Below are 288,358 nucleotides of genomic sequence, written 5' to 3'. Positions count from 1 at the left end.
ACCCTGTTGAGTGCTCTTAATTTTACAGAACAGTATTTGTATGACTACACCTGATCTCCATCAATATATTACCAGTGATCTGGAAATGCATCGATCCAGTGTTAATGACTGGGAGATTACAACCTAAAGCAGACATTTGTCAAGCACTTTTATACTTATGCTTCCTAATGGATGCAGGATGCCAGAAAGGAAACTAAAAAACACAAGCAGCAGGACAGACAGAAAAGGCACACTCTGAAACTCACAGAAGTGGAGGAATGCTCTGCTTCATGTTGCATGAAATGGTAGACAGGTGTCCTTAATCGCAGAATGAAAAGAGAAAATACAAGACCTTCGGACTTACAGAGGGTTGAAACACCTCAAATTATGGAGGCTGTTTCTGAATGGCAAATCACATTAGAAATCTGAAACACAAAATACTAATTAATATGGGATCCAGCTTCAAATCTTTAAAAATTTACTTGGATTTTTACCTCGAAGTAGTGAAGGCAATTTTGACCCAGAAGATGCAAAAGAAGATTAACTGTTGCAATAAGGAAGAAATAAAGCGCGTGGAGATGAAAATCAGCATACATGGAATAGTTCCATGCATTGCAATAAACAACACAATTCCTGGCCTTCAGAAGAGAATGCAGACACTGTAAGTAATTACACCACATTGTAAGAGGTTTACTGGTGCCAGGAGAGAATGAAGAAACAGGAATTTTTAGACGTCATTGAAACAGAAGATGAATTAACCACCGTCCAAAACAAATGAAACATTTATCTGTTTTAAGCTGGACACAGGTGCACAAGCCTGTGCAGTCAGAAACCACAATATTATCACTGAAAAAAAGGCCAGAGTTAGTAGAAGGTAACAGTTGGAGTCAGGGTTAAATAGGTGTGATCTTTCACCTGTTAAGAAAGGAAAAAAGTATGTGGGTAAAAATTATTTGGAAGCTTCACAATTTCTAAACCCCTTCCCCCCACCCCCCCCAAAAAAAAAAATTGTTCATTTTTTAAAATTATCTTCTTGAGAAGAATTATTGTTGAAAGAAACAAAATACTGAGGAAGAGTTTAAGGATGCTCTCCAGTAGATAACATATTTCTCAAAGGAGTGCCTGCCAGGTCTGGCAGAACTGACAGTTCCCACTTCCAGCAAAGTTCTGCTTACTGTTAGGGATCCACACAGGATCTCTTAGCTGGCAGAAATAAGCCTGTGAGCAAGACCAGAAGCTTTGTGTTGTGCCAGACATTACCAAAGATATAGATCTAAAACCTCACCATTTAATCTGAGCATAAGGAACAGAAGCAAGGGATGAACATGGTAAAGCACATGGGCAGCCAGCCCCTTGCAAGGGAATGTCAGTTTCCTGTAGGTCCCAGAAGCATGTCTAGACCAGAGGAGGAGTCCACGGGGATCAGAGGAGGAGCCTATTCCCACTCAGCCACGGCCAGAGCGTGCCCCTTTGCCCCATCATCCAAAAGCCCGAGCTTAAAAACATCGTGTTTGAGGTGGCTCTGCAAGAGCACATCTGAGAAATGAGTTAGAAATACATAATGACCCAGGCCTAAGGTGTCAGGATCCTGGGGCAAAACCTTTTGGATTGCCCATGGGTACTGAAGAGAAGATGATTCATACGTATGAGAGCAGAAACTTAAAACAGCTGTTGTCCTGGGACATTTCCAGGATATCTCAAACTATATCTGTTTATTGGCCAATCTAGTGAAAAGGGAGAGCTCAGGCCTGGGGAGAAGGTCTGCAGAGCTTGTAGCTGTGTGTCTGCTTAGAGTCCTTCAACAAAGATGGCCTCATCCCTCCTTTCCTATTTGGAATAGGAATATTTGGAATGTTCCATGGCACCATGGTCCTCAGGATCCTGATCCCCTTCCCAGCACTGCCCCACCCTGCCCATGGCCACGTGAGCTCTGAGCCTGCAGCGTGTGCCCCAGCAGCATCGCTGCCCAGCTGCTCACACACTCCTGCCAGCAGGACCATGGCTCAGCCCAGCCCCATCCCCAGGGAGGGCCCAGTGCCCTGGGACAGGCTGTCCTTGGCTGGGACAGTGGGATGGGGCTGGTGCCCTGCTGCACCCAGGAGTCTGCCCCCACTGCACCCCAGCACGCCAAACAGCATCCAAAACCAAGATAAATGACAGAGCCCAGCACCTCTCCAGGGCTGCTTAGCAGGAATTTTTCTTGAACCTGCATCCTCTAATTTCTGCCTATGAATAGAGACATGATCTCTAGTCTACTTGTGTTCTGCTGGTATCTTGCAGATAGGTGGGACAATATTTTGAAATTTTTTGCTGAGTTAACATGATTTTCAGTTATTGATTTTCAGTTTACTTTCAACTGGGTAAAAATAGTGGTAAGGAATTAAAACTTTAAGAAGCACTTTTATAACCAGAGCCATAATCTGTAGGCATGAGGACTTGGTTCATGGCTTGCTGCTCAGCTCGAAATGGTGCAGGAGCGAAAAGAGCTCTTGGCCAGGCTTCTTTAGCACAAAACCAGAAAAGGAGTTGCTGAATAAAGGATCTCATTGAGAAACTGAAATGCATTTTAGCTGGTATCTGAGTGGCTGGACTTGAAGTTCCTTTTCCCCAGAGGCAATCCTGTTGGTATCACATCTGAGTTTTAGGGACTGAAATTTTAGGCACCCAGGAGATCTGGGTACTACTAAGTAGTACCATTAAGGGATGGCAAAATCAAGCATCTATAGGCATAGTAAACCATCTGCATCTCACCAGTGTGAAAAACTCCACAGACAGGATTTACTTTCCTTAGTCTTTCTTATTATTTATACCTGTTCCCTTATTCGTTGTAGAATACCCAAAAAAATAGGTCTACAGTTTTTCTTACAGAAAATTAGCAAGGACTACTGCAGGCTTTTAAAATATGAGTAGCAGGTGTTATTGTGTTATAATCACAGGTGTTATTGTGTTATAATCACATAATAACTTAGGCTGGAAGGGACCTCTGAGGGTCAGCCCCAAAGCAGGGCTAACTCCAAAGTCAGCCAAAAGTTAAGATGAAGAAGATGTAGCAGTCTCCATTTGTCCTGTGAGTGGCCAGAACACAGCAGGTGGTGGGGATACAGTCTAGCCTTCCTCACGTCTCTTGGGCTGCTGAGATCACAACTGTAGCAAAAAGAGAAGGGAAAAGGGAGACAATTAAACACCTGTTTCTCCTGGCCATGTTCTGAAGGGATTTCTTGCTTCACCTGTGTGCTGTGTGGACTGCAGGAATTTCAGATGTGCTCTGAGAAGGTCTCCCAGACCAGTGCAACAGCCTTGGGCAGGGGCTCCCAATTCCATCCCTCCAGTCCTAAATTAGATGGAGCACCAGGCGCAGACAGCACGGCTTAGCCCTGCCAACAAGAAATACATGCGCACATGCCAAGAATAGGAGCTACAGATATCAATGGAAAGTCTGTGATGAAAACAAGAGTGCCTACAGAGTTTAAGCAAATCCAAGCTCTGTTAGCAGCTGCGCAGAGATTCACAGGATTATATTTTTGTACATTGGCACTTTCATGTGACCTAAATTTCACCTGGAACCGTGTCGTTTCTGGTGTCTGCATGCCACATTGTTTCTGGTTGTAAGAGCACAGCCCTGTGGTTATGCAGGTTTGTCTCTGTAGGTCATTAGCAACACTTGATCACTGCACTTTCCCTTCCAAATTCTATTTTCAAATTATAATTTATAGAATAAATTCCTTACCTAATATATGTGGAATCACTTTCGTGAATGACGACAAAAAAAGACTGCTTTTTCTTATAAGTGTTAAATTGTTTGAGATTATGTTCTTCATTTCTCTTAATTATTTTATCATTGAAAAAAATATGAAAAAAACGTCAGTTTTTATTGGAAAACCACTAGTTAAAGTCCTTCCAATTGCTTCTGCAAAGGAATTGTGTACGGCTTTCTATACCTCTAGCACCTGATTTGTGTGCCCAGAACACATGCTTCATTAGCCCCTTTCACAAGCTACGCATCTGCAGCTCCAAATGTAATGCAAATCACTTTTTAATGGTCACATTGACTAGATAGGAAATGCATTTGTTGGAGCTATGACTTGTAGTTAATTCAGCCAATTAGCATGTGATATAAGCACTTCTGAGAAGACAAAGCTCAAGAATAACTCTCGAAAAAAGGTGGAAGACTTTCATGCAGATAGAAATGCTGCAGAAGAGAAAGGGAATGAAGCAAGAGGAAGTTTAAAAATAAATTCTAAATGTATTCACTACTTTATCTAGTTTACAGCAGTCTCAGCTGATCTTCTATGAGAAACATATTTGTGGGGCTGAGAATCTACTTACTATGTCCGTGTAAGGAGATAAAAACAGACTTTTTACTCTGCAGAGATGATGGGCAATAACATTTCTGCTGAGATCTTGCTTATATCATGAAATTATCTGATTTACCAACTGCACTTTTGACTGCCTTCCAAAATAAGACTTTTCTGCTTAACACCAGAAGAGAGTCTCAGAGTCTGGCAGTGAGGGTAAGGACTGTCCTTTTCTCAGACTAACAACGAAAAAGTCTCCTGAGCCTTTAAAATGGAAATGTATCCCATTCCTTCTAGCACTGTTTCTCAAAGTAATGGGTAACAGTGAGATATTTTATAATTTAGCCACCCCAGAAATATGCAGTCTATACATGAAGTCTTAGGAATAAATTGCATTGGTCTCTCAGAAATTCTACTAAATTGGGTCCATATATGATTTGAAACACGCAATGACCAAGAGGTGTAAGTTATGATACATTCTTTTCAGTGTGCATGATACCTGGGTTTTATTTGCTGGGAATTTTCAATGCTTTTGAGAAACCTGGTTTTGCTCAATGTAAAATAACAAATCTTTTGCAGTCTTTCCTAAAACAGTTTGAATCTCGTTATTGTTTTGCCAGTTGCTTCTTCTTTTATATCCTGGAATGAAATATGATTCTCAAAGAAAGAAAAATCTGATTCTGTCAGATAAAGTAGAAGTTCATTAGGATGCTAAACTACTTAATTGCTATTAGTAGTTAATTTTTATGCCCTTCTAGTTAAATTAATAAGAGAAATAGTGTCAAATCAGTTGGCAGGCTTTTGAACAAAGGAAATGAGCTTCTATGCCTACATTGCGTTCTTATGCTTACATTGAAAATTTGCTAACTTCTGTTGCAAAATTTCAAACTAGAAAATTGATGGCTATCCAGTGTTCCCTCCCCCATGTAATTTTGTTGCATCCTTCCTCTTTTTCCCCTCTTTTTCTTCTTTCCACCCTGAATACTGTATAGCTTAATTAATTAATTAAAGCTTGCAATTGGCTTTATGAGACTGGACCTGACAGTCCCCAGCTGATGCAGAATTTCATACAAATACAAGTGATTAATTGTGTGAGAGATATCTTTTGCAAGAGGGAAGCTTGGACAATTCTAGTTGTTCAGTCTTCATCTAAAAATGAAATAGACTCTGCTCTAGCTCTGTCATACACATAAAAGTGCCTTGCAAAGGCACTCCCTTATCTACTATGTTCCACCGTTGCTCCACAGCTTCCTTTCTGTTTTTTCTTATGAAGATGCTAGAATGGCCATCATCATTTGATCCATAATTTTACAGTGCTCAGTAGCAATGGCTAAAAGAGTTTCTGTTCCTCACCTTTTGGGTTTAGGAATGGGGTGTTTTGGTTTCTCTAAAAGTAAATAAAAAGGGTGGGTTTTTTTAGGAACATGTCCTAATCAAAGAGGTTATGGTGAAGATCCAAGTCCTCTTAAAAACTCCTATATGGTTTTAATAGAACAGTTAATTTTCTTTCCTCACAGAATAATCCTTGATCTTATCATTCAGTTCTGCAAAAGACCAAAATACTCTTGACTGACATTGACTTGAATAAAATGGAGGGGACTCACTGCACTACAGAATTGTGACCAGTATGTGGTAAATCACTGTTGGTCTCTCAAACTTTGCCTATATTATTGTATTTAAATGTGTTAAATTCAGTAGCTGACAAGATTCTGTTCATCAGTGTAATTTATTGACATTCTAAGGTACTTTCTATTACCAGGTCATCTACTAGATAAAGTCTTTTCATTTTTAGAAAGTCTACAAAACACTAAACTGAACCTTCTTCACTGAAGGATCACACAGTGCAAATTAGTTTGGATATTTTACTCATCATGCAATACTGCTTGCAAATCAGGATGCTAAATAATACTGTACTTGTAGTTGTTATGTTACCTATTGACAATGCTACTGTACAATATAAGATGTTTGGGCATTCTAATGCACTACAAGAAATGACATCAGGAAAAATACTTAATTTTAATATCAATTTCAATTAGAAACAGACTTATACAATTAAGGAGAAAGACAGTCTGGAAGAAAATATTTCAACCTGCTGAGTAGGAAATTAAAATCAGCACAATGTAAAAATCACCAGCAAAATAGTCCATCATATTTAAAGCTAGTAACTTTTTATAACACTCTTGCATATCCACACTTGAATTTTTGTGCCAGCTGTTCCCATAATGCTGCAGCTGCACATCCAGCTGAGACATGCCCTAGGTTTTGTGTTGGGCAGCAGTAGGGAGTAGATGTGGACCATCCTTATGAAGTCACTGCTGCTGGTTTCCTTCCTGCACCTCTCTGACCCTGCATTACTGCAAGAGGCTGAGCAAGAAGGGGCTCATGGAGGTGACAAAGGTCATCAGCCAGCCAGAAGGGGTTCAGAGATTACGTGAGCCATGACATGTATTTACTCTTGGAACTGGGTGCTCTGACTGTTCAGCACACCCAGCACCTGCTGGTTTTGCAAAAAATTGGATGACTCTTTTGCACAGCAGACCTTACGTAAACAACTGTGTGCTGTTAAATTGTTGGCTCTCCTTCCATATTGACTGACTTTAGAGACTAAAGGTTGAATTAAACAAATGTTTTATTCCACTGTGGCTTACACCACTCTGATATCTTTACTTCCAGATGTCCGTGTTTTCTAAAGCTTCCTATTTGCCATTAATCTTTCTCTTACAGGCTTTCCAGAAGAGAAGGTTTGAGTCAATCTGAAATGTGGACATAATAGGATAACTGAAGCCATTTGACTGTTCATACCATGTAGTTTTAGCAAAGAATGTGTATTTTGTATGTAGCAACACTTAAAGACTGGGAAAGGATATATAATATTCCACTCAAGCCTACCTCTCTTATCTATACAGACGCTGAGATGGACTGTTTTCATGCTGATTGAGGAGTCTGAATGTGACAATTACTCAGATTAAGATTTAGGAATATGACAGAGGAAATTTTTAATGGTATTTTTCAGCACACTGGCAACAGCTCTCATCCCAGAAGAGAAATGCTTCAGATCCAATTAAAGATTAGTGCTTAATAAAGAATTCTCTTTCCAAAGGAAAGGGATAGACTATTAGATGTGCTGACTGCAGAATCACAGAGTGGACCACAATAACACACAGCAATTTGGTTTAAAAAAATCAAACAAAACAATCACAGGAAGACTGCTTTTCATTTGGACATGCATTTGCAGTAAAAGTTTAAAGTCCCTCACAGAAGCCTTTTGGTGTATCACAGACTATATTTCATTCTGAACTGTCAAGTGATAAAAATCGTTTCACTATTCTGCAATCCTGTGCTTTCTGTCAAGAGTATTTTATAACTTTGTTCATTTCAGTTTCCATGAATCCTGAATTTGTGAGTTCTCTCTCATGAATCAGGAAGGACTGCCAGCTGTGACTGATGTGTAATTACCAAGTCCATGTTAGTGATTGAACTGCTAAAAGTCAATAGACAAATTAGAGCTTCTTTCTAAGTGCACAGTGACCTACATGTAAAGAATTCTGTACAGGGTAGGAGCCTGAGACTCAGGAAGAGAAAAATTTGGAAGTGGTAAGTTGGAGGAAAATAATTATCAAAATTATTTATGCTCTTACATGCAAACAGTGCAGAGAAACAAAGTGACCAGAAGGTAAAGTGTGTTGAAGCCAATGAACAAGATGCTGTTCTGCTATTCAAGAACAGTAGCTGTAGATAATTCATCAGCAGATGAGATGTTCAGATATGTACATGCACACCCAAGTTTGGTAATACCTAGCTAATAAATCTTTGTAAAAGGTTTAGCTGCGACTAGATGCCCAGAAAGATAGTGTGATCAGGTCACAGATGGTTGTTTTCTTAGTCTTTATTAGTGTTCATCACTGAGCACACCTCACACCAGGAAGTGTGATATCACCCTTCCTAGCTATTGTTAACTAATTGGTTTAGATTAGATTTCTACATTGAGGAACTTTCCACTTAGGTAAATTCTTAATTTAACTGAAAATACCCATTAAAACCTGTGGGACCAGGCACCAAATGGTAGACATTAATTTTAAATGGTCATTTAAGTTCACGATTTTGAGTTAATTTTAAAAGAACAAAAATAGAGTGGGAATCTGAAATAACAGTCTTCATATGGTTGCAAGTGATTGTTAAAGGATGAGTGGTTGAGTAAATTAGTGTGACTTTCTCATGTGCTAAGCCCTGTTGCCTCATCTAACTTAAGTGGGACAGTAAAGAAAAGCTATGGAGTAGGGGAATTTTAACTCAGAAGATGGATTTTTTATGTACCAACAAACCCAGATGCAGTCTACTTGTGTTTTGGGGTTTTTTTCAGAAGATAGGCTGTAAAATGATTTCACAAATTAAACTATTTTTTTGTTTTCTGGCAAGGTAGAAAGGTTTGGCTGTGGGCTGAGAAACTCTCTGCTTCCATTTCTGCTCCTGCAGAGTCATATGACAGACATTAGAATATTGTTAAGGCCAGACTTTGGAGTGTGAAATCATCTCTGGAGAAGATCACAAGGGAAAGTTTCTCTTTTTGTATAAATATATAGATCCCAAACAAAGGAGTGTAAATGTCTTGCTAACATTCTACCACTGGTATACAGATGTTACAAATCATGTTTATATTCATGAATATTCATTGCCTAAACAGTAGCAGGCATGAGAAAATCTGAATGGGAAGCTTAATAGGAACAGTGTTGCGTATTATTATTTATTATTTATTATTTTATTATTTTTAAAGTGATTTAATTTTAAAAATTACTTAAAATTCTCTTTAAAAAATTTTTGAGAACTATGAACACTTGTATTATGGGGCATTTTATTATTGGATATTACTGGGATTTTTTCCTGATCTAAGTGCAGACTATCAATCTAAAGCAACTGCAGTGTCTTAGAGCTGTGTTTCTGCACTAACTTCTACAATGTGTCATGGAAAGCCCTGAAGGATCTTGACTCATATCCTGAAAGAAAGAGGCAATAACAATCTATCTTGGTTTAAGACAATTTAAAGAGGTGGGCGCTCTAAAACGAGTTTCCTCTCCTTAGTTCCAACCAATCCTCTTCCACCCACAAGGAACAGATACCAGCAGATAAAAGTGAAAAAAAAACCCCACAACCGAACAGTTTACTAACAAGCAAAACTGCAACAGGCAAAAAAGTGACAGTAAATAATAAGTAGATACAAAATTGCTAAATCTCAGGAACTCCCTGAGAACAAGGTGACACCCACATTGTTGGGGTACTGCCCCCTCCCGAGATGGCGGCTCCCGCTGCTGGCAGCATGCAGGGAGACAAAGGGAAAATGGCGGCCGGCCTACCCACAAAATGGCGGCCCCCATGGGTGCCTGCATGGCCTGAAAGGCAGAGGGAAAATGGTGCCATCTCTCTACCCCAGGATGGCGGCTGTCACAGGCAATGACCTCCTTTCCCTGTACCTCTCACATGCCCTGTGTGTGCCTAGCCTGTGGACAGAAAAGTGTGCTGCAGAAACGCTCCTTTTTCCACTGAAGCCTCCTTACAGGTTCTTTAAAGGAAAAGTTCCTGACCTCTTCCCTGCTGTGATTGTTTTCTTTTTTCAGAAAATAAAACCAAGCCAAACAAACTCACAGATCCACAAGGATACTTTGGGCTCAGCATGGAATAATCTTGGGGATGCAGTTCTGTCCTAGCTCTTTAGAGGCGTTGCATATTTGAAATCTCCTTTGGCATCCTACAATCGTCTTCAAGTGCCCTTGTTGTAATCGTGGAGGATTATTTTATACTGGATGAAACAGGGTGGAGTTAATGCACAGATGAAGGACTAACCTACAATTAAGCTGTGGAATCACTCATGAACCTTAATCTCTTAGCCATGAGAGAGTTTCAAGATTTAGAAACAAACTTGTTTTTTCTCTCTTCTTTCTTGTCCCATGATTTTTGGTTTTATCACTTAAAAAGGGCATAGGATCATGTAGAAGACTAAAGCTGCAAAATGGGAATGTAAAGGCAACATCAATTCTTTATAATATTTTGTCCTGAACAGAATGTTATTAAATTCCTTTTATTTCATGGGGCTCGACTAACACCAAATGACTTTGTTCAGGCCTTGCATGACACAAAATGTGCCTGGAAGAGATGCAGCATGTCAGATGTTTTAATCTTGAATCTATTGAGGTGTCCTAGGCAAATATCACAGTCCCAGCTACTGAATCTCACTCAGCAATGGGTGCTGTCATACCTTCTGGAAAAGGATGTAAATAACCTTACTAACTGGACAAGGAAAAAGAAAGGTAGCCTGGAAACGTCTTCTGCTCCAGAAAGAAACTGAAATGGTAGCACTGTTTATATTGACTAAGGTATTCCCATCTCCATCTTCTAAATCATCTGTACTTTCAGATTTTGAAAAGAGTCTGAAAGTTGCAACAAAACATATCTGAGTGCAAGTCATGCATCTTGTCCTTGGAGTCATAATTTTGCACTGATACAATTTTCTTTCTGTGATAATATTGGGAAATGAGAATGAGAGTTGTATGGAGGATCTATGGGTTGCTGATAAGCTGTTGATAGCATTTTGTAGAGAGAAAATAATTTCTGGCATGCTTCTATACCTTATTGCATGCTAAATCTTGGAATTTATAATTTAGAAATTAATAATGAAGTTTTTTTTCACAAAATGAAATTACAGATAGTATATTTTATTCAATATGTACAATTTTCATCTGGGTAAACAACAGATGTGGCCAAACACCTGGAGTAACACTGGACAGCATTTCAGCTGAAATGTTCCAACACTATTATAAATCCGTGAAAGAGGCACACCCTCTTTGATAGACACTGTTTTTTCTAGACTCAAGTGGTTTATCGTGCAGCTGGTCATCTGAAACCTTCCCAAAGTAGTCCAAGCTAACATTGCAGAAAAAGCATTCTATGTTTTCTCCATGAAATACTTACATTTGTTGCAGTGCTGTGCTTTTGTTAAACCTTGTTTGACTATAGCAGTGCACAGGAAGCAGAGGTCACCACACATCAAGCTCCACCTGCCTCCAAACTTCAGCTGGGAAGTGGGCTGAGCACCAATTCACATAACATTGGCTCAAATTTATCTGAAACTCTGAAGGAGTACTAGTCAGCAAACGGCCCCATATGGTGGGAGGGACACTGTAAATGCTGCAGCAATAATTGACTTCTGGGAAAAGAATACAAACATTAAAGTGTTTGTAATTAATAACCATTTCAAGATGCTTGCCATGAATTGGAAACCTTTTTGCAAACTGTCCTGCTTAACTAATCATCCTATACTAGTCCCTATAATTTGTCCAGTGCCTCTGAGAGAAATTGCAAAACGTCTGATCCGTGCCCTTTAAAAGACATTAATAATAAAGTGAAATCCAAATGTGTTCATTTTAGCTCTGAAGTAAAGCTCAAGCTCCATGCTGAGCACAATTACAAATAATGTATGAACTACCATGATGCTAACTGCAGATGTCCAGCTGGTGAAAAAGAGGGGAAGCTATGTTTGCAAGCACATACGCTTACAAAGTTTAAAATGTAGGACTTATCTCAATGTATTTTGCCTTTCTAACAGTGCACAATTTCTTACTGATACCACAGTGTATTCAGCTGCAATTGGGTATTTTTATGGATAGTCTGTAGAAGGAATGTCCTCAGACTAAGGACAACAATATCCATTGGACTTTAATATATCTACAAAATATAGGGTAAACTGATTTCATTTAAAAGGGGGAACTCAATCATTCAAATGCAGTAGCCATGAAAATGTTGCTAACACAAAGTTGTCTAAGTCACTGTTAAGTTTTCTGAAAATACTGGAGTGAAGCATTTTGTATGTAGTCTCTTGCAATTCTTTGATTGAAGAGGCTTCTCCATTTGTTTTTTAAATTAGCATAAGATGAAAGAAGAGTGAGTTTTAAACCAAAGTCAAGGTGTTGCTTCATCTGATAAAAATGATAAAATTGCAAATGCAGCTAAAATTTTACCTATAGGTTATGTTGTGTTCTGAGACTGGTGCAGAAGCACAGCAGTCAGGCTGAAGAAGAGGGAGAGACCAAGCAGTGAGGAGCCTTGAGGGAGCAGTTGCAGAGACACAGATTAAATTTGAGATGTGAAGCCACAGCTAATTTATGAAAGGTATTTTAAAAATTGTTTGTGAGTGAAGTGTTTATCAAAGACAGTGGCTGTTTTGTATCTATTTTATGTCTGAGAACAGAGGGGTGCAAAATCTAATGATTGATAACAGTTTTGTTCTACTCTCTCTGAAGTTCTGTTTTCAGTGGCCTTTTTTTGGCCATTTCAGTAACCCCAAATTGTACCTCACTGGAACATTCCTTTAAATGAAGGTAAAGCTGGATTAGCACAGTCTGTTAACCATCAGTTTAGACTTGTAGAAATAGCTGGTTGTATGTCTCCTAAAATAAGAAGTGGGACAGGTGTGTCTGTTTTTCCACTGAAATACCCTGACTGGATACCTACTGTATGCACATGGCATCTCCACTCAGTGTTCTTTAGGTGGTTGGTTGTACTACCCTCTCACTTGTGTAGCACATACTACACAGGATAGACAGGAGGAGACATAATTCCTAGATGGAATTAAAGAAAGACTGGACTGGCTAAAGGAGAAGTGAATGGGATGGGGCTCAGGGATATGGCAACCATCCATTCTAGCCACAAGTGCTTTAGGGTCCTGGTATTATTATTTCTTCTCTGCCTCTTTGGGGTTTTATTAGGGTCAGGTGGAGCCAGAGGAAACCCCATACAGCACAGGTACAATACAGCAACTTTGCCAATAAGCCAGAAGTCTTGCCTGAGGCCAAAGCAAGCAGGAATAGACATAGACATCTGCTTAACTATTTGAAAAAAATTAATAGTTCAGTGCATTTTCTGACTGAAGAAAACTGGGGCTCTTTTTTGACTGAAGAAAACTGGAGCCTGCATCTCTCTCCAAATAAGTCCTCACCAAGTTGTCTTCTAAAACTCTTTTGAGGATTGTAGCACTGAATGGGATGATGTGGTCCAGCTGTTGTAAACAATAATTAAAAAACATAATGATAATTAATCCAATGGGACAAATGCAGTAGAATGCCACAGAAATTAAATTACTCAATCTGATAAAATTAGTATTGTAAAATATTATAGAACTCATTTCCAAAGATATCTAAATCCAGTCTAAATAACTTAATGGAGAAATATGTCCATTCTGTTAAAGGTGTATACAAGTTCTACACTGACTGTAGCAAGATTTCTCTGTAAAGAGAGAAGAAGATTAATTCACATTTAAAATGATCTTTCATCCTTATGACAGTTCTTGTAACTGCTTAAAGTTTCCTGTAGTTTCACCCTTTCTCCCCAAACTAGACACTATTAATGTATTTTGCATTCATTTACAATACATTCCCTCTGGTCCATATATACATTATAATATTTGCAGGCAGAACATTTTATTTAACTAGTAATCTAAAGTTTCACAGCTTGCCAAGAAAACTAAAGGGGTCTGAATGGTGGAGATTAAAATGAAGAAGAAATTCCAGCACTGTAAATTGTAAAACTTTACACCTTACAGCTGCCAGCTGTAATCCACAAGGAGACAGTGTTCTTAAGCTCCCAGGAACTTAGACTGGGCCATTTTTTAGCAAATACTTTTGTTGTTCCTTCAGAAAGGGAAGAGGGAAGACAGAAGTTCCAAACCTCAGAAGATCCCTTACATGCAGAGTGCATAGCATTCATGAGGAGTTATTTTGTCCTTGAGTGTGGAAGGATTGTGGTTATTTGATAAAGATCTGTTAAGATTACACTTTTCTTTTTATTGTAGTTGAAATATAACAGATGAAATGTTACACAGGCTAAGTCATACTAAGCCTGAGAGGATTTTCACAATGTAACATTTACATAAGATAAGGACATGGTGGTTTCTAGTTCTTTTTAACTGAAATACCTTCATCTTACTATTACCACGTTATTTCTATCTTAAACCAGCTTTTACCGTAAGATTAAATGTATTTTTTTGAAATCCATAACAAGACATATTTTAATAATCCATTTTCTTAATAACTTTAATAAATTAGCATCAGACAAAATTCATGATGCAGTAAACATTCCTGAAGTTACAGCAAGCTTGCAGAAGTAAAGCAATACATTCAGCACTGAGGGGTGCTGGGCAGCACATTGCTGTTCTGAGACCTTCAAAAAGGAAAACCACATCTTCTGAGTAAATGAGAGGCCCAACAATTGCCTTTTTTTTTTTCCTCTAACAAAAGAAGGAGCAATGGAAAACTATTCTGGGCAGGTCCAGGGAAGCCTGAATTGAAGTGTGGCAAGGCAAGGGAAAGAAGGGGAAGACACAGGACAACTCTATGTATCTGTTTATCATATTTTGCCTGCCCGTGTCTTTGTGATGAGAGAGAGAAAAAGGGAAGAAAGAGGCATAAGAAATACCAAAGAATCAGTCAAAGGCCAGATCTCAAGATGAAATAGTCATAAAGGCAGAACTCAGAGGGAATACTGGAAGACAAGGGAGAAAAACACCTTCTGAGAAAAACTGAGTGATAGTGTGTTCCTTGCTAGTGGCTATAGCTTATAAAGAAATATCTGGATCCAGAATGAATTTGTTTTCCTGGTGCAAATATCCTAGAGAAGTCTCTATAAGGTCTAGATACCCAATGCAAGCAAAATAACCTACAGCAAACAAAATAACACAGTTCATTAGTTATTGGGGAAAAAAATGTAATCTTGACAACACTAAAGTGCATTAGACAAGAAAGGGGCTTAGTAATCTCTATGTTCACTAATTTTAAATAGTGGTTATTTTTTCAAGTACTTCTTCTTTGTATCTTTAAATTGCACCTTTGTTGTCAACCGATCTTGATTTTGTCTGAGGTTTCTTCCATGTCCATTTCTATGGAACATACTTTTTGATTGGTACTGTAAAGCACTTCTGCAAAATGGAATAGAAAAGAAATACTTTGTGTTATGGAAGAGCTCCATTAAGTCCCTGGACTTAATTTGCTTTAATTCAGATTCACATAGGTAGCTTTAGTGCTAGTCAAGTCTGTGAGCAGAATTAGAGATACTTCATTAAAGCATGCTTAAATGATTATCATCTCTTCCTCTGTCATTTTCAATGCAGCTGTCATTTTATCACTTTGCTTCCAGTTAGAAAAGGGAGGCAAGATTCATAGGGAAATCTACTGCTGTTCAGTGGTTCTTTTGGTCTGAAGTAAGCCACAGGGAAATGGAAGCAGTAAACACAAGAGAAGATGAAGTCCTGTGCTGTTGTTAAGCTGCATTTACTTGGTTTGACCCAGGAATAAGCACATGAAATCTAAGATCCAAAGGAAACTTGTCTATATAATTCTGAAGTTTTCTTTTTGGTCCTGAAATCCTATGAATCTAAGTCCCTTCATGGCACTTTGGAGACAGGTCATTAAAAAGAAAAATCCTTTTCACTGGGCGTGGAAGGAGCCTTTTCCCTCTTAGCAGTCCATATGGTGTGCCTATAAAAAAGGTGACTCCACCACCAGGAAGCCTGACTGTCCAAAGAGCCAGCATTTAGTAAAAACATTTTCCTTGTAGGCAGTGGATGAACCTGCAAGAAATGTTCTAATGCTGGAACATTGGAACTTTCCAGAAGTCAAATTTTTACACAAATTTCCCATCAGTATCGCTCTAAGAAAAGGCACACTGCATATAGTGTGAGCCCTAAAAAGCATGAACCAAAGTATAATTTGAATCTCATGTCAAAACCAGCTACTCAGTGAGGAATTATCTCTTGGCAGTAGTAAAGAGAAATGTAAGAGAGACACAGATTTCAAAAGACTTCAGGATAGTTATGCTTTTCACATCTTAATCTTTTCTGACACAACAGAGCTACCTTCCCTGCCATCACTTTTCATCATTGAGTTTCTGTGGCAGGAAAACTACATACAGAATAGCTCTCATCCTCTAGCTGAAATTGTAGATAAAGGGACTTAAGTTGGACTATCACAGACTATAAGTATTTTTCTACTTAAATATTGAGAAAAGCTTCAGATAATGCATCACTTTGAAATAATTTTGATAAGGAACTATAGGTGTTTTGTAGAAAGCACTTTTAACATTTTTAACAAATTTCTGAGGGTTTGGGAAAACATGCTTTTTCTTCAAGTTTGCCAGGCTTACTAGTTCAGCAAGACCTGTTGAAAGTGTTGCTTTAATAAGTGATCTCTTCTACTCAGCTCAGTAAAGTCATTATTTCTCCATTTATCTTTTCTCTGTCAAATGCAAAATTCTATCCAAGTTTAAAAGGTTTATTTATTTATAGTTATTATTAATATTACTCTTGCTTGTTTTGGCTATTATTTACAGTGGCTACATAGAGAACTTTTGCACTACTGAGATTTATAGTATGCAAAATTTATTTCAGTTGAGAGACCTACAGTACTTTGAGTGAAGAAGAGGTGTGGTCAAGGAAAAGAGACTGATACACTGCTTTATTCACCCAATACAATTTAAGGGATAATTTGCTCATGTAACAGGTTTTGTATATTTTTCAAATACATCCTTATTCAAAATATTTTCAATTTGTGAGTACCTATGCTTCTGTCTCCTTTGTTTGATCCCCACAAACAGATGTTATATAGCTGCATTTCAGAAACGACCCGGTTAATAATTTTTCATCTTTTCATAGAAGGATGTAAAAATTGGTATAAAAACATTCTGAAGAAGTTCAGAGTGATATGCTGGAAAGCCAGGTGACTGGAAAGAATAGTTTCACAATTGGGCCACTTTTATTATCTTTTCCAGTATGTGAATATCCCCTATTTTATTCAAATGAAGCATGTTGTCATGCTAATTGCTTTTAATTTTCATTGCTAATGTTTAATTCTCACTGTTAATGTTTCTTCAATAGGTTTTTCTGGGCTCATGCATTTTCTCTTTTTCTACAGCATGTGTCAGTCACCAGATAAACTTGCAGGTTACTACAATATCCTGGACATGAAAATAGCCTTAGTGCATTACTTTTTTCCAATGCTGCTAACCTGGCATGGGTAGTTTAAGAGAGTATATCTTTGAAAAAAAATTGTTCTTTCTTTGACTTCTTTTCCTTTTCTCAACACCACAGTGATCTGTCATGTTTATAACTGTACTGTGCATGGATACCTCTCCCTCCTTGCTGCTTCATCATGTATCATTTCCAAATGCTCTGGAAGTGCTCAGTAAAGCTGAACAATATCCCTTTTTTGAAGACCTATTGCATGCAAGTTCTAAAGCTGCACATATTTTCTATGGATGCTTGAGTGCTTTATCACGTCTCCCTCTCTTTTTCCTCTTTCAGTTCACCTGTGGCCCAAGATATCTTATTCAATAAATTTTTGTTGGGGCTCATTACACTGACATTGGTATTTTTGTGGAAGTTTTCCTTTGATGTTGACTGTGAGATGAGTAGATTTCCTAAGGAAATGTACATCAAAGAATTTGTTCACTCTTTCATGGATGTTCTTTGGAGAGAAATGAGGGAGAGACATCTTGAAAATTAAGTTTAAATTACTCCTGAAAATGCATAAGCTGCGAACTGCTCATCTCAGTAATAAGTTCTAGCCAATGGAGAAGGCCAGCTGGGAGAGAAAGCCAGGTTCAGCCCATGTGAGTGGGAAGATGGAAGGGGTTAGTCAGGCCCTTCCAGAGCCAAGAGCTTTAAGAGATTTTCGCACACACTGTCATCACTCTTCCCTCTCCCCACTCCCTCCAGCTATCCTTCAGCTTGTTTTCCTTGAGCTCTTTTCAACAACTGCCACTTTTTTTTCTGGAGCAGCAGGAGCCAGCAAGCCTTAGCTGCATTTGCCCCTTCTGGCCATGCTTGCTCTGCCTTGGCCCACCATTGTGCACCATCACCTCTCTGGAGCACTGACCCCTCCACTGCTCTCCTGTGCTTCCAGCTGCCTTTCTTCAGCCTCCCCTTCCTCCCATTCTGTTTGCCCTGTGCTGCATTTTCACCCAGCATCGTATTCTCATTGACACAAACTCTTCTTTACGTTTCCCCTGGCAAAATAAAGGATTCACTGAGCGAATGAAAATTATACCTGAATGCATGTCCATGAGAGACAGTGAGAGGATAAAAAGTAAAGAACAAGGAAAGCTACAACAAGGCCTGAGAGAAACAAAAGTAACCCACTAAATCCTTTTTAGACATCACTAAGCTAGTGTGCAAGGGAAAAGAAGACATGGAAATAATTCAAAGTGGGAAACAATAGGAGAAGAACCTTAATATGAGAGGAAAAATTCAGCATTTCATTGTCACAGACTGGGTTTTAATACTACATGGAGGACTGAATCAGGAATTTACGTTGAAGGAACATAATTTTAAAGGAGTATTATTAAGGGCCTATGAATATGGGAAAAGGGAACATGATAAGGTCATTATTCACCTGGAAGAATAATGTCTTTAATATTTTGCTATTGGACTCTGACCTAATATGTAGCACATTACAGAAAAAAATTATTCATCTTATAATAATTCTAGATAAAGAAATTCAATAGTATTTTTTGCAGGGATTGTAAATATTATAGGTGAAATACAACTTTAAAAGGAAAGTAAAGAAATGGGCAGATGATTTAGATCTAGTTTTTGCTTTATAGATAATTGTATTGATTGCTCAATTGCAAGTGACATGCCTGATTATTTTGTTACATTAACCAGTAAGAGCTTCATAAATCTAGAGAGTGAATCATGGTAATGACACACTTCCAAAATCATAGACTGGGAGACTTGCTAAATACTTGTAAAAGTTGCTTTTTTGTGTATCTGCATTGAGTACTAAAAAATGGTTGTATCACACCTTGCAGCAAAAAACTTCAGTGAGGAACTAGAAATACCTTTATAGTAGGAACCAGAAATACCTTTCTAGTATACCTTTCACACATGGAAATTAAAGCTCTTCCATTTTAAATCTGCTTAAATTAAAGTGGGGTGTTCCATATAAAAAGTTGGACAGTCAGACTGTTTGTGGAGAACATCTGTAATAGAGAGGTCCAAATCTTGTGCCATGTTGATAATTGTGTTCAGTTTGATTTGCAGAAAGTTGCCCTGGTAGTGATAACTACTCATCTTGGTTAAGTTATGCAACTGCTCCAGTCTGTTCAGCTCTCTTTTGGATCATACCTGAGTGGAGGCACCTAATCAGTCTCCTGACTTCCATGTGGACCTGGAGAGCCATTAGGAGATAAAGCTTTTTCTGAGGAAGGAGACCAAACTGACACAGGCTGAGCTGTGGTTTTAAAACAAAGAGATTTTGTTGCTTCGGGGTACTGACATATGATAAAAGCACTATTTGTAGTAACAATAGCATCAGAACAAAGAAAGAAATAATGGAAACCTCAGGTCATGTGCTCATCTATCCTAACATCTGTAAAGGAATAGCCTTCTCTGAAATGCAGGTGGTCCACAAAGAGAGGCACATAAAATGCCTAAATCAAAATACAAGCTCCAGATAATGGCTGAAATAGCTCCCCAGAGGATCTCCCTTCCTTGAACCAACTCTGTACATGACAGCCTGTAAAAAGGGAGGAAAGAAACACAGATAATTTTACAATACTAGTTGTGAGAGCTGAGCGTCGCCAGCGGATGAGACTGCTTCAGACCTACTGTTGTTTTAGGAGAATCCAACACTAAACGATGCTAGCAATGGCACAGATGAATCTTATAAAACACATTTAACTATTAAAGGTCTTGACACAAAGGTGAAGTAATTCCAGCTGTCCTGCTGGACCACATAAAAGTGATATATGATGTCTAACTAAGATATTCATACCAGGTGCAAGCGACAGATGCAACCAGCATGATGGCAGATCAAGAGTTCTTGTAAATCTCATCAGGAGAGGCCATTTATTAACAGCTTCAGCATCTCCAGCTGTTTTACGTCAGCAGATCTGACTGAATTTCTCTGTTAATAGACCTTACAAAGTTTCTGTGATTATCTTAGTCCTTTTTCTAAATTTTTGGTTGTGGATGATGAGCTACAGGAAAGACAGTTGAAACGTTCCTTGACACACAGACCTTATTTCCATGCCCATTTTGGTTTCTGTCTGGCTATGTTCAGACATTTCCTGAGGCAAGCCTTTTCCAGCTGAGGAGCACAGATATTTTGAACAACAACACAGCACAGATGTTTTGAACAACAGCAGGAACTGCTTTTTATGTCACTTTTCACATGCAGTAGTGATCCTGAGAGCAAGAAGCTGAACTTAAATAAACTGCATGAATCGTCCTTTTCTGAACATGTGGAGAGTAGACTGAGGCATTAATTCACATCTTCACCAGTGAATTGAGTTGCCCTGTGTGACTCTGCAGTGACTTTCTCATAGTCCCTAGAGAATGAGTTCCCTCTGAACTGGGCCTGACCTAGATATCCACTCCAGTGTCATTGCAGACATCTTAAAACATTACAAATTAATTATAATCCTGGCCAAATTAAGTAAAACAACTGAGCTAGTATAAATTGCGCAGCTGGGGTGAAAAATTAGTTTCTCAAATGATATTCATGTTATTGTTATACCCATTATCTGATTATTACAGATGACACTATTTATATATAATGAAACAAATGTCCTTTTTCTCAGTGTTCATGCTTGTTCTGTGTTTTCAGTTAAAATGCTTAGTTATGGGAGTAACCATGAAGTGACGAGGGCTGACCTGGGGTCAGCACAGGCTGGGGGATGAGCAGATAGAGAACAGCCCTGCCCAGAAGGACTTGGGAGTGCTGGTGGATGAGAGGTTGGACATGACCCAGCAATGTGCACTGGCAATGCAGAAATCAAACATATCCTGGGTTGCATCCAAAATGGTGTGGGCAGCAGGGCCAGGGAGACGATTCTGCCCCTCTGCTCTGCTCTGCTCTGCTCCTGTGAGACCCCACCTGCAGGGCTGCATCCAGCTTGGGGGTCCCAGCACAGGAAGGACGTGTTGGAGTGGATCCAAAGGAGTCTACCAAGATGGTTAGAGGGATGGAGCACCTCTCCTACAAGAGAAGGCTGACACAACTGGGATTGTTCAGGCTGGAGAAGAGAAGGCTTTGGGGTGGCCTACTTGCAGCCTCCTAGTACCAGAAGGGAGCCTACAGGAAATATGGAGAGAGAATTTTTACATGAGCCCGTAGTGACAGGACTAGGGGAAATGGCTTCAAACTGAAAGAGGGTAGCTTTAGATTAGATGCTAGGAAGAAATTCTTGAATGTGAGGGTGATGAGCCACTGGAACAGGTTGCCCAGAGAACCTGTGGATATCCCATCCCTGGAAGTGCTCAAAGCCATGTGGAATGGAGCCCATGGTAGAAGGACTGGAATGAGATGATCATTAAGATCCCTTCCAACCTGAGCTGTTCTATGATTCTATGATTCTATGGGTCTGTGATTCTGTGACTCTACCCTGGACAGTGCCGACTGTCTGATGTGAGTGGCACAACCTGATACTGCAGTGACTCTGGCATGCCAGCACCAGCCATGGCTGGATTATGCCAGTTGCAGACCACAAGATTTCACGAGGCACAGGCCTGACGTAGTAACTCTATAAGACTACAGAAAACAATTTCAAGAGTCCAGAGAAAATGACACAGCAAAGAACCAGAAAATGGGGCTTTGGAGGAAGAAAGGATAGACTCATTGGGCCCCCTGAAAATCAGTTCTTTAGCTACACTGAAGTAGCTCCACTGACTGCTCAAAAATAAAGGTTGTAAAACTAAGTCGCGTCTCAAAGGAATACAAATTGGTATTCTTATTTATTTGGAGTTTTTGAAAAAGAATGATCATGTTTTTTTATATACGTAAGGCCATAACATGAAAAAAAAATAAAGAAAATCAACGGAGGTGCAAAACTGGTCCACTACCTAGTTAGTGTTACTCTAACCTCCTCTGAGATTCATGAATCCTAACTAAGGATTTGTTTATAAGCTGGTGATACTTTGCTCTCAATGCTACTTCAGTATCGATTGATCTATTTAAATTAAAGTTAGCTTGCCTATCTCAACATTGTATTGCAGTCCTATACATGATGCCAGTGTAGATGTATAACCTCAGATCTCCAACATTCAGGTCAGTTATGGTTGGGAAAAAAAAATTAAAAAGAAAAAAAAAAGAAAAAAAAAAGAAAAATTTTTTTTTTTTTTTTTTTTTTTTTTTTTGAAAGAAGGGGGGGGGTTTTTTTTTTTTTGGACAGACTGGGGGAATTTAAAACACAACAGAATAATACTATTCTATTGAGAAATGAATTACAATGAGAGGTATTGGAGAGCTCTGTAACCTCAGAGAACACCAGAAAGCCAATGTTTCACAGAGGTGTTGCAAAACTCCCCTTCAGCCAGGTATTACAAAGTCACAGTAACACCTCTGTGAGGAAACCTACCAATTACTCACTGAATACCTATCCAGGATGTTCAGGAAGGACACAGGCTCAGAATTATATCTACTGAAAACTTGAGAATGGATTTAAGCATGTCAAGATCCATTTCCTGCATGTTTTCTAGCCATATTAGTAGCTGTCCTGCTTATGCACTAGCTTAAAGTCTCTTTGCTCTTGGGACACTTTACCCTCCTTCCTTTTTCAGTGACTGTAACATCTTTAGCTAGGGCAAAGGAGAGGATAGGTGTCTCACAGCACTGCTGTTAAGCAGTGGTTTTGTGAATCTACTGACTTGGCCCAATTAGGAACAGAATCATCAGGAAACCAAATGTGTGCTGAAAGCCTAACAGGAATTTGTAGACCTGTTAAGGAAACTACCCAGTCTGAGCATTCACTAGACTCTCTGGCAGTCTGGGACCAAAGCTCCTTCACAGCTCCAGTAAGCCCACAGGCGTCCCACGCACCCCACTCACAGTCAGACCAGGTCTCCTGAGCAGTTTAACCGGACTCAGGTTTCCCATAGCAAAGTTTGAGATGTCTCATTCCATAAAGCCATTTATTCAGAGCCCAGTAACACAAAAACTGCCTGGGCTGGTGCCTCCGAGGAGAAACCCCCAACAAAGGAACCCCTGGGCTTTTATACCTTCACAGTCTACCCAGGCAAAAGTCTTGCTCTTTTACCTGAGTTCTCAGCTCCTGCTGTGTCTCCCAGTGTCCATCCACCTGGCTGGCACCACCTTCTTCGTGCCATTTGGTAACCAAAGGGCTGGCACTTCACGGCCTCTTGTCTTGGGCTTCCTCCCAGAGCTCAGCCTGCATGTTAATCTGCAGTTTGCAAATGGAGCTGACTGCACCAGATGTGTTCCTCAACAGACCATGCCTTCAGGCTGACAACTAAGGTGCTGCCACCAAAATTAGCTCAAAATCAGCTTTTTAGCAAAACATCATTTTGTGATCATCTGAGACTGCTGCAGACCCTGTGCAGCTTTGTGAGGAGCTGTTTCAGCCAGTTCCATGCTAGGAAGGTAGATAACTTTGTATAGCTCTCTTCTACATGACTTGTAGCAATTCACTATTTCTGTACAGTGAAACAGTGCCAGTACATCTTACCCTTGATAGATCTCTCTTGGATACTTTTTAATTTCTTATAACTAGTCTCTAGGGCACACCATAAATTTGCAGAGAATTATTCTATCTCTTTTTCATTTGTCTTTTCTTCTTTGTCCCTGCCTCCCAAAGCCCTATGATTAGCATTTTGAATGTATTCTTTATACACCTTAGTTTGCACATTACTGGCTTTAGCCTGCATTTCTTACTTGCAACCTTCTGAAGTCACACCAATGACAACCAATTCATTATATAATGAAATATAAGGAATTAATAACAATTTTGTTTAATTGACAATTGTTTTGGTTAGCTTCATATAAAGGCTTAATCTGGAGATAAACTACTCTGATTAATTCATTGTCCCTACCCCTGATCCCCACCTTTAATTTTAGAGGGACTTCTACTGTAGAGTCTTCATGGAGAACTTCTTTGGAAAAGTGTACAAATTGAGGTGTCTTGCAGTGATGAGGCCTTATTCTCATTTTTGCTCAGTCATATACTTTCCTCCCCTCTCTCTGTGGGCACCTGAGGTGGATTTATGTTCTAAGCAATTATTTTTATGTACTGGATGAAAAATATCTGCCTAGTAATCACCTGCAGATGAAACTGGAAAGTCCCTGTCCCCTTAGATTATTGTCTGTCATCACCTACAGCCATTCCCTCTGTCAGAACTGCTAGATTCATTCCCTTTCCCAGCTCTCTGAGAATACCACTGGGAGAACCAGTGACACTCTTTTCTCAACAGTCAGATTTGTCAGTATAGGAATACTTCGTAAAGTTTTTGTTTTATTGCAATTTTTTTTTGAAGTATATTTTTAGAACTATCTCAGATTGAATCACCATAGTGTTCCTTGTCTTCAAAGCTCATGTTTGTCTCTCACTGTCTTTGCCAGTACCAAGTCAGAGTGGCTGCAGTGGATAACAGAAGGGATGTGTTGAAGCAGCAGCTCACAAGCTTTTCTTGGTCCATAATGCATCCCTTAGCAGTCCTGTGCTCTGTCCTCAACTGTAACACTACTTGGGCCTGCAGGTGTCCATCCTCAAGCCCCAGAACAGACACTCATACCTGACTGCCTGCTTTTTCCTTTCACAGACTTATCCTAACTGGCATCTTCTGTGTCTCAGTGCACAGGAAGGTTGCTCACATGGGAGAATGGTGCACAGACTCTAGCACCTCCCGTGAGAAGCTTGCAGCCCAGCTGAGGACAAAGTCCTGACAAGGGGCTCCCTGAAACAGACATGGAGAGCCCTTATTGAATGTGCAAATACCCTGAAATGTCAGTTCACATGGCTGCTCCATGCCAAAGACAGAAGGATCCTTTTTCTCCACCCTCTGTTACAGGGCCCAGGAGCCAAATACCCTCGTTGAACAGACTGTCTCTCACTCTCCAGATGTTCGCCCACTCCTGGGCAGTGACATAGGAAAATGTTTCATGTAGCAGGAAGTTTAGCAGTTCCTGCACATTCCTGAAAGCTTTTAATGAGGCTGAGGCTCATTAAAACACACCCAGCTCTCACACCATGGGAGCTGAAGTAAGGGTATAAAATACCAGATTAGTGTTACAGCAAGTGAGAGAATACACCAAGCCTGGCCTGGAAAACCAGGAAAATCATTCTGGCACTAGAACATTTAAGATGTCTCCTGAAGCCCCGCTTGGCTGCACAATCTGAAGTGAGAGAAGTGTGATGGAGGCCATAAGTAGGCAGTAATATGTCAATGAGACAGCCTGGCTGTCTGTCTCCTTCTTAAGCACAAAGCCTGATATTTCTTTATTCTCCCGCTTCCATCAAATCACTGCCACCACCTTCAGCAGGTGACCACTGGTGGTCTGCAAATCATTCACTGTGATCTGAGTCCATGCCCCTTCTTATCTGAACTGATCACTCTCCTTTTGTTGTTTAGTCAACACGTGCAGAGAGCAGCATGGAAATCAAAGGGCTCTTTCAGGTGTTGCTTCCTGGATGAAAATGTTCAGAATAGGGAAATCAGTTCACAGATCTTGTCCAGAGGATGGACTTCAAGTGAAGTGGTTAAGCAGACTAAATTCTATATTGACTAGGAGGTTCAAAGAGTCTACAAATGTAGATTTGTGTTGTTTATAATCTGATTCACATAGGATTGCCTCTTAGGCCTGCCCTGGACCTATCTCCATGACTCAGACAGAGGACCATGAATAAGGACAGAAAATATTGGGTTCTGCAATAAGGGAGAAATTTGAGAACTTTCACAGTGGCACATGATCTCTCTGTGATGAAAGGGCCAGGTTAATGTACTGTACATTTCACTGAGAATGATCAGGTGTTCCCAGCACAAGAGGTTAATGTTCAACTAAAACAGAAAATATTTGTACTTTACAACCACCTTTTCCTGTCCTTCCCACAGTGCCTGCAACACCTCCTTCATGTGCTGATGGAGTACACCTCAGCTGTCTGCTTGTCTCCCTAGACTCTCACCATCCTGCCCCTACAAAAGCAGCTGAATATAGCACATTGCTGTGGGCCTGTTCAAAGTAGGGGGCCACACCACACTGATGGGGCGTGAAAGCATCCATTGCTTGAAAATCTCAAGTTGAAGCCCTAGATTTTATTAGGATTTAAAAGTTAAATTTTAGAGGGTATGCATCCTTCATTCCTAAATTTTTCTTCCTGCCCTGAAACAGGACAAAAAGCCACTTACTAAGTCTTGTTTTCTTTCCAAACAAATCCTTGAGCTTTAAGCACACTTTTTATTTGTCATATTACTTCAAATAGTAAGATGAAAGGGGCTGTCTTTATGTTCCCTGTATATCTTTCTGCAATTTGCCTAGCCCAAGCAGGAATGCTAGTGTTTATATCCTCTATATTTCACATAGTACTCCCTCTATGGCCAAAGGGTCTATGCATTATTGTTATTTTTGGTTCAGCTTTCAGGGCTTGCATATTGCAAACAGCACTTTTTTTTTTTTTTAAGGAGACTAAAAAACTTTGCATTTGTCAATGTCTGTGTCTCTCAACTCAGCTCAGTGCACTTTTGGAAAGCCATCTCCTCTGGTATTCACACTATATCATCCTCCACCACAAGACAATTTAAAACAAGATATTCCCAGTCCTGCCAGCTTTCTCTAAACAAAGTCGAGAATGAGCTCAGTATATGTATGACATATATTGGCGTGGACACACCAATGGGAGGGGAGCAGTTAGGGTAATTTGGGATATCCTAGGAGACTTTGGGGAGAACTGTGGACTTCTCAGTGGTATTCCTTCAGGGACCTTCATTTTCATTCATTTCAATAATCCACTTTCACCCTCAGACCATCAGCCTTCACAGACCCCAAATAAAGCACTGAAACAGAACGCCTGGGCAGCAGGGTTTCCTATTTCTGCAGCTGCCACAGAGAAATGGGATGAGAAGGCAAGAGCAAAGATTTATTCTCCGTGAGGTGGTGGTTTGAGGTGCATCTTCCTCTGGAACAGCAAATGCATGTCCTCTAGCAACGGTACAGTAGGGGTTCTGATGAAGGAGAGAGCTGCTGTTGTTTTTATACACAAAGCTAGCCCTGAACCTGATAAGGAGAAATGTGGCATTCTTATCTCTTTAGCATGGCTAAAATCTCTATTTATTGTTCATATGAGTCAGTAAATGTACTGAAATGTACGTCAGAATACACACCTTGGAAAAAATAACTAATTAGACACAGTTTTAAAAAGTGCCTAGATGAATAACAGAGTAACATGAAATTCTTATTTGGAAGTGTCCATATAATTTAAATGCCATGTAAATATCACTAATGGTTTGAATCTTGCACAATGTTTCAGAAGCATTCACCTGCCTAATTCTCTTTAACATCAGAGCCTATAAAGCATACAAATATATTTGCAATAGTTTTCAAAGGTCTCAAATGCATATTAGCACTGAAAACAGAACACTGGTTTGTGGTTTTGTTGTTGTGAACTTTTATTTACAGGCTGCTTGTTTTACCAAAAGTTTGTCCACTGGTTGCTGGCTTTTTTATTAAATGTTCAAGAACTTTGAATAGTTTTGTTTGTCCTTAGTGTAACTAATCTCACAAATGGATTATTAGGCTTGTAGAATTTGTTTACATTTATAAATATTTTCCTTCATGGTTGAAACAGTTGGAGGGAGAAATTTCTACTGAAACATTCCCTTTCTTTATAGAAAATGTACTTGTGTTTTGTTTGAAGGAGGTCACGTGCCCTATCTAGGCTGCCATGAACTGGCTGCACATACAGTACACAGTGTACTTTTTTTGGTAATTTTCTTCATCTCTCCCAGTCTCTGCTTCATTTAGTCCCACAAACTTTAATAAACTGAAAGAGAAATCCTATGAAGGCTGGAGCTTTCAAACCAAAAATGCAGCTCTTGAAAGGAAATAGTATGATCTCATCCATCCCTAATTTTCAATGCCTTTTCTATGCCCAGCAGACAACTTTACTTTTATAAAACTTGAGTCCTTGTCAGCCTTGAAAATACTATTTATTGACTTTGTCACTTGTATTTACTATAAGCTATTGCCTCTTGTATATGGCCATACACAATGAGTTTCCAAACAAAATATTAAGTATTTTTTATGTTGATCAGGAGATCTAATTCCAAAGTCAAACTATTCTCCAACTGTGCATAAGTGAAGGAAAAGTTCTTCAATGTACTGTGGTACAGTTTTGTACACCTATAGATCTGACATAAGAATAATGTGCACTGGGCTTGATCCAACCAAGAGTGACTTTTGTGTCTGTTGATCCTGGACATTTCCAGAGCCCCCCAGGATCTTTAGTCAAAAAGCCTATTTTTGATTCTAATGGGAGAAAAGTGCTTCCTTCTATGGCTGCAGACTGCCAAATTAGCATCCCATGCTGGCTTTTCCTGACTGGCACTGCAATAATAGCTGCAGTAAAGATTTTAGTCTTTACCTCTAAAGCCAGTTTGGCATGAAAGATTGATAAGCTGATGACTCAAAACTAAATGTAGTATTTCATAAGAGAACATAGGCAGAAAGAGCTGCTGATTGTTTCCCCCTTTTGCACAGTAAATGAACTAACTAGCCAAATTCATTGTTAGGTATCTGTTAAAGGGCTTTTGTTTTCCCATAAATAACCCCTGCAAGTTTTGAAAATGAAATCAGCCATCACAAGCAGGCTTTTGAACATGCCATCAAGGCTGAATGCAGTCAGCATGCTCAAGAAATCATTTGTCATGATTCAATCAATGGGCCAGAGCAAAAATCCAAAGAAAGGCTGAAGTAGAATAAAACAGCATCAGGTTCCATGCATACAGTCACTTCAGAGAATGATTAATCCAGCAACAGTTACATACTTATAGTATCTTGCATATTAAAGAAAAAAATACTGAAATAGGAAGAGTATTTTATTTATCAAAATAAGCTGCTAATAATATCATAGCTGCAGACGGAGATGTAGGCAATAACAGGAAATTGCTGGGCTGCCTCTGTTGATACCTTCCAGTACTGTGGATCCAAAGCTGGAATAGATCCCTGGTTCACTGAAGTACTTAAGCATGTGTTTCATTCCCAGTGAGTTCAAAGAGACCTAATCTTGTCCTAAAGTAAGCATCTGCTTAAATATTTAAACTGAATGAGGACCTGTCTTGATCCCATTTTTATTGGAAACATCCACTGACTTCCATAACTGCAGAATTAGACTCCTAAATAGGACTTGCAGAACTGTGGAGATGGGCTTTAGTCATTCACCTATTTTGCTCTAGGCATGTGTCCTGTGTAGAGGCTATATGGTCCATCAGGGGTATGTATTTATCCAGTCTTGGGACAGCTAATGGATCTCTTCTCTGTAGTGATCATTGGCAGCCTGAAGGTGTGCTGGGGGGCTTTAGGTTGGATATTGGAAAAATGTTGGGCACTGGAACAGGCTTTCCAGGGCAGTTGCCTCAGCACAAAGTCTGACAGAATTCAAGAACTGTTTGGACAATACTCTCAGGCACATGGTGTGACTTTTGGGGATGTCCTATGCAGGGCCAGGAGCTGGACTCAATGATCCTTGTGGGTGCCTTCCAACTCAGCTTATTTTCTGAGTATCCTTACTAGAAATCTCAGCTGATTAGGATGGTAGAGACTGACTCAGCAAAATACTTGAACATGACTGCACAAACTGGATAATAAGATGACATTAGTTGGTGTTGGTCTAGGAATGCTCTGAACAAATACCACAGTTCCCACTTGCTCCCAGTATATTTCCCAGAGGCCAGATACAGCTATGAGGACACAGCTGGGTGGAACAAGGCCGTAAGGCTCACGGGGTTGCAGAGCAAAGGGGGCTCTGGTGTTCTGCAAAGGTTCAGAGCAGAGGCCCTGCTGCAGGGGCGGGCAAGGTGGAAGCAGCGGTGAAAGTGTCACGCTCAGCACACACGTTTTGATGGGCCTTCATGTAAGCCCATTAAAGTCAATGAGAACGAAACACACACTTTGCTCTGCAGAGATGGGATTACTCATGCACCTAAAATTAAACATGTGGTTAAGTGCTCTGCTGAACCAGGGCCAGAGAGATGGAAAATGAGCACTGCCAGTACTGATTCTCCCCCATCGTCTTTTCCACACAGCTGCCTCCTGATGCCTGCTGACTCTTTGGTAAATATGGACTGTAGCTGTAGTGCTGTATTAATTACTAAAAGAAACTGGGCCATATCCAAAGCCCTGGCCTTGCTGAGGTTTTGTACAAAACTTCCATTAATACCAAGTTAAGATCATAAAAACGCGATTCTGTAGCACAAGAATGGAGTTGTTCCTAACACAGTGGATGGAGATGAGATTTCCTATCACAGAACCAAATTAGTGGGAAAGTACAACTACCAGATAAGTCTAGAGGAAAGGTAAATTTTCTGTTGGGAAATGTACATTAGAGAGCTTCTTCTGCAGTTTTCTTTTGTGTGAACTTAATCAGCTGTCAAATCTTTTAGCATAAATAACCCTTACAGTACCAGAGAAAATTACACATGTCTGTGTACAGCAGATTTATTATTAAGACATTTGCTTATTTAGCAGGTGCATTAATTTGATCCAACATACAAAAGAATTGTGGTTGCATCAAATTGTTTCTTTAGTTTTAAAACAAAAAATGCAAGCTACAGTGGAATCTCTCTTTGAATCAGGGAAAATGTCATATGTGTGTGTTTGACATAAATTATTATTCATTTGACAAGCATCTGGAATTTATGTTACATAAATTTGGTAAGTCACCATATTCTTACATTTCCTCACCACTTTTAGAATGACATTCCAAGAGTTACATTCAATCTTCTTTTAGAATAGGCTATACTTCCCTATCCATGTATGCATCCCATGAGAAAACAGATCATATTGATATATCAAATTACCTCAATATCAAAATTGAGGTAAAACATATCATACAAGAATATAAGTGATACTACAGATATCTACTACCTTAATAAACTATGATTTATTTTTGTATAAATTATAAAGCTGTGGGTTTTCTTATAAACATTGATGATAAAGCTTTGATGTATATTTTATTATCTTTGGAAATGTGGGCATTTCTGATTGAAATAAGCATTGAAAAGTAGACAGGATGCAGAATTTTAGAAAATTTTTTCTTCCCCTCTCACAGTGCAAAAAACTTAAAAATATTTTTTAAACTGCTTAACATGCGGTTTGTTCTATTAAATTAAATCAATATCAGAGTAAAGACCCAGGAATTCCAAGAATTTTTGCACAGGTCATTTAACTTATCTGCTCCTCTGCTTGTTACTGTGTTATCAGTGTTTTACTGACAACTGCCTTTGAACCAATAAAGTAAAATAGAATTGGAATTGTAAAAAGCTTGATGATATTAGATAAAAACTGATAAGTAAGAATAAATTATTATGTCAAATATGTACTAAATATAACATGTAGTAGACACTACATCATAGTTAATAATAACAAATAATAATAAGGCAATGCACAACAATCCTTTAAAAACCTGGTATCTTCCATTACTGCCAATAGATCTGGGTGTACAAGAGAAGATACTCCAGCTACTTGCTTTTTAATGGAAAAAGTGTGTTGCCAGGCTGGACACTTCTCAGTGAGGCTTTGTTAGATACAGACTAACTCCAGGAAATGTAGAACTGGGCACATACTTCTGCTATGCTCCAGAAGACCATAAAGCATTTAAAACTGTACTTCAATATTTAACTTCTTCATTCTTGGTTCTTGCCTTGATAATCATCTTGGAAAATAAAAGCCAAGACAGTTGGTCTGTGTTGCTTTTTGTCAATCCTTAAATACTAAATGCATAGATGTTAGGTCTGTGGTGTTTTAGGTGTAAGGGGGCAAATACAAATGTCATATAAACAAAAAAATAATTAATGTCCTTTCCCAAAATGAAAAGAACTCAGCCTCCACAAAAGAACTCAGCCTCCGGATACAGTCCGTATCTTGCAAGAGCCACTTTTCTTTAGTCATTGTTCCATATTTACACTTATCCAGTTGAAATCTGAAGACTGAGAGAAGCAGATCCATGTTAAACTTCTTGCCTGTAACAGGCAGCTGAAGAACACAGTGGCTAAAACTCAAAAAGGCTGCTGTCTGTCAGACTTCCCTGTTGAACAGTAGACCTGGGAGCTTGTATTTGCTTTTTTTTTTTGGCTGCAAAAAAAAATCACCTTAAGCTGAGCCCAAGTAAAATGCATTTTTAAAAAAAACATGTTTCCCCCCCCAGCATTACTGCTTATAAGGGAATGAAGAGTGTTTAGGGAATGCAATCCAGGAAAGATGGCAAAGGCTTTTTTGTGGCTGCGGCAAGATTACTATTAGAGTGGCTAGAACTCTTACATGACCAGCTTGCTTTAAGAGGTAGTGATATTTGGATGAATAAGCTAAAAGGCCTGGAAAGAGATAAAAGCGAACAATGCTGCACTGTGGTGAGCAGCAATAGATGCCCAGGTACATCCTGGGGGAAGTACTGACCTGTGACAGTTTAGTCCTGGCACTGGGGTACGTTATTTTTCTCTGCTTTCATCACAGTCATGTTCTTCCCCACTGCCCCTAACCATTTTACCAGACATATTTTTATTATTTTTCCATATATTTTTAATCTGTGTATTTTTGGTGACATTCTGAGTGTTGCAGAGAAATCTACTGTACAGAACCCAAGATTAAGAAGCCTGCTGATTTACCCATCCCACAAGAAAACACTATATGCTGGAATACCTGTATCAGTTTTTAGAGTGGCTTCAAGAAGATAAGGACCCTCTGTATAATGCAGCTGAAGAAGCCATTCAGCCTGCAAGGCAGACAGGACATGTCAATTAAGAATGACCTAGTTTCACTGGACTGGTGGAGATTATGGGTATTTTCTGAAGTGTGCTGGAGAGCAACCACAAATCACATGGCCCTGCTTGGGAAAACTACCCATGAGAAGTGGGAATAATTTTGGCCTGAAAAATGAAGTTTTGTCAGTTTGGACAGCTATCTCACAGAGACAGGCTGGTCTGTGCCTGTGGTACCCTCATCTTACCAAGCAGCAGGTGCTGAGCTGAGGGGTCACAAAGCTAGACTCAAGTAATAGAATCAGAGTGGCTGGTCATTTTATCTTCCTGGTAGAGGGAGAGCAATACAAGAGCAGGAAGTATGAGGTAAGAACCACAAACAAAGCCTGGAGGGATGATTTGTTGTGGTTTAGGATCATATGAGAAGTCTTGAAAGAGCGTCAACAAAACCTGGGTGTGGTACAAGTGTGTCCTAGCAGAAGGTCTTAAAGCAGGCAACAAAACAATAGCAGGAGTTCATGTGGTCTAGACCAATGGCCAAATACAGGAAACCACAAAGTGTGCTTGCTGGCAGAGAGGAAGAAGTGCCTGAGAGCGGAATATCACTGCTACAGCCAAGCAATATCCAGGAGGGACCCAGACACTTCCTCACAGAGCACCAGGAATTATGTAGGCGACCCTGGCTCTGTGTTCTCAAGGATGGATCAGGACAGATGCCAGCAGTGAAAGCAGCATCCCTGTGGGAGTGTATACCAGGGGGGAAAAGCAGAGCAGCAGGGGGGAAAGTTGAAGCTAGACAGAAATACCCATTCCACAGATACCCATCACACAAAATGGTCTGTAAGATCAATTGGGGTCTGAAAGCAGTTTGTCCTGCAAATGACCTTATGAAGGAGAGCAGCTGGCTGAGGGTTTTCTGTCAGTTAAGGAAAACAGAAGTCTTTGGGATTATGTCAGAAAGTGATTGGTGTCTGTAGATGCTCACCCCTGGATCACCGTCACCCAGAAGAAAATCGAAGGGTCACACTGGCTGTGAGCTGCAGTGGTCCAGCTGCACCAGAGTGCAGGTGAGCCTGATGACCCAGCATCTGGGGAAAGAGTAACACTTACTGAGATGTCAACGGGACTGAACAGAAAGAATCACTAGGTGGACTAGCACAAGATAAACTTGCAGCATATGTGAGCGTTGCATGCTTTTTTGGTAAAAACTAACATACTGCAAAATAGAGTAAAATACAAAACATGTAACCTTGATTTACAAGACTTTGGTAACTGTGCTGTTCTCAGTACATGCAGTTAACCTAATGGTATAACTTCTAGTTAACTTCTCTGATAGGGCTGAGAGGCCAGAAAGCTACAGCGTGGGATCTGCCAGAACATCCCTACAGAAAAGCACTGCTTTTTTTGATTGCTGCTAGCAACTTAGCGTTTTCTGAAACCATGCACAGCAGAAGCATTTGGTATTTTGCCAAAGTAAAAAGGAACGGGTGTTTTACCCAAACTGCTTGAAGGATTCAACTCCCTTTGTGTTTCATGCATACCTCTACAGTGTACCCAGAGCACCATGGAGGCAAAGCAAAGTCTGTGTGTGAGTCAGAGACTGACACCGAGAAGCGATGGAATTTGGCTGGATTTGCCTGAAAAAACAGGGTGGAAGCAAGGACTAGTATCCAGTCCTTTTCCATCCAGCAGTGATAAGGAAGGAAATGCTGCCACTACGAGGCAGCATTTTCTTAATAGCTTTACTAAGCTCTTCTGCCCTACTATCCCTATGACACCATTTAGATATCTGAAATAAATAAATAAATAAATGAGTGGTTGGGAAAATGGCCTTGAGAGCCTGTAAATGACAGTCAACAGGAGAGTGCCTTTCTGGAGAAGATTTGTAAAATGCCCTGACTTATGTGGAAGGTACCATTGATCGATATTTTACACTTTAATGTCACGCAGTGCAAAAGTGTGATTAATGGAACAATTAAATTCCCTTGCTTCCAGCAGAGACCTGAACCTTTATTTTGGTGGGGTTTTTTTCAGTACCATAATGTTTAGCTAGATTAAAGGTGTTCTTTTATTTCTTTTTTAACTCATATCCAAATTTTACAGAGATACAGTGAAAGACGATGTCACATTGTCAGCAAAAACAATTAGATTATGATCCTTTAATCACTCATATTGAGCATGAAGTCCCTGATTCAGCAATGCATTTAAGTGTGCTTTGAATTTTAATTATGTGTGACAATCATTGTTATTCAGAAAGGTGTTTAGGCGTATGCTTGTATGTTTTGCTGAACAGAAGCTTGAGAGCAATAAGAAGGCATCTGGCACTTACCTAAGAGCAATCCAGAGTGAGTCATAGAAGTGAAACTGAAGCTGTGGCCACAGAGAGTTACTGCGTAGAGCAGTGTCCTAACCCTGTACTATAATAATCAAGAAAGAAAAAGATCTGCTTATCTCAGTCTTCAGATTCCTGAAGTGTCTTTTTTTCTGGTTGAAACTGCATTATTTTACTAGGGTCCTTTCATTTCTTGTCAATCAAGGATGATGAATATGGGAATGTTTGTTTTTTCATCACACTTTCCACTGGATAAATAATTCCCAGCACACAGGGGTGGCTGTTGAACAAACTCCTGCTGTAAAACCAGTTGAAAGGCTCCCATTGATTCTGAGGAAAGTGGTTTCAGGCCCTGGGTGAGTCACTGCATGGGCAGCTCTGGCCTCAGCCCTTCTTGTGTTGTCTCTGTAATACAGCAGCAGATCAAGGTCTCTCAGCCAGTCACAAACAAATGCTGAGACTGAAGAATCACTTCCCAATCCTGAAGTCTTCTGACAGCAGGCTGCTGCCTCTTTCTAGCTGCTTCTTTCTTTCTAGCTGTCTCAGCCATCAGTGAGAGCTACCCTAGGACAGCAGACTGTCTCTAACAGCACCTGGCAGGGCTCTGGCAAGCACTGTACTTGGATGCAAGGCACCACTGCTCCACTTGCCTCATCATGATACTAAGGGGAGAATTTAACACCCCTGCCAACTCAGAGTAATAAATGAGAGAACTCCTCAGCTGATTATCAGCTCTTTTACCTGCAATGTCCCGGACCATTTAAATCTTATTATGACTGATTAAAAAACATAATGGAAAATTGATTTTTTTCTGTGTTATAGGGGGAAAATCAATGCAGATTAAGAACAAGAGAAACAGAGAAAGGGAACAAATACAACTGCAAATTCCACTGGACTCAAACCCAAAACCAAGGGTATATATTCTAAACTGCAAGAACACACACTTTCTAAAGACTCCTAAGTCTCTGCACTGGTAAAATAAACGAACTTGAAAGCAGATTGAAAATAGATGGGGTGTCTCTAAGTGAAAAGAGACAGTTATCCTCTCCACCTGCTAACAAACACAGTTCTTTTTTTGTTATGAAATGTCTCTAACTTAAAATACTGCCTGAAAGTAAACTCCTTCATCAATTCATGATGAATTCTTCAAAGGCATTTTGGAAGACACTCTAAACCGCTGGCTTTATTATAGCTTTATTTAGGATTTGAGGAGAGAGAATACTGCAATCAGAAAGGAAGAAAGACAGACAGAGGAAATGATTACCTTTCAACCCCTGTGATTTAGAAAGAATAACATGCTTCTTTCTCGACCTGTTATATACTTACAGAGTAAAATTTGACAATGTGGCATTGAACTGTAAGTGCCTGCTAAAGTGATATCGTCCTCTAGTGTATACCAGGAACTTCTGGACCTGGAAATTCTGTTCCCTTTCTAGAATGTATCCTCCCACTGCTTTTGGATTAATCACTGTATGCTCCCCTCTGTACTTTCCAGCAGAAGTGATTAATGGAAAGGGTGGGTAGCCATGCCCTAACTGCTGTGTAATCACTTCTCTTCATTTAGAATAAAGGTCAATTTTGACAGCAATACTATTATTTTAAATTATTGTTTTCCTAAGTTCCTCAAACTCTTTTGACAAACCTAGGTAAGTTTTCCTCCTTTCTGAAGTTGTGCAGCCACACATATTTATTCCTCATGTAAAGGAGAAAAAAGTTTTTGCTGTAGTACTCTGGGCATTTAAGATCTGCTAAAGGTACAGCACCAAATAGATACTTTTAACCCTGGTGGTGATGAGTGCATATCTGTCATAGGATGTAGAGCTGAGCTTGCTGTTTAGTTTTGGAGGCCTTCCCAAACATTTCACCATTCCACCTGATAAGGAAAATAGGCTGGGAAAAATGCTACACATTAATTGTGGCAAAGATTGTCCTGTCTCCATTTTGACAACGGGATTAAGAAAACATGATTTCTAATGGCTACACTGAGAATTAGGGATGTTTGACATCTGTTTCTGTAATTCTGTTCTCCCTAAATGCTCTAAAAAGCATCCAAAGGCACCAGATTCTGTGATAGGAACACCAGAAGAAATACCTTGAGGAATACAACTGGGAAAATGGGCATTGCTTATAATGGGTACTGGCCTCCAGAATTGCCTGCAGCAGGACCCTGAGCTCAGCATTGCAACCCTGTTCTCTCTTTTTTCCATCACGTCCTCTGCTATGTGAGTGTTTTTGTCTATCCACTGCCCAACTTTAAACATCAGAAAACTTTTAAACTCAAACTAAACCATTTGGCTTAAAAAGCTGCAATAAAAGTGAACATTGGAGATTATGAATCAGATAAATGTGTCCCTGTGACAAGAGTTTGTTTTCTCTACTGAAAAATAATTTGTTATTCCATATGTTTTGCCACTGAAGGTTTGCTTTTAGAAAGCACATTATAGAGACTATCAGAAATTTTCTCTGAAGCTGAGCCCAAATATGTGCAAAAAGTGGGCATTTCTCTTTTTTGGTGTGTGTATAAATAACATTATAGCACTCTCCCCATAGACTGTATGGCAAAGATAGAAATACATTTACAGATAACCTATGTAAGCCACACCAGCTTTGGTGTCTTTGTACCAAAGCAATGATGATGTAAGTTAGCCAAGGATTTGCTCCTCCTTCACAAAATTGGCTTGTGGCTCAGTTCCTTTTTGCTGGTAAAGCTCTTGGTTTACCAGCATCAGTTTTGGAGTCGTGTTTGGTAGTCCTTTTGCCTGGCTGGTTCTGCTTGGTGGCCCTGGGCAACGCTTATCTGGCAGTATTCGTGACTAACTTGTCAGAACCCTTTCAAGGTTGAATTCTTATTGAAGGAGGGTAGGAATTGCAAATAAAGGATCTTTTTTCTTATTTGATTTCAGCCAGGGCCAGGGGAAAAAAGTAATTTGTGGGTTGTTTGTGGGTTATTTGTACACACAGAGGATTGTGTCACAGGATCCTTTCAGCCAACTACCATCTGCTGCTGCTAATGGAAACTGTCTAAACCGGCCCAAATTAGGCAAGTCTCTGAGATCAAACTATAAGAAGAATGAGGAATTTGCAGTCAGTTTAATTTTCAAAATGGCATTCTAAAATGTGTGGGTTTCTTCCAAGTCCCTCGCTAAAATGTGCTGCAATGTACAACAGTGCAGCGCTGAGGGTGAGTCCAGGGAAAGAGGGGTAACTCTGAGGTAATGGAAAAGACAGTTTCTTCAAAACAGTTGGAACATGCCCGGCGATTTGGATGGGTCTGTACGTAGTGGGTGCTGGGAATAGGCTGGAGAGGCAGGGATCACCCAGGAAAATGTATTTCAACAATGGACTTTAATAGCAACAAGACAACTGAGCAGACCTACCTTGCATGTTTGTGTGATTAATAGCTGTGATGAAGGGTTAGTGAGTAACAGCCTGATGCCAAATGGATATCAATGGGATCAAACCATGCATTTGGCAGATATAGGAAGGAGCATTCATTGTTGCACACAGAATAAAGGAGAGTGAGGCAGCAGCTCCCCAAACCCCCGGCAGAGCTCTGGCATGTGAACAAGAATCCGGCTGTAACCCTGCACAATAAGGACCACGCATGTACACATGTGCACGCAATTACATGGCATGAATGTAACAAGAGAAAATTGAATATAAAATATCACAGAAAGCCAATAATTCTGGTTTATATCCTTCTTTCTCCTTGATGCTTAAGAGAACCTGGCTATTTTAAAATCTGGGTTCTATTTACATAGCCAAATTTAATGCTCTTTCTTGTGCAAAATATGGTAGGAAGGAATTTAAAATGTCAACATTCTCTAGACCTGTTTATCTCTTTTCATGCCTCACTCTGTATTAAAGAATAGACATTAGATGATTGAAACTGCAACAGTTCTGCTGAAGATGTGACAAGTTATACCAGCTGCAAACATGATCCAAAATCTCTGACAATGTACCTGCCCTACAAAATAAGGATTTAATCACACGGTAGCCAGCATATGGGGAAATCCTTTTATTGATCATGGAGGCTGCATCTCTTACTCATTAACAGATTAAGGAAATTAAATTAAGGCCTTAACACAGGAAGTCATATTTTCCATGAGATGTATTCAGTAGGACATTTTTGTTTTCCAAAAATTCCTAATGGAATTAGAAAGGAATAACATTCTTTTTATCAACTTTATCTAAAAATGATAATAAAAACAATCTGATGGTAAATTGTCCTCAAGGTTGCTAGAGATTGATCAAAGTCCAAGTTTGCTATTACCAGTGTGGAAACACCTTGGTATAGACAGGCCTGTTTGGTGATGGTAAATTTCATGGGAGATAGAGCTAGGTATATTTTCCAAGGTATACTTTCCCAAGCAAACAAAGTAAGCAAACATTACTAGAATAAAAAATAAGAAGATATTAAATAAATTAGAAAGCTGCTACCCTGCAAAAGACAGGGAGTTCTCTCGGCCAATGTACATGGGAGGGAAAAGTACTGGAATAGAGTCTCCAAAGAATTTTATTTCTGGTGTGCACACTGGAGATTATAACCTTCACTTCATTGCATCCTATGGCACACATCATTGTAACTGGAATCCAGCATGTATATGCAATAGCCAGTAGCCAAGCCATCAACCCATTGTTCACAGAAAGTATACAATTCTGTATTTATCTGTTTGTGTGACACAGCAGGGAGAAATCTGGGTCACCTGCATTTCCTGAGCCACTGCATCACTTAAAAGCTGAAAATGCTCCACAGGATTGATTAAACTTCTGCTACAAATCTTGTGTATAAAAAACCCTCACATGTGTCATATTTTGCATTTTACCATACTTGAAAATAAAAGAAGAAATTGCCTTATCTCCAAATTAACATAAAAATGTCCTTAAACCACTAAAAATGCAGTGTGTTTATTTCATTAAAAATTAAATTTAATGTGACTTTATTGCTAGCATGTGCTAATTATATTTTGAAGTATGGAGACAGAGGCCATCCGAGATTTTAATTCAGGATTTCATATCTACAGAGAAGGTTTCCTCAAATTGAGCAAGCAGATGAGAAGAAACATTAATTCCTGCTAATTTAGTTGCTGTTTCTGCTATATTGTTAATTAAGAACCTAGAACTACTTGAATTATCCTCTCTGGGCTTGTCTACATTGCAGTAAAAAATGTCATTTAGTTCCAATATTATTATGAAAAATCAAACTGACTCTGTTTAGAGGGGTTCAAAGGTTTACTCCCTATAATAATTTCCCCTTGTTTATTTAACTCTTGAGAATTGTGCTTGTGCTGGTGTTAGATATGTTTTGGTAATGTTGACATATTCCCTCTGAAATAAGAGTAATCATGGTTTTCCTGGCTTTACTTCATGCTTATACAGCAGGAAGCCAGGATTGTACTGAGGTAAAGAAGTAAATTAGGTTATTCCAAAGAAAATCTGCAGGGATTGAGGTGGAAATTACACTTCCATCTTTGGCTGCTTTTGCTCTGCTGTGGGATGAAGATCTGATCTTGCTGCCATAGAGATGTATCATTTTTTGTCCAATTTTCACAGCCAATATCCCAGGTTGTACATTTGAAGGACAAATAAAGTAGAAGTAGACAGATCTAGAGTAAAAACTGTCTTTCAACATCTGCATCACAAGGGAAGTGTCAATAGCCTGAAAAGTAGAGGACTTACAGACAGCACAATGATTCGCTTCTTTCTATGGGAAGGAAGATGACAAGGAACAGATTTTCAGCTGCTGATGAAACTTTTCCATCTACTGAGCAATACAGCTGCCAAGAAATGATGAGGCAGGATATGATACACAACTCATACTCCCTATCCTCCACCTGCACAAAATCCAGGCTGCACACCACAGACCTCTTGGTTATGTTGCAGGCATCCATCTGTCAAGTAGAACTTTTCTCAGAATTAGTGTCCTAGGCCAAATTAGTCCCTGAGATAATTCCATTGTATTTTGTCTAAGGAAATACCAATTACTGTGAATGGAAGGATGATCTCACGATGAAAGCAAATGAATGACTTGGAATCATGGCTGGGACCTTGGATAGATTCCTCTTCTGCTGTAGAGTTCTCATATGATTTGGATAAACTGACGCAAATGCCAGTTGCCTTGACTTCCACCTGTACAAAATGAGTCTAATTCTAATTTAGTTCCAGAGCCATCTTTTAAGAATCTGTATTTCTTTGAGCTGTTTTGATAAAAAGAACTACAAAAAAGCCCAACCGAACAAAACCAAACGAAACCAAACCAAATCAAACCAAACCAAACAAATTCCAAAAACCAAAACTGGCATATTGCTATTTTTATAAACCATGAGAAAAACATTAAGAGCATAATGTTCTGGGAGATGACAAATAGACATGTCTGCATTTAGTAAGTCTATACTGTCAACTTACTCTGAACAAGAAGGATTAAAAACTCTTTTTGATCTCTCTCTGAGCTATCTCAAAGGACATGGGAGATAAATATGCAAAGCAGATTAGGATTAGTCTAGAATGCAGTAATATTAAGAAAATAATCCTTGAAAATTCAAAAAATACTAAAAATTACCTTTTTCTCTGCCACTGTGATATGCTCACCTATAAGTCATACAAATGCTCCTGCATGTTTTGTGCATACAGGAAACTTCCCTCGAAGTATCTTTTTTTCTCTGTAGAGAGAGTCTGCATAATTAGATTAGGTCAAGTTAAAAATGCATCGCTTTTCTCTCTCCCTTTCTCTCCCCCTCTCTCTCTCCAGCTCTGCAGCAATACTCTAGCTCCACTGACTGATCTAAAGTAGGAACTGGTGCCTCCCAGAAATGTACATCCTTAAGAAATGTGTTCAGTTAAAATCTCTTCCAAGTACTGATGAAAGTCCTGTGTGTGCTTGTTTTTCCTGCATCTGTTTAACTTTTATGGTCATATCTACAATATTTCATACAGATTTCCATTAAATTTTACAGTTTTGGAGTTGCAACTTATTTTTACTTTGGCTGTCATTGCTGATATTATTATTACCATAACACTATCAAAAAAAAAAAAAAACAAAAACAAAAAACCAAAACAACAACCAATAAGCAATTTCTTAGAGAAAGCAGAAACACTTGTATCTTTGAAGATTAACATGATCTTGTTAGCATGAAAGGAAAACAACAGCTTGGATCTTAGTCCACAGAATCCAACAACATTACCTCTATGGATTAGTGACTAATTGTGAAAGCAGCACTTGGCTAAAGCATTCTCCTCTACTCCTTTTTCTGCATTTTTGATCAAATAAAATAAGTTTTTCCTTCCTTAGATAACACCAGTTTATTCTTGACTGCATGGGTGTTTCAAAATGGACCAAAGTTTACATTTCTGAGGTTCATTTAGCTACATCTTTGGGTGTCATTTGGATTGTTCAAGATTAGCCACAGTATGTTATGACATTTCTTTGATGGTATCTGAGCATAAGAACTGGCAAAAAAATCCACTTAATTATTCCTATAGTAACATTTAATATCCAGTTACCTCATTCTAATCAAAAACCCCAGCAGCTTTCAAGGGGTTAGCCTTTTTCTTCTCAGATGCTTTAAGGAAGTTGGCACAAATATTTTTTACAAGCTCCAGCAAATGAACCCAGTGTATAGAAATTGAAGTGTCTAATCTAATCTGTTGAGGGATCTGTACCACATGCATTACCCTGACATTTAAGGTTTCATACTCAGTGACCGGTTAACCAAATCTGTCACTGTGACAGACATGTATTTCTACATGGTGTGCCACAACTTAATCTTTCAGGCACCGTTTAGGTGAAATATCTTGTAGCATGGTGACTCAGAGTCCATAATGCCTTTAATGAAGAAATTTCCCAACTGGTATTAAACCAGATAACTTTGATTGTCATATTTGCAATAAAGCAAAACAAAGTGAATTTGTCTGCTAGGCTCTACACAGTAGATCAGCTGTTAGACCAAGTAACTCTAGTTATCTTTACAATTACTGCTGTTATTATTATTATGTGTTATTACAACCCTGCACCTCTTCCCTCTTCCCTGGCACCACAGCCTGTGACTTTCTGGAGGTGAAGACTGTTTTCAAAATATTTGCTTAGTGACAGATCTGAACTTCTAAATTAGCTCTTCTGACACCTTGTGGTTCCTGTACATCACACTGTAAATCTGCTATGAGTTAGAATGTTGTCTGATATCTCTCAATGATATAGTAAAAGATAATGTTCTATATAACTACATGCATTTAATAGTTTAAGAAGAGAAAGAATTCTTTTATCATTATTTGATTTCTACCCTCTTGTTTTCTTTTGTGGTGTTTTTTAACAGCATCAATAATTTTTATGTTCAATTTGTCTCTAGGTTTCTGCGCTGGCTCTTTCTGGCTGCTGCCCCTGGCGTGGCCTGACTTGCGGAGTCCCAGAGCTGGAGGGGGGGGGGTGCTGCATGCACATGTTGCCATCTGTATCTTTCTAAAGCAGGTTATCTCCACTGGAGACAGCTCTTGCCATTGGGAGGAAACCTGCCCTTTCTTTCTGCAAGAAACAAGAAATGTGTCTGCAAGATACAGACTTTGTGGATTCTTGTAGTGTAGATAAATCTCCTTGGACAGGCTGGCTCCAGTCACCCTGGAGCACTTGGGCTGTCCTGGGGAACGAGCACTCTACATGGTCTACACATTTCATCCCACCCTTTCTTGACACTTGCTTTTACTAGACAGTGCCTGCCTTTGTTAAAGTTTTTTTCCCTGGAGGATCTATTTTGTTTCTAAAGCTTTTCTGCCAGACCCCATCTACCCCAGTCTGTAGTCCTATCTCTTTGAAGAACAAATACATATGCTTTTGATGGATAACATAGAGGCCTCTGCCACTATGACTCAGCAGCAATTATACTGCTTTTTATGCAGAATTTATTAGGATGTTCTACAGAAGGAGCTGTACAAACCTAGTGTGTGACTTCAGTAATTCCACTGCAGCAAGGAGGACGAAGTCATGATGACTGGGATCTTGGCAGTAGGTCCAGAAGCATATTGAGAATTTGTGTCTGAAAGGAAGGATCATGGGTCTTGTGACAAAGAGTACCAACTCTTTAAAATCTAGGCTACTATGTTCAGTGCTTCAGGCTGAAAAGTTTAATGCCAGATCAATCTGATCTGCTAATGGGTTCAATAAGGCCCCTCAAAGCTTTAATGTTCTGAAAAAAATGCACCCTCCCCCCATGTCTGCAATTACTGCCACTGATGGTGATAACACACTCCCTGAATCTAAGTGGAAGCAGCTGAGATGTTTGTGACACTTGGGGCAGACTTCCCAGGAGCACTTTGAGCTTTGCTTGAAAAGAGGTCTTAACGCATTTCGTGTATTTCGAGGTTGCAAAGAACAGCATTAAATAATCACATAGGGGAGAAAGAAAACTTGTTAAAAGTTCCCCAATTTATTAGACACAGCTTGATGAACAGACTCCCATTCTTCTGGGACAGCATGATGTGCCACTTGATGGAAATCATGAGGAAACAGTTACATAGAAGGGCTGGCTAGCAGCAGAAGGAGGCAATGTTTTAAAAACTTTCTATAAAAAAGAAATAATCAGCTTGATGGACCCAAATCCTTTCCATAACTTCATGCCTCTATATCCCCTGAATTCTGGAAGATGGTTGCACTGCATTATTTTCCATAGCTGGCTTTCCTTTCCAGTCTATTTATCTGTTCTACTCAAAGTGCTCATCTCTGGCTATACCCACCCCTCCTCTCTCGGTCACCAGGCATGGGGATGTCCTGAGGGAGCACCAGCTTGCAGCACTCCTTGCTTGGGGTGTGTTTGTTTCCGACCCTCTTTGCCAAGTTTCAGTGATTTTGCTTAACTATAAGCTAAGCTAAGTGCTCCCTATGGATGCTCACCCTGATAAACAGCAGGCTGTGGGCAAGCGTGGAGCCCCCTGCTCTGGCATCCATCCCCAATATAGGTATAGCCCCTCTCTTTCCTACTAATCTGACCTATTCAGCACGGCTGAGTAAAAAGAAAAAAAGGGGGGGAAAGGGAAACTCAAGGAAAATAAAGACGGGAAAAGGAAGAAGAGAAAAGGGGAACAGAGAAAAAGGGAAAAGAAAGGGAAAAAAGTCAAAGAGAAAAGAGACAGGAACAGGAAAATGGAACAAGGAGAAAAAGGGAAGGGAACTAAGCCCTGGTTGCGCCCAGCGGGCAGCGGGACACGGCCCAGCCCGAGCCCCGGGGCCGGAGCGGGCCCGGCTCCGCCGCCGGCGCGCGGGGCGGGGCGGGGCGCGGGGCGGGCACGGAGGGGCGGTGCGGGGCGGGCCCGCACGCAGGCGCGGTGGGAGCCCGGGGCGCCCCACGCGGGCGCTCCCAGAGCCTCGGCGGCGGCGCCCGGCTCAGCAGCGAGGGGGGCGCGGGCGGGGAACGGAGCTGCGGCAGCGCCGGGGCGCCGCGGGAGGAAGGCGGGAGCCGGAGCCGCGCCCCGCTCCGCTCAGTCCCGTTCCGCTTAGCCCCGCTCCCCTGAGCCCAGCTGCGCGGTCGCCGCCGTTCGCCCCGCTGCCATGGGGTAGGGGCGGCGGAGCGGGGACGCCGTCAGGCTGTGGCCGCCGGCGGAGCGCGGAGCGGCGCCCCGCGGTGCCGGGGGGCGCGAGGGGCAGGCGCGGCGGGGCTGGAGCGGGAGGCCGGGCAGGGCAGGAGGCTGCCCCGGTGCGAGAGGCGGCGGCGGAGGCAGGCGGAGAGATGATCGCGGAGTTGTTGAGCAGCGCCCTGGGGCTCGCCCTGTACCTCAACACCCTGAGCGCCGACTTCTGCTACGATGACAGGTAGGGCGGGGAGCGTCGGGGCTGGGCGGGCGGGGATTGCTCACCTGTCGGGAGCAGAGCTTCGGCCGCCCCCCTCCTGGTGCCCGGGGCGGCGCCGGAGGGTCCCGGAGCTTTGACGGCTCGGTCCTCTCCGGCCCCACGCAGCGGGAGGGGACCCGCCGATCCAAGTTGGCACGTCCTGGGCTGGTCCCTCATGCTCGGTGTCAGCGGGGTGCCCGGCCGCCTCCCGTCCCGTTCCCCCGCTCCGCCGGCCCCGAGCGCCCGCGGGAAGTTGCCGTGCGCTGCCGGGCTGCGCTGGGCGGCCGCGGGGAGCGGAGCCCCGCCGGCCCGGAGCCCCGCTGGGCTGGCTCGGGCTGCCCACCTGCTCCTCTCCTGGCCGTACCTGCCCGGCGGAGCTGCGGAAAGGCGCTGTTCTTAGTCGGGGGAAATTCCGATTTGCGCCTTTTCCGGTGACTTAATCTGATCGCATTTAAAACAGATGCATAATTATAATGTATTGTTAGGGAGAACAGCACGCCTGGCTAAACTTATTAACCGTCCTGGGGTGATTCATGCTCCATTGGAATTAAACCATCCAAAAAGTGAGCCGGCATTGACTTTGACAGCGTTTCATCAGCCTCTCTCCTCTGAGGCCGGAGACCGTCTTCCCCGGGGCCGGGTGGGTGGGGGGCTCGGCCCGGCCCGGCGCGGCTCTTCCGGCCTCGTCCCATCCCGGCGGCGCGGCTGGAATCCTGCGGGAGCCGGCGGCTGGATGGGGCTGCCTGTGCGGGAGGGAGCGAGGAGTGCCCCTGGGTGGATGTGTGAGCGGAGGGTCTTACGGCATGGCTCAGGTTCACGGTGCCAGCGAACTTCCTGAGCAGCTGTCGGGCAGGGTTGGTGCCTTGGAGCCTTGGTGTGAGAGGAGGAAACGGGAGGAAGCACGGCGAGGTGGGATGAGGGATGTGCCTGATGAGGATGATGAGTTGAACTTCCCGGTGCGCTGATGGGATGCGAAAGGGTCAGATGCGCCTTTGATGAGGCATTTGCCTTGGAAAATCACCTGCCTGTCCTGCAGTAATTAGTTACTAAACTTGGAATTTTCCTCCCTTAAGCGGTATTACAGTGCACCTGCCGCGTTTAAGATCTGTCACCGCTTCCAGAATACTCCCCCCTGTTTTCATGGCTTGCTACTATTAAACCTATTATGCTGGAAGCAAATGCCAAGTGTTAGTCCTGGTATAGGTCTCTGGCTGGGAACAGAGTTGGCTGCAGAATATGGCAATTCAGGCTTCAGCCCTCCAGGTCATTTACATGTACTTGGAGCCGTGTGAGCAATTAAGTGGTTTTAGGTTTCTGTGAGTCTTCCAATTTTCGAAGTGATTTTTCTTAAACATATTTGAAAGTTTTGACGCTTCATTCATAAACAATGAGAAAAGTCTGCTGTTTCCCTGAAATGTGAGGTCTGAGTTGGATCAATAGGAAGTACTGAATATTTTGATGCAGCGACACTATTTTAAACCTGCTTATTATAGTTTAGAACTGCAGGAGTTGTGGAATATTTACTTAACCCTACATAGCATATACTGCAGTGTTTGGGCAAAACCTGGGTTGTTTAAGCACAGATTTAAAAGCCTGTCCTGCAGGCCAGTTCAAATGGACTAGGCATGGAAAGCAGTATGAGGTACTTTCTGGTGCTGTTGATGTGGAGGTCAAGGTTACTCTTGATCTTGCCTGAGTGTGCTTTAAAACAGTTAAAAAAAAGTGGTATTTGAGTGTCATCTTTGAAAGTGTGGAAAAGATAATCACACACAGATTTTGCTAGTACTAATCTCACACTGTTTAAAAGGTATTCCGAAAGATTGCTTTGTCCGTGTGTTTACCTCCTAACTAAATAAAGTACTTCTCATCATTGTAGCTGAGATTTAGGCATTGAATAGAGTGCTGTAAAAGCCAGTTAATGGCATATCTGTATGTGGGGTCATCTAATTAGGATGTTTTTCACTTGCAGCAAAGGAAGGGACAAGGCAGAAAGGGCTGTTTCCTGCTAGTAATTGTTGAACTAGAAAGGGTTATCTATTCAAAGAGGCAGGCTCAGACCCAGAGTATTCTTTTAAGTGTAATCACAGAATCTTGCTGCCCCGCAGGAGCTGGTTTGAAATGTAACAGTAGAAAAGGAGGTCGATGCTGGAGCTGCAGGACACATGCAGGAGATGGATCATGCTACTAACTTGAACTGAACCAAGATTGTGCATTTAAGCTAGGAGCCAGCAATGTCTTGTTTCAGGAGGGCAGCATATTGCCATGGTTTTTATTCTACTTCCTTTGCTATTATATTGAAATTACATCAACTGTTCTCTTTTTAATATAGTGATCAAACTTACTACATAAAGGGTGTCTGTAATTGCTTTCTGTATTTTTTTTATGTAGGTTGGGCAAGATTAAGTGGCATCATAAAACTTCTTATAGCAAAATCAATTTTCCAATGGTAAGATGTAATATTTTAGCAGCAGCACGGCACCAAACGAAAGACTCTATGGACAGTGATATAACAAACTTGCTTGTAGTCTGGGCTTTGACTCTGTACCAAAGGATTCAATATTTTGTTTCTCACCCTTTATCCACTTAAACTGAAATAGCATGAATTTTAAGGCTGAGGAAGTTGAGTGAGCAAATGTACATCTTCTTACTTCTTGTCATTAATCTGCTTAACTCGTTTCTTTCGGGCTAAGAAGATATATTGCACATTATCAGTGCAATCCCAATATTTTTGAGCAGTTGACTTATTGATTACCTTGAATGAAAGTGTCGCTTGTCAGTTTCTAGTCAGTTTCTAAACACAAAGGCCAGTGTTGTTGGATTTTTTTTTTGTTTGTTTGTTTTTTGTTCTGCAGATGTAGTCCTAGAAAACACAAGCTTTTGCCACCCTTGTCCCCGCCACTGTAATTCTTACAGACAGCTGTGATATTTCCTAGTTACGTGTGTGGATTATTACTGAGAGTTTCACCTCCCCAGCTCAAAACCTCCTTGTTCAGCTAGGAGCAAATAGATACATTTTTCCCCTCTGTTTACTTATTTATTTGAAGCTCAATGTGGTATGTAGTAACCTAAAACAAGAGTTGAATGAAGAAAGAGGGAGGAGATACTTAATGCCACAGTAGCTCACATTGCTTGTTAATAAGGGTTTATTTATTGTTAAGCAAAATCATCTTGAAACTGGTAACAGGGTAGAGAGGAATGCAATTTCCATTCCTACAGATGTGTTGAAGATATTGCTTCTTGCACCATGTTAAATCCAGCTTCTTGCCAGATTAAAGACTGGGGGGGCTAATCTCTGCACACACAGTTTGTGTTTCATGCCAGTATCTACCAGTATTACAGGAGGGAGACCCATTGCTACAATTAGGCTTGCACATAGGCATGACCATTTTTGCCTGCCGTTTAAGCCCCACCAGGCCACCTGGCAATTTGACGTGCAGGTGCCTTACACTGAAGCTCTCATCCTTCATGTGGCCTGTGCTAAGACAGGTCACTGTCAGTGCATGGCTGGGGAGGGGAAGATTTAGTGCTCTGTGTATCCGAGGTCATGCATGGTTACAGTAAACACGGCAGAAGCAGCTCATCTGTTGAGGTGGTCCTTTATACTAAATCTCAGAAGAAAGGCATATTTTAGGGGGAGTATGGTAGGAAGCTTTAACCTTGAGTGATGTATTGTCTCAGTGACACATTGTCAAAATCAGTGTTCTGGAAAATGAGTACAGATTTGTCTCTGTCTGTGTAGGGCTCTTCCATGAAATTTTGTAGCACAGACCAACTTTCTCTAGCTTACATTGCATTTTATTTAGCAGGCCTGAATGGGGCAGCCTTGCTGATGGTAGAAAATATCCATCAGCCCTGTTTCAAAGTTGCTGGGCTATATTCCAGACTGTGTTGCAAAAATCCTGTTAAATGTTTTCACCCTGTAGTGTCAGACTTGCATCATTTTAAAACAGGCTGAGCCCATACACATTTGACAGTACCTCTGTTGGGTCTGCCACATGAGATTTAATCTAGCAAGTGACCCAAATACGTGCACTAGAAGAACAAGTGTAAGTGCACTGGGGAAAATTACTTGCCATCTGTCTCCTTGTTGTGTGTGTATAGTTGATTATTAATTTACATTTGTGATTTTTATGGCCCTTTTTTGATGTCTTCTCAATTTTTCAGCTCTGAGTGCACCTCTCCAGTAGCTTTTAGTAGCTCCAGTTTACAGGTAGCTGCAATCTTCTGAATTCCAGGAGTGAGGTGGGTGATGGGGAGACAGGGGCTTGTGTGCTTTCTCTGTAGTGTTTTCCCTTTGTGCCCTCTGTTCCATCTTCTGCATGCTAATTTCAAACCACCATAAAGATAATTTTTATATGAAACAGGAGTTTTAACATATTCATAGAGGAGTAAAGATAACTTGGAGAAGATGCTTGAGTAACTTAGGCTGTGTAGTAAAGGTTTGTAGTTGAGTTTGTGTTGTAGCTGAGTATTAAGCAAGTGAACTGGTAACTGATTGTCTAATGGGATGAACCCAGCACAATAATATTCTATTAATACCAGTTCTTTTTTAAATGTTGAGCATAACCTAAATAGGTATTTGGCTTTTGATTTAAAAACAGTTTATGCATAAAAAATTATGTTGAATTAAATACTTTGATCCAAATGTGAAATCTTAGTTTCATCAAAATATCAGTGGGTGGTTTGTTTTGGTTTTTGTTTTTATCCATTTGAGATACTGTAGTATAGAGATTATAGAAAGCAAAAAAGAAATTATGTCCCCACTGGCTTTATTTTAAGATTCTTGTTGCCTATGTAACACTAACATAAAGCATGTCAGTTCTGGTAGCTAGTTCAGAGGATAAATTCATGCCTGTTAGCAGACGGAGAGTCTCCCTGAGTTGGTGACGGGATGCACCTCATCTGCAGGAAGTTCTTCCAGCACACAATGGAGTTACAAATTCAAGTGTTCAACTTTCTCCAACATCTCCCATATGTATTCCAGCTGCACTTCTGAATCCTTTAAGTTTGCCAGAGCGAAAGTCGCTGAAAGGCTCAGAAGTATCTCATCTCAATTTGTTAACCATCTGATAGCTGCAAGAGTGATGAATTAGAGCTCCTCTGCTTCCCTCATCTGGAAGTTTGCCCTTCCCTTGTTGTTTGCTGCTAGGTTTGTTTCTTTCTTTTATTCTTTTTTTCTGTGAAGTTGACTGAATCAGACTTTGCTGTTTGTTTATGTAGTTTCTTTCTTCAGCTGAAATATTGGATGCTGAAACTGATGCAAGACTGCTGGCAACCTGTGGTAAGAGTTGCTCCAAAAAAAAAAAGCTGGAGAAACAGACCAAATCTTAAGGCGGAGATGCTTAGTGTTATTGTTGCTTATGTAGAAGTGAATCTGTTCTTTGGGCTATGTTTGATTTAAAAAAAAAGTATTTCTGGATATTTTATAGTTTTTACTCAGATTTTGGTATAACTGTCTGCTTTTTGGAAAAGAAGCCTTTTGCAAATGCCCATTTCCTTCTCTGTTCTTTTAACCCTAATTTTTGTCTGAAATGGTTGTTTGAAAGGTTGGAAGCATTTAGTTTGGAGACCTGAACCTTATGCTATAAGTTTTAAAATAAATTTTGAAATTTCTCTTGATTGTGGAAGCCTATTGTTTGCCTTAGGCCTTGTCAACCTTCAACTCCTTCTGCTTTTCTACTTGGGGTGACTGACGATGTAAACTCTCCTTATGATCCATTTGAGTGGGAGCTTGTTTTGTGGGCAGGTTGTTTAAGTCAGGATGGCAGTAGGATTTCATTTCACATCAGGTGCTTATCCTGTCTCGGGATGGTCATCCAGAGTTGTGTTATTTTTTTGTACAGGCAGTCCCTCCCTAGTAAGAAGGTGTCAATTTTGCAATTTCTTTCCCAGTTTCCACGTCTGCAGAGCTCCATACTAAACCATTTTTCCCCAAAGGCTAGCCTGTTGGTGAATGAAACTCAAAGAGTCAGAGGAGAGTGTTTCTTTGGAATGGCATCCTAAATATTACTTAACATGTCAACACTGCTGCTCAGTTTGTTACTTCAGGACAATTGAAATATTTTGTTGAACCTGTGAATGGCTTATGACAGACATCTCCAGAGGCAGCGACATGCACTTGGCTCTGTCTTCAGAGGATGCTTCAGGCTGGCACAGGGTTGCTGCTGTTTGTGTATGACAGCTGATTGTGAAACAAAGAAACAAGCTGGATCACTGGGGCAGCAGCCAAGGATCAAGTAATCTCTCAATCTCAGTTTTACTTCAAGGAAAAAGAAAATTGGTAAATCAAACTGTTAGAAGCTGATAAAATTTTGTGACCCAGCCTCTGTAAATGGGGAAGGTTCCTCGATGATGCTTCACCGACCATTCCTGGCCTCGTTAAGCTTGCCTCGTTAAGCTTCTAGAGGGAGAAAAAGTAAAAGTGGCTTCCTTGAATACTAATCTTTGTATTTCCTAGGACACTGTGAATTACTCTGTTAGCCTTCATTGTCCTAGTGGCTGAGGAAATTTTTCAAGAATAGTGGTGGGTTTCAGTTGGAGGTAAATAGTACTTGTTTACTGTCTTCATGATGTCCCTTATTTCCTTTACCTCTTCATCTTTTAAATTGCTTTTTGTTTTATTGGAAATACTGTGCTTTCAGCATAAGATTTTTTGTCTTTTATATCTTATTCTGATTTTTTTTTGTCCAAGTGGCCTATATCAATGCTTTGAAAACTGTTAAGAATCAATGTAATCTGTAAAAACACTTTGGGTATATATACTATCATTATATTAAATAGCAGAATTCTGTTGTATGCTAAAATTTGAAACCCTGCCTTTTATGGCATCTTTCTTCCAACAGAGCTAGACAGGTTTGCTATTAGTCTGCCACAAAGGCTCCTTAATATATTCACGGCGGCCACTGTTGACTGCCTCAGATCATTTCCTTCTGTCCAGGATTTAAGCACGTTGGCTTCAGCAGCATTCCCAGTCCCAGCTGGCCCAGCGAGCCAGAGACTGACAGATGATTGAATGGGGATTTTCTATATGATGGTACAAACCATTGCTTCTAGATGACTGGACTGATCTGTGGAATCTTTTATTATTCACCAACTTGTCAGTAAGTCCCCAGAAGCCCTGCCCTGACCTCTGACCTGGGTTTCAAGGGAGGACATGTTTTTCTGAATTTAGCATCCTGTGTCCAGGGTGGGTGTTTCTGAATTTAGTGTTACCCTAGGCTATTTTGCTAATGAGAGGATTGTATGATTTTTAGCTCCTGCATGCTTCAGTTGGCTAGGCCAATTCTCATTCAGGGGAACAGCGCAGTAATTGGTAGCAGAACTATTGCTGTGAAGTCCCTGCCAGTGCCTGTATGCTATTTTCATGCAGCTTGGTAATTTGCGTACTTAAATCCTAAAAAAGACTTGAACTCTTGAAACAGGGTCACTATTCAGTGACCAAAATTGTCATGGAAACAAACCCACTCAACAGCAGCCAATGCCCTTCCTAGATTTCTGTGCAGTCTTCTCACCTCTATGGCTTTTTACATATAGCAGTTACTAATTGGAAGCTGGGCCCGGGAACCAGACTCCAGTGTGCCACTACCACATCATTGCTGTAGAATGACCTGCACTCAGTGCTTAAGTGGGAAACCAGTCTCTGAACGCTCTCAAATACCTAACTAAAATATACACCACAAGTGTTTATCTGCAGCCCTAACTTAGAGATAGCGTTTCATTTCTGTACATAGTGTTTCCAATTGCTTGGCTGCCTGCTCTAAGTGTAACTTGAATTAACTGCTTGTCTAAGATTTTTCTCTCCCTCTGATACAAGGGAATGTAGCTCAGAGTTGTATGGCTCTCTGTGAATCAGGTTCTTTTATTTAGGAGGTGGTGCTTGGCTAAGTGTGTGGGCTTCCAGTGTCATGATGTATCAGGAGTGCCTTTGCAGCATCCAGTCTCCAATTTCTATGCAGGAATATTTCTCAGTTGATGCTTTTTAAAATAGCTTTTATGTTTTCTCAGCAGCTATTGAAGCTGGTGATGGCTATTTACTTTGGTGCTAAAAAAGCCAGCATGGAGTTCTAGTGTATGAGTAAAGCACTTAGAAATACTCTTCCACTGAAAATAGTTTCCTAAATTTGATGTTTGAAGCAGTTTTAAGGTGACATAATTATTTAGTGGGGGGAAGAGGAAAAACCTCTGAGTCACTGGATGTTGTCTATTATAAAGATCTTTAAGAATTAAAGAAAATAAAAACCTGTCTGTAAATAGGGGTCAGCCAAGCCCTTTATTGTGGAATATCACAGTTAAAACCAAGCCCTGAAATCCAGCCAACCAGCACAAAACTGTATGCATTTATTATGCTCAAAGAGCCCCTTGATATGTCTTCATCCAGATTCCAATAGGAGATGAAAGACTTCAGGAGGAAACCAGCTTGTGTGTAGAAAAGATTGCTGTGTGCTGAAGTTACCTCTAGAAGTTAGGCAGAGGAGGTCTGTCCCATTGTCATTTCAATTGTAAATATTCAGTGTGTAGCTGGTTTTGGAACCATGTATGGTGTGGTAATTCCTGTGCCTGCATTTTACCCCAGTGTTTTCCAGAGGTGTTTTGTAGCGTGCTTAAGGTTCAACCTGCTCTAAGTGAGGTTGTGAGTTGTCGAGTTGAAGTTCTTTACTATATTAATACCTATACATGTGACAGGGTTTTAGTAGGCGCTTTGCATTGAAACATGCTTTTAATTAAATTATAACCAATGTCTTGGAGGCAAACTGGGAAGAACTGGAATTCTTAATCTGGGATCCAGGGTAATTTGATTTTTTTTTTTAATTTTTTTTTTTGTAAACGATTGATTTGTTTCAGTCTCTCACATGAAATCTTGAAGTGGGAATTAATTTCAAAAGTCTGCCACTTCTATGACTTTAACTTTGGTTTCTCCAAGTCTTTTGTGTGCGTATATGGTTTGATACTGTTTTCAGAGTGTGTTTTCAGTGGTGGGCCTTTGAAAAGACATGGGAGGTTCTTGCTGCCCAGTGTGCAAAGGAGCACATTAAATAATACACTTAAAAGTCTTCCTTTTGTGGGAGACAATGCCTGCGCCTTTGTAGGCTGTTTAGTAGTTTCTCCTCCGCAGGCTGATCCTGTTGGTATTTTTAATCTTTGTGATATTGTAGCACTTTGGAAGCATTAGAATCTTCTTGGTTTCATTTCACAGCCTGTCAGCTTTCCTGGGTCAGAATCAGTTATGCTTGGCTGGCTCCTTTGTTTGAGGGGACTTGTACTGGGCTACTTTGAGAAGAGGATTAGATCCAGTTGGAAATTCAGATGAGATGCCTGCAGTCAATTCTCGCCATCAGAGTAACTTTCCTAAGTTTCCTGTCTCCGAATAACACTGTGGATTTCTCTTACTGAAGTAGAAGGAGCCCATATTGTGTTGGGTGTGACTCTGTGGGTGGAACTTGGAGCTGTTGTTCTGTAGGTTATGAACCTTCTGTGCTATACACTTTCTTTCATGCTTCATATGCTTTTCAAAAATAGATTTTTTTCTTGTCAAATAAAGAAAAATTGAAGGAACACTGTGACTTGTTTTGTCCTTTCATTTCCAACACTGTCACATTTGTGACACTGAAGGTGCTGTCATACCTTCTCTTGTATTTGATACTGTATTTATTTGATATTACTACTTAGTAGTAACAACAATGTTAATTGTTTTAATATTTTAAGAAGAAGATGAAGAAGTTAGACTCACATATGAGGCAGGATCTTAACAAGCCTTATTTTATGTGTTTTACATCAGCACTCTAGATACCACTAAAATGATAAGAATATTTATTATCCTGGATTAAGCCTCTCTGTATTGGCCCATCTGACCTTTTTGGTGCCAGTATTTAGTTGGTGAATCATCCTGGGCAACTCTCTGAAATAATTTCTGGTTTGGAAGTTTGGTTTGTGAGTCTCTAGCAAGGTTGCTCCCATTCTGCTATCCTTTCTTTGGCTTTCCAGGCCTCCTTCCGGCTCCCATGCCAAAAAGAAACATTGTACAGCTCCTGGGAAGATACTTCTCGGTATGGTATGCTTCTATCTATGTATTTCCTTAGCGCAAAATCTTGAATTATAACAAGAATTTCTTTGTAATAAATTCCATGAATTTTCAGTGTATGTGTTTCATTTTCTTCAAACAGTTTCAATTGTACTTGAGGAAACTTTTAAAGGTCATTTTGTCTGTGGAGGTTGTTTTGTTTTGTTTTTTTTATAAGAAAGAAAGGAGTGTTGCTCCGGCAAAATTAACATTAGTTGCAGAAGAAAGGTTTCCTTTTTTTAACCAATTATTTATAATTAAACTTCTGATGTCTTACATTTTTACTATTAAAGGAGAAGAAAACGTAGGCTTTTTAAATCACTTTGATCTGAATTAAGGTTCCAGTGCCAAAAAAATAATTTAAGTGCTGCATGGCTGTATAAATAAAGCCTGCTGAAAGAAAATGTACTAAGCATAATGAAAAAATTTAATCAAATGGCATTTTTGTGTCTAGCAGCTCTTATTTTGTAGCACAGTTCTTTGTAGCTTCTTTGTAACACCAGTGTACTGGAATAGATTTTCTATTTTTGTGAAAAGATGTAGTTATATGTCCTATTCCATTTCACAGTACATTACTCATCTCTTGCATGTAAATCACTTGGCTTGTTAAAAATGTTTGTATTTCTCTTTAATAAACATCACATTCTGGAGAATTCTCAAAATATACTTTTATCCAGAAGATGAAAAACTTAACAATAGGGAAAGGCCACAAAGAAAATGGTTAAATGGTTCCTCACGTTGTTGTGCTCATGGTAAAAAAGACAAGGCTAAGCTGGATCACCTGGAGTTCTGTCTGTGCTGCTGTTTGCTGCCAGGCACATTCCTGCTCTGCCTGGCTGTTGAAAAGCAGTTCCTGCTATGGAGATGGTTGTGGTGATGGGGCTTATGGAGTATGGCTGGCCGGTGAAGCCTCAGAGGAGTGCCTGCTGCACCCAAATGAGCCTGGGGCTGTGTCAGGATGGGCCCTGAGTGATGCTGCAAGTCACTATCTCTCACTGCTTGGCTCCTTCCCTCCCGGTTCCTGCTCATTATCATGGCAAACTTGTGGCAGCTGAAGCCACATCTTTGACCGTCTGTTGTGCTGGATGGTTCAAGCCTTCATAAGGGGGTCTAGCTATTTTGAAATTATGGCTTGGGCTTTAAGAAAAGAACTTGTTTCATACTATTTCCCTTTCACCAAAAACTGTGAGGCGTCTAGATGCTGCTTAGCCAGAGCAGTTTTGGTTTCTCTGGAGTGTGCTTTGCTGCAGCACTGTAGTTGCTTTAATTAAAAAAACAGAAGGAGTTGTGGGGAGTCTCCTTCTCTGGAGGTAATTAAAGCCCACCTGGACACAATCCTGTGCAACCTGCTGCAGGTGAACCTGCATTATTTGAATGGAGTGTGGTGGGTCTTGGACTAGATGACCTCCAGAGGTCCCTCCCAAAAGTTGCAATTCTGTGGAAGTCTCACTAAATCAAATTTTGTTTAATTCTGAATAGGTAGGTTTGTATGTGTTCTGAGTAGAACCTGATGGAGTTGAGTAACTGGAGTTTCATGCCTGACTAATACAGGATTAAAGCAAAAGGAAGGATTGGATGTCCAGTGAGCAAGGCAGCTAGTTGGTCTTCTGGAATTGAGAGGCTGCTTGTAGCACATGACAAAAGAAAATAGCATATTAATGAAAAAGGTGATGTTTATATATTGACATCAGTAAACCTGTAAGAATTTTCAGGAAACTCTTCTCCTCTAGGGGACAGTCACGTCTTCCATTTTTTTTTCCTAAATGATCTGTTTTCAATCAATATGAGCAATCCTGTCCTAGAACAATTGAAGGCCACCTCATTTAGCGTCAGGCAAATGTGTAGTGAGGTGAGGAAAGAGTCCCACAAGGAAGAAAGGCCTTAAGAAATATTGACTTCCACCTATTTGTGTGCCATATACCTAGTCTGCTAGCTTGCCATACTAATAATGAGTGATATTTGGTATTTCACTCTTGAAAAAATGATGAAAATACAAACTGTATAGGAATACCTGTAGTGTTTTGTCCATATATCACTAATATAAGTGTTAACCCTATTGTAATTCTGAGCTGTTGGCTTGATGTGTACAGAAATAAACTAGTTTTGCAGGAAAAAAGGTTTGCTCATCTTTGCAGCTCTGTATCTTGGTGCTGCTTGATGACAGTGTTGGAGAAGGCTTCTCGAAGCAGGAAATTTGGATAGTACAGATCTGCAGGTACCATGGTGATGAGTACCATACATGTCTTGAAAGGCTTGGATGCAGTAGCTTGGAGCAAGGTACCACCCTGTTAGGCACCGTTGGTGGTATTTCAGTCTATCAATTTGGTTCTGTGATTGGCTTGTTCTGAACATCTTGCAGACTGAAATTTGTAGATTTTGTTGTTCTCTGTGTTGTAGCTTACTATAGGCAGGGGATTTCAGTTTGTGTTGATGCTATGCTTGCTAATTGTTAATGATGTGAAAAAGCACAGGAGTTTATTTTACAGCAAAAAGATTTAAACCTCAGTTTCTTACTACTGAATCCTAATGTTAGGGTACTCTTTTCTGAATAAGTAAAATAACTCTAAAGCATAAAAATAAAGAATTAAGACACAAGTAAATGTAAGTATGGGGAAGATTACAAGATTCCAGTATAAAGAGTTGTTTTATTAATGCCTGTGCCTCAGTCTATCTGTAAGTATTTATGTAAGGAAAAAATCTAAGTGATGCAGGTGAGAATTTTCAGTCATGAGGGTGATTAAAATAATTTATCAAATTTTTTTCCTGCTTGTCTAGTGGAACTGAAACAATTCTGTTTCAAAATACAGATTGCGCTGGATCTTAGTGTGGTCAAGGATTTAAGGACAGCTGTTCTTTGTGTGGCACAGTGGGAGTGATGGCTGAAGGTTTTTGCTTGAACAGGGGCACTGAGCGCTTTATTTTGCATACTTCTTTCAAGATAATCATGGGGAAACATCTGTGTGTAGAGTATGGAAATGTACAGTGTTGTGCTTTATATACTTCTGTATGCTGTATTAGTGGAGAGTGTTTGTTTTCCCTCCGCATTTTTCTTGGACTGAAATCCTATGTAAAGTCTGTGCAGTAGCAGAGACTAATCCTGTTAAGAAAGAGCAGATACTGTGATAATTCTAAGAATGAATCTGAAGTTGTACCAGTTAGTGCTTTGCCAAGACTAAGTGAGCACACTTGTAGAATAAGTGCTCAAGGAAGACTTCTTGTTGTGGTGTATTTTGTGTTGTAAAATGCGAAAGAACCCTTTTCATAACAGGTTGGTTGCCTTTAATATGCATACTTAATTGTACATCTAGCTATATATATATATATATACACACACACAAAAAAAAAATAAAAGACATAATTTTTCATCCCATCTGTACTCGCATACTATCTTACATCAGCATCAGGTCACGGATAAAGTAAAGGGGTGGGCCCTGCAATCAGAGACTTTTCCAACAGAGTGATCAAATTATTATCCAGTTATGCCTTTGGGAGTTTTTGAGCTTATAAATATAGCAAGTAGTATGAAAAAGCTTTTTCTGATCACTTACCATACTTTTAAGTATAGTAAGTAATCAGAAAAAGCAAGACGGTTGTTTTGTTTAAAGAGTTCTTATTTCTTTAGTCATTGTTCTGAATTGCATCAGGAACTGCTAAATTTTTACTTTCTGCAGTGAAGAATCTCTTCTGAATTTGCAATATTTGGATTTCCCTTTTTTCTGTTCAGACAAACAAAAAAGCTTGGGTCAGCTAACACTATCAATGTTTTAAAATAAAATTAAATGAGGAAGCAAATGCAGAGACTGTAGTTCAGGTGTTGCTTCAGAAACTTAATAAACTTTGATGTAATTGAATTCAATTTAGATTGTTTGAATATTGCTGCTGTTCTAATTAAAGAAAGAAGACTACACCTTATTAGCTGTTATTCATGTAGCTGCCAAAATTTATTTTTTTTTTTGAAGTACAAATGAACAAATGAACTCTTCTTCTAAGCAAAGTCAGTGTTTGTGCATAGAAATAGTTAATTATGTATTGGGAATTAATTATTTAATTTAAATAAGTTAATTATGCATTTCTGCAGGAAATAGTTAATTATGCACTATCTATTTCCTGCAGATTGGAGAGGATAACTTGCTTGGTAATAGTCAAAAAGAAGGATAACTATAACTAAATAATCTGCTTTAGTGAAGATGTGTTTATTTTATCCTAACTTAGTTAAAATCAAAAATAAAGCAAATAATTTTGTATGTCTGACATGCTAGTAAGAGATAAAATGGCAGAGCATGCCTTGCCTTTGCTGTTGGGACTTCAGTTTTATGAACACTTGGACATGTGTTCAGCTTTTCAGATGTAAATAGTCCCATTAGATGAAATCTGGGTCTAAATGGAATCAATGGTAAAACCTGTGGCAATTTAAATAAGGCTAGAATTTCATGAATGAGTTCAGTGAGTCTACTTGCATGCATAAAGTTAAACACATGGCTGAGTGTTTGCAGGATAGAGGGCCTGCAAGGATATGAGAATAAGACCCTTGCGACACAGTTTGAAGTCTGACCTGTCTTGCTGCTGAACGATGAAGAGCCACAGTGAGGAAGTAGGGAACCATTTTGTGCATAAACAAATGCACTATATAAAACATCATAAATAACTACACTTCATAAAATACTTGGCTGGTCCTAAATAATGAAGCAGTGAAAATGTTTATGGGATGTGCTTGTAATATGTTTTTATTTTATATTTTTTGGCACAGATACTTATAAGTATCATTATTATGCTTCATTATTCAGAAAAACTTAGTAGCAGGAGACTTTCTTTTGGAAGAAGGAAGGTAAAATAGAAATTACAGGCAGCCCCCCCACCTTGTCCTTTCAGTGGTAGGAGTCATGCAACATTTGATAATTGTGTTAACTGTTTTAATCATCATGTATATTAACTACTTAATTTTACATCACACTTGGTAAAGAAACGCTGTGGGTATTACCATAATTGTGATCGTTCTCACCATCTGAGGCTCTCCCCTCCAGATGTTTCACCAGTTTGCAAATTTGATTTGGAGCTGCATGTGCAGCAAAACAACTGCTATATACACTGCCAGATCTGTCTCTTTGTGCAGAACATCTTCGTAGAGCCTAATTTTACATTTCTTGGTGAGAAATATTATTGAATGACTGCCCTCTTATAATCCTGTGAGATTTAGGTAAGTGCAATTTTCCAGATTTTTGAGGGAGTCCTAATTTACATTTCATAACACTCACAAAGCAATTAGCATGAAGTCTTATGGCAGCTTGACAGTCCTTTGTGCCTATGGAAACAGTTACACAATAGTGCATGTGCAGATAATATTATCAGGTGCCCTTTGTGCATGCTCACTTGTTTTACCTGGGGCGTACTAAAAAGCTGCAGCTTTATTCTCATGTAAGCTCAACCTGCTCTATTGTACAATGGGCTTGCACAAAGAGAGAAATGTTGAGGTCTTAAGAAAATAATAGTTACTATTCATTGTTCTGAGTGACCTCATTTTGGCATGCTCAGGCTGTTTTTCTCTATATGCGTGGCATTGAATGCCAGTGATGGGAGGAACATGAGGTGAGGTCAGACTGCAAAGTTTCTTTCTGTCTTTGCTCTCTCTCTCTCTTCACAGGTAGGTGTAGAACCTTGTCTCTTCCCCAAGTTGGAGACTAATAGTGTCTATGTGTTTGGAGAATGGGGAAGGACTATCCCAGCTGCACTGTCCTGCTGATTGTGCAATCCAGTTGTTGTTGGGGAATAGAGAGGGGAGACTTGGTGTAGTGGGCAAGAAGGCAAAGAAGTAAAGCAGCAAGGCAGTAGAACGTATGGCACTCATACCAAACTCTTCGGCTGTTGTGTGCAGAGAAGATGACTGGGGCAAATACTTCTGTACTTCTTGCTCAGTCTTTTTTTTTTTTTTAAGGTTTAAAGTGGTTTTGTTTCAGTCTGGTAAAATACTGATGCAATTTCATTCACTTCAGTTACTTTATCCAACTGTGTAGGGAGCAATACTTTAGGGTGCTTTCAGAAGCTCTTGAGAAGAGATTTTCTGCCCCAAGGAGTTTTGGACTGAAAAGTATGAGAAGACTAATGCTTGGGGAAAGGTCTCTAAGGTGTCTTAGAGACCAAGTAGTGTGCAAGAGTCATCTAAACATTATGGTGTCAAATAGGGCAGGTCTGGCGAAAGGAAAAGTCAAGACAGAAGACAAGAGAAAAGGTGAAATGAGATACAGACCTTGTTGGCTCTTAGGTGTGTGAGATGCAAAAGATCCAAAACCCAGTGCACAAGCTGTGAGAAGAATTGCTCTGAGAGTATGAGCGCTGCTGCCTTTGCTGAGAGACATTATTCCCAGGCTTTGGCAATCTCAGCTGTTCCTGTTGTTGGAAGCCAGGCTGGGTCAAACTGCTTAAGCCTGATTGCTTGATGGAAACAAGCTAAGATCGATCATGCCATCAGCATGGTCAGCAGGTCTGAAGGGATGACTGTTAGTAGGGTAAGTGAGGGTAAGCAATCAGTGCTGATAATCTGGTCAGAGGGTACCAGGGAAGCCAGAGAGGTCTCTGGGGATTTCACTCCTGCCTTTCATGTGTTTTCATCTTGCTCTTCAAACCTGTTCTGTCTGTCTCCCTGGGTGGTTTTCTCCTCTTGTTTCCTACAATAGAAAGTTATTAAGACATATACAGAAAACAGATGCTGGAACCAAAGTAGGAGAAATGAGCAATGACTTACTTAATATATTTAGGCCCATTCAAGAAGAAAGGCAGAATATGTCCTAAAAAAGGGATAAATTGTTTGGGAAAGGAAAATGGATAAAACAATGTGACTGAAGACAGAGACTTAGCTGATGCTGTGCAAAAGCTTGATTGCTACAGAAGCTACAGTTTTGTGACTGCCTTTTTTGGCTATTCCTCACACTAATTCCTAGTTTGGGACAGACGGTGATGATGCAGAGCACTCCTGCTTTGAGCTAGCCGTTGCCAAGGCTGCTGTGTGGCTAATGAAGCGTGAGGCTTTAACCTCGTCTTGGCAATAGTGGTTTGGATGGAAGTCCAAGCTGAGCTATCATCAGAGACAAGGCTATTTTTAGGGCTATGTGTATGAAGAAATAGATGATATAAAGCTGTGGAAAACTCTCGAAAAGTGGCCCTGTGCCTTGTGCTTTGTATACTTCATGCTGAAGAAGTTTTCAAATCCCTCCCAACATGAGAACTGACTGTGAGTGTCAAATGTGGCACTGCACAGCATGTGGCATTCATTTATTACCCCATTATAAGATTAAATCTTATGAATTAAACAAGTTTTCTGTTCCCTGTTTGCTTAGGTTATTGTTACAGTAGACACACATCTTTAATTCCACGTAGATAGGCTTTTCTCTCTCTTTTTGGACTTACTCTTCTTTCCTGCCATGTCTTAGCTTCAAGGACAAAAGAAAACTTAATTTTTACACTAAAGAAGAAATTATTTGTAAAGACACATTATACTCCCAGGCTTCCAAGACTTGTGGTCTGAAACTGGAAGTGTAGCCACAGCTAATGTATTCAGAGACCAGCTCAGTGTGGAGTTTTACTGAAATGTTTGGTGAATGGTCTCAAGAGCAATAAGTGAAGCTTTATGAGTTTTCTTGTAGTTCCCTGTATACTGCCTGATGTTTAATGTTGGCATGATTTTGCTAGAAATACATTATATAATTAGACCTATCAATTTACCATGTAAAATAGAACGGCATAGTATTCCCCATCCCCATTAGCTTGTTTGTATATCTCCCTCTCTCATCTTAAACCAGGAAGAAAATACTGAGATTTTTGTGTTGTTGCCATTTTTTTTAATATGCCATTTTCTTAGCTAAGAGGAATGCTTTAGAAGTGTTAATGGCTATGGCCTGTGTTCACCTTTAGCTGATCCAGCATTTCTTCTAATGCATCTGTGCTCTGTGTGTGCTGAGATTGGCCTTGTACTTAGTGGCAGAACTGGTTTGCACGTGATATGGGACACAGGTGAGCCAGTAGCAATTGCAGAGAAGGTTTTCTTGTACCCTGTGCTGCTCCCACCAAAGCTCAAGGCAATGCTATGAAAACAATTCAAGTGGTAGGTAGATAATGGCAAAATTCAGAAAGCAATAACAAGACCTATTATATGTAAAAGTAAAAAAAAAAATTATAGTGAGCATTCAGGAATGCTAGTACATTTTATAATGATTTTATGACTTGTTTTGGTTAACTGTCTTACATTCATGTGGCAATAATGTTCTATTTTAAAGGTGATTAAGTTGGAGTTTTGGAGACTCTATAAATATGAGGAACAACTGCAATCTCTGTCTGACCTAAGAAAGGAGTGAAAGCAGGAAATCATCCAGGGTGACATATGGACAGTGCATACCCTTGAATTCCTCCAAGATCTAAATATACTCAGAGTCTGAGCTAAAAGAGCATTGTTTTTGTGCTTCCATGTTAATCTGAGTTGTATTTCTGGCATGTGCTAGAGTTTTTGCTTTGTCTTCAGGGCAGATGTAGCCAGAAAACTGAGAGAGAGACCAGCACCAGACTTAGTCCAAAAATGACTTATCTGCAGTATGGGTGGTTCAAAAGCATAAACTCTATAATTTCTAATTTATTATCATAACCTGATTTTTGAAGCAGTCTGATCCTTCTAGAGTTGCATCCTTGAGACTATAGAAATTGAAGCTATCCCAGCCCTAAAACCTTGTTGTTCAGGCCCCTATTCTGGAACAAAAGCCCCCACCCAAAACCAACATACTTCGTATCTACCTGTACCCATTTTTAGCCTAAACATTCTTGACTGTCTTATTTTTTCAAGGACATAAAAAAATCTCAGATATTTTGCTCATGATTTATTTCTGATTACTTCATGCTATGGGTATTGATGAGATAATGAAAATCTGTATCTGGAGCATTGTTGTGGGGAAAGCAAATTGTGTGCAATGTTTCTCATCAACCATCATTAAAGGATTGACTATTACAATTAAAATTAATTGTGCTTAATAAAAGATTGCTGTTTTGTTTTGTTTTTTTTGGTAACGTGTTTAAATCACATGCTCATAACTTTCCCTTCATGTTTCTGAAAGCTTTTGGAAAATTAGGTTTTCCTCTTTCAGGGAGAAAAGGGATTCAGTATTTCCTGAAGGTAGTTATATTTCTTAAATCACTGAATCAAAATGCAGTGGTTCATGTTAATAAATATTTACTTTGGTTTTAAGCTTGGAATCATCAGCGGTGCCACCAGCTAATCTGTGAATTTGCCTGAGGTGGTGATGTGAGCCTTCAGAGTGTTGTATTTGAAGTTGCACTCATCCGTTGATTAGCTGAATAAAATTTGCATCTTTAACAAAGACTAGCCTATAGCTTTCTCTAGGTAAATAATTCCATGCATACTTTTCAGTAGTAGTTTGCAAATTTTTTTCTTTTAATTGTTTTAACATTATTTTCTTCTGTGTGTTGGTTTTATGTTTTTTTTTCCTTTTTTTATCTGTAGGGATAGCTTGTTTTCAATATCAAACAAAACCCAAACACCATCAGAAAAAAATGTTGGGAATAAAAGCAATTTCATATCATCATAGACCATGAACTGTGAAAGTGATACAAGCTCAACTAATCTTCTCACAAGTCAATATTAATTTTTGTTCTGTCTCCTGGTTTTTGTGATGTTGTGTTTGTTTTTTTTAATATATCTTTTTTTATTGTTGTCATTTGTTTTTTCTGTGTTCAGTTATTCTTTCCTTCCTCACTCTTACATCATACCTTCTATGGGCCAAGGACAAACCTGCTTGGAGCTTATACTTGTCTTGTCTTGCAGGAAAACATCTTCAGTGATGGGTTGGATTCTTTAAATGTCATTACTCTCATCTCAAAACCTGATGCTTTTATTGATTCTTATAATTTATGAAATCTTCTGCTCTCACTTTTGTAAGTATTTGGTCAGAATGAGTGTCAGGGTTGGTGTTGGTGAATACAGGTAATGATGTTTCTTCTATATTACATGAAATTATTAAACACTATGAGATCATAAAATAGAAAAATAATAGGAAACCATTGTGTTTATGTAAAATGGGTTCTACTCATCAGTTTTGCTCATGAGCTGTGGTGCACTCTTTAGGACACCTTTGCCAGCCAGGGAGATCTATGAGAGTCTTCCCCTTGTTGGGGTTAGGAGCCCTTTTAGATCTGGAGCATCTGCAGTCCTGAGGATGTGCTGCTTTCCAAGGGTGTTTGCTGCAGAACTGGTGTGTCAGCCTCGCTGAAAGCCTTTGGCTTGTCCTGCCCTGCCTGCTTTGCTGGGATAATCCTGCAGCAGCTGTCAGAGTTCCCCTTTGATTCCCGTGGCTTCAGCAAAGCTGCAGGGACACTGGAAACCTGGCTCTGACCCCTGCTGAGCTGGTGGAGATAAGAGCAACATCATCCTCATTGAACCGGTGTACCATTGCCCTATTTCAGCTAAGGGAAGGGTCAGAATCAAATCCCAGATTTGATTTACAAGGAATGAGTGGCAGGCAGTCCTCCTCCCATCACCAGTCACCTGGGATTGCCAGCTGCGTGTGCCCTGTCCCCAGTACCCCTGTGGGTGGGGTGTGGAGTAGTGGTGTGGTGTCAGCAGTTCCCTGTGATGGCATCCCTGCTTGTGACAACTAGAGGGAAAAAGTGGGTGTTTGTAGATGAGGTTGTACTCAAATTTGATTGAGACCTGCTGTCTGTTGTTGTGATCCAATGCAGAAAGTGTTGTCAGTGGATATCTGGTGAGGAGCTGGGTGCTAGGCAGCAAGAGATCAAAAGTACAGAGCTGCTGAGTTGGTCCTGTTGTATTTGGTATTGTTTGTGAGGCTCAGTGGAATGCACATCCCTTATTTTAGATAATGCCTAACTGTCCCTGGAAACATGTCTCTTAAAAGTTTTGCTCCTATTACTTTCAGCTTCAGCATGTATTTGTGAACTAACTGTACTCAGGAAGGGTGCTCTGCCGTGGATTCAGTTCTTGTCCTACAAAGCATCCCCACTGAAATGTTTTGGAAATGGTTTAGGGTATAATCTGCAGTGTGAGGAGGCTGGCAGTGAGAAGGGTAGGTGATTAAATCATTCCATAAATACTGAGAGACAGCTTGAACATATACTGCTCGGATTAACTGCCTCCACTTTGTGTACATCATTTTCTGTTAAATAATTTGTTTTCCTACAGGTAAAAAGTTAATCTTCTAATTTTAAATTAATCTAGGTTTAACTTCTATTAGTGCAATCTACTTTCTCTACTTTCTTTTCATTTTGACATAATGTTTCACTCTGCTAGGCAAATTCAATAGTTTCGTTGGAACCTGGTACATGGGACCTTTTTGAGTGTTGTAGGTATTGCAGACTACCTTTTCTACAGTTTCCATGTCACTTTGTTTAATAGCAACTTTTTCAATATCTAGAAATAATACAGGGGTTATGCAAAGATTATGGTTTATTATTTCAACCTATAAATGCTCTTCTTTGAGGAACTGGGACTAATAACCCTTGTACCTTCAGCCCCTCTGTGCAGTATGAATCCCTGTGTAACTGTTGAATGGTATATGTACAAGATTGAAATGTATTTTTGCAAAATCTTGTGATGTCATGAGATTAAACACATGTCTTCCTTCCTTCAGTTTTTTTTTTTCTAGGTTGTGGCTTTGATATTAGGTGGCCAGTGTAGGCTTGGCTTTGACCCTTCAGTGAGGTATCAGAAATTCCTGTCTGAAGATGTTTTCAGCTCCAAAGTCAGCTAGGCTTGAAGCATTTCTCTTTGTCCTGCTGCTGGCAGTATTGATCTGAAAAACTGCGGGTGGAAGCAGCAGCCTGAGGTGCCCACTCACAGTGTGTTTGGGGACCTCAGGAGCCACACTTGCTTCTGGCTGCCGAGAGCTAAAACCTGGGCATGAGCATAGGAACCTGCTTAGCAGTGCCTGAACTGCGGGTGCATCTTGGAAGAATTAGTACCTGAGTGCTTTTTGCTCAAAGTGTTATGAATACCATCCTGTCACCATTTAAAAACCCAGAGTGAAACAGAGCCCTTTGAGATTCTTTGTTCCTATGTGTGCCTCATGGCTTTCTAATTAAAAAAAACACTTAATGTGTCTGTTCTGTTCTTTCTTTCAAAGCAAGAAATAATCGTTTATGTATTGGAAAGGGGAGACTGTCTTTTATCCCTTTCTGTTTTCATCTGAAAAAAGTGGCAGGAAAGAAATACAAATGCAGTATTTGAATTAATTCTCCCCTGATTTTGAAGAGGGCTTTTCTCACATATTGACTGTAGTTTGTGCTTTGAAAAGTGATGTTTTAACTTCTAGTGTGCCACACAGTCCTTCTGCGAATGCTGGGTGGGGGCTTAAATCCTTCTTTAACCATTCTCTACTGAGCCTAGTGCAGCTTTACTTTGCTGTCCAGTGGCTATCTCTGGGTCTTGCAGATTTACAGTCTCTTTTCCAGGGCAATTTTCAGGAATTCCAGTTTGTGGCATTCTTGCTACCAGAAGAATTGCCTAAATATTGAAACTTCTAAATTCACATCTGTTCCTCCTATTTGAGGAGATAATGTACAAGGGGGAAGAGTATTTTTAGCCTCTGTAAAGTGCAGTTTCTCAACAGCTTTACATTCTGGTTCCAGTCTATTCCATAGACTTTGAGGGTTCTTTCTTTTTGTTTTGTTTTGTTTGAGTCTTTGTTAGTTTTTTGTTTTTGTTTTGTATTTTTGTTCTGATGTGTGTATTGAGTTTGTCTAAGTTTTTCAATTGTGCTGCATTTCAACCTTCCTCAGAATTATCTTCTTTGGAAGAATTAGCTGTTAATTCCCTGTTTTTTTTTATGGCAGTTTTGAAAATGAGCCTGGAAAAAATGATACGAAAGTGCTTTTGGTGAGGCAGCTTTACCTGTGTCTTTGCATTGATATAGCTGGGCGCTGCTGGCTGTAATGCAGGCAGACCTACTGGCAGGTGCTTTCAGGCCAATATATATAGATATCTTTTCCCTCTTTTCCAGGTATTTTATTGTTTTTATATTTACTCAGTTTTTCTTTGTACTGGTTTTAATTTTGGATTGCTGAGCAGTATTACTGACAGTGCAAGGCCAGTACTGCTTAGCTATTGTAGTACTTCTGTTAATAGTTGATGATATATTTGCAAGAGCAGCCTTTTGCAGAACACTTCCATTTATTTATTTATTGAAGACAACGGGCTAAGCACACTGTCAGCTTTAAACCAGCATCGGTCCAATGCACAGATGGAGAACACCAGTTTTTGTGCCTGTGCTTCAGGGTAGGATTTTCCCCAGCACAGATGTGTGTAAGCAGAAGTTGTAGATACATTTGCTTAGTTTTTGCTTAGAATTTGATTGCATCAAATTGCATCAAATTCTGCTTCTGTTTAAGGACTTTTTCTTGACCTCTTTGGAGTTTCTTTCCTGAACACGTATGAAGACGAACCAAGGAGGTGAACTCCTGTTTTCAGAGGAATGTACTTTTAATCAAGTGGAGTTGTAAGCTTTTAAATTGTGTATGACCTGTTTGGCCTTACAAATCCCTTCTAGAAGAGATAGTCAGCAGATGTATTGTAGCTAGTCTATTGGAAAAGTTTGCAGTCTGGAGAGGAATGTCACACTGTACTTTAAATCTCTTTCCATTAAAAGTTTCCTTTGTTGCCAAGGAAGTAAAGCAATGATCATGTTATGGGGCTGACAGTTTTGCTAATGTTTAATATTTTCAGAACAAGGCTGTTCAGTTATTGAGGATGATGTAAAATTCAAGGACTCTTACTAATCTTTTTGATGGGACTAAAATATATTTTGACACCTCCTTCCTCCCTAAAAAAACCCTCCAAAACTCTTTTCTCGAGGTGTCAGAGGAATGGACTCCCTTTTTAATGGATTTTGGTAATTATAGCAAGTAATTAGGTTCTCTCTGTCCCTCTGGTGGTGTAAAAAGCTCCACAGACTCTCTAAGCTGGGCTCCCTTTACTGAGGATTAAGTGTGTTGGAGTTCTCCCTGCTGTGTTTCCTGCTGCTGCTTTTTACAGCTCCTTTGGTGTTGTAAGTCATTGCTGGGGAGGAGCTGTTACCCATGTCCCATTCATAACTGCCTTGTTCCTACTTCATCTCTCCAAAGTAAGGTGTTATTTTCATCCCTTTCTTTTTTCCTTTGGTCCACACACTTAGGAAATAAGATCCAGAGACTGGTTTCTCTCTCTGTTGCTGTTACCTTTGTGTGTTTAAGGACATTGGACTTAAGAGTTTTACTACATGCACTGGCTATCTGTGCTCATAATAAAGTGATGTTAACTCAGGTACTGATGACTTTTCCTTCCTCTTCAAATTGAGGATGTCAGTGAAAGACTCAGGAGTGACCAGTCTGCAGTTGAGACCGTGATGCTGCACCCTCATCCTCTTCCCTTAGCTGTTTCTGACAGAGAGACAGGAAGCAATATTCTTCCTTACTATTTATGTTGGCAAACATGGTGATGCCTTTTTTATTGAATAAAGAGGAAACATAACTGGAAGTAGTTTGAATTCTACTTTTTTCTGCTATGCATGTTCTTGTGTGTGTGTGGGTAAGTGGTTTGCAGTGCTGATACTGATAGGATAGCTCCTGCTGTGTAACCCTGAATTTCTGATTTGAAAACTTGAGCCTGATGTCATAGTAGCAGTATAAGCAAGATTTATTTTGCCTAAATTCATCTTCTTAAAATATTTAGGTCTATTTTAAAGTTGTTATGGGGGTAAGAATATTGCTCAGAGGGAACAAAAGTGTGCAGCTTGTGCAGGCTCAATTTTCATTACCAGAGAGACTTCTTCCCTGTCTCCATTCATAATAGTTTAGTATTTCAATCAAATGTTTTCAAACATTTACTTCTCCTACATGCATGAGAGGATTCTCTTCTTTGAGTATGGTTGTTTACTAATAACCTTTAGAAATAATCGTCTTGGTTGATAAGGAGTGGATGCTGGTTTCTTGCTTTAGAGGACAAAGATATTGGAGATGACCAAATAGTGTGGCTAAAATATGCAGAATATATCACATTAAGCTTTGTTTTAAAAATCTTTATTTGCCAGTAATACTGGATGAGAACACTATCACATAAAAAGAGGATAAGGTAGAGAGAGACTAGCATTATTGTTGATCTTCTGTGCAAACAAATATCAATCTTTTTAAAGCAGGATAACTAGAAAAAATATCATCACAAAATCAGTGGCATCATCTTTTATCCTCATTTCCTTCCCCTGTTCTTCATGTCTAAAAAATAATTTAAAAATCAAAAAAATAACCTGCTGTTATATCTGAGCTGGTGTAAGTTAATACATAGATAGTAAACAGAATGAGGCTGATACACAACCAAAAAAGATACTCCTTATTTCAGCTTTCTGATGCAAGAAGAAGGCAGACTGATTTTTTAAAACAGCTACAATTACAACAAAGGAAAGAAATCAAAATGCTCTGTATAAACAAGGAGAGTTCATGGAGTTGTCTTTTCCTAGGCTTGCAGGAAGACAGAGACATGATGCAAGTGAAGTGGTTAAATTAGGTCGTGGCACAAGCTTTAGTAGGGATTGCTAGGAAATAATTTGCTGAGTGGAGGAGAGCTTCCTTCCTTAATTGTTTCCACCTGGTAGCAGGCTATTGTCAGACCAGGGACCTCTCTGCCCCTTGGAGCAGCACTCAGAATGAGAAATACACTGTCCTCTGCGAGTAAGTAGTGTTTGGATAATAGCTAATTCTGCCTGGCTTCGTTTTACAAAGCTGTTTGGAAATGTGATAGAACAGCATTCTCCTTCAGGGATACGTGCTTTCCCACTATGGTCTCACTTGGGAGACGGTTTTTCTGTGTTTTTATTTTTGTGTTGCTGCTACTGCAAGCACCATGGTATGTTTTCAAAGTCCCATATAAAAATGTGAAGTGTTATATTACCTGTTAAAGCACTGTGACTTCTTTGTTCTGAAAAAATGCACCCAGAAGTTGTTTAGGAATGCAGTGCCTTACTAGAAGACAAATTAAATGGAGTCCTTTATTATGCTCTAGATTTAGCTACTAGGAAGGAGAAAAAGCCTTGCCTAACACTAAAAAAAGGTAGAAGGAGCAGGCATGCATGTGAAGTGGTATCACCACCAATCTTGAAAAAAATCATAATGACTTTGAATGCAAGCCCTCACTCTGTGGAAGTCAACTTATCACATGTAATGCAGCTCAGAAATTCAGTCCAGTTTTAGTAGCTGAAGGCTAGAATGGGAAAGTCTCTCCTTTTGTAATCTATGCCTCTTTAAAAGTGTGCTTGATTTCTGCCTTCAAAGTCTAGGGGACATAAAAGCGAAATGGAATAATAAGCTTTCATCAGAAATCAACTGAAATGTGGATTTCCAAGATAGGTGTGTAGGATTTACTGCAGGCTGCCTGTGTACACCTGTTGCAATTTTAGTCTTATTTAATTATTCTCAAATGATGGTACTATATCCTAATTAATAGTTTGCTATGTTTGTTGATGGACTTGGGAATCAAAAATTCAAAATGAAATTGCAGCGATTAAAAACATCTCAGCAACGAGACTTAGGGCTCTCTGGATCCATTAGGAAGTGCAGTCCCATTGGCTGCTGCCAGCCCACTGCTGGTGTTGCACAGGTGGCTTTGCTGCGATGGAACACGCACATTCCACACGCGCCTGGCATCCCTGGCACAGAGCGGGAGGCCGGCAAACGCCTACGGACTGCTGGGGATGCTTCATCTGCCAGAGCTACCCTGGATTCCAGAAGCTGCTTGGTACTAGCTGTGGAATATTAAGCAGGGTTGAATCTGCCTCAGTATGTTGGAATGAGATTGCATATTTCATTAAAGTCTAATTTGTTTTTCATGGGGAAGTACCAGAGGCTTCAGCAATTATCATACTTCTAAGATTGGGAGAAAGATGCTGGATGAAATTTAGCAAACAAGGCTGTCAGTGCTCATTTAGTAACTCCTTTGTGAATCATTTTGAACTGAATTTGCATGATTGTAGCAGACCCAGAAAACCTTTTGCTGCAATTATTCAGTGATACCACTATATAATCAGCTGGAGGTAGTAGGTATGCTTCTTACAAAGCTTTTTTCACCATTTCTGGCCTTTTCAGTCCCTTTCTCAGCTTCCCTGAGGGCATTCTGAGAGAACCTGGCATCATTCCAGAGAAGATACATACATCAAGGGTAGTGGGTTGGATGGAGGAGGAATGTTGGCCTTTTGACAGAAGGATAAGATTCTGGTTTTTCATATTTGACCCTGCGTTTCTTGAAATCTGCAAGGTTTAGGGACAAAAACCTTGTGACTTACACCCCTCATACTGGAGCCTGGACTGAAAGTTCTTTATACATCTAGGGTTAACAGTCTAATCTAGGAATTGAATTGAACCCCATGTAACTTGCATGCTAAATTTTGAAATGCTTGCCAGATGAGGAAAAAAAAGAGGGGTAGGGAAATTAGAGAGTAAGTAGTGCCAAATAAACTTTAAAGTTGTCTTGCTTTACTCTTTATTTCAAGTAGTGGAGTAGGAAGCTGAGTCTTGAGTTACAATGAGAAAGGAGTTTGTGCCTCACTGTATCATTTTGAAAGTCAAGTATTTGTAAATGACAGAGTTCAAGACTGACAGGAAAAAAAAATTAAATCTGAAACAGCAGCACAGATATTTTTGAAGGTGGCGGGTCGGGCGGAAAGTGCTTGTGGAGCTCTGTGAGACAATGTAATTTTTGTTCCCAGCCTATGGAAGTGCTTAGCAGCTGCTTATTGCCTGTAACAGTTTGTTCTTAATTGACAAGGTTCCCATCTTGAGATTTTTCAGTTGTATGCTTATATCTCCTCTGTCTTGGTGTTCTTTAAACAGTTTAATAAGCCTGGCATATCTCTTCCACCACAGCAGCAGAAATCGAATTGCATTAGAACAATCAGACATTGTGAAGTGAGTTGTTAGAAGTCTCTTTGCCTGAGATACAGCTGTTTCTTGACCATATGTTATCACAACAGCTACAAGTCTCAGTAGTGCTGCATGGGGAAGAAAGAATTGTCACTGAATTACTATTCAAAAGAGAATTAAAATCCAAGTTAACACCCATCTGAAATACAGCATGGCTTGCACTTGCTGCCTTTTGGGTGTGCTTTTTTAAAATTTATTCTGCAGCATAGATAGGTGACCTGAGGAAAAAAACAATTAAAAAGGCGCAGACCATTTTGAAGGATGAAGTTACTGAACTGGCTGGTCTGTTCCGTGCAGATGCAATTCCAGTATGCTGTTGCATATGTGTTCGTGCGTATAGGAAATTGACTTCAGAAGTTTAATGCTGTTCTTAGTCTGCAGTTGTTTTTGTAATCACTTGGTTTGATACTTGGTATCAAAGCTGGGCTTAACTTTGTTGGTGTGCTTGTAGTGTTAACTAAAACGCTCCTAGTGGCATTTTTTTTAACAATTCAGAGAAAAAAAATTTAATAATTTTTAAAGATATCATTATTGCTATATAAAATATGTATTGGCTAAGCTAAAAGAAAAAGGGAGCATAAATGCTTTGAATACATACATCTGAGCACTGTTTCATTTTAAGCTGTCATAACACTACCTGCAGTATATTGGTTTCCTGAATTTCAGTAGCCTGGTCTGATTCCTCCATGAACTGAATCCTGCTGACAGCACAGGGATCTTCTCAGGTGTTGCCATGCCATGTGCATGCATTTCTGCATTGTGATACTGTTGCCTCCAGTAATGTTTTTAAAACCATGCCTCCATGTCTAATATTCTTGGTTAGTAATTTAACCAATCTCCTCTATAAATGTGATCTTTTTGTTTTCACTTCATTGCTGTGCAATTGCATGGCAATTTTATGGTTAACGGACAATCTCTCTTCAAAGGATTTGGGAATCCTTCTACCAGTTAGATATCATCTGTTTTACCATTGTGCTTATATAATAGTGTATGATAATGTAAAACTGAGGCTCCTAAAGCAATTTGATTATTTGTTCAGATAAAGTCTTACCATAAGTCATTGTTGACAGTGAAATGGAAACAGGGTGGTTTTAGTGGCTAAGGTGAATGTACAATTGCTCCAGCATTCCCTGAGTGTGCTATGAAATGGTTCCCTATGAGAATTCTTACAGGGTGCCCTATGGCTATATGTTCTTTGTGGTTTTTTTATGGAAACAGTTTCTTGGGAAGACAGTGGCCTTGTATCTCTTACTAGACAAAAGCATCGTTCTCTCCTGCAGAGCAAAGATATAATGAGGGAATGGGTTTTGTGGTGGGGCCTCTGCTTTTCCTCTGTGGAAAGACAGTGTGAGGATATGCAGTGCAGAAAAAATGGAGATGGGCAAAATCACTTAAGTGCTCATGTTCTGTAGTGAAGGAAGCATGTAGCATGAAGAGTGCACTTCAGCTTAATGGTGCTCATGTTGTTGCAGAGTAAGACAAAAAATGACCTTTTTAGCCTTGTAAGCATCTTTCTCTTGAACCTTTAAGTTTCACAGTTGGTGGGAAGGGAAGGAAGCTGCATGTGGCTGCTTCATTAAGTAGCAGAGAATGTAATTATGACTTGTATTCTTGATTTATTGTTGAGCACTGATAATGAGTGACAGCATGAAGAATGCTCTTAGAAATACAGTCTGTCTCAAACTTTGTGGCAGGGCTTCAGCTTGTCTTTAGCATCTGTGTTACGTGTGTTGGGTGGATGCCCAGGTTGTCAGAAATGTTGGTGACTCTGCTCTCTGCATCTTCATCAGAGCATCAGGAATCTGAACAAGTGATTAGGAGGCCAGCCGGGCTTTCTGGCTTCTCCTCCTGCCTTGCCTTTTTTTTTTTTTTTTTCCTTAATTTTTTTGTTGGGTTTTTTTGTCTGACTGATGGCATCCTTAATTACAGCTGCACTCTGCTGTCAGAAGTGAGCTTGGCTAGCAGGGAAGATATAGCCCAATTCCTGCTTGCTGCCTCCTGGAGGTGAGGCAGGACAGAAGAAAATCAATTAAGAGATGAAAAAGCACATTTTAAAATAAACTGATTCGATGAAACTCCCAAAAGGATGGTACTATTTGTGGGACATGATGAAGATTTTGACATTTGCATAATTACATTAACATTTGTAAATCAAATGTGTTTCTTGGGTCACAGTGAAAGAGGCTGGTTTTAAATATTCTATGAAATTTTGTTTAATATTTGATAGTGAAAGAATTTTTTTAGAGCGTGTAATTGAGTTGGATTCATGGATAAACAAGTTAGAAGTGATTTCCATCTGTGTTTCTTGTTCTACATAAATCCCCAATTTTCTATGCTCTCTTGGGTACTTTTAGCACTTTAGCAGTCAAACCTTTATTTTACGTGACATTAGAACCGATTTCTCAGTGAAAGCAATTTCTACTATTAAAGCGTCATTCCTTTGTCAGTAAGAATATTGCTTAATTGAATATCCTGTCTGTAAATACTAATTTGTGCTTCCAGGTCACCTCCAGGTATGCTTTTAATCTTCTTGTCAGTATAGAAGAGTGCTTAGAAGGCCAAACACAAAGGGAATATTTTTGGAGGGACTATGTTCCCAGCTTAGTTACCTGAAGATAATTTCTTCTGTATCACTTAGGACTTGGTGTCCTTCATACATGATAGCAGTGTTTTCTTCCAGTTTTGTTTTGCAAGATTGTTAAATGATGTATTCATGATTAGTGAAATAGGCATATATCTGTTGCATATTATGTTTTTATAGAGTTCTGTTATTTTGACAGTGTTGTCACCACCAGTAATGCAAGATTGATTTGAAATTTAATCTCCATTCTGCCAGTGAGTAGTGTATCCAATTTACACATGAACTAATCCATTTGTGTTCTGAACTCAGGGAAAATACAAACTTTTCCAAAAGAAGGCCTGATATCCTAAAATGTTAATTATCTTTAAAATTTCTTTCAGAGCTGTATGAACACCACTTAATAATTACGAGATTTATTTAGAAACAAATGTGTTAACCTCCTTGATACTGGAAGCCTTGCATAGTTCTTGAGCAGAGATTTATATCACAGTCTTCATCAAGCTCGGCTTCCGTGGATTGTTCTGAGCTACAGGCGCAAGAATCAGCTCTGTAAATGGACAGTTTCACATTTGCTTCAAGGGTAGCTTGTAAATGAAATGGTAAGTTTTAGTTAAGGAAGGTTCATCAAAGATTTATGTGCTTAATCTTGACATTGCTGAATTCTGATGTTTGGGGATAAGTCCTTGCAGCATTTTGCTTTGATAGCCAAGTCAAATCCTTGGCGGTGTATCACATTGCCATTGTTCAGTGTGGAAGGACTGGAAACTGCTTCGCTAGGAATTGTTTGGTACGGTATTAGTGTCTCTGCCCTCCGCTGGAAATTATGCTTACTAAGTACTATAATGTTCTTGGTATGGAGAAATAACATGCTATCAGGAAATAACTAAAGAAAACTGTATAGCATACCATATACTAATTGTAGGGGGAAGCAAATTCTTGGCAAGAAATTTAGGAATGTTTCCATTTAAGACTGTAAAGGTCCAAATATTTATTTTTCTTTTCTTCCAAGAAGGAAGAGAAACACTAGCTTTTCAAAAATTGTTAAATGTTTTGTCCCATTTTGTAAAGTAATGATGTTGCTGTTGACTCTCAACTGGTGAATGTAAGCTCTCACCTCTCATGGATATGGTACTTAAGATACTGTGTACTCTACATGTTAGTCATAGTTAGAAGTTCCTATCAAGGAAGCCAGCAAATGAGGAGATAGAGGAGATAAGGCTGTATTTAAAATGTACAAAAAAGATTGTAGACTCATTTATCTGACTGCTCTGGTACGCACTGCACTGAAGTACATAATGAATAACTACATCATGGTTCATGTAGGGTTTAACATTCTTAGGTTAGGCTTTTATCAGAGGCATTAAAAGAATGAATAGCTATCGTATGCATAAATCATATGGATAAGCAGAATGTAAAGCAGAAGTGTAGTATGCTGCACTCCTTGGTGGCTAATCTGCAAAGGATAACAGCATACTTTCCCTGTGTGGTTATATAGCTACCCCTTCGGTTTGCATAGGTCCCATCATGAATCTTCCAACTTGAAATCATATTGGATTATTTATAACATTTTATTTTTTGTCTGAATTTGAAGTTATTATAGGAGAATAATGTAAAGTTTTCTCTGTTAATGATGAGTGCCTACAAGTAGTTAGGAAGAATGTAGCACAGTACTGTGTCTTTTGTTTTCTGCTCTCTGCCCTTTAAAAAATTTTTTTTCGCCTTCTGATTTTGTACTGGATAAGAAAGGATCTTACCAACTTGTTTGGTGTGTACTTGGAAAAAAGGAAACTTCTCTGGTAGAGTTTGGGAATAAAAAAAAAAGCACATTATCAGTATTGGTGTATGGTTAACTGGTTTTCCATGACACACTGAGAACAGTGAAGTAGCTATGTTGAGTTATGTATTTTCATCTCCTTTGCTTCACACTAGGGAGATACCACCTTTAGTTTGAGTGGTGGCCTTTCACCTGCACATAATGTTTTGGTCATGAAGTTTAATCGATATCTAGATCTTGGTCTTGATTTCTCTATTATTGTACTACTGTTCTAAATCACTCCTTAAATTTCTTGAAGGAATGAAGTTGCTGCAAGAAGAGAGTGTGCAATTTGTTAATGGTATTCCTTGCCATTGCTAGGTGGCCTCTACCACTGTGTATGAGTGCAAAAATATAGCTTGTACTTGTCTGCAAAGTCTGCAAGAGATTCTCCAAATAGGCTCTCAGAAGCAGGTATCTTCTGCTGCCTGTTACATTGAATGAGTCTTCAGGAGAGGCACCAAAAACTCAGGCTGCTTGGAAGGGGACTGGGCTGTTTGGTTCTGAGGTTTTCTTCACTTTGGAATTTACTTAGTTTCTTTTTACCTCTGACTGGTGTGAAAAAGTCCAAGCTAGGATTAGCTCTGAGGTGTGCTGTGAAGTCATTCTGTTTTTCCAGACTTTAGGAAGAGAAGGTTATGTTGACTTTACTCTCCTTAAACTCTGTTCTCATCCATAGTCAGTGTATTCTCTGGGTTTCTGGCAAGGAGCACACCTCATGGAAGAGAATTTATTTAGCTGGTAACCTTTTTCAGGAAACCCTGAAAAAGAGAGCTTTTGGCTATGTATAAATATATATCCCTGTACATTATGCTACCTGGGGTAATGTCTGAAAATTACTAGGGGGACAAAATTTTTGTACTCACTGAATCTGGTTTTAAAGATAATAGAAGGAGAATTACATTGAAGCAGAAAGAATGTAGACCTTTAAACCTTCAATTGATATTAAAAATTAATCAAAAGGAGTGGTATTCTTCCTGTGCTTTCCTTCTGCCTCAGATTTTAAGATCTAAGCATTAGAGGCTGTGGGTTGTGTAAAGACACAACTGTTGACTTTTGTACCTTCATTTGATTCTGTTTCAGTTAAACAAACATAATGAGAACTGATCAAGTGTAGTACTCCTCTGAACTATTGCAAACTTAGTTAAGAGACATCTCTGACTGTGCTGATATTTTGATAATATGGAGGTGCTTACAATCTGATTAGCATATGCTGCATTTTTCTTCTCTCCTACTGGGAATAAAAGTCTGGGGCTAATAAAATGTTTTCTGACCTGGAATAGGAAGGTATAATATTTTATTTCTTGATCAACATATAACTATGAGGGGTGATACTTGCTGATTTTGTTTAAGAGGTATAGTAAACAATACAACTTGTGAGAAAATATGCATAGTAAATTTTACTCATCTCCTCTCTTGTTTTTTTTATGAGAATGTCTTACTCCGTGAAGGAATAAGTTAAAAAAAAAGTGGCTATGTATGTAGCTACCATGTAGCTAATAAAATAAAATGCTTGTTTTGGTTTATAGAGCTTTCTGTTCAAAATTTATACTTAAAACATTGAATTAAAAATAAGATAATTGTTATTGTTTCTTGTGTATACATCTGGGAATTCTACTTTGCATCTTCTTATCACAGTAAATAAAGAAGGAACTAGAACATACCTGACTAAAAGTTTGCTAAAAATATATCTAAAAAATTTATAAAGACTTTATCTTTTCCCCCCTTTATGATTTCCCAAATACTTTTTCATTCAGTGGTGCTTCCAGTTTTTTTGGGCTGAGTTAAGTGATTTCCTTGGAAGCTAGCAATGATAAAGGTCTGCCTACAACCATGGTTGAATTAGGAAGTGCTGAGAGTCAGGAGATTAAAGACGAGAAATGCACAGCTGAAAGCATTTGAATTAGTGGATTTTTAGCTTTTCATAACGATGAAACAGAAAAAAAAAGTCATGACATGTTCTTCCCTCCTGGTTATGCAGCTCAGATTCCTTAACAACAAAGGTTATCCTAGTGTAGCCAAGGTCTGCTCCTAAAGGAGCAGCTTTCTCAGCTGCAGGTGGGGATGGATGGATTGATAGACAGACGGAGATACAGATGCAACTCAAGCTAGGAAGATGTTTGCCAGTCACTCTGTTATCCCTCCCCTCACTGGTATCTGTCTCTTTGAAGTGCTGGCTCCAGATTTTGTCAGGAGTCCCGTTTGGCTTCCATTCAAATCTGATAAAAAAAAGATGAGGGAGACATTTACATCTTTGCTATACCAGACATTCTCTTATGGGTATTTGTTTTTGGTGGCTGGCACACTGTATTTATCAGGAAACTGTCTTTGAAATACTATTTGCACTCAGCACGTGACATCTTTAGTACAGTATAACCTGAGACTCCTGTAGCAGCCCTCAAACTTGTTCAGGGAAGGTGGGAGCAAATTCCATGTCTTCAGAAACAGGAGATCCTTCCCAGCCCTAGAGAAGGGATTAATGTCATAGTCCCTGTTTAAAACCAACACAATGAATAGCTAGCACAGCCTTATGACAGTCCTAGAAGAGGGAAGTTGGTGATCACTGAAAGGTGAGTCTGAAAGGTGAGTCTGGTTTTGTTCTGATATGTAAGAGATGGCAGCTTGTGGCCAGCTCTGGTGATGTTGACTTTCTGTGGCTTAAGGAAGGCAGGATGAGAAGAGCTCTGGAAGAGGAGACCTTTATTCCTGGAGTTGTCTGGCATTTAAGGTTATGGACAGCACATCTACACCGGAGATGACAGCTGAACAGGAACTGTGACGTTTTTGTTGTTATATTGTTTTTATAGCTGGAGGAGGAAGAGAGGAGGGATTCTTGTAAAAGGTGCTTTCCTCCTAGGGAGGATGTTTTTCCTGTTTGAACCTGCGACTACAGCAGAAAGGAAATAGAGGCCATAGAACTTGGAGGAGACGTGTTTCCCCAGTAGAAAGTTGCTAATATGCAACTGTCAGCTGGGCAATCTCCTGAAATGCAATGCTTCCACCCTAATTGCTCCTTGTTCCCAGTGATCCGTAGTTGGGCTGTCAGCTTCTGTTTTAAGTCATTGTAACTAGCTCTGTTTCTCCTCCTGGGGTCTGTGCAAGATGCAGACCTGGCAGTGTCCTGTGGTATTTATTTGAACAGTTGGGTTTTTGACAAGGGAAGGCAAGGTTTACTGAGAAGTTCAGAGGGATTATGCAAAATGTCATCTGCAGCCTGTGCCTGGAAGGTGGAGGGAGGGATTATAGGATTTGCTGTGGATGATGTGAACCTGTACATCTGCCTGGTTTTGCTATGGTGAAGATCAAAGGCTATTTCAGTACACATTTTGGGGGCTTTGAAGTGGTGGCCTTGCTTGAGTAAGTAAGCACTGCCCGTGTAAAGGTTATGAAGGTCCTTCATGTGACACAGGACTACATAAATGAAATATACATTTTTTTGTATGATCACATTGTGGCTGGTCTGCTGGTGCTCTACTCATCTAGATGCCTTTGGTATTGGCCTGGCGCCCTATTCAGCTAAGAAAAACAAACCTTTCCCTGCTTTTTCATGATCTCACACAGTTCACCATTTTCAGCTTGCTATTGTAACAACAACAACAACAAAAAGGTTAATTCATGTACTTAATAATGTGTCTTTGAAAACAAGTTTCTAAGTATTTTTGGTCAACATTTATGGCTCTGAACTTCTAATGTGGTGTTTATTAGAAAATATTTTAATAGTCTTCCAGTTGTTCATTACAGACGTGTTTGGTTTTTCCTTTTTGAGGGCAGCTTTTAGCAGATGAGTGTTTTTTGAAAATCATCCCCCTATTTTGTGGCTGAAATTACTTCATGTCCACCTTTTTGCTGTGTGTGAAATCAATGGCGTTGAGATGGAAGTCACTCTCTCGAAATGTACTATTTCTTGTAAAGTCCTCTGAAGTGATAAAGTGGTCTAAAACATTTGGTTGGGGATTGTTTTCCTCATCAGTACAGGAAGTAGAAGCTGCATTCTTTTTTTTTTTTTAGCGTTCACAGTAGAGTATCAAAGAATTTGATGCGTGCTTAAAAGCAAACATGCAGAAGAACAAAAAATATGAAACAAGGCTTTGATGTTTTTTTTTCCCCTGGACTCCAATACTAACAGGCAGAAATGGGGCTCTGAGCATTATCTTGGAGGGCTTTACACCTGATAGGAAACCAGAGTGCGTTTTAGAGGACAGAATTACTTTGTTGTCTTTGGAATGGTTACTAAGCCGGGGAACAGCGTGACTGTTTACAGGGAATAATGCCTCCAGGCTTTAGGCAAAGGAGTGTGAAGGATGTGAGAATAACTGGCCCTGGGAGACACCAGAGAAAGCCTGAGCCTGTCAGATAGGCTTCAGCATCCCCAGGCATCTGATCCACTGTGAAATTGAGCAAAAATAATGGTACTTTGTAACTCAGGTAGCAAGAACTTAGGATCCAGTGCTGCTGCTTATTTCTTTCCTGAAGTGGTCTGTTGACATTTATGTTGTTTCCTTTGTGTGCAAATGTGACTCTCTGGGTCTGTGGGGAAGGCTGGTAGTAAGATATGTATGTATGCTGTTCATCGTGTCTTTGGCTCTGACACCTTAAATGTTTCTTATTTAACCCTTTGAACTTTTTAAATGGAATTTTTTCACTGTAAATCATTTTCAGAAATCAAACTATATTGATTGCATTAGCCTTATTAATGTTTGCTGTAATGTGCCATGATTTTAGTAATGGGATCTGCAGCTCTGGAAAGATTTTAGTCCTTCAGTACTACTTGGAAATAAAAGTGCCTGAAATGCTTAGCAAAATGACTTACATGCTCAGTAAGCATCAGGCTGGAGTCAAGATTACTATTCTGTTAGTGAGCATCCCGCTTCTCCCAGTCTGCCCTTCCAGCTCTCTTCCCACCTGTTTTATCTCTCCTCTGACTGCATGTTTAGTATGTTTGGACAATGGTTCCAAAAGGAAAGAGTCTGTTCCCTGCTGACCCCTGGAAAGCCTTTGAAGCTGGAAGTTACAGCATTTTGCTGAAAGGTAAGAGATCATATTTCGAGGTTAAAAAAAAAAAAAGGGAGGGGGATGAGTTTGAGTCTGGCTAGGATCTGGGAAGAGAGTGCTGGTAGCTGTGCAGTGCAGTGTCCTTCCTCATGTTTCTCAGCATCCTTATGCCTCTCATCTCTCTAGTCTCTTAAAATCACTTATGCTAGGCAGTCACTGGAAGGATGCTGACTCTCTGAAAGGAGTACTTTTGCATGAACCAAAGGAGTGAGACACAGTATTTTATTTAGCCCCCAATTAACATTTATTAAAAGTGTGAAGGAGGAATAGTTTATACTGACCTAGGGGAAATAACCTATTCTTAATTTTCAGTATGGCTCTGTGGTTGAGGCTGATGTATGACCGGGCCTCTGTCCCATCCTTGAGCTTTTTTGAAGTCCCTTGCATAGAATGAAAAGAGGAAAGAGCTCAGGTAAATATTTTAATAAAATTACTAACAAAGACCTCTTACTGAGAAAGTGTTCTCTGTTTAGGGGCGTGTGTATGGTGATTCCATTACCACCCTGTATTTAATATAATCTTGTGTGTTTGCTTGTGTGGGGTCTCCTGTTTGTTCTGTGCCAGCTCTCAATAGGTGATGTCTCATCGATTTATGTATGCAGGGAATCCTGCACAGGTAACACAATAGCTCCAGTAGGCATGACACTTAAAATACATTGTTATAGACAGGTGACACTTCTATGAGAATAATCTTAATAATTAAATTCTTTCTTGAAACACTGATTTGAAATTGGCTTGAACCCACACTCAATTAAGACAACTATGCTGAGAAACAATGTTTAGTTACATGACTTTGAAGTAGCAGCTATACACACGCTCTACAAAAATATGTATGCTATTTTTTCCTTAAAAGTAAACCAAAAATCTCCTCCTAACCTACATAGAGAGTAAGAGGCAGATGCTTCTGTAGCAGTGCAAGTCAAATAAAGGAGAGTATGAGGCTGGTTATGCTTTCACCATGCTGTCAGTTCAGAGCCTCATGAAAATGAGAGTGTGGGAGTGGCCGAAAATCTGTGTTTTTGAGAAGGAAAAAGTAATCTTTCTGCATTTGAGTGTGTAGGGATGCTGGGTATATTTAAACAATGGGTTGCTAGTTAGTTGGTGATAGAGGGTCTGATTGTGACCTTGAGCTCTACTGGTGTATTTTGAGGTGCGGCAGGGTTGAATTAGCACTTTTGTTAGTGAGGGAAACTTCTGGCTCAGTATTTGCTTTTTAATGCCAAAATCTAGCCCACAGGGGGAAAAACTTCTCTAAATCGCCAGATGCTATTTTCTGGAAATAGGTAATACACAGATGAAAGACAGTTGTTCTTGGAGTATCTGCTGCAAAAGGTTGTATGTCAAAAAAATGTTATGTATACCTAGTTAAAAAAAAAAAAAGAGGAGGCAAGTATGCTGTTACCTGCATGCTCTGCTAGAAAATATCAAACTGAAGCACTGTCAAAGCCCAAAAGGACTTTGAGTAAAATCATTAAAAAAATATATTTTCACATAAATTCACAATGCGAGGCACAAAAGAAATGTTATGACATCCTGTGATCTCAATTATACTAGATTCTTTTATCTTTCAATCATTTTTTCCTTTTGTAAAAGTGTGGAATTACTGGACAAAAATGTAGTCTAGGGCTATACAACACTTCTGCTTAAGTGCTTTGCTATTTTTTCAGTATTTGTTTTTAATGAAGACCTGCAGTCTGTGCATCTGTGGCTCCTAGACAGCTGAAGACAGATATATTTGCTTCCGTGCCTAATGCATAATTTCTGCAGTTGTGATCATTCCCATTTACTTCACTTTTTGTCTTTCTTTGTGCAGTGTGAAAAAGAGCTGAGTTGGTTTCTTGAACTTGTCTTGTCTGTTAAAATCTATAGTCTCTGGGTTTTGGGCAAGTTCTGCATCTTCACTAAAGAACATTGGAGGTTGGAAGTCTTAAAAGAGCTTGAAGTGAGTCTAAGAGGTGGGTTGTGCTTATAAGAGCTCTTCCTGCCATTCTCTCATCCAGAGGAAGGTGATTTTTGGTCTAGAGAAAAGGACCATCTTGTGCCATCAGCAAAGTTGAAAAGACAAATTGTCTTTCCTCCACTTCTCTTGAAGTGCTCCTCAGTGTTCACTTCATCAGCTTTCTGAGGGGAGAGGGAGCAAGGGAGTCAGACTGCCTTATAAGTACAGCAAGGTTCTATTTAGTTGACATCTGAGTTGCTGCACCTGTAGCACAAGTAAATAAATAACAACAATAAATGAAGCCAAACAATGCAATCAGACGGCAAAATTTTACAATCTGACTCTCTACAGGAGAATTAGTACATCAGATATCAAATCAGTCACACACATCATCAGGTTATTAAAAAGCCTGATATTTGCGGTTTGTTTATGGCCAAAACATAAATCCATAAAATCTGTTTTCCACAGAAAAGTGTAAGGCTGTAAAAGCAACCCTTCTACGTAATGTGTGTAGTGTTGTTGCTTCTGCATATTTTGATTTTTTAAATTTATTTTTAGTTCAAACTGTTTCTAGATTTCTGTGATGATGCACAATGCAATAATCCTACTGAATCCCAAAAAGGAAAAATGTACTATTTTATTCACTTACTACTTTTTTTTTTTCTGTTAACATACAGCAGTAGAGTGGGAAGCTTAGTGGCCAATAACAGTGCTCCTCTGAGGGCTGTTTCCAGGTGTGCTCCAGCAAGTCACTTTCAGGATTGTCCTGCACGGGCCCTTGTCAGCTTTTGCTGCTGGAGGCAGAGCAGTGACTGTGTGATGGGGGCATCCTCTCCCACCCTGGACACTCTGGGAAGCTTCAGGATGTGCCCTGGCTGGGGCAGGGCATGTGGGTGAGGCTGGTCAGTATCCTCACTGGAGTGATTCTTGGGAATAAGAGGAGAGTTTGAAGATCTGGGAAAATGGAAGTGGTGTGTTGAACTACACCAACTATTGGAGCAAATCAAAGCCTTGTGTTATCAGTTGAACCATTTGCTATCTTATTTTCTTTTTTTTTTTTAACTGTTTTTTAAGATCACTATGCCTTTCTTTAAAAAATAAAGAGAATCTCTTAGTGATGAGATTCAGTATTGCTGCATAAGCAGGCTCTGCAGCACCCTCGATTGCACTGAGGGGCTTTTTGCTTGTGTTTTTGAGTAAACTACATTTCTCTGGTTGCTGACTAGCTTTCACTTTGTTAATTGTACATGAATAAAGGCACATCAAAAACTGGAATATGAAAAAAAAACTCGGGAGGGAAAAGCTAAAGAACTACTGTTGAAAACATGATATGTATGAAGTAGTGAACCTCCTGTAATGGTTTGCAGTATAATAAAATGTGTAAAGGTTTTTATTGCAATGTATGTTTTTAGTTCTTTACAATGTAGGTTGTCAAAGATGCTCAGCTGATATTGCCTCTCATCTCTCTAGTCTGAAACAAGTCAGTTAAAATAACTTACAATATTAGGTGAGAATCAGAATATCTGTTTTAGCAGGGCTTTCAGCCAGAAGCAGCCTCTGAGCAGAATCAGTGCTTGATACTTCATGTTTCATGAAAAAAATGTTGAATGATCTCGGGGTCGGCTGTTTGTTCTCTGCCCCCGAGGTGAGTTGGGTGGTGTAGGGAGCGACCCCAGGCTCTGAAGAATGAGACTGGACTCTGCTGTTCGGTCTTCAGGTTGTTTATTAAGTCTTATCTACAAAATTTTCTTCTTGGCAGACAGAGGTCTGACCAGCAAGGCAGCCACGACGCTCTCCGACCGCCCCCAAGGCTGCTCCGTCTCTTATACCACAAATTACGTATATCATATTTACTTTTACTTTCTAATACTTATTACCCATGTTGGACAGTGCACCCCTTCTTCAAACTAATCTCTGAGTGCTATCACTACAGCAGAAGATGGAGAACAAGAAGAAGAAGGAAGAAGGATGAGACACGCCTTGTTCCCTCCATCTTGTCCCCATTACTTTTATACAAAAAATTTTTAAAACTTATATTTTCACCCTGTGTACACCTTATAAAAACACCCTTTAAACTTGTGACACTTTCCAGCCCTCATACCAAACTGGCAATTCATTTGCAGGATCGAAATCCAGCCACCAAGTGTTCTGGGCATCATGCCAAGATCTCCGAGCCCCCTGACGGGGTTTCGGCTCTCGACGTGGTCTCGGGGGACTCCTCACATCTGGAGTGATGTGCAGAGTTCCCACAGAATGAGAGAATACAGATCTTTCAAAATGTGGAAATAGCATTTATGACTGTCATGTAGTCCAATGTCTTATCCTTCCAAATGTCCAAAATCATTTACATCTAAGGGATACAAATGTTGTTTTTGTACAGTGAACAGAACCAAAAATGGCTAGAAACATTTGTTTCAGAAAGACATGGTAAATCCTTTTTGTCTGATTTACTGAATAAATTTTGCTGCAGCAGAACACTTCAATATTGCAAAGCTAATATTCTAGGTATTATGAACAAAATCTAACTTCTAGTATGAATAATCATTTGTTGTGATGTGTTGAGATTCCAGAAAATCCCTGATGCAGTGCACTGTCTCTATGAAATCCCAAGTTAGTCCACTGGTATGTACACATGTGATTTCCAGATAAGTAAACTGACTGCTTTATTATCTTGCCAGATTGTTGTGTTCTGTAAAGCTGGCAGAATTCCTATCTGACACTTGCTAAAAAGCATTTTTAAAGGATATTTCCAGTTCTCCTTTTTATCTTATTTTTCTCCTGGGCTAGTACCCTAAAGAATGATTTTAGTTCCTCATTGATGGTGATAGATTGGTAATTTTCATACTGAATCCCATCATCCTGAGCTCAACCATTTGCAAAACACTGCTCTGCAACACCTCAGTGCTAGTCTTGTGGTATCATGCAATACTGTCCTGTTTCATTTAATTTCATCAGGATTGATTTTTGAGTAAGCAGATGGCTTAGTCTTCTCTAAGAGTCTATAAGGAAATGCCTTGCCAGAAATACTTTGTGTTTCATGATATTTAAGTTAGCTGTGATTTAAGGGTTTGTAAGAATGTATTCAGCTTTTTTTTGTGCAGTTCATCAGTAGGGTTTCATTGCTGATCCTCAGACTCATAAATGGAGACCACAATTCTGTTGCCAGATGCCTTTCAGAGCAAAGCCTGTTTGGCTGACAGGACGCTGGTTCCGTGCGTGCCGTTGCTTAGGCTGCTCAGGCAGGCTCTTGAAAAGCTTAATCCTCTGTCTGTTTGGAGGATCTGCATGTATCTAGTGCAGCTAATAGGAACTGAAGAAAAATAGCACAAAAAAGACATTTTCTTTCGGTTTGCCTACACAATAGCTAAATCCAAATAGAATGATTTTAACGTGCTATTTTAATTGTCCAAATAATAATTTTTTTAAAAAGCAAGAAATATTAAGTCTAAAAAGTATTTAATTCTTTTTGATCTCTAGCTATCATGACATATTAGATAGTTAAGTATATAATTATTTAGTATGAAAATTAACTTTTTATTACTTAGTTTTTTGCCCAATGCATATGTTCAGTGGTAATTTTTCTTTTCTTATAAAACAGTGAATGACACTTTGAATTACACTTTTTTCCTACGGTATTTTTTTTTTTAGCTTTTATCAGGCTACTTTAAATATTGTTGCAGTATTTTCGATATTATTGTGTTGCATTCTTGAGACAGTTAAGGCCAACTCCAGGTAGTTCCATATGAGGAAAAGTGCATCCAGAAGGTAAAGGTAAGCAGTGGCTGCCCTTTAGACAGTGCCTGGGAGCTTGCATCTGGGGAATTGCATCCAGTATGGGGCTCCCCAGTGCAAGAGAAAAGTTTAAGAAGAAGGGCAAGTCCAGCTGAGGAATGTTGTGGTGGTTTGGGGGTCAAGGTGTAAGTGTAGGAGGGGAGGCTGAGAAAATTGGATTGGCTCAAGTTGAAGATGAGAGGACTAAGTGGGATCTGACTGCTGACTTCAGCTCTCTAAAGGAGGGCTTTTAGAGGAGATAAATATAGGACACATTAGTGGAAATTGCAGACAGCAGTCACATGTTGTTGAAGGAAAACTCTGATTAGTTAAAAGGCAAATAAGTGTCCACAGTGTATGTAGCTAAGCACTGGAAGAAGTGTCTCAGGTGTCTTTGCTCTTGATCTTTCTTCCAAATTAGCCCTGTCTGGTGCAATGGCTTTGACGAGATGGCCTCCAAAGGTCTCTCCCAACCTAGAGTATATGCTGAGTCAGTGAATATTCCTATGAATGATGGATTTTTTTAAAGCTCTTGTTGCCTTATATACACTGAATAACTAGGAGAAATTATAGCAGCCCTCCCTTTAATGTCTGCTTACCAAGGGAGTTATTTGTAGTTAAGGGACTAGACCTAATTAATTTTGCTTACCATTGTCCCTCCAGATTTGTTTGTGGAACTAAGAGAGATCACACTTTCATTTTACTGATGGATTGGAAAATAAGCTCTCCTGTTTTTGCAACTCCCTGGAGGTTCATCAGTTTTGAATAAACTGGTAACTGAATGGAGCTATTTGTATGAGCCAAGATAAAAAGAAAAAATGTAGAGCCTTGGTGTATTCATAAAACATGCTATAGCTGTCAAAGCTGGTGTCTCTCTTTAAGGAACTACACGTGTTTAGACAAACACGTTATGTGGGGGTTTTTAATAGAAGCTCACCATAAAGTTTTCACTCTTGTGTTGTCATGCAGTCAGATTGTTCTTGAAAGTCTTAGTATATTTTTGCATGCATAAAAATTCATCTGTTTTGGTCATCTCTCTTTGCCAAGCAGACCAGGTGCATTATGTATGTGGAATAGAAGTGTAAGGAATATGTATGTGAAAAGGAGCTTTTAGGGGAAAAAGATCTTAAAAAGACAGGAATTCTGTTTTGAAAACTTCTAGCAGCTAGTATAGTGTAGCCTTTAAACTTGGGCTGTTTGACTGGATTTTATTATTACATTTTCCCTCTGTGCTGCTCGTTGCTTTTGAATTGACTATTTGCTGAGACAGAGGGAAAGTTTTAAATTGGTGCTATAAGCAAACTTGCCTGAGCAAAGTTGTGCCTCAGCAACACAGTAATTTTGTTTTTCAGTTGACTGTGAACTAAATATAGGGAAAGAAACTTCATTGGACAGCACTGTTCATCAGTACATTCCCTTCAAAAAACCAATAGGGCTGATCATAAACTCAAATTAACTGTCCGTGATTTGGATTGTTTTCATGTGTCCCAGATCTTACCTTTTCAAAGCAACTCCTTGGCAGGACTGTAGAATGTTAAGGTCTTTCTTGAGTGTATGTGAAGTGGAGCAAGGGATAGGATTGGGGAAAAAATGCTCATGAATTATTTTAGTATCTTTTCCATTCCCCATTTTTTCTCTATTTTGTGTCTTAGTTGGCAATCCTGTTGGTCTCTCTGACTGGCCTAAATCAGGGGTTATGTTCTTTTAACCTAAACCAGGGGTTGTGTTCCTTCATTTTCATCTTCCAAGTTCTTCCTCCTTCTCCTGGGCCTCAATCACTGTCATTGTGTGACTATATGTGTAGTTTAAACTATACATTATAGCTGAAACATCCTTTCCCCATTACATGCAATTTCTGTTGGTGGTGAAATTAGGAGATGTGTGGTGGACAAATAGTTCCACAGAAATGAGTATTCATTGGTTTCTGTTTCTTCCTTATTCAGTTTGCAGCATGTGTGTTTCAGGGATAGTCGGGGGTGTGGAGGTGCTGGTGAAAACAGCACTGCTTCCTCTGCTTATGGACTGTGAGAGGTCTTTGAAAGCACTGGTGTGTACCTAGAAATGTAATAATGATAGAATCCTGCTTTCTATCTTAACATGGGCTGAGAACACTGGGAAGTACCATAAAACCTCATCTCACCTTTTTATAGTCAGGCTATTGCCGTATATACACTCTTCAACTACCCTCCTTGATTCAGAGGGAAAAAAGCCCAAACAAAACCTCAAGCACGCTAACAAAGCAACCCCTCTAGAAACTGCAGACAGAAAGTCTGACACCAAACTTCTTCATAGTGGCATTGTGAGTGTCCTGAGGGCTCAGTCTGGGGAGAAGAGTGTATAGCAAGAGGGGTTTGGCTATATATTGATGTGAGGTCACACCTGCCAGCCATGCATGTCTGTTTCTGCAGCATGTTTTGCCCTCTGGTCACGTTCAATGCTCTTGGTTGTAGATGCTCTTTACTATTAAAAGGTAAAGCTTAACTCGGGATGAAACATGTTAAGGGGAAAACAGACCGGTGATCTCACCCAGCATTGCTTTAGCAAAATGGTACACAATGTTCTTTTGTCTCAGACAAACTGTCCTTTCTATTTCCTCTTAATGTAATTAGGAATGGAGTTCTGTTTTATCTGCTTCTGAAATATATTCATGGTATCAGTTTTTTTTTCTTGTGCAGAAAAATAAAACTGCATTTCCAGGGCCAGATCAGACCACAAATTTAGAAACAATGCAGTATGGTTATAAAGAATATAACTGATGTAGTGTGTTAGAAATAGTATCGTTCTATCTGATAGCTTCATGGCAAAATAGGAATAATCACAATCACAATTACATATTTCAGCTGCTCCAATTTATGTTTTTTGCAAGTGAAACCAAGCAGATGCTATCCTGTAGCAAAAAAGGCATTAGACTGAAACAAGGTGTGTGTTATTGTCCTTTGCAGGTGTCTCTAGGTTGTGAATAATGTTAGATTCATTGGTCTTCCTCCTGGCTTTAGGGCTGAGCAGTGGTGGCAGGCACAGCTTTGGTGCTGTGAAATTTGGCTCTATCTCTGCTGTAAACTTCCTGCAGTGGTGAGGGGGGTGGGGATGATGTTGTAGCTGAAGGTCAACTGAGAAAGATGCAATCTGCTGGAATTGTTAGTTTATTTGAAAAGCATTTTTATCCCATAATGACTAAAATGATGGCACCAGATGCAGAGTAGTGGTTTTGAGATGATTTGTATTGATCATCTTTGCTGGTGTCCTATTTTCCTACCTAATAAGTACTGCTGAGCTTTTTTGTCCTAAGCTGATGATAAGATACAAGGATTGTCAATACCTTTCATTACCATTACTTTGAATTTGCATATTAACACAGACATCATAATTACCCTGTTCTTTATGGCTGTTTGTACAAGCAGAGAGGAAATTAAAAAAAAAATCTTCATTTTTCATTTTGGTGTTTAAGTCTGGACAATAGGATGGATGCAGTAACATATAATCACTAGGAAGGGCTATAGATAGCACTCTTGGAAACGTAGCATTTTCTTCCTTTGTTTTAACATGTGACCTTTTCATCTCTTTGATCCCTTAAGCTGTGTACTGCGTAACCTTGGATTAGTAGAAACAAGAAATGCTGTGCATCATCTAATGACATATTTCTTCTGGCAACATCAAAAGAAGGTTAGATAATATCTGTTGTAGAAAATCTGCGTAGTCTATACAGGAGTGAAGGTTTCTAGCCAAGGATATTGTGACTTCCTTTTGCAAAGAAGGACAAAACTGAAACAGTCTGCCATGCTGGTTTATCTTAAAATGCTTAGGGAAGCCTTGAACATATGTGAAATCATGTTAATTGTGTAAGAGTAGAGCTCATGTGTTCTCCTTTCCTACATGCTGATGCTGGAAATACTAGTTAGAAGTTACTGAGGATTGGTACAACTTGTATCCCATTCTACATTTTTGAGAAACTGCTTTTAATTCACTTGCTTTTGATAGCGTGGTGTTCAAAATTCTTCTTGGGTGAAGGTGGTGAAGTATTTTTTCTTCCATCTGAAACTGAAATAATGGTAATATATTACTTTTCAATGTGTGTTGCTATTGTGTAGCCCTGAAGGTAAGTAGATTTCCTTGTATCTTGGAATAGAAATGGATGGCAAATCTGGCTTTGTGCCAGCACCACCTGTAAAATGGGAGTAATGTTTTTATGGTTTGGAGATAGTGCAAAACTGGCAAAAAAGTTAAAGGATGACATTAATTTTTAACCATGCATAGTGCTTCTCTCCTCCTTGTTAATAAAATTGATATTCGTTTCTATCAGGAAGAAAAATAACCAGTATTAGAAGGAATCTTTAAATAAAAGTACTTCTCTTTGAAAGGTTAAAAACAATGCTATAGTCTTGCTGAACAGAAATGTGTAGGCATTGTGCAGAAACCTTTGAGATGCAATTAATTATTTTAAATACTAGGTACAGGGGGGGACAAGCCAGTCTCATTTTATGTAGAAGTTCCAAGGTGCTTCAGGTTGGAGTTGTTTGAAGTACTGTGTGTAGAAATAGTAAAGGTAGAGGCTGGCTTTGATGCCAGGCTGCATCTTCTCTCCTCTGTTTGCAGCTCTTTCCTCCTATTCCTGGCACAGGGAGAAGTGACACCTGCATTGAGTGATAGCCCGAGAACTGGTGCAGTGTGCTGAAGTGCCCTGCAGGGAAATGATTCTCCTTTTGACAGTTTGCATCAGTCACACATTGGCCAATATTATTGAGTGCAACAAATCTATGGTGATCTTCACATTTAATTGATGGCTTTTAAGAAATCTGTGCAAAAGCATGTATTTCAGCTATACCATGTTGTGAGTGATACAGAGCTGCTCAGTTGTCTCATTCACAGGGTGGGCTTGATGAACTACAGAGGAAATACCAACTTATTATCAGCCAATGGAATTAAGGGTTTGTGAGTATTTCCCATTATTATAACTGAAACCAACAGCTACATTCTTTCTCATATAAGAGGATGTGTAATGATTATAGTGAGATGATGTTACAAATGTTGAATTTCTGTGCATAAAGTTATTTGACAACTCATCTAGGCTGAATCAGCATTTTCTTTCCTTTAATCTCAGAGTGTACCAAAGGGATTCTGCTCCCCTCTGCCTACCTACCATTACTAAATGTCTTATCAGTGTCTTTGCATCTATTTGGAAGAAAAATACTGTGAGAAGGAATTTTCCTATAGGTGGGCCCTTAGACTAGAAAGAGATGAGGACAGCTTTTATATGGAAGAAGTATCCTTCAGGATATAGAGAAGGGGAAAAACTGACACAGGGAAATTGAATTGTTCAACCTAGAATTTTTGTAACTAATGTTTTCAGAGGTAGACAGGATAACAGTTCATGAATCCAGTTTGAAAGTGCTTTTGCAAAGCTTCTCGTGGGAGAAGTGAGGACGGACTGCTATTTTTGCTCTGGCATTTTAGCAAGTACAAATCTTGAGCTTTGGCATTTCTTATCTTGAAAATCTATTCTTAGTTTAAACCTAAATAGCAAAACTCACATACATGCACTGAAGTATTGGCTGTATCTAACACTGAATGAAAGTACCTACAGTAACAATGGATTTTAAATAAATAAAATATTTAGGGTTTTTTTTTACTTGGCATCAGAGCTCCAGTTACCTCAGAGCAATACCTTTTCATCACTATTCATTGTGGAGGAAAATACTTCTGATACATTGCTGAAGTGGAAGCTCTCAGTAGCCAAACTGCAATCCAGATATCTAGGGTGTGAGATCAGAATTTTTAATGAATTTTTTTGTTTACTTCAGGCAACTGAACTGTAAAGATGTGAGAATTGTTTAAAATTTAGCCTTTCATAGAACTAATCTCAAACCATGTTATGAAGTTCCTTTCCATGGAGTCCAGTGTACTTGTTTGAAGTAGAAGCTAATCACATTGCTTGAGAATATAAATGGTGTTCTCGATCCCCAAGCTGGATCACTGGGAAGAAGACATGAAAATACAGTTAAGACTGTCTACATTTAAAGCATATTTCCACTGGTACTAATTGAAATGGTGCAAATGGTTGAAGTGGTTAATTGCTAGTTGTTTAGAGCCAGTTCTTCATCTCTTTTGGCTGGTCAAGGAGCCTACAGCTGCTCAATGTGTCTTAGTACAGGATGGAACGAAAATTATTTCATTAAAATGCATGTAGCAAGAAAGGAATTCAAGACAGCTAGTAGTAATTGATCTCTAACAAGATTTCTGTAAACAGAAGAGAAAAAGCACAGACTTAAAAATGGGTTTCTTGTGAGAAATGGGATTTGTGACATCATCCAATCTCATGAAAAATGTCTTTGGTACCTCCTAGTTCATGAGGTTTGTACCTCTGCAGCATTTTACATGATACAAACAGAACAAAACTTTTGGTATATAGTCATTTTACAGAAAAAAAAAATAGAGTGAATAAGTTTTTTAATGTACTCCCTTTTTTCAGTTCATTTTCTAGCACTGAAAGCCTTTCCTCTTTCAAATGAGCATGGAATCACAATTTGATCATATCCTTTCCAAGATTCTACTGTTTAAACAGATGGGGAAAAAAAGAAACAGCAAATACAGCTCATTGCAGCAGATGACTCCAGCCGGTGTGTTTAGAGGAAGTTTAGCTGCCAGAGAGCTTTTCTGTTCCTTGGTGGTTCATTTTAGAACAACCCTGCCTGAAGCAGTCATGGTGCTTGCTGGGTTTCCTTCCTGGGACTTACTGGTTTCAAGTTTCTTTTCTGTGTACCCTTGTAACCCTGACATGGATTCTGTGACTGCAGGGACCATAAAAGATGGGTATTGTGCTGCTGCTCTGGAGGGCATGGAGATGTCTGATGTGGATGAGACTGAATCAATCAAGCAGTTTTAGAGAGTGGTCAGAGTATTACAAATATCTACTTTCATAAAACTGAAGAAGTGGGATGTAAGCTGTAGATATTTGTAGTATTCAGAGGTTATATTTAAGTATGTGGTCACTTCAAGTCTAGGCAGAAATTCCTGGTTATCTTCTTGTGTGATATTTTATCTTACTAGAGCTGACCCTTCACTGATCTTCAGCTGGTGTGGTTGATTGTCATTGTGGAGAAGGCCTTATCAGAGCTAGCTTAGGAGCTTTGCTTTAAAGGGTGATGTAGATGTTTTTGCTTTTGGAGCTGTGGCCCTCTGGAGGGTAGCCCTTAGAGAATGACAGTGTAAAGCCTGGGGGTCATGATTCTTTGCTTTTAAACGTAGTGCTGTTATCAGGGTACAGAAATGTTCTTTAATGGCTGAAATGAAAACAGGCATAGGGAACATTTCATGCTCCTAACAGACTGCATCTTAGGAAAACTCTTAATTCTCTGTAGTTTACTTCAATTGGGAGATGTTCAAAGTAATACAAATACAATCAAAAGACTGTTCTAAGTCATAGCGATGGAATAGGTCAACTCTTACTGTGCATTTTTCTCACAGCTGGGTAAGATGTCATTAAATGTCAAGCACAATTTTCAATGTCAGCAGTGTTACTGAAGGCTTTTTGAGAAAATTTTGCTGTCCTAAAAAGTCTAGCACATAATTTCTCAGTCTTTGGACACCAGGAACACTGGAAGACTATAATGAAAATAGTGTGAGGTTTCTGAGTAGCACTCTAATAAATGAATTTCTAAAATAAATTCTCATTTTAAATTTGTAATTAAGAAAATGTGCTCAAATTCATCCTATGATTTAGTTTTTCCGTCCCCATGACAATAAGTAAATAGCTGCTGTCAGATTTTCTATTTACCGTGTAACTTGGTCAGATGGATCAATGTGCATCTTCTGGATACAGCAACTTGCATGCTTAAGTTATGGATTTTTTGTTTTTGACAGTGACTTTTGGCCCAAAGCTGGTTTATGCTGTGAGGGTCTAATGTGGCATGAATCTGATTCAATACAAACTGGAGAATGAGTTCTCCAAAAGATGAAAAAGCAGAGCTGGGTAAAACCTAAGGAGTCCAGAGCCAGCTGAGTCTTAAAAGCTGAGCTGTTCACTTAGCAGTTGAACTGAAATGACCTCCACAATTTGTGGCTGGGTTTTTTTGTTGGAAAAATTTGGCTAGAATCATGTCTACTATGAGAGCGTGTGGTACATGGCTGGTCTGGAGGGATTCATCTGCTTCGTATGCCAGTATGTAACCACAAACCATATGTTCTTAGCTATTGAGTACATCTCTTATGGCTTTTAGGAGTTGGGAAGGAGCCATTAGCCTCAAAAAAATTAGTCTGGGGTGTGGGAAATATCTCTGCAATGGTCTGTTTCATCAGGGGCTTTTGCTTAGTAAGCATATATACCATCTTAAGTAAGGATGTGGAGACATATGTACCTATAAATCTCAGTGGCACTCTGCCAATCTGACTTGAGAAAGAGTTTTATCATGACTCAGCTGTGGAGATTTGATAAGATGTTAAGAACTTGAGCGGAGAACATCAGTTTAATGTAAGTAGAAACAATAAAACATCCTCTTTATAGTTGTGATAAATTGCTCATGCTTTGGAAGAAGGTAAAATCACCCCCCTCCCCATTAGTCTAAATTAATTAATCTTCCTGGCTTGTTAATAAGAGGAATAGTGAAACATTGAATTTTGTCAGCTTCCTTTAATGTCTTGGGTAAAAATTCTGGTTTGCCCCTCATATTGCAGTGCATACCTGAAAATCCTCCTCTGTTCCCATTACTAAACCCACTAATAAGTTCAGGACAGATAAGTTGAACTTTCCTTTCCTGTATGACGTAGGAGAAGCATAAAGGGCTCTGTATAGAAGAGATGCCTTTGGAGGAAATGCCGCGAATTTCTCCTACTATGTTCCATAGTCTTCATGGTGATCAGTGAAGAAGCTTGGCCTGCATAGAAGAGGTAAAAATAAATGTGACTTTAGCCATTTAAATATTTTTGAATGTGATATCTAGCTCAGAGGTGCTGTAGGGTTGGATATACAATATTGTTCTGTTCTTAAATTGCTACCAATTTCTGTATTATGGTAATTTACTTCTGTACATGGTACGTGCTGCATTGTGCACAAGAATCAGAAAAATGGTGCTTGGATAACTGATAGAGTATCTGCATACTCTGAGATTTAAAAAAAGAATTTGCAGACAGAATTGTTCCTCAAGGTCAGCTGTCAGACAAAGCAAATGGTGAAATTGAAACATTGACAGGTGACAAGAGAAGTGAAAAGTTTGTCTTCATAGCACCATAGTCTGCCTTATAATAGATGAAATAGATATTCCTGAATTATATGAGTGTTGCACCTTACTATTCCTAGCCCAGACTTTTCCGGGCATATTATAATTTTGCAGATCTCAGCATGGACAGAAGGAAGAGTGATTAGAGGCCTTTTTTTGTTGTTTTTTAACATTAGAGTGTAGAGGCTTACTGGCATACGTAATTTGATAAAATGAAATGGACAAAACCAGTTGGAATAGTTAGAATTCTTGTAGACCATCAGGCTTTTCCTGTTACTGTATAAACCCAGAATATTTATCTTCTTTCTCTTTTTTTCCCCCTTTATTAAATACTCACAGTATACACTATTAGTTATCCATATCCAAGACTGAAAAATATTTGTGTTTGTGTGGGAATACCTATTCCTGCTTTCTGACTTCCAGCTTCTGTATAAAATGTAATGCCATTGTGATTATCAGGCTGTGTCAGTATGGTCGAGGTCTTGTTACATCAAGGTTTGTAAACAACTCTGAGTGGAATGGCTGCAGAAGGCAAATATTAGAGGTATTTATTGCTGCCATCCAATGTTTGAAGCAAGCTAAGACTACTGGTTCACGGTATTCTGTAGATGAGCAATAAAATAAGCATTTGACCAAAAGCTCACAGTGGAAAGCAGTAGCCTGTGAGAATGCTAGTCAGTGATATTCCCTTGCGCTAGAGGTTTTAAAAACAAACTAACATGTGAAAATAGTTTTTAAAAGGAAAAGAAAAGGTTTAGACAGTAACTTAAAGTTAATTAAAACAGTAAAATACTTGGACTCCCCAAATTTCATTTAATGGATGCTAAAATCATGGCTTAATTTAAACATTTCAAGAACTGAAAGCACGTGTGAGAGTATTGTAGCTAGTATGTGTAACTAGGTACCCATAGCTGTTGTCTCACAAGCACTAAATTTCTAGCTCTTCTGGAAGCAGTCACTGTTATTAAATTTGATTTCTAGCATTTGGGAAGCAATGAATGCAGTTTTACTAATCAACTGCACTTGTTGGTAAAATATCATTTGCTGTTTAGTTAGATAAGAGGTGTATTTTATTTAGACATTTTGCAGTTAAAACCTCTTGTAGTTTATAAGAGGATAAGTACAGAAAGCATCAGTCTGTCAAAGCAGCAAGGCTGTCATTGCTACTGTGACAATCTGTTCCTGTTTTATGGATGCTGCCCTCTATTTGGCTTTGTTGTCTGAAATTTGGGAATATACCTCTTTTTATTTATCTCAGAATACTAAAGGATATTGTTGTATCCTCTGGGGATACAACCCTCTGGGGACATACAATATTTAAAAGAATTGCCATTCTCATTCCCATAAAATGTCAGTTATGTTTTTCAGCAAGATGATGGTGATTTGGTTTCATATTGAGGTAATTTAGTACCCGAATAACTAATTTATGTAGTAAAAACTGCACAAGAATTGCTTCCTAGTTCAGTTCAGCTTTTCATTTTTATATACTCAAGTAAGCAGATTAACAGCTAATCTTAAAGTTTAAAAATGAAATGCTTGATCTCTGGTTTATAGAGGCCACAGAATTTGTTTAATCATCTTCTAAAATGCAGGTAAACATCATGTGTCTCATGATGGACTGAAAGCTACTTTTCTTCCACATAAGCTTGTAGGCTTTGCTGTGATATTTTAAAGCAAGTTCCTGCAGTGATATAGTTGCACTAGTTTTGGTTTTTTAATGCAAATAATAGAAGCAAATAATTTATTATTACAGTATTTAACATCTTAAAAGTTTCTGGTTTGCTATCATGCAATATATTTTAATGTTTACAAGTAAGCAGAAGTCTGAGCTTGCTACAGTTTTTCTCCATTTTGCATGATTTGCAGAAACATCTTTGCTAAGTAATTACTTGAAAATTTTGTGTGTAGTAATTCTTCCTGAAAATACTGGATGGAGTATTGAATAGTTTCACTTTGACACAAGAGTTGAATTACATGTGTTGACCTTTTTTAAGTATAAGCAAGTTTGCAAGTTTTCTTTGATTGCAACATCTTACTAACAGTTTGTATGATTTGATGTAGCTTTTGGAGACTGCAAGAGCATTTGCCTGTAGGGTTTCAAATGAAATGAGCTTTCTACAGCTGTTGGCTTCCAAATGCCAAGAGTCCACAAATTAAACTGTTCCTTGTTGTTTTAAAGAAAGATCTTTAAACATACTTGTAACCCCCTACAAAAGCCCTCTCCCTTGATATTAACCATATCTGAGAATGAAAGCAAGATATGGCAAATGAAAAATAAGAAAATACGGTCTTCTGTATATATTTCAATATATATTTAAGCTTGAAAATTGATGTTGAATGTACAAGTCTTTTTCCCATCAGCTGTCTGCATTAAATCATATAGCAGCTTTAGCTTTATATTTAGGATGTGGAAAAAATAGTTCTGTCAAAACAATATGAACATTTATTATGCAAATAGCCAAGAAGCATGTTTTGAACTTTTGAGTCTTAAACTTGTCAGCTTCTGGTGTGCATTGTGTGGACAGGCTCTCCAAGAGGATGTTAGGATCCTGGAGTAAGAGACTAGGAAATAATTCATTCTTCCTGCGGACTCCACTGGAGCAGGCATTCTCTGAGTTCTTACATGTGTGGTTCAAGTACAATCTTTCCAAACCTTAAAAAGCTTTTATGCACTTTTTTTCCCTTTCAAACTATGTGTGTGCAAATTAGGACAGAATCATTAAAATGCGTGGGCACATGCATGAGTGCTGATGCATTCACTGTTCCCTTGAGGGCTATTGACAATTAAAACTGGCGATGTATTTGGACCAATTTTAATTTTATTGTTATGTCCAGATATACATATATCCCTTACCTCCTCACTTACTAATGCTAAATGTATGTATTCAAAAGGAGACTTAAGCTGTCTCGTTTGCAGTTCCTGCTTCTTTCTCTCTCTCTCCGTGGATTATTTCAATGCTCTTCTTCTAGCAAATGAGGAAAGCAGTGTTATTTAATACAGCTCACCCACATTAATGAGGTTGGGAGCTAAAGAATTTACATCTTATAATGATGTGCTTGTGTACGGCAGGTTTTAAAAGAATATATAATGAACTGTAATGCAAAAAAAGGTATGATGGGACAGATAATATTTGTAGTGAGTGTGCAGTCTGTTAAGACTGCAGAAGATTTTCCCTCTGAGAATGGTACAGTTTCTTCAAGTATTTTAACTTTTGAGTTTTGTAATCTCAGAGAAGAAAGTTTTCATTTCTTTGTTGCTTGTTTTATCTGAAATACTAACCAATTTTGTACTTTATTTCAACAGAAAGTCTCATGTAAGTCCAAAACACAGGTTAAATGCCTATTTATTTAATGAGTAAGATTAAATATCAGACAAAATGGCTTAAACTTAAACTTGCTTCAGGGAAAACAATCTTGCTGGCTTCAGAGCTGATGTTCAAGTATTGTAAACAGTAGGAGCAAGTGAATCCCAGGGAAAGATTGCACCAGTGGAGGTCACTTACTCCAGGTTTAGGCTTGTTGCAGTAATGACCTGGAATGCTTCTCAGCCCCTATTCGTTATAAATCTGAACAATTATGTCAGTATAACAGGATGCAATGAAGAGCAGTATCATATTGTTTTGGAGGATATCATCAGAGCTTGGGTTCAAGCCCCAAAGATTTAGGTCTTCATCATGTGCAGTTTGCAGAGCGGGGTGAGCACTGAACAGGCTTTGTGAGAGGTGGCTGTTGCCAGGCCGGGCTGAGCCTTGCTGCCTGAAGGACTCTCATATACTCACCTTATTACCTCCTCATGGCTTAAGCAAAGTAGAGAGAGGGAGTTTCAGTGTCGTATTTCTAGACTGAGAGGTGTCCTTTTTTTCTGTTTTGTTGGTTAAAAAAAGGAAAACAGAAAGATGCCATTAGGAATTGCGACCTGGATGTATTCACCAGGTTACTTCACTGATCCGTAAATTCTTCAGATGAACCTTGTTAGAGATCACAAGGTTAAAAGAAATATCAGAACTTGAAAAGAATATAAGGGTAATAGTTATGGCAATGATTCTGATGGTAGAGGAAATCAAAGTTTTGAAGCCTTATGTTGTTGATGTAGAATTCCCTGCAAGTTGTCACAGCTTCTCTCATTTAGAGAAATAAGTCCAATTTATGCTGATATTTAAATTTCAAAGCATATTGCATGTTACAGTGATGTCGTTTGATCTATATACAGAGTATCTGAGACTTTGAATGCAAATGACACTCCTTTCTATAACTAAATTAATAAGGAGGAATCAGCATAAAAGTAATTAGGATCTTCATGTCCTCAGTCTAAATTCAGAGGAACTGGCTTGCAGAAACAATGAGAATCAAAACTTCTTGTGTGCCAAAGAGCTGCAAATCAAAAGATATAATGCAGAACATACTGTTATAAACAGGTTTTTTCCTCTTTGAGGATCATGTAATTAAATACAAGCAGCTGCAAATACATTAATGTTGTTGGGGAAATAGAATAAAATTTTTACTTGCCTACTTGCAAAAAAGTGAAAAAAAATCCTTACCCCTTCTCTCCCTGCAAAAATACCCCGAACAGACCTAAACCTCATTATACCTTACCTTACCTTACCTTCATGCAATCTGTTTTTCATGATGTCTTGGGAATCCTGGGTATAATCTGTAATCCAGCCATACAAACATTTCTCATCTCACAGCTTTATTATAGACCTAGTCTGCTTGCACGCATAAGAAACTTGCCAATTAATTTTTCTCTTTAGGGTTGCAGTCTTTCTTTCAGACGTCCTTGTGATCATATTCACCTAGTCTGAATTGAATTTAGGACAAAAAATTGGAACTATTTACTTCCTCCCTAGAGACCTCTCATTCAGTGAGGTTGATTTTGCTTAATCAAAATCAGGCCTTATGAATTTAAGGAAGTGCTGTGATTTCAAAACTGGATTCTTTGTTGGCCAGAAGAAAAATATGAATGAAACACTGGACTCTATTCAGTCTGTCTCTGGGCTGTAATATGCAAAATACAAGTTCAGTGAAAGGGGGGCAGGGTTTGAGCAGTCACAAGGTCAAATTTGTTAAGTAAGTTTATTAAAATTCTGTTTATGGACTTTTTTTTTAAACCACTTCAAGAAAGGAATGTGTTGAGAAAGCTGTACCAACCACAAACAAAATCACTTGTCATTTAAAGAAGTTGAGGGGAGGATTTGCTTGCAGGTAAGGTGGAGGTAGAGCAGAGTCATGTTGTCTCTGAGGGTAATCCCTCACCATTCAATGAGTTGTCCATCACAACTCTTAGTCCTGGACTCTGGAAAAACAAATTGTGTATCTTCTCCTCTTATGTAGCAGAGTGGAACTAATATGGTAATTGTACTGTGGAAAGACAAGACATTACTGAACCTCTGGAAATACCTCCTGCATTATGATGATCTGAGATCCCAGGCAGTAATCTTGTCAGATTGGCATGAATGTATAATCATGCCTAATGAAGGGCAATTTAGGGCTGAGATAGACATTGCATTGCCTAATAGTTGCTTTCTGTAGCTATCAGTATATAAATTATTTTGTTACTATATGCAAAATAATTCAAACATAGAAAGCAACTTTACAATATCATGTTAATTGACCAGTTAATAAAATTACCCTCTAAAAGTCTAGCTGTAGCTTAACTTGAGTTCTAGGAAGAGTGAAATGTTTAAACTTCTCAAACCATGTAAAATTGTATTTCTGGTAAAATATGCAAAAATACTTTTTTCATTTGAAGTGAGTTTGCTGGTTCTTTTCCCCATGTGGGATGGATCTGATGTGTATATTTATTGTACTGATATCTATAGAAACAAATAGTGAATTCAAGAATGCCTTGTTCCCTTTAGCTGTGAACGAACTGTGTAATATTTAAGAAACAATTGGAGGGGCTTAAGTGTGTTGCAAGATGTGTTTGCAGTGTGTTGTGCTCTGGAATCTTGCATGTAAGATTTGTGTGCACGTACCAGCAGCAGAGCTGTCTGATTTACTAGGGGTACTTGAAGAGTAAGGATAATTCATAATACAAAGAAGAAAACATTCAGGGTAATGTTATGATCATCATCATCATCCATGTCCCACATTTCTTGCATCATTGATACACTTTTTCTGTACCTTCTCTTTCCAAAATAGCAGATAACCTTGATATCCAACAGTCTGCCAGTGGCTTAACATTTGTTGTCCATGTGATCTGAACTGGTATGTTATGCTGCTGGCTTTGGCAGAAATGTTTGGTGCTTTTGTGGTGTGAAACGTTTGTTTTATAGTCTGAGCAGCGGTCAGCAGATTCACTTCAACTTTAACCAGAGCCTGATTCCAACCAATAAGCCCAGAGGATGAATCCTGGCAACTTTTTGCCAGTGCTGTTACTGTGACAGACATCAAGAACAGATCCAGGCAGCTCTGCAGCTTCAAAGTTAATAATGTTGCTTTGTTGTTCAGCACTGCTCTCACTGTAGACACATTCTTGTTCTTTGTGCTTGCTGAACTGAAGAAAGGTGAGAACTATCTACTTAGTTAAAATTAGAGGAAACATTTTCAAGAAAAGCAGTCAAAATGTGATTCACCTCCAGCTTGTTTGCCTCTCATAAGTTAGAGTGCTCTTCATTGACTGAAATTTGTGTGATATTTTTCCTGTGTAGACCTCTAGGGAAAATTTAAGTTAACTAAGAGAAAAATGTTAATACAAATTAAATACTTTTCTTTCTTACCTTGGTTGACATGCCTTCTTACTAACCGCCAGTTGCTGATAACAATAGAGGTACTGAGTGTTTCCAAAGTCTAATTGTTATTTTCTTTACCATAGGAGTGCTTTTCAAGCTGTTCTCAAGAGCTGAGCCTCTGTTCTCTCTCATTGCTTATACAGCGATGACTTTTAACTTTTAATCAAATGATAGTTTGTTCTTGCTTTCTCTTCCAGCTCTGGCACTTCATCACTTGCAATTTTGGCTGTTTTGGCTGGACTTCACATGCATATTAGTTCTGTGTGGTCAATAGTCTCTTAGCTGTGTTAAGTTACCTACCATATTGCCAGCTTTCACAGTATGACAGGACATGTTCCTTGCTGTCTTTTGCCTGCTTGCTTACTTTCTCTAGCTCAGGTAATAAACAATGTAATAATTTGCTCAGAAAATATGATCCAAACTCCAAAGTTTATCAAGAAACCCATATTCCAGGAATGAAGCAACTGTACTCTTATTACGTGTCTGCCCTGTGATGTACTCCTGAAGACATATATCATTCTGGTTTGATAGTTACCATATCGTAGTTGCTTGGTGATGTCATGAGCAACCAATGTTGTAGTCTTTTTTCTGTCATAAAAGGTATTTTGGGAAGTGGGAGCTAAGGATCATTGATGCTAGCATGCTACAAAACAGTGTAGGGACTATTTTAATGTTGGAATGCTTCCTGCTTTTTCTACCTCATTGGATCCATAGAAATGGTGGTTCTAAGCATAAAAAGCAGCAGAGAGCTACGTTTTGCACTGCCATTGGTATTGTGTGCCACTTGCTTATGAGAACAAGGAGGAGAACAATATTTGCTTAAGTTTACTGAAGCTATGCCGTCGTGTAGAGAAGGAAAAGTTGGAAATGACCAGTTCTGTCTGTGCACTAAGATACAGTTTGAGTGAAATAGGAGAGTGTTCTTCCTGGAACTACCTGTGTAATGGTTCAGGTAATGGGTTGTGCATGTAAGCCTACTAACAGAGGCTGGGAAGGAAAGAGCTTGTCAGGAGTAGAAGAGCCCATTGGAATGTCCCTGTAGTTTTGAGTATTACAGCTCTGGATCCCTGTTTCCAGTTTTGAGGCATGGATCTCCATGAAAGCTAAAAATCTCACTTCTCCTTGTAATATACTCACTAAAATGTCCCCTGCTGGTGTCAACATTTCCCACTGATCTGCCATTGCAATAGCCAGCACCAACCCTGTTCTACTTGTTTAAGGAAATGTTGATGTTTGAGGATGGATGAGTGTCATTCACTGTGTCTTTTACTTTTGGAAGCTGTTGTTAACCAGGCCAGAGTGGATGGCATTAGGATAACAACCTGGAAGAATCATGATGGTGAAGATTGTTTCTGTTTATTTTGTTAAACTGAGAGCCCAAACTGACACACCTGGAGAGACACAAGAAGTAGAGCAGGAAGGAAGGGAAATCTTTTATCTGGTCATGAGGATGATGAGCATCAGTCTCCCTGGTATACCATGGCATCTGAGGTTTAAAGTAAAATTCTTGTATTTTTGATGATTCCTCCTCAAAACGAAACAAGATTTCTTATTCTCTAGAGTCTCAACAAGAGTTTTACCTTATGTATTTATTTTCTCTTTAAACCAACAGATGTTGTTGAGCAACTGAAGTGCTTAAAGACAGTACTTATGTTGGAACTGCTCAGTAGCTTAAAGTAGGAAGCCTTGTGGGATCAGGAATGGAAAGGAAGGGAATAATGTTTATCTCCCCCAGCTTTCAGTCAAAATGGTGAGATGCAGAATTTTCTGTCAAATGCCAATCTCTTATTAGGGGAATAAATATGAAATGCTGACATGTGATGGAGTGCCTGCTTGTTCCCCTAATGATACTCTGAGAAACAGTTTTTTAATATCCATAATCATATATGACTCTAATCTTGTCTCTGAAGTACAGGGGCTTTATTGTTATTGTTCTATAATAATAGCTTGTCTTCTCTTTGAAATGTAGATTTATTTCTTTTTACTTTTGGTTATGTGTGGTTTAGGTTCTTGTAGGTTTGCCAGCTAGAGCTGTTTGTGTAGCTTAAAAAGTGTGAGAAAAAGGAAGTCCTTTCTGCTTTCTCCAGTTGGACTTCTCTGTGGTTCCTGGAGTGATGCAGAAGAGAAAGGAAAGAAAAAATCTTGTTATTATAGTTTTTAATATTGAACAGCTGCTCTTTAAATTATTATTATTTATTTATTCTTACGTGTATATTCTGGCATCGCTCACAAGCGAGGTAGAGTTTATGGGATTAATCCTCTTTGCTCTGGGGACGTTTGTCTGCATCAGAGAAGCAGCACACATTGCAAGAGCATTGGCAACCTGTCTTCTGCAGAGACTTAGGGCTGGAACTGATGGGTAGTTGTAGATAGGGACTGAGCCATACTGGCAAAGCTTTCCATGCTTGCACAGCACCTGCACACCTTTACTGTGTCTTGATGTGTCCCAGGCCCTTAGTCATAACAACAGTATAGGAACCAAATTAACTGTCTGCTTCACATGAGGGAGGAAAGAATTGGGCCATTCTTTCAGGGTGCTGCAAAACTCCCCTAGTGCCTTCCAGAGTTAAATTTCTAAGCAGCCAACATGCAATTTGAGTGCCCTAATGAAGACACTGTGAGGAGAACTTAAAAAGCACAGTCCAACAAATATTCTCACTAAGTTTCTGAATGGCATCCATTTCCCCCTTACCTTAATAAGCAAAAATGCTAATAAAATGGTTTTGTAGAGGACAAAAGAGATTCTTATTACAGTATGTGGCAGCCTCTCTGAAAGACAGAATACCCTTGAAGTCATTTCAATGGTATTTTGCAAGCAGAGCTATGTTTCAGAAGAAATTACACTGATAGTCAGCAAACTGGCAGGTGAGGAGTGAAGAAGTGCTACAATCAGTATTCTGGTATTCAGCCTGCTTGTGCAAAGCAGACTTCTATCCAGATTCATGAAGACTTTTAGAAGAAAAGTCTCAAGCTTGAGGAGGGTTTTTTATGTCATTGCAAAATACTAAGCCTGTTTTTCCTTTTTAGAGAATCTTGCTAAAGGCTGTCTTCACTCTGGTTTGCAGCTTCATTCATTCCCATTCTGTTTTTGCTCTTTTAAAGGTTTGGTTTCGCTGCAGTATAACTTTCAGCATCTGTAAGGATTCTCTGTGGATTGGTGAACAATAGGGGGGAAGTGAAACCTTTGCCAGCACCATATGAGCTGAAGCCTACACTTCAAAATGTTCTGGGCCTCAATGCATCCATCTAATGTCAAGGTCCTGATTGATCAGTGTTGGGAATAGCATCAAATTCCAGCTAGTTGTGATGTGCCAGGTAATATTGAACTGTCTCTTTTGGAAAGGGGGAAGGAAAAGGAGATGAATAAATACATATTCTGCAATTCTTTAAGTCAGGATTCCTGTAGCTCTACAGGTGTGGAATAATTTTGGCCACTTATTTCTTAGTACTCAGAGCTTTTCTGTACTGAAGTCAGTGAGGAATGGCCTTATGGGATCAAGCTGTTGTTAGAGAAGTTGGGGTATGTCGCTATCTGTGATTTTTCTGTATGAAACCCAAACTATTCAAGTCTGGCTTAGCAAAATTCTGAACTCTTGTCCAAGCTGTGCTTTTGCCAGCTGTGGAATAATATTGCTAATAAGATTTTGTACGTAACTTAAAAAGCAGAAAGATTGCATTTTTTGTGTGATTAGATGAGGAATCTTTTAGTTAAAGGCCTGTCCTAAATGAATCCCTCTCAACTAATTTAATTACATTAAGGTTTTGAGCATGTTGTTTCAAAAGTTTTTCTTCAATAAATGCTTTTTAAGAAAAAGAATATTGAATTTTGGGGTTATTACATATGTTAAATGGAAGTCCTATGTAGTAAAACTTCAGCTCAGCATAAAATAATGCATTTGCTTTAATTCCTCCAAAAGCATAAAACTAATATGTCTGGAGCTGTAGATCAGAATGTGAATGTAGTGTAATGTTTTTTAGTTGAAGTGTGAGTGAATTCACCAGCAAAATTAGAGCCAGTTTTTAGATTTCCAAATTACCCTTAACAATATATGGTCACTTCTTGTGTGAAGTAGTAGAAAATAGGAAAAGCAATTATAAAGAAAATTTGTTTTCCTTTTTGTTGATAGGCCTATTTCACAGAATCACAGAATAGCTAGGGTTGGAAGGGACCTCTGGAAATCATTTAGTTTAACCCCCCTGCCAAGGCAGGGTCACCTAGAGCAGGTTAAACAGAAGCTCATCCAGGTGGGTTGATTTGTATCCAGAGAGGGAGACTCCAAAACCTGCCTGGGCAGTCTGTTCAGTGCTTGCCACCCTCAGGGTAAAGAAAGTCTTCCTCAAGTTGAGATGGGACTTCCTGTGTTTTAGTTAATGGCCATTGCTCCTTGTCCTGTTGCTGCCCACCACTGGAAAGAGTCCATCACCACCCTCTTGGCAGCAGCCTTTGAAATAATTAAATGCACTGATGAGGTCAGTGTCACAGTATATAAACACCCAGCTCCCTCAGTCTCTCCTGACAGGAGAGATGCTACAGACCCCTCATCATTGTGGTGTCTGCTGGACCCTTTCTAGCAGCTCCTTGAACTGCTAGAGACCAGAATTTTGGAGACCAGAATTATTGATCACAATTTTCCAGATATTCCAATATTCCAGATTAGGGCTGAGCAGAGGGGAAAGATCACCTCCCTTGACCTGCTGGCCACACTCTTCTGATGCACCCCAGGGTACCATGGGCCCTCCTGGACAGATACCAAGATAGGTACCATGGTACCAGGACAGGTACCAAGGGCACTGTGGGCTCATGGTCAGCTTGTCATCCACCAGGATTCCCAGGTCCTTTTCTACAGAGCTGTTCTCTAGTAGGTCAGCCCCAATCTCCAAGTCCTACAGTTTAAAGCCCCTCTCATCACTCTGTCCTTCTTATGCAGGTGGATCCCATCCCTCCTTACCAGGCTACAATCATTAAAGTACAATTTCTGAAGTTAATTTTAAAATCTGTGGTTTTTGTTTTCAGCCATAACCCAAAGTGCTGTTTTTAAAGGTGCTGATGAATTGCTTAAACCAGAGAGGTTATTCTGCTGTTACATTTGTTCTTTAATTTCTTTGATTGAAATATTTAACACAACTTGCTACTTACTTATCTTAGATAATGCTATGGTTAATTACCACCTCCATTCTCTGTCTTTTCTTCCACCTCAACTTTGCTTAACTCGTTGGTTTAAAGATTCATGAAAATAAGTCTTCTGAAGCTTCAAAATAATTAGTCTTTTCACTTTAATAATAGTCCTTGAAAAGGGAGGTTAGATGGGCTTTCCCTGAGGTTTAAATTCTCCTCTATTCTTTAAAGCAGCATAGTGTGACACTGCACATAAGCAAGGAGAAAAAGAATATTTTTTGCCCCATTACATTCAAAACTGCTCTTTAAGGAAAAGCTATTAAAAACAATTTGCATTTAAAAAAACAACTTTGTTTTTCAAGACAAAAAGGTACTCCAAAATCTGAACTGTTAGTGACTTCTTTTTTAATTCCTATCTATGACTGAAATGAGACCTGAATGCATGTTTATCACATTATACATATGGCATGTATTAGGCATATATACAAACATGATTTGGGTTTTTTTCTCCATGGAAGAAAATTTCCTGAAAGTCAGGCACCATGTTAGTCTCACTCCTAAGAGGTGTTTCTTAAATTCTCAGCTCGAACCAATAGGAATATAGATCTGCATTTAAATGTTACCACCTCTAGAGCATTCACTGTAGTTAAAATGCATAATGTAGAAAATATGCTGGGTAGTAAACAGTTAATATACAGGTGTTATTTTAGAAGTGGACTCATTGCATTGTTCTATTTAGGAAGGTTATTCCCTTTCCAATTCATCTATCTGTTAACAACACTCAAATGTGAAAGCAGTGATTTATTTTAACATGCTGAGCTGCTGTTCCTGACCTATATTATTCTGGAACATCTGTTGCCCTAAATTTTTAGGTTTTGAAGTAGTCTGAGGCCTGCAATATTTAGTCAGGTCATGTATTGACTTTCTCTGAATTATGTCTTCAATGTTATTTTTATTTGAGTGATGGCGTCAGGTTTGACTGTTAAAAACAAGCCTTTCTTTCATCTTCCCAAGGCTTCATTTCCCACCTCCCTCTATGAATTTTGAGTTTTAGAACGATCTTAGTGTTTTGGTCAATTCCTCTTGGTCATTGAGCTCTGGCTCCGTTCATGTGTATCCTTCTACTGTCTTTGGAACAGTGACCACCTGTTCACTCTTACTCTCATTATACTTTTAGTGATCTCCTCATTTAGTCACTTAATTATTTTTAAAAACATAGTGATAATTACTGAAGTGTCCCAAAATGTGGAATATTTTTAAAAACACATTCTTTTATTGCCTTTTAACCTAAAATAATGTTTTCCTATTTGTTTATAGATACACGGCTTACAGGATTGTATACCTTCTTAAATAAAATAATTTCATGATGTCTTGCTATTTATTCATTACATTTCATCAGAGTTCCTTAACTGATTAGGAGAAGACTGGAGTCCTTGGTGGAAGTGCTTTGCTGTTTTTTTTTGATTTTGGGTTTTTTATACCCCCTCCAGTTAACACATGGATGATAATTTTTATTCTACACTTTATAATAATCACTACAAAACCAAATACAACAGGACTCATAACATCTTTGGTATGTCATTTCATTTCCCATTTAGGGTTTTTTTGATGCCCTGAATTCCTGAGCCTTTCACTGCTCTTGCTCTCCTACTGCCTTAGCTCCCTTCTCCTCGCCTGTTTGTAAACCTGGTTTTTGCCCTCCACATCTCCCCAGCATACACTCATTTCCCATTGCCATTTCCTGCCTTTGCTGTGCATTATATTGAGGTTGGGCCCTTTGGGCTTAGAGAAGTTTGACTTGATGCCAGGGAAGCAATGAGAAGTGATGGTCTTGCTGGCTGATGACAGCTTGTTCCTGAGCAAAACAGCTGCAGGTAAATTTAGTTCTCTGATGAGAGCAACACTTTTTCCCTCCCTCTTTAAATTTTTTTTCCACAGGAAATTTTGAAAAAGGACAAGCATTTAATCCAAGTTTAAGGAAGATGTGAAGTTTATGAAATGTCGTAATTGTGACAGTTTAGCAAAACCAGACAATGGTGTGTTTACCTCAATTTTCCAGGAAATTTGAAAAGGAAAAAGAAGTCCACCAGCAACAGAGCTTCAGTTTATATGTTAGCATCTTAGCTAGGATTTTGGACTCCCTTCAAAGCCATCAGGAAAAACAGGTAATCTGGGCATGACTTGTTTAAAGCTGTTGTTCAAAATAGTTGGGTGAGTGCTAATTTCTCTACGGTAGACATCTAAAGTTTGAAGTATGTTATCCCACTGGAGAATCTCTTCAGGAATGAGGAGAGTTTACTTAGGAGCAACAATCAGCAGTAATTTTGCTTTTGAGAAACAACCTTCTGAACTTAAATTGCTACCTTCAAAAAAAAATTCATTAAAGCATTAGTCCTTCTAATTAAATAAATCAGTGTCGTTGAATAGGTATGATTGATTCCCTACAGAAATGTTTCTTTGTGTTTTCTATCCTCTGTATGATGGGAAATGTGAAATTTTTTAGGGAATACTTTCTTAATGGGGCCCTTAAATATAACACAAACATTTTTGGCTGGAAGTGATGTGGACTTTTCCTCTGTTTATTTATATTTTTTTCAGGAAATTGTTACTGCAAATTAGTGATCATGTCACACTAATAACAGAGCCATTTAATTTTGTTTTCCTCTTTAGGAGGGGTAAGGCAGTGAGAGGAAGGAGGAGACTTTAGAGATTTTAGCATAGCTTATTGTCTACACAGACGAGAAGCTTTGCTGCCCTGTAGCTTCTGTATTGTCCCATAGAGTTTTGGTGGCTTGACCTGCTCTTCAGTCTGTTTGACCCTTGTCTTTCTGCTCAAGCTTGTGCCTGTCTGATGCTAATTAGAGAGCTGTTTTCAGCCGTGTTCTCCTGAAAGCAGGATGTTGTCTAAAGACCACATTGGTGGTCCCAAACAGAGTGATGCAATGCATTTTCCCAGTTGCCCTCCCTACCCGCACTGTGAGCAGTTGCCATACGAGGTGCATTATGCAGTTATTAAGAAATGAGGTTAAGGTATCAAGTGCTCAAACACTGTAGCACTGGCTTGCTCTCTGACTAGCTGGGTAACACATTGGGCAAGGGGCATGCTGGTGTCCTGCCTGTCTGTGCTCACATTCTGGTTTAATTTTTTTAAATGTAGCTGTTGATTCAGAACACGGAGAGTGCCATATAAAAGAGTATTATGTTGAAGATTCAAATAGTGCAAGATGTTTTGTGTGCTGGGCTGCCTTTGCATTCCTTGTAAAAGTAGCACAGAGGAACTAATAGGCATTTGGTGTCAGGGCTTCAGAAAATAACTTGACTATTGTGAAGCAGCTGCCTGAATAAAACCAAAACAATGTATAAATTACCCTCAAATGATCTGTTTCTATTATTCCTTTATTGTGCGGGACTTTGTTAAAACTATGAGTCTTGCCTATAGAATTTTTGTTTTTTGAGTAATTAGTATAATGTTGTTACATTGCACCAATCAACTAGAATATTCTGTAAATATATCATAAAATATTTTGATAGAATACAGAGTTGCCTAAGTCAATTTCAATAAGGATAGTATCAGCTTCACAGGTATATCCTTGGATAGATAGGATGGCTTGGAAAGCATATAAACTAAAATTTCTGTTTGTAATTTTCTGTCTTTGCATCATGATTTCACATTTTGAGAGAAGTTGATGATGGTGTTCAGAAACTGCTGATGCTTTGGATGTTTTTCTCTTTTGAGTAGTGTGATGTATGATATGATAAGTTTGCTTATGAGTCCATTATAAATTGAGAACCATTTTTAAAATCCAAGCTATTTTGAATTAACAAAGGCATAAAAATTAATTTCTGTTCGATTTCTTTATGTGTTTATCAAATGAATAATTGCTGAATATTCATACTCAAAACAAGCTGAAACAGTTTCATATGCATATTTACAGGTGGATAAAGCTTGCTTAGTCAAGGAAATAGTCTGCAAAGACTTGAAAAATGTGACAAGTTTTGGTTTCAGAAATTTTGTTAGTGAGACTTAATTGCTTTCTTGAGTAAAGTTTGTGAGCAAAAAAGACTGTGCACAGTCCCTTTTTAATTAGAAGCTGTGGGCCTTATTATTTAGAAGTGATTAGATAATGCTAAAAGACTCAGTCAGCTAAGATGGAAGACTTACTTTCCTGCTGAGTATTTTTAAAAATTGCAAATACGAACCTAGAGTGCAGTATGCTAAGGGTGATTATTATTCATAGTGTTGTAGAATAACTGGAGTTGCAAGGGACCCACAAGGATCATTGAAGTAAACTTCCGGCCCTACAGGAGAATCTCAAGAATCAGACTGTGTGCCCAACAACATTGCTGAAATGCTTGAAATCTGTCAGGCTTGGTTCTGTGACCACTCCCTGGGGAGCTTGTTCCAGTGCATGACTACATTCTGGGTGAACCACTTTTTGCTGATACCCAACCTAAGCATCTTCTAACACAACTTCAGGCCCTTACTTTGGGCCCTCACCAGTGAGAAGAGATCAGTGTCTGCCCCTGTGCTTCCCCTCTTGAGGAATCTGTAGACCATGATGAGGTCTCCTCCAGTTTCCTCTTCATCAGGCTGAACAGACCAAGTGAACTCAGCTGCTCCTCATAAGGCTTCCTCTCCAGACCCAGGCCCATCCCCGTCTTGATAGCCCTTCTCTGGATGCTAATAGCTTTGTATCCTTTTTTTGTTGTGACACCCAAAACTGGCCCAGCACTCAAGGTGAGGCCACCCCAGTGCAGAGCAGAGCAGGACCCCCTCCCTTCCCCAGCTGGTGATGCTGTCCCTGATACCCCCCAGGACAGGGTTGGCCCTCCTGGCTGTCAGGGCACTGCTGACACGTGATCAACTTGATATCAGCCATAACCCCCAGGTCCCTTTCCACAGCTGTTCTTTCCAGCATCTCATTTTCCAGTCTGTCCATACATCCATGGTTACACCATCCCAGGTGCAGAATCCTGCGCTTGCCCTTGTTGAACTCCATATGGTTGGTCATTAACCATCATAATTTGTCATGGTCTTCTTTGCAGGGCCTCCCTGCCTTTGTGGGAGTCAACAGTTCTTCCCAATTTAGCATCTTCTGCAAACCTGGTATCCCTTCTAGTCCTGTGTCCAAGTCCTTTAAGAAAGTGTTGAAGAGCACAGGGCCAAGGATGGAGCCCCGTGGAACCCCACTAGTGACAGGTCACCACTTTCTTGTCACCCTCTTCACTGTAACCCTTTGTGCCTGACCCAGGAGCCAGTTGCTCACTCATCATATGATGTGTTTATCCAGCTGTGGGCTGGACATTTTGTTCAGCAGGATTCTGTTAGGGGCAGTATCGAAAGCTTTACTAAAATCCAAAAAGATTACACTGACTTGCTTTCCTCCCGCAACTGAATAGGTCACCTTGTTGTTCAAGGAAATTTTGACAAGTGGGACTTGGCCCTCATGAAACTGTGCTGGCTGTGACAGATGACTATGTTGTCCTTCAGGTTTTTTTTAATACCTTCCAGGACAATCTTCTCCATAATTTTACCTGAACTATTACTTGTTTTGTGTGTGAACATCATTATTGTGTTCAATATTTGTTGGTGTGCTTGAATATTTAGAGAAGTTCTGTAATAGTGGATGGCCATGAGTCATCTTGGTTATTCATCAGACTGAAAAATTACTCTACAGAAGAAAAATTACAGGAGTAAAAGCTTCTTAACGCATGTATCTGTGGTTTGTAATGTAGGAATGTGGATTTCGTGTGTGTGTGTTTTACTTCCTGTATCTTTGCTGTGAGTGATTACTGCTGAGCTTTCTGTGATTCTATCACAGCCCCAAATTGCTCTTTAGCAGGAAACCTTGTCCAGTCATTTTTAAAAAAGAGTGCTTTGGCTGATGTATTTGGCATGCACCTTGTCTATTACTATAGTTATAAGATACCTTATTATTAAGTGAACAAGAGGAAGAATTGTAATAAAGAAAAATGTCATGACACTTAAGACCTCTTCAGGTGTTTCTAATCACAGAGCTGCTTTTCTCTTACTAAAGCAGCATCACGATTTTTACCCCTTCATCACTCTCTGGTTTGCAGATGCCTTCCTGAACATTACTTTGCTTCCAAACAGCTTCATTTTTACTTTATTAAAGAAAAAAGCGGTTACAGTCTTCTCTGCTTAGAATCTCTTTGAACTATTACCTGAACATTTTGATAAAACATAAAATACTTCTTAATGTTAATTTCAAAACTGGTATGCTGATACCATTTGATGTAAAGGCTACTTTAAAAGTTTGCTTAAAACTTATATGGGAAATGTACTGGAATATTTCTCCTCTAAAGGTTAGTAAAGTTATATAAAGAGTAGTGTGAAAATCTCTGATTTTTATAGCTAAATATAGACTGCCTAGAGGTTGTTTATAAAAAATCCTAGAACTTGAGTATTGATACCCTTTGTAATTCTACTTTATTTTGTTACAGTTGTTCGTATTTATCTCTGTTGCTACTTGTACCAAACTGTTGGAGTCAATATCTTCCAAGAATTAATTCCACCTACTTCACTTTCTTGCTTCTACAGTGAAGTCTGTTCTCTTTAATTTTCATCTAAATTAGAGAGCTCTCTTCCCCCACTAGTTTTGTGTAAGAGCATTGTTTCATTATTCCTGTTGCATCCTGAATGTTTTATTTATTTATATATTTTTCCAGTAGAGTGGAATTAAAAAAGGTCAGTAAATAATTGGGCATTTTCTAGCCCCTTTTTCTCACAGTAAATCAGATCTTAATGCTCAATTACTCCGCAGCTATTCAGACGATTGCAGAGTAGGTATAAGTCACTATACTCTAATTTGGCAGCATTTTAGACTTTCTCTGTTGGCTTTTCTACCAACACTTCTGCGATTGGTAAGCATGACTGTATGATGCGAGGCAAAGAAGAGTCAAATTTGAGGTATAACAGAACCTTTCTTTTAATACCAAATTTGTAAATCTGAATCTTTTGCTGAAGTGCTGGTGCCTTCAAGTTGTCATGTGTGATGCCTTTTGTATGACTATGTTTAACGTTATTAGTAAACCTTTTGAGTTAAGGAGAGTAAGTTCTGTGATGCTAATTAGCAGCAGCATTTGACTTTTACATTGTAGGACTTAAAAACCAGAAGGGCTATTGTGTGAGGCAGGTTATTGTTTCTTAGTGCTATCTCGTACAAATTTTAACCTCCAAGTTGTAATTTCTTTGATAATTTTCCCAGCATTCTTCGATCATAAGCTTTTTTTCTCTCTAATAAGGATGTATGAGTGGTCATACTAGATCAAATTGCATATCCATCTTGTTATTATGCTCACAGGAGTGAACAGCAGGTGAGTAAGGAATGAGAGCAGAGAAAAACACAGTGATACTTTCCTGGAACCTTAATACCAAGAATCTGCATTTTGGATCTGCACTGAATACCTGTATTATTAGTGAGTGTTAGAAAGAATAAAGCAAAAACCTCACTTTGTAGTTCACTTCCTGCATACCACCAAATGTTTACATGTAGCTGTTCCATGACATTTTTGTGGTATTTTTTTCCAGTTTCAAAGTTTTCAGTCTTTTGAGCTGCTCCTTACATGAAATATGTTTATCTTTTTATCTATCCGTATGATTTCTCGTTTCCTTTTTAAGAGAAGAAACAAAGGGAGCATGGGCACTCTAAAATAAATAAATAATTGGGTCCATGCAGAAGTATATAGCGTGACTTTTTATTTTTTTAAATATCCTTATATTCTACTTGAAGTTTGTAATTAATCAGCATTTAAACTCAAGCTTGTGAATATCTAATAACTCCTGAGATTTTTTTTTATTTTTTCATGGGCAATAGCTAGCTCCGAGTCCATTACTTTCTAAATAGGTATACTCCAGGTATGTTCTGCTTGACTAAATGTACATCTATGGAATATGCTAGGATTTACTAATTTAATAATTTTCATGTAATGAATTGCCTGCAAAATATTGTGAGGGCTTTCTGCAATGCGTCAGAGCTGGCAATAATCCTTACTATTGGATTTAACCCAGCAAACTTTTTATTTTCACTGTTACTTCTTTTTGCTCCTATACATGTTTTTCAATAATTTAATAAAATAAGAACAGCGGAGGTGCTTTTTGGATCTTTTAAAGACATTCCAAACAGTGTTAAAAATATTTTGAACTTGTCATAAAGTTTGTCTTTTTCTTAGCTGTCTTGTTTTAAAAACATTTTCTTTTATTCCATCCTTACATGTCAGCATTTTACTCATGAAGTTTTTTATCAAAAGCAGTGTGTGGAAATTCCCTGACTTTTTGGAAGAAATCACCAAAATTGAATTTGTTAGGATGATACCAAACCTTTAGTTTACTTATTAGCATTATAATACATGCATTTTTTTATTTTAATCTTTCTTCTATTGCATTTAGCTGTATTTGAGAGTATTATATCTGGTTCTCCTTTTGTTTTACAGTTTATCAGAATTTTAATCTACATAAATGGTTACTACCACTTTATGCAAATTAAAATTAGACTCACAATCTTACTTGCACTAGCCATGGTAGTGAACAGATTTTTGAGACATAAACTGTAAACCTAGAAACGTATGTGCAGTTTGTCTTTCATGAAGGTACACAGGCTTTATTTAAATATGTAGGAAGATTTACCTCCAGCTTGGTTTTGCTAGGCTGCTTTGGAGCTTTGTGCAGTGCTGTTTCATCTTGACTAACCTACATAATTTCCTGCCATCAGCATTTTTTCCATCTCCTCTAGGTCGTTAATAAATACATGGAACAGTGTAAGTCTCAGTACAGCTCCCCAGGGCATGCTGCTGTTAACTTCTTTCTGTGCTGAGAGTCTGCCATTTATTAATTCTCCTTTGCTTCCTACCTGTTGGCTGGCTTTCAGGCTGTGACAGGACTTTACTACTCACTCTGCAGTTACCAAGGTTGTGTTTTGTTTTGTTTGTTTTTTAAACGGCCTCTGATGTAGGACATGTAACTACATTCAGGGCTGCTTCCTTGCCCACTGTTTTCTTAACTCTCCTTAAGAGTTCTAACTGTGGAGGGAGGCCGTATTTCATTTATAAGGGCTGTACTTCTTTTCATCCCTGTAATGCTCATCAAAATGCTTTATCTCTCCACGTAGATTCAACCTCACAGTCCTCAACATCCAGATATTTTTCACTTTTAAGTGTGCTACAGCTTACCCTTCAATGAAAGAGGGTTTTAGCAGAAAACAGTAATTCAGGTGTGTGGTAATAGATGATGCAGATAGATATTTTCCAGTGGTGTCCTCTTATTCTGATGCCTACTAGCAAAGAAAGTGAAATTACGTCTACATAGGTTTAGGCTTTTTTTCAGTTATCTTATTTTGTAAAGCCTATGCATTTTGTTACTGACAATTGCACCCTGAAAGTAACTTACAGGATTTTAAACTTCCTGAATTAAGAAGCCTCCTTTTTCCTATACACCATATTTAATCTAGCACATTAGAAACTGTAAAATAGTTTATTATTTTTATTAATTTGGTGTTTTTGTGGTGTTTCTTTCATGTAGTATTTCTCTTCTATGGTATCATCCATTTGGCTTTGAATTTGTCTCAGTTTTTCACTCCTTTCAACTGTTAACATAGTTGCTATTTTTTATTTTGGGTTCATTGCCTCATTTCTCACTTCCTCCTGATTCTCTCAAATGTGAGAGCTAAGTAAGCTGTTTGCTTGTTTTAGCTGAGTTGCAGTTTATGGAAAGAAAAACTTTTCTATTTAGCAGCAAGGATAGACATAGTAAGTTTTATAGCTGGTGTGTAGGAAAGCAAAGCTGGGTTTATCGTTCTCTAAAGCATTTTGGGGCAGAACCATGGTTTTTCAGAACCATGAAAATTCTATCTTCAGTCTCTTCTAATGTGATGTAAACTTCCACATCGGTGGTTCATGAACAAGAGCTTTGCTATCACAGGATTTGTATGCATGTGTGGACTAAATGTTGCCATATGCAAACCCCTTACTAGTTTAATATTTAGAGAGTTTGATTATTTTGGGGTAGACCATCGGTATTTTAAAGCATGGTGGGTGTGTTGCATACTTGAATTTCTCATCTGATGTTACTGAGATGATAAAATTTTCGACTTAAGAGAAAACATCACGTGGATGAATGGAAAATGGTAACAAGATCAGGTGCTGCTGTACTTCAGTGTATCCTTGTGTTTCATTATTTAAATACATTGTGGCACTAATTACATGTGTATATGAAGGTGTGGATCAATTAAAGCTTGGCTGTTTTTTTTTTTCTTGGAAAGTGCTTTAAAAGCAGAAGAATAATGATTTTATACTAAATGTTATGATGGATTCCTCCCTGAAGAGTATGGGAAAAAATAGTTTTGAGGGGTGGAGGGGGTTTAGTTCTATTTATAACCGGGTAATAAATTTTAATGTCAGAAGGCTGCTGGGAAGACTTTGTCCTTTAGCTTCGTTTGCTTCATTCTTTGTAGAGTCTGTTCCTTTGGGAAATACTTAGGCAACACCATTTATTTAGAGTGTTTGGGGTAACAAAGTAATTCATAGCAGATTGCTTTGATTGATAATGCATGCTACTGCTTTTTGTCTTGATATACTGTTTGCAGTGAGATGGTCAGAGATACATAGCTGTTCTTTTACACAAGAATTAATGTCTTAAATATGTTAAAGCTTGAAGTTGTTCCTTGTCACCCTCCTTTGCCTCCTCCCAGCTGAGGTACCACATTCCAGCTGAAAGCACCCAGCCTTCTCAATAACTGTGAGGAAGATAAAGAGGTCTGTTGTCACTTGTACTTGCTCCGGAGTTGTGAGGGGTTCCAGTTAAGAACAGACTTTCTTGTATGACATCTAATGTGATCACACCCAAAAGAAAGACCATGTGTTGAAGAGATTCATTCAAATAGAGGTAGATTAGTGCAAACCAAATGCCTTACTTTTTTCTGGAGTGTTATACTCTTCAGCACTCAGAGGTGACAGACTGCCATCTTCATCCTGTGAGTGCAGTCAAGAATGGGGGTTGCCTCGGGGGCAAGCTGATGCTTGAGGGGTGGTTGTTCAGGTAGCTACGTGTGCATGGAAGATGAAGATGTTAAGTGTTGATGCTTTCAAATGGTCCTTCAGAAGACCCAAGGTGTAAAGCTAGAGAAGGGTTGTGCAAGTTGTTTCTTCCCCATTGTGGTTGGAGCCCAGAAGCAGGGTTGAGAAACTGTGTGGGCATGCAGACGCTGAGCATGAGAATGATCAGTCTGGGCTGCCAGGTCATTCTTGGACATGCACATCCTCACAGCTTGAGATGTGGAAGTGATTTTAATTCTTGTTTTTTTGTCAGCAGAATTACAAACAAACCAGATTCTCTCACCTTCTTCCTTTATTTAAGGCTTGATTGATGGTTGCTGTTTTTTTTCCTCCCTCACCTTTTATAGTTTCATGGTAGCAGGGGAAGGTGGCCATGCAGGTCTTTATGATTGTGTGGACAGTCCTTGTTGAAGGAAGATAATTAGGTATATGTGGCTCCAAGCAAGTGGTGACATAGGTGAATTGGAGAGGTGTGTGCTGGGGGTGGCACAGTGCTTCTTTCATTTGTTCAGCTGTAAAAAGCTTCCAGGATGGGAATGTTTTCTGTGTAGTGCTTGTTTGCTGTTCACTTGCTGTTGCTGTAAAATTTGCTTCTTTTTGTTTCTGCTGAAAGTTCTCAAATAATATATGCTCATTCACACCTAAATCATCCTGTCTTTCTGGCCAAAAAGTAATTCTGTATTCTCATAATAAAAAAAAAAGCATAATAATCATCTGGGTCATTTGTTAGAGGATGACATCTTAGAGGTCAGGGTGGGCAAAGAGCTGGCTGCTATATTGATTTGGAATGCCACAGAGTATTTCTTGAAGGCTGGAAGTCATTACTTTTACAGACCTGTTATGTCTTAGGTGCTCAGCATAAGCTTACTCTTTTGGCCCTTGCTGCATGCTCTCCTGCTGTGGTCCAAGTGTTTCAGACGCTGGCTGCACAGCCTTGCTTCTGCCTCGTATCACACACAGCTGATTCACAGATCTGTGACCTTTCACTCATCTACTGGTGTATAGTCCAGAAATGTGAGAGGGACAGAGGGGCTCTGTTACTCTTTGGAAAATGTGCTAAAAGAAACAGACTTTCAGTACCAGCTTCATCAAGTAGGCATTCCCTTTCAAAGGGTCTAATTTGCCTTTGGCAGAACAGCCTCACAACTCTGCACAGGCTGTGTTGGGAACCCATGCATAAGTGTGTGTTTTTTGTGTGAATAGATGCCTTTTTCCCCGGATGCTGCTTCCATGGAATGATGTGTTAGACTTTTACATGAGACTTCTAAGAACTGGGGACATTTGCTTTTGTACAAAATCATTTGGGTAAAAGTCCTTTTGAGCTAATCTGGGGAGACATTGAACAAAGATGTCTTTGCTGCTTATTCAGAAATTACTGAGCTGCCATTTCTTCCATAGTCTGAATAGAGGTAGGGAATAAACTTCATAGAAAGTTTAAGAAAACAAAGCAGGAATTTTCAGGAGTGTAACAGGCATAGTTCAAGCTGATTATTCCGAAAAATGATGCGAAATTAAGGGTGCTACTACTGATAGCTTTTGCTTGCAATTGTAGATTGTTAAATTATGCTGTTATCTGTGTAAGCAGAGAGCAATACTCTGTATTGCTTTCCATACTTTTAATTTTGTTAACTGGATAGCCTTTGCCTTCTCTCACCTGCTGCTTTTTCCAGACAGTCTTTGAATGTCATGACAATTGCATGCCTCTTGTTTTTGTGCTTGAAAAGATTTTCATGTACCATCTTACTGGGGATGCCATAAAAATGCTGCTGGTTTGGTAATTGCAGACTTCAAGTTATTTCAAGTGCATGGTGAAACGTGAACAGTTCACATCGTGGTTAGGGAAAGGGACAAACAAGTTTTTTTTTTCCTAAAATAAAAGTCGTGTTTTGGTATTATAAGTAATATACAATCCATTATTTACAAATAAAGTGTGAATATATGAAATATATGTGAATAAAGAATTCTGTACATACAGGGCAGACCCTGGGTATATATGGTCAGTAGCAACCACTTCCAAACTTCCATTAAGTGTACCAGATTTTAAAGAAATTCATGGCTAACATGACTGATATTTTGTTATTGTATTGGTCATAGTCATAAGCATAGAGCAACAACTCTTGCACTATATATGGTATTTTTAAAGCCTGTACATTTCTTTATTTGCTACTAGAACACAATAAGTCTTTGAAAGGAGTATTTGGTATGAAACGTGATTGTTTGCAAATCCAGCTGATTCATTCATGCTGAACTTCCATTTTTCATAATGCTAGGCTATTCAGAGAAATCCAGATCTTTCTGAAACTAATTCATTGACAAAATTCCACTGTCATCAGTGAAGTAAGATCCAGATATGCACTTCCATGTAATCTTAAGTCTTTTACGTGTCTTTTCAATTCGTCTGCCCTGAAATGTTCAGCGGAAATATTAGCGCTTGATATTTTTCTTCCAGGGCTATTATATTTGCTTACATAATCATTTTATTCCTCTCCATCTACAACAGAATAAAGAAAATTCACAAATGGAATCCTCTACAGGGATGAGTACCTTCAGTGCAGAGCTTGAGTGGAAGCCCAAACACTGAAAAGCTATTTTTCTTTTCAGCAGGAGAAAAACGTGTAATGTCTTAGAAGTATTACTTGTACTTTTCCCATTATTGATGTAATCCCTCTGCATTCCATCAAACTAATGTCTTCCAACAAAAATTCATGAAGGAAAAAGGAAGGACTATTTGTAATTATTTTCATTTGTCAAGCAAGTTAGTGCTTGTTCTGTCTTCACTTTACTTTGTGCATTTGAAACTGAGTTCTCCATCCTGCATCATTGTAGCATTTGAGCTCCTCACAGTCTTTTTAGTGCTCTTCATTGGAGCACAGTAAATATTTTTTTTTAATTGCTCTTCTACAGAGAAGTGATTATGGGTCAAGAAGTTTTTTGAAGTTACGTCTTAAAGAATTTCTCTGTGTATTTCAGTGACTTCATTGGGCATTAAAATTCTGGCAATACGAGTTATGTTCACTACCAAGCCTAGAGCTGCATCCCCTTTGCTTGATGTGAGCGTGGCAAATTGTAATGATGGGTACTCAGCCTCTAAGGAGTGTTTCATTAGACCACAGAGGTAATGTGTTTGGCAAAGCCAGCTACAAAAGCTCCTCCAGGCTGGGAGGTTTATGTTGGTCTTTGGGACATGGAGACATAATTTCCTCCTCTTATAGATGGCTCGCTGTGACCCGAAGCTGCAGCAATCAGCTAATGTTAAGGGACAACATTATTACCCATCTCCCTAACAAAATGTACAGCACATATCATTTAAGGAGTGAACTGGCAACAAACTAGTTTTACTGTTCGTGACAGAACCTTAATTAATAAAATCTGACTCCATGTGAGCAATTCTGCCCCTAGGCAGAATCCTAATTAGATGTTTAAAGAATCATAGTGGTTTTTTTCCCCGTATGTTGCTATTGTAATTATTATATTTTTGAACTTGGGTTTTCATTCTTGCATTTGAGAATCCTGAAGATCTGAAAACTTAGAGAAAGGAAGCATTACTATACTGTTGTGTGATAAAGTGTTGCTTACATTTTTTTCTGTTTGTAACTCAGGGGTTTTATTTATCCCCTGTGGTTACTTGCTGGTTTATTCTATTCCTGTTGTTGATATTTTTAAATGGAAACTGAGAGTGAAGTAAGAATTGAATGAGGGATAGATAAACTACTTCAATAAATGGGTCTGAAGATTTTTCACTTGGCTATTTGGGGCAGGTCTTGCAAAAAGCCTGGGACAAGTGCACTATACCATTGCTACTATCAGGATAGTAGCATTATTCAATCAACTTCAATTAGAAAAAAAAAGTGCATGAAAAGGCAGGGAGTCCATAGAGATTTTAAAATACATTTTTATTTTTAAGTCAACATTGTGAAGTGAATTTATTTTTAGCATAGTAACAGAAAAACTTTATGAGAGAACAACTAGCTTTTGGGGTTTTTATATATTCAGTTTTTCAAATATTTTATTTTCATGTGGAATGACAGTGAAAAGTAGTGTAATGTAGTATTGGGGGGAGTATTTTAGCTATAGTATTCCAGGAGTGGTCTAATTGCCATTAGACTATGATAATCACTCTTTATTCTCCAGTTGCTTAGATTAGCAATCTATTAATCTTTTTCTAAAGGGAAATCTTACTCTGAAAATGCAGCGGCTTATATTCAGTGCTGATATTTGCCGTTTTTGGCCCTCTATTCTGGCTGTAGTTAATAGTGTTCTTTCTGACAGACTATGATTTGTACATTAATGTGAGAAGACCCTGGAGACTCAGAGGTGCCAATAAAATGGGTGCAGTCAGATGTGGTGGACAAATTTAGGCTGTAGAAATCGGGTGCGTCAATAGCACAGCAGTAGTAGGAAGTGGTGTACGTGGCTTGTCTGAGTGGCGATGGCAGGAGCCAGCATGTGTTTAGGTGTCTTTTCAGGTATGGGCCCCTAAACAAACGTCTGACTGACTGCTATTGCCTTCCATGAATGTAAAACTCACTGGTGGTGAAAGTTGCTACTAAAGTCTTAAGAACAGAAATGATGTTCTGAAATGAAGTCATGACTCTTTAATGTTAGTGTTGAAGCCAAGCATCTGGAACTAGAGATTTAAGTGAAATGTGAATGCCAGGAACCCATTTCTTGTTCATGTTGCATCAAACTTCGGCACTGCTGTAGAAGTACCAAACATTTGAACTCTGAAATGTATTTACTTCTGCAGAATGTAGAAGGCCCTATTTGTGTTATCTGGAAGTAGTAGCAAAGAGAATTGAGCTGAATTCTTACTGACTTTGTGAGTGCATATTCAAAGTATGGTATTTTTATTTTTAATGTGAATTTGAAAATGTGAACTCTTTAGTGTAGCTTCAGATCAGCTTGTTAAGTGAAGCTCTTTATTATGCAGCTATGAGAAGTTTAAATTTAGGTATGTTTCTGCACAGACTTCCAGTACATTTACTGATCTCTTTGCTGGAGGCATGATGGAAAAGATCAGTAATACCTCTATATGCCTATGGAGAACAATTTTAATGTGTTCAGTCCTTTTTGTTTCCACAAGTGTTAATAGAAATCTTTCATTTCTTGTTTCAGTTGCAGGTGCTCACCTTGGGTTCTATGTGCTGTTTTGGTCACCACAATATAAGAAGGATATAAAGGTGTTAGAGGGCATCCAAAGGCAGGTCACAGGAACGGTGAAGGGTCTGGCAGGGAAGTTGTGTGAGGAGCAGCTGAGGTCACTCGGTTTATTCGGCCTGGGGAAGAGGAGACTGTGGAGGAGACCTTATTGTGGTCTACAGATTCCCTTCTCTGTGGTGACCATGACAGGACTGGAGGAATGACACGAAGCTTTGTCAAGAGAGCTTTAGTCCTGAAGTTGTGAAAAGTTTCTTTCCCCAAGGACACAGTCAAGCGCTGAAGGGCACTCTCCAGAGAGGTGGGCACAGCACCAAGCCTGGCAGAGTTCAAGAAACACTTGGACAATGCTCTCAGGAACATGGTGTAATATTTGGGGTTGTGTTGTGCAGGGCCAGGAGCTGGACTCAGTGATCCTACTGAGTCTCTTCCAACTCAGAATATTCTATGATTTGAAGTAGTTACATTTGTATGTCTATCCTTACTTAAGTTCACCTAGTTTTAGTAGACCATGCAAATTTTAATTGAATTGCCAGTTACCATTAAACCATATCAATCAAAGGCTGTTTAATATTGGAATAGAATAAATTCTGCTGTTAGAGGGTTAAAATGTTTTTTGTTAATAAGGCGTTATGGAGTGTTTAACCTCTCTGTTGGGAAGCATAGCCAGGTGGATGATGGCCAACAAGAAGATGGGACACAGTGTGTAAAAACGTTGGTCCTTTCTTGCAGAATCATTTCTTCTGTTGAGGAATTGGCAGTGCTGTCCAAAAGGGATGTTTTTCTCCAACTATACAGTTTAATACAAGGTTGATAAATATTCTTCTTCATTTGATTCCTTGGATAGATAAAGGAATCTATTTCTATGTGAAATGAACACACATGCTATAGCACCTACCTGTTGTATACAGCCTACATAACCATTTGGTAATGGTTATCTAGGCTATATACAACAGGTAGGTGCTATAGCATGTGTGTTCATTTCAGGTAGCCCTTGATCCTTTAAAACCTGGACCTTTTTACAGCACAGGTGCAAACTAATAAACATCATATTATTGCCAGAAACTGTTGGTGCAGAGGAAGGAGAAGGTACCATGGAGCTATTAAGGGAACTTACTTTTCTACTGCAATGAATTTTTCAGGTAATGAAGATACTTAGCTTCTTCTTGTTACTCAGCTAATAAATGTTGACCTCTACAACAGGATTCAAAGTTTACAGTAGCTAGAGCAGTCTCATTGTCCTTTATGACTTTTTGGGTTACAGCAGCCAAAAAGGCACGAATTCCTTGCCCTTTCATTTGGGAACTGTGATTTTGTGGGGGCTTCCTATTACCATGAAGTGACTGCTCTGAGTTGCCTTCATTCAAAATTGATTACAGAAACAAGTTGAGGCTGTCCGTGCTTTTAGTTTGCTTGTCAGTGCCTATTAATGTATTTGTCAGGCTTTTTATAGACAGTATGTGAACTTTAAAACAATAAAATGGTTATATCCAGTATGGTGAATGGGATTTAAGTGAACTGTTCTTATTAACTGGATGCCTCTAGTATTTATGTAGCATTTTACACTTTTGAAGTGCTATACTAGCATTAATTAGTTTTCAAAACACCCCTGTACTGTACTCTAGGTGAGAAACTTGGTGTCTAAATACCCATCAGCAGAATTGAGAATGTCCCCACAAGGCTATAAAAAAATGATTAAACAAAGATGTTATCAATTAGAAACCTGATTTATTTAGTTTAATGTAATTTGCTTACTCTAACTTTTGTTCATAAAGAACAGTAGATGACTGTGCTTGCTTTTAAGACTCTTGGCTCTCCTGGGTATAATGGGACAGTAGTATGCAAGAAACAATCTCATGTTTCTTTGCTTTTTCCCCTCTAAATTATGCTGACTGGTTTCTGCATAAGTATATTTATTGTGTTTGTGGTGCCTGGAGAGGGACATTATAAGGTGTGAAGTTTATACATACATTAAAAAACCATAAAAAAACAATGTGCTTGATAATAAATCTGCTGATGTAATTGGGGAAAATGAGAGGGTGTCTATTCACAACAGCTCACAGTCAGATGTAAATGTTTTCTGACCTGCTTTTAGGAGCAAGATTTTTAGAACTTGCTATGAAGACATTTTTAGCCAGACTATTAAGAAGTGGCATAATCCAAAAAGGCAGATTGTTTGAAATTTTGATCATTTGCTTAATAGAGTGTTTAAGTTCATAAGACTGATCGCTACATTTTAAATTAACATTTGGTCAGAGAGGGAAGAACCTCTAGCACTCAGTCCAACTATCAACAAAGAAAAAAATATTTCCTGTAAATTGATTAATTTTAAGATATTGTGGCGTTTAAAAGGAAGTGATTTAGGGAAAAAAAGAAGTCCCAAACATTTATTGGATGGAGTTTTTGTTTCTGACAAGGACCATCATATATTTGGACAATTGAATGACTCGGTATTGAAATTTTATTTCCTTAGCATGGGGGAGTAATTGTATTATTTATTGTGTAACATTTTTCCCCCCATGTGGTTTAGTAATTCTACATTCTTAAATGGAAATGGGAGAATATAGATGACAACGGGAAAAAAAAAACTGGAGGGGAGGGAAATGTCTTCTAATCTTATGTAGAACTGAAGAAGTGTTAAAAGATTTGGCCAGAGCAGAGTAAGTCAGAAGTCTTATGGCAAAAAAATACTTGATGCTCAGAAACCATAGTTCTTGAAATTATAGTGTGCAAAGCCAGTTTGCTATTATAGTATTGAATGTTTTTGTGCATGAAGGCATACTTAAAAGAAGAAAATTTACTGAATGTTTGATTCCTGCTGCTGCTGTAATTTTCTTCCTTTAGATTATCTTTGTTTGGCTAGATGAGTCTTACAAAAGGAAAGTTAGTCAATTAATGCATCAGTCATGTAGAAATAATTCTTTATAGGAATATTTGCCTTGGAACACCTGAGTTTTTATTTGTACCAACTGCTTTATCCCAGGAGCTACAGAGCTAACAGATACCTAATCATTTGGACATGTCTCCTGAGCACTATTTTCTAGTGGCCATTAAGTTATTGTGCCTTGTCGTAGAAGTCATGAAATTACAGAATCCTTTAGGTTGATAAAAATCTCTAACATCATGGAGTCTAAGACCACCACTAAATCATATCCCATGCAACTGCATGGCACTATCCCTAAGTGCTATCTGCATGGAAATTGGACCTAGAAAACTGGTGAATATTTTAATGGTTTGGAATAAAAAAGAAATAATCCCCAGCAAGTTACTTTTCTGTAAAACAAGATCTGATTTACTCTTAAAAAGAAGTTGGCAGCTTAGGCAGTGTTAATGGCAAAACAAGGAGATGTAATTTTGCATCATAATATCCCTTTGGCAGTGAATTTTGAAGTTCAAAAAGTGGTTTCTGTCATCTGACCATAACCACCCTTTCAAAAGGGCCAAGTGGCTGCTTAAAAATAAACCGCATCAGCTTTATTGAGGGTGTTGAAAAGTGGTGTTCTCTGTCTTTATGAATCTACCTATTATGTCAGTTTTACTACTACTGGCCCTGCAGAACAGGTATGGCCATGGGAGGCTGAGCTGGTTCATACATCACCTAGAAAATTGCTAATGAAGTTTCAGCTGCCAAATTCTGTCTGCAGATTAGAAGCATAGAGCAGTTTCACTTTGTTTATGTGGCTATTTAATATTCTGCTTTGCCTTTAAATTTCTAATGAATCTGTTTGTTCCTCCAAAGCTTTACTCTTGTTTTTGTGTTCAACTCAAACTGATTGTCCTGTACATTAATTTTCGGTGTTACTGTTTTGAGCACAGTAGATGTATTCCTATGCATGTCTTCTTGTGATCTGTGATGTTTAACACTGTATTATATAAATGTCACTGCAACTGTAGTTAGTCCACCAAACTTTGATTCCTAAATCAAAGGCCATATAGGCTTCAAAGGGGAACAGTTTGATTTGCTGGTTGATTTTGTAGAGCTAACAGCCAGAGATAGGTAACTTCTTTTTGTGAGCACATTGATCTGGATTGGAAGACTATAAATGTAGAACCAGTCAGTCATTTTCATAGTGGCTTTTTCAAGAGCAAGTACTCTTTCATTTCTGGTTAAATGACATAGAATTCAAGAATTGTGACAGATGAGGGAATGTGTCTGTGTGCAGTTCTTCTGTTTTATGAATGGGAGCTATGATTGCAGCCATCAGTGTGGATTAGAGCTTCCATTTTGTAGCAGAAAACATGCCATGCCTGAAGACTTGAAAAAGGGTCATGGAGGGAATTGTCATGGATGAGTAGCTGTAAGTTTGTAGGACATGGATTGCTTAAGGCAGTCATTTGTTTTTTGCCTAATTTCTGTCCCTACTGTTCTCCAGCATAGGAAAACCTGAAGAATGAAAATAACAGAGAACAGACTTAGACTGCTTTTAACACTGGTGTTTTAGGACTGCCAGTGACTTCAAGAGAGAAATAGAAGCAGACAGAAACTGGCTTCTCTGAATTCTAGTTCTAGTTAAAAGCCTTGCAGTTGCTTCCTATATTGTCTTTCCTTCTCTCAGATTAATCATGAGTTTGATAAAGAGAGTAGATGAAGTTTGAGTGATTATTTCTGTTGTCAGGGATGCTATTTCACTGCTCAAGAAAGAGGGTGGAATGAAGCAGTGGCAGGATTTTGCCCTACTCCAGCCTCATGAGAACACTCTCAAGACTCATTGCATGTGTGCTGTTCTCTAAGATGCTCCACTGGAAAGACTGCAACACAAATCTTCTCCCCCTTTCCCTCCCTTTCCTCAGCTGATATAATGAGAAGTAAAGCAGTGCTCTGTAGCTCTCCATTCAGAAGTACCTGGGTTTAGGAAATCAGTTGCAATGCAATAAGGATTTCACTTTTTTATGAGGAGCTTCTTAATTAATCATAATAAACTCTACAATTTTACAATATGAAGCTTTGCATCTTCCTCACTGGAAATCTGTACCTGTAAAAAAGGTTCAAATGTTATTACTGTTTAGTGTGTTGTTTCTGAGTTGTTGCACCTTCTCTACTGGAGTATTTCTGGGTACATTCAAAAAACAGTTATCCACTTAAGCAAGGGTGTTTTTTATATTAGTGCTAAGGCACTGAAATGGCCTTGAAATATGTACCCAAAAATACTTTTATAATATTATATTCAGAGAGAGATATTTGTGTATTTGTAAGGGTTTCAGAAGTGATGGGGAGACATGAAAATAGATGAATTTGAATACTTTATTTATTTGAATAATTCTATTTATTTTTCTTATAAAATCACTGTCCTGAAGCTAATGAGTAATTTGTGTATATCAACACCACAGACAAATTTGCTTTGTCTTCTTTCCAGTCACAGATACCTGGGGGTATATATTTAGACCTGATCTGAATGGCAGAGATGATAAGGGCTCTGCTCTTACAAGTTCATTTGTGTAGGAGTTTTTACATCACAACAATGAAGTTTTATTTCCTAGAATTGAAAAAGCCTCCAACAATCCATGCTGATAATTTTCTAGTAGCAAAAACCCCAGAAACCTACAACTAAAAACCCTAATTATAATTAATTAAAAAGGTTTTCTGTAAAAGCTAGTGGCAGTGATTTGCATAAATTCTTATTAAGGTGAATAATATATTTTCTTCAAGATCCATTAAACAAGTTAAATCAGTTGAGCTTAAAAACATCACCATGAAACTTCCATTTAAAAGCAATTACACAGCATCTATTTAAGTTCTGAAAAATTACAAAAACATATCTAAGAGACATCAGCCTCCTTCACAGTGTAAGAGGCCATGTAATAAATGCTGAGAGGAAAGGTGTATTGTTGTTCCTGGCTTTAAGTTAATTCCACAAAGGCAAAACATACCTGGTGGGAAGGAAGCCCAGTGGGGTGTCATATCAGAGTGAGGTATCTGCAAACTACTTTTTGTGCTATTTTGATGAAGAGAACATAATACACTGCAGGTGTGCTACAAGCATCAGTACTTAACAACTCTGCCTTATGTGGTGAATACCCAACTGCAGATTTGAATTTTTTTTCTTCCCTTTTGAACAGTTTAGCTGAGCTGGCTATTAAAACATTTACTTATCTATGCAACCTAAATGTTTATGTATGTTTCTATCCTGTTTTGGTTTTCAGTATTAAGTCAGATGCAGTCTTTCAGATCAAAAATGCTAACTGTTTAGGTGCATTGTCTTTAGCTTGTGTTTAATTAACAACTTTCCTTTCTGAGTTAATCCATTTGATGTTAGAACTGTGTGGAATTCAGTTTGGAACAACCATTATCTTTTTGTAGGAGTCTTTTGGATGCCAGGAAGGATGGAGTTTCAGGAACTCAGAGTGTCTGCTGTTCTTGGCAATACTTCCCTCTCTTTATTTAAGGCCATAAAGAAAGGAGCACTTTAAAAAAAGTTGCTCTAATAATTGTAATAATAATAATTTGGTTTTATTAATTGATATTTATTGTTACTGAAAGTTGCACTGAATCCCTTCCTTGCATTTAGTAAGAAGTCATGCAGAAGTCAAATTGAAACTTCAGATGCAGGCACTGAACTGTCTGACACTGTAATTGAGGAACTGCTGTTTATGTCACACTTGTATAATTTATTGCACACTGTTCAAAGTAGTAGTTGACCTGGCTGGAACTGGTACTGCTGGAATTGGTACCTGCCAATCTTTATTATGGTGCCTGTTCAAAGAAAAAAATCCTCACAATTTTGACCTATTTTAGTACATTTTTCCTGCTGCTTTCTTTTGTTAGATGGCTTTTCTTTACAGTCTGAAATATAGACATGGGGCATGTATTTTAGAATGGATAAGGATGACTGCTGTTAGGAAGTACTAAAAACTTCATTCTCTTTATTTGGGTCAATGTGACACTTGTTGTCTTTGAGAGGTACTCTTTATGGTAGATAGCAGTATCACCATCAAGAAAACAGAGCAGTAAGTATAGGTTTTGTTATATGTGATAACAAGCGTGAGGCATCTTTCTTCCTGCTCATCATTTGACGTAGCTTTTTTTCCTTGTGAGTTTCTCTTATTTGAGAGCCCTCAGCTGTAAAGGGTAAAATAAGATATTCTGATGTTGTCTTGTACTATGAAAACTCCCTTAATTAAAAATTACCAAAATGTTTGAATGAAAAAGTAATTCATGATTACCTTGGGGGCTCTGGAGCCCAGAATGAGAAAATGATTGCATGTTTCTACAGTTAGCAGGGTGCCCCTAAGACTACTGTTATTTGTGAATGTTCAAATATTAATTTGTTTTTGATTTCCCTACATCATTGTGGTGGTCCTGATAATATGAGTTAGCTCTTGTGGCTTCTTTTCGTGATTCAGGAGAAGAAAGGGGAAAAAAGAGTTTATTTTATTTATTAAAAAACCCCAAAACCCAAACAACAAAAAACCAAACCCAAAAGACCGCAAAAAAACCCAGTATGGTGACCTGAATTACTTCCTTTGTTTTGTGATAATTATCACCATTATTTCTTGTTTTATTGTATTTGTGTATTTCTTTTGGCTGTGTAAGGGCATTTAGGTTCTTTATTCTACTATTGTAATTAAACCATCCCCAAAACGTTGCCTGACTCATCTGTAGAGGAATATACACATTAAAATATCTCCAGATAAACTCTGTTGTGATGTTTTTCCCTGTTGCTTCAATTTTCAATTATTTTGCATCATGTTTAAAGAGCTAGTGTCCCAAGGATAACTGGTATATGCTAAGATCCAGTTGATTCAGCTCCTTTAAATGTTATGGGAGGTCTATAAGTGATGGGTGGCCCAAAACCCAAAGTCACAATTCTATTCAAATAAACATACAAAGGAAGTATGTGCAAGACCTTTAACTCTTACAGGAGCTTGGCTTTGTGCCATGCTTCTGACTTAATGGAATGACTGATTTCAGGGTTGCCTGGGGCCATAACCACAAATAAGCATATATATCTCTGAGGTCATTGAAACCCATTTTATTATTTTCAGACTTACACAAAATAAGTCACCTGGCTTGATTTATACATAAAATTGCAGAATATCAGCCTACAGAAGGGCTGTTTAATTAAAAACTTTCACCTGTTTTGTTGCCCTGTAATATTAAATTAACAGCTGCTTGTGTCTCTAGAAAGACTGTTTTATCTTTCTTAGAAGTTGATGTTAAGCATTCACTGTAAGGCTGGGATTTAAGTTGAATGTCTTAATTGAAATAAGTGAAATAAGGCTCATATTCAGTGCTGCTGCAGTTCCCAGTTAGATTGCTGCAGGGGTGGGACTTGCATCTCCCAGTGAGCTTGAAAACGTGATGGTGAGCTTTTGGGTTTCCTGTGGACTCCCAGCACCTCTTATGAGCCAGAAGCTACCTCTGTTCCACAACAATTTCTGCATGCTTTTGTCCTAAAAAACTAAGATGAAGAAAGAACTATGAGGGGCAATGAAGTTGATTTGAATAACGTGTTTATGGCTGATTATGTTCATCATCCAGGTAATTTTTTCTAAAAAGTTGGATAGCAATATCTTACTGTCTCAGTATTTCTACAGATTTCCTTGAAAGAACATGGCAGCCTACAGTGAGACCTTCATAGGCCTTTGCTGCCACTTTGTCTTAGTGGATGGTACAAATGGGTTGCATAGCTGTAATTATTTATTGGCTATGTCATAATGAATTTCTCAGTTTCTTTCTATGTACCACAGTATGTGAGGAACTTGGGAAGTTTACGATGCATACACAGCATTGTATTATTCCAAACAACTAATTTCCTGTGGTAAGAAATAAATCACAAATTCCTGATTATTTTGCAGCAAGATCAATGCAGAGCCCCAGAAAGAGAAGCATGTCTGGTAGAGCAGAAACTGCTTATTCCTTATACTATTCTAGGTTGATTTTATTATACGGAAATAATAGATGCTGGTGTTTTATATGGCCTAGCAAACTATAATTTTCTTCAGGAAACTTTCAGTGGCTTACAGTCCTAGGGAAGACAGTACATAGGGCTCCCGAACTCTGAAGAGGTAAACTTCCCCTAGCTTTGTAGGAAATAGTATTTGCTTAGTTTATGTAGAGATTCAAATGGACCATTACGCTTTCTAAAATGGTACATAAAGCATGTGTTTTATATATCATCATATATCATATAATATCATACAGCATTATATATCATATCATGTCTTCGTGCCCTAGCAGAAAATAATCTCACTTCAAGCTCAGACGTGAGTTTGAAGCTACTTCTCTCCAAGGTGAAATTCTGCATTTCTTGTCTTCTCACATATGGATAGAAGATACTTGAAGAGAATATATTTGCCTTGTCAACAAATGCAAGATGTTTTAGGTTTTTTTTCTTTTTGAAATCTGAAAAGTGCCAACTGACCTTTCCAAGGCAGCCTGTTCTTTGATTCATTTGGGTCAGCTTCATTGCACTGAGTTGCATGTTCTTCTCTTAATCTACCTGTGATTTTCCCCCCATGTTTGGAATTTCTTTTTATTGTGATCTCAAGCACTCTTCCTGCTTTGGCGAGAGAAGCAAAATTATTACTGTTCTTTAGCAGTGCTGGGATTTTGAAAGATAACGTACAATTTCTCTTGTGATAAAATGCTGCATGAATTTTAGTCTCATGGACCATTTTTTTTTTAATGAAGACTACTGAAAGAAACAAACCACTTACTTTTTTTAAGCTTTCATAAACCTTTGCGTGTGATCAGCTTTCCTCTGTGGGTCTCTCTAGGCAGAACTTAGAGCTGTCATTGTCTACAGGCCAGTGTTATGAAATACCATAATGTTTTGTGGCACTTGGGTTTCTCTCATCTGCCAGGAAAAAATGCAGTCCTCTCTTGTGCTGCTGTCAGGGGTGGTTGTACTTTAATGTTAGAGTGGGCAGTTAAGCCTAGCAGTTAAAGATTGTTTTGATCTTCCAGAAGATCTTCAGACCTTCATTTATAGAATGGCTCGTGACATAAAGCTGCTTGGAGGAAAAAAAAACCCCCAAAGCATAGAAATCACTAGCGGAGAGGAGTGCAAGTGCTTGGCTAGCATAGAACTAGAGAGACTTGAAAATCTGGGATGCTTCAGTTAAAAGCTTTCTGCTTTTGTAGTTCAGCTTGACTTAGCTCTAGTTTTATTGTCAAGAAAGGCTGATCAGTTTTGTGATTCGGGTAATGGCTTCAGTTTACCTGAATTGCTGTCTGAGATCCTTCTTGCTAACTGTCTGCCTCCTGATAGCTGTTCTAAAACATATAAAGGAATGGGGTTTGGTTGTTTTGTTTTTATGCTTGTAAGTTTAAAATGTGTAGAGAAAGGCTATAAAAGCTTATGCCAATTGCAGTTGATTGTAAAACCTACTGGTTTCAGTGACATGAAGTGCAGGTTATTCCAATACCAATGTGAACTAATATAGCAGAAATCCTGTGTGTTCTGATAACATATTTCAACTAATTTGTCATTTCCTGCTTTTTTACCTCAATCTTTGACTGCATCCAGTAAAATCCTCGAGAGTATATAATGGTAACTGTAAAGCACATTTTTATTCCAAAATAACTGTGATTAGTTATCTTGATGTCACTCCCAAACTGTTGCTTGCCAGCTGGGTGCGCTAACCAAGCAATTCAGAGAAAATATAATTGATTTTAAACATTGCTATGGTTTCAATTTCTAGTGTTTCACAGTTGCTATGGCATGCCACAAAACTTGTTTTACTCTTGTGAATCCCTGCATCTCTATAAACTATTGAGGCACAAAGGTGAAACAAATCAGTAAAAGTAATTTCAGCCTTTTTCAGTAGGATTCACACTTTCCAAATGAGTGGGTGCCATCTGCTCTGTTAAAGTACGTTTTGAAGGGCATCCCACAGTGCCCTCTGTAAAGATGCTGAAGAGTAGAAAAAATGTAGTTCATTCAGAGAATCATTAAGGTTTAAAAAGATCTCCAAGATCATCAAGTTCAACCTTTGGTGAAATATCACCATGCCTACTAAACCTTTCCACAGAGTGCCACCACATCTGCTTGTTTATTTAGTACTTCTAAGGATGGTGACTTCACCACTTTCCTGGGGAGCCTGTTTCAGGACTATCTGAAACAGTCTCTCTATTCAGTAGAAGACGTTATACATCTTCCCATGAACAAATATTGGTTTTAATTATCTGGGTTGTTTTACTTTTTTGTGAGAATTTGGTTTTCATAGAAATTGGTTTTGACATAAGTCTGTAGCAAGTGTAGCAAGTTCCTTTTTTTTTTTTTCCCCTGCTAAAAATATAAAATTATAAAAATGCTTACAGGAATTTGACTGACATGTCTGTGGCAAAGGCTGAAGGTAAAGTCTAACTCCATCACAAATGCTTTCTAACCAGATTTTAGGCCCTCTATATATTATGTAGGAATTTTGATTAATAGGCATCTGGGAAGGAAAAGTACTGCATTTTTTTAAAATTTGGAATCCTCTAAGAAGATACTTGAAATTTTTGGTTGATTCACTGGTGAGTAAACTGTCATCACAGAGAAATGTAAGCCTCAACTATATGTTAACATTTCTTGCTGCTTTTTCCATCAAGTTAAACTTGTTTTGCTTTTTGTGTTTCCTCAAGACTATTTCACCGAAATGGCAGTACATCTCATGGTTCATGGTAGTGTAGCTGGACTTTGTAGCTGACACAGAATAAATTTTGGTAATCCTCAGGGAGGATTCCCTTGCCCTCATTATTATTTAATATCCGCCTTTGAAATGGGACTATGACTACAATCACCATTGCCTGCATATCAAGCAAGCTGATAAACTAGATAGGAAGATAGTAGTGACTTGAAAGACAAGTGGTGTCTGTTTGGTTTCTTAAATCAGACTGAATTCAAGAAAAAAGATTCTAAGCAGAAGTTGCTGTCTAAAAACAGTACCTTTTATACTGTGCTAATATATTTGTGGGCAACCTTTTATGTACATAATTGGATAGCGTGTGAGGGCTGTTACACTAAAAATGGACAATACTGCAAGCAACAATATGCCAGAGTTCTACTTTCTTGTCATACAAAATAGCTTTTTAAAGCTTCAGCATTAATATTTGCCAGATACCAAAACAGACTTAGCCTAAATGGAAAATGCTTATTCTGTACAGTATTATTAAAAAAAACACCCCCTGTACAGTATTATTAAAAAAAACTCAAACAACCCACCCCACAAATTTGTTAACATTATACCCTTTGGGTAGGAAAAATGATACAGGGTGTACAATTGATGTGTGTCAGAACTTGAGTTTTATGCATTTATGTATCTTATAGTGGGGCTGGAGGGAGGGAAGAGGAGACTTCTTGGTGATGTGATAATTTTGAGTGAGCATGTATCTGATAGTTTATAGTGTGGCACAGTCTGGACTTGCAATTCTGTGGGTAATTTAAGTCAAGGTGGGTCTGACTGTTCTCCGAATCACTTGATTCTTACAGTGAATAACATGAACATGACGACGGATAGCTGGGTTTTTTTGTGATTAGGTTTTTTCCCCTCTCCACCAATATGAATATTTCTTCAATATGAGTTCTAAAGACAGCGTGAAGGTTAAATTGACCTCTGTGGATATGCATGCACCAAATTGTTTTCACTGATTAGATTTCGAATAATATTTTTCAGTTAAACCAGTAAAGCTAAGTTTAGATCAGCCCTTGTTAATGAAGGGTTGTTTTACTGCTAAAATAAAAGACTTGAAGAAGGAAACTTATGCACTAAAACCCTGTTGCGTTTCTTTATCCTTCATCCCCTTCAAAAAATAAGAAAAGGAGAGTGTCTCTATGTTGTGTTGTGGTTCAGTGGTTTTCCCTCAACTTATTATTTCTGTATTTGTATGGGAACGTGTTCCTGGTTATTCTCTTCAATGCTTACCTAAAAATAAAAATCAAAATTAGAACCTAAAATTTTTTTCAGGCTTTTAATTGAGAGTGTGTAAGAGTCATGGGCTTAGGCACAATTCTGTACAATCTCCTCAAACTTCCTGAAAATGCGCTTACAAAAATAGATTAAGTGTGGAAAAAAATGGTTTTTCTGAAGTTAAATTGCTTAACTTAATTTTCTCCACAGTGTGCCACATACTGAAAAAAACCAGAAAAGTGAATAGTCATTGGACTGTTCTATGACTGATAAACTCTTTTTTATACTGCTATAGTATGTGTGTCTCTATTTTCAGATAATGGCTTAAAATGTGTGTGTCTTGGAAGGGCTTTATGTATATTCAGAAGGTGACCTGTCAAAAAAGTACTTTGATATTCATACTCTTAATTTGGGTAAAGAAAATCAACATTTTTACTCTAATTGCTAAAATCTCAAGCCTTTGAATATCTATCCTTTTACTGTCATGAGTGACAAAAATTATTTATGTTTAATTTTTTCAGTGGGAAGTGGGGAAGAGAAATAATGTGGTGCCATATTGTACTGCAGAACAATAAATCCAATAAGGCCTGCTGGGCCCACTTTTATAATCTAAAATAGATTTGAAAAGGGCAGTAGGGGTTCCAGCTGTGTATTCTAACCATGCTTCAGAAGCTGACATTACATACATATATAAAATACACAATTTGTGAATTATTGCCAGGCAGTTGTTTGGCACAGAAGAATGTTTTAAAGAACAACTTCAGATGTATGTTTGAAAGAATATTTATGAGGTAAAAACAAAGTATCTTGAAGTTTCAGGAGAACGCAATTAGAAATTTTGTGTTGCAGGGTGTAGTTGGGAGTGAAGCTAGCCTATAAAATAGCTGTGAGAATAGCAGGAAGCATTTCCAATGCAGGAATGAAAATATCTTTTCACAGACCTATGGTACATGCTGTAGTGAGGAAACTCAGGGAGCAGAGGCAAAGACAGGAGCTGTTCTTCCCCATATGTTTTTATCAGCATCCTCTGGAGAGGACACTGATGGTGTCCCATTGTTCAGCATGTGAAGGTGTTAATTACTTCTTTCATTTCCCTCCATTGTGTTTTGTTTTTTTTAATCTGTGCATGAATAATCAAATAATACAATATCAGGCAGTTGGAATTAATTAGGGTTTCAAATTTCACATAGTCCATCTTTTAGTGTTTGTTATGTCAGGCGAAATCTTAAACTTAGGGGAGTGAGGTGCATTTAGGGTTAATATTGAGGCCATATTCTTTCCCCATAGGAGGATATACATAGAAATGGAAAGGCTTATACAATAGAGAAGGAGTTCAAAACCTTTATGGTTAGCTTCTAAAATATTTATATTCTGGGTGGAAAAAAAAATTAAGGCCATTTCAACTTTCTTGTAACCAAAATGTTTTGAATTTCTAGTTACATAAAGATTTCAAAGCTCTCTTAGTCAATAAGAAAATCAATAGATGCAGCATGCTTCAATGTAGTTAAAGCAATTCCTAATATTATTATTATTCCTAATTCCTCAGTATTATATGTAAGCATTGCCACCACCACTTCCTTCTTTTGAATAACATCCTGTGTCTTTAGTTGCAAAATTATGAAGTTTAGAAATGTGCAGCTGATGGGCTGCTGGATCATAGCCAGTCGCTGGCAGACAAACCACAGCAGATAAAGTCATTGGTGGAAATAAACAAGGGACAAGTTATTGCTTATTTTAAAAGATCAATTTCTTTAAAAGACATGGTGCAGTACAGAAAAATCTTTAAAAGTTGTGTGTCTTTATACTGTGGTATAAGACTATAACCTTTGTGTTCTTCCTGGTTTTCCTTGTGATTTTACTGTTTTGTTTTCTTTAGTATTTTTGTGTGTGTTTTTGGCAGTGATTGGAATCATCTAAGGGTGTAGTTACAGTTGTCTCACTCATCCATCTTTCCACTCTGCTTATATCTAATTCAGGAAAGCCTCATCCAATAAAGTTTTAGAAATAAGACACTATTTACAGACCTGTTACTTGTAACTCCTGTTTGTTCTGGTACTAAACTGAAGCTGGCTGTAGAATTACTTTCATAGTCCAAAATACAGAATTAATATAATCATATGTTAACATATTTTCCAGGGATCCTGTACTAACTCTGTATAGAGTTAATAGCTTTCACTAGTAATTACATAAGATAGGAAAATTATTTTAAAACTATATGTTGTTTTCAGTGTTTGAACTCTGAGTTCAGCTCTTTGTATACAACTAGAAAAGGACCATATTATTGGCAGGAATAAACTAGATGCAAAGCTCTAGTAAGCTAATTTCCCTTTTGTGTTGTTATGTTTTCCTTTAATTTGTTTAAAATATTACTTGATCCTAGGTGTTTCCGTCAATCTGTATGTACATACCCACTCTACAAGCCAACTAGCACCTCAGTATCCTATATGTCACTTAGCTAGTTGTTGCCAAGTATTTCCTTTCTGAAAACACCTGAATTACTAGATTTTCCTTAGAGATTCACCTAAGAACAATTTTTCTTAAGACAAACCAAAAGCTGCAACTTGAAACTCAGAGGATGCACAGGTTTTGGTCTCCTGCAGGTGTCCCTAGTTGATACACACTATAGAGTTTTGTGGTTTGGGGTTTTATTTTTGGGTGTTCTTTTTTTAGTGAGTGAAGTGCGTGATGTTCATTTGTTGTCATTTGTGGTGGGTCCTTTTTTTTTTTTTTTTTGTGAGGTGACATGGGGTAAAACTTTACTACCTGCTGGATTTGAAGGTAAATTCCACTTTAACAACTGAGAAAGATGAACTTTAATATACATGTCAGACATAATTGTCACCAGAATTCTACCAGAATGGCAAATAGTTCCCTAGAGTCTATAATTAAACATTTAGATGAATGTGTTTTCATGTACCTAAAGTTATTACTTTCTTAAGACATCTCTGCATATTAAGTGGTATTTTCTGACTTTTATTTTATCCTGTCAATACAGACAATATATGTGTGGGTTTAGATATATATATAGTAGTCTGCAGGCAAGTATGACAAGCTCTACTTCCCTTCTTTCTGACCACCACCTGCCTAACAACCTCTAAGTAGTCTGCAGGATTTACTTGGCTGCTGTATGTTTTGGGGATGTGAAGCTGTTTGTACTCAAGCAAGTAGGCTCTTGGCTGTGTTTTCAGTCTTGTTGTCTATATAAGTAACATATAGTCTTGAAAGCATCCTCAGGGTGTCTCATTAATACCCACTGTAAAAATACCCTAGGGTATTTTCCCATTGCTATTCAAGAAAAAAGCACTAAATTAATACTGTTTAAAAATGACTGAGGAAAAACAATGATGAACCTCCATGTTCAACGTTGCCAGTCCATCACTGACTATCTATTTCATGTGAGAGATGTCTGGTCAATGGCTTCCTGCATGCACAGTTGGGAATTTTCCTTTTCCTTTAAAATATGTTGTCTACTTCAAACGCTGATGGCAATTTTCAGCATATGGGGACCATTAGCAATATTGAAGCTGAATATAAGGCTTAACTTGTTAAATCACTTTAGAATGTCACATCTGTTTTTTTACCCTGGTGTTAACACCTGGATCAGTTTAACACCAGCGCAGAAGTTTAGGACATATATAATTTTGAAAACATCTGGAACTTTTTTGTGTGCGTATGCATGTATATGCGCACGTGTGAATGTATCTCTGGCATTTTCAGGTTTGATGAATAAAAGCTCAGTGAGTCGTGCTCAAGGTGTGTACTGACCTGTGGCAAATATGTGATTTATGGCAGGAGGCAGAAGCATTGTTTCAAGGATTAGAAATTATGATTTTGTCTTTACAATTTTTTTCTTTCTTCAGCTTTCTGTTTCTGAAGGACTGATAACTGAATCTAATTCTTACCTTCCCCTTGCCCCCAGCATGTCCATTTGTTGTATACTGAATAAGATAGCCCATTCTCCAGGGATGTGTGAAACGGGCAGGCATTGCAAATTGAAGAAAGCAAGTTTCCTGCCTGAGTGTGCAATCCTGTTCAGAGGCTGCTTGGAAGTAAAATGCCACTTGTGTTGGAATTTTGAGAAAAGACTTTCTGAGGTGACCTGCTGCCTTTTAGCGAGAGCAGAGTTTGCAGCTCTGGCGAAGAATGATGAGTTGCACGAGTTCTCTTATGCCCATTAGTGGAATTGGACTAATTTGTGGGACATAACCTCAAGGTAAACTGTAAGTGAAGCTGGAAGCAAGGCTAATACGGCATTTTGTAATTTCCTTTATCCCAGAATCTCTTCCAGAGCCAGCAATTAATTTAATTTTCTATCTGCAGAAAGTGAGGGTGGCTGCTAGCACAGGAGGCTTTACTGGAGACAAGCTGGCACTGCTACCAGAGTGAGGAGGTGTGACAGTGTTCACAGGGGTCTTAGGTTGAGGGAAGAAACAAGGACTTGACTCCGTGTTTCAGAAGGCTTGATTTATTATTTTATGATATATATTACATTAAAACTATACTAAAGAATAGAAGAAAGGATTTCATCAGAAGGCTAGCTAAGAATAGAATAGGCAAGAATGATAACAAAGGCTCTGTCTCGGACTCTCTGTCCAAGCCAGCTGGGCTGTGATTGGCCATTAATTAGAAACAACCAACATGGACCAATCAAAGATCCACCTGTTGCATTCCACAGCAGCAGATAACCATTGTTTACATTTTGTTCCTGAGGCCTCTCAGCTTCTCAGGAGGAAAAATCCTGAGGAAAGGATTTTTCATAAAAGATGTCTGCGCCAAGGAGGTGCTGGTTTCAGAATTTCTGTTGGAACTAGAGACCAAGCGGGGTAAATGGCTTGGTGATTCAGTAACTAGCGAAAAAAACAGAGCCTTGCCACAGCCAGGAGCCAGGGCAGCCCAGGCCCTGGGCCTTGGGCACTTCCCTGGGGACAAGGACAGGCTGGGATACAGGTTCAGCTCAGCAAGACCCATATCAGGGTAGGGCTTGGGGAGCTGAAGACTGGCCCTGCTGAGGTGTCCCTAGGGCAGGGGCTGATGGCCTTGGGAGACTCACGTGGGGTCCTGGGCAGCATTGGGGAAAGCTTTGGAGACCTGACATGAGGTCCTGGGAATGTGAGCAGGGTGTGGGAACCTCGGGAAGGGGGTAAGGCTGTCAAGGCTCATTAATGCCCTTGGAACCAAGTGGAAACCATGGAGAAATAAATTCTAATTTTATTTAAAATTTTGATCTATAGAAAATACAGCATTTGATGTGACTAAACACTGAGTAAGGTGGAACTGTCAGCTTCTGTATTCTTCATGCAATGGGCAGGTACTAGAATCTGTAGCATTTACATGTGCAAGAAACTAGGAGTATTCTAGAACTGCCTGCTGAACTCTGTACCCAAATACAGTTTGATCAATACTGTATCTTCAGGGCTTCCTTTTGATTTTTTTGTTGTGTGCAGGACTTCTTTTGTTGTGTGTTTCTTTGTTTTAATTTTTAATATGGACAGGTCTAAACGGAAAAGGATCAAGGATTCATGAAATTTGTTGCTAAAGCTGTGAATAAGATTTGACTGAATTAATGCCTTTGGAATGTACACTAGGTTTCTTTATGATACACACAATTTACTTTTGGTGGGGATAAGTTCAATATGAGTGTCTGCTGCATGAAAAATATCACCTTAGAGAGAAGGCAAAATAAATACTGAAAGCTACCATTTCCTGGGAACAACCTGGGAACTGTCTGGGCTCTTTGTAGAAGAATGCTTTGCCTCGGAGGAGGGTGGTTGTGCTGGCAATGTTGTTGCCACTTGTTTTTTATTGTTTCCCCAAGAAAAAACACTTTGGCAGTTCAGGGTTTCAACTCTAAATCCTGACATCTGATAGCCATTCTTAGTCTTTGGGAGCCTGTTGTCTAATATATTATGTTTTTCTCAAAGAAAGGACTCTGTCTTGCCTGACACCTGCTTTATTTTTGCCAAATTCCTTGGTTTCTGATAGTGGTTCTGAGAGTTATACTACAAATGGAAATCACAAACAGAGGAATTCTGTTTCAAGAAAGGACAACACAGAAGGACAAGATAAATAATGTGGGAACAACAATCTTGTTTTTCTCCACTGTTCTTTTGTGACTCAACTAAAATGAGAAAAATGTGTGTGGGGTTGGGAAAACAAATACAGGCAACCTGATACACTGCATAAGCAGAAATCAAAATGAAAATTTTAAAATATTCTAAAAAGCATCATTATATCTTTAAAGGATTTAAGCTGACCTCTCTATGACCTCTGTGGGCTCAGAGACAAAAGGACATGCTGAGAGGAAGCGTGTCTGAAAGCATTACAGCAGGATGCTCTGGACAATGGAAATGCTGAGCTGTGTGGTATTTGGAGTATTTGCATGGAGGTTCTGTGGTGCAGTATATCAGTTTTGAGTATTTTTCATCCCAGAACAAGACAACATTCCTGAAATGAATACCACAAAAAAAAAAGGGGGGGGGGACGGATTTGCTCACAGGTTCTAAGGAAATGGAGAATGTGACGGGAGTATTGGAATATGAATTAGTCATGCATTTTAAATGTGGGCTTGAGTTTCACACCTTTTTTTCCCTTCCTCGTCTGAATTGAAAAATTATTAATTATAGGAGGGTATTTATTGGTAAGGCAGATGGGGGTTTTGAAGAGAGAATGAGATAAAAATCATCTCTCTTGTTTGGTTTTTTGAATAGAAGAGTCTTGAGTTGGCTGGATTCTTAATTACCCTAATAAAATAAATGTTAAATGAGTTAAGCTCAGTAGTAACAACAGTGCATCTTTAAATAATTGCTTAAATACAAGTAACTAATTAAATTCTAGTCATCTCTTTGCACTAAGCAGGTCTCACACCTTCTCCCACTGCATAAATTTTAAATGCAAATCTTTGGATTTGTACGAACACTATGGGAGACAGATTTTTACAGTAACGAATTAGACTTGGAGACTGCTAAAGGCTGGCATGAGTTCTTGCCAGTGTGGTTGTAAGCATAAATGCTGAAAGCTGCAGCATTTTTTTTTTAATCAAGCTGACAGACTTGAGTTCATAAGCTAATACAATGTAAAAATGTTTTTTCCCCTCAATTGGAAATACAAGAAATTTAAAAAGAAAGTGTATTTTCGTAAATATTCTGTGAATTATTCGTAAATATTCTGTGAAATATTCTGCTGTCTGTCTTCAGCAAGGTGTTGCAGAAAATGTTGTAAGTCAAAATATGCTCAAGACAATTAAACAAGGCACTGTCCAGAAGCAGAAAATTGCACACTCCTGACAACTTCTATATTTATTGTTTACCTATGCTAGCAAAATCTATTCCAAAATCTAAATTAAAATTTCAGTATAAAAGGACAGTTGGAGTTTTAGTTCTGAATATACTGGAGGATTCATTGTTTCAACAATAACGTTTGCAAGATTTTCATATTTCTTTTACATTTTAATTATAACTCATCAAATCTTAACTGATTACTCCTGGGTTAGACTCAGAAGAATGTCACTGAAGGGTGTTTTAATTTAACAGAAACAGTGTAATGTCTGTTTCTAATGTTTTAAAAGCCAATTTATATGGAAATTTTGCTCTAGAAGGAAGTCAATAGACATGTAGTTTCTTAACACCTCCTATTAAAATTCCAAACTTGAATTGAAGCAGCGCCAAAGCAATGCCAGTTGTTTTTTTTTTTTTCTTGTAGCAGTGTGATTTCGTTTTCACAGCCTTTTGTTTGTAGCCATTTTCTTCTGTTAAAATGAAGTTTTTATTTGTCTTTTGTAGTCGAGCTATCAAGACAAACCAGGACCTTTTACCCGAGACGCCGTGGATCCATATCTTCTACAACGACTTTTGGGGGACACTGCTTACTCACAGTGGGAGCCACAAGTCCTACAGACCTCTCTGCACACTTTCCTTCCGCATTAACCATGCTGTTGGGGGAATGGACCCATGGGGCTACCACCTTGTAAATGTCCTCTTACATGCTGCAGTCACTGGCCTTTTCACAAACTTCTCCAGGATTCTCTTTGGCGATGGGTACTGGACCTTGATAGCGGGCCTGCTGTTTGCATCTCATCCCATCCACACGGAAGCTGTAGCAGGGATTGTAGGGAGGGCAGATATTGGAGCCTGCCTCTTTTTTCTGCTTTCCCTCATGTGTTACGTGAAGCACTGCTCTACCAGAGGTTCCTCACCAAGTACTTGGGGCTGGATCTTGGGAGCAGGGCTGTGTGCAGGATGCAGCATGCTGTGGAAGGAGCAAGGAGTGACTGTTTTGGCCATTTCAGCTGTGTACGATATCTTTGTATTTCATCGACTGAAAATGCATCAGATCATTTCTGCTTTATACAAGGTGAGTCTTCTTTGCAGTAAGCTATTTGTGAGGCACCAGTCACTGTTAAACAGGTGCTAAATGTGTTTTTGAGTACACAGTAATTCTTAGTAGTTTAGTCGACTCCCAGAAATAAGCTCAGATGTTTACTGCTGAAAGAACATTTCAAGAGCTTTTTCTTTGTCTTTTTACATTTTGTTTAAACAATGTGTTATTAGCCAGTGCTATTACTTGATGCTGGGGATGGGTTTTTTCAATTACTTTCCTTACTTCCAGCAGCTCCCTCATTCTGTTTGCTGTCAAGCACTGGATATCTGAGTCAAGCACTGGATATCTGACTGCCTTTTGCAAAGAATTCATTCGTGCTCTTATCCTCTTGTATCTTGCAAACTCAGCTTAGTTTGGTCAGGCGTGCAAGTTCGGCAGCTGATATCATCAGCTTTGCTCCCTGAGGCAAAGATAAAACTTTTATTGTTCTAGTTTAACAGAGATGCACAGGACTTAGTGCATGCCTTTGACACGTATTTTTTTCTTCACCTAGTATTATTGCCTTAATAAAATAAGTATTTCCAATTTTTAAAGTTCTTCCCCAGAACAAACAAGTAAAATAAGCAAACAAAAAAACTCACCAAATCCCCTAGCTTCCCAGTCAAAAACCTATGTATATTTTAGTGGTACCCAGAAACCCCAGTTAAAATCAAGAGTCCTTTACAGCATTTGCTGTACAAATGAGTAAGCTGAGTATACATAATTTTCAGTGAAATTACTGTCTTTTAGAAAAATACTGTCTTGACAAAAGGACAACAGCGTTTCATTTGGATGTGTGTTGTCAAATTTTTCAGTGAGATGTAGATTACAAAATTTCAGTGTGATGGAGAGCAAAAGTGTAGAATGGAGCCAAGGAAGAAAAGAAAATAATTTAAAAGTTGGTTAGCTCACGCCTGTACTACCTAAGTAATCAGCAACTGAATGCTTTGTAATGGAACAGTAGAAAGGTTCCTATCCCTTTCAGTTTGCCTAACCTTTAGCTCAGCCCTGTCCAGCTGAGCTGATATAGCTGTTTCCTAGGCCGTGCTGCAAACTGAACTGAGGAAATGCAGGAGTGCAGGTAAAAAAAAACCCAAAACCTTTAAGCACCACACCCCTCACCCCAAATATCCCAGATACTTCTTTTAGGAGTTACTTTAAAGCTGCATCAGTTCAGTTATATCAGGCCTTGTCATTGCCCAACAAATAGCTGTACTGACTAGCAGTGAGAGGAAAGATGGAGCGTGGGCGCAGAAACAAGGGATGGAGAGAGGTGGATTTGGGGGAGTGGCTAGTTAAGGATCTGGGCTTGTATGCTGCCAGACTATGGCTTTCAACTTTGAAAGCTATGACATGTTTTAGAATATACCACTGGGGAAACTGAGACCCAATTATTTATGTTTAAGGAATAGTGAAACTATTCAGTAAAGTATGAACTATTCAGTTAAGTATGAACTTGTGCAAGCAACTTGAAGAATGCTCCAGCTGATGGTAGGATATGGTGTATTGTGTGACCAGCCTATTTTTTTCCATTGTGTTTTTATCTTTGGGCCAAATATTCAATGGTAAAAAGTGATGGCTACTACTCAAGCCGGTTACCATGTGTATCCTGATTTATCGGATCGAGAACATGAAAACATCCCAGTGTAATTTGAGTAGACTGGCAGGGATTCTAAACAAGGTAGCTGCAAAGCTGGACCACTAGCTGAGCAGATTAATGCTACCCCTTATTTAGAAGCTATTCTTGAGACATCTTAAAAATTTATGTTGTAGACACTTATTAAACGATCCAGCTCTTTTCTCTGTCATTTGTGTATTGGTTATTTCAGTAGAACTTGGCTGCTGATTTTTTTTCTGCTGCCAGGTCTTGTATTCCTGTCTGCCTGTGATGTTCTCACTCTGGCTGGAAAAGTTGTCAGTCTGGACTCCATTTCATTTGGTTAGCTGTATTTTATTCTGATTGACTGACAATACAGAAGGTATTCATTGTCTTTGAGTCAGAAGATTTTGATGGAATTGTATGTATTGCAATCGTAAATGAGTTGTCTGAAATTAGAGTTATTGAGAGTTGTTCTACTGGGGTGAAGCATTCATTGTGAAAGTAAGTTAAACTTTTGTTTCATTTTTCAGGATTCTAGACCTTGAGTAATTTCCAGTGTAAGTTGCACAGCAGGTATGCAGATTGAGTTGTCAGGTGTGATAGGTATCAGAGATTGTACCTGTCAGCAGCTGGAGTTGTGTAAGTTAAACCACAGGACTGTGAGGGGGAGCTTAAATATGGGAGAGAACTGTGATCAAGTTTGTTATTACAGAAAATGTGCAAATACAAAGGCTTAATTGTTTTGTACTTAAAATATTCAGCTTGAGTGCAGAAGCATTAATCAACAGTCTTCTGTCCAATTAATAGTACAAAGCTAATACAAACCCTGCTATGCTGCTCTTTTTTCATCTTGTGGGTTTTTTAGGTTTTGTTTTGTTTGCTTGGTTGTTTTGTTGGTTTTTTTAAAGTGTGAGTATATCTGAATAACATTAGCAGTTAAAAAGATGGACAAATGCATTAAAAGCTCATTTTAAATATAATGGTAATGATGAAGTATTTATTGCTCTATGGCTGATGTATACAAACTGCTGTACAAAAATAACTAAACCAGATGTAACTTCTACTGATGTTGCACTGCTAAAATACAATAACATTTTACCAGATCAACATATTGTTAGTACAGGGAGTTTGTTATACCAAAATAAGGAAATGTATCTTTTCCCATCACATATTTAATTAAAATCTCCCTCCAGGAGGTCTGTCTTACATGTGGAATTAGTTATTGGTGTCTATAGCTTAACATGAACCACAAATTGGATTGCAGGATGCATTATCTAGCCTCCTGTGCTATTATAACAGCATTTGTTTTGTAAAAGGCAAATTTATTGGAGGCCTATATTTTATTTAAGGTAATGATATAAACCTGGGCCCTCCATGGATGACGTGGTCAACCACCAAACCATGTTTTATAAAACTCTGCTTTCTTTTATGGTCTTGGAATGGTCTTAGTTGTGGGTGATATGCTACTGGGCATTAGATAAAGCTGCTGATTTTGAGAGCACTCTAAACTTCAAGTAGGCCACTTTCTGCATTCTTTAGTCTTTGAAGTTGCTACTTTCAGAACTATTGTGCTTTGAAAAGCAATGTCAAAACAAAATGCTGCTCTTGATTTAAATTTGCAGTTTTATTCTTCTCTTCTGAGGAGCTCTGAAGCCTTCGTAATGTAGTAGTCAGTGTTGCTTATTGCTCATCTCTTCTCCATTTGCAAGTTAAGCTGTTTTGCAGTAATGTTTCATTGTTATTTAAAATCCAACTCAATGATTTATTTTCTGCTCATTTTCCACCATCTAAGGAATTTATTATGCTGAACTTACCCAGGGGTGTTGATATTTTGGCACAACTGCTTGGAAACCTATTGTTTTGTAAGTTATTTCTCTTTTGGGTGGGCATGGTCCAGTCTTGTCTCCATGTCTTTGAAGTATAGTATTTACAGTGTTTAAACTGTTAGAGCAGCAGCTACTCCCTTGCACGACAGACTTCATCCTTGGACTGAGATATTTAGTAAATATGCTTTTCATAGAGACTACTTTTATTCCAGTTAAAAATAATAAATAACTTACAGCTTCAAAACATGACTTCACCTTTCACGGGGTTCATTTTGCCTAACAAGGGTCACATATTCAAATGCACTGAGCTGTTACATATTCAATTTGTGGGCTTGGTAACCCTTAGCATTTCAAGAACTCTGGAAGAGATTGGGGGCTCCATTTCCAGCTGGGGCCCTGTTTATCCCTAGCATCTCTCATTCTGCAGTAGTCAGCTGGGGGTTAATTTTCCTGTCAGCTTTAGAGCTGTACAAAATGCTGAAAATGGTGAGACGAATGTGCCTGTGCATACATTGCTCATATCTGGGGATGAGCCAGCCTGATGCTTTTCTCTTCACTCTGCTGGATGGCAGCAGCATGAGGCCTGTGTGGTCTTGAACATCACTCCCCCCACCAGATATTTCCTAGAAAAAATAAGCTTTTTCCAGTTTACTTCTCCCTTGATAATTTCAAGTAGCCAATACTGCTGTTTCCTGTAGTTCCCACAGCTCCTTGCTGCTTTTCTATTTGATCCTGAAATAAGAAAAGCAAGATTGGCCTCCACTATCTTCTCAGAGATATTGATCTCCTGCAGGTCCCTGTGATGTCTGTGGAGTGGTACTGAATTAGACTTCAATATGTATAAATAGCTGTTGTTTCCTGAAAATATTTTCATGGGGTGATTTAAACCACTGGAATGGATCACATATGACAGAAATACAGCATTTAAGGCAAATTTATCAGAGTTGTATCTTGTGGAAAATGAAAAATCATAAGATGTCTTGCTGAAGTTGTTGACACTGGCATAATACAGATTATATTTTAATATTAAATCTGTAATATCTTCATTGGAATCCCCATTACTTTTATCTATCCACTTGAAGTCTACAGTAATATTTAGGAGCCCGTATTTGAGAATGCTTCTCTAGAAGAATAAAAAAGGCAAAGTCTTCTTTAATAAGTAAATAAAAAAAGAGAGATGGCTTTTCATATTTACAGGAACTGTGGAGAACCTTCAATTTACCAGAGAGGTTAGTTTGCCAGAGAAAGTTAGTTATTCTCTTTAGTCCTGCATGAGATTATGCTGCATGGTGGCATACAAAGTATACTGTGCTGCTCCATTCTTCCCTGTTGTGGTTTAACCTCAGCCCCACACGGCCGCTTGCTCACTCCCTCCCCTTAGGCAGGGGAAAGGGAAACCTCAGAGATTGAGATAAAGTTAGTTTGACAGGTAAAGCAAAAGCTTTGTTTGTGTGTGCAAACAAAGCAAGGAATTCATTCGCTGGTTCCCATGGACAGGAAGGTGGTCAGCCACATCCAGGAGGGCAGGGCTCTCTCATGCACTTCCCTTGGGAAGACAGACATCATCACTCAGAATATCTGCCCCTTCCTGCTTCTTCCCATATCTTTAAATGCTGAGCATGATACCTTATGTCTGAAACATCCCAGTGATCAGCTGTCCTGGCTGTGCCCCCTCACAGCTCCTCACTGGTGGGGCAGTGTGAAGGGTAGAAAAGACTTGCTGCTGTGTGAGCACTGCTCAGCAATAGCTAAAACATCCTTGTGACATCAACAATTTGTTTCAGGCACAAATCCAAATCACAGCCCCATTCTAACTACTATGAAGAAAATTAACTCTGTCCCAGACAAAACCAGCACATTCTCCCTGGCTTAAAAGGGATCTCTTTAAGAGGGACAAGGTGAGAAAGTTTCCACGGCTTTGCACAGTTTTTGTTAGCACTTATTTTTCATTCTGAGGTTACATGCCAATTACTGACATCAACAGTAAGACTTTTTCATGGTGTTTTTTAATTACAGGGTATTGGAGGCCTCACTACTTTTGACTCTACAAAATCTTTGCAAATAATACAAATCCGAAAATGTTACTCTCCGAACTTTTAATGTTTTCGTGATATTTAAGGAATCAATTGAAAGCACCAAGCTTATCATATTGTCTAACAACTGAGTTTCAGAATATTAGGCATTATTATAGATGTAGGTTTTTCTTCATCTTAGTGACTAGTTAGCTCCTTAATTAAAGAAACTCTGTAAAGCAGTTTCTCCAGAAGCTGAAAGCATTCCTGTTTAAGACAGCAATATTAAAGAACAGTTAAATTTCATGCTTTTTGGTATGGTTAGTCAATGCTTAATGCTTAAATGTATTTTATGCTGTGATAAGGGGACTTGGGTTTCTGCAAACTTTGAGGGATAAGAAATATATGTAGCTTTGGCCAATCTTCAGTTTTCCATTTGTTCACTAGCAAGAAAACCGTGTTCCTTTCCCCTCTGGCTCTGCTTCTCCCATGGGTCAGTTGACCAGGTACTGGCCGCAGAATGGAAAAAAACACCGTACAGTGCTAAAGCTCAGTGGTGTTTTAATGAGTTAAACATTTCCTGGTGTAATTCCTTTTGTGCAGATTTGCCTCAGGAATTATGCTTTTCTGCTTAAACCTGGTTTAGTGCCATGGTTAAAATGCATGCATTCATGGTTGTGTTCCTCAGGTATGGACCATGTTTGTTAAATGCCACACAGAAAGTTTATACCCGTGCCTGTGTGTTCAATCACAAGTACTTTAGATTGGCCTCTTAATGTCATGTGTAGACACCTAAATGTCCTGGTTTGATGAAGTGTGGAGTGCTTGTAGCTCCTGGTGAGCTTTACCTAATGAACCCATTGCATTTGGTCAGTCACAGGTAAATGGCAAGCTAAACCTCTTACTCCCAGAAGTCAGGGCATACAGTCATAGTGTCAAAAGAGGAAAAACCTGGCAGTATGTCCTCAATCAGAATCAGATAGATTAGGGAGTAGGTGCAGCTTCTGGATGCTCTGAGTTCTGACTTCCAGTTTGTTACAGCATCCTGGGGAAAGATAAGGCTGCTGAGAGTGTGAAGGTCAGGCTCCTGACTTCTTGAGCATCTTAACTGTGGTCATCTAAGTTTCAGCACTGTAGTCCTCTGACACCATTGCCCAAATTTATTGTATAGAGCTGCATTCTCAGTTGTGTTCCTAGAGTCCTGCCCAAGCGAAAGCCATTCCTGGTACATCAACATGAGCTCTGCTTCCAAACCTGAGAGAACTTCTTTTGAAGGGACAGAACCGTACACAAAACCTGAGTCACAAGGGAGAACTTTTCTGATGTTAGGTTTAATTTTGAACTTTCTGGATTATGCTCAGTTTTATTTAAATTGTAATGATTTAATGATTACATACATGCTTTTTCTTAGTGAGTGGCTCTAAACATTAACTTATGTAGACAGTTACAATATTAAAAAGGGGGGAAGTACAAGTGTATGAGATTTATAGTGGAAACAGCCAGTGATAGAAGACAGCAAACACTTTTTGGCATATTTACTGGAGAAATTGAACAATATTTTGTACCTATTGCATGTATTTTTTTTCCACCTGCAGTATAGATTAAGTATGGGGAAGGAAGGAACCCATGCTTGCAATTTTCTAGCTGTCTTTATGGGTCAGTTACTGCAAGGTGAATTTCCAGCCTCACTAACCTTGAATGTCACTTACAAAAGGGAAGAATCTCTTGATACTGTGTGTAGTCCTCATTGGGAGAAAGGGAAAACAAAATATGTTTTGTTCTCGAGTTTCTAGGAAACTAATTGAAAGTGTACATGTGGAAATTATGTTAAAAATTATCCAGAAGGTTTTGGGATAAGGGAGAGAGAATTTTTGTACTTGGCATTTAAATGCCAGGTAGAGCATATGTACCTTTTTATGATCAGAACTGTAAGACTTTCAAACACATACACAGATTTTTTTTTAAGGCTGTGGATTTGATTAGGTTATACAAAAGTCAGAGTTTCTGTGACATTTAATCACCAAAATCTTGTTTTTCTCATTGACAATAAAATATGGAAATAAATTCCCATAGCAACAAAGTCTTTATAGTGAGTGTAGGGACATACTGAATTAATAAAGGCAATGAGGGAGCAAGGGAAAAGAGAGGGTAGAATTGTACTGAGTCTCTAAATTCTTCCTCTCCCAGAAAACAGGACTTTGGGGTTTATGGATCAGTTTTTTTGCATGTTTTGTCTGCATGTTTTAAAAGTATCCTGGGCAGCTTGTATTGCTGTAGAGTACAATGGAGATTGCAGGAATAGCAATGTTCATTTAGTAGGGATTTTGGGATTATGGTTTATTCCTAAAATATATGTTTATTATACCTCTATCTCTATACTTGGAAACTTTTCTCTTTAAAACATTATTAAAAGTAGGAAAACATCACCACAAAATAGCTCTCACAAGTTTTAAAGCAGAAGAAATGCCTATTTTATAACTTCAATTATTGCTTCTTTGGACTATTTCATGTATAGCATTTTTGGCTGTTTGTAATTTGAAATCTGTGGAAAGTCAGCATTAGTGATTTTGTGGAGTGATTTTTCTTTGTTTCTTTGTTTAAGCAACTACATTTTTACCTCTTCTAATCTGAGTTGTTAGCCAAGAACTTGACAGTTCATGGATAATTCTGGTTGAGAATATGGATTGAAAGATACCAGATTCCATGAATATGCAATCCTGTTTAGTTTTAAAGAAAATCCCAAGGATGATTTCTTCCAGAACAAAAATTACCCAACTATGTATCTTTATTCCAGTTCAAAACACCTTTCAGCTAGAAGGTACCTGCATAATATATATTTTTACCTCGCTTTATTTGCACGTCCTCTGATCTCTTACTGATTCACACACATACAATTCCATACCAAACCAACCATCCCCACACTAAGGTAGAAAAGAAAAAAAAAAATCTCCCTAAACAACAAAATTAAAAAATTCCCTCAAAACAAACAAAAAACCCCCAACCACACCCCCTCCATATATCTTTGTTCTGGTAGTGACATTTTTGCTTGGAAGAGTACAATTAATTTTTTTAGTCAACTTCTGTAAAAGCTGGCTAACTTTAGGGACCTTGGTACAGACTGCAAAAATGGATTTAAAGCCAAGGTAAGTGGGTAGGGCCTGTGGCTGGATCATACTAGACTGATACTGGTGCACAAAATTTGAAGCTGGCCAGATGGTACATATCTGCTAGTTTTATAATTTGACCTAAGTTTTTATGAGCCCTCTCTTTGTCAGGACACCTTGTAGTCAAAATAAGTTAGCACTATTGTCATCTCCGGCCTTTCAAAATAAGAAGTGTTAATAATCTAGAGGTAAACTTTGGAAAGTTTTAATTTTCTTTGTGTTTTGCAAATATGTAGAATAAATCTTTTCAGGATTTCATCTCTAATACTGAAGTTTGAAAAAAGAGAAGAAAAATTCCTTACTTGCTCAAAACTGTGCTTCTTACTCGGTGCCAGGATACTTTCAGATAAAACTATGTCCTCACTGCAGTTGTGGCAGATTACTTGATATCTATAATCCTACTTCTTACTTGCAGTTACACTTTAGGTACTATATGTAACCCAAATTTTTTGGGAAAAAAAAGACCAAGCACAATTAATATCTATTTCTATTTTAATTACTGGTTTGATAGGTCTGTGTTGATGTATTTTGAAGATGTGGTTTCTAAATGCAAATTGGATGGATTTAAAAAAGGTGGGTTTTTTTAAATTTTCAGACCAGAAAATTGTTTGCGCTCCAGCAGAGACCACGATACAATCTGGTACTATATTAGCTGTAGATCCTGTTAAATAACCATTTCTGCCCTGGCACTGCCCTGCTCATGGTGTGGCGCATTGTCAGCAGGCTGTGGTCACACTGAAACGAAAAGGGTTGATGTGTCCTTGTGCTCTCAGGTTGGTCTCCAAGGCTCTGAAATACCCAGATGGCTCCTGTGTGCTCTGATAATTACCCCTGGCATCATTAGGTGAAATTCTGAAGATACAGGTGTCAGTGTAACTTCTTCACTGTTAATCTGCCTGACTCATATTTGTGACTGCAGATCTGCATCCGGTAAAGAGGTGATATGTCTGTGTAGGAGCTACCTGGCATAGATATCTCCTTCAGTTATAGACTGGTTTTCTAATGGAAATGAATTCAGTCTGAGACTAAAACCTTACTCTGAAGCAGCAGAGATTTATTAGTAGATTTATTAACAAAGACAGTGCTCTTTGACTTAGTCCTTATTGCTCAGTGTTTTTAGCTTCAGATCTATACCAATCTTAATTAAAATGTTTGGTTTTCTCTGTGTGATATTTAGAATGAGAGAATTAAGTCCAAGTCTTTGGACTATCTGCTGAAATTATAAGGAAAGAAGGGAGAAAGTAAAGGTGGAAAAAAAGTGCATTGATTGGGAAGTTGAGTGTATGAAAATTTGGGAACCAGTACAGGTCAAATATATGTATTAATCAGCAGAATTGTTCTTATCAACCAGATGATATAGCTCCTTTCCTTTGTCCTTACTGAATGCAGTGTTTGTACTTTTTCTTCTAAATTTTGGCAGAGTAATGAAAAGTGAAATTTTAGAAAATCTTTTTTGATATGTGACCTTCCATTCCATGGCATTGGTGGTTAGCAACCAACGTACTGCCTCCATGGGGTAATAAATTCATGTTTTAATACAGTTACTTGTTTTGCTTGTAGTGCAGCAGACAGCTTCAAACCCTCAGGGAGAGCTTTATAAATCCGTCTGTCAGGTGCATTCCTTTGCTGTTTCATCCTCTGGGCATGGTTACAGTGTTTTGATTAATGTTATATTACTGTGATACACACATAATTTAAAATGCTAGTATTTTTTCTAGAAAATGTATTTAAAAGAACCCCAAATGTACGTGTCTGAAAATGCAGGCTTAATCTTTTTGTGAGTCCCAAAGCCATACTGCTTCACATCAACAGACTTCTTCCAAGCCTGTCAACATGAAGAGATGCAGCAAAATGGCTGCAAAATTTTCTAAATAGAAATACTAGAAGTCTTTTGTAAGGAAGCTAATTTTTCTGTGCATTAAAGGAAATAAGTAATTTTCCCCTCATTTTTCCCCCCTGTTGATACTGTCAGTAGTTGTGAAAATTTAAGTCTGTCGTGTTTTCTATATGTAGCTTTTTTTGGTAAGCTGATATTATTCTGCCAGTAGCTGGCTGCTACAGCCAATTGCTAATTCCAGAAATGCAAACTCCTTGTGAAAGCCTCCTTAGGTGTAAGTGCCCTGGCAGCCTGGAGGCCTAACCATGTCTTGGGGGCATCAGTCACAGCTTTGCCAGCCAGGCAAGGGAGGGGATTGTCCCACTCTGCTCTGCACTGGGGTGACCTCACCTCGAGTACTGGGAGCAGTTTTGGGTGTCATGATATAAGAAAGATCTTTAACTACTAGAGAGCATCCAAAGGATGGCAACAGAGATGATGAAGAGCCTTGAATGAAGCCATATGCGGAGCAGCAGAGGTCACTTGGTCTGTTCAGCCTGGAGGAGACTGAGGGGAGACCTGACTGCAGTTACAACTTCCTCATGATGGGAAGAGGAGGGGCAGGCACTGATCTCATCTCTGTGATGTCCAGTGACACGACCTGAGGGAATTGCCTGAAGTTGTGTCAGGGGAGGTTTAGGCTGGATATCAGGAAAAGGTTCTTCAGCCAGAGGGTGGTTGGGCACTGGAGCAGGCTCCCTGGGAAAGTGGTGACAGCACCAAGCCTGACAGAGTTCAAGAAGCATTTGGACAACAGGCACATGGTGTGACTCTTGAGGATGTTTCTGTGCAGGGCTAAGAGGTGATATTGATGCTTATGGGTCCCTTCCCATGTGTGGGTCCCCACAGCATATTCTGTGGTTCTGTATGTTGTCCTTTACTAGAACAGAGGATCTGAGAAGGGTAGCGTTTTTTTGTGCTTTTGACATACTATACTACATTCAACCCCTGTGCCTCCTTGTGCCTTGCCCATCTGCTGCAATTTTTATGATGCCAAATGTTTCTTTAACAGGTGCTCTTTTGAGCTCAAACACACATTTGGAACTGGAAGGGGGACCTAATTTTAATGATGTGCAATTTCAAAGTGGCTTTAAGAAATCAGAGTGATTTGCTTCTGAGAAATTGCAATCTAAAACTAATGATCACAGATGTTCACTCAGGTATAAGAAATAATTACCATACCTAAAGTCAGGATACAGCTTTGCCATTCCTATCTTCCACTTAATGCTTCAAAGTATTGCTAACTTATGCTATTAACTGTTACTTCAGAAGACTGCCCTTGGGATTGCATTAAAGAGGGTTTATAGTCCTGTGTTTTATGAGGATATATGCAACCATTTAGAAGCCACTACCAAAAATTGATTAGAAATATGGATATGAAAATGTGTTGGAAGAAAGTGCGAGTTAATGCAGGGGATTTTTTTGAAAAAAGGCCAGCTGTGTAGAGAACATTTGGGTGGTGGTGTTGCAAAATAAAAGCCAGGTGTTGGAAGAGGAATGATTTGAAGATGCCAGTTGTGAAAGCGTGTCCTGCCATATCTTCCTGAAGATAAGGGTCAGTGAATTCAGCCTGAATATATATCTGTTTGCTGTGCTATGAGAGAAACTGTCATTGAAATAGATTTGTGGGCTGTGTCATTCTGTCATAATGCAAGAATGAAGTAATTTTTTCAGTATATAACATTTTTATATTTAAAAGCCAAACCTTTTTTTCGAATTTTCTCCAGATGAGATAATTATCGGTAAAAAAAGTTCAAAACCAGACAAAACCAGCATAAATTGTGGGCTAGATGGTTTTAATTTTTTTTAATAAGGGAAACCAGAAAAAAAACCAAACAAGTTTCGCATAATGATGACAGTTCACCGTTAATTTATAAATATTTGAATAATATAAACATAATTCTTGAAGGGACATTCTTTCATGTTCTCTAGAAAGGAATGAATCTCTTACACCAGGTTGTCAGAATATTCCTTCAAATTAAGATGGTAGCCTTTTATAAGGTGTGAACAGAGCCAGATTGGGAAGGTTCCTTATCAGGAGGGAAAAAATAGATAAATTGTGGAAGTGGAATGCGTTCCTAATTCATAGTCTGATATCTTAAGATCTTCTTTACCTTCATGCTTTGTTAGAAGAAACATTCCTATGAAAATGTAAATCTTAAGGAAAGAGAAGTGTAAATACACGTTATCTGTAGAAGCTTATTAGAAGAAATGTCAGTTCAGGCTCTGTCATAAGCACACAACAGATCAGGCCAAGATATGATCAAGACTTTTATTTAACTAGTTTCTGCAAAACAGCCCTTTGCTTTAGAAGAACAATACAGGCCAAACCTAAACATTATTAAGTTATATGTACTAAGACTGTAAATTTCCCATAGAAGGCTTTCTTTTAGGAAAGACGAAACCCAATTGCTCTCATGTTAGCTCTGTACTGTCCCAAGGACCCAACTCTTTATTCTTTAGAGTGGTCAGTGATAACCTAAAGCAAAAAAGCTCAAAGTCTTATCTAAATATATCATCTTTAAAATTCCAGCAAGGAAATGAAGTAGGAAAAAATCGCTGAACCTGAAAGACCTGCTAATTGCCCACATATCTCTCAACCATATGAAGAGTTACTCAGTAAGACTGTACAGTGTGTGTGTTGCTCTCTAGGTCTAGTAGAGTGTCTTATTAGAAAGAAGAGTTTAAAAAGATGTATTTGACCAATCTTTATACTCTGAACTATTACTTAGGGAAATGTTAACAACTGATTAGAATGCCTAGACAATTGAATGACAGCAGATTTTTTTGAGTTTAGGGGATAAACTGAAGAACTTACAATGTATTTTAATATTTTATTGTTTATCTCTGGATATAACAAATTTCTCAGAAAGTAATGCTGTCGTGTCTATCTCCTGTCAAGTAAATCATCATAAAAACATGTGTGAAGCACCAGGAGATTCTCACTTCCTCCACCTATCAATCCTAAAAGGGAAAATATTGTCCCTCAAAATTAGTAAATGTTATGATATATTTTTACAGAAAGCTGAAGTCCCCTGCCTTCTGTTTTATGGACTACATTTTGTATGATACCGCTTCAAAACCAAACTTATCAGTCTGAAGGTAACATCATTAATGAAAGTTGATCAGTCACTATATTTGTAATGCAGTCTTGAGACAGGGCACTTCTCAATTAGCAAGCAAGAATAAAGGTTGTTGAGATCTACATCACTGAGATAGCTTAAGAAAAACTCAGTGGGAAAAGATAAGCTGACAGTTCTGGTGTCTAGTCTGTAACTGCACGCATGACTGCTGGGGAACCAGGAAAGTAGCATCCTGTCAGCCCAGCACTGTAAGGGGTACCAGGATGTCTGTCACAGTCACTGGGGGCTCCAGGTATCAAGGGAATGGACTGCTTCAGCAGCAGAATTCCTTGTGTGGAGTGGCCAGGGCACAACACATTTAGGGAGCTTTCTTCTAACACATTTAGGATGCCAAGTGCTGGAAGCCGGTAATTTGCTATGAGTCAGAGAAGCAGAAATATATTAAACCCCATGTCTGGTAATTACAGGTGATTAGCATAATTGTGTTTCCTTCTGAGTATCTTCCATTTTTAATTCTTCTAGTTTGTACTCTAGAAGGAATTTAATTTCAAAACTCCTTCTGATAAAACTTTGAACTTGGAAATTTTAGACATCTCAGTGTTAACTTTTCCTTATCTATTCAACAAAATAACATTTTTAATATTTTCTTCCCAGTATGCTCCTAAAGTGGCCTCGACAAACAGATGTTAGTTCCAAACTTACTTCTAAAATTTACAGCCTAGCTATAAATGTTGTTTAGGTCAAAATTTAGCACAGATCATAAAGTGACAGAAAATAGGTTTGATATTCCTGAACTATAAATAAAATTTGCAAATTTTCTATCTCACAGAAGATCTTTAGCAAGTTAGCAATTTCTGGGTGGTGTTGTCTCAGGAACTAGTTTTAGTGTAAACTTATTTTAAAAAACATAAAGATTGCATTAATATGCTTGGAATTTCTGTCCACCTTTCTACTTACTTACTTTAGTGTCCATCAGTCAAGGAGAAGCCAGTATGACAGGGGAACAATGTTCTTGAAGGTGAAGCACTTAAAAGCTTCATTAAAATTGTAATAGGAATAGAGACGAGACAAGCTTCCCTGAGAGAAAAATAATTCAGGAGCACCTATTTAGGTACTGGAAATCCAAGTAGCAGCAGCACATTCTGAGTTCTGTATCAGGTAGGAAGCCTCTTGCCATGGTATGTGCATTCAGGGCAAAGCAGGCTTCATTAATGCTAATGTTTGCAAACTAATTGTGTGTAGGTGGCTTAGAAGTTTGTTTGTTTTGCACTCCTCCACAAATACCTAAGCTTTATGCTGATACATAGTCCTACCCCCCCAAGGGCAGAATTAGAGAGGTATTCTGTTGAAACATCTGAGTTGAAAACAAAATTTTCTTTCACTCTTCGTCACTGATAATCAAAGCCTTCCTCATTCAAAATATTCAGAAACAAATAACTGAATAGAATTTGTCAGGAATTTGTCAGAAGGTATGCTTTCAGTCTGGTTTTTGTGTGTGTTTGTTTTTTGTTGGTTTTTTTTTCGGGTTTTTTGGTTTGTTTGGTTGTTTTGTTTTTTTTTGTTTTTTTTTTTAAGGCAATGCTCAAAACTGACTAGTCCTCTCTATATGGACCTGTGCTCACTATGGCCAAAGTCATGTTATATTCTCTTATAATTTTCCTTTCTCTTGCTTTTGCATGGGAATTCCAAACCAGTAGTCAGTGTACAGTTTTGGGGGAAGTTTGAAACCTCTGCATGTACATGAAAGCTCATGTTATACATTACAAAGATATATACTTATCAGTTTGCTGAAAGATTCTCCAGTTTGTGACCAAAGTTTTAAATACTTACAGGAGCTATTAAAAATGTTCTTTAGGTTTTCTAGTATTTATGAATCACTATATAAAGGAGTGATACTTAATCTTTAGTTTGACACAGAATCACTTAATCCTTTGGTTTTGCCAGTCTGCTTAAAAATGTTACCAAGATGAGAATTAGCAATTGGTTTTCCCCTTCTTTTTTTCCTTTGTAATGTTTAAGAAAGAATTTTCTCTGGGGCCTACTTGATCAAAGTTCTCAATCCTTTATAAGTTTTCTAAAGCTACTTCAGAGCTTTCAAATAAAATGTGTTTCTTTTTGCTTTGAAAATAAAATAATTGGTAGTAGTTGTAGGAAATGCTTCTTGAAAATGGCTAGCAGGTTTTTAAATGCTTTAATATTTTAGAAGAATGTATTTAATTCTGATTTGTTTTTTTAATAGTTATAGAAGCTTTTGTCAATTCTAAAAATGTGATGAGGAAAGGGCAAAATAATGTGACAACTGTTCTTGTAGCTGGTTATAACAGAAATTTACCAGAAAAATGAATGTTTATCTCACAGGGCAGTGCTACAAAGTGTAGATTTTCCCTTGAGGAATCTGACAATATTTGCCTTTCCCCCCTCTCTGCTCTTGTATCTGTTAAAATACTTACCATGTGCCAACATACATTAAACTGCTTTGGCAAGATGAGAAGAATTTTTAAGAATGTCAGGTTCTGTCGCCTTCTACCATTGACCCGTTATTACCCTGGACAAATTCATTATTCTGTCTAGATTCTTTTTCTGTGGATTAGGAATGATAATAATAGACTGTTTCCATGATTTCCACAAGTAGCTATCCTCTAAAAAGCTTAATTTCTATAAGCTGGTTTGCTATAAGTTTATTTATATGTTTTTGGAAGTGAATGGGATTTATGGTGTAGATTCGTCTTTCTTGAAGGATGTGCTCTATTTGGTTTTAGGTTTCAACTTTTATAAAGTTGATAAGAGACCAGCAATTTTAGAAGACATCTCTTTTGTCCATGAGATTCCCTTACTGAGAAATTTTCCAAATAGGACTTAATCAGAAAAAAAGATATATGGAATATTTGGTCTTAAAATTTTGCAGATTAATTTGTGTCAAGAAAAGGCCTGGTACTGGAAGAATTTCAGAATATGATAATTTTGTCTAGTGGTAAAATTGAAACTTTTTATTTTGTAATTTTACACTCTAAATTAAACTCCATTATAAGAGTTGTTTAGTAATTTTTCTCTTTTGCCTCTCTTTCAGATTGCATTAAGCCTTCATTCCTCCAAGGGCAATGCCAGTTAAACTAAGTGGTAGATCTTGACCTTCTTTTATGCAGGTTAACTGTATCAGACTCCAGTCAGTTTTGTCAAATTGTATAATAACCATGAAGAAAGACTGGAAATACCTTAGTCTTTAGAGAAAAGTGATTTGCATATATATATATATATATATATATATATATATGTACATATCATATTTTTGAAGGAAATATTTTTGCTATTCAATGGTAAGTTTCTTCATTCATGTTTTATCTGCTGCATGGGCCAGTGTAGTGTTCTGGAAACCTGTTCTCTCTCCATACTTCTGTCAACAGGTCTTGCAGTTACTCATCAACAGTTCAGTCTTTGCTGGAGCTGTGTTAGTTGGGCGCAGTGGAGGTTTTCTCTTGAAGTGGTGGTTGTTTCCCACCTGCACAGGTCCTTGTTGCTCTGCAGACCTGGGGCCTCAGTGGGCCATGCTTGCCTGTTATGCCAGATGTGCAATCCATTAGGAATTTGCACTGCCACATTTCACACATACTTAACAAAAGATTTCTGTGAAATAGCATGGCTGTTGGCCACCTGGGACAAGGCAAAAATCCAAGGAGCTGCCCAAAGCAAAAGGTCAGATTCCACAGATTTGCCCAGTGCCTCCCCTGCTGCTTCCCTCCTTCTCCTCTCTGTAGGAGTGTTGCACCTGATAAAGCACCACCCAACATTTCCCAGCAGGGTCATGAATCCTGAAAGCCTATCAGGAAATGATTGACAACTTGATGGAAGTGCCTCGGCTCAGCCATGATGGCCAAAAGGCAGAATTCCCATTAGACATATTTATCTAGGAATTAGTACAATTACTTTAATCCACTGGACAAGTTGTCTAATCTCATAGGTCAACAGAGAAGAAGGTGTCTTTAAGAATGTCAGTGTTGGCAGTGGAACTAACGCATACGCGTGGTTTTCAGGCATTGTGGAAAAACTGTGTGGGGTCAGACAATCACTTTCTAAATAATTTCTGAAAGTTGTTAATCTTCTTCAGATTTTCATGCAAGACTGTGTTTAATTTGTACAAAGTGCTTGTTACATGATGTAGAAAAAAACATGTCTACCTTTGCTTTAAGTTATTCATGAAAGTATTTCCTTGATAGTAGGGTCTTATAATAAAATTTTGGAAGACAGCAGTATTTTGTACAAGCTCTTTCTAGTTTCCTCGTGCACGAGGAAACTCGTGCACAAAGCACAATCCAAAATGGACATGAGAAGGTAAAAAGAACTAAGCTAATTCCTAAAAAAAGCTATACATTCCCAGATATATATGTTATATTTTCCAGGCTCACATCCCTATTTTAGCTTTGTTTCCAGGGTAAAGTATTGTATGAATTGTCTATCATAGTATCTATGAACAGTGCTCTGTGGCCAAGTACCATTTGCACAACTCTGTCTAGGTAAAAAGGTGGGCTCAGCGCTGTCCCAGATGGCTTGGCTTGTGAGAACAACTGGCTGGTCAGTCTCTCAGCAGAGAGATGCTGCTTTGCAAAGTACAACTCTTGTAGACATTCAGTAACTTTCAGTGTTTTCATATCAAGCATAGGTTAACTGTACAGAATGTTCTCACCTCATGTTCTTCACCATGTGTTTTATTTTCTAGACGCAGTGGAGGAATGTGGTTTAACTTTGAGATCCGTTATGTTGGGTGAATGATTGGGACTACATATCCAATAATACTTTTATTTTCAGTCTCTTTACAATTCAAATGTACAGACCAGTGAAGGCTTAGGGGAAACTTTTGACTTCGGATAACATAAAGACGATTAGCCAACCAAAAATATCTCCCAAGTAGCTTCCTTCATTCTTCATTTGTTTATCCACCCCAAAAGCTAAGCTTGGATTTCTCAAAGCTGTTTTAACCCTCTTTGCACCCTGCTGGAAACTTTCAGGCTTATCCCTAAACAGGTAATATTAATGAAACAATGAAGGTTGTTAATTCACAAAAGGAGATCTGTTTGTGTAAGCTGATGGTTTTTGTCAGTTGGAAATTATCATGGTCAGCTAAAGAACAGTTGCTTTATTCAACCAGATAAATTTACCATTGCAATAGTAGAGAAACCAAACAAAACCACCAAAAACCCCCAAATCAATGAAAACAAATGTAGTCTCTTTAGATATTGGTGAGATTGTATGCCTAGTAGAATGGGAAAGCTCTTAAGTAGTTATTCTAGTAGCTCATCCAGCCAAATTCCTGCCAATTCACTGTATCTGTGCTCTCTCTGCCTTCAGTATCTGAAATTGTTCTTCAGTCTAAAACAGTATGGTCTACCAAAAATGTCACTGTGCTGAACACCTCATCTTTAGTCTACTTACCAGCCCATTTTTTTCAGGGGGAGTTGTTTCACTATCACACACATGCCTTGCAAAGCTCCTTCTGCCTTGTTATGCTTACAGCTGCCCTGTCCTGCTCTTCCCGTACTTCTTACCAATCTTCAGACAGATGAGCTGTCCCAGCTGGGTGCTAAAAAGGGAGTTTGAGCTGGGGCAGCGGGTGGGAAGGATGAGGAGAGAAGAGGGGTCTGAATTGCACTGACAATCAAGGTGGGCATGAGGCGAAGAGCTGGGACTGACGTGGGAGGGTGAGGAGGGAAAGAGCAGTTTGCTGGAGCAAGCTTTTAGATCCTGCTTTGCTCAACTGGAGGAAACACAACACGTCTCAGGAGCAAGTTCCTGTACTTCATCCTAATCCCACCCATGTTTTGTACATGAATATAGGATTAAAAGAGTTACTTTATTGCAGAATTATCTAGTACATACATTTAATCTTGGTACGATGATCCCTAACCATGTACTTGATGCTTTTGCAACTTTGCAACTTCTTGGTGGGTTTTTTGTTTGTTTGTTTTTCACTTCACTTCACTTCTCTAACAGAGTTTTGGAATTGCTGATGGTTTTCTTTCTGAGCGTATTCATTTTGCATGCTCTCACTGTCTGCAATCCAAAATGCGGTTACTGTGCAGAGGAAAACAAGCATATTTTGCTTATAGATTTATTATTTTCTGAGATTTTCAGTGTTTTAACAGATAACTTAGCAGATATATCCTGGCTAGTCTAGTAGTTCTAAAGACATTTGAAAAATACACCTTCAAGCCAGAAGGATTTTAAACTGGGTCTTTATGATTTAACTATGATTTTTAGAATATATAACATCACATTGCTGAGTCAAAGGAAATAATTTTTCCTCCCATCTGTTTTGGGATGGAGGGTGAATTGTCAGCCTGTCAAATTATTTTAATCTAAAGAATTTTGATTAAAATTTGGAAAGAGCTTGTGTGTTTTTAGTTGATGTAAACACAGCCACAATGACATGTTCGGGACTGCAAATGTCTTTTCTTATGTGGAAACCTTTACTATGACAGAGGCAAAATGAAGTTTCAGAGGATTTAAAGCATACCATTCTTCAAAATACATTCCTCACTTGGTTTTAAAAATTTATTTTCTCCAGAAATCAATACTGTATGCATTTATTAAAACAAGCTGAAATGGTCTTCCTTTTTTTTTTTTTTTTTTTTTCTCAACTCTTCCATTAATGTCTGGCATAAACCAGTTGAACAGAGGGGTTGCATAATGACACCTAATATGTTTATACTTGAAAGAGCAGTATTTAAAGTACTCAGTCATGTGGATCTGTCCAGATCAAGAACTCAGTCACAGCATAAAGGGTTTTAGGGGTTACATTTTTAACATTCCTCACATAAATACATCAAAGCTCAAGTATTTCAAAAACAACCCAAATTCTTTATGCTTCAACACACTGATGGATCTGAAGAAAAACCAACATGCCAGCTCTCATTTTTTTTCTTTTTTTGATTGAAGGACGGATATTTGCAGGAAAACAAAGAACTTGCACCACTGCACAAGGATAACTTAAGCATTAGCTAGATGGCACTGAAACATGCTTGTGCAGAGGTGTCAAAGTGGATTGTCTGGAACACAGTCTTTGTTAAATGAAATTTCAGGAATAAAGTGTCTCTTAGCTGCTGATTTTCCTTTTCTAACCATACTTATATATCCATAAGTCTTCATCTGAATGTGTTTTTCTTTAAAGCATGCTCTCAATTTCACAAGCCTTTTCCTATTCACTATGTATGTTGTCACAGAAAGACAACATAAGATAAACAATGCTGAAATTTTTGCTAGCCATATTGCATTTTTTGATTTTTTTTTTCTTTTCACAATTTGGAAGTCTGTATTTTAACATACAAAGGAAAACCTGTTTTCATCACTTTTCTAGGCTATAGCTATGGGAGGGACAGCATGCTTAGCGTTAATAACATTTTAAAATATAAATTCTACATGAATTGCAGTTGTGGGATAAAAGAAAATTTATCTTCTAAGTTAGCAAATGTTCTAGCAATAGTAGCTGCATCATCAGAAAAGGTTAGATACTAGCCTTCTGTGAATCCATTGCTGTCTGGCTTTGTAAGTAATTGGGAAATATTCAAGAGACAGACTGGCCTAAAATGCAGCTTTCAGGTAGCTTCAGGGTAAAAATGAACAAATTAGGTGTCTTGGTTTGGAAAGACAGGAGTCTGCTAAGGAAGGCAGGAGCCTCCCCTGAAATGGAGAATGTAAACCCTCCCCACCCCTCCTACGCATTTTAAATTAAGGGGCTCTCAGGCAAAGATATGGGAGCAGGCAATAACAGTTCTTTAATAGGGAAGAAATAAAAAGAATAAAATAAACAATACAGTCCACTGGAACAACACTGACAGAGTCAGAACCCAACCTGACACCCTGTTGGTCAGGGTGCTAGTGGCAGTCCGATTGAAAATGTGGCTGCAGTCCTCTGAAGTATCAGGTGTGGTTCTGTTGGAGCAAGGGGGTTCTGTAGAGAAGGATGTAGTCTTCCTCTGAAGATCCAGGAGGAAAAGGTAGCTGCTGTTCCTCTGGGGAATCTCGTGGAGAAAAATAAAACTGAACTGCAATTTCAGAATCTTGGAGTATATGGGGTAGCAGTGCTTGGCTCCTCCCTCTGGGCGGAGCATCTCACAATGGGATGTTATAGTTCTTATCAGTCATGCACCGATATTCAATAGTCTGTTATGCGGGCCCCCCGAGGAAGGTGTGAATGTGGTCATTCAAGAGAGAGATAAAGCAAACGCTCACTTGACAAGGTAATCAGCCATACAGATGGTAATGGAAAACATCTTGCATGCAATCTTCAACATTAGCATTCAAAAAACAAAGCTCAAGCGCTTTCTACTCATCTGTGCTCCTTTCTAGTAAAGAACTTTATTCCTGCAAAGTCTTTGGACATCCTACATTATTCTGTACACATCCACAGTAACTTAAAGAATCTTAATGCATATTCCTGCTGTCTCACCACCCTCCCTCTCATAAAGCTGCCCCTGTTGTCACTCTTGTGTTTGTAGAGCTAATCTACTGATGTCCTGAACCACTTGTAAACAAACAGGCATTTGATGAAAGATTTTTATGGTTACATTTCTTTCAGGTGGTTTTTTTTTTTTTTGGGTTTTTGTTTGTTTGTTTGTATTTTTGGGTTTTTTTGTAAAGTTGGACTCTTAAATAGTCAAAATTGGCTATTAAGTTCTTCTCCTTTAAGAAACTGATTAAAAAGCAATAATTGAATCTGGTGGGGAAGTGGCAGGTCATGAACAAGCGTATTCAGCATCTGCACTCTGACACTGCAGTCCTGGGCTGGTGGAAACCCTTCCAGGACTGTATCCTAGCTTAGATCCCAGGCACTGCTGTCCAGCTTTCTGGACATGCTTTTTAATCTCTGCTCTCTGTGGAGCTAAATTTCCTCCTGTGTTGATTTTGCTTGTGACCTTAGAGAAATTGAAGGGTTTTGCTGTTAGTTTCAAAATGCTGTATGCTTGTTGATCTTTTCTATTTGAAAAATCAAATCTCTCATAAAGACAAGTTGGCCTTTTATTTAGTGAGGTTTCTTTCTGTCAGGGTCAGTGGCATTTTTAGAACAAAGGGGAACCTCCCTGTAGAAAGAATAGTTTATTGACAGTACAAAAGAAAGCACCTCTTTGCATCTTGAGAAAGAACTGCATGCAGTTCAAAATTGTGTGTCAGTTTTCTTAGCATTTTCTGTTTTAGATCTTAGGCCAGTAATGCCATCTCAGAGCTCTGAGCAGTGTCCTGTCTGGATATTTCCATTAAAAAGAATGCACCAAGAATCTTTAAAACTTTTTTAGTGTTTGTATTTTTTTTAATATAAATATTAAAATAAAGCAGAAACTCATGAAAGATACAGCAGATTTGCTGGGTGGTGTATATTCAAATAATTGTGTTTGAAAGCAGATTTAATCCTTGTCTACTGTCATCCTTGAAAGGGAAAAGCCTCTTATTTTTCCCTTGTTGGATTTTTGTGGTCTCCTGTAGGTCTCTAGAAAAGTCTTCAGTTGTCTCTGAGATGTAGTCCCTTCCTTTTCTCAAGCCTCCTATTTCCATCCTCGTGGCTCATTGCTTCCCCCAGCTTTCCCTGTTGAGCCCTGCACTGCAGCAGCATTTCCCAGTTTGGTGCTCTCTGAGAGCAAGCTCCCTCCTCCTTCCAGCATCCTGTTGAACCAGTGCATAATTGCCTGGTAAGACAAGCAGCCAGTAAGACAAGGAGCTCAGAGCTCTTTTGACAAGCCACAGCCCTTTAACAAAACATACACGTACGGTAGACTGTGAGTGGTGAGCTGCACACTCGTAACATCTGTCCCAGTGAGAATCTCAGCTTTCACAGGAAAAACCCCAAACCAAACTGATATATGTAGTCATCATGGTTTTGGCCAGTGCTTAAGAATGTAAACCTCTTTAATCTGGGATTTCAGAAAGCAAGTAACAAAAATTAAAATGAAGTGGGTTTTCTAGCCTTCCACTTATTTCTGTGATAAGATTCAAAGGCTGACTGTCAGTTTGACTGGAGTGAGGTCAGCCCCAGCTGTTCATGCTCTAGTCCAAGGAGGCCTGTTGCAGGCAGCAGGAGGTGTTCTTCATAATTAAACTCTTGATTTAAACTCCTCTTTGTTTATACTTGTAGTATGTGGAAAGTATGTAAACCTTGGCCAGGATACAAAGGAGGAGGTAGGGACACAGTTGATTCTATACTGTCGCATTACCCAAGTTGAAAAGTTGTGTCTTAAGGTCTTGTTCATCTGTTGCTTGCAGCTAAACTGGATCCCTGCATACCATCCTTACCTCCTTTTAGGTATACAATAACCAGTTTATGAGCAGAGTGTTTGTAAAGCCTGTCCAACCATGCATCTTTCCTTCTTTGTTGTCAGGATGTTTTATTCCTCTTGTGCTCTAGCACACCGGGGCTGCTGTACTGCATGGTGAGCTCTGAGTGATGAGAATATGCTCAAATAGATACTAAAATACTTACTCAGTGAGATGGCATAGCTCAGGTCTCCTCCAAAACAAAGGACTCAAATCATGTGCACTTGTGGCAGTCTTTAGAAGAGAATGTCTGTATAGTCTGGAATCTGTCACAGGTAATGCATAGAGACTGAAACGTGGATATTCTGGTTTTCTTCTTAAAAAGGAGATTTTCCATAATTCTGGAAAATTAGTGAGCAAAAGGAAGGAAAACACATTGTCTTCTTACTTCTTCTGTTGGTGAAATTAAGACAAGTAAGGTTTCTGAGGAACTTGGAGACTAACCTTGACAAAGTGGTTGTTTCTGTGGAGCCTCTTTACTTTAGAGGCATTTCATTTTCAAATGTTTGAAATGTTGATACTTTTAAGCTGGTAGGTGATTAAAAATGGATTTTCATCATTGTGATGTTTATATAATTTTCATAGTTTTCATCATTTTAGTATTAAAAACATTAATCTCAGAAATCACATTATACAAACAACCCAACAATACAGAGTTTGTTTCAAAGAACTACAAATTCTACTACAAGGTTATCTTTAGAGTTTAGTTTCTGTTTAGATATATGAATTGTGGAAGATGTAGTTTTTAATAACTGGAAAAACTTCAAGTCCCTTCATAGAGACTCCTGAAAAAATTAGCAATTTTCATTTCTGTCCCAGAAAGTATTTTGGTTAATGATTTTTATGTACTCTTGTAGGCAAGAAGGAATTTTAATGAAAATTGTAGGTACATAATTTAAAATATTAGTCTTTTCAGTCAGATTTTTCATCACTAAAATGAATATTACTAGCCAGGTAAATCCATAATGTTTGATTATCCCATGTCTCTTAAGGTTATTCTCTTTTTTTTTTCTCTAAGCAGTGTCAAGAAATGTATTTTTTTCATTGATTGGCAAAGTTGAGAAGAACATGAATGACTAACAAATTCTGAGTTTTTTGCTGCTGTAAGCAACCTGATCTAGTTGATGACAGTCCTACTTATTGCAGGACTGTTGAATTAGATTGTTTTTAAAGGTTCCTATTAACCCAAACTATTCTGTGAGTTTGTGAATATTTACATGGGCTTCCTAGGATGCCGTGTTCAATCCTGTTAGATTTTACAGCACACTGAGTATAAAATGGTGGGCAGCACCATTTTGAAAAGCACTGTTGCATTTCAGGGTAATGTTTGGCAGAAGCAGACAGAGAAAGGAGTGAGGGGCAAAGAAAGATGAAAATGAAGTCATTGGCAGCTGCTACATTGGCTGGATAAATATGCAACAGAAGCACGCTGGATGACAATTTCCAGATCACACAGTAAGAGTTCACTGCTGTCTGTAGCGCCTAATTATTTGTATAATAGATACGTATTTAGGGGCAGAACCTTCTTAAATTCCATAGGAAGCATAATTACAAATTCCTATTACTGTTAGGAATACAGCATCTGAATTTAGAGGCAGTATGGGAGGATTAGAGCAAAAGGAGACAGAAGGTGGTTAAGCAATCTGTTTAGTATCAGTCAGCATATCTGTGTCAGAGCTGGTGACAGAAGCATCATCTTGATCTGTTATCAGGTGCATTTTGTCATGGTACTTTCAGCAAAACTTTGAAGAATTTTCACTTTCTGGAGTGATTTGAGTGTAACTACCATCTATGAGGTAGAGATGAAGAAGGTTTCATAGGAACACTTAAGGTGCTTTTGACAGGAGAACGATGAGCTGACGAAGGATCTGTGGGTTGGGCAAATGGTTTGAAGTGCCAACAAACACAGCAGTGAAGTTCAGCCTGCTGTCTGAGGATTATCATGAAGCTGAAGGTGTGCATACTTCCAAGGGACAAGGAAATATGTCACAGCTTTCTGAAAGATTCAGAAATTTGGGCCTTCAATGTCATGACATCTAGGTAACCTGTGTAGTGACCCTGAAAACAAGCAGCTGGTGTAGAATGAATATTTAAGACTGTCAGGTGGGAGGGAATTTTGTGGCCATGTAATCCTTCTTTGTGCATGATAGCTCAAGGACTTCTTGTTTTAATGTAGACTGTATGTCTTCTGTTCAGTGGGACTTGTCTATTTTTCAAGATTTAGAAAAATGAAATATTACTTCTTGAGGTGTAACACTTATAACTCTTCTCAGATAAATATTTCTGTTATAAGTCTCAGTTTGCTGAAGAAGCAGGGATGGGTGTATTTTACCATGCATGGAAGATTGCAGTTGTCCTAGTGATATTCTTGGAAGTCACATTTTGATAGGCAGCCTCCTTGGTAGAGTCATGGATTAACAAAGTTAACCACTTTCTTCAGCTTCCCTCTTTTATATGCTGCTCCCTCCAGTGGGCTGACACAATGTCACTCTGCACAGGGAGCAGATCACTCTGGAAACTATGAAAAAAGAAACAAGAAAGTTCCCAAGGCACAGTTACTGTTTAAATTCTTCTATTGTCAAGAAGCCACAGTCTAAATTTACTCATTAGAAAGATGCAGCCTGAGTCAGTTATGGCTACATTTTGATCTTAAGAATTCTGGCATACTGTGCTCCACTGCCTTCTTCCCACCTTCTCACTGGCATCCTTCCTTAGCAAACTCGATAGTTTAATCTGAAAGCCAAGGTGGATGTTTTCTAGCATGCAAAGCTGTTATGTCCCTATCACATGCATTAAGGTTATGGCATATAGCTTACTGAAAATGTATTTATTTTAAAGTCATTATTAGAGGCTGGATGTAGCTTTGATCTGGAGGTGGATTAAGGAGAGGCTTCAGGTTTGTGTGTTACTGAATTTGAGTCATCAGCACCCTTAGTGCTCCCCTGCAGGGGAGAGTGCTGCACAGAGCAGGGAACTGCAGGTAACTCAGGCGTCTCCTGAGCATGCTGAGGTAGGGTACCTCTCTGCTCTTTCATTGTGTCTTTGCCAAACAATATCTTGCTTTGGGCCACATTTTTTTCTTGTTTGCTCTATGGAGTGGCTGACCTTAGGCAACTTAGTTTAGTTAATTAAACTTTACTAAATCTTTCTATACTGAATTGTGTCTGTCTGCTAATCCCTACAGATCCGTGTTTTACATTTGAAAGAACTTATTAAAAATGAGCCAAAAACTCAAGATAGGAACAACTTTGAGGATTTTTATTTTGGTGGTTTTACTGTAGCAGCAATGTTCAGTGATGTGAGTGTCTGCATAATGTAACACATACTATTCCAAATCTTGCCTTTTTTGAATTCTTGAAGAAACCCACACTCATTAAATAGCTTTCTGTTATGATAACTTGCAGAGAGGACTGCTGTACTCTAGCCTTCCTACTGAGTGACTTCTCATTATAAATCATCTCTTTATGGCTCAAAAATACTGCACTTCCAAACTCCACTCATTAGTGAGACTGGAATGAATTTAATAATAGCTGGCTGTTTGCACCAGAGCTGTGCTAAGGAAAGACTGCTGCATTTATGTCCTTGATGCCCAAACCATGTTTGTAATGCACTGGACCTGAACAAACCAGGAATTACCAAGGCTAGCTCTGTGTGTTTGTGTGTGTAAATGTGGATGAGTACATGCAGGCAACGTTATTTCTGTTTGCACTTCTTCATCTATAAAAATGAGAAATATATTTAAAACAAAGGTTTTGAGAATGGTACTGAATCTATTTAAGAAAAAATAATTTTCTTCCTTTCTTCTAAAAGAGTATGTAATTTTTCATTTCCTTCAGAGAAGCTGGATTGTTTTACAGGTAGACTTATTTGATCACAGATCATTACCTCACAGGAATTATTAGAGATATTTTTTTTCAAGCTAAACAAGATAACTGTGCAGGCTTTCAAGTAAGTTTAGTGTAATTGGTTAAGGGTTTCATCACACCTCTTACAGTACCAGCCACTGACCTCTTTTACAGCTGAGAAGTATCTTTGTATTGGTTCACAGGAGGTTACTACTAATTGACTCATTTCTTCACATTAGCCTAATGGAGAGTAATGACATTCCACATCATGAAGTAAGTTTTGTCATCCATATTCTGCTTCACCATCTTTAATCTCTTTTTATTTGAATTATTGAAGGTTTGGTTTTGTAATATGGAGGTCAGTAAATGCTTTACCTTTTACTCTGTCTCTGATTCAGACTCTAGTAATGTGCTTTATATTTTTAAAAGGCTATGTTTAAATATCCTTTTAAATACACCTTAAAAGGATCCCTAGAATAAGGGGAGAAAGAAATTAACACCAATGTTTTTTATATTGTTTTCTTTATACTTCACATTTAGGGGAACAAAGTAGAGGACATCCTATTCAAGGTATTCTGTTACTTTTATCAAGCATACTTTTGAGGAAATTTTCCATTGAAGTGTTTGCAGTTTTAATTATTGGCTAAATGTTGTTATATTTGAGCATTTTTACTCCTGTGATATCTTTGCAACACTCTTCGCTATCACTGAGCAGTAATTACTTGTGTAGTTAGCCAAGACTGTTTGTTGCAAAAAGTTTAATTTGTTTTCTCTATTCATTTTCAAATAGGTTTTCATTGCCATTTTCTGTTTAGTGTGTTCCATAGGGAAGGAATACAAAAAGCTTCCCCAGTAATTAACACAGAAAACACGAATCTCTCTCTTCTTTAAATTAGTCTTTGACCATAACCAATTCTATTAAAAAGCTTGCAATCTAATGAAAAAGGGGAACAAATTAAATTCTTATTCAAATGGTAGCTTTCTCAGTCTTGCTTCTCAAGATTGCAGTACTTAATGGTCAGGTCTTACAAAGGTTGTTCATTGAAGTTCTTTTTTGAGGTGCTGTTTGTTTGCTTCTTTGGTTTTGGGGGTTTTTTTGTGTTTGGGGTTGTTTTTTGGGGTTTTTTATTCCAGTGTATTACTCTTCAAACTTTCAAGCACATATATCCAGAATTTAACTGCTAGTGATTCATAACTACTTGGTTAGCTACATGGGAAGCAAGACTAGGTTAGGTGAGAAAGGAGGCATGTAGGTATGCTTCAGACTGCTTGTTTTGACTAAGAGTTTGGAAGAAGTTGTTGTCAGTACACCTGGGAACAAACCTTTTCATCAATGGTGGTGACCCACTATTTGTCAGCATTCTTTGTAAATTACCTTTCACCTGCTGTTGGTGGGACTTGCAATCTTGAAGGTGTGTCGTTCTCACTTTTGTTAAGGCTTTCCAAGACTGTTAGTTATTGCTGTTTTGCCTTTAGCTTTTCTGGTTCTGGTTCTTCGTGCTACCCAGTTTTTAAATGGTGATCCTAGTGGAGCATAGAAAAATGAGTAGTTAAACAGAGATTGCATCTAGACTGCAGGAAATGTCCTTCAGGCTGCTATTTATAATAAGCACTGCATCTGAAATAAATGCCCAGTAAGTGACTGATACTGTGAAGTTTATTCCTACTCCTAAAGGGTACTGTGTTTTAACATAATACTTAACTACTTTGGAGTGTCTTTTGGCAGTCCAGTGGTGCCTTTTCATAAATAAATGTCAGGGTGTAGAAGGAAGGTGAGTTTTTTCAAAACAACATGTTAGTTACCACCTAACCTGTATTGTTTGTCCCACAGATAGGTTCGGAGTCACTTAACAATCTTTTCCTTGTCTTGTTAAACTGCTAGATCTGAAAATAAAATAACTGCACAAAAATCAACTTTAAATATTTTTTTAAGGAAATAAGAGTCTACTTGATCTTAAATGAATCTTCCTTAATAGTATGCCTTCTGAGTTAATAAGCAGGCTCTCTGTTTTGCATGGAACTTTCAATACTACTTGTGTTTCTCTTTGAAATGTTGTAGGTTTTAAAGCGTTACTAGAAGAATTACAATTAAATGTCCGAAATTGTAATTTTTTTTGTTGTTTTTTTGTTTGTTTTTTTTTAGGAGTATAGTTTCAAGACTAATTTGCTGCTGGCTCTTTTGATATATTTTAAAAGTACAATTAAAACAAAACACCTTGATTTTTTTTTCAGTAGGCAAACAGAAAAATGGAAAAACCCACACATAAGATGCTGGTTGTTATCCATGATCCACTCTAAAATCCTTTTACCCACTGTAGCAACTGACTGCTGTAAACTTGATGGGCTTCCAGCTGATAGCTGTTACACCTAGAGAGGTTGTTCTGTCAGACCTAAACTTGTTATTTTTCCCATGTGCAGAAGTTGGTTATTGATGATGTTCTTCTAGTCAGTGGTAAAGTTGCTTAGTCATTGCTAGAGGCTTAGTCTGGAATTTAATGACATTTTGATCATAAAATCCATTGGTCAGTATGTGTCTATTTACATTCTAACAGTGTGTGTTCTCCTCCCACTGCATATTAAACCACTTCATAGACTTCAATTTTCCTTTATTGCCCTCTTATTAATTTAGAAAACATGAAATGTGCCATTACAATTTTTTGTGTTAGGTTGGTAGGATTGTGATCTGTGCTCTTTGGAGCCAGCCAGCTCTTTGTTTCTTTTTTCATAAGCAGGCCAGAACATTGTATGGAAAAGGAGAAGAAACAGTTAAGAAGAAAAACTGCATATCTATCTATTCCAATAAACAGAGCTTTAGTAAATTGTATTGTCAGGTCAGATTTACTTAATGTGATGAAGGAGATATAAATGATATCATGAGCCTTAGCTGTTGCTACTCATTTTCATGTGTATTTGTTTCTCAAGAGGTTGGGCCAGCTTTTGTGTTCCCAGGTACAGATTTTGTGTTTCCAGTGAGACTGGGGCAAGGCTTCCTTTCTCCTTGGGGCTCTGCAGGCCTCCTGATCCATTTGCTCTGGTGTAATGCTGAACTGTGCTCCTCACCTCAGCTGTGCCACGCATCTGTGAGACTGACCTGCTTCCTTGTAGTCCATGTGGCAGTGGTAGAAGGAAACTGATTCCATTTTACACAGCTGGAATCTTCTTTAGGTTCCTTTTGAACTTAAATTACCCTGTTGTGTTGCTCTATCCATTTCCTTCTTTTATTTCTGAAAGATCTGTGTTGGAACCAGATCCTTTTAGGATTTATTAGTATTGAGAAGAGTGGACGGATTACTTCACGTAACTTGGAGGATGTGCTTTCATTTGTAGCCTCAGTACAGTGTTTAGCTTTCTAGCTGTTTGTGATCTGTGATGATCCCTTATGCTTCTCTGAAGATGAGTCAATTAAATTATTTGCTCCATTTCTCTTACTTGTGTACCTTTAAGAAAACAGTGTTGCCCCTGCCTTTTATACAAGTTTATTTTTCTTAACATTTCTCTGTTATTTCAAAATAATTTTGAACATACTTGCATGTTCAGTGAACTCTTGGTGTTTTGTCTAGCTTGGAAAGTGCAGCACTCTTCCCTCACTGTAAAACCTCTGGATGAGGCAGTACTTGTTAAATGAAATGCAGGTGTGATGACCAGCTTTCTACCTGTGCAGTGGTAACAGTGGTGCTGGACAGCATCCCTGAGCAGTCTGGCAGTCCAGGAATGCCTTTTGATCCCAATGGCTTTCTAATCTCCTGTGTAAAGTTCTTGCTGCTGCAGATAGATGGAATAACTCTGGGTAGATATCCATAGCATCACCCTTGTTACATAGCATTTAGTTATATGGACTTACAGAAAGCCTTTTCTTGCACTGATCATGGAAACAGATTTATCAAGCTGCTGTATATTCATACTGAAATTGGCCAAATATAAACTTTCTAATACAGATTTGAGTATTACAAAGCAGGCATTCTTTATTGCAGTGCTGGGAATTTGGAGGATCCTTCCAGTAATCAACACTTCCTGAGAGTTGGGTAAACAGAATTCTTATCATACACACTAATCATTAGCTATCCCCACTTACTTGATATATATGTAGTACATTATTTATGTAGTCACAGCCTATCAGAAGTCCTTTTATGGTTCTTTGGGGTCTTCTTTTGTGGTCTTCACTGCCCGGTGTCCTATTCAGGTGGCTTTTCCTTGAGCCCCACTTTTGAGTAAGTGTGATATCACTTTATTGTTTTGTTTTGTCAGCCTTGCAGAGTTGAGCTGGCATCCTGCTTAGGTTTTGACTTCTGTTTGCCTGAGTTACATCTTTTATCTACTTCTCCAAGGCTTTGTTGTTGTGTTCTCCTGTCCATATCAAGTCCTTCTGCTCTTGTACTATCTCCAGTCATTCATGCAGGTTTTGATCTTAATGCAGTCTATCTTTTCCCCTGCAGTCCTTATAACTGTTTTTCAATGGAGAGGTTAGAGTTTTTGTGGTTTTGGATTTTTTATTTATTTTTGTTTTGGTACTTAAAAAATCATATTAAAGAATGAAGGATTTTAGAGTGAGACTTTGGCAATTTTAAATGCCAGTATTTATAACTCTAATTAATGTAAGGCAAGTCAGTAGTAATAAGGACTGTTTAACTTGTGCTACAGGCTAATTTCAATAAAACTATGTACAGATAATCTTTAGCTGTTTTGTGAATGCACTTCCTTGTTGGAGAAAATTGTGTGAGGTCTTAACACTGGAAGTAAATGTCATTAAATATGCACAGTTGGTCCCAATATTGGACAAGCTGTTGACAGAATTCCAACTCTGAGGAAAAACACACCTTCAGGTCAGTTGTTGCATCACCAATGAATATGAGTAAACCTCATTTAGTGGGTCATGCAAGCAGGAACCCGCAGGCAGGTGGTCAGACAGCATTAAAGGCCACTTCCATCTCAGTACTGTGACCCAGCAGGAGTTGTAGCAAATAGCTTCATTCCTGGGGGGGGAGATGTTTTTTAATTGTAGTTTGGCTCCAACTTGGCAGATCTCTTATCCAGGAACCTCTACCTACAGTGGGAAGAAGATGCTGTAAGTCTAGTGATCTGGCAGTGTTTTAGTACTTTTGGAAGTCCCAGTTTTCAAGCCAACATATATTTAAGGAACTCCTGGAAAAGAAATTCCTGTGAGTAATGCCTGATGACACATCTTTCATCACGGTATCTCCTGAGTTCTAAGAATAACATTTTGTGTTTGATGATTTTAATTTCTGGACTGTCTCAATCATGTGCCATATTTAATGCTGTTTGTGAAATGGACAATGTGAGGTTAAAAGAACAGTGTCTTTTGAAAATGCTTTAGATACCACTTAGGAGATGACTGAATTTTGGCAGTGGCTGTCCAGTTAAGAAATCTGCTGCAGTGCCTTATTTAAGGGCAATATAATGAAGTGAGGAATTAGGATTTAATGCAAGGGAAATGTGCAATGTGGGTGGGTCATGCAGATGGATTTTGGTAGGGTGATGAAAAAGGTTTCTACAGTCAGAAAGACTAAAATTGCAGTGGTGGTACTTGCCTGTTAGCAGGCAGGAGATATCTGATCTAAATCAGTGCTCATTTTTTTCCTCTGATGAAAATGGCTACTTATGAAAGGTTAGAGGATTTATGGGGGTGTCAAAACGTATGGCAGATGGGCTGGATTAGGACTCATGAGTATAGTAATCCAAATCCTTTCTGCCAAGCATTACAGAGGATCTCTTCTGCTCCTGGACTGCACTGAATGTACACAATCAGATCAGAGTAGCAAAGGCTGTCAGGAGGCTCAGAAGGGTTACTAGTGAAAGTGCTTGTCTGAGCAGAGTTCATTTTGAAAACACTTCCTTTGCAGGCAAAAGTCCACTGGGGGACTGGCTGTATTATTTAATTTTAATAAATTGCTGGAATGATTTTCTTCCAAGCCTTAAAGAAAGTAAAGCAAAATATGTGCTAAACCTTTCTCATTATCTGTGACTATATTAGCACAGAGGGATAAAAGCTATGCAAAAATCATGAATGTTGAGAGAGGGAAAAAAGGGGAATCAATTTGTTTTTCCCTTCTAGGCCAATGCTGTCTGTGAGATTTGAAAACTGAAAACTAAAAAAAAAAAACAGAAAAAGGAAAAAGACATCATATTTTTAATTGTTGTGACAGATGTTTAAGTGTTAGGGACAGATTTTTCTTGCCTCTAGACTAAGCCTTCTCTGAAATCTGAAAATTCACAATGGTGTGTCAGTGTTATACAGGTTATTGCTAACTGTACTTAACTTGTAGGTAATTTTAAAAGGTTGTAAAGGTACTGACTATTGAAAAGATCCATGTCTGAAATCTGGGGAAGAATGCAAACCATTTTTGTCTGAGGCAGCAACAGGAAATTTGCACTTCACTCCTGATGTCAGTTAACCGAGTTTAAGAATCTACCAGAGCTCAGTCTCCACTTGACTAGTGCCGTACAGCATGATGAATAATGATGATTATGCTGGGGTGGTGAACCTACTCAGACATCTCTGAGCTCTATGAGTGAGTGCTTAGATATTTCATTTGAAAATCATGTAAAATGATTTAAAAATGGTAAAAAATAGTTTTTTTACAACATGACACACAAACCTGTGTATGGATAATCTGTGTTCTTTATAAAAACCTACAAGTGTGAGGATCCAGATATTACAGACCTTAAGTGTAAAGCTTAAAAGAGAGGCTGCAAGTAGTTACTCCAGCAGTGAAGATTGATTAGCTCTGAGCTACAGATTGTTAACATTTTTGGGATAGAAGCAAGAGGCAAACTTCTAGTTGTTAGTATTTGGTTAACATACGAGGAAGACCTGAAAATTTTTAGTAGGTTTCACTATTATCCATGAGGAATAGCATATTGCACTCATGTGGTTTTGTCAGAGAACTTTGTAATGTGAACTTTCTTGACATTTAATTGAAAAGGTCAATGGTTAGGACTTCAGAAAAGTGGGATTTTCTTCCAGTTGTTAAGTATTAACAAAATAACAAAGCAGCCTAATCAGTCCATGGAAGCTCACTTTTCATCTGTTAATCAAGTTTCACTTCCTTAATATTTGGGATATCTTAATCTTTCAAGTGGTATATTGCCTTCCAGAAAAGACTATTTCTAACTCAAACAAGCAAAAAATACTATCTTTCAGTTCCCAGCTTCTTTCTGTTTTAGCAGCCTCCTCATAAGAGATTCATAAGAAGGATGTATGAGGGAGTAAATAGGTCATGCTTAACATTTGAGAGTTGTTTATGTGTATGTTTGAAGGAAATGAGTTTGAAAATTATTGAGCCAGAAGGGTGGGCAGAAAAAATTTCATGTAGAAAACTATGATGAGAATGGGCAAGTTAAACCTGGGACATGAGATTTTACTGTGAGGACATACATGCAAATCCATGAAATCTGAATAATCTTTTTATTCCAAATGTAAACTTAGTTGGGAGTTTCAGTGATAACAGCTTTATATTACACAGCTTTATAACAATAAAAGCATTTAAATAGTTTTGGCAGGCATGGATGAAACCGTATGTGAAGTGAATTGTAAGGTATTACCCAGCTTACAAATAAAGTAAGTTGTTCTAATAGGCTTTCCAGGGAATGTAGTTATCATGATGTGTAGATCAGGGTTTTGGCTGATATATTACCAAAGCATTGTGGATTATCCAGAATGTAAAAAAGCTAGTAAATCAAATTGGTATCAATATGGCAAATTAAATCTGGACCCAGGCTTTACTTTATGTATAAAAAGTGCCAGCATTTTTTACATGTTCACAATCCAAGTGCATGAATGTTTCCATTATAAATTTGTTTGTTCCCTGCTAATGCCTCCATTAAATTTCATAATGTAGCATAACTGAATGAATGAATCTCACTGATGTTTAATATTTAAACTTCACGAGGAGGAACTCTATAGAAATGAGAAAAGACATAAATTTCTTCCTGATACATTATAAGATAAACTATAAATTATCATTACTAGACTGTGTCTTCTTAGTAGAATATCAGCAAACTGTAGAAAACTATTAGTAATTAACCTAAAATGGAGCAACACAAACATCTGTAATTTATGATATCAAGAGTTGATCCCACCCACAAAGAAGAAAAATTAGTTGTTTTGTAGAAATAAGATAAAACATTCTACTGTTAGGTTCTGCTTCTGAATAACTAAGTAAACATTGAATAATCATCCCACAAAATTGTAGTATGAGATGGAAAAAACAAACCAAATAAAATGAAAAATGATTGACAAATAATTCTTTCTAATAATGGGGAAAAGATAATCTAAGCACTTAATCTGTATCCGTAACTATTTGGCAAATAGGTTTTTTTCTTTCCTTACAAAAGGTATCTGAGAAATTGAAAATAAAAACCCCATATATTTTAGCTTTTACATAGAGAGAGTAATGCAAACCAGCTTTCATTTAGGGTGCCCATGGAATCAAGAGCAGAGCTTACCCAAGAAGCAGCTTCTGCTGGAAAATGTTCTGCTATTCCATAAATAAGTGCAGATCCTTCAAGTTGCTAGCATGATGACATTGGTAGTTAGCTGTGTCCTTCCCATAATTTTATTTAGATACATATAAAGATGTGAAAGGTTTTGGAGCGTTTATTATGGTGTGCTTGAGGAAAAAACCCCAATGTGTTGTTTGGCTCTGAGATCACAGAATCGTTAGGGTTGGAAAGGACCTCTGGAGATTGTCCAGCTCAAATCCGCCTTCCAAGGCAGGGTCACCTAGAGCAGGCTGTCCAGGAACAAATCCAGGTGGGTTTTGAATATCTTCAGAGAACAAGAATCCACAACATCCCTGGGCAACCTGTTCCAGTGCTCTGCCACTCTCAATGTAAAGTGGCCCTTCCTCATATGGAGGTGAAACTTTTGTGTTTTATAGAAAATGAAGTGGGACTTTGGAGTAGGTAGAGCTGAATGCTCCAAGTTAATAGGTAGGAGCTAGGAGACCTAAATATGGAATCTGCATCTGTTTTCCTCTCTTGCTTTCTTGGAAATTTTTATCGGTTCTCTAGTGAAATGCCTCGGAGAGAGACTTTGATTGAAGAAAATGGATCTGGAACATCCTTCAGACTTTAAATCTAGCTAAGGCAAACTCATGCTTTGGTCACAGCCAGAAGATTATGTAGGAACTAATGTAAGATTCCATAAACTCCTCTAAAATAAGAGTTTCAAAAGCTTTATACAACTAAATCTTAAGAAAGGACTGACAGCCCTAAAATATCTGAAGGCTTGACTGTGATGCATTCTTGATAGAGCTTAAATGAAAGAGTCGTTTCCTTTAGTCTGTAGTCAACAATGTACCCCAACATGGCGCGATCCAAATGTCAGAGATGGAGATCTATTGTGTTTGTTTCCATTACTGAAAAAGAGTTCTATCAGATATTTTTTTGGTTGTTGCATATAATTTACACAAATAAATACCTAGTGTTGATTTATGCTGTTTTTTTTTTCTTTCAGAGAAAGAATTTGACCCTATTCTTCAGCATTGGTTTATTGACCTCCTGGGGAACTGCACTGCTGGGTGTTCGCTTGTACTGGATGGGCAACAGGCCTCCAAGTTTTTCTAATTCTGACAATCCAGCAGCTGACTCAGACAGTTTTCTCACACGTACCCTGACCTTCTTTTACTTGCCAACCAAGAACCTCTGGCTGTTGCTGTGCCCAGATACCCTCAGCTTTGACTGGTCTATGGATGCTGTGCCTCTTCTAAAAGCAGTCAGCGACTGGAGGAATCTACACACTGTGGCCTTCTATGCAGGACTCCTCCTCCTTGCCTACTTTAGCTTGAAGGGCTCCAGCGATGAGAGAGAATTCAATGGGAAAACTGTAATGAATGGCAAGCAAAATGCTAATGGGCATAGCTGTCACCCAGAGATGGAGTACAAGACACTGGAGGTGAAGTCAAGCTTTGCATCAAAAGAAGAGAATGGCCTAAAAAAGCATGAAATTCACAAACTGCAGCTTCCTTCAACCGAGAACATTGTCATTCTTTCTCTCTCTTTGTTAATAGTGCCCTTCATTCCTGCCACAAACCTGTTTTTCTATGTTGGCTTTGTAATAGCAGAGCGTGTGCTGTATGTTCCTAGTATGGGCTTCTGCCTGCTGGTTACAGTAGGTGTCAGGGCCCTTTATGTCAAAGCCCAAAAGCGCTTTCTGAAAAACTTGGTTTTTTGTTCCACTGCTGCATTAATTGTTTTCTATGGACTCAAGACTGTTGTCAGGAATGGGGACTGGCAGAATGAGGAGATGCTGTATAGGTCAGGGATAAAAGTAAACCCTGCTAAAGGTGAGTTTTGCTCTTTATGGTGAATGTTTTACTTATTCCTGTCTGTCTTTGCCTTTGAATTGTCTGATTTTACTAGCAACATCTAAAGAGAATACTTTAAGAAATGTAATTTCAAGTTGCAGTGGTATGTGCATTAGTAAAAAATGGGGAAAAGCAGGAATGTGTTTTGATTAGGTGTTACAGGTTTGGCATTTTCGTGGAGAAAAGGAGACCCTAAGGTAAGGGGATACTTTCTTTTTCAGTAGTATTAGTTCTGTGTTTTGAAATTAAAGATGCATTATTAGTATTATAAAGCCCACCCTGGTGTTTTTCCATTTGGAATCTGGTATATAGCACACTAATGAACATTTTTTGTGAGTTTACCAAATGTTCTGTTTTCTCTGATTAGAAAATATAAGAAGTAGTAAAGGACAGCATCAGGGAAGTGCTATTCCTTTATTTCATCTGATGCAAAAAACGTCAATACTACATAATAAAAATGAGGAAGTGAGGTCAGGTATAATTCAGCCTAGGAAATTACTGTAGTTCCCCTTGCCTACCAGTATTGTAAAGAGTTATTGTCAAATACTTATGCCTTCCTGCTCATGTGTAAATATCAGCTATTTGTAACATTGCCCAGCCACGTCTCAAAGGTTATATCTATGCTGTAATGAGATGTGACCACAGCTAGTGTAAACATATCCAAACAGGCAGTAAACCTGCCAGTTTAGGTATCAGTAACAATGTTTAGCTGTAGCTCTGTGGTTTCAAGCATGTATGGCAGATCCAGCTTGGATCCTGAACTCCGTGCTGCCTGGCTGTACTGCTCTTGGCACAAATGCAAGTTTATATGAGAATGGTCAAAATATCACCTGTGAGTGCAATGTAGACCTTGACTAAGCCTTCCTTATTCACAGTTCATCAGAAGTGAGAATGGATTAGTTGATTGCTTTGCCTATCTGTGAAAGAAAAATTTGACAGCGCTTGAGTTTTTTCAGTGCTCTGCTCAGAAACCCCCTATGTGATGCAAAGCCATCTTCTGATAGAGTTGTGCATTTTGATTAGACAGCTGTATCATGCCATAGTCTAAAAGCTGTGATAGTAAGAGGCAAATGCAGGTGGTTACTGTGAGCTGATAGAGAGTGAAAAAGTAGATTCGGCAGATAAAATGCCCAGCAAAGCAGCATTTTAGTAGTTTGTCAGTCTGATTTTGTAACTCTACTTCATATACTTTTTCACCGTAGGAAAATTACTGAACTTGTTGCTGCAGTAAGTGAGTTTTTTAAATTGTGAACAAGCACATCCCATTTGTTTTACTTTTTTTTTCAAAACTAGCGCAGGAGAGCAAGAAATGAATTAACTGAACAGTGAGCCAGCACACCAGAGTGATTATATGAAGCACTGAGAGGTACAAGTTTAGTGACAGTATAAAACTCGTATTAAAACGCTGGAATTCCTTGGAAAGAAAAGTTAGTTAGTTGGTTAGTTAACGCATGTTCAATTTCTGTCCTTGGTGGAGATGCCCAGACATTATTAGTTGTCTGCTTGCAATGAGGCAGATTTTGTGATCAAAAAAAAAAAAAACCAAAAAAACCAACATGCTTGTTTCTGCCCAATAGTAGGATTGGCTGCAGCATTGTCTGGAAATTAGACTACTGGATATTATGCTCCCAGGAGACAAGATGAGCTGTTTTCATCTACACATCTCAGTATGCACAGACTCGTGTGTACATGATCATCTGGTTTCTTGCCATATAAGCTGACATTAAGTGTCTTGTAAGATGTGTGAAAGCAAAGACAGTATGTCAGGCAGTGATACAGACATGACTGAGCTGACTTAAATAAATCTGCTTAAAATATCTTGTTAAACTTCTGCTGAATATTTACTAGCCACTACATTGCAACAAGGCTGGGTATACGACACCCCTAGCTAATGTGACCTGTCACCCAACTCTGTTCATTATTGTAAATATTTCTAAAATTATCCTTGGCTTTGACTATGCTAATCTATTTTCTATTTCTCTTGTAGTCAGGCAAGCCTGACTGGGCTAGACTGGCTGCCCATCCTGCCAAAGCATTAGGAGATCAACAATTCAAACTACTCTTCAGTAATTAAATGAGGTTGACATAGGAAAAATAATTTATTTTTGTTTGCCTCTTTTTTCTAGTTTTATGAATTCTAGTGATAAATAGGCTATTCAAAGAGTGGGACGATGGGCTGCTCAGTCAAACAGTAGAGTGGAGAAGTGTTTTCCTTATTTTTAGGCTACTAAGAAGAAGCTGTCACTCCTCATTTCTTTGCTTTCCTCAGTTTGTAGCAAATTTCTCCTCAATAGTATTTTCTTACTTCTGAAAATTGTGGAGTAGCAGGATAATTTTCCCTGATAGTCCTGCATTTTCTCTCATCTCCTGCAAAGAGCTTCTTCTGAACAAGAACTGCTTCTGTCATAATCTCAAAAACGAGGCATCCCTTGAAAAACTTACAGTGTGGAAACTGATAAAGAAGTACGAATCTGTGAAGACCAGCTTTACTAAAGCAAAAATATGAGTGTTTTGTTCCAGATCCATCTGTATTCTGGCCTAGCAGGCTGAATGCCACTGATGGCTGACTGCTGTGCAACACTGAGCTGATGTGCTGTAGTCATAAGGGCATTTGCTGAGGCAAGCTTTTAGCATGGGTGCATTTGTGTACTAATGTGGCTGAACTGCTTTGGAAATGGAGATGTCTCATTTGGTGATGGTTTATTGCCAGGTCCTCTGTGTTGTGATATGTGTAAGACTATAATCTTATCTGCTACTGTGGGACTTTGAGGCAAACATATTCAGCAGCTTCTCCATCTTCAGTCCTCAGGGAAGAAATGGGTGATAATCACCTCACTGGTACTTTCTTCTGGTCCCTTCAGGGGTACCTTGCAGGTAGTGCTGGCAGAGTCGTGTTCTGCCGCAGGTGAGAAAGCCTCTACTCCTGCAGGCCTTTCTGCAGTTTACATTTCTCCAGGCTGTTTTTGTCAATCACTGACAATGTGGGAAAAATACTCAAAAGCATGAGCATGGATTATCTCTTAAAAAAACCTGAAAATGCACCGTGGGAGAGTGAAATGAGAAGAAGGTTGTGAAGCTGCCTCCAAATTACCCTGTGTGTGCCAGCTTTCCTGGCTGCCTCACTGTGTGGCAGGCAGCTGCCATCCCTCGGCTGAGGGAGTCCTTGTGAGGACTTCGGATGCTTTAGCTGCATCTTTACTGGTCTTATTCTGCTGTTCTGTTTATGACTAGTATTTCAAATAACTTTAATGTGATCCAAGCAGTACCTTGTTACGGTTTGTCAGCACTTGAGGGAGAAATATGCAAGACTGACTAATTTAGTTTATGGATTCTGAAGTGGGTGTGTACATGTTTCAACCGTAGGGAGGGAAAGACACAAGTGTTTCTCTGTTCTGCCTTCAACTTAATGAGCAGCCCAAGTGATATAAAGCCAATCTCATTATCTGAATATTCTCTTATAGCAAAGGAAGCCTCCCGAAGTGTAAAAACAAACAAAAAAGTTAAAAGTGGGTGGTACCTGTCACGTCTTTTTCAGTTAGACTGAGGGTCATTCTGTGGTGATGATTACCTCGTGTTTAATATAAAATTGTAATGACACACAAAATAATTGTGCTTATTATGCCTCATTAACTCTAGTTTTCCCTGTGGTACCAAAAATAAGCTTCAAAAAGCATAATCTTCCTCTGGGCCTTGCAGTCCACATCTGAACGTGGAAGATCATTATGATATATTTCCTATAGCTGGGACAGACGTTGATTAAAGAAGTAGAAAATAGAGAGGTTTAAACTGCTGGACTGCCACAGAGGTATTAGTTGCTTGGTCATATTTACTGATGAAATTTTAATCACCTGGTACCATTACATTTGCAAGTAGGCTTTGAGGATCCTTCCAGGAAATAGTTGACCTGCTATACAGAGCAGATGCTTAACTAAAAATTCACCTCAGTTCAGTGAGGAAAAACAGTTACTATATTTTGTACTAAGCTAGGTGGAGAAACTGTATTTCCCACAAACAATAAAGATGCAATAAAACATTATTTTTAATTATTATTATTTTTGAATCACTACTGGTGACTGGAAACCAAAGGAAATGAAATCTATTTTAAGGTACAGCATTCTTCAGATATGCTTATTATTAAGAGCTTATGTTATGCTGACAATATCTCCTCTAATACCTTTAGAGCTTTCAATAGCTATTGCTGTGACACACAGCTTGTTGTTCACTACACGTTTTTTGTACCTCTTAAGTATAGCAGTGTGTGTCCTAATAAATATCACACTGGGTATTTAAAAATAGTTTGAGCATTTGGAATTTGCCTTTCAGTGTTTTGGTGTGTATATTCAAATTTTTTGTATGTAGCTTGTCAGTAAAACTCCTACCAGTTTTAGCCCAATAGCCCAAAATACTGCTCTGTACAGTAGTTATTTCTTTCTCCTTAGGCTCATTTAATGTCAATAATAAAATAAACAGTGTGATTAATATAACATTGCACTGAATAGAAAATGTGAGTTTGGGGGAAAAAGGCTTGAGAGGGAAAGTGATTTCAGTGCACAGATTGCCATATAAAACATCAGACTTTAAACATATAAAACCTGCTGATAAGTACACTTAAAAGTTTTGTGTATTATCACTGTTAAGAAATACCAGTGATATGAGCATACCATCTGGAGTTAGGTATTCATGAATTAGTTTTAGTTTTGCTAATTAAATCTTCTTTAGTCTTTGAACAAACCTCTTTAATCTCAATTTTTCTCTCTGGAATGGAGCTCATATTACCTATTACCATAAGAGTAGAATTTTTTTTTTGATGGTTCATGGTTGTTTTAAAACCTCTTTTTATTTATAGCAGTATAATATCCCTCCTAAGCCAATATGTATCAGAATATACAGTCATGGTGATTCTTGACATACTTTTTAGTTAATGTTTTTAGAAATTGTCAGAGAAACATAGTAACAAATAATCATCCATTTTCCCAATATCTTTGCCAGAACTTTATGATACTTAAGTCTTTTTTGACTAAATGTTGCATGGATATTTTCCTTTACTTCTATAATAATTTTCAGCTTTAGCTACTTTTTAAAGAAGAAATTACTTTAAGGTATATCATCTTTTAATGGTGAAAATGTTTCCAGCCACCAGTAAGAACCTTTGTAACAGCTACTGTATGGTCAATACAATGATCTTATTTAGGTAACAAAATCATAGGTTAGAATTACGCATTAAAAGTATCATTTATAATATATAATGTTATATGGCTATGTAAGTCTTTTGTACAGGAATTATGCAGGATATACCATGATAAATCTGGGGTCTCTGTTCATAAAAAAAACATCAGAAATTGAAGGGTAAATGTTCTACAGGATTTTTCAAAGTTCTTAAAATGAATTGGAAATATAGTTTTATCTGCAACTCTTAAAAGCTTGTTTTGGTTTAGGAATACTGCTCCCCAAATCAGTGTCCCCACCCAGACTCTCCCAAATGCTTTCTCCATCTTGCAGGTGATGGGAGAATAACCTTAGGGTCTGGCCATGCCTGCCACAGTAGCTGGGACTACAGGCACCACCTTGCCTGGCTCCTGTCAAAAAAATTAACCCTGTTCTGGTCAGAACTAGGACGCAGCTTTAAAAGAGTTAGCTCAAATGAATCACATAGAGTTGTTTGAAATAAAAAGCATACTCCCTGAAAATAGTGTGGGGCTCTCTAAATGGATGGTAGTGCTGCTCTGGATGATTAAATAGTGTAGAAGGAATGGCCAATTGTAAGTTGTTTGGGAAACAGCCATAGTTATTTAGGGCAATTGAGCATGCCAGAGGCAGCCCTCCCTCAGCAAAACAGTCTGGTTATGCCAAATATGGTGGAGAGCTGAAGGAAAGTGGTTTACAGTTCAATTCAAACTCTGAATTTATTCTGCAGTGACAGTGTTCTCTCTTCCAGTTCTTTAAAAGTGCTGTAATTTCCTCTGAAACCCAAGTCAGTGTGTGATGTGCTTCTTCAGCAGGATATGAGAAAGCCTGATATTCTTCCTTTAAATATGTGTAGAGGTCTGGAAACAAGGATTTATTGTTTTCCACTTGGATTGTAGTGCAACAGCATCTCTCATCTGTGAATCTTAAAGTGCAGGGGGATAGGAAAGAAAATATTATTAACTAATAGTTAGGCTTTTTTAAAGAAACAAACATGAGACATTGAGACGTGGGCCAATCAGACTGTTATGTCTTCCCCTGTCTTCCCCAAGATGCTCTGCAAAATCATTCAACAAGCTTATCTGGGCTAAAAAACTACAGTGTAGGGGGAAAAACCCCAAACAGGCCCAGTCAAGGAGGAATCAGCTTTGGCAAAATGAATTTTTGTAGCATATCAAGCAAAATGGCATAAATGGTTTTTTTTTTTTTTTTTGGGGGTTTTTTTTTTGTTTTTTTTTCTGCCAGAAAGTGATAGATTTTCTTTTCCAGTTTGATTAAAAGAGAGACCTTTGGTCTGTATTTGTGTATTTGTGTGTTCTGCAGAATTAGCCTGAGGTTTTTTTCAGAGAAAGAGTTACTTCTAATTAGAGGAAAATGAGATTATCTGGATTGGTTCTCGAGCAGAGCATGTTTATTTAAGTGCATTAGATAATAGTCCAATTGTTTCATTATTTTGTCTTCTTTTCAGAATTTGACAATTGGAAAAATTCCTCCTTATTTAAAATTTTTACAGTGAGTTACATGTCATCATTTTCCTACCTGTAATGGATTTTGTATTGGTACATATTCAGGTCCACTTACATAAATCTGATAGAGAAACTAACCTTTATATGGACAGTGCAATAATCTACATATATGCCTTTTTATACTGCTTGTGGTAGGGTAAAGTCCTAATGTAGATAGATAAGTACAAGTATTTTAAGATTTCAAATACCCCTCCTTTGTAACAGGGGGTTTTATTACTTTAGCCTGAACTGTCATCATTGCCAATCCTCATGCATCCAAAAAGTAAATGATGGCTGATGCCATTACAGTGTGCACAAGAGGCTTCATATAGTTCTGTTTTAAATTGCAGAGAAGATCATGAAATAGAATGACTGAGTTCTCAATGCCATTTCCTTCTCTTTCCTTAGATCCTGTAACACACTGAACTTTTCTTTGAGGTCTTAAAATACAGAAGGTATTTTGAATATGGACCGATAAAGATGCTAGTTAATAGTTGTAGTGTCTTTAATTAGTTTCACTGGTAAATGAAGGAGGTTATTTTATGACCTGCCTTCCTTCCTGCCACCTATATTTGCATACCAATGGGGATATGTATCAGCTGGCAAATCTTCACAGGTTCTTGTCTTGCCTTTCTAAGCGATTTAAAGCAAAACAACCAAAACCAGACAACTTGAAGTGTTATGAAAAGCCCGCTACCTGCATATGAAGTAATTTGCATTTTCCAAGTCTTACATATGTCATTTGAGCACATGTGAAGATTCTCTTGGTTTGACAAACCCAGATGCTGATTTTCTTTTCGGTATGGCTCCTCTGGGATGTTCCCAGGACGCTGTGCTCACTGTTCCCCTTTTCTGGAAGGAAGCCAACGATGATCCATCTACTCATAGCTTGGAGGACCAGGGCTGACATTTCAGTGCATCCTGCCATTGCTGCAAGAGGCTGGCTTGCAGTTCATCACTTGGGACATAAGTGATAATTTTGAATGAATCATAGATAATTTTTTTAAAAGCCTACTGTTAAGAAGGTTACATAATTTGACAAATTTAGTACATGGTCCCCTCTTTGCCTGAGTCACTCTGAGGCTTTGAAGAGTTCCTCAGGGCTCATCCTGAGATGGCTGAGATGCACAGACATGTCCTCTTGTTCCACTTGTATTTTTCTGCTCCTTTCATTTTCTTGCATGATTTATATCCATTACCTCAATTAAATACAGTTCCTCGTATAATGAGAGTTTCAGATCAGCACTGTTCACAGCTCTGTTCCTGACCATTGTGAAGTTAAATGGAATGGGAGCTTTGTGGCAGTAATGTCTTATGATGCTCACATACTTGCAATGCACACTTAGCTAACAAAGCTGTGCAAAGGTGTGATTGGGCTCTGCTGTGAACAGAACAGTGAGTAGATTAGATGTTAAAGGTACTGTAGTCATCCTTTTCTCATTGTTCTCCCTAGCCTGGATCAGTTTAGTTGTCTGATTGATACGATACTCTTCACAAAAATCATTTTAGCATGAGGGAGGTTGTGACGAACTTGACTGGCTGTAGGGTGGTAGGTAATGGTGAAGCCAAAGAACAGGAGCAGCTGCTCAGTCTCTCAGGTTCATTGAGCTGTCAGAACCACTCTGCTATCCTTTGAGGAGGAAGAGTTAATTTCTGTAACATAGAGGATGAAGGGGGTGTATCAGCAGTAGAACAGGCCATGAGTTCACATTCGTTTGCATCAGGGTTTCAGAACTGAGAAAAAGACCAAAGCTCTGCCTGCCAAACGTGGGTTGGTTAGTACCCATGCTGACATGTTGCTGGATAGCTTTCAAAGCAGTGCATAGTTTTCAATTCTGCTTTTCTTTCACCTGCTGTCATTACAAAAGCCCTGCAACTGATCAACAGATGAACTGTTGAGCAAATGCTATAAATAACAACCCTAATAAATAGAAGAATATGTAAAAGTTAAGAGGTGATAAAGCTCTAACACAGTCTGTCTCAACATTGCCACATACCCATCGATATAAAAAAAATCAATGTGCAAAGTAGATTAAATGCATAAATTATGGTTATGTAGAAACCATTAACCCTTTAAGAAACAAGAAATTGGGCAATTTTGTTGTTAAGTTAGCAAAAGGAAGTAACTTGATCAAAATGTTCTATTAATGAGTGAAGTTTTTAGAGGAATATTATTGCAAATTATATGCATGAATTTATTACATATTTTGATAAAAAATCGTTATTCCTTTGGAATAACAGGAAAAATATAAATAGCTTATACAAACTGTAGTACAGAAGTTAAGCAAAAACTGTCCCACTTTGAAAGTAGCGACATGTAGCATTTAGCTGAATTTTTCCATTCTCAAACCATGTAATAAACATGATCTGGTTGATCTTCTTGCTGTCTTTGTGAGTGGTAGTGGCTCTGTTTTGTTTTAGATGTTGAACTCTTTTCATTACGTTTTTATGAGTCTGCAGTTGAACTTTCAGAGGCTTTCTTGGGGAAGCCTGCCATTTCTCTGTTGGTGAAACTGTTTCCCTCTTGAAGAAAAAAGTGAAGGTTTTTCTTTTGGGACCAGCATCACTTCATCCTTAAACACTATGGAAGAAAAAAATTGAGATTCTAATTGTCATGCATTTGCTTCTTTTTCATAAACAAATCGGAAGAAATGTGGAATGATTTTAAACAGAGGGAATGCAAACTTGAACTGCTGTTTCTAATTTCACAAGCTAAAGAATCATAAATAATACACAAATATCTGTAAAGCTGTATAGAGGTTTTCTTGGCTTGATGTGCATTTTTCTGTGAGCTAAAGGTTCTAGTTTAGAACTGCTGACAAGTTGATTACAAATTACTGAGCTGTTCCCTAAATACTTCAGTCTTTGTTCAAGTAGTTTGTTTTACTCAAATAATAATCTAGTTCACACTCCTTAATGCATTGAACAATTTGTGGAATAACTTATGTGGTTAAGTTTTATGGGATAAGGCGAGAACAGTATTACCAAACATCAGCAATTTCATGTGTATAGTGAATGTCACATATTAATTTCTTTAAGTCTTGCATTTTTCCATTAATTTTCAAGTATGTTTTCATAACATACAAGGAAAGGCAGAATTTGCCTTTTCTTTGCTATGTTATTTTAAAATGTTTACCAGGATGTATTTGAGTGGTTTATTAGGCAATTGTAGTTGGATTTTTTCCTCTTCATGTTTCAGTAGAAGTGTTTGAACAACAGATGTATTAATAGAATGTCAGTTTACAAATAGTTCAATAGTTTACATTATTACCCAATTTTTCATGGCTTATATAGGGGTGCCAGGTGGGAATCAGAATTTAATACTTTGGGATATCTTTGTTAATAATTTGTGATGTTATTTTTTTTTTAATTTAAAGCAAACTTCTGAATCAGGAAATCAACATACATGTTTTTAACTCATCTGACTGTTCTTCTATGACCCTTTGTTGCTTTATTATCTTCATTTCACTGAATAACAGGGTGATCTTTAGTTCAGTAGAAAGGGAATATTTTATTTAAATGGAAATGTTTGTAGACATTAATTTCCATTTCTCGCTTGTTTTCATAGTTCAGTTGAAAGCTGAAAGTTTACTAGTTTTCTTTAGAAAAAGTGCTTCTTAAATCCAGGCAGATTAGATTAGACAACATTGTCCTTGTTTTGCTGTTGGTCTTGCACTCTTACAGCATGAAAGTGCTTGGAGAAAGTTTAATATACCAGCCGGATATTTTTCAGTCTTGTTAAATCTTAATTGTCAGTTTCACTGAGATAGTTGAGAAGTTAAGCATGTTAAACATGAAACTAACATTTTTTATATTCATTTTCATTTTGAAAGCCATTGAATGCCTGAGAACTTGACCTACTCTCACTGCAAGGTGGTGTAAATGCAATCTTTAAAGTTTAATAGAGGTCTAGTTTGATATGGCCAAAATTGTAACACTTAAACAGCTATTTATTTTCCTACTTAGTGCTGCATAATTTCTTCTGCTCTTATAAAAAAAACCCCAAACAACAAACAGAAGAAGAAAATCCCTTTAAAAAGTTTCATTTTCCTACAAAGACGTGTAAATAAGAGAGCAGTTCTCAAGCATTAGGAGATTCTTAAGTTTATACTTGACTAATGATAAAAGTGATTAAATGGATTTAATTTTTAATATTGAGTATGATCTATGGAAAATTAAGCAATTAAGTAAAATTTGAATGGACTGACTGTTTTGTAGGTGAGATGTGAAAGTTACATTTGTTCCCATGCTATGATGGAATACTGTTTCTTAAAGACGTGGGTCTGTTTCGGTTTCATTTTTCACGGACAGGGAATTAAACAGCAGGCAAAAAGGAAATATTGCAAAGCTCTTTCATTCACAGCTTCCTTTTTCTCTTATGCTCAATAGGGTCTTCAATATGGGGAAATTTGAATTTTGAATTAAAGATTAAAATATGGCATATATATATATATGCTTTAATATTTTCTGAATGTTAAATGTTGCCTTTTGCAACTTAGCTAATATAGATATTATATGAAAAATATTTATAAAGAATAATTGGAATAAACACCCATTCTAAATTCCAGGATTACTGACCTAGTTTCTTTTTCTTTTAAGGATATTTATTTTTCTTTTCTTACTATGTACAAATGGAAAATAGTTGAGTGTTAGAATTTAGTTGGAATCATAGGGTGGGCTTTTAACAAGAATGTGGATTCATTTAGATATAACCTTGCTTCTGTTTCTGAATGTGCCTAGAGTTGTACCAGTGCTGTTACAGTTTTGAAGAAAAAGGTTTTAAGATATGGAAGCTAATAATTGAAGTTCTGGTTTTGACCCTGAAGGTTAGTTGCATTACTTAAGACAAAGCAGGAGTGAAGTTCCTTGAGTAGCTCATGTAGCCTCTTCTCCATGTATGTACACCATCCTCTTTTACTCATGCTTATATACCAAAACCCAAGAGGATGTGGTTGCTGCAGATATTAGCTGCTCATAATTTCTAGGGTGTATGAGTATCATCTCTGCACATGTTCAATGCAGTTTCATCACCAGCTAGAGACAGATCATTCTGATAACTAGTTCTGTAATTAAATAGTAGTGAATTTGTTCTATCTGGTTTGGAATTTATCTGGTTTGGATAAATGAAAATACCTTGGTTTTCATGTTTCCATTAATGATAAATTGTCAGATTATCATGTTTTATGTTTGCTATTTTCTACTATTGCCACTTCTTCTAGTGCATCACATAAAGTTAATTATTCAGAGTTTTACAAGTTTAGACAAAAGTCTAAATGGAATAAATTTAAAATTAAATAGTGTAAATTAATTATCAATTTATATTAAAAACTTGATACAGATTATTTTGAAAAATGTACATTAAAATACTGTCTTAAAAATTATTTTGTCTTAAAAATATTGTCTTAAAAATTAACTCAGATAACTGTTAGAACCCATGGCATGAAATGAAGTGTAGAGGAGAAACTATTACACTGAAGAGTGTTTAACAGTGTGTCTCCAGTCTAACAGATGAAGAGATGAACTGAATCATCCTTTTGTGCATACTTGTATTTACTGAGCTTCAGAATGGTTGGGAGTAAATAACTATGTGGCAGGAGATTGACCATTTGATCTATTGATAACATTTGATGTAATGCTCTGTTATGGGAGATTAGAGTAAAAACAAAAGTCCCTATAGATTATATGGAACATGCAGTTATGGGAAACTGGATGCTCATTTACTGCAGAAGAAAAATAAGGTTATACCTTCACAAATTAATTTAAAAAATAATATATCAGTCTGTGTTTTTCTTCCAAGGGTTAATGCTACAGACTGGCTAGTCACTTTCATTGGTACTTCCAGACTGTTTTCTCTGTGTAAAAAGGGAAGAGTAGCTGTAAAAAACATGGGGAAATTCCAGAATTCCGCACATTTTCTAGCCAAGTGTAAAAGTTGAGTGAATCTGAGAATAGTTTTACCAGCTGTATTTCAAATTGATGGAACATTTTGTGACTTTTGTTGATTTATTGATAAATAAATATTGATAAATTATTTCTCATTAAATACTGGGCTAAAATGAATTGAATCACAGAAGTGATAGTTTATTTTCTTATGGAAATATTGCATATATTTTATTTCTTTGATTTACAGAACATGACATGCTCAGTTGAATGACATGGTTTTTATGAATTCTAAATAGATTTATTAATTTTTTTTTCCCAGCAATGACTATTTTATTCTGCTCAGAGGAAATTCTGTGTTTGCTGCTGTTTCCATCCCTGTGGTAGGATGATTCTGCAACAAACCAGAGCAGCTTGGAAGTGATGCAATTTCTAAGGAAAAAAATGCCTATGTCAGTTATCAACCTACATAGCAGTGTTATGTTAAAACTACCTTGAAATTTTGCATTAGTCAGAAGTGATGCAAATTCTTGAAAAAAGGGCTCAACTGAAGTATCAGAGTTAGTTGCTACTTAAGCTGATGTTTAAGTGCATCTGGAGGGGAGAATATTCTGATATATTGTGTTTGGTGGAAAGGACAGACATCATCTTTCCCTTTGTTTCTTTCATTTTAAAAAGGGTGAAAGTAGAACTTTTTTTATGAAATTGCTTTGCTATGCATTTATAAGCGTAATGTTGTTTTTTCTCACGTTCACACACACTGTACTGCCAGTTAAATTAGCTTCCTAAATTATGAGTAGCAGAGGATGTGTTTTCATAAAATGTTAGTTCCAATTCCTTTTTTAATTACCTTTTGTGCCACTCAACAAAACTGCAAAGGGAACACATGTGGAGCTTTAAATATTTTTTTTACCTAAAGTCCTTTATAGATGGGCTATGAAAGCACATTGTGTAACATAATAAATTGTATGGAAAGGGACCAAATGTTTTTCTAGTAGAAAAAAAAATGGATTTTAGTGATCTGTGTAGTATTTTTATATCCATATGGCATATTTTTAATCCTAGTTACTTACCTAACTGTTCTTTCAATTCCTGTGTCATATGTCAAATTTGAATACTTAAGTGAGGACCATGTCTACTCTGGAAAACTTTTTTGCTGTTTAGAGTCAACAGGCTTAAAAAAAAAAGTTAAAACTAGAAAGATGCCTCAGTTCTACATTTGACCCTGAAGATTTTTATGTATAGGTGCTATGAAATAAAGTGGTCCTTTCCCTTGGTTACAGTAATTTCTAGAGATATATTTTTTAAAAAAACTTCCTTTTCCCAACTGAAAGCTGTATGCATCCAGAGTGCATGTAAATCACCTCTATGAAATGTGAGTCTCACAGTAAGATGCAGAGAACCAGAGGGCTGGGGGAAAAAATAACCAACCTCACCTCCTGTTCCATAAAAATAGTTCCTTTGTGGGGTTTGTCTCCCTAAGAAACTTCCTGATACTTGCATACTCTGTCATGTGTAATTGGATTGTAGCTGTTTATGAATACTGCTTTCTCCTCTTGACAGCATGGGGCAACCTTGGAAATGTTCTCAAGAGCCAGAGCAAGATTTCTGAAGCTGAAAGCGCCTATAGAAATGCCTTGTACTACCGCAGCAACATGGCTGATATGCTTTATAATTTGTAAGTATGTGTGGCTTTCCTGGGGTTGAATTGTCTTTGAAACCTGTTGTGAAGAGACCTACTGATTTACTTGCTGGAAATGGAGATGATGTTTTTTGTTGCTTTCTAGTAGTCATTTCATGAATTGTGCTCCTTAAACTGTGGGGTGGACAGGATTTTTTCTTGGTCAACATTATCGTATGTTCATGTAATGGGTATGGGCAAGGTAAACTTACAAATCTGTTTGCTCCAAAAGAAGAAAGAAAAACCCTACACTAAACAAGTACCAATAGATGACTTGTGAGCTGTAGCCCTCCATCTGTTTGAGACTTAATTAAATAGTGAGGTGTTATTTAGAATTTATTTTAAGTCTGAATAACACTTGGCGAGCAGAGTGGGTGTAAGCATTTCAAGGCATAGACAAATACTGTTCCATTAGCTCCAGAGGTCTGAAATGTTAAAACAGCAAATTACTTTTCTCCTGTGACTGACTTCAGAGCAGCATAGGTTACATAAAGTTTAATTACTTGAACCCTGTTGTAGGTGAGTAAGAGGATAAATAACATGAGCATCAAAATAATTATTAATCAGGGGAAAAGATTTCCCGTCTCATTAATGTACCAAATTATGAAGATGGAAGCGAGCACCGTGCCAAGCTTCGTACTGAGGTGGGATGGTGCCGTGTGTCCCATGGGGAGGGACTGATTCCTGGCTGTCCCAGCTGGGGACCCCGCTTAGCGCTGCTTCTCCTGCTGCCCTTCCTCCCCCTCCTGCCATGACCCAGCCAGCACAAGCCCTCGGAGCAGAGCTCTGCTGCACGACAGGCTGGTCACCTCCACCAGCCATATGCTCTTGTTTCGTGATGTGTGTGGAGGACAGAATCCAGTGACTGCCATTCCATAGGTGGCTGTTGGAAGGTAATACCCTGCGTGCAGCAGAAAAGTGGTCTGTAGGATGCACAAAATGTGCAAAAACTGCATTCAACTGGTAAGCCTCTTCAGATAAATCAATCAATTAAAAAATAATGTTCTGCCTGTAAGTACAGTTAAAAATGAGTCCTTCTAATCTGTGAAAAATGAAGTTTATCATAATAGTATTTTTTACTATTTTTTTCCTTGTTTAAAAAGGAAGAAGTTGACCATTTCATTAATTTGCCTTGCAGATAAGCAAATTAATTGATGAAACCCAAAATAATTTAATGATAGAATTTATTTTCCAGAATGAAATGCGTATTTCATAATATGTGTGTTTTTACTAATCATTTAGTTACACAAATACATGTACGTGCAGAATTTCCCTCTCTGTTAGGCAATGAGGAGTATGAAAAACATAATTTTAAGAGGAAACTTCTGCACACATTTAAAAAATAACTTCTGAACACAGCAGAAGATTGTAGGAAAGAAAGTGACAAGATTGATACATCTATATTTCCTATATGCTATTCGTTTTGAAGGTGAAAATTATGACTATTAAATTTTTTGTATGTCTGTACAGTACTTTTGTCTCTTACTGTGTTGTAGAGAGAAGCTGAAGTTAATACCAGGGTAAGAAGAGGAAAGGGGGCTGGTTGATAAAGACAGGGACATAAAAGAAATCAGACTTCAGTCTTTTCACTGTTCTCAGAATAAGCTGCTAGTCTTCCAGTTTTCCCTTGATCCAAAAAATATGTCTATAAACCTTCATCTCTGTTTTTGAACAGAGAAGTTTTTGAAATTCTACTGATTTTTTGTGGAAGGATTTTAACTAAAATGCTGGTTGGAATATATAGGGCATAAGAAGTGAAGTTTAATTCTTAGCCTTTTTACCACTACATTGAATACAATAGAATCCCTTATTTTTAAAACAAGCTTTACAAAGCCTTCAATTATTTACCAGTAGTTAAAAAAGCTTGCATCATGTTTTTCTTTTTGTAGGCTTTGACAGTGTTGGATGCTTCAATATCCAGCATGCAAAATAGATGGTAAATGAAGTGTCCCTTGATAGTACACAAATGAATCAATTCTTTGAAGCACAAACCCTCAAGAGCTCCTTTGCAAGTTAAACCCATCCTTGGCATGCAGTTCTGTAGGAGCCTTTTACAAAAATCCTCTGTAATGGAAAATGTGTCTTATATGTGCTTACAAGAGGCCAGTCAGTTTTGCTGTTTCTGGTTTTCAGTATGTGCCTTTGAGACTAAAATAATCATTCCATAGAACTTCAGGAAAAAGGTATCTTTATAGTTATTTAGAAGCACTGTATGTGTTTCACATGGTCATTATTGTTTCTAAGCACCTCTGCCTTGGTATTTGATGCAAATTAATTGGCATGTGCAGCTCAGTGTTCACTCATAGCAGTAATAAATCCAAGTGCTCTGCTGAAGAACAAATTATTAAGGTTTAACTCACAATTTTAATGGATAACAATCAAAGAGAGAAGCTACATAAGCAGAAGCTCTTGATCTCTTTCCTTCTTTTTCAATAAATTGAAATGTGAGGTTAGTTTAGAAGTTGACTACTAATACATTAACATCCAAAGAATTTAACAGACTAGATGAATGGCTGAATTCAGTGCTGTATTTTTGGGTTTTGACTTATACATTATGGGTCTGAGTTACAGCTGCTTTTGCCATTTAAAAAAAATTAAAATGCATTAATACATAACTACATAATCTACATTTGAAGGTTTGCCTGATTTTGAACATCTTATATTTGTGTTCTCAGTGCTATGTAGTTCTGGTGATTACAATTAAAGTTCATAGGGTAGTAAATCAGCATAAAATGATCTTTCTTTGTTTTTTTTTAACTGAGAAAACCATATATTTTAATACTGTGAAGTACCAAGGACAGAGCTATAGAGAAATTATAGTTTATTCTTTCAAACAAGGCAATGTTCAGTAGATTAAAAACAAAGTATTTGAGTTTGCTTTGGCTTTTCAGTCTTTATTACCTTATGATTGTTAGCTAAAGCTTGTGGGGTTTTTTATATTGTTTCAAATTGCTTACAATTAGTGTCTAAAATAAAATTGTTTATCAGTTAAAAGACAGATTTGCATTTATTATTTCACTTTTGTTTTGGCCTGGCTGTGCTTTGAGTATTTTGTCAGCTATATTAGTAATCTATGTTACCTTGAGTTTCTCATGTGATTATAAGGATGTTCTCAATCTGACATAGATATTAAATATTCCTTTAAAATTATAATGATTACTTGAAATGTTGTAATTTTGGAGTATACAGTGCCGTATAAGAGATAAATTTGTAGCAATCAGCTATCCCCTTGCTTCTCTCCTGGAATATCTCATTTTGCCTGTACTGATATAGGACTGTATGTGTAAGTTCATTATTCAAATAATTTATTTTCTTTTAATAAGATTGGATTATGAGTTTCCATAAACTGTACATTGGAAAACTTAGGGTATTGTATCAATGAATGTTGAATTTTTGAATGTCTCATTTTGAAATTTCAGCTGCTATTGCAGACTACCTATCCTAGAAAGTCTAGGATTGCAGTGTTTTACAGTAAAAGTTTAACTCTGTATCCTTAGGTAAAAATCAATATAAGCAAAATTCTTCCTTGTCTGTTGTTGTTAGGCTTTATATGTTGGAAAATGTGTTCCCTGCCTTTTAAGGGTACTGGCATAAAAACTCCTTATCAGAGGCAAAAAACTCTAAAAGCAGGCTGACATACAAACCTGTGCTGAACTGTAGTTGAACCTTTCCTAGACAAAGTTCCTGCAGCAACCTCCTGCACCTAGTGGGAAGCAGGTCAAGGTTATGGTTCCTCTTCCTTGATAGACCAGAAGTTTTTATCATTCAGGATGTTGAGTTAAAAAGCAAGAGGATGTGTCATCTGGTGTCTAAGTACTTGATTATTGTTTTTCTCAGCTATGAATGCAAACTGGTTGCAAACCTGTTTGGAATTAATCTCTTCTTTGCCAGCTAGTTCTTCCTCTGTCAAAGGCAGCGGCAAAAATTTGTGTTTTGCTGTAACCAATGATGTCTTGATAAAATCTTGCTGTGTTGTCAGACTGGCTCTTGAGGTAGCACCCAAAGGTCACTTAGGTGACTGGTGGTTTCCTGCTGTGCAATGTAGGGCCTATATGAAGCACAGATAGTTTTCAAAGTTATATTGAGAGGTGAAAGGCATTCAGTGACCCAGCTATGCAATTACATGTCTCAATATTTCAAATTGTGGGCACTTACAGTCCTTACATAAACTTCCACCATTTTATAAAATTAGGAAAATAATGTTTTGTGTCTGCCATTCAGTTTCAAAAAAGACCCCTCTTGTAGAAAGTTCTGTCCAGCTCTCTGTCTATATTCACTGCTGGGGCACATGAAAGGGAGTGGGCAACTGGTTTGAGGACTGCAGACACAGCGCAGCATGGCCCATTGTCCAGAAGAGTGAGAAAGGCAGGAGCTGTGCTATTCCTCATCCTCATAGTGGCCCTCCCTCTGTCAAGGTAATAGGGGTTGTGCAAGTTGATGTTGTCCTGAAAGGGTAGTATTCCCAATCAAACTGTACCACTAACAGAAAAAAAAAAAAAAAGACAATATTTGCTGACCAATTTGCATTGCAATTGGGAAGCTCTTCCCCAGATCTGGGAGAACATAACAGTTGTACTGCACTGTCTGAAAGATTAGAGGTTGTTTTTGGGGTGATTGTTTAGTTTTGTTTTTTGGGGCTTTTTTACTAGTGGAGTAATAGATTACTTAGTGAGTTCTGCAAAGGAAATGGTTATTCTCTGTATGTTTGGGTTCTTATTGATTAAAAAAATATGTTTTGTGGTAGCATCCATACCTACCTTTCTACCCACTAGTCTTGCAAATGACAGTGAAAGAGTTGCCTTAGGCAAAGCAGATCCATTCTTGCTGTGTGACTGGAGACACATCTGTGTAGGGAATAACAGAGGATTTTCTTTCATTCCTTTCTTTGTTTGCCAGTGCAGCATTTAGGTAGATATAGTCTTTTGTAGATAATCCCACCTCTGAAATCAATGGGATGAATGTAGCTTGAGGCATGGAAGAACGGCAGTCATGGCAAAGTAATAGCTAACATAAGCCCTGTATTAGTTGTTATAAACCAGTAAACAAAATTGATTAAACTGTTTCAGTGTTGTACCTGGGTTGACAATGTTATAAATATTTCACTAACACGTTTACTTTGACAGTTGCAGTTTCTGTGTATCGTACTTGGCCAATTTATGCCAGTTTTAGTCACTGAGGCGTTTGCTTTGTAAGCAGACCAGCTGACTAGAATAGGACTACCAACAGGAAGAAATTCTTATGAAACTTGTAAAAGGACACAGGCCATCTACTGCTTATTTATATTCTGTGACTGCCTTCTGGTCTCTGAAAACATTTTTGTGCCATTAATATTCAGTGACTTTCGGTCAAAGCCAAAGCAGAGTAGGAAGACAGGAAGATTTTTCATTGTTGGTGAAGCAAGATAGGTAAAAGTTGGCAGCTAAAGAATTCAAGAAGGTTGCAAACAACTCATTTTGGGGGAGGTGTTTTCCTGCATGAACCAAATGAGCAATTCTGTCTACAGAAATGATGTGCATCATTTCCAGATAGTCAGAATGTGCTCCTCATTTTTTTTCTTTTATTTATCCTCCTATTTAAAAAACAGGATTCTGAGCCACTTCCTAAGCCACTTGGAGAGGTTTGCTACTCCTGCAAGCAGTCAACACATATCCTCCATTTCATAAATGATTAACACTCCATTTAAAAGTAACTGGAAGTAATGCAAGCAAAAAGAAATCCTGTTGTAAAGTTCCAGAATCTTGCTACTTATTATAGTTAGAATTTGTCTCCTAATTAATCCTAAATTAATTCATGAACAGTTTAAAACTGTCCACTCTATGTCCTATTGTTTAAGTAACTTTTTCTTTTCCAAATACTCTTATCTTTATGTATTTCACAGAATCAAAGAGTGTGTAATATTGGAAGGGACCACAGTGGGTCATCTGGCCCAACCTCCCTGCTCAAGCAGGGTCATCCCACAGCCGGAGGCATAGGATTGTGTCCATACAATTTCTAAATATCTCCAGTGAGGGAGACTCCACAACCTCTGTGAACAATCTGTTCCAGTGTGTGGTCACCCGCACAGTGAAGATCATCTTCCTACTTGTCTTACTGAGCTATAGAAGCCACATTTTTCCAGTTCTGTCAGTGAACTGTCTTTGCACAGAAGTTGCATATTTCATTTAACATCTTCATTTGTCTGCCTTACAACTGGGAAGGTGAGCTGAAGAGAATAAGAAGTTTTGGAAGTATCAACTTGAAGCAGCTGTTCCTGCATTTTGGTTTTTTTTTTTTTTTTTGTGGGGACATTTTGGTGGTGAGGCTTTTTTATTCAGTTAATTTGGCATTTTTAGTAGCTGTAGAAAGTGAAAGAGGCCAGAAAGGCTTTAAGGTCTTCATCCAAGTTTATCACTGGAACTTACTCTTTTGAATCAAGCATGCTTACTTCAAGGAAGTCCTCCTCTTTCTTCATCCTTGAGTAAGGAAAAAGAAAGGCTTTATGTCTTTGTAACCACAAAAGTTAGATACATACTCAACATGTCTCAGTTGCTCTGCTCCACCTCTGGCTTATGTCCAATGCTTCTCACTGTATTGATGTCTTTGTTGTCTTTCTGCTCCTTCTCCCCTTTGCCAAAAATCTCTGAGGAGAGGTTATCATTTTGCATTCAAGCAAAGAAGTGAAAGGCATATCAAGAACAGATCTATCTGCTCCTGGCTATAGTGGACACTGGCCCTGGCCATGGGGAGGGTGGGATACTGGAATCTGCAGTGCCTGCAAGGTGTGAACTGCAGCTCAGGGATGTTCTTCCACTGCATCTAGAGAAGTTAGCTTTTTCCTGACTTAGTTTAACCTCAGACTAGAAGTGGACACTTATAAATCTAGTAATGTCTGTACTGCCTGAAGCTACAGTGAAAACTAGTGATCAATCAGGATCAATTTCACAAGGAGAAGAGGCAGTTTCATGTCTTGGTAAGATTATATTCTTCTCTTTCTTCTCCCAGACTCATAACAAATACAAATAAAGCACTAATTATTAGGTGGAATTCAGCACTCCGTTCTTCATCTGAGCTGCTTGGTTATATATATATGAGAGAGCTAAGGGGAGAGAGAGAGAGACACATGCTGACAGACTGGCAGTTAATGGAACAGCTTTTAAAAGAAAAACAACTTTTGGAAGAGAAGTTTAAAAAAAAACCCGCCTCAAAGTTTCAAGTCATAAATCAAAAGTGTCAATATTAGAGCATGTAGTGAATGCAAAAGATTAATTTGCAATAATTACAAATAAAAGTTCTTTTAATCACAAAACCACAAATGTTGTACACTTACCAAAGTAATTTGTTTTGGTGAAGTTGACCAATTGCTGTATTACTTCTCTCAATATGTTACATTATTTATTCCAGAATTAAAATAAGAATGGAATTTCTTAGATAAATTGTTTCAAAATTGTATGTGAGAATGTTTTTGCTTTTTAAAAAATTAAGAAGCCACTTAAATGTCAGACAATGCATCTCATTTTTTTTCTGTTAATTCTTCTGTTATCAGTAGCAAGCAGGATTGAAATACCATAATCAATCTTCCTTGAAGTAAGTGTATAAAAATGTTTACAGTAAACAAAATTCAGCTTCTAGAAAATTCAGAAAATGTTATTTCTGTCCTGGTGATTATACCTCTTGCCATTTGCAAGATACTTGACAGTACTTACAAACATTGGTACCATTCCAAAAAATATCCTGAATGTATTCCTTCATTTCTTACTTTACTGCAAGTAAGTTCTGTTAATATTAAAAATTATTTGCTACCTAATCTGAAGTTAATTGGGAAACAGTTTCAAAGTGAGGTCATGTGATAATGATAGGACAGTATAGAAGAAAAGAAAGTCTAGAAGAAAAAGAGGATATATTTCTCAATTCTGTTAAATCCTAACCCAGTGACAAGAAGGAAACAACATAGATGGTGGCTACTTAAGCTCCCTTCTCTTTTCATCCCTTGAAGTTTACTGGTTTAATTAAAAAAGTTTTCCTGAGATGTTAAAGGGAAATAAAATCTCTGATTTGAGACTGGAGATAAAATAATTCCAAGCTCTTTGCAGTTCAAAGAGCTATCAGCAGATAAAAGCATAGAGGAAGAAAAGAAAATTGCTGTAGGTTAGGGAAACTACAAATAAATATGGTGCCACTTCCACCTTAGAGGAAGAGCTGTGTTAGCTGTGTTTTCCTGGATATTTTGAGTTATATGACAAGAGATGTTTGCCACTAGATACTGAGGTCTGAGTCTCCATTCTGAAATGACTAATTTTTAAGGATTTTTAAATAATTCTGGTTTTAATATATTTGTATATGCTCTTTTTCAGTCTTCTGAAATTTTAGAAAACTGTAATGCTTTGGGCCTTCATTTAAGCATACAGTGTACATTCATGTCACTGACGTCCATACAACTTCTCAGAAATTTGTGGGTAGCTGGCATAAATCATAATTCACAAGGATGTTTATTTTAAAAGCTAAATTAAAGCCTATCTATTATGAAACTGGAAATATTCAGTATAATTTTTAATACTTCTTCAGTTAGTAAATTTGTTCAGAGTATAAAGAAGACAGGAGAAAACAGAACTGTTGCAGTTGCTGAGCTGTATAGTGAATAATCTAGTGGAATTGCTCAATAAGGGGAGTCCTTAACATAGCAATGAAGGGCTGGATGCTTAACTTTATCATGCATTTGGAAAAGACCTGCTTATTTCAGGTCAAGACAAGGTGCCTGACTAATCATTAATGACTTAAAAATACCTCCACCATATTCTATCCACTTTAAAAAGTCTTGCAGGCTAACATTTTCTCGACTGAGTAAATTAATCTCCTGGCTTCCAAGAAAGCCAAAACTATTCTGTGTAACATCTGCTTTGTTAAAGCCATATGGATGCACCTGGTGTCTATGAATGCATCTTTATACATGGAATAACTCTCACATGGAACTGTTAGTGAGTGCTTGTATCTCTGAAATACCAGTAAGCATATTTTACTTTGTTACCCAAGTTTTGTTTTCAGTATTTGTTTTCAAGTTACTCTTTGTAGTAACCTCACACCTCACTCTCTCTTTTCTTTTATTTTTTTCCTTTTTTTTCCCCTTATACAGAGGATTACTACTTCAGGAAAACAGCAGGTTTTCAGAGGCATTGCATTACTATAAACTGGCAATTGGTAGCAGACCCACACTAGCTTGTAAGTATTTTGACTCTACAAGCTTGTATAATATTGACTATAGCTTTCATAGAAAATTTTCCTCCTCTTTAATAACACTTTCTTTTTATTCAGAAGCTTTTAAGTCAGAAAGCCAAAGGTGAAATTGTGCCCTTGATAGCAAGTGTTTATTAGTAGACAGCTATATTTAATGTGGTACAAGTAAGAAGCAGATGATATATTAACACTCAGCAGCACTACTAGAACTTAAAATGCTTCTGATCTGGGGTGTTGAGTCAGAGATACTACTGCCCAAGTTTTCAGGGTGTTTTCTGTTTCTTACAGCCATTCCCTGATATATATATGGTTGAATAATGATTGAATAATATAAATATTTTTTCTTTCTTACCTGGGAAAAATGGCGAATAATCATTCAGGTGTTGCCAGTAACAGGTTCCAAAATTAAGTAGTGCTATTTGAGATGGCTGAGAATTTTGTACCTTCAGTATTAATTGTCTCTGTATGTATATATGTTTTTATGTGTATGTATATTTTTGTAGCACTTCAAACAGTGGTGCTATATGCTTTATATAGTCCTAAAATGAGGAACTAAATGGAGCTATATGCTTTGTACAGTCCTAAAAAGAGGAACTAAATGGAACACTCTGCCTAACCAGTGATTCCTTCCCTCCTACTTTATAGTCACCTCCTTCTTTCCTTGTCTCTGAGCTTCTACCTTTTATATAATCACATATGTTACATGTTCACACTCACACCAGTGAGTGATCTGTGTTATTCAAAAACCAAATTAGATAACCACAGGATCTCTACCAGGTACTACTTAGAATTGAAACAGTAGATAAAGCATAATAGAACTCTTTTCTATAGCATTTTTCCCTTTTCACAGCTGCTTATCTAAATACTGGTATCATCCTGATGAACCAAGGGAAGACAGAGGAAGCCAGGAGGACTTTTGTGAAGTGTTCAGAGATCCCTGATGAAAATCTGAAAGATCCTCATGCTCACAAAAGCTCTGTTACCAGCTGTCTTTATAACTTAGGAAAACTTTTTCATGAACAAGGACACTATGAGGTAAGACTCTAGATTTGTATATAATACATTTTTAAAACTTTGATATACAAATAATACATACTGCTTCCACCCAGACTTTCAAAATATATCACATACATGTACTGGTTGAATTTCATCAGATCAAGATTAGCATTGTCTACAGAGAATATTTGTTCTCTACAGCCACTGGTGTAATGCTATTAATTAGCAGTGTGATGTTCTCACATCAGAGTCAACATTAGCAGTGGTCACATCTGATATGTGTTAGTTCATTGGTTTTGGCTTTGTACCCGTAGCTGGTATGCAAGGATAAAACCTGATTAAACCTGATTAAAGGCCAGTTGACCTAAAGTGTAGAGGCATTATAATTCAAAACACAGTAAGTCCATCTTTAGCTGGAAAAGTGCAATTATGCTTGCATTTAAGTCTCTAAAAATAAGACCCAGTTGAAATAATTTAGCAGTGATTAAAAACATCCCACTGTGTGTTGTTTTCAGATAACTTGACCTCAGTGCCAAAGTGGGATATTTTTAATGTAACAATAAACTGCACCCAAGTCATCCCATCTCATTTACACATGCAACTGTGACTGTTGTGATTCCTCTCAATTTTCCCTGATGAACTTAACTGAAACTGGACATTCACTTTGACCTTTAGCAGTATTTGAAAGAAATTAATTCTCTCTTGGCATTGTCAGGCATACTTCAGAACAGGACTTGTGAGTGGTTTTGATCCGTGTAAAGTGCTCTTGACCTTGACAGTTATGTCAGCTGTTTAAGATCAGGCATGCAGAAGCTGGACAGATTCCCTGTCATCTGTCTGCTGCCTAGCTCTGTCAGATGGAGTTACTAATTGGTTAAAATACAGACAGCTAATGCATCTATACAGAGAAGAGACCAGCAGCATGTTGTCTGCACAGCTGATAGCGTGTAGAGTTGAAGCTCAATACCTGCAAGATACAAGAGCTTTCAGGAATATAAAACTTCAGATTTCTTCCTGGCTGTCATTGCAGCCTTTGTAAGCTGTGACTGTTTGATGCAGAGCTAACAGACTGACCAGCCAGCATCCAAAGTGGGGAATGAATGGTAATTCAAGGCACAGCATATTTGAAAAGGGATTCCAGTTTTGGGTTTCTTGGCTTCATAGTGCATCTCATCTGTTCTGTGGAGCAGGCTTCAGTTGTAAGGATTATGCTTTGTTATTACTTGGCAGTAGACAATGGTTTCTTTATTTTTAGGTCACTTAGCGTAGTTAATCATCAGAATGTCCTTTGTCTGCAGATCAGTAATACCCCATATTCTTCCACAGCCTATTGAATTTTATGTTTATAAACTCACCAGTCATTAAGAGCTATAAAAAACAAGTCCTTCTTAGTTTTGCCTGTAAAAAAGTTGCAATATTGGAACTAGCTTGATCTCTTGTCTATAAGCCTCACTGAATTTGGTAAAATTCAGGTAAAAAAAGGAGAAATTTTATACTTTCTGTGGCATTTTTGATGCTGATGTGTTTTCCCTGCATCTTTCATTTGGGGAAGGAAGATAGTTTGGTTTTACCTTATATATAAAAGGATACTTTTTAAGTTGGTGTTTACCCACTGTGTGTTTCTTTTCAGGAGGCCCTTACAGTTTACAAAGAAGCAATACAGAAAATGCCGAGGCAGTTTGCACCACAGAGCCTATATAACATGATGGGTAAGTGCATTGTTAGTGCTTCAGAATGATATTTGAGGAATTAGGGTGAAACAAAAGACCTTATGCAGGCAAATGGTGCTCAAATTAATGAGCTAATAAAACCCAAAAATAATTACCTTCAGTATAAGCCAAACTAGGTTCAGAGCTTAAATGCCAGCAACTGCAGTGCTGGATAAGGTGCAGTAAATGATGAGACTGTTAGACACTGGATGCCCTTAGGAGTGTCAGTGTAGCAGTTCTACATTTAGAATGCATGGCTTAGAATTTTTCTTGGTCTCCAGAATCTCTTATACACTACTTTGGAGACCCCATGTGCCCACCTGTGTATGGGTCTTCTATATTGAAATGTCTTGTAAACCAACAAGGTGTTCAAACAGACTCACAGCAAAAGTTATAGGGTTTTTTAGGTTGTGCCAAAAACTTATTTCCAGCTGATATACTATAGTTTAGATGCCTACATCAATGAGAGAATTCTTCTTATTTTTCTTCCAGGATCAGCTATCTGTCCTTCAGAATTTTGGAAGTCCTTTTCATTCTGAAAAAAACTGTTAATTTATCTGTGAGGTGTTTCTTGTTTAACCTCAGTTTCTCATATTCTTCATTGCATTTTTATGTGGGATACATTAAACAGATAAAAGAAAGAAGATAATATGGATTATTACTTACAGTACTCAGATCTGAAAACAAGAGGGCTGGTTCTTGTTGTTCCAGAAATGCTTGTAGGTGGAATTCTCTCTCAAAGCTCGTGTGTTTCTGCTAAGCACCCTCAGTGTTTAGCCGAGTGCTCTCTTGTTTGGGATAGAAAACAATGTAAGAATCTTTACTTTGAAGTCGTTGAAAGTGGAGCAATTAAAAATATCTGTGGAAACAATTCGGATCAACAGGAAGCATATGGGGTTTTGTGTGATTCCCCCCATCAGTGCCTCATATACAGGGGAATGTATTGGTTGATATCAGTTGCTTTTACACAGTTATTGAATACTTACTCAGGAAAGGCATCTTTGATTAGTACCTTAAAATTACTAGAGCACAGAAAAAAGTAAAAGTGTCGTTGTAACTGATGCTATATGTTTGAAAAATGTAAATGCTAGATTAAGTAGTTCTCTTGCTACAGTGACGAAGTATCTAATGTCAGTCTAAAAACTTTCTTAGCAGTTCATACAGTTCAATGGAGAGTTACTTCTCCCTGAGCACTAAGCTTTACCAGATTGGTGCAAATGGCTAAATCCATAAATTACACTAATTGATTATTACATATACTTTTATTCATTGTTGTTCTTATTGAAATTATTGTTTTATCAGTTTTATTTATCAGCATTTGCTGATCAATTTGTGGTGGTATCAACAGTCCCCTCTGTGTGAATTAAACCTCTGCTTACTATTGGTGTCCTATACTGACTGCTGAAATACTGCAGTGCTTCAGCATTCTCTGAAGTTTGACTGCCCTCTTTAGTGTAGATATGTTTTTCATAATTCTGATAAAAGTGTTCCTCAGAATACAAAATTGGAACACATAAATCAGTGCGGTTTCTAGCATGTAATGCTTGTCCTATTGCAAAGCAGGCTTGTGCTACCCTTTTTCTTTTCCAATGAATAGAAGCTACCCTTAAAACCACTATGACCTATAAGTTTCTCCAGATTTTTCCTTTTTTTTGGTTGTTTTTTTAGGTTCAGGAGGCTTTTCTCAATTTCCTTTGTAAGCATGGTCTATGATGTCCAAGTTCACTCTGTTCCTGGGGTTTGCATTTTTTAACTCACAAAACCACAAAGACTAGCTCAGTCCTTTGCCCAGGCTGGCTCCTGCTATACTTCCTCCCTTCTCTCCCTAGCCCATACTCTGGCTTCTGCTTCCTTTAAGCTGCTGCCAGCACTTCATGGATGTCCTGGTGGCATAACAAGACATGGTCAACTGAGCGTACCTTAGCTTCTTGTGGAACTCTGAGAATTTCAACTTAGCATTAATATAGCTTATATTTATATTTTGGTTGTGATGGCAGCTTTTGCAGGGAAGACAGAACTTGCTTCATAGTGTTTGCTGAAGTGTTGCTTGTAGGTTATGCTGCAAAGGCAGTCCAACAGGCTACACAAAGTTGGGTAGTGACTTGAATGCAATGCAGCTATATGAACAGGACTCAGACTGATTTGTTCAGAGCTGTCCTGGATGTGTCTGCATAAGCCTACATGGATGCATTTAGCCTCTCCTACCTGAGATGACAAGACAGAGCTAGGTAGCTCTGCTTCTTTATAGTGTGGAAAGAAAACTGTACCTCTGGGGAGTAATGAAGCCCTTGTGATTTAGACATCTATTTAAGATTATGCACATAATCCCTGAAATCATACTTCTGCTTTAAAAAGAGCTGAGATGACTGACTTAGACTTAGTAGCTTGATTTGGGTGAGATAAATCCTAAATACCTTTTCAGTCATCTCTTTGCTTTGTGTGTGACAGGAGAGCAAGGCAACTGCATCCATTATCAGGAGTGCATCCGCTTTGCTGCTCATATGGTGTCACTGAGTATCAGAGGGCTGCCTGGAGTGTTTATTTCTGTTTCCATGTTCAAGACAAAATTATAAACACATTCCCTATAACACTTTCTTTCATAAACAGCATTACATAAACTTGTCTGCCCACTTCTAGCCTTTAAAAGGGAGACTAGAGGAACTGAAATAGGCCAGTCCTGTCTTGTGTGCTTGCAACTGCATAAACCTGACTGAGCTGTCCCCACTCCTTGTATGCTCATTGCTGGGGAGGAAGAGGGAGAAACTGGGGAGCACTCCCCATCTGCTTGGGAAGTAGCAGAAGGAAGTTTTCTTCCCCATCTCCTTAAATGTGGAAAAAGTCTTCACAGCTTATCATGAAATCCAAGAATAGTCACAGTTTGAGGATTATCTGCTATGGTTGTTACTGTGATGACTGTATTCCCAGTCTCTGGCAATCTCTTTGCTTGATTGAGTGGCACACATATTGCCACATATTGGCATGTCATATAAGGAAACAGTGCTTCCTCTAATTTTTAATAAGTACTCATTCATGTAATTGAAGATTTTTGGGAAAGTTTTTTTTCTCCTGTATGATGTACATGACGTGCTTGAAAGAGAATAAACAGGAGATGAACTGTTTAAACTGAATCAGGTTTGAACTCCAGCACTCTGAGTGCAGTAGCATTAACACTCCAGCAGTGCTAAGCCTTTACACCACCTGCTTTCCCTGTTTGTTACACACTTCTTTTCCTGTGCTTGCTTCTATTGGCCTTTTGCTCTGACAGGCCCAGTGACTCATTCTTCTGGGGTGTCAGTCTTCTTGACAGACTCTCATCCTTTAAAACACTCTGTAACTTGCCTCTTAATGGGAAAAAGAAGTATTTGGGCTCAAGAAGCAGGCATCCATTTGACTTTGCTTTTTTTCATGGTACAAAAGACAGGACTGTAATACCAGCATCAGATGTTCTAAGTTTGTGCATATGAAAAAGTTGCAGGGAAGATTTTGGTCTCCTGTTGCTGTGATTTATTTTGCCAGGTGTGCAACAACTCAGCTAAGGAAACCATATGTTTCTCTGGCTTTGTACCAAGAAACAAAACCTTTTCATTTTTTTTCCATAGGAGAACCCAAAACAACTAAAAATTGAAACTTTAAAACTAGAATCAAAACAATTATTCAACTAGCTGTATAAGGTTGGCTTGGTATTTATTTTCTGTATACCATATTGCTTTGATGTAAATTAAAAAGTACATGCTCAGGTTACACAGATTAATTTGCTTGGCATGGCAACTTGCACTACAAAGGCCAGAGTCCAGCTCAGCTGTATTAAATAGGTAATATATTTTGTTTAAAGTTTCAATTAAAGCCTGAGGTCAAAGTCCCTGTGGGATCTTGAACACTTTAATGCCAATATTAGGATTGCTTAAGGATCAGCCTCTGCTCTAGATGTCTTTTGCGTTTCTTGAAATCTGATATTGTACAGTTGATTGTATTACATTGCTTTTAAAACCACACTAGCCCACCTGCTACAGTAATTCATACTCCTGACAGTTAAGTGGTGTGAAGTGGACCATGGAGGCTTTATTTTAATACCAAACAGTAACAAGAAAGATGGTGGGGTGGCATTGTTCAGGTTTAGATTGGCAAGATACTGTCATAAATATCTTGGTGGTACTTCATCTGCCCTTGCTAACTAACATCTCAGTGTCTATTTTCAAATGCGCTTCAGGTAAAGCCTTGCAAATTTTTTTTTTTTGAGAAATGCAAGTCACAAAAAAGCTAACATTGCAGGAGTGAATACAGTTCATGATGCACAAAGTTTAAATTTCTCCTTGCGAATCTGCTGGATTGCACATGGACAGAAAACAAATCATACACAAATGTACAGTCCAGAAAAAGGTAGCCAGATTTTACATCTGGTGCAGAGTTTTGTATCATAAGTACAAAGGCTTAGCATGCAGAGAGACTTTCTGTGTTGATGATTATAACATAGCTATCACTTTACTTGATTATGCTTTTGGGTGGATGTGGCTGTTTCTACAAACCTGTTAATATTGTTAAGGCTCCTTTCCCATTTGCCCCTTGCTCCCATTAGATGCTTTCTTATTGAATTATTTCGAAATAGCATTTAGAACTCCAGGAAACCCTTTGGTATAGTTTTACTGTGTAACACTTAATTTATACGATCCAAAGATGATTAAGCTGTGAAATACATACCCCACATCATAACTTATGCAGAGTATGGTACCTGCACTTATCTAAGCTTTAGTCATCAGCATGCTTCCTATGCATCTCATGAAGTTTTACTAGTAATTTCTTACTAAGTGTACATTACAAGTGTTTTTTTTTTTTCTTTTAAAACTAGCTTGGATGGAAAAAGGATTTTTTTTTTCTTCCATATGTGCATTTTATTACTTATTCCATGGAAAGAAGAATGGTGTCCTCTCCAATGGTGATGGGAATAAAATGCTGGGCTTCCTTCTCTCCCCCTTCCCACCCTCAGTCTGATACTTTAGCCCTTCCCCCTCTGAGACTTTGCAGATTGTGGTAGTTTATATCTGGTGTCCAAAGCTAAGTAGCTAAGTGCTGCATCCAGCTGGCAGCCAGTCCCTGGTGATGTTCCACAGGGCTCAGTATTAGGGCCAGTCCTGTTTAATATCTTTACTGATGATCCGGATGAGGGGATTGAGTGCACCCTCAGTAGGTTCACAGATGACACGAAGTTGGGTTGGGGGTACTGATCTGCTGCAGAGCAGTAAGGCTTTGCAGAGGGACCTGAACAGGATGGATTGGTAATAGCTCAAGGCCAATTGTATGAGATTCAATAAGGTGAATTGCTGGGTCCTGTACTTGGGTCACAACAACTACAGGCAGGGGGGAAGAGCCCCAAGAAAAGGTCCTAAGAGTGTTGGTCACCAACAGCTGCACGTGAGCCAATGTGTGCCCAGGCATACTGGCTTGTATCAGAAATACTGTGGCCAGCCAGACCAGGGAGGTTATTGACTCTCTGTTCTCTGCACCGGTGAGGCCATACGTTGAATCCTCTGTCCACTTCTGGGCCCATCACTAGAAGGAAGACATTGAGGTGCTGGAGAATGTCTAGAGAAGGGCAATGGAGATGATGAATGGTCTGGAGTACAAGTCCTACAAGAAATGGCTGAGGGAGCTGGGCATAATTAGCCTGGAGAAGAGTCAGGAGAGACTTTATTGCTCTCTTCAGCTACCTGTTGTAGCCAGCTGGGGATGTGTCTCTTTTGCCAGGCATCCAGCAATACAACAAGAGGAAACACGAATGAGCTGTACCAGGGCAGACTGGACATCAGGAGGAATTTATTCACTGAAAAGGTTGTCAAGAATTGGAACGGGCTACCCAGGGAAGTGGTGGAGTCACCATACTTGGGAGTGTTCAGGAAGTGACTTGATGTGATACTTGGTGCAATGATCTAGTTGATGTAATGTTCAGTCAAAGATTGGACTTCGATGATTGATGTCTTTCTCAACCTAAATGATTCTGTGATTCTATGATTCTGAGTATGAATCTTCAATCTGATTGTAGTGTCTCCTGGTTTTTTGACTTTGCTTTGAGGAAATCAAGCTGGGTATCAAGGTTACAGCAGTGGATTGCTGGATATGGTAATTAATTCAATGTTTGAGAGCATCTTTGGTTTTGTTCTTTCCCCAGGTTCCCAGATTTTCTTAGTTTTAGCTCTTTGGACTATTGATATATATTTTAATGTGAAATGCTTGAGTTTTCTCAGGTAGGAGTCTGAAAAAGGTGATTCTAAGGATGAAGTGCTTTTTTATTTTAAATGGGCAGGGTTTAATATGAAAATAAGTGTAATCATAACATTTGCAGACCAAAAATATAGTCCAATACTGAAAATGGACTAAAGGGATGCCAGTTAGGCATGATTCTAATGGAAAGTGCTTCAATTAATAAAGTTTTAAAGAAACATATAAGTGGCATGAAAATGAAATTACCTATCTTGTGTGAGCTCCTTGCCTCTATTTTTGTCAGTATACTTCTTTCACTGGAAGCCTTTGTACAGCTGTGCAATGTTCATGCTGTTCTATGTTGCAACTGATGTTATTTTGATGTCCTTAATTTATATCTGTTTTCTATTATAGGTATTTTCCTTCAAAAGTAGCTTAGTGGTCTAAATAAATCAGATAAGGCTTTGCTTCAGCTAATTAAGGCCTGTAGGAATTTGTTCAGACAAAGTAAATGTGGATTGACTCCCATCCATCAAAAACCCTGATAAAATGCAATACATTCCTTGAAATCTTAAAGGAGATTATAATGTAAATTAAAAAAGAATTGACCCACAATATGCTTGGTCTGTGCCAAACCTGATGCTCACTAAGTTCACATGGTTCAGCTGTTTCAGGGAAGATGTGCATGCACTGCATATTTATAACCAAAACTGTTAATCTGTTGCAGTAGATCTTAAACATCAGTATAGTATAACATCAAACTGTGCTTCCAGATTTATTATGTTATTTTATGCACTGGTACCGAAGGGAAGAAAGAGGGAAGTAATATATCTAGAGAGGTGCATTTTTATGCACAGATGTAAGCACATCCGCAGCCTTAATTTGCACAAGAAAGCTGCACGGTTGCATTATCAAAGGCACAAACTCCTTGTGGTATTGTGACACACAGGGATGCAGACCTCCCGATCATTGGACCTCCCCATCCAATTTTTTATACTCCCAATTAAAAGAAATTATGGAAAATTAAATTTAAATCCTGATGGAATGTATATGTTAGAGATTTTTATTTTCAAAGGGCATCTCCATCTTCCTTTGTGTTTTGATATGTGGTGTCTTGTCCATGTCAAATTTTATGTTTTCTGTGTTACAGTTTACTACCCCAAAATTGGAGGGGCAGACAATTAGCATATGTAAGGATGATGCAAGGCAGATTTACCCTACATTATCTCCTTTATGGAGATAATTTTTCAGTTGTCTTTTCAGCAGTCTCTTTTGGGGTCCTAAAAGGAGGACCACTGGAGGGACATATCTTAATCTGATAGTATGGTTACCTTACATCTGTGGAAGTACAGTGCTTTTACATCCACAGTTCTATTGAACTTTCTGATTAGTAAATCTGGCATGAGCCCTACCAGGATATGGCCTTAGTATACTAATTGGATCTGAAACACAAAAATCATGAAATCAACAGATGAGATGTTAAGCTAGAACCATGTCACATACATTCGTGTAAATGCTACCTAATCTTGCTTTTTAACAATATGTGGTATGTATTGGAAAATCTTGTGTCTTTTTTTAAAATTTATTTTTCTTACAAACACATTCCATTTAACTATCAACTAAAATATAAGCCTTTAGGGAAAATGGCTGCTAGCAAGCTAATCTTTTATTAGCATTATTATTTAATATAAATATTTAATTTTTATTATGATTGTTATGGGGTTTTAGTTATTTTTAATTACATGTTAATTATTGTTAAGGCTATGTTAGTCAAATATATTTCATTATAATTAATATCCTGGCATGATTTTAGTGGTGAGTTTTTGGCTAGTTTATTATTTTTGTGGGGTTTTGTTTAATTTTATTTTGAATTATTATTTTTAAATTCCAAAGATTCTGAGGAAATATGGGAAAATACTATTGGTGAATTGTAGTTTTGCAAGTAGTCTATCTTTGTGGCAAATAAAATCCACTTGAGTATAGGGATTTAATTTTGGTGGTGAAAATCTAGCTAAAAGGTATCCCATTTCTGATTTCTTTGAAAGTATTAATAGAAATGTTAATGAACTTAGTATGCACTTCTTTAAATGGTGTTTCAGTTGCATATTAATGTTTTTCATGCACTGCATTAGTAAATGAGAATTACAGTTTAATAATGTATGAGCTTTCTAGTAGAATAAGACAAGAAATGTGTTCATGAAACTCAGAAAATAATAACTGAACTAACCCCTGTGAAGCTGGAAACAGTTTTGAAATACTGATTGGTCTCATTTTACTCCAGTCGTCTATTGAATTTATTACCACCACTCATTGTGCAGGCAATGCTGCACGTCTGTGTGTTTGTACAGATTAGGGACTGGAAATAACTGACCATTTATAGCTTGAAGTTTTCACTGCCATGAATTTCTGTTTCTGTCTGTTACCTCCGTTGAACTTTACAGATCTGACAAGGTTTATTAATAAAGTGTCTGTGTGTGATCTTTCAGACTTTTAGCATAAGATTTGAAAGATTTTGCAAAAGAAGTAATTGTTAAAGAAAACATAAAAATCTGCTTGTACATTTGTTTGCATATTTTCTACCAATAGACACTCTGGTTATCTTTCTAATGCCTAAATCATTTGTGTTGCAAGTTTATAAGAATGCATGATTGTAAATGGCAAATATTATTTTTCTTATTTTAATCTCAGGCAAGCAAATGCATCCTGAATTACAGCAATAAATCCATACATGTTTTCTCTGACATTTTGATGGAAAATTATCTCAAGGTGGCATAGGTATTATTAAATTGCATCAGCCTAATGCATAAATTCACTTCATTGAATTAATGGTTCAGTTACCTGTTGCTTGATTCTATTTTGGTAGAGAATAGAATGATCTATGAGATCATTCCAGACCATAGAATTCTATTCTATGGTAGACGATTGAATTCTATTCTATTCTATTCTAGTGGTAGGAGCTGTTGTCAATTTTCAATTTTCAACTTTTTCTTTTCTTCATTTACAAGATGGCATTTATAACAGACCCCCTAACAGTGCTTCCTTCTATAGCAATCTATGTTCTAATTACTTATAATATAGAAATTCTTGATACGGGTTCCTCAGAAAAAAATGTTCAGCTATAGAGAATTACCTGCAAAGAGTCACAGAATCACACAATCAGCCGAGTTGGAAGAAACCCACAGGGATCATTAAGTCTAAGTCCTGGCCCTGCACAGCACTATCCCCAAAGTTCACACCACGTGCCTGAGAGTATTGTTCAGACTCTTCTGGAACTCTGTCAGGGTTGGTGCTGTGACCACTTCCCTGGGGAGCCTGCTCCAGTGCCCAGCCACCCGCTGGGTGAAGAAACTTTTCCTGATATCCAGCCTAAACCACCCCTGACACAGCTTCAGGCCATTCCCTCAGGTCCTGTCACTGGGCACCACAGAGAAGAGATCAGTGCTTGCCCATCCTTTTGCTCTTCAAATGAAGTCATAACTGCCATGAGGTCTCCCCTCAGTCTCCTCCTGGCTGAACAGTCAGATGACCTCAGCTTCTCCTCATACGGCTTCCCCTCAAGGCCCTTCACCATCCTGATTGTCCTCTGTTGGGCACTCTCTAATCATGGCACCCAAAACTGGCCCCAGCACTTGAGGTGAGGCTGTCCCAGTGCAGAGCAGAGTGGAACAATCCCCTCCCTTGCCTGGCTGACCATGCTGTGCCTGATGTCCCCAGGACGGGGTTGGCCCTCCTGGCTGCCTGGGCACTGCTGACTCATGTTCAACTTGCCATCAGCCAGGACCCTTTATGCAGCGCTACTTTCCAGCCTTTCATTCCCCAATCTGTCCGCACATCCGGGGCTGCCTCATCCCAGGTGAAGAATCTGGCACTTGCCTTCTGTCAGCTTCCTATGGTTGGTGATCTCCTATCTCTCTGGTTTGTTGAGGTCTCTCTGCAGAACCTCCCTGCCTTCAGGGAAGTCAACAGCTCCTCCCAGTTTTCATCTGTGAGGTTCAGGGAAATACAGTTTCTTTCTTTTCAGTTCTTTACAGTTTCTTTCTTTGATGTTTAGATGTAGCTTTGTTTCTAGGTTCCCCCCCCCCCCACCACTCAGAAATATCCTAAAAGTTTTAGGAGTTTAGTTTGTGAAGTAGTTGAGCTCTTAAAATCTATTAAAAATTGAATTTCCAAGTACTTCAAAATTTTAAATCTCTACTTGTATCAGAATCCATCATGAAAAATAGATGAGAACCTTGGATCCATTTGATATTTGGCAGTGCATTCAGCCTTTACTACCCACAGATAATAGCTCCATCACTTAAGGCTGCTTACGTTACTCTTAAAGTATCTTGTTGTTAATTACTTGAAACTCTGCCAAGCTGTAACAGGTTGGGGTGGAATTTTCCACTTGAAGAAAAGAAAAGGACAATATGGATTCCTCATTTCCTGTATGCTAATGAGGCAGGGGCCTGTGGGAGAAATAGTATGCAATCAGGTAATTAAACATTCTACATTGAAGCATGCAGCTAGGGAGAGGAGTTGAGGGGAGCATAAAGCTTGACTTCTGGCTTCTTCTGTCCTTTCAACACTTAATGACTGTTTTGTGAAGATAAAGTACATTGTTGTGTCACTTACTTGTGAGTGCTGACCTAGTGAAAAGATCACATGCGATGTTGCTGTCACTGAATTTGATGTTCACGTTCTTTTGGGGTTTCTTACCGGTTTGGATTTTTTTTTTTGATATTAGCCTTTAATTTAGCCTCTGTCTTTCTGGCCCTAAACAGCAGCAGAATTACTCAAGTGCTTCTGTGTGTGTTATCAGATATCCAGACCAGTGCATGAGTACAAAATGCTATGTAGATCTTTGATTAAGAACAAGTAGACTTTTTTCCCAAGCAGGGATGCAAGCCTCTAAATACAGCAGGCTGGTTTGAAAAAAGTCTGTAGTCTATTTGTTCTTTACAATCATGTTGGTTTCCCTTAGCCTTGGCTTAGCATGACTTTTGTCTTTACATCATGCTCATTTTATCTGTGATCTGAAGTTTGGTCATTTGGCATGCACCATGCCCTAACTCCTGAAACCCAAAACTGACGTGCCACATTTTGCCTGGGATCCTTCTCCTCTGGTGACAAAGACATAAAAAAAATCTTGACTTGGCCTTGTCCAGTTTTCTTTTATGAAGAAAATCTTGCATAACCTCTGTAAATATTCAAGATAAAGAGATAAAAGTAGCTCCCATGCTATGAGTTATTTTTCCTCTTTCAGAATCTTTTTGTCCAAGTTTTGGGGGTGTGGTAGTTGACTTCAATCTTGATTAAAGAACTTCGGTTTCTCTGTCTCCCTGGTACCTTCACAGTTATTAATTTCCATGTAATGCAGAACTGGAGGCTGTGACTCACCTGGAGACAGCCTTAGATGATCTTTACTTGGGTCAGGTGTAGTCTCTTGATCCTCCAGGAGTAGCATTTGATAACCTGTGACTTCATAATTTTTGGAAGATACTTAGTCATTTATTAGAAATGGACGAGCTGCTGGGATGATGAAATCCCGAATCTTCAAGTGGCATTTTCAGGGTGTCATTGACCCAGGCAAGGGCACATTTATATCCAGAGTCCTCGTGAAAGAGCTGTGTAAGTGCAGAGTTAATCTAAAAGCTGTTATTCTTCACCACTACATACTTGTTTCATGTTGATTGTTTCCTACCTCTGAGAAATTTGTTTGCTTCTTGAAGAAAGAGACTTTCTTGCTGTGTATGCTAAACTCTTTCCCAGGAACTTCATGACTACAGTTATCTAACACTAATATATAATATATATAAAAACATATAGCATCCCATTCATATATTGCTCTTTAACATTCCCTGCCTCGGCCTCTCATTGTAAAGGATTTCACCTTGAAAAATGACTGAAAAAATTTCAGTCATTTTGTATGTGACTTCATAAGATCAGCAATTTTAAACTAATAGATGCTATGTTTTAATTTCAAGAAGTTGTGGTAGATGACCAAATACAGCTACATTCAGAGATTAGTTTTTTTAATGACTTGCCCCTCCCATCAATATACTTTCAGGACTGTTTTCTTCTACTACCCTAGTTTTTGGTTTTTGAGTTATTATGATTAAATGCAAACATTTTCCATGTTCTCCCTGCTATTCCATGCTTTGCAATGTAGAGTGATGGAAAAGAAGTAGCTTTTCTAAAGTAGATGAGGTAAGATTTCTGTTACTTTGAGACTTTTGACTAAAGCTTAGCAGATGGTGCTCTCTCTGGCAATTCTTTTCCAACAATAGTTTTCATCTCAGCTATGCTATTTCAGCCCTAATAAGGCCTTAACTTAATCTCCTCACTCAAGTTTCTCCAAGGTTTTGTGTGTGTGTGTGTGTCGTTGAAAGTGTTCAAATCACTTTGCCTTTTTCTAGATCTCTGCCCATTTAAAACATAGAAAATTATGTGATAAACAAATTACGGAAATCTTGAGAAATTTGTGACATTGTGACATTCTCACTAGCATTTGTTTGACCCTGCAGGAGAAGCCTATATGAGAATGAGCCGGCTGCCTGAAGCAGAGCACTGGTACGTGGAGTCACTGCGATCCAAGAGCGACCACATCCCAGCCCACCTCACCTATGGAAAACTCCTGGCTCTGACGGTGAGTTTATCAGCATCTTCTGGGGAGTGGTCTCAGGTCCTCTGAGTAGGTTAGGTAAAGGAATGGGAAAGCTTTGTCCTGAAAGTTGCTTATTGTCTTGTTTGTCACTCTGTTTCAGTTATTCCTTTTAATTAAGGACTTTGACAGCATTAGGGTTTTTTTTTGGTTTTTTTTGGTGAGACACTGCATCTATTCTTGAGGTAGTACCAACTCTGTGCTGGAAAAAACCAATTGTAATGGCACAAGAACTTCGTAATGCACAGTAAAGAGTTCTCTTGATAAAGCCTTTATTATAAGTTCTTTGGATGACAAGTAATGGAATTAATTAAGATACTCAGTGTTTGACGCAGGGCTGTTGGAGCTGCCTGTGGCTGGGTATCACTTTGTGCATAACATCTCATGCTTTGAATTTACACTTCTTTAGGAGTGTCTCTTTGAGCGTGTGAAAGGAACTACTCAACTATTAAGAGCTAGCTCTAAAAAATCAGAAGAGTTGGGCTTCTTTATTTCTGTAAAATTTACTTAACTTTCGACTGCAGGCGTGCTTGTGGCTCCTGCTAAACTAACCTCCTTTGACAGTTATAGCAAAGTGCCAGTCCCTCCTTGATGTTCACACATTTTGAAGATGAAATGGATTTCTATTTTATTAATTCAAATAATTCTGTTTTAAAACTGTCTTTTATTTGGTTTTTGTTTCTCATTTCCATTTTTCTTTCATTTTTATCTATTCGATGTTTGCTTTCCTTGTTTACCTTAGTGGGTTCATGTTTGCTTTCTGTGCTTCACTGATACACCTCTGCATGATTCTTGAGTTCGTGTGCCTCAGTCTGAATATTCCTCCAATGAAATTTCCTCAGCTATCCACCTGGTGATAAGCTTTTTCTATGGTCTTGATTATGCTGTCCAGTCTGCAACAAAAAAATGTCTTTTATTCCAGAAAACAACATTATTAAATTCAGGAGATCCATTACTGTTTTAAAAGTATCTGAATTTGGAAAAGGGAAAGGAATTACAGCACAAGTTTTCTGTATGAGTAACAGGTGACAACATAGTATGAAAGACTTTAAAATTGGTCTGTGTTACCATGTAATATTAACTGCAGAGTTTTATTAAAAGCTGCATGAAAGGGAAGGTTTTAACTTGTAATGGAAGTAAGGGTGGTAGTGTCATATCCCCACTGCCTATCAGTTCCACATCCTGAAAAGGCTTTTTCTTAAAAAATTCCCACTTACTGTTAAAATTGCTGGGGTATTGACAAATATATGCACCCACTGTTTGCCTTGTTCTAGACTAGAACTACAAATAGATTGTAGAGGAAGATTTTCTTATTTATATTTATCTTGCTTTTCTAGCAGATATCTTTGTATATTGGACCTAAGAATAATAGCAGAAAGTCAGTGTTATTGGCTTCTTCTTAGGAGATCTTTGACACAAAAGTGCTAATTTATTGGAACTGCTGTGGGGAGGTGTTGTGGTTTAGGAATAGTATTTCCCAATTTAGTGTTCCCACTGTAACACTCCAAACCACACGCTGCTCTCTCACTACTCCCTCTCCGTCCTGCAGTGGGCTGGAGAGGAGAATTGGAGGCACAAAAGGTAAAGATCATGAGCTGAAACAAGAACAATTTACTGCAAACAGTAATAAAATAATAAAACAAATAGTAAGAGCAACAATATTAATAACAACAAGTATGAGAGAGGCGAACGATTCACATGCGAATGCTCACAACTCAGCATCCTCGGCAATACCTGACCATGCCACCATGCTCCTCGATCCAAAAGTAACCCCTTTACCCCTTTCCTGGATGGGGAGGCGATATAGAACAACCTCTGGGTCCTGGCCATGCCCCCTCCTGGCTACTGCAAAAATTAACCCTGTCCTGGCCAGGAGAGGAAATAAAGAGTTTTCTTAATAGAATCCAAATTTCTTTTTGTTTGGTTGGTTTTTTTGTTGTGCACACACACCCCCCTACCCCAGTAGTTCCCTGGTTAATTTTTTTGACTGCTGAGTGTGTGAAATATGAGGTCTGTTAGGGAAAGTCTTGCAGTGACTCTGGGAAACAAGGTCTCACAGTTTTCTTCAAAATAACAAAATCCCCAAATCCCAGAAGTGTACAAACATCGTGAGCCACTACTTTATTTTTTCTTAATTCTGTCCCCTCATTGTGAAAGTGCAGGTATAGGATTAAAATTTGGTGTTATTATCCCAACTTTTAGAAGGAAGCAATGAAAAATCTGCATGAGTCCTAATAGTAGAATTGAACTGTTTGCATTTCTCTGGGGATATAACTGGAAGATATGTGTGGTGTGGATTGTGCCTTGAGCATCTGAGCTGTGTTTGTGGAAGAACATGTCTCAGCAAGGAGAAGAACTGTGGACAGCTTTGAACTTTGAATAGTGCATTATGATAGGAAATAAAATGCCTTTCCTTTCTCAACACACGCTTGCTTTCTTATACTTGCTCTTTGCCATAGTTGTAGTCCATTCTCCTCACATTTGTTTGTTATTATCTCTTGACATTTTTGTCTTTATTACTGTTGCTTCTCATATTCATGCCAATATGTACAGATAGGGTTGATGTCCCTTCTATTGACAGCAGTATGAGCTGAAAAGATGGTGCTGATGTCTTGTTGACTTTCAGGATTTCATAAACATATAGCAAGGAATGTTATGGTAACAAAGTATTTACAGATAGCACAATATTTTTCTGATGGTTACTTCATTAATGAAAAACAAAGTTCCCTTATCTTTGATTTACTGAAAATTTGCATTAATTCCAATTAGTTCTTTGAGCTACAGGTCTGAAAAAATATTCAACACAAAAATGGATGAAAAGATTCGGCGGTAAAATACGTGGTTTTTCTCTCCATTTTGGTCACTTAATCAGTTTTGCAGGGTACTGTCTGCTCAGTAATTCACAAAATGAATTTTGTCTAGTTTCTGGCACACTGAACTGTCCTAGTATTAGTTCCCATCACAAATACATAATTGCTGTAACTGACATGCTTTCTGGAATTCTTCATAAACTTCCTTGGTTCAGATTAGAGCTGCTCCCTTTGGTGTAGTTATTTCAGCCCAATCCCAACATGAGCTACCACTGTGATTTATTCTTCTGTTATATTTTGCTGCCTGGGCTAATGATAATTTTCTCACAGCCTGTAAATTTAGGAAAGAGAAAATCCTACTTCAGTTAGTTTTTGGACGTTAGAGATGTGTTAGGGGCTTCTTTGCTGTCTTCTGTTGGAATCAAATTTTTGAACTTTTTACAATCCTGTTTCTGAATATAGGTACTGAGACAAAACTGTTAATAACACTTCTCTGTGTCTCTTTTCTAGGAGAGAAATGTGAGATTGCTGATATAGTGAAAGGTGGATGTAGGTGCTAATATAGATAGGAAATTTCTCTGTCAGTGAAACTGGGGGTGTAAGGGAGGAGAGGAGGTAATTTCCAGACAAGTTCCTAAATTCCAGCCAAAGGCAATTCTAATATAAAACCCCCTAGTAAAGTCAGACCTGTAAAGTTCACAAATTCAGATGTTTTATTTCCTTACTTTGATTCCAATGAAGCGGCTTAATTTTCTGCCTTCTCAAGTCTGTTGCCACTATTAATCTTACTGAAAGCAGCATCGCATAGAATCAGAAAATCATTTAGACTGGAAAAGATACAAGTAATGCCCAAATGGATTTGGGCATGCTGCTGTATATGCAGGAAAAACAGACCGGCTTAAGAGCTCCTGAGGAATAGCTAATGAATTTACAGTCTTGTTACCTAATAAGTTACAAGAATTTCCTAGCTCCTATATTAGTTCATGTTATATGTTTATATCTAAGAACTACAAGTCACTAAACTACAATTTTCTCAAAAATATGCTAGGACAGCATAATATAGTGGTTGAAAATCATGATTAGTAGCTCAGTTACTAGAATAATTGGAAAATAGCCAGTTGTCTGGGGCTTAGGTTTGTCCTTCTTTTATATTTTTGAAATGACATGTAGGTGTTTAGAACTGTAGTGCTTTAGCATTATGTGCTTTTCATGCCTGTAACTTGTTAAGCTGCTTAAATTGTGAGGAATTTATTTTTCAATGTGACATGTTAGTTAACATAGCCAGTCTTCTGGTAGCTTCATACCACAGCATCTGAGCATCATCCCTTGCTTAGGTATTTTATTTCTAGATTACAAATAAAAGCATTATTTTTTGAAAGACTTTAAAATTGCAAGGCTCTCAGCTTTAGGATAAAAATGAGTCTGTCAAAAATGACAGTGCCAGGTGATGCCTTGAGCGTGTATTGTAATTTGTTTTCCATTATATGAGCAGGCCTTCTAGAAGAGAAGGCATTGGCTGTCTTGCTAAAAGAATAATTTGCAAGTAAGGCTTTTAATTTTTTTCTTCTTCTTCTCACTTTAGTAGTCCTAAAGAGAAGACTGAGAAACCCTCCCTCATAATGTCTGGCCTCTGCCATCATTCAGTGGTTGATTGTTACGGTAGCATGCTAGTCTGAGAAGCTTTATTTCAATTACAAATAAATATTTTCAAGTTTTGTTTTGTCTGTTTTGAGTGAAGTTGAGCCCACAAATGACCCTGCATAGTTTGCAGTAGTGGCTCTAATTGCTAAAATACTTAGGGTCAGCCTCATATTGTAACATTTAGTGTGTCACATCTAGGAATTACAGGCTTTGCTATATTTCTCTGGAAGAAATTGCACAGTGTTTTTTTGCATTTTACATGGCTCCACACAGTGCTGTTAATCTCCTATTTTTTACTGGATTGGAAAATCACCCAAAATGCTGTAAGAAAAGTTACTTTGCCTTGTAAAATTTTGCTGCCAGAGCTCCAAGTACTAAATTCAGCAATAATCATCCTAGAAGATTCCCTGTAATATAAAATATTTTATTTTAAAATATTTTCTTCAAATGGGGATTGGGAAAAAGCAGTCATAGACATGATAGAGACAGGCAGTGTTTTGGATTAATATAAAAGTAACAGGATTGTGACATTCAGGTATCAAGGTTGAAGTTTAGTACTTTTCTTAAGTTTTGAGATAATTGCTTCTCAGTGAGTGACTGTATTTTTCCTGCAGTTGATTGTTGCTTATGCTTCTGACAAACAGAAGTCCAGTGAGATATCCTGCCATTTTTGGTTAGTTGTGAAATTACTCAAAGTGTTGCTATCAAATACCCTACTGTATTCAGTAATTGGTGTAGTGCTTGACTGTCATCTCAAAATAAATATAAATAAATGAAAACGTGGAAATAAATGGAAGATAGGAAAAACAGAAAAGTGTGGGATATAGGGGAAAAGGAGAATGATACAGATGAATAGACTAATTCAACATTTACAATTCCTGTAATTACTCGCTGCTGGTGTTTCAGCACAGAAAGGAAATTTGCATTTCTGTTGGAAAAATCTGTCATATTGTCATCTTTAATGTCACTGGTTCATTGCTACTTTTTTTCTGTCTCTCTAGATTTACACAAATGGGAAGAATGCAGGAATGAGGGAGAACAGTCATGATGTCAAAAGAATCATGACTGTCTTTAAGACATAGCAATTGAAATGCTCTGTTAAATCTAGTCATGATCTTCCAGAGCAGTTTCTTCTTTTAGTAATCAACTCCTTTAAAGCAAACAAAAATATTTTCAGTAATACTTAGGGGGCCAATAAATGCCTACACATAGAGAAATCTTTAATTAGTGAAAAGGCATTTTCTGAACAGGTCAATTTAATTAGATCAGGAAAGCGCTTAGTTATTTCATTTTGGGAAACCATATCCCTTAGCTGCTAGTACTGCTTCTAGGAAGTTTTTTTTTTTAAATGAAAATTGGCTATTTCAGTTAAAGTTGCAGCATAACAATGTAAAAATGACATTGAATCCATGAGAATGCCTCGCCTGAGAAATCAAGTTAAACCAAGCAATAGCCATTACTGTTTTTCTGTCTTGTATTCAACTTGACTTTGGGGCCTGGCATAGACACTATGAGCTTTCTTGACACTTGAAATCTCTTGAGGGTTAAAATGGATATGTGCACAGTTTGTATTTAGTTCCGAGTTTGCAAAATGTGAGTTGTTTTAATTTTTGTTTCCAGCTTACAAGCAATTCACTTGTAGCGGCTAGAAGGAAGGGGTTTTCCTCTTCAGTGGGGAAAATCAGGTTTGCTGACTTCAGAAGTGTGAGCCCTTTTTAAAAAGGTTTGGTTATCTGGTGTATCTGGAGCTTTAACACGTCCAGTCTGAATGACAGGATTTCCGAACTACAGAAATTTCAAAAGCTGACATCTATTGAGCTTGTATTTCTTCAGAGGCTGGCTGTGTGCCAGAAGTATTGCATCCATAGATATACATTCCAGTCCCCTTAGGAGATGTGTTAGGCTGCATGCCAGCTGTAATAGAATTAATTGTAAAACAGAATATTTTCATTTAAATATACCATATCTGTCTAGTTCATACATGACTCTGGAACAGGTATTTAGGCACGTAACCTCTCACTAACCTCCTTCAGGGATCTCATCTTTGGTATCGTGTTTCTAACTTCCTGTAGACAGGAAAGAGGGAGCCCTAAACTTCTCACTTTACTCAACATAAATCTAAAGCTTGTTACAGAGAGAGCATCACTGACACAGAATGAACTGCTTTCATGAAAGAATCACAGCCTGCTTTGGGGTTGGAAGGAACCTTAAAAATCATCTAGTTCTAACCCACCAAAAGAGAGATCTTTTTTGTTTTATTACATGGTTGAATAAAGCTGCTGTAGTTACTCTGTGTGTAGTAATTTTATCAGTAATTGGGAAAAAATAGGCCAAATTTAGCTTAGAAGAAATTCATAGGACTCAGTGAAAACAGCATGTGAAAATACTGAATTTGTATTCTACTGACTGGCCAGTGAAATATGAGTAGATATGAATACATTTCTTTATCAGAAAATATAAAATGTGGTTTAAGACTGAACAGAAAAGAAAGGGACTAACCTGGAAATTTACTTCACATTTCATTACATATTTTTAATACAAAATGGTCAAAGCTTAATGACTGAAGTGAGTATTTCAATAGGGGTCTAGACAGTAAATAAATCACAAGGTATAGAATGAAATCCGTTCTTTAGAAGTTTACTTAAGACTTTACACAATATTTCTTGGTTCCATCAGTGATGTAATGAAGCAAATTCCTTCTAGACTTCAAGTTACCCCAAAAGAAACACTAAAATAGAAACACTATTTAAAAATACCAACAAACAAACAAAAAAAATGCACTACAACAGAGCAACCAAATAAAAAATCCTCCAAGGGGAAAAAAATTATGCTTACATTTCTTTTCTATATTGGTTTGAATACTTTAATAGAACAAGAATGATTTTGGTGATAGAAGACACATAAACCAAGAAAATGGATGTCAAATAGCTTTAGTATATTATTGATTAATTTGATACATAATACTTGAAAAAAATACCACCTTAATAGTGTGTCTCAGTCATGTCCCAAGCCAGTGAAGTTTTGAGCTGTGCTTTAATTTCTAGATCTATGTGTCAGTTCATATGCAGTCATGTCAAATTCCAAAATGCTTAAGGTCCAGTAGACTCCCTCAAAGTCAATGGGCCCTGCTTCAATCTCAGTGCTCTGGTTATCATGCCTTTAATTATCACTGCAGATGTATACTCAAGAACACAGTTTATGTTACCATTCTCTCCATTAACCTTGGCTCATACAAAATCACACTGACTTCAGTAGCATCTCAGTGAATCTAGTAGATGAATTTTTACTCAAAAAAACTCTGCATGTTTTTGAAGGAGGGCTAATGTTGTATATTAAGGTGAAAATGAGCCACTTAAGGTGCAAATAGAAGATGAAACTACAAGAGGTTGGATGTTCTTGATTCTACCAAGGCTTATTTCCAAAAGCAACTAGGTTATGTACCGGGTTATGCAAGCAGTATGCAACTGGATTGTGCATGTGACGGCCCTGGTCCAGTTAAATGACTGGGGAGGAGAATGTTAGTCGTGACCAAGTTATGTGTAACACTGGACAACAACAAGAAAGTTGCTCCACATTTATTATAAAATCTAATAAATGGTGAATTACTTTGAATTGGTAGATAAAGATTTATAGTGTAATTTCCTCCAGAGCGGTCCAGTTCATGCTCCCATACGCTGAGATGGCTTCTCTGCTGTGTTTGATTGTTATTATTTTATTTTAATAAAGATGAGATGAAAAGGCAGGATTTGTCTCCTTACTGCACAGGAAGGATAGAAACGGAGATAAATTTTAGACCTTTGATGTTAATAATCCAAGTCCTGTATATTTCAGTTGGTCTAGCATTTCACATACAAATTATGGTACAAGATATTTGTATTGTAATTCCGAGTGAAGAGGGAAGAGTTAGAAATAACAGCAAAATGAAGGAAAAAATAAGAATCCTTTTATCTACTAAATGCTAAATATTAAAGTTGTTTTAGGACTACTAATATTTAGACCTGGGGCAGCAAGCTTGCCCATGTCAATGACATCATTGTAAGGTGCAACTCTACAGTTCCTGTTTCACTAGTCCAGCTAAGTAAAAACTTTTGAAGAATTTATTACTCATTTACTCAGTGTCACACCATTTAAGTTGTGCTTTGCCTCACAACTTTTGCGAAGCAAGAGGAACTGGTTATGACATAGGATATGCAGGTCTGCAATAACTTAAAGCATGGAAAGGAAGTTACTGGTTCAGTTCAAACTTTTTTACTATCACTGAATAGTCTGTGACTTTAAAACATTCTAGAGAGGAAGAAAAAAAGCATGTAAGATAATACTTGCTTTTCTCTATCAATGTGCACACTTTAATCAAACTTCCATTAATAAATCTTTTCATAATTCAATCTGTTTTATTAAAAATGTGAATGCTTGCCAAAAAAACCCAAACAAAACAGATGTGGAGAGTGACAGTCAACTGCATTTGTAGCATAAATTAACTTCTTTATGCAATCACTTTATTACTAGTTAAAGTTGGTAAAACTTTATTGAAGAATGAAGTCTGTGTCCTACTTGTGAAACCCTCCTAAGTTTTGAAGAATGATGAATATTTATGTCATATAAAGTTGGTTCAAATTGCAGAGACCACCTAATTTGTTGAACCACCTTGCTGGTTGCCACTGTGTCATCATAGTTTCCACAGGACGGTTATTCAGAGCTGCTCAGCTGTATTAGTCTTTCCCAGTTTTACTACCATTGCAGGGTCCCTGGGCCTCCAGCAGCCTGAAGTACAACAGCTGCCTCAACATGAATTTGGCACAGTTAACGAGAAAAGTGAGGGAAAAAAAAAATGGGGTGGATATCGAAATGCTAGTTTTGTCCTCAGCTTTTTAATATTTTAAGAATAAATACAGTCTTCTACTAATGAATGAACTGCCCTTAACTGGCTTTCTTTCACTTGTTTTGGTGATCATAACAGTAATTTAAATTTCATTTGTAGGAAAGCTGTATGTCTGACCATATTAGCAAGCACAGATATATTGTTTTAGTCTCTAGGGAAGAAGCAACCAACAAAATAAAAAACCTCTTGCGGTCAACTGCAAAGAACTGGTCTTAAAAATCAAGCTCCTGAAATCATATTTAAACAATTAACAGTTTGACTTCCAAAACTGCAAGCACCCAACCATTCTGATTTAGGGTCTGCGTGATCTACGGAGAGTGAGGTATTTCTGAAAGCCAGGACAACTTATGTGTTAGGTTATAAGAGCCCTGTATTACTTACCTGCACTTTTAATTTTTTTTTTCATTTTTAATTTGTTGGTATTGCTGGAAGATGGTAAGCAGGGGCAATTCACCTATATTTTGGTGTGAGATGGGAGAGGGGGACTGATGTTTTCTTTATTAATGGAAAACTCCAGGGAGCTTGTCCTCATTATATGCTTTAGGTCCAGATCCAGTACGGCAAATATCAGCCAGTGTTCCAAATCAATTATTAAAGTGTTTTCATCATGTTCAAGTTCTTTTCTCCAGCAAGGAGATTGGCATTGATTGTTTTATGATTCTGTCTTGTTAGTCTCTGCACTATTAGTCTCTGAAAAGCCATAAATATGCCAATACCTCTATGCAGAGGATCTCCATTAGGGCTTGGGCTGGGACCACCCACTCATTTCTCCAGAGCTCACCAGTAGCTGTCATAGAGCACCTTTTCATTAGCTCCTGACCTGGACTGAATGTAAACTGGTGACCAAGAGGAGAAAGGTATTTTCTATCCCATTATTAATCATCAGGGCTGTCAAGTATTTTCATTAAAATTTATTTATAACTTCTTTATCCTTCAAATAAGTCTGCTATCGTGCTGTTGTAAACTTACAGTTTTTTGCTTTGTAAAATTGCCAGAGCATGTAATTATGCATATACAACTGCAAACCCTGCTGCTAGGAATTAGGAAGTTACCAGTGGCTCTCAATTCCTGCCTTTGTATGGGTCAATACATGTAACGGTGAGCATGCACACCAAATGCCTTCCTGTCCCAAATCAGTAGCTTTCAGCTGTTTAAACAATTATTCGGACTTTCTTTAAAAGTTATAATTTTATTCCCTTACACCATCTGTTTTATTTAACACTGAGAACATACAGTGGGAAAGGGACAATGACAGGATTACTGTCAAGTAAACTACACAGTGTCTGCATTCTGTTGGGTAGTTAAGATGTGTATTGGATAATTGAAACAAGTCAATAAATACTAAGTTTTAATTGTGAAATAGCCTGATTCTGTCAAGTGGTTGTATTTTACATATTTTGACACAAAAAGTAATGTGTATTAAATCTATGCTGAGGTATTGACATTTTAGCAGTAGACTGCATTAAAGAGGACATTTTAGCTGGTGTGATGCAAGGTTCCTCACAATGCCAGTCTGCAAGAAAACACTTTTATTCATTTTTCTAAAATAATTTTTGTCAAATGTGGATAAATGAAAGTGATGGGTCAGCATGAACAAATAGAGCTTTTGTTGATTGTTTTTAATCAGATAACTTTATGTCTTGATTGATATAATTAAAGCTTTTTCTCACCTTTATCTGTGAAATGACCATTTGAGCCTGTAAATAGCACAGTTCTTTTGATGTTATGTATGCTGGCACCTGTCATCGCTGTGTATTGTAGGTCTCCTGACTGGCCTGAATTTGAGTGCAGTATGTCATTTGGAAAGTGCCAAAAAGAGTAGAGCAGTCATGTATTTTTGGTGGTTATAGTAAATAAAAATCAATCATGTTTGACAAATGTTTGTGGCCTTCTAATTCTGTAGGTAGAAGCTACAATTTTGTGACTGTATTCAATGAACTGTGCTTTGATGTTCTAGAAATAGACACAAAGTGCGACCAGCTAAAACTAATTAATGTTGGTCTGTTAAAAAAGGCAATTATGCAAAATCTGTAGATGTTCATTCTGTCAGTATTAATGATACATACACTTAGTACCTCTCATTTTGAAGCCTCAAAGCTAGGCTTAGATAAGCCATTGTAACTTTTGCCAGACCACAATTGGCAGCCTTAGACTTAAATGTGCAAAATTGAGTGTTCAATTATCACCTCACCCTGCCAGTTGCTTTAATTGATGATTTTTTTCATCATTTTTTGTTCTTAACTATAGTTACATGCTATTTTAAAAACCTGTATTTTTATATGTATATATATATATATATATATATATATATATATATATATATATATATATATAAAAATGTCTCTACTGCAGTAGTAAAAGAGGAAAAATCAGTCTGGGTTATGTGTCGTATGGTTTTTTGCTTTGGGATTTTTCTTCATGGGTTTGTTGTTTTGTTGTTTGTGGTTTGGGTTTTTTATAAGGCAGGATGGGCCACTGCAATATAAGATAGTGTACTCTATCATGTAATTGCATCATTTGGTTGATAGGAACCTTGTGCCATGTGGATTTGGCTTTAAGGAATATGGGTTTACCAAAGAAAGGTCACTAAATAGTAAGGCTGAATTCTTACCCCAAAGAACATTCATTCTGTGAAACTAGAATCCTGTAAATGGTAAGCCCGCTCATATCTCTGCCAGGATGCTCTCTTGAAATGTGACCTCTGTGTTGGTTTTGGTGGAACCTGGTCTTCATATGGTTTTTGGTGTGCTGTACAACTTCCTTCACTCTATTTTATTGTCTCTAAGACCCCTGAGGGAAATACTGAGAATCTAAAACAGCTGTAATCATGAACAGACTTCATTATTATTCCTATGTTAACTTGTGGGATAGTGCAGGATGTGTGCCATGTCTGTTTCCAGACCACAAAACTTGAGAAGGCCTATATGGTTGTATCTGTGAAATCACACTCAAGGCAACTTGAGAGGTGCAGACCACAATGCCTTTCTTGCACAAGGGTTAAGCTTAACTTTTCTTTATTCTGCAGCCTGCCTATTTTATAGCACAAACCACAGCAGCTAATTTCATGGGGATAGGGATAAACAGGTCACAGGTGTCTTACTGAATATGTGATAGTGATTTGTGTTTGAGTATCAGACTAGACTAATTCAATATCACTGTTTTTTCAAGACTAATGGCCACAAATGGATCTCCTCTGGTTCTTCTATACCATAATGGGACTATAGTGATTTGGTGATTCCAGTGATAAGGAAATCTCTGTCTCAGAAAATGTCTGTTCTTTTTACCATCAGTTCTGTTAGGCTTAGTTTGGTTGGTTTTGAGGGGTTTTTTCCCTGATCAATTGTCATGCTTTTTACCATTGTGTTTAAAAATTACCATTTCTGTTACAGCTGTTTTATGGTTTTCAGAATTGATTTCTGATAAAATCTGACTTCCCACATTAAAATCAGAAATACATTTTTTTTTACTTTCCACATTAAACCCTAAAATATTTTCTATTTATGTACTTTCATTTGTGGTAACTTTACCTTTGGCTATATATATAGTGTCATTTAGGATACAAGGAAGATAAATGGAGCTGCATCAGGGGACATTCAGAATGGATATTAGGCAAAGGTTTTTCACTGCAAAGGTCACTGGGAAGTGGTTACCAGTGCCCAGCCTGTCAGAGCTCAAGAAGTATCTGGAAAACACTTGGTCACGTGGTTTTGTGTAGTCCTGTGAGGAGCAGGGAGTGGGAGTGAATGATATTTATGGGTCCTTTCCAACATGAAACCTTCTAGGATTCTTTAATTTCATAGAAGCACAACATGCCTTCCCTCCCCCACCCTGCACTGACTTTTTTTTAAGAGCATGACTAAAGCTCTGTCCGAGTTTCTCTCTGATTTTAGCTTGGGTAAGTGTAATGCTTGTCCAGAAAAGAAGCGTGGAACTGATATTCACCCCAAAGCCCTTTACAATATTTTGCAATATGTTTCTACCACTTCCTTACTTCTTGGACATTGATGAGGTTGGATGCATTTCTTCCTCAGTCTGGAGATCTGCACCATAAAGTAGCAGACCACAAAACTTCCTGTAGCACTTAAACATTTGTATTTATTTATTTTGGTTAAAGCCTAGTGATAGGGGTTGTTTTTCTGCAGTGCCTGGAATTTGGAAATTGTAACTGTACAGGATTGTCCAGGGTGACACACTGTTAAAGTAATTTCACCCCTCTTTTTTTTTTTTTTTTAGGGACGCAAGAGTGAGGCAGAGAAGTACTTCATGAAGGCTATTCAGCTGGATCCTACCAAAGGAAACTGCTACATGCATTATGGTATGTTTCAGATAGATAGGATTTCAACATATATTCCAGGCTTGCTGTTAATCTCTCCAAGTGATTAAAGATTTGAGAAGATCTACTGGCAAAATATCTTCTTTAAAAGGAAAGAAACTAATCTACCATATATTACTTCATTACCATTTTTCCGTCATTGTAGAAGGAGAGGTGAAGATTTTCATATTTTGCATAGCGTTCCTCCTATGAGAGGAATTTCAGTATTGCTGCCTCTCTGGGAAAGAAAAAAGGTGACTATTGCCATATGTCAAAGTTTCATGGCCTGGAATATTATTGTTAACAGTTTTGGCCTGACTTCACTGATCGTTGGTGGGTGGGCAACCAGAAATTTTACTTTAGCATGTGTGAGTGCCATATATCGAAGTGTCTTACAGGCCTTACACCTACCTCCTTCCCACCACCTTCTTGGCTTGAAATGGCTAAGTATTACAAAAGGTTTTGGCGAGTTGGCTGTATCTTTCCTTTTACACCATGCGTGTTGCATAAAGCACACAGTTAATTTGAAGGTATCTTTGTAACTTTGGATTGTTTTTGCTAGATGTGCAAAAAACACTTCCAGATGTGTTTAGTCTCAGGGAACCAAAACTATTTATCTTTATGGACTAATTCTTAATATATTTTAAAGCTGATAATGGACAAATCTTAAAATGCAAGCTATGTTGTGCCAATTGGAACACAGAAAGCGCTTTGTAAGTTTCCTCTTCATTTAGGAAGGTAGGGAACTACAAAGTGCACTTTGTATATTATTTTCATTTCTCTACTAGTTCTTACTGATAAAATAAATAAAAACGAGTAGGTAAGAAGGAAAATCAATCTCACATAATAACCATGTTTTTACTCTGTGATATCTTTGTCTGAATTGCTCATATGTTGTATCATTGGTCCTATGCAGTATGAAGTTCTGTATGTTAGATTCCTAGAATCGACCTTTGGACTTAGAACGTGTCATTGTATTTAAATTAATGTAGCTCAGTGCTGCATTATTTTGCATTATGAAACATTGCAGTTCAAAGACTTGTCTTTTCTTTATGCCTGTACAAGTAAAGATGATAGGGATATTTGTGCATGTAAACCCCATTATTTCAATTGGATGTGAGTATCATGTATATCTCAAGACAGTGAGTAAAAGTTACAACTGATAGTTTCTTGAAATCCTACACAAACCCCTTCCAGCTTTTGTTACTAAGAAAGCTGTCCTCAATTATTAAGAAATTTTTGTATACAAATTCAGTGGTTGGTCTCAACAGTCCATCTCAGCAAATGATGTTAGGATGTAATGTATTTTATTATTGGTCTAGAACTTTTTTCTTTTTCACTCATTACTCGTCAACTTGCTTGTCCTTTTCCTGCAATATTCCCTCTGTCCCATTTTAAAGTATCCTATGAACTAAACGCATGGTTATTCAAATCATCATTCATGTTTGATATATTGACTTCTTCATTACCAGATTCCAGTATTAATGTGGTGTGTTATTTCCTAATTAAGATTATTCCCTAAAAACATGGGAAAACTTTTCCTTTATTGTGTACCGGGTTCAAAAAGTGGGTTCTGTCATTGTGCAGAGGTGATAATCAACATAAGCGAGGTTCTACTCAGCAGATTAGGAGAGAAGGGTGAAATTCAGTCAGTGTTTGGAATAACAGCATAGTGAAATGGTTCCTGAAGGGCAACAGACACAAGAAGGTTCTCTTTAGCAGCCATTAGGTCTTGGACCATTATACCCAGAGAGCTCTTCTGAATGCGTGTGAAATCTTTTCATAATATAACTTCTGATCACCTCACTGGTTCAGTGATGTTATTCTACATTTATATCAAAGTAGCTATGAGGCAGATACGGTCTACTTCTGCTTGGCTCTTGTGTCTGTGTAGTACAGCTGGTCTCAAATCCTTGTCGCTTTTGGGCACAGAACTTTATAAAATGTAAATGAAATTATCCTTGCTTTTTATTTCTTTTCTTCCTTGCTTTATTTCTCTTCTTGTTTCCACCTATTTCTGTAATAATGAGGGCTATGTACTGTGTGTTACCAGGGGCATTCCAAATAATCCATTGGAATCTCTGGTGAACACTTCAAGCTTTACCTCTCCATCTCATTAATTTGTTCCAGCACCTTGTCACAGGTACATTCTACGTCCTGGGGAAATACATCCATATTTTGCATGTAAATCTTAGAGATTACTTTTTTCCTCAGCATGAAGATGTTGATATGAGAGAATAAAGTAGCTGGCATCAGTCCTGAAAAAACACATACTTCACAAAGCAGCCAAATGAAAAGAGTGGTCAGCTGGGACATGACAGGGTGTTGATGGAGTAGCAGGAATAAATGGACTGAAGATTTTCTTCCAAGTGCACATGGATTGCATGCACTTATAATTTTTGCTTCCAGGTTGTGCAGATGTTCTTTTTGACTTCTAACCTTCTGGACTTTTATTGGAGCTATGAGAAAAACTGTCAGTATGCTGTATCTTTTAAGAGGCTTACCTTTGTGTTATAATGTGCTTTAATTCAAGCCGTAAGCCAAAGCTATTTTTAGATATGACTTGGTGCAGGAGGTAGCTTACTTAATCATATGAAAATTTGGAGGGAGTGGAACAGTTTCTTGGTTTCTCCACAGCATGTTTCTCTGCTCAAGCTGGCATTATAGTTCGTTTTCTATAGGTACTTGGCTGACTTTGGGTTTAAGGGGATTTAAGTTTTAAGCAGTGTTTCCTAGACTCATTATGCTTGAAGATGTCTGAAGGGAAAAATAGTGGAAGAGCTGAAGATATATAAATCCCTGTAGACTGCTGTCATGATGTCACTTCATTGGACATAAGGGGAAGCAGCTTTTTTTCTAGTGACCAGAGAGGATGGCACTCCACTCTTAGATGGAAATGCAGACTGCTGCTCAGCTGACCACCTTTCTTTTGCCCTTCTTTCCTTTCTACCTCTCATATGCCAGTTATTTGAACATCTGAACTTGGTGGAAAACCATTACATCTTACAAATACTGAGGGTTGATGAGTGATCTGCTACAAGCTGCTCAGGTGCGCAGTGTGCTACACCTCAAAGATGGAAGAGACAAAATTCTCATGAATCAGGAAGAAGAAAAAATGAGAGACTGAAGAAACGCCAATACTTTTTTTTCCCACAATATACACATTTTTGAACTAGAAAACTAGAGGAATTTTTTTGGATACTGAGTTTGTATGCTTCTGTAAGGTTTGTGGCTTTTAATTGGATATTTTTAATACACATTTTCTAAAGGCTGCCTAAAATGAACACTTGTGACTAAAAGAGGTCAAACTGAACATTTATTTATTTTTCAATTTCCTTTTTTTTTCTCTGGGAAAGTTTTCCTCAAACTGACATACCCACATCTACTATATTGGCAGTCATGCATCCCACTCTACTTTGAACATTTAATTCAAGTAGGCCATTTTGAATCCCAGATGATCTTGGTAATGTTGGTCATCAACAGATTTATGACGTAATTGAAATGGTCTCCATGGACTGTTGATTCTTCCTGAGCTATTTGCCTTGATGAAATGAAAGGGATGAATCTAAGTGTCTGTCTGAGAAACCACAAAGAGGTACCTATGAACTACATGAGTGAAAAGGCACTGTCTTCTAAATATTTTAAGAACTTAATGGCATCTAAAGAATCAGTACATCAAATTTGTCAGCAAGTGTGCCCAGCATAGGGATGTTCAGTCAGGTCAGACAAGTGCCCTTAAGGCTCAGAGACAGTGCATTTTTGGATTTAGTATTTGGACGTATGACAAAGGAGATAAAGGTCTCTATTTCTGTCTGCACTGAGCCTATCTCAGGAGAAGCTGAAGAAAGATTATGTATAAAATCTGTCAGTGCGCAGGGATGAGGTGCATTTCAAACACTGACATACTTATGTGCTCATCTTTTCTTAAAAAAAAAAACCCAACAAAAATTCTTCAGTAAATAGCACACAGTGTAATTGAGGAGTTTGAAATTGTTGAAGCTTTCTGTACTAGCTTTTCCTTAAATGAAAAACACCATAAATCTACAGTGATATTTGTTGTGTAAAGAGTTTATCTCCAGGAGTATTATTTTATTTATAATTTGCTGTTTAAAAACAAAAATATAATAATAATAATAATAATAATAAACCCCACCAAGCAAAAAAACCAAAACAAACAAAAAATCCCCACAAAAAAAAAAAAAAAAAACCAAACCAAACAAACACCCCAAAAAACACTAAAGTAGAGTTCATTTTACTTGTCTGTTAAAAATGGGTTTTGCCACTATGGCTCTTAACTTGCATATAGTGGCCTTTCTCCAAAATGATGAAAGTGGAGAGGAGAATAAAGCAAAGAGACAAAGAAGTAAGATTTCAAGGTAGATGTTTGTAGAGGTCCCTTCTCCCTTATATTTGTAATGGCTTAGTTGGAATAGGAAAGTCTAGAACCCAACAGGATGTTCAAATTAACTCTGTTTTATTAATAGCTGTTGACACCTTCCTTTAAAATAGTTTCCTTTGAATAATACATTGTTTCTAATAAGCCTAAATTGTTTAAAGATTCCTTTTTCATTACAAAAATGGATTATTCTCAATATATTAATTATGCATTTGCTTAATTTGGCAGTTCACATTGATCATTTGCCTTTTTAGAGGTGTAAAACAAAAAGAGATTTTCAGATTACATAAAACTGAAGTGTATTAGCTATGTCCTCATTGAACTAAGAACAGATTAACGTATTCCCAAATACACTTTTGTTTTTATATTGTCTTTCACTTTTGAATTTGTGATAATTTAGGAGTTATTTTTATAGATTTTCTTACATTATCTGTTTCTTTATAAGCATGTTTAACTTCTTCACTGCCTTTTTTATTGTTTTTCAATTTCATCATCATCTTTCTAATCGCTTTTTCTGCAAAGGGCTCTTAGCCCTTTTTGATGCCTAAATTTTCACCTAAATTTATGAGCACTTTGCATTTGTCTTACTTCTAAAGATGGCTGCTTTACCCCTCCTATGCCACAGCCTGAAAATGGGTTGGAATTGCTGTGGTTTAAGGGTCAAAGTATATTTCCTTGAAATACAATAGCAGTGAATTTCCAAGCACCATTTTTTCAGTCTTTAAGTTTTAGGCTTACATGTATTAGTGAGTGAGAGAATTTTTATGGGTGACTTTATTTTTTTTTTTTTTTCTTAGATGTTTCTGCTTAGATTGAGATTGAGTAAGGTGAAGCGCCGGATCCTGGACTTCAGTCACCAAGACCCCTTGCAGCACTGCAGGCTGGGGGCAGAGTGGCTGGAAAGCTGGGCAGAGGAAAAGGACTGGGGGTGGTGGTTGTCAGCAGCTGAACGTGAGCCAGCTGTGCCCAGGTGGCCAGAAGGCCAATGGCATCCTGGCCTGGATCAGCCATAATGTGGCCAGCAGGACCTGGGCAGGGATTGTCCCTGTACTTGGCACTTGCTTGAGTCCTGTGTCTGGCTCTGGGCCCTTCACTGCAAGAAGGACATTGAGGTGCTGGAGAATGCCCAGTGAAGGGCAACAAGGCTGGGGAAGGGTCTGGAGCACTAGTCTTACGAGGAGTGGCTGAGGAAACTCAGGTTGTTCAGTCTGGAGAAGAGGAGGCTCAGGGGAGCCCCAGTCACTCTCTCCACCCATCTGAAAGGAGGCTGTATCCAGATGGGAGATGGTCTCATCTCCCAGGCAACCAGTGACAGGATTAAAGGAAGAGGTCTCAAGCTGAGCCAGAGGAGGTTCAGGTTGGAGATCAGGAAGAATATCTTCACTGAAAGGATAGTTAAGCATTAGAACAGGCTGCCCAGGGAGTTGTTAGAGTCACCATCACTGGTGATGTTCAAGAAAGGACTGGTCATGGCACTTAGTACTATGTTTAATGAGCATAGTGGTGGTCAGTCAAAGGTTGGACTCGATCATTAAGGTCTTTTCCAACCTAAATTATTCTTTGTGCTGTATTTATAATATTTCCATGTAGTCACATTGTTCTCAGTGCTTGAGCTTTGTGCTTTTTGTCTTCATTGAGTGAAGAACAGCCTAGGAAAAATTTATGTATTTTCCCCACATATTTAAGGAAAAGCTCCTATGAAGAAAGCAGTGAACTAATGAAAAATAGAGTATAAATGTTGTATTTATAAGAAAGAAGAACATCAACCATGAAATCTCACTCATGAAATCTTACTTATTTCTTTAGGAGAGTTTTATGTGGATGGTAGAGATGTCACACTAGTCCACAGGTAGGTCAGTGTTCACTTTTGTCAGTGAAATGAGTAAAACTTCTCAAGCCATAAATCCAGGTGAATGGATTATCCTATTTCTGACTGACAGGTTAGCTAAATGCAGTATATACCAAATGATAAATAAAAGTGCATGGATCTGCTGCATTGGGAACCCCAGATGCTACATGGTGATTTTGTATTGAGAAATTAAATCCCTTGATGAGGTAGGGTCAAAGTGAACCAGATATAGTATGTCCATCACTAAGTCACTTCCCAATATGCACTCGTGGGCCTTTCTGCCAATGACAGAGGCTTTGCCATTTTAAATCTTTGGGAAATCCCATCATTGGTATACAGTGACTTTGTAGGGAAACTATAAACTAGTTTATAATACTCAAATAATACATGTTCATAGAACATATGTGCTCTTTGGAGAAAGGGGGTCTCTGTCTTTAACATACCATGTGCCATCAAATCAGGGTCCTGACTTTGGACTATGACTTATATCTGCTCCTGCAATATCAATGAACGTAATTCCAAGAAGACAGCATTCCTAAACCTGAAGCAGGAAGATGTAACTGTCTTGCAGAAAGACTTCATTAAGCTGCTGACCTTTCTGCTCCCAGAACTCTCTCTACAAACTTTAAAAAATCTGTAGCTACTACTAAGCAACAGAATTTCTTACTTCCAAACTGAGGACAAAAACTGAGCTGTTCAGGACAATCTACCAAATTTAAGTCCTTTCTTCACTCTAGGCTACTGTTATCACACAACATTAAAAGAAGATTATTACAGACCACTATAATAACTATTTTTTCCAAACACCCTTTAGAACCAATCACTCAAGTGGAATGCAGTGGAGTATTTCCAAACAAGCTAGGTCACTGACCTGAAATGCTGTGGAATTTCCATCTTCTGACTCTTCCCTTGGGTTTAGCCTTAAATCTAATCATTCTGATATCTCTAATACATGTTTGTATTCTGCTTCCTCAGCACAATATACTAGACTGCTCAAAAGATGTGATATAGATAGTGCAGATCAGAGACAGGGTTAGAAATGTGTCTGTATGCTTCTTCCATATTGCCAAAATGTAGCATTTCTGTAGGGACTGAAAAATGAACACAAACAATGCTGGAGGCTTTGTGGCTGGAGGTTTTGTGGCACAAACAATGCTGGGGGCTTCTTTGCTAACAGTCATATGTTTTGACCTATGAGTACTGTCTCATGGGGATTTTTGTAGAGATAGCATGAAGCTGCTACAAAAGTGCAACTGGATAGTTCTTTTTCAGCCAAATTTTACATTTCCAAACCTTATACATCATCAGGTGTCTGGGAAATGATACAGAGTTCAGGATCTTCCTCAGTATTTGTAAATCATGAGATCCTCTGTAGTATATATTTTCATCATTAATCTTTTGGTTTAGTGAGAGCTTCCAGTGATCCAGATGTGGTCACAGGTTCAGTTATCAAGTCCCAAAGGTTTGCTAGTTAATTTTTTTCTCTCTTGTCTGTGGTTGTGCTCTGGATGACATCCAGTGGTATATTTAGCACAATTGCAACAGATAGGTTTTTCAGACAAAGAAAGGACTAACAAAAAAAGCATTTTCCAAGCCAGTGCATATAATGACATTGTAGCACCCGCTGATTTGCTTAGTGTTTCATATATTTTATTTGCATGGAAGAAGTTTCTCTATGGGAACTAATTAAAGGGAGAAAGTCTCCAGAAGTCCTTCAGCAAGAAGCCAAGAGTACTCCTTTCGATTAAGATGGTATGGGATACAAGGAGCAGCAAAAATTGAAATGCTGCTACCATTCACGTGATTGTGATATAAGTTGCCTTTGTTTCTCCTATCACATCTTCCACGTTCAGCAAGAAATTGTCTAAACAGGCCTGGAAAAGCAGGATATTTAATCAAACATACCCTTGCTTTGGGAGCTGCTCCTTCACAGCCAGTGAAAGTGTTTTGAAACTCCTAAAGGAAACAGTTACATTAGGTCATGTCTGTTGACTTTGTCTGTGAGGATGGATTGTAGGAGAATAAGAGATGGTGCTAAAGGCAATCTCACCCCTGAAGAGTTGCAGCTGTACTAATTACCAAGGATTAGGAACAGGCCTGCCCTTAATAGACCACAGGTATATCCAGTGAGGCTGAGTGTTTTATATAAAAGGGTGGGCTAGCTTGTTGAGAGAGGGTTGGAGTCAGCTGGCCGTGCTGTGGCGAGGAGGAAGTCATCTGGCCATGAGGAGCTACCCATGAGAATTCACGAAGAAGGTACGAAAGTTTTACAGTAAGACAACAATGACAACTTTGCATCTTGAGACACTGATTCATTGCCTGAAATACTTTGGAAATCAACTTGGAGATGTGATCTCTCCTCATTTATTCCGCTGAATGCAATTTCAGTTTTCCATTTTGAAATCTCTGGTTGCATCAGCTCTTTAGCTCTGCATTGCTGCAGCAGAGCTGAAGTTGATAGTAACTTCAGTGATGGTTCTGCCACTGAGAACATAATTCTGCTCTCAAGACATCATCTGCATCAGACAAGATACAATGCATTGAGTCAGCCAGTATCCACTCCCTCTTCTGATTTCTGTTGAAATTTGAAATGCTTTGAAAGCACCAGCAGATATTCAGCTTCCAATCCTCAATGGTGAATGTGCTGAAAGAGCTTCTAGTGAAGTTTATTACAAACAGATTTTACAGTTGAATCTTGGTAGAGCCACTTTTCATGTTGTAGAAGTAAAAAACTCTTTTGAAGAGGATAAGAAGCAGAAGACTTGGTGAGAAATGTATATTAAGCAAATTCCAGTTAGGATGGCATTGGAAGTTTGTTCGTTATTATTCAAAAGGTAGTTTACTCAGTTTTGCTTGGATTACTAAAGCTATCATCCCACAAGCCTGTCATGGCAACCTGAGTCAATGCAGAAACAGCAGCATTCTGAGAACATTCAAGATAGTGCTTTTCAAAAGCAACACCAGCAAGATGAGCTATTTTAGAAATTTACTGTGTTCTGGGACAGAGTACCTTTGTATGTTTGCCAGTGAGTAAAAGAGGGAACATTTCACCTAGAAGATTGGTGCAAATTGCACTTTTATCTAGTAAATTAAGCAAATTGCACTTTTATCTAGTAAAATCAAGAATCACGGTGCCTGCAAGGAATAGTTAAGCCCATTCTAGGGGAATGCACTAATGCCTTTGTGCTCTGAACATAAAAGATTTTTACACAGAGACAGATCCCAACCAATTAATACCTTTCTTGTTACAATAAAGCAGCAGAACTACCAGTTCAGATGTATGGCTTTTAAATTGTTGATGGTGCATGTCTTAACAAATTCTTTACAAATGTTCAGGATTGTTTTAGGGACACAATTATTCAGGATAGAGAGCTATATGGGCTTTCATTTATGTGGATGAATACTTTTTAAAAATTGATAAAAGATGAAAATAAACTGTTCTTTTCAATTGCTGGGAACTGGAAATATTCTGTTCTTGTTTGAATTACATACATACTTATATCTCACTTTTCAATAGATTGCATATATTGCCCCAAAAGTTTTTGGTCAAATAAAGACTCAGAACCACTGTTGATGGTTTGCAATGAAAAGTAAATTTGATCAAGGCTGCAGGTACAGATTTTAGCAGCTTTAATGCTATTTCGGATTCTTAGATAGTTTAGGAAAAAATTACTAAGAGGGTTGTGAAATATTGAATCAGTTCTCTGCTATCAAAGGTCTTTAACAACTCTTGACTACACATTTACTCTCACACCTGTGCTGTCTAGCAAGAAATGTGGAAAGATTTATTTTAAAAAGTAACATTCCAGGCAAAGAGCAGTGTTTCTGAAACTCACATCTTTTCCTGGACTATGGATTTCCCACTTCCAGTTTAGAAGAAGAGTAATGAAAAATATTCTTTCCTCTAGATAGGAAAGTGTGGTATTTGGAGCTGTTTTCTCAAAACCTGTTGTGATTCCAGAAAACAGTCAGGCTACCATAATTTATGTTGTTGGCAAGAGCTGGAATCGTGACACCTGCAATAAGTAAGCTCTCTATGCGATGTTGGGCAGTATCTCATAAATCATGAGGTTTGCCAGCTGCTTGTCAGAGAAGAAAATCCTACATATAAATTTAGACCCACACAAGTGGTTCCTGGATGCAGCGGCTTGCAGATCATACCTTCTGATCCACCTTCAACACCTTGCCAATTTAAACCCTGCTAGTGCTTTCCTCTTGGGAAAACCTCTTTATGGCTTTGACAGGAAAGGTTCAGAAGTCTGTTTTATAATGAAGAAAGCACAGCAGTAAACTGCCAATCCAGCTCATTCTTGTATGAATTTAGTATATAAGATTAAAAGGAATGGCAGCTAATGTTTTCAAAACAGTATTTTTCTATTTAGGTGTTTTAAATTAAATTGAGATGTGTGAGTAAAATTAGTCTGCCTTTCAGGAGAACTTGGCAAATCAATTTCAGCTGAAAGTTTCCACCTTGTACTGGTTCTGGCTGTGATAGTGTTAACTTCATAGCAGCCTGGGTGATGCCTTGTGGCTAAAGCAGCCTTGATAACACACATCAATGTTTTGGCTGCTGCTGAATAGTATTTGAGCAGTGTGAAGGCTTTCTGTTTTTGGGAGGGAACATAGCTTGGACAGCTGACCTGAGCTGGCCAAAGGGATAGATATAACAGTCCATATAACATCATGTTCAACAATAAAAACTGGGGTAGAGAAACAAGAAGGATTTTGGCTTCTGAGGTGGCTTTGTTTGGAAGCTGGCTGAGCATCACTCTTCCTGTGAGAAATGGTGAGAAATGTCTTTGCTTCGCTGTTTGCTGTGTTAGTATGTGGTTTGTTTTTTTTTTTTTTCTTCCCCATGTTAAACTGCCTTTATCTTGATGGAGAGATTTGCTTGGTTTTGCTCTTCTGTTTTCTCCCCTCACCCTGTGTGAGTGCTTGGATACTGGCAGGGGGCAACCCGCCATGCATCTGTACACTCAGGTATTGACTTTTTCACTAGACTGAAAAAGTTGCAGCGTCTTTTATTTATAGCCCATGCAATTAAGGAAATCTTTGATCAGAAACCCTCCTCTGGATGCTCTCTAATATGTTCATAACCTTCTTATGTTATGGTGCCCAAAACTGCGCACAATATTCAAGGTGAGATCAAACCACTGCAGAGTAGAGTGGGAAAATCACCTCCCTCAACTGGCTCAGAGTGCCACGGTATTGTGACTCATGTTTAACTTGCCATCTACCAGGACCCCCAGGTCCCTTTCCATGTTGCTGTTTTCCAGCATTTCGTTCCAGTCTGTTTGTACATCCAGGGTTGCCCCATCCCAGATGCAGAATCTAGCGCTTGCCCTCACAGGAGTTGACAGTTCCTCTGAGTTTCAAATCATTGGCAAACTTACTCAGTATGCCTTTAAGACCTGCATCCAAGTCTTTTATGATGAGAAGTGGCCCTAAACTGAAGTTCTGTAAGGGTTTGCATATAGAGGATAATACAGTCGGTTTCATATATGCATCATCTGCTACTTACCCACTCAGCATGAGTTATTGCCGCCTCCAGTACAGGGCAGAGATTTGTACGGTGATGTACAGTCCTAGAACTTTCTTTTCTGAAGAAGTGAAGGTTTTACTTATATCTTTGTTTTCCTCCCTGGCTGAATGTATCAGTAGCATATCCACCTACCAGTGTTTCATTCTGCTAATCCAGGGCTTTCATTAGCAAAAGTACCTTGCTGTTAACATTTTATGGCTGGTGTGCTTTAACATGGACTTAAAGATTAGGGATACCATTTTGCTTCATTCATTGGAAGAGAATTGGAATACTAGTTGGTCAAGCTTATTTCAAAGATTTCTCTTTAAAGAAAATAGGAATTCAGCCCCAATAGGTATGAACTATTTTATTCGGTAGATTTACTTGGAGAATTTTCAAATATGAGTTTGTCCTGCTGCATATAAGGCATACTATGATGTGGTACCCAAAAGAAAAATAAAAACATTTTTTTAAAAATGTAAGCTATTAGCTTTTGTCAGATCTTTTCCCCCTTTAGAAGAGACTTCCATTAACAGTTCAATCACTGATTTATAATTCTGAAGACAAATTAATTTCTTGTGATCCAAATTGTTCTTGAACTATGTTTTCTTCTTCTGTTTTCTTCTCTCTTTTTAGTTATTTATTATTTATTATTTTACTTATTTTCATGTATGGGAAGACTTTTTTTGTAAATCATCTGTTTCTGGGCACAATAAGCACAAAGCATTGTAGTGCATCAAAGTGTGGTACACATTAGACTGTGGATGTAACTGAAGCAAAAAAACCTTATACTGTGAATGCAGGAAGGTACCATAATGTTTTTACAAGTTTTGCAGATCTGAATAATTAAGATATAGGAGACTGAGTAAATAATCTGCCAACTCTCCCAAGCTGAAATGTATCCAGAGAGAAAACAAAAGGCTAAGAAAGCTGTCTTTCATCACTTTTTGTATTGAAATTATTCCTTCTGTGAATGTCTTTGTTGTACCAAAGCATGACTGGGTTCACAATGCTTGTATAGACCTTGCTAGCTCTGGTTAAGGGAATTTCTCACATAAGCACACAGCAAGTATGTGAGCAGCAGGGAATGAATAAGGAAAAGGGGGAAAGAAAAAAGAGAAAATCCTTAACCATGACAGGATATCATTTGCTCATGGTTTTATTTATTTATTTATTTATTTATCATATTTATTTTATTTTACTGTTCCTGATGAGGCTTGTGGTTAGTAGTGGCATGCGAGGTTTTGGTTGAGAGACCTTACTTGTCAAAGTAAGACAAAAAAAGAAGGATGGGATGCTGAAATGTATAATCACTAGGCTTTAGGAGGGTTTTTCCAAATATAAAGTTAAGTATGCACAGAGACTAGATGGTTGAATTCCTTAATATTTTTGCAAAAATTGACACGTATTACAGATTAGGTCTGAAAAATCATTAAAAAAAGCAAAAGTAGGGCTGAGCACCTTCCAAAATCTTTTTTTCATTTTTTTTTTCAAAGGAAAACTCATTTTTATGGAGTTCTACTGTATGTTACATGTTTTGTTTTGAAACTACTGTACTTCAGTTAAAGCTTGGTGGTTAATGCTAAATTATTCATTCTTTTCAGTTTATGCTTGGTTTAATGATAATTTCATTTGTAAAATGTGAGTCATTTGATTTTAGCCATCTTCTATATTTGTTTAATGTGAGAGGTAAGTATCATATACAAAACTTTCAAAAACCTCCTGTTGGGATTCTTTTAGTGTTAGTGAAATACATTATAAAATACCAGTCCATTAAGGTATACAAATATATGTAAGGGTTTTAAAGCAAATACAATGTAGAATTCTAAAGCTGAAAAAATTATCATGTATGTATACAGAATTTATCATTTTGTGTGATTTTGGGATATGCTTCTCAAACTAATTTTGGGATATTCTTTGGGAATGTATTTAATTTGTGGATACTATTTTATTTCAATTTGTTTTGAGGAAGAAAAGATCATGGTAATTGTAGAGGCAGAAAGGCATGTTCTCAAATGGCAGGCTTCTTGGCATTTGGGAATATTGTTTCTTGATGTCTGAGTTTTATTCTATCATTCTCAATTTTCTTGAATATATATTCCAAAAATATTGTTATTGCTTGTCATATTTATTGCAATTTTTCTACATTGACTGTATTTTAAAGATATTGAAATACAGAATGGATCAGCAAATAAGTAAACATTAAATCTGAGACATTGGTTTGTTCCTTGGTTTATTAATTTGGGGCTTGGGTTTGTTTGTTTGGGGTTTTTTGTGCTTTCTTTTCCTGACTGTACTGTCTCAGGTGTATTACATCAGTTATTTCCTGTGGACTGATGTTCACACATTCCATTGCAGGTCAGTTCCTCCTAGAAGAATCCCGCCTGATAGAAGCAGCTGAAATGGCAAAAAAAGCAGCTGAACTTGATAATACAGAATTTGATGTTGTTTTCAATGCAGCCCATATGCTCAGGTTAGTGCTTGTACATCTGCCTCACTTGATTTTCCTCTTCTTTTGGAGGAAAAAAGTCTTTATAGCCTTTGCTTGTGCAGGATTCTTTTTAAAGCTCAGCAACTCTTTTGAATAATTCAATATTATTGCTAATAAGATACAAAGAAGTGAAATTAAATTGTTGCAGCATTTAGCACTTTGCATTTCTTAAATTCTGTTTATTATATCATAATTTCCTACCTTCAAAACTTCTGTTATTCACAAGCAGGTAATGTATTTTGCTTGCATATGAGAACAAGTGTTTCTTTGGTGAAGAACCTTCTGTAACATTTCCTTTCACTGACTTTTAAAATTTTAGTGTGCATATCAACTGAAAAGAGGAAGAGGAGACCATATTTCTCATCTGGATGTAAATAGAGAATATTGAAAAATTCTGATAATATCAGAACATTATGATAATTTGAAATCTAAATATTCCCAGGCTGATAATTACTTTGAGATGCATAGGAGCACTTAGTGATATTCTCAGAATCTGTGATTTAAAATGTAGTCTTATATTTAATTATCTTCTGCCTGAATAGAACAAAGCTTTGGACTTCTATTTTAGCTTTTAAAGATGTCAGACCTGGTTATTCCGTAACATTAGGCTTCTGTCTGTGAGTTTCACATTATCATTAAACTCACATTACTGTAATAGGTATCCTCCATGCTTATTTCTAGGATAACTATCTAATTATTGTCTATTGTCCACTTAACAACTATAAGAATACTTGATTTCATTTAGATGATATCTAAGCATAGAAAATGCATGAAAAAGGAAATTTAAAAAATATACTTCATTAGCACAAAACAGTTCTTGAGATAATTTCTCTACTGAAGATATCTTACTAGGCTCCTTTACATTTTAGCATTTTAAATAAGAAATGAAAGAAAGAAAAAATACTATAAAAGAGAAGGTAGAATCAAAAGTTATTTTTAAAAAATAACTTACTGCTGGTAGATTAGAAAGGAAACCAAGACAAATGGCTCATTGGTAAGCAACAGTTTGACGTGGCAGAGGTGTATGAGCTATTTTAAGGATCCTTTCCTTCCCCAGGATTATTTTGTGAATAATACCTCTCAAGACAGAATTCAGTAATTTGAAACATTTAGATTAAAGTTACAACTTCTACTACACAGACAGAAGAATATCAAGTTAGGCATGACAGCTGAATTTAGAAAGGTATAGAGGGGTCAGATTCTTCATTTTACTGTGTGTTGTAGAAGATGGTTAGGTGGCATGACTGTGTGTATTATAAAATGTGGTGGTGTAAATCAATACTATTTTGGAAATAATTTTAATAAATCTGCTTTCTCTGTGAGCACTGAGTGTAGCATTTGAGGTCTTTGAAGCACATATATTGACATCTGGATATGAGTATTTTTTCACTTTCAAAGTAATAGTTATACTGCTGTGCTGTACATCAGCCACAGTTACCCTATTTGATCTGGTTGGGAGTGTACTGTTTTTGGGAGGCCTTGACAAGCAATGCTCTCAGTGATTCTAAGCTGCATTCTCAATTTTTACTGTAAGTGCGAAGCCAAAACCTTCAAAACCAAAGAAAATGCACTAAACTGAAACACTTAAAAAAAAATAGGCCTGCTTTAGTTTAGCTAGAATCCCTTGTGCTCCTTTGGGATACCCAGTTGATCTAATTTTTCGCTTAATACTCAGCTCTCTTTCTGGAAGATCATAATGTCTTCCTAATACTCTCTGAGAGTCTAAAGTGGTCTGGAGGATTTAGAAAGAGTCAGGGTGGCAAAGCTGAATTCAGTGCTGACAAGTATTTGCTCAAAACCCCATGTGTTAGCATCTGACTGATTTTTCCTAAAGGTTATGATTTTGTTATCTGTCCTTGTTCACTGCCTTACTTAGCAATTAATTCAAATATATTGCTTCTGTGATTCTTGTTGGACAAGGGCAATGCATATTCATTCATTGTAACAGAGCAGCTACAAATCCACCAGGAGTCTGGCTCTTTAGAAGCAGATGATTTTTAGGATCTTTAGAACAATGGAGGGCTGAGGTTCCAAGAGGAGAACAGATACCAAGACACAAAGGATGACAGAAAGAAGGGAGTACTCCAACTGGCACAGAGTGACGCTGCTAGAAATGGAATGCTAAAGACAGTCATAAATGAAAGGCTGACATAATTTCAAGTAGGTGACCAACTGCTCTTTAGGTACCCTAGAGAGCTATAAAAACTGACTGGTAAGTGAGTAAGGATTTTGAATGAACTGCACAGCTGTGAGATAGAAAATACATTATAGAAGTTCACAGAGCATGAAAATGAAATTACTCTTGTGAGAGACACGGGATAAATTTTAAAGACGTGTTGTGGAATAAGAGACAGAAATTGATATTAATGGGGATGATGCAAGGTTTCCAAAATGACTGTAAGTTAATAACAGAAGCTTAGATTTTTTATATAGATTCTGATATTTATTTTTCAGACCAAATATTTTGCGCAGTGATATATTTTTGAATTAGGAAGGAATCATCTTTCCCTCCTCTCCTACTGCTGTTTCCACCATTAGCCTAAGGAGTGTCACAAGACTCAGAAATATGAAGACATTTCTTAGTTTACAGCTGTTTTGGATAGAAAATAAACATACTATTCTCTCAAAATACAATTAATTTTTCTAGTCTAGTGCTTAAATATTTTCCTTTTTTTTTAAATCTCCCTACTTGCTGAGAAAAAAAAATTAAAATGCAACCTAAATAAAAATGAACAACTTCTGAAAATTTAGAACTGGAATGCTGCAAGTTAAATTTCTTTTTCTTAAATTTGCAACAGCATTGTTAACTGGATCCAAGTGCAGTAGCTGTATTTATAGATAGCCTGTTCTCAGCTTAGCAGTCACAAGAAGAATGTCTGCTCTTCCAATCAGATATTCAAACGTTGCTGATTTCCTCTCTTTGTAACTGAATCTGATGTAAAAAAAATAATTACTTAGTTCTGTTTGCATTATTGAGAGACCTCCCCTTTCCTAATTACATTATAGTTATTAATTTTTTTTCCTAAATGACTTCTGTAGCAACCCATTAATGCAATGCAAGATGATTCAAGTCATCTGTGAGAGGGCTGCAATGTGCGATGAATGCAATTGATTTCATTGCAACAGTCTGGTAGCTTTTAAGTTGTGTAATACTTGTCTGTAAAATTCATTTTCTCAACAAAATTTGTTTTCCAGACGGCTTACTTCAAGGGTCACACAGCCATTTGGGTGGTTCTTAAAGCAGTATCTAGTCATGTGTTTTATGTTTGTAGTATTTGCAGGGCTCCTGCTTAGAGTTTGCAGTCTCCCAGCTGAGCAGGGAGGCGTGTGCGTGTCACACTGCTCGGTGGCTGAGCCCTGTGTTAGCAAGGGCCATGGTTCACTTTGCTCTCCTAGCCCAGGGGAGCTGCCAGGAGCAAGGCAGCTCATGGGCAGCAAGGCGCCATGTGGTGAGGGTATGATCATTTCTAGAATGAAGGGTGGCAGTGTGGTGGCACCGCCATAATAATTAGAAACGGGAAAAGAATTTCACCTTGCCTCCGCATGAAAAGAGATTTAGGAAAAAGACCTCTTTGCTTAAAAGCACATTTTGTAGGAAGAATTCATTTTTCCAGGCTTTTGGGAGAGGGTTTTCTTCTGGGAAAATCTCATGTGACATGAAGTTACAGGATGTTTATTGGCTGTTGAAAACAGAAGTCTAAATTACAGCAGTACTACATTACATGGTCTTTATTTTTCAGTGATTTTCAGAGTATGTCAGCAGTCCAGAATACACTGACCAAACATGGAGTGTAATTGCTTTATACAGTATCATAGGCACACCTTAACCCTGTGTTATTGTCTGAACAGATTATATTAATCCTATATTTACTATCTATGTTCTTAAATATATATGTATGGCAAAGCATATAGTCTATGTAGATTTTTAAAACGAAAAAGAACAACTGTGGATGAATAGTTCATTGCAACAGAGCAGCTGATTATAAAACCTGATAATCTTGTTCTTATACCAAAAGGTCTGTTATGAAAGCCATTCAGCACTTTAAAATAGGAATTGCTGAAGAAAATTGCTTTGTAGATGTGCTGACATCTATGATTTTACTGTAAAAATCAACAGTCTGAAGCCCTGTACCAAGCAGCGGGCACGTTAAAATGAACCCTCTATCTCTCACTTGTATCTAAATCACTCAGCATTGGTGCTGTTTTTCTCTTACAACAGTATTTTTTCCAGTGAACAGTGTAAAAACCAAAATGAATGTAAACTGATTATAGCTGGGTGTCAGGACAGTCTAAGAGTGATGTGTCATCAAGCACATTTTTAGGTGTCACATGTTTAGGTGTTACTGTTAGTAAACTGGATCTATGTATGGGGAATTGTTTGGTCTGGAAGCTCAGGTTAAGAGATATGAGAGAATAAAAAGTGGAAACATTTTTTTCCTTAAAACAAGACTGGATGCTAGTTGTTAGTGGGGAAAATCAGATACGTCTTCAAGGGCAGTTCTCATGAAAAGATTTAGGATAGAGGTTAAAATATAGCTCATAACTATGAAAAAGACTCTCTTCTGAACCTCTCTTTGCTCCCTTTTCTTCCTCTCTGATTTTTTATCAACATTTTATCTAATATTTTACTCTAATGTGAGTTATGTTACTTTTAATATTGTCCTTCCATTATTTGACATTGATCCAGAGCTCTTTACTGCTCAGTGGCATAGGGTTACTGCAATTTCCTACCTCTGTGCCTTTAATTTTTCTCAAGGGAAAGCTGTTTCAGGGCTTAACATAATTAATTTCTAGCTTAGATTTGCAGTGAAAATAGGAACCAGAATTCTGCAGCATCTTAGCTAAAGGAACAGTTGCTGAATGCCTCAAAAATGGAGCTAGCATTTTTCTGACCAGGTTACTGTGTTGTGCATGCATTTCTATAAACTGTTTTTGTTAACAGAGAACTATATATTCAAACTGATTTCCACTTGGCAATTAATGATCCTTGTTCCAAGATGTACATGTGGCAGGAGAGCAAGCCATGTATTTCCACTGGCCTAAAGGGGGAACAGGATTTTAATGTGTTCCACACTCACATGCCAGCAACTCTTTTTGGAGGTGAAGTGTAGCATTTGTATTTGCCTCCTGGGAAAGGCACCTTGTTTATTGTATGTTATTTCACCACTGCAGAAGTGATTGGTGTCCTGACAGTTTTGTACAAACAGGGGAAAAAAAAAAAAAAAGCTCTGTAACATGTTTCATTTTACAGTGCTTTGCTGTAAATCCTGAAATTCCTGAGTATAAGTTTGTTATTTTTTGCAATCGTTTCAAGTGCTACTGGTGCCCAGCAGGAGTGATTCAAAAGCAGGTTGAATGAATATTTTTAGACATTCAATCATTTCTAACCACTGCAACCGCTGAGTCAATGATACATGTGCAAAGTAATTTAAAACAGTTAACAGGTATAAACCAGGTTCTTTTTAGCAAATTGCTGGTCATGAAGTGGTTTCAGCTTGCACAGGAATTACATTGGAAACTTCAAAGGGATTATCCTTTCTCCCTTTCTCCTCCCAAAACCAATAGCTGTAAAAATATGTTGTTTGGGATTAATTGCCTATCTATATATTATGTGGCTAATGTTTAAAATCTGGGTGGATAGAAACAAAATTAGAGCACAATCTGATTCCAAATCGTGTACAGGCTCATGTAATGAACAAAGTAAAACAAGTGCTCCGTTGATTGATACTTTTTAAAATAGTACCTGTTTGCAAAAGCAGGAAAAGAAGGAAAAAAAAACCTCAAACAGCGCACCCTACAGTCTTATCCTTGTTTTCTGTTTCCATTTTGTATCACAGAAATGCAGCTCTAATCACATAAAAAACACAAATATGCTGAAGATCTCCTGTCTTAAGTCTCCTGTGAAAGGACTTAACACTATGATTCATAGGAAAATAGCAAATAACTGTAGCAGAAGATAAGTAGCCCACTTGAGAGTCCTGCTGGGCTGTTCTTACAGATTTGCCATTTTTCCCTTGATGTGTATGTGATCAACTGATATTCATTGGATTAATGGCCAAAATGGATAGTCAAGGGGAAATTAAGAAGGTGGAGACAAAAGGACAAGAGAGGAATTTGAGAGAAGTGATAAAAAGGGCCTGTTGAGACAAAAACATATTTGGATTTGTTTGGCAACATACTGCATTTTTATTTGAAGACATTAAACTAAAAACTCAGGAAAAGAAGCTAAACTAAGAGGAGCATGTAGATGCTGACAGTAGTAGTAAGGAGAAGAAAAAGTGTTGAGCTAATACTGTTTCAGATACCCAGAAACTCATCTTATTCTCTTGGAATAGGAGATTTATATTTATATGCCTGCTCAGAATTATGTGAATAAATGTTAAAATCAGAACTCTTTTCTGAATTAATTCCCTCAATCATGGAAACCTAGTTTTTAGAAAACTTCACGTTCCCTGACATTTTTCCTTTATTTACTGGAATTATAGTGGTTTTGGGAGGGCACAAAGCGAGAAACTACATTGTGTTATAATATACAGTTTCAGAATTTAAGTATGTCTGATAACAAAAAATGAGCCACATTTTCTTTTGGTGAAGACTGGTATGTCTCTGTTTTTGCCTGAGATAAGTGTTCAGCCTTCTGTATTTCTTTCCATTATGTACAAATATCATTGCCTAACTAAAAAGAAAATGAAGTAAGCAAAGAGGATTTGTACTAATGGACATCCTGAACTATAAGAGAACTTCTAGATTTACATATTTTGTGCATTTGTTAGGGTAATATCCTTAAACAGCAGGGAGTAGTTGCAGTGTTTAGTTTTTTAGCTATGCTTCTTTAGGTATGGTTTCATTTTAACACAAGAAAAATGAGGTGTAATTGTGTTGTTCTTTTCCATCCTGATAGACAAGCCAGTCTTAATGAAGAGGCTGAGAAGTATTATGAAATGGCAGCAGGATTAAGACCTAATGTAAGTACCTTCTTAATGATATCCAGTACATAAGTTGATGAACATGCTACGGTGCTGAACCTTTGTGTTTAGGAGAATTTCTTGCTGGAGCATTTGATGTCTCAGCCTGTGTTATATATGTTCTTTTAGTAGTTAATTGTTGGGTATTCAGATGAGGCTGTTCATTTGTCAAACTAATGACTGCACTTTCAATTTGCCTCTGTGAAGTGGTCTAGCCATAAGTCTTGGCCAACATACTTGGAAAAGACTTCTAGATTTAGATTTATTTATCTATGTTTAAATGTGTTGATTTTGGAACGCTTTTCCAATTCCATCTCTTCACTAGTAAAAGAGAATGAAAGGCTATCCTGTGAAGCCACATTTTAAGGAATTTTTAATAATACGTTTGTGCATTTTCTTCTGTCATGAACTTCTGGCAAACGTAAAGATGTTTATCTCTGATGTAGTTGTATATTGGCAAAGAAATACTTATTGTTTGAGCAGATATGTATAGGAGTAACTGACATGCCTTTTAAGAAGGGAAGCTCATTTCCAATTTTCATTGCATCAGGAATTAAAGAAATAAAATACTTTTTACTTACCATTTTTTACTTAATATTACATTTCTTTTCAATTACCTTCACATTTTGAGGAAAAAATTATGAATATAAATGGGGCAGAATTTATTTTAGCTACATAACACTTTGTCTATGCAATAAATCAAATCTAGGAAAATTTCTGTCACAGAAGTCCATAGTGCCAAATTCGAGGATACAAGTCAGCAAATGTAGTTAAAAAAAAGGAAAAACCCAAGTCTGAAAAAAAAAATACTTAAAAGAAATTTCAGAGCTAAGAATAAAAAGCAGCAACAAAATATAATAAAAAACCCCATAATAATATTCGTATGAAATTACAGATTTTTCATACTGTCTCTTAAGAATTATCAAAAAGCTACTTATTTCATTACTTCATACTTTGTGAAATAACAATAAAGACTTTATGATTCATAATGCTTGCATAGTGCAAGACTCTTTTGCCTTTTTTTCTGAGAGGATACCTTAATGTTTAAAGTATTTCCTCAGCTGTCTGCAAATTGGTACAGTTTTTCTTTTCTGTGCTTCATTGTATGCTCAAAATGCTTCTCAGAAACTAAGAAATAAGTTTATTGTGTATAACCCTATATCAATATGGTTATATATTTGAGGTTTCTCAGAGAGCTTTGGAGTGACTGACAGCAAGCTTGTAGCAATAGTGCTCTAAAGGTTAGGTGTTTCTGGTTATTGATGACAAGTTTTACATGTTATGACCAAAGTATCCTTTTTGAAGAATAAGATTATCAAAACACTTTATTGTAGAAACTTTCTTCTAACTTTGATTAGTATAAGTAAAAATCTAATAGGTACTGGTGTTCAGCTATCTTCAAAAGATGGTTATACTTTCATATTCTAGGTGATAGTTTATTTTTCTAGCTAAACATGGTGTGCATATGGTTTACAACTTTTAAAGAATATTTTATTGGTGCAGAGTGGGAAACTTGTATCCATTTTCACAGCCATTATCAACTTTCTGATGAATTTACAGGAATATGTCTCAAAAATGTGAACAAAACCACAAATAGTCATACATATTTTTCTTATTGTTATTAACTCTCAAATTTGCCATACTAGTTTCAGACTGGGAGGAAACGAAGCCACTTGAGGAGTCTTACTTGGTAGTAAGCAATTAAATGCATACACGGCAAGACAGAAGCTCCCAATCTTTCCAAAGGAAAAGGGAATGAAAAAAATTGAAGGACTGTGTACTTGATGGCTGCATCTGTGCCAATAAATTAAATGTGCCTAGAACGATTCTCTAGTGGTGATTGAACCAGCTGCTTTGAGTGTATCCAGGTATTGTCCTAGAGACTGCAGTGGTCCAGTCCAGAGCTGCGTAGAAGCCGTACTCACAGCATAAAAATGCCCACAGTTGATTTTGGTATTTTGTATGTGGCCTGTGTATCCTCTCCCTGTCTTATGAATATGAAAGATCAGCAAAATTATCTGAGTCAAGATGATAGCAAAATATCCTTAAAAAGAACCAGTACTTGAAGGATCTTTGGTTGGGGTTTTGTTTTGGTTTTTTTTGTATCCATCACTAATGGTCTAGAAACATTTCTTGACAGAAAATTCAAACTACTAGATATATTCATGTGATTTAATATGCAGATTTCTACCATTCCATGTATGTAAACACATACGTATATGTATGCTTGTGTGCATCTGTTTAGCTGCTAGTAGGTGTGTCCCCAAATTGCCTCTCAGTAAGAATACTGTGACACCATTGAAGTCTCATTCTGTGCAGTGGATCAGCCTTATTACTAGTACAATTAAGTGCTCAACAGGTCTGCTTAAGAAGGGTCTTTCTTCTGATGCTTTAAACAGTACTGTTTGGTATGAGTGAATTATGGAACAGCATCCCGAGTAAACTGGGACTCTGCTTTTTTTCAGTATGACCTTTTTCCTTTGGCTCCCCAGCCACTTGGCCATATCCCAAGTTGAAGATCCATTTCTTTGTTATCAATTTCTTTCTTTCACTGTGCCAAGATAATTAAATTATCACTTTATTTTTTAGAATAACTTTAGACCAATGCCTAGCTCCTGAGAGATTTTCATCTAGCCCAGCCTGAAACAAAACTCAGATTTCCGCTCTCTTGCATCTGTTCCTTTGCAAAGATAACATATTGTATATAAAATATCTCTAATATTGCTACTACAGGATACAGTCCTTAAGAGCAATAAGAGATTTTAAACAAGTAAACAAGTCTTTTAGTGATTGTTAGTGAATTTTTTATGCTTGTTTAGCTATCATAACACAGTTTTGTTCTCAGCATTCTATCTTCCTTTTGCATCTCTTTCTTTGGTTTCTCAGCCACTCTTGTTGCTTTTGGAATGAAGCAATACTCTGCACAACAATTCCTCATCTGCTCCCTAATGTATAAACCCTTTGGATCCAGAAACTGCACTGCTGAGCTTTTCTACACCCATGTCCAGTTTAAATGGCCATCTGATTTACTACTTTCAGAGATACTTAATTGGCTATTTTAGTGCTTTTTCCAGACAGCAGTCTCCACTCTTGCATTTGTCTCCTAGACAAACCCTTTTATTTCAGTGTCTCAAAATGGGAGAACAGCAGTGAGCACCAATGTGCCTGCATGTCTGAGTCACATTCTCATTCAACTAATCCATTTTAGAAAAGTTGTGACTAAGGCAGCTAAAAACATTGCCAGAAACACAGTATTCAGTTACAGAAAATGTAACTTCTCTGAAACTTGCAGGCTATTGTTTTTAAGAAACCAAGCATAAAAAGATTTTATTTTTGCAATATTGGCGATGATTCATTCATCACTGAACTAATTCTGAAAGGTCTGAGAATACTGTTTATTTTTTTCATTACAAGCCTTATTGCAATGAATGAAGTATTTGCAAGAAAAATATACTTGGCAAAGGAATGACTGAATACAACAAAGGCGTGTTAGAATGTATATCCATGTCTTGAATGCCATCCTTGCTTTTGGATACACATTATGTTTGCAGATGGTAAAAGAATTAAAACACTTTGATACAATAGCTGCACCGGCTGAAAAGGAGCTTGGATGCAAATTAAAAACAAGTCTGGCTGTATTAGTGTTTGAGATATAGACCTAGCTGTTTTCTTAATAATGTTCACAATTAGCCATTTCCAGACAGATTTCAGAAGAGCAGTATTTTCTGTAGAACACACTGCTACTTTGAAGATGGGAACAATTTGTCTTTAACTTTACTAAAGAAGCAAGCATTCTCAAAGTTATGTCTATTTTAGCTTTCAGAGTCAACTTCCCCTGGACAGCCAAGAGTTGTAGAGGAATCCAGGAAGCAGTTCAGAAAACAAACCTACTTTTATTTGCAATCAATTATTTCTTACAGGACTGTCTTTTCTTCCTTCAACTATGTAGGTAGCCTACAGAGATTAGCCTCCCTAGCCCCTTGATCTTTATGAATGATTTCCAGAAAATACGTTACTGCATTGTGTGCTGTACCATGATCAACACAAAATAATTTTAGAGCTTTCTCAGTGAGAAACACATTTGTTCTAGCAGTGTTGCCTTGAATGTACATTAATCACATTAGTCTAATTTTATTAAATTCAGTTGCATGAAGAAATGAAACCATAAGTTTCTTGGACATTTATACAGTAATTATTCTGAGTGTGAGAATTGCTGAAGAAAAGGTGTATTCAGGGATGATTTCTGGGTGCCCTACATACTGTAATCTTCACAAACCAGGAAAGTGTTTTAACAAGTCATTAGGCACTCTAAAATGTGAGCTGTATGCTTGCTTTGCTGTGGGAAAAATCAGGCATCTGTCTTTAAATTGCCATTCTTTACAGGCATGTGAGATACCAAATTAAGCTTCAGCCTTTGTTCAACTTTTAAGATATCATTAGAGCTGCATTTCTAATTTTTTAAGTCTGAACCTGAAGCAGCCAGTCATTAAAAAGCTGCTCTAGAACCCCCACATATGGCCAATGGCTTTTGAGAAGAAAGGGCACTTTGAAGTGTGACCTCAAGAGTATTAAATGAAAGAGAGCTCACCAGAGCCTTAAGACTTTGAGCCACCACCTTGAGCTGATTGGCTTAGGAGCATTCCTCAAGGAGGTGTCGTGACCTGTAAGTCACTACCATCCCAACCACATATTAGTGCTGCTTGCAGTCTGGAGCTCATGACAGCTTTAAGCCCCATGTCATCAGCACATTGTCAGATACAGCTGTTTCCACTCTACCACTTCAAAAGGGCTTGATTAAATGTCTTACTGTAACAACATACATAAAGACACACACGGAGAGCGAGGGGGAAAGGAAAAATGTACCTATAAGCAAAATAAATACAATTTGCACTAGATGGTTTAATCATGATGTGGGGGACTAAACCATTTCTTGACTTGAAGGGCTTATGTAATCAGTTAACACAATATCATATTAAAAAACAGTTTCTACCAGTGCTTCTTTAATTTTTTTTTTCCCAATACTGGAGTACAGATTTCATGCCAAAGGCTTCAGGCTTGCAATAAGCTCTACCTCAAGCTGTCTAACTGGTGAAAGAAGAATGCTAGTGATTTCCACATAATTGACTGTAATTTCATAGGCACCTTAGAGATAACATGCTTTCGCTGCCTTCTTTAAGTGTTCATAATTCATGGGGTTTATTCATGGCAAGACTTCTAAAAGAAAATACTTCCACTAGTACATACATCTTTAAAAAAATAAATATAGCATTTTTGTCTTGAAACATCAATAATCAAGATCTACTTTATTATATATTTTTTTCCTTCAATGTTTCTGTGCTAAATTTTCCTGTTTGATTTTCTCATGAACATTCAGTAATTGCCTCTCATAGCTTTACCGGGTTTGGAGTAATTGTGAGGCGAAAAAGCTTAAATGCATTTTGCCAGCTTTGTTAAGGACATGTCCTGTTGTTGCCAGGGAGAATTTTCATACTTTTTTAAGAGCTTCTGCTATGCTAAATCTACTGATGATGCCACTAATGGATGGTTTAACAGTGATTCTTGCATTGTCTGCTGCTGATCCTCAGGTGACAGAAAAACTGGCTACACTAGATCCAATGTCACAGCCACACTGCTCCAGGGATACAGCAGATCCCTCACCAGCAATGTATCTGTTGCTCCTGCAGCTGTTTTGAGCAGGTCTACCTAGTCCCTGTTATTCAAATGTAACTGGGGTGCCTTGCCGTCCATACTCCTGGTTTCTGGACCGTAGTACAGATAAAGCTGACATAATTCCCTAGAGAAACAGTATATATATGGTTTTAACACCATGTATTATTGTCAGTTAAACATGACAATTTACAGCTGCATATCCTTGTTTTAAAATGTTATTCTGCCTGTTTACTTCTTCATTCAAAATAATGAACACATGGTAATATTTTAGCTTTATCTACTGGTGATATAGCATGACCACAGAGCTGTATTTTTAAGTACAGCTGATCCATCTGTTTAGTTGTCTGCCTGTACTAAAAGTGGAGCAGAAAGAGTTTCTACTGACTGCCTGTGTGCCCTCTGAGATGCTCCCAGCTTCTCCTGCCCTGTGTCAGGGCTGCACATCTTCCCACTACCAGCACCAGTTGCTGCTAAGCCTGGCATTGTTTAAGGCTTCCTCTCAAGTGTGCCAAACTTTCTGCTTCAATAATATGAATGGCTGTGGATTCCTTCCAGCCCAGCAGTGCTCTTGGCTTCCTGAAAATGCCTCCTTTCTTTGCTCCTGTTAAAGGTGTGAGGAAAAAGAAAACTTCCCAAGATCCAGTTCTTCTTATCTTCCTGCTAAAGACTGAACCAATTGTTACAGGGCGTGTAGGACTTTCAGGCACTAAAACAGGTACTATGGCTTCCTAATAAGAAGAAAAGGTATGAGTGATGAGAACTGTATTTCCAGATAACATGTTTTTAATTTTTTTTTAGTTTGAATTCAGACAGATACAGGGGTGGGGTGCTTAGGCATGGATTAGCTCTGCTGGGAGAGGAGATAGTGGAACCTCCTTATTGAAAAGAGGACATCACTCTCTGATCTCAAAAGGTCAAGAGAGTCCTTTCTTGGTTACTATAAATTGGTTAGACTGTCCCTGTTGAAACACCATGAAAAAATGACTCTGAGATTTGATATCAGAATATCTGTGACGTTTTTCAGTGTGTATAGTGCAAGGGTGACCTAGCTTAAAGGTTGTGCAGAAGAGAAAAATTCAAGAGAATTAACTGAATGCAAGATTCCCTTCATTTCAGGTACGAAGACTCTTCAGTATTTGCACAGAAATGGCCATATTTCCCCATGTAAAGAGTTTATCCAGGCACAAAGTCTCTCTGCTCCTCCTGAGCTTTGTAAAATCTTATTAGTCCCCAACTCAATTTTCTTTTGTTTTTGTTTTGCTTCGCCCCTTTCAGGTCCTTCTTGTCTGAGGCTGAATACAGGGCAGATACATTATTTACATCCAGCTATTTGGGAAAAAACAATGTTTATTCTTTTGAACAAAACTATTTCTTTCTGTATTTGCAATTATATTTGTTCACGGCCCTCCAAAATATTTTTATTACACATTTGGGGTGGTTGTTGTGCACAATTGTCAGCTTCAAGACAGGCTTCTGTGTTGCTCTGAATCTTAAAGTATTCCTGCTTCAGCAGAGATTAGTGTCTCCCACCTTAAAAAAAATACAACAGAAGAAAGAAAAAACCTCATGTAGTGTTTTCCATCCCTGTGACCTCCATCAAGGGACAAAGAAAGAATACAGGCTACTCGAATGGGGATATTTACCTGTACCTGAAATACAATATCAGAATGAGTTATATAATTTGAAAACCGATTTACTCAGATGTGGAAAACACCGAATTTCCTTTGGGAAATACATGAGAATATTTATTGCCTTACTGCAGAAAATTGTACTTGTGTTTTCTCCTGCATTGTACCAGCTCTGTAAAAGCAAAGATTAATGTGCTTTTGGGCAATTATAGAATACTTAAATCTAGTTCTCAATATTGTGATCCATCTTTGTGTAAGATGCAGAGGAACAAGGTGGAAATCCTGTCATTACAGCTCTCATTTTCACTTTTGTGAGAGCTATGTTATGGGGAGTTTATTTGTACTCTCCTGATTATACAAGCAGTTAAACACATAAATGTCTAAGATCAAATGGTTTTCTCAGTGTAATTTGTGAGCTTTGAAATTGAATTAAAATGTGTTTAAGTTGCTGTTTATTTCCCATCTAGAATAATTTGTTGTACATTGATATTCTAATCGATACAGAGCTATTTTGTCTGTGCAAGTTCTAAATGACTGAAATGAAAATACATTCATTCAAGTTTTTTTTGCTTATACAGATATTGCATTGCAATACCACCATTGACTTGTTTATAGTTGCTTGTTTCTCCTGCATATGTGAGATAAATTGAACTCTGTATGTTCTGATTTTATGTGGAAGTATGCAAACACCCATGAGCTGTCCTTAGCTTAAAGTTCTCCAAGCAGTAAGCTGCACACCCAGAAACACTTAGCAAAGTAAGCCAGAAGTTCATTGTTATGGTAATTCAGAGTGTTTTTAATTTCATTTTTAGCTATAAAAATGTTTACATATTTCCCATAAATATTAGTCCTTCTACAGTCTAATTATTGATGTAATGTATTTTCCAAGTCTTTCGACTTCATGAACAGTGAAATGTATAGACATGCTTTTACTAAAAGGGGAAACAAATGTTGGAAATAGGCATCTCTATACTAACTCTCCTTTTCTAATTTATTTAACCTTTAGAACTCCATTAAATAATCAATTACTCTTACCAAGAAATGTTGAAATGGTAATTTTGTGCTAAGGATGTAGTCTGGGAGAAGGAAACACTGATAATTCATATGCTATTTACTTAGGACACAGGGTATACCAGCTTTTCAGTATGTCTGATGGCAATTGCTTGTGTGCTTGCTAATAAAGTCTTTTCTTCACACAAAAATAAAAGTAAAAGAAAAAAGTACCCCAGGGCTTTTTGGTTAATGCAGCCATTTTCCATTGTAGACTCTGTTGCCCATAGGTTCAAAATGTTATGTGACTAAATCTCCAAAAAATAGAAAGACCATGTCTTCACAAAAATCATGCATGTTTATTGTTGATTTAGTATGTTTCTCAAGAAGTTAATCAGGGAAGTATTAATTTATAGATTCTCTCTGGGCATCTACCCATGGTCTTCCAGTACCATTAGGTGATGTAATCCTTGGATAGTTCATAAATTCTCCAAAGTGAAGGCATTCTCATACCAAATAATACTTGAGTTATTTCATTGTCAAGACTTTGATTCAGAAATTTTGTAGGACTGCACCTCAGTTAACTTGAAATGGAAATCTCGCATTATTTTTAATATGTATTTTCATCATGCCAGTCTTTATCTCATGTAGTCTTTATCTCATGTATAGATATGTTCAGCCCACCATCAAAAATGCTTAAAGAGAAAAAAAGATGTAAAGTCAGGTAGGCCTGTCCCTTGGAGTGCAGATTTGTTTCATCTATCATTTTTGTGTTTTTCTTCCACATCTTAGTAGGCAGATATTCTTTTTTTCCTGTGCTTACTCTTCAAGAATGAAAAGAACTGCACAATGTTTGTGTTTGTACTCAGCTGTGATGTTAATTTACTGAATAATTTGAAAATTAGGCTTTTGAAACTAATTAATAAGAAGCTAAATAGTCTAGATCTGTACTATTGAGTTAAATAAAACAAATCGTTATGCTTTGAGATGATGAGAGGTAGTAGTTTGTGAAGATGCTGAAATTGTGGAATTGAAGATGGTGTATCATGGGTAGATTTATGCACTTGATTGTGATTTACAGTCTGATAGTAATATGGCAGGGGATACTGTGCTGCCTACATCCGCTCCTGGAGAGAGCAAGATTGCCTTTGCCTGGTAAATTTGCCCTTGGTGTCAATCAGAAATAAAGTGCCATGAAATAGAGAACTCACACCAGCAGATTAGCATTTCAGAAATTAAACCATCTGTTTGAACTCAATTAAAAGGGAATCCAGCAAGGCTTTTCCTAATAGAATGTTCTAGTGGTGATTCTAGAAACAATGCAAGGGATTTATCACACAATTAGAACTCATAAGAATGTGAGTTTAATGCCCATTAAATAAACCCAGCAACTGTACATTCTCAATAGGATGTTTTGCAATAAATAACTTATTAATTTCCTTCCTAATCTGTATTTCTGATGTATTTCTCAATCTACGAATGATTTTTAGTTGTCTATTGACATATCCTACTAGATTTTTTTTCCCCCTACAAGTTCTGGAGAAAGTTTCTTTCTCATAAGATGGTTTTGCTGCAAGAGGTCTTCTCCCCCACCCTCCCACCCCTTTGGGTTGAATGTAATTTTGTGTATAGAGGAGAAATGCCCTGTAGTGAGGCTGGTTTTGGTCTGAGATCTGCCTGAGAAGAACTGTACTTATGCAGACTGCTAAGAAGGGGATGGGTGGCAGGTGTCTGTATGAAAAAATTTGCTTTGAATTTGGTTTTAAAAGTAACTTCAGTATCAGTTTGAACACATTTTTGCTTCAGAAAGTTAGTCCGGAGATCAAATGCCTGCAAATGAGAAAGTTCAATGGGGAGGAGATGGAGAGTTGCTTGTTTCCCCCAAGGAACAGTCCCTTTTTGAAACTGTCTGAACCCCACTGTTTATTGGCTACCTCTTCATTTTGCATTCCTGATTCTGTTTACCACCGTTAGTTTTACTGGAGAGCAAATGTGCAATCCATTGTACCTACCCTATTGAAATGTCTCCCATACAATGAACAGCTTTATTACTAGGCTGAAGAAGTTTTACTAATTCTTCAGGTGTTCCAGGAAGGATTGTCTTCCTTAACAATAAATAACTTTAATCTGGCATTATGGTTTGTAACAGTGCCAGTTGCCTCAACATCTGTCTGCCTGAAGCTCATTGCAAACAATTACAGCATGAAAGAAAATATAAACTTCTTTCAATAAAGCAGCAACAATAAATAAAATCTACAATAAAACCCCTAGATTAAATTCCATAGGAAGATTTGCTGTGTGTCTCTTAGATTCTATGGAGGTGAATGATACATATATTAATGGTGGAGTTATTTGGTGGAGTTTTATTGCAACTCAGTAGTTCTACTTCATTTTATCACATTCTGACTGCATTTAAATGCACTTAAAATTACCAGACATGTTCTGTCCTTCTTTAAAAAAATCCATGATCCTTCATTAATTCTACTTGGAAAATTCTATTCAGATAGCTACATTGCTAGAGTTTTTTGCTGACTAGTTCACAAGTTGAATGTTTTACCCATAACAGAGGAAGAAGGTGCTCTCTGAGCAGAGATTATGGAAATTGCACAGGAAACAAACTTTTTGGTTTGGGCGGAAAAATGAGCTTGAACAGAAAGTTCACTGGTAGAACCCTAAGTTCTCTGGGATCCTGTGGTGTTCATATAGAATGAGTGATAGGTGTAGTAAAATTGAGGCAAAATAATCTAAGTCATCAACTACAAAATTGTTAGCAATTCTGCTGGCTCTGGATTATACTTTGCCCCAGCCACAGAGGGCTTTATCGGGTCCAGTTTGGAGCAAGCATCCGTTTTCACTGAATTTCAGAGGCAGGAATTGAACTTTGAATTCTTGGTGCTAGTCTTGCAACTATTAATTGTTCTATTGTGCCTTTAGAAGTAATTAATTTAATGCTTTTACAAAAAGAAAATATTGTTCAAATTGTTGCTTCATGTGTCCATTTTTTAAAACTTTAGTTTGACAAATACAGAAAACTTCTGTTAAACAACATTTGTCAGCATATATCACGTGCAGTCTTTTAGAGTAGAATGTCCAATTTACCACTGAACATGCCCTGCTATTATTGATATTAATTGCTGTAAACACATGTGTCATCATTCAGATGTGGTAAATAAGGCTACCCTAGCTGCAAGTAATTTTGGTTTTTTAGAAGTCACAACCTTGTAAAAGCCTACTGAGCAATTAGTAGTCTTACTATTAATGATCAAAAGACAAAATTTTAGAAACTGCAGCCCTGAAATCTTTAAGCTGTAAGAATAAAAATTAAATCCGTGCACTTACTGTGGAAGTTAATAATTTTAATATGTACTGTGCATTTAATTGCTAAATACTGTACAGGGGACACCTGCAAGTTACTGGCTGCCAAAAAGTAAGGCATGAATTTTTATGAATTACACAGAACACTGTAATTCAGCATTTTGCAAACGACCTCTAGTATGTGCCTCTCTTCTCAGCTGCTCTCATAATTCTGTGTGTAAAAATCAAACTCAAGACAAGTTTGGGCGTAAGCTTATTGCATTAGGTAAAAAGCATGGAAACGATAGGAGCCAGATGAAAAAGGACAAAGAGAAGAAAAACATGCAATGCCTCAAAAAATCCTAGTGTTTTCTTTTCTGTAATACTCTAAGACCACCCTTTGTCTGTGGAATGTCTTCATAATGATTGTGCAGGATGGAAGCCTTAAAAAAATTAACAAGATTATTGTTCTTTGTGCTCAGAGCACGTATGTCAAGTTGCATAATGGTTTATACAATGTGCCTATGTATTTTGACTATAAATACATAAATAGTTTGGGAAAACATACAGTTATACCAATATTAATCTAGTTCTCAAGCATTTAATTCAGTTGTCAGCCAAAGGCACAAAGGCTTGCTGGAAATTTAATGTTCAACTGAACATTTGAGTCAAAATATTGGAAATCTCATTACATTGAGATTCCCCTAACTAGAACCTAGTTAAATTTTCAAGGCTAGAAATTAACATTACTTCTTTCTGAAGCTGCAGTTGTTGCTGCAGTCTATTTGACTCGAAAATAGGACTCTAATGTAATATGCCTGTCACAAGCATTTGGAAAATCTTACAACCTTCTCTGTGTATCAATGTCTTTGATGAGTATCTGGGCAGAAATAAGTGGATAATGCATTCATTTTCAACAGTCATTTTTATTTTCTAATGACACTTTATTTGATTGGAAAAGTAAACATGTTTTAATGCTAATAGTGTGAATATAATTGTGATTAAAAATTCTGATGATCTGTGTATTAGACTTTTCTCTGAAGATTAGTCAGTTTTGATTGTGTTAGTGTGGACAGCTATTCTAATCAGCCCTGCATGTGAGCTGCTGGGGTGAAGTACATTATATTTTTTTTAACTTTTTACATTTCTTTAAAATTAAAAGTGGGCTTTGTCTTTAGGCAACAACACAAAGCCCTTTGATTTTCTGTTTTCCAAGGTTTAGAAAGAAAATGCAGGTAAAAATACATTTACTCACAGATTGATTTTCATTTTAATAAACTTACTTTGTTTTAATAGGACAGAATTCTGTTAGTGAAAGATTTTGAGCAATTTCTATTTGTCATTACAATAGTACAGATGACATTTCTGTTCACCAGGTTTTTCATTTTTCTGAAGTACAGACTTCCTACTTAGTATGTGGCATATTTGTGCTGGATAAGGTAAATAAGTTGTTAAGTGTTTTATAACATAATCACAACTATATATTAAAATCATCAAATTGAAGACAGTTGGATTTCTATAAACAAAATTCAAGTGATTTGGATTTTTTGTTTTAAATGGAATCCTAAAGTGTGAGGAAAACTGAAGATTATTCTATCCTATACTGATGACAGCATTTAAACTGGAAAGCAAAGAAGTTTAATTAGAAACACTTTGAGGTCTGGAAAATGTTCCTTTTTTTTTTTTTTTAATACAACCATAATATGAAATGCTCATAACGTATGTTCCTCTTTAGCTTTTATTGTGGTAATACAAGTATGTTATCTAAAAATGTCCATCACAGTTTCCATATAAACTGAGTGATTACTAGGAGGCTTCTTAAGCATAAACCAAAGCTGTTGATGCATGACCATTGGGAAAAAATGTCAAGATACACGGAAATTACAAGTGTAAGTACATTTTTGTGGGATGTTTTCAGCTGTTGTTAGAGTCCACAGCCTTTAAAGTGTTTTAACACATGCTTTTGTTAACTTGCTGCTCTGTAAACTGGCGTACCCTGAACTTACATAAAGGCCAATGGTATCTAGTTTTTCTGCATCAAGATGTAGCATGTATCCATATATGGTTGCTTGGTTTTGGATAACTATGTTTATAATATGCTGAGCAATCTTGGAGGGTTGAGATGAACAAGATGTTGAGGGGAAAAAAAATCTCCACTGGCTGGAGAACATTGATAGTAAAATGTCCCCTATTGATGTGGTAATTTGAGAAACAAAGTAGACTGCTTGATGCTTCCTTCCTGTGCCAAGTCTAGAACTCTTCCCTGACTCACAGCTGTGGGTTTACTTAATGATGCTGATGTCTCAATCCAGAAGCAAACTGAGTAATTTCATGGTATACTTGTGGATGAAAACTCGCACATCTGTCGCCAATAAATAGGAAAAAAATGGTGAGAAACCCTTCCTTCTCTTTTTAATTTCTGGCTTTAAATGTACGTATCATGTAGTTTGCAATTTGAGATAGGAAAGTCTCCAGTGTTTCAAAATACACAAGGTTAGATGCATACAATTTCCATATATATCCTCCTTTCACCAGGTGGGTTAAAGTGTCATCTGCTTTAGATGTCCAGATGGGAGTATCCAAGTCTAAAAGAAAAAAAAACTAAAAAAAAATATGCATGACCTAATGTTTTTGTAGTATCATCAGCTGTTATGGGTGAGCAGGTATTAAATGATTCTGGTTTTCTAGCTTATTAGCATACACCTAATTCCCATTCAGCAAACAAAACCAAACCCCACAAACAAACAAACAAACCCAAACCCACACAAGACAAGAAACAAACAAACCCTTATCAATATTATTCTTTTAGGCTGCAAACTGTTGACATCCTACCTGTGCATTTACCCAGAACAAACTGCATGAGACAGACCATCATACTTGGAGAGACAATTCCATGTACCCATAGAGATGGCTGCACCACCTAAGAGCCTTTAGTTCACCTTTTCTAAGGCTGCACCAGGGCACAGAGCACCAACAAACTGCTCTTAGTTTACCTCTGCTATTTGTGAGAGGATCCCTCTGGTCTGTTGTACTTGGACAGACTTTATTTTCTTCTATATGGGTTTGTAATCTAAACATTTGCATAATCGTCATGAGTTTTAGAACTTGCTGTCTCTCCATGAAAAAAGAGAATAAAACCCCAAAACACACACACACAAAAAACCAACCAAAAACCAAACACCCAAAACACCACTAGATTGACCTTTAGGCAATCAGCATTTTATTGCTCTGTTTGTGGTCAAAGAAGAGAAATGGGATATTTTATATCCCTACTAAACTCCTCCCCATTAGCCAATGGCCTGGGTATAGAAAACTTCAGGCTCTGTTCATTTCTGTGCCCTTTTTGGCAACAGAAATAAACAGAATTTGGACCATTCACAGTATTTAACAGTCTGATTCTTTAGGTACAGTTCCTCAGAGCACAATGATTAAAGTCAACAGAGAAGCCATTCTGTGAACTTGTGAAATAAAGTCATGGCCTAAAAATACAGAAAGTCTGATGAACAGACCTGTCTGTCACTCTTCATGTTTTGTGTACACTTCAAGGTTATTGGGAAATATCTTCACAGCAAGATTTCAAAGCATTGTAACTAATCTGCGTATATTCAAGTTTGTGGACATTTTATAAGATAGCTGAATGTTTAAGAAGCATTTCAGTGGAGTTTTGTTCACATTCTAGAATAGTTGTTCATTTACAGTTGCAGCCCATCCCTGCACTGCTGCCACAACCAAATCTCAGGCATCAGCTACTGCCTTTCACAGTCAATCTCTGACACATGAAAGCATTAGTAGTGACATGCTGTGTTTTGTTAAAAATAACAAGCTATTGAACAGAGCCATCATTTTAAATAATTCCATAAAAATGTTTCTAGAAAAATCACACATATGAATTAAGAGTTTAGCTGGCTTTTCTTAATCACTGTAATATATGGTACAAATCCAGCTAATCTTCATGAGGTGTGAGGACTGTACCACTGAATATGAAATACACAATTATATAGTGCAAGATTCCAGCAGGTGCCCCTCCACTGGTACAAATTAGAGACCACAGTTTGAAGACCTCCTTTCAGGCGTTTCTCAAGATTCAGAAGCTGGTTAAGATACTGGTTTGATGGTAAAGAGTCATCAGGATTTCAGTCAGAAGACAAAAAAAAGCAATTTACCTGAAGAAGGTGACAAAGAACTGCACCAGATCCATGGTAGTATTGTGCTGTGAGAAGGCAATCTGCAAATAAAACAGAAGTAAATTACAACATTTTCAGACTCAACAGCTCTTTTTAGGCGAGGGCTTTATGGCTCCATGGATGATTACTTTCAAGTGTAATTTCAGTCTAGTCTGCACACACCTGCATTTATGATAAAGTGAGATGAGCAACTAATTCCCATATCCTTGCTGGTATCAAAACACAAACAATGGAATATAATACTTCTACTGAAATAAACTTAATAGAAATATCCACGTAGTATGAAGAATAAAAATAATATGAAAAAAATTAGGAAATCATGTTGTTATAAATTGTCTTGTTTATAATGAACTGTTTTAACCAACACCATCTTCCATTTTTATAAAACACTGAAACAAGGTTTTAGAGAAGACAAACAACATATAGAGATTAAAATCCATGAATTTAAATATTTAAATTGTATAATATTAAAATTAATGTATATGTTAATTTAATTTTTATAAAAGATAAATCCGGTGCATAATAAAAGAGTTTCAAAGCAAATTACTTTAAAGACAAAGTAAAAAATATTCTTTAGGGCTACATTTTTATAGCCTCAACAGAACATGCATTAGCATGACTGTTGTAAAACTGCCATGAAACACAACTGTCATGAAGTGCCGTGAAGCACGATTGTTATAAAACTGCCGTAAGGCGCGACGGCCGGAAAGCGCGACTGTTGTAAAACTGGCTGTAAAGCGCAACTGTCGTAAAACTGTCGTAAAAGGGCTGTCGGAAAGCACGACTGTCGTAAAAGCGGCCATAAAGTGCTACTGTCGTAAAAGGTGCCGTAAAGCGCGACTGTCGTAAACCGTGGCCGTAAAACACGACTGTCGTAAAAGCTGCCGTAAAGCACGACTGTCGTAAACTGTGACGTAAAGCGCGACTGCCGTAAAGAGTGTTGTAAAGCGTGACTGTCGTAAAAGGTGTCATAAAGCGCGACTGTTGTAAAACTGCCGTGAAAGGACTGTTGTAAAACTGTCATAAAAGGTGACGTAAAGCACGACTGTTGTGAAACTGCCGTAAAGCGCGACTGAGGTACTTAACTTTTGTAGAGGTTCTTAACTTTTGTAGAGCTCCATTTTAAGAGCTTGCAAAGATGCTGATTTTTTTGTTTATTTTGCAGCAGAACTGAATGTTTTGCTGTCTGGTTTGATGACACCAGAACTCCCTTTCAACTTTGAATTTGAGCTTTTTTATTCTGTCTGATCCATACTACTTTGCAGTACATCCTGTCATCTTGATCCAGAGTGTTTTTTGCACCAAACTATCAGTACCTAGACAATTGACTTTTGTTATCTTAGCCAGCTTACGGGAGATCAGTGTCTTAGTTGTGGTTCATGTTCTGTTTGTGACAAAATACCAGAGACAGCATATGCAAAATGCAGTTCTTGGAGTGTAGAGAACCAGGTGGAAACATGAGTCTCTCTCCATTTGCTGCTTGGTTTATCTGAGAACACCAGATCACTCTGATAAAAATGTCTGCTTCCATGAGCCACTGGTGATTTTGTGTGAAGTGTTGTCAATGGAGAGTAAGATGCAGTTGGCGGCAATTGGCATGTTCCTCCCCTGCTTTTCCTTCCACCAGTGGTAAAAGTTCAAGAGAAAATTCTTGCTAGCACTGCAGAAGGATAAAAAAGGACATGAGAGCAGATTACTTAGTGGCCACTGATCAGATGCAGCAGTCCAGCATGATTTTCTCTCATGCCTAGTGAGCCATTCTAGACCTAATATTCTGCTGTTTGACTACTCAGTCATTGTACCACCTATGTGTCTTCAGTTATCAAAGAGAAATATTTGAGTTCTTCACCCCTTTTAAACTCGAAGTACTGGCATGAAATATTCATTTGTGATTGATGTTTTGTTCCCTTCTTTAACTCAAAAGAAACCCTTTAGAGTGTCCTTAATTGCACTTTTTAAAAACAATGCACAGCCTCTGTGTTTCTGGTAGGTTGGTCACACTTATTATAGTATTCATTCAACTGTCCTGGGGTTGTTTTGGAGCATCTACAGTATCAGACACAGCAGTAATTCCTTAAGAGCAAGATGGATTTTGGCAACATCTTTTCAGTGACTCTTTGAAATGGGTAATTGAGAAGCACCTTACACTTCTGATTCTACTGAGGTAAAAATTGCCATAATTTCCTTAGAAGTACCCCAGCACCAACAAAATTATCTTTCATCTCAAAATCTACTGCCCTGATCTCTGTGGGGTTGAGCAGAGAAGGTCATCTGTAAGCAGAGCTTTGAGGAAAACAGTTTCGGAATTTCCTTGCTTGTGTTCGGACTGGCTTTTCTTTTTCATACTCCTCTACCATGCAAAACATATATTTGTGCCAGATTAAGTGTTTGTGTATTCGTTCCTCTCTCCTTAACTTGACCATGTAGGAGTAAAATTGTCTTTTTGTATTTGGGACTGTACTTCTGCTATGGCATTTGCTGTATGTGTAACCAAAGATGGTAAACAAGAAGGCAGTTCATCTTCTATGTCATTAAGGTTGATTCTGTTTGGGGATTCAATACTGTATATGGTTACAGCAGTGTAATCCTGAAATACTACTCAGAATTATTTTGGATTATTTGAAGATTTTATAGTTCTCTAATTTTAGAGAGGACTTTTTGATAAGATTTTTGCATGGCCCAGTGATCTCCTTTAATTTTGGTACTTAAAGGAAAATCTGAAAAAATTGTCATCAATGTAAACCAAAACCACCTCAGGCAACTAAATGCTTGCCTTGTGTTATTTCATTATTCATTAACTAATCTGTTACTCCTTTTCCCTCCTCCCCATGAGCACCTTCCTCCACTGCCCCCAAAAAACCACTAAGGAAACAAGCACACCATGGTAAAATGCTAATAATGGGAATAATTCCAAATAGACCATAAAAGACAGCATTTATAACCTCAGTAGAAATGCCAGTCAGCTATTTTTGATGTAAAGTATCTGTCTCCAGAAGGAAATGAAGGCAGGCCTGTTTCTCCTTTCAAGTCTCTGAAGTAGTAGGTGGTGTCATTTGTTATACAGTGCTACAAGTCCCGTGTTATTGCAGTGGTAGCTGCTGCCTTTGTTAACGTACTGAGAAGTTTTATCAGCTGTCTTTAATAAAAGACAATCTATGTGAAGCAAAACTACAGCAAATGTCTCTTGCTGTCTTATCCTCTGACCATCCTTTTTTAATGCCAAAGAGCAATGCCACTGATGAAGAATCTTGCAGATGTGCAAAATTCTTGTGACTGTTACAATAAACCGTAAATATTGGGGTAACTGATATCCTAGAAAGTTAGGGAACAGTCTTTCCAAAATCCTGTGCACTTTCTTATTTGAAATGTAAAGGAGCTGGAATGAACTGTCAGTTCATACCTGGAATTATTTATCAGTTCACATTTTCCATGGATACCTTTGTGTAGAACATTAATGGCCTAGAATTTGTTAGGCCTGCAGGAAATCAAAAATGATTTGTAGAAGTAGGAAAATTTCAGTTAAAAGGCATGCAGTTTGTTCATTTTATTTGTTTCTGTTGCTTGCTCTTGTGAAATTATGTATCAAATTAAAGACATGATGGTAGAAGAGTTTCTTAGGCATATAGTCTTACATATATGATGTTCTTGATTAGTCCCATACACTGACCATATTTTCAGGAGGGTATGGAGGAAATGGGGAGGAATTCTGGAAGCCATATGAGACAACTGAGTTATTTCCTGCGCAGTAAGTTTTGGGAATGCTGTAGAATTAGCCCTGAGCACATTTAAACATGTGTCTTATTGCTATGAGTTTTTAAGATATTTTTAGTCCTTATCCGTTGTAAGCTTTATCTCGGTGCAAACACGCACATAGTTATAATTCAAGTGAGATGACAGCTCTGTGTCAGTAACTTTAGGAAAGTTTTTTCGTTCATGAACTCTCATTAAACAAAGAAATAGGATGACTAGAGGGAATGGACATTCCTACTCATGATTTGAGAAAATTCTCTCAAACAAGCTGAAGTCTAATAATGAAATAGATATGGGGGTATTTAGACAGTCATCAATGTACATGTGAGCTGATTTCCAAGTGTTCTTCGCTTTAATAACATCAGTTAGCACCCAGAACATCTGCAATTAAGGAGTATATTGTTTCATTACAAAACAGTATGCAAGACTGGCACTTCAAAGATGGAGCTATGAAAATATGGCTGCCAATATGAGTTACTTGTAGCATAAATTACATTTCAGGGGCCTACTTTCCCTTCTTTTGAAGAGTATTGAACTGATAAAACTATATAAAACCCAGCTGGCATTTCTTGTTTGTTTGATTCACAGTAGAATGACTTACAGAAGGTGGAAAAAATCTGTCAGGGTAAGGCAAGAAAAAGCAAATCTAAAAATTACATCTTCAGATTCCTCTTCCTTAGCATTGTGATGTTTACAATAAGGAGAGCTGAACTAATTTTGTTTTGCTTAATTTTGAAACTCTGTAAGCCATTTGTTCTGAAAATTTGATGCATTGCAGTTCTTTATGAGACTTTGTGATGTGTGTATTAGTAGGTTAAAAGAAGCAAGAAGAAAGCTGAAAAAATATGAATATATAGTATGAGAATATAAAGCATTGGAATTATCTGAACAACATTTCCACTTCAAAATTCAGGTTTTGGACATAAGAATTATAGGGATTTTGTTGGAGCTTGATTCAAAAGGATAAGAGTAATAAGTTTTACTTTGTAGTGGAGAGGCTTGGAACAAAGGAACAAAGGAAATCATCATAATGATTTCCTATGGCCACATCAGTCTGGGAGACCAACTATAGTACATATTTTATTGGCCTTCTACCTAACGTATTGTCATACAATCATCAAATGGTTTGGGTTGGAAGGGACCTTGAAGATCATCAATTCCGACCTTCCTGTCATGAGTAGGGACACCTGGACCAGGCTGCTCAGAACTCTCTCAAACCTAGCCTTGAACACTTCCACAGCTTCTCCAGGCAACCTGTTCCAGTGTCTAACCACTCTCCTGAAGTTATTGTCACTGGAGAGCTCCTAAAGCACACCAACACACCCTCACAGTAGTCTGAACTTGATATGCCATTCACATTTTGAGTATTATTTCCAGCAGAACACTGATGAGTGGTGGCTTGAAACACTTATCCTCTGAGGCAAAACTATGTGACTTTGAAAGTGAGTTTTCCTAAAGCTCACTGAAACTGAGGCTGACCTGAGGGTGAGAACCATAGTGAACTTTGTGTGGTATTTTTTCCCCATTTTTCTTTAAAATGCAAAGCACTGGCTTGACAAATGCCTTTACTGTGCTCTCACTAGGATGCGAATACCTTTGGTGCTTGCCAAAAGGTAGGTTAGACTCTTCAGCTTCATAAATGTGCTTTTCTGCCCTTGTAATATTTGTTAATTCCAGTGACCAGGCATGCTATTATCATCAAGAACCTATTATTTCATAATGGAATAACCTAGAGATGAAAAAAATAAAAACAAGCTAAGCATTTTGTCTTAGCTAAACATGAAAAAAATTCTAGTAACATAAGCTTTTAAATTTATTTGTTACAAGATTTAAACATTTTTGTTATTAAAATAGCATTTTTCCACCACTGTTAATTTTATTCAATCATTCATTAAGGAATAATTGCCACAACCTGAATCTAAATGGATATCCTAGAACGCCTGGACATCCTTAGAGTCTGAGAGCAGGCTATATTTCTTACCAGTTACAATTAAGACAAAGAGAAGAAAAGGATAAGTTCCAATTATTATTGTGTTAATTATTCCCAATGATTATAAACTCTTTATTGGCAAGGGGTTTGATTAAAATTAAATTCTTGTTGCTAATTCACTCTTGGATTACTTTAATTTTCTCTTGGAACCTGTGTTATGCCAACAGTACCACATTTAAAGCTTTTTGAGTTCTGTGTTTTCTCATTAAAGAGAAGTCTTATGTCTGTAAACACTAGAGCTTGACCTGTTTAAAGCACAAACTACACAGCAGCTGTTCAGAAACTTTTTCTTACTATCTGTATTTGCTTAAATTACTAAATTACTTCCATGAAAAATCAGCAAACATAAGGGAGTAATTTAAGTAGAAGAAGATTGTCTAAAAAGAAAAATTGAAAATATTTGTAATATTTCTCCTTCTTTTTTTTATTGGTACCAGTATCCAGCTGCCCTAATGAATCTTGGAGCCATTCTCCATCTGAATGGCAAACTGAAAGAGGCTGAAGAAAACTACCTCCTTGCTCTTCAACTTAAACCTGATGATGTCATCACCCAGTCCAATCTTCGCAAATTGTGGAATATCATGGAGAAACAAGGTTTGAAAACATCCAAAACATGATGATGAAAACTCTGAACTACTTTTCTTTAAAGTGATTAAACCCAAGAACTTGAACTTCCACAGAGTTGTCAGGTCAGAGAACTTGCTGGACTTGACTGCAAGGATCCGAGGTCCTAATTGCTGCTAGGAGAAGCTATTCTGCTAGAGAAATAGAAAAAGGGAGACTTTGAGGGATTCATGAAGAACTTGTTAAACAGCAAATATATTTGGAACAATGGCACGTGAGAGAAATTGTTTCAGTATATTTGATAAATAATTGCAAATCCCATGTTGCTTACTTTTGGGTGGGTACTTGAAATGTATGCTGTCATAGAAATATGAAGGGAAAATCACACAGTATACACTAAGCCATATGGGAGTTAAAGTGGTAATAGTAGGTCAAAGTATTTTGCTGATACTGTGACTCATTAAAAAGTGTACTAAATCCAGTGTGTTTGCAGTTTGTCTTAATGCTGCTGTATCTCACTTTTGAACCACTTGCTAGCCAATTTCACAGCTTATATGGCCCATTTTTTTCAAACCTGTCACATCATTAGATGACAGCATTGCAAGTTGTTTACTGAGAATATGTCTGTTACTTTAGCTTGTTAACTAATAGTGCAGTTTTCTTGAGATACACAGTCAAATTTCTGTGAGGTAGACAGAATGACCAAGGAGCTGTCTGTATTGTACATCAGATGTAGTATGTAGGCTGGTAAAAAAAAAAGACCAGAGGTGTGATTTAGTAATACAAGCAAGAGGGATGTTGGCCCTGATACCAAATCAGTGTGGTCAGACTGTGATCTTAGAAAAAAATAATTGATATAATAGAATAATGTGTTTGACTTTCTTTACTTTGCAATCAGATAAATCCAACTTTAAATTGGACTCTGCATATTATGTTTTCACAATTACTAATTAAAATGGGATTTGAAAATATTAGTGGGTAAGCTAAAATGAGACTTCATGAGCAACTCAGAGAAAAGGGAATGTTATGCATTGATGAGGCTAGCAAATAACTGAAGGGACTCGATTCGATCATGCTTAAAATAGTGTAGATTGAGAGGAATCAGTAATGGTGGTTGCCAGTTACTTTTCATATTGTTGATGTTTTAAACAAACCCATTCAGATTCTAACCAAATATTAGCATTCCGTTTGTATTCTGACACATGCTAGCAGCAGAGCTGTCGAATATCTAAATACGCTTTTGGTGAGGTTCAATTTATTTCTGTTTCAGAATGATTTAGCCTCATTACTGTTTTAGTCTTCAGATCTTAAATGTAAAAATAATTTATTTTAAATCGAAGTATATGAAGCTTTAGTAATTCTTTTTCCAGGCCATTTGTTAACTGCTTTTTTTCTTTGGAATAAGTATTATTGTTTGTAAGAAAATTTACTATTTCATTTAATGGCCCTTTGGTATCTGCTTCAGTATTCCTTTCATAGTGATAGATAAAGTGGTAGAGCACCTTGAACTGAAGCTTCTTCAGGATCTTCTGTTAAAAAATCTTTATTACTGAAAAAGGGTTTGGGGTTTTTAGTTTACGTATTCCTTTTTAACTGTTGAGCATCATTCCAACAAAAATGTAGAGAAGAACGCCTTGCTGTATTTATTTATTTATTACTTGACTGCAGCAATGTTACCTGCCATTAACACAATAGTCTCTAAGTGTTGCTATTTCCTTTATTTGGTTTTATTTACATTTGTTTTGTGATTATTGTATATACCAAATGGGAAAGGGAGCACTTGAGTTATACTCTACCTTCTTGGTCATTCTACCCTTACACTTGGATTTTAAATCTGTAATGAAATAGATTGGGGAATAGCTGTTTCAAAGTCAGTATAGTAGAAAAACTGTAGTTATGTGTATTTCCTTTTTTTTCCTCTTGCTCACTAAAATACCGTAAGTTGCTGAGTTTACAACTGGCCCACCAGAAGGGCCAGAGGGGCAAGATTGTTTGGTTTTGTGGAGTGTGTCAAGTTTTTCTCAAATAATGTTCTTGCTGGAAAAGCAAAACTGAAGGATCAAAAGTTGAATTTCTACTTGATTGTTGAAACCAGTGTTAGAATACAATGGTAGCTTGAACTTATTCTCCTGCTTTACTGACTTTCTGGGAAAAGATATAGAAATAGATAGTAACTGTAACTGAGCTTGGTATAGAACTGTGGTATCCTGCAGCTTTATTTGCTCAACAGCCATCAAACTTTGATGGCTTCTTGGTCTTAATCATTCACCAGGTTATTTGTCTCCTTCAACTTGTACTTATTCTTGTTTGGTAATTTTTATTCATTGCACAAAAAGGGGGAAGAGGGGAGCACTCCTGTGATACGGTGTCATGCTTTCATTGATAACTGGCTTTGTTTGTTTCTTTAAAAAAAAAAAAAACAACAAAAGAAAAGGAAAAGAAAAAAGGACTACCATAAATTTACCAAGAATGTCCCTGAATACATTTTTTAATATAGGTCTGGGCTTGATAACTTTCTTCTTTTGGGATAAATTTAAAACATGTTTAAAATATGTCTCTCTGCTCAGGGATTTGTGGTGGATTATTGCAGACAGTGCTGAAAAACAGAAAAAGAAAAAAAAGAGCACAAGACAAGTTTACTAAATTAAAATTTTATTTTTTGAAAAACTGTTATTTGTATAAATTATCAGATTTGTAGGCTTTCCTTTTTGTAGAAATAATTGTTAATGTGCCAGATAAAATAATTTCAATTTTGTTTTCAATAATAAAGCATTGATAACTAATACCCTGTGTATTCCTTTGTGTTACTGTAACAGCACTTTGAGTTTTTTAATTGTTCTAATTTAATGAGTAATCTTGATTATTTTATGTATGGGAGAACTGGATAGTGTAAGTAAAATACAACCTGTCACATTTGGCTTTCTTCTAAACTGTATTGGAATTAGACTTCAGTGGAGATTTTCAAAAAGGTTCCCTGAAAGCATTTTTTAATATTTATACTCACTAAATCTAGCCAAAGGGATATGATAACTATCATATTTGATTATTGACTCTAAACTCGGTAGGAATAAAAGCTGATTAATGTATTTACAAAATACTTTTATATTACCATACAAACATGATGTCCGTAAAAATGTTAAAATGTAATTGGTTACAAAAGCTGAATAGAAGTTTCTGCCTATGTACAAGGTCTTTTGCATGTATGAGGTCACCTTTTCCTCATTCTGTGAAGTCATATGGTAAGTTTCAAATCTTCTGCCTTCCTGTGCAGAGATGTTATGAATTGACATGGTTCTTTTGCCTTTTGGCTGTTTTTTAATCTTGTATGGACAGAACCTTCTAAGCTCAGTGCAGCACTAATATTCTTATATCTACCTTGTTCTGTTGCATTCGGGTCCTGAGCATTGATAGGCTTGCTCTACAATTGAAAAACATGCATGGGCATGAGCAGAGCAGTCTTTTGGTCACTGAGTTGCAAATCCACCTGTCATGACTTATTTTTATTGAGGGTCACGCCTCACCTTCAGACATTCCTTGCCTGAGGAGGTGTTTATAAACAGCAGATGGTGAAGGTAGAGTATGCAAAGAATCATCTGAGCTGTGTCACTTGTTTCTTGTGGAAGCAAAGTCTAAGCATGGGCTTGAGCTCCTGCTCTGGCACCTTAGCCGTGAACCCTTCTGCATGAGACCCTGTTCTGTCTGCCTTGTGCTGTGCTTCCAGTGTTTCTGTTCTTCCAAGAATCACACTTGCAGGCAACGGATACTTGCTATGTCTCCATTTCTGTTGAAGGCACATGACAGCTCTCTGGTGATGTTTTAGTCCTGCTTTCACAGACTTATCTGAATTTGTGCTCGGTAGCTGGTACGGATGGCTGTATCACTTCTGGGATTTCAGCTAGGATGAAGGTAAGGCACTGAATTATTCTGTGTAAGCATACCAGCTCATTAGGATCTGGCTTGGCACTCTGTTGTAGGCATTCCCATAGCAGTTCTGCCAGACAGAGGTGAATGCAGGTAGCATGGGAGAAACACTGCTTCAGTTCACATCTGATAATAGGCACCAGCAGCTGAATTACGATCAGATAGGCTCCCTTAGGTAGGCTGATCCTGCAATTTGAAAAGTCCCTGCCTTGTTTCACACAGATACTGAACATTTAGTCTCCCTGAGATTCAGCGGTGTGACATTGAAAGAATGTGGTTAGAGGAAGAGAATACTTCTGCTGTTGTGAGGGGATATTATGAAGGAGGCTGGGAGGAGAGCCTCCCAACATTTTGGGGGAAATCAGTAAATCTTTAGAGGGACAAGCTTTATTCCAAGAGCAAAGAATGAACCCTGAGATCAAATTATTCTAGGATAAACTATGGAAAAGTGTATGCATCAGTAATTTTTTTTTTTAATGCCACAAAGCAAAGCCCTAAAGCTATACAGACTTGTAAAAAGTTGTAAGTTCTTCTGCTAAAATAATAAATTCAAACCAAACATTGCCAACAGGAAAGGCTGGCCTTGGAGCATAGTATTATAAAGTTGAGGACATAAAAATATATTTCCCATTGTGCAGGTTTTCGCTGAGATCATTTTCTTCACGGTAGCTAGAATAGTTCTGTGTTTCAGATTTGAGCTAGAAAATGTCACAGAGATGTTTTAGCTATTGCTGAGCAGTGCTCTCACAGCATCAAGGCCTTTTGCGTGCCTCACACTTCCCCACCAGTGAGGGGGCTGGGGGTGCAACAAGGAGCTGGGAGTGGACACAGCCAGGACAGCTGACCATGGGGATATTCCAGACCATATGGTTTCCTGCTCAGCAGTAAAACTGGGGTGGAGTTTGGCTGGGGGCAGCTGTGGCTTGGGAACCATCTGGGTATTTGTTGTCTGGTGGTGAGCAATTGTTTTTCACTTGTATCACACATGTTTCTTGGGCTTTCTCATGTTTTTGTAATATTCCATTATTATTATTATTATTACTGTTCATTTTCTTTCAGGTATTACATTTATTTAAATTTTAATTATTAAATCTTTCCTAAATCAGCCTATGGTCTTTCTTACTTTTATTGTTCCAATTCTCTCCTCCAGCCCACCAGGAAAGAGTGAATGAGCTCTGAGGTGCTTAGTTGCCAGCAGGGGTTAAACCATGACACCCAAGAAAGGCAGAATGCATGACTCAAGTTATGCCACTTGATTGGAAGACATTTAAAGTTGTACTTTTATTCACATTTCAAGTCAATGTTTCTCCCTTCTCATAAAGAAATTCTTTATCTTATTTACGCTGTTGTTGTGCACTCTTTAGTGGTACCACAGTTCTAGAGCTGGACAGCTTTAAAGGTTATGTATGAGGAAGCATTTCAGAAGGGCAGAAACACCACAGTGCACCTTCTAGAAAGGTTTAAGATGGAATAGAATAAATCATTCACTCTTGCTGTACACTCAAATTATTTTTTTATATAGTTTCAGTAAAAAAGCCTAGTTTTACTTACTAAAGTTATTGAGCTTAAAATTGTTTATGTGTAAGGCTGGAGATTAAATTGTTTATACATACAAATCTCTATCTGTTTATGTGCATTTAACCACAGATTTATGTTTTTAAACATCTGAGATTTCCTTTTGAAGAAACAAGTACAGAAGCCACGTTGTGAGAAGATGTGGGGTTTTCTTCATTTGATAGAGCTGTGTGTGAGCCTGTCTTTCCTTGCATCACTGGTCCTTTAGCTGATGACATTCTATTTCTATATGAATATTTTTGGGTTTTCTCTCTTGCAGAGTTTCAATAGTTCAAGTTACAGATTCTGTTTAGAGCTACGTAGAAATGGAGTTTTGATGGCTTTTAAACTTGAGTTCAGTTTTGAGTTCAGTAATTATTTAACCCAGGTGAACAGATTTTTCGACCCGGTAATACAGTGGTTTTCTCCAACAGGCAATCCTGGAAAGTAGTGATTGTTTGAGAGTCTTTGTTGGTTCTTCTCTAGGGTTTTTTCCTCCTGTCAGCAAAACATTTTTTATCCTCTTCTGGAGAAATATTTTATTTTGTCTCTAATTTTCTTGAAAACAGATGTTCCTGCATGGCCAGTATTTTTCTTTATTACAATGAGAAATTAGCTTTTCATAGAATGGATTTCTTTATTATTTGGTCATGTTTGTTGCAACCACAACCGTAAGTTTCTCTGCAGTACATGAGTGTATAATTCAGTGTATTGTTCCTTATATTAAATCAATTCCCCCTTCTGGTTTATACTGATATGCAAAGCAAATCATTGCCAAAGTGACTAATTTCTGCACATCCACAGTTTCTGGAATACAGCATTGCTTTTCGTATTGTGAGAGTGAACATTTTGATATGACAACATGAAGATGTAAGATGGTAGAGTAGGACTCTTCTTTTTTTAAATCACCATTATCTCATAGTTTTTTGTCCTTTTCCTTAATGAAATCATTTAACATTATTTTTTTTAAAAAACTAAACATACTATTAATAGCAATAGAGCTCAATGAATGGCACTTATGCCTTCAAATTCATGGATAGAGTGTAGTAGCTCTGTCATTAAAATCGATTATTTTAATTACAATTCTTCCCTTCCAAAATGCCATTTCTCTATGAAATTTTAGTGGCAATTAATCTTTTAGCT

General features: G+C 37.9%; 1 protein-coding gene across 1 annotated transcript; it reads left to right on the top strand.

Annotated features, from left to right (window-relative positions):
- Positions 1–45,702: 45,702 nt before the first annotated feature.
- TMTC2 (transmembrane O-mannosyltransferase targeting cadherins 2) lies at positions 45,703–284,858 on the top strand. Its single transcript, XM_030959447.1, has 12 exons — positions 45,703–46,133; positions 147,209–147,779; positions 184,960–185,788; positions 199,942–200,056; positions 209,166–209,251; positions 210,117–210,301; positions 211,893–211,971; positions 224,670–224,791; positions 238,370–238,451; positions 252,573–252,687; positions 259,607–259,670; positions 281,614–284,858. The coding sequence occupies exons 1-12, from the start codon at positions 46,051–46,053 to the stop codon at positions 281,791–281,793; spliced, it is 2,511 nt and encodes an 836-aa protein (XP_030815307.1). The 5' UTR covers positions 45,703–46,050; the 3' UTR covers positions 281,794–284,858.
- The last annotated feature ends 3,500 nt before the right edge of the window (positions 284,859–288,358 follow it).

The sequence above is a fragment of the Camarhynchus parvulus genome, chromosome 1A (genome assembly GCF_901933205.1).
Source record: "Camarhynchus parvulus chromosome 1A, STF_HiC, whole genome shotgun sequence".
Taxonomy (NCBI): Eukaryota; Metazoa; Chordata; class Aves; order Passeriformes; family Thraupidae; genus Camarhynchus; species Camarhynchus parvulus.
Note: the sequence above shows the minus strand (reverse complement) of the source record. Positions and strands in the feature narration are given on the sequence as shown.

Coding starts and splice junctions, on each gene's coding strand:
- TMTC2 (XM_030959447.1), top strand. CDS start 46,051: ATGATCGCGGAGTTGTTGAGCAGCGCCCTGGGGCTCGCCCTGTACCTC. Junction 185,789..199,941: donor AAAAGTAAACCCTGCTAAAG/GTGAGTTTTGCT, acceptor TCCTCTTGACAG/CATGGGGCAACCTTGGAAAT. Junction 259,671..281,613: donor CAGCAGGATTAAGACCTAAT/GTAAGTACCTTC, acceptor TATTGGTACCAG/TATCCAGCTGCCCTAATGAA.